This window comes from Lissotriton helveticus, chromosome 7, assembly GCF_964261635.1.
Source record: "Lissotriton helveticus chromosome 7, aLisHel1.1, whole genome shotgun sequence".
Taxonomy (NCBI): domain Eukaryota; kingdom Metazoa; phylum Chordata; class Amphibia; order Caudata; family Salamandridae; genus Lissotriton; species Lissotriton helveticus.
Genome location: NC_136068.1, coordinates 1,779,189,299 through 1,779,477,656, shown reverse-complemented (window position 1 = coordinate 1,779,477,656; position 288,358 = coordinate 1,779,189,299). Strand labels below are relative to the sequence as shown.

The window sequence follows — 288,358 nt, the reverse complement described above, 5'->3', positions numbered from 1 at the left end:
GGTAAATAGATCGCCAAAAGTGAATGTGCCAAATGTTTCTCAACAATTTTGGTTGAAAGAAGATGGAGGGAGTGAATCTGAGGATTACTTCTGACGGTGCCTGAGAGAGGAGGAAGAGTGTGTGCTTGGAGCCACTTTTGAGGTAGATCAATCTGGTCCATTTGTAAATGGTAAAGTGAATGATGTAGAAATTACTTTCCTAGTGGATACAGGTGCTACCCTTTCTACTGTTAGATCAGTGGAAATAGAAAACCTACCTCTGTCTGGGGACAAGATCCAAGTAGTAGGAGTAGCTAATCAGCAAACTAAAACAGATTTAACTGAACCAGTTGAAGTTGAAATTGGCACATTTAAGGACATGCAAAGATTTGTGGTTTGTGACAGCAGTCCTGTAAATCTGTTAGGTAGGGATATACTCTGCAAGATGAATTGCAAAATATACTGCTCACCGGATGGTATTGAGCTCCAAACTCCAGAAGAATATGGGCTTTATAAATTAAGAATGTTAATGGTTGAGGCATAGGAGAGTAAATTATATCCTGTGTTTGATAAAAGTAATTTGCCCGAAGAATTAAAAGAGACAGTGAATATAAAAATCTGGGATTTCACTGGTGATGAAATGGGTTTAATGAAAAATGTAGATCCATTTAAAATATCACTAAAACAAGGAGCAGATTACCCAAACATGCCTCAGTATAAAATGAAAGCAGAAGTGATTGAAGGAGTTACTCCTGTGATTGACAAATTCATAAAGCAAGGTGTTCTTAAAGAGATTGAGAGCAGTCCATGTAATTCACCGATAATGGGAATTAAAAAGCCAAATGGAACTTTCAGGATTGTTTAAGATCTGAGAAAGATTAATCAAATTGTTGTTCCATTTTGTCCAGTTGTACCAAACACAGCGGTAATTTTAAATCAGATTCCGCATGATGCCGAATGGTATACAGTTATTGATTTATGAGAGGTTCAGATGCGAAAAGCTTGTCCAGAGTGGAGCCTTGCACATGCGCAGTTGTGAAGATTTTTACCAGGCTGCCATTAATGTTTGGAAAGCAGTTCTTTTCTTTGTGCAGAACGTGCACTTGGAGGAAAGGCCCAAGGACAGGAACCCGAAGAGTCTGCCAAGGCTAGGAAGTTAGATTGTAACTCGCAGAAAGTATCATTCTTGAGGAAGCCGAATGTCATGGAAATGAGAGACAATAGGGCTTAAGAAAAAGCCTGGACTTGGTCAAGACACGGTACTGACCTAATATTTTACCGTGGACTGACACGAAACAGCCAATGAGAGGATTGGATTTCTTTGAAAGAATGCAGATTGTAGATAGTTTAGCTAGGAAGAAAGGTATAAAACCTGACGTTATGAGCAGAAGGATGCTCTTTCTCGCTTTCCAATTCCTGTATGACGTGACGTGCTGTTGGACTCTTTGGCGCACGTAAGGACAGCAGACTTTAAATGTTCTTTCCTTTCTAGGTGGAGAGAGTTTAAGACAGGGAAATAGAATTAGGAAATGGAAACTGTTATTTTGCTTTTAATTCATGTTTTCTGACTTACTTCGGGAATGTCAGTCTTTAAAAGTCATCTCCTATTAAATGCTGCTTAATTTGCTAATAAAATAAATATTCTTAACTAAAATGCTTTTTCTTGAATAATAAAGAAAATAAAATTAGATTTGAAATGACAAGCTGGTCTTGTTTATTCATGGTCTAGTTTCCATCAGTTGATCCATTCGCCTTAGTGGCTTAATTAAAAATGTTATAAGTTTTAAACCATGGTGAGAATAATTAAACTGCAGATGTATATAGATATGTAAATAAATTGTGAATAGATTGATTAATTAGGCCACTTGATTCAGTTGCTCAAAAATTATCTCGTTGGTTTATGGGCCTTTATATGTGTTTATGATAGATGGTAAGTATTGTGGTGATAGATAGAGTTTGTGAGACAGTTTTCCATTAGGAGCGCTGGATCACTCCCAACCACCCTGAACCGCAGTAAGAAGTACCCATCTCAAACTCCAAAGATGTCTCACAAGGCCCCAAGGTTCCTATTGAAGATTTTGTTAGTGGTATGTTAGTAACACACACTAGGGCTATGATGACCCTGATGAGTGCACTCATTGACGACAGATTTGGCCGTATAGTGAGGAAGATCGAGCAATTGAAAGAGGCTGTAGACTTAATCAGTGTCCAACTAGAAAACCCAAAAATTATCCACAGTAGCAAGGATTCTACCCTCACGCAAAAGGACGGCCATAGGCAATCCTCTCAGGAGATTATGTCTGGCTCCTTAATGGAACCTCAACCAGGAACTTTAACAAGACACGTAGCAGAGGATCCTAAATTAAAGGTTACGGCTCGGGTGGAGAACAAGAGTAGTCAAGGGCAAGATAAAAGTGATAATCTTATCAACACTACTGTCCAACCCAGTACAGATAATTTAGATTTACCACCCGCATCCTGCCCTTATGTACTAATTTTAACGGGGGTTCCAGCATTAAAGCAGGCACAGATCGAATCTTGGCCTTCCCTTTGCAACAAAATGGTGGACTGGTTGACGAAATACAAGCATTTTAACCCTCAGCACATAAATTAAATTTTGATGGTTCGTAGAGCGGGGTGGGTTGGCCCTTCATTAAAGTTTGTTCAGCGTGATTGCATAGTTATACACTTCAGGACGCCCCGAATGGTTTGCTCTCTTTTAAACCACAAAGAGGTACCTCCCGCTTCACACTCAAGTATTACGGCCCTCCCTTTGGGTTTTTTCTATAAACCCGCCCCAACGTCCAGAGGAGAAGGAAATGGCTCTGTTATAACCTCTAATAGGTTTGAGCTGTTATTCTCCCTAGAGGAAGTGGACTGACAACCAATCTGTGTATCTGGGACCACTTCCCACCCAATCGAAAGAAATAGCGTGGGTCATTCAATAATTCCTCCTTCTAACACCTCCTTTGGTAGTAGTCTGGGCAGCAAACCCTTTATCTCTCATGTCCAAATTCACCTCGGTTCCATCTGAACAGGAGCAAAAACACCAGACAGCTAACTTTGGTAACAGATCTATCCTACAGTGTCAGTCCGTAATAAATGGCCTAGATCTAGGTATGGGTACCTTAACTGATAGTACCAGTTCGAAGGAACTTGAAGGCCCGGTAACAGCCCTTTCCTCAGTTGCAAATTCCACGAGAAGGGTTCCACTGAGCATTATTTATTGGAACACTGCTGGCCTCGGCTCCAAGGTCAATCAAGGCGAGTGGCTTACCTTCGCGCGTACTTATGGCATTCTTTGTCTACAAGAGATGTGGGCTGTTTCACCTACCCACCTAAATGGTTACAAAACTTTTTTTCCCCCGCAACGCCATCTCCATTAGGGCATGCAAAAGGAGGCTTAGTCGTCTATATCGCCAACTTAATACAAGTGAGGGAAATTACTGCCCTGAAACTGGAGGATAACTTTCAGATAATCTCAATAGATATTAACAAACTGGATCTCCTTGTGCTAGTAAATTTCTACAATAATTTACAGCAGTCTCAGTTAATTGCCACTTTGAAGTAAATCCGTTACTTTCTTTTAGCTTTTAACAATACCATCAAAGGAAGAATCCTATCATTATTTGGGGCGTTGACTTTAATTTACCTCTCTGTGAATGCAATGATAATATAACGTGTGGCCTTCTAGATGAGCAAGACAACAACATGACTCACTTCATTCATTCTCAGAGTGGGGGTTTGTTTGAATGAGACGATTTTGATCTTGCAACTGGTCTGTGCAAAAAAAATTGATATCACCCTTTGTTCCTCTAACTCCAACTTTCAATGGCAGAGGTGCCTCTAGCTGTATTGACTTCATTTTCCTGGCAAGTAGGGCTTCATCCCTTATATCAAATCTTCAAACTCATGACTGTGTATTTAGCAACCACTTCCCTATCTCAATTACCCTTTCTCTTTCGTTGGTACGAGGAAAGGATAAGCGGATGAGCCTTTATGGGGATGAAAGTCTGGTCATAAACAGATTAAATGGTTACGCCCTTAGGTCCAGGCTGACCCGGAAAAGATTACTGAAAAGGTCGTCAAGGACTCCATGACTGCAATCAGCGTCTGTTTGGCCGACTTTTCGACCCCGCAGGAAATTCTTGACAACTTTATGATAGTAACCAAATCTGTCAAAGAAGCCTTAAACATTAAACCCAAAGGGGTTGGAAAAAATTAGGTTGGCTGGTTTAACTCCAACTGTACCAAAGCATACTCAAACCTTAAAAATGCCCTTAATAAAACCCCAAGAGACAGGGAAGAGATCACTCAACTTAGGAAAGCCTACTACAAGGCTCTACGACAAAGGAAAACAGAACTGAAAGAGGAACTATGGGTTGAACTACATAAAAGTTGTGTAACAAACGACAGTGCAGCTTTCTGGGAGGTTATAAATACTCCATTTCTGTCTGGCCCCAGGGACACTAGTAAAATAGAAGCTACGATCGATGAACCATCATGGATAGCTCATTTCTCCCAAATATTTGGAGTAACAGCAAATACGTCCTTACCTCAGTGCAATCCAGGGATGAGTAGCAACAGCACCAGATCCCCTTCTATCCCACTTGACTTAGATTTTACTTTAGCTGAAGTCGAGCAAGCCCTATGTGCCAGCCCCAGGCCCCGACGGGGTGCCCGTCGACCTTTACAAATTTAAAATGGATCTTTGGGCCCCAAATTTTGCTAAGGGTACTAGAAGCAACCGGTAAAGTTGGATTGCTGGACTCTTGGTCAGAATCCATTTTGGTTCCAGTTTTTAAAAAGGGCGATCGTCTTAGTCCAACATGGTACCGTCCTAATTCATTACTGGACTCTTTTGGAAAAGTAGTGGGGCGCATCATACTAGAACGCCTCCAGTACTGGACTGAAGACAACAATATCATATCTGACCTCCAGTACGGATTTAGGGAAGGCCTGGACACCATCGAGCAGGTTCTAAACTTGACTTTACTCAGGGGTAAATATGTGGACGCGAAGGGTGGGAGACTACATACGGCCTACGTAGATATCACTGCCGCGTTTGACTGCGTAGGTCATTCAAAGCTCTGGGATATTCTAACAAGAATGGGTTTTGACCCTCTGCTAGTAAACTTCCTTCATTAAATTTACTCTAATGATACAGCCAGAGTGAGATTTGGCTTGGGGGGGAGTTGACAGCTCCATTTAGAGTTGAGCGGGGAGTCAGACAGGGCTGTGTCCTGGCACCCTTCCTCTTTACTCTGTACACAGACGACCTAGAAGAAGCCATGTTGGAGGGGTGCCAGGACCTACCCCTAATTCAAAATCGTCCGGTCCCCGCTCTCCTCTACGCGGATGACGCGGTGATCATTGCCCGTACTCCCCTTGAACTCCAGCGCTCACTAAACCAATATAATTCATTTATGTCAAATTTAGACTTAAAGATCAATATTAAATTAACTTTTAATATGAATTCTGGCCTAAAACTAAGAAAAGGGAGAGACATCTATTTAAATAACTCTAGGGTGGAGAATACCCCTACTTATCCCTATCTTGGAGTTGTAATTGAGGAAAAGGGCACATGGAGAAGACCTATTGAGGCCAGAAAACTGCTGTTTTTAAAATCAACCATGGCCCTAGTAAACTTCACACAGAGATTAGGTAAACGACCCCCTGAAGAGATGATCCGTATTTATCAGGCTAAATGTATCAGCACTGCCATCTATGGGGCCGGGGTGTGGGGATACGTACAGGCTGAATCTCTCCAAAAAGTGGAGAACAGTTTTTTGAGGTTTCTCCTCACTGTCCGACAGAGTGCGTCTACATTCAGTTGCCACTTAGAACTAGGCCTGCCTACATCACTGACACTATAAAGATACAGCCAATTATTTTATGGCACCGCCTCCGGATGTCAAACAAGTTTGTTTTTACTCAAACTGTCCTGACGGACTGTCTCCTACTTGAAAAAATGTTGGTTGGCTTCAATATGTCAAGAAGTTTTTTTCCGATCTCGGTTTGGAGAAATATTACCACAACCCCCGGGAATCGGCACAGATCTCAAGGAAAATGTTAAAAAAACAATATTTAACCCATTTAGCTGATCTCCGCTTGGTGTCTGAAGCCAATAAAATCTCGTTCAGCATTCTTTGTTGATCCAAACCTCCTTTGAGATTCAGCCATATTTAACCTGGAATCTTAGCAGCTATGACAGATTCTTGTTGACCCGGTTTAGATTGAATACCTTCCACAGATTTGTTACATTTCCTACTGTTAACGACTGGTCTAAGCTGCTATGCCAATATCCTCGTGATGGTATTTCCCCCCAATCTCTTCTACATCTGACCCTTTTTTATAAATTTTACATTGAACCTAGAAAGCGTTGGCTAGCGCCAATTTAAAAAAACTCTGGGGCTACGCCAATGCCGTCCCGCTTTCATGGTTCACCAACTTCTGGAGTCCTATTTACTAGCTTTAAATATAGCTAGGTTTTTAAAATGTTGTATTCGTCATAGAACCAACTTATAATTGAAGATTGATGTACATTAATTGCTAGCTGTTTTCTTTTTAAAATGTTAATTTCTGAACGTTAATTTCCATTTTGTATTTAACTTACAGTGTTTTTAAGAAATAATTCACGTTTTATTGAAAAATGTATTAACTTGATATGTATCTACTTTTATTGTTTTCTCCTAACTGAAACCGAATAAAGTAAACACACTGAAACTGACTTCATGGGCTAAGAAAGATTCACCCATAAACTGTGCATCTGAACTACTGAGTAATGGATTCATATTCTTTTGAATAGGAATTTCAGTAAGCACTACATCTAGATTTGAATAATAATATTTAAGTTTTCCTGTTCTATAAAATAAACTTGACAATATGCTACATGAAATACCATATGTTAAAAGGCGAATGATGATATGTGACTCCTTCTGCTACTGAAGCTGGTAATTTCATACAAACATAACAATTATCAATCTCCATCTTGTCTACGTATTGAAACAATAACTTTGTAAATACATTTAAAGACGTATCATCATCTGTTACTGTGTGATGTAAGTCTACCTCATCTGTTGCTTCTAATTCTACTCTATCTCCTTTCAGATTAGATGTCCTTTCATTAGTGTTTGTGTCATTCTTCTTGTCTGTTATTATAAGATAAGGGACTCCTATTGTTAGAAATGGCCATACTAAGATCACTAAAGTACTACAAATGAAAACCCTACAGCATTTTTGTTTTGGTCTTTCAGCAACCCTGTCTGTAGCCATTTCGACTTAAGAAGATTTTTCTTCTTTTTCTTTAATTATGATTTAGAATCCTTAGTACTTCAAGGAGGCCTTGCTTCCCCTTTGTCAATCTGTTCTGCAATTATTTCTTCATCTTTCTCTTCTTTTAAATTGAGATTCTCAAATTCTTCTAGAATTACATAGGTCCTCTCATTACCCTTGCACTTATTGTTTAAGACTTTCAGTCTTGGACGTCTCCGAATATTTTTAGCAATTGACTGTCCAGAATGAGTTTGATTGGTAACCTCATTCACTTGTTCTGGGTTTTCAGATACTGTTCTCAAATGTTATTGTAGCCTTTTGACTCCACCTGGCCAATTATCACCTTCTCTGACCCTTTTAACTTGCACTGCACTTTCACCTTCGTTGTCTTTCTCAAGAGCTCTTTTATTCTCGTTATGTTGTGGCACAGTCTGATTTTCCCTTTCCTCAGTATTGCTCTCTATCTGTACTGGTTCAGGACTAGTTATTGTGGTTTCTTCTGCCTGATCTTGTTCTTCTTCCTCTAACTTTTCCTGTTCGGGTCTTCTTTCAGACTGTTCTTCTTGAGCCTGAACTTGTTCTTCTTCTCCTAACCGGTCCTGTTCAGGTTTTACTACAATTGGTTCTTCTGCCACCTGAACGTGTTCTTCTTCACCTGTCTGTCCCTACTCAGGATTGTTGGTTGATTGGTTTACCTGAGTATGTTCTCATGTCTCTGCCTGGTTCTGCTCAGGGTCTCCAGTAGTTTTGTTTTCTTTCTCCTGAGCATGTTCTTCTACACCCATTTGAGCCTCACTAGTTTCTTGTCTTTCTAATCTTGTTCTACTTCTTGTTTTAATGATTACCTCAGGTATGTCAACCACTGGTATCCAGTCCTCCTGACTTGTGCTCAGTTGTTCTTTGTCAGTCCCTTCAGAATCTGTTCTTGTAGATTCTTCGACTGTACAACCTTCAGCAGCCTCAACTGTTCTAGTCAGCTGTGGTCTCTCTGCAGCAGGGACTGGAACCCTTTTTGTGTGGCTGGCATGTATCTAATTGTCAAACCTGCACACTTCACTGCTGTATTAGTGACCTGTATGACTTGCCGTGGGTCATCCCACCTGGGTGCTAGACACAACTTTTTGGTGTGTTTCTTAACTACCACCCAGTCTCCACGATTCAAATCATGCGACTGATCCGGCTGCCTGGCAACTGCGTCTTCTCCAACCTGGTGAGAGACAGAACGCACTAGGTCAGCTAATCATTTGCAATAATCCAATACCAGATCATCAGATATTTTCTGTAATTTATGTCCTGGTATAAATCTTGTCTCATTGCCCTTCCCATGAGAATTTCATGGGGACTCAATCCTGTGTTTCTGTCAGGAATACTTCTGAGTCGCATCAAGACAAGGGGCAATGCATCTGGCCAATCTATTGATGTGGATGCACACACCTTAGTCAGACTTGAAGTGATTATGCCATTCAATTGCTCAACCACTCCAGAAGCCTCTGGGCGGTATGCACAGTGCAGTTTCTGTTCATTTCTGAATGTTTCACACATTAATCAAATTACTTCATTATTAAAATGAGGTCCTCTATCTGAGTCCAGAATCACTGGGAAATCAAAGCGTGGAATTAAGTCTCTCAACAACAATTTGGCAACTGTTATGCTGTCATTTCTCATAGCGGAGTATGCCTCTACCGATCGTGAAAACAAACAAATTATGACAAGGACGTTCTTCATTACCCTGCATCGTGGTAACTCTATCAAGTCAAGCTATAAGCTTATGAATGGTCCTTCCGCCTTTCTAATTTTTCCCCAACTGACCACTGTCTTTCTGCCTGGGTTTATTTGTTGGCACACTAACCATCTCTGGCAAAGACTCTCTGTGACTACCTTAAACCTTGATTAATACCAATTTTGTCTAATTAGTCTGATCATAGCGTCCCTGCCTACATGAGTGTCCCCATGATACATTCTTGCAAATTGAGAAAGCAAACAGTCTAGCATGACTGGTCTTCAATCAGGGTACACCCACACGTTGTCTTCTGCACTACTTTCACAACCTGATTTAATCAATTTTCTTTCTCTCTCTTCTACCTCATCCTGCAACTGTCTCAATTCATCCCATGTTTCGAAATTGAGAATAGCATAAGTTGTCAGCTGATTACACATGTTTCCATGTTCTTGTTCAATTACATAATATTTCTTCCACAGTATTGAGCAACTTGGTCAGCGTATCGATTACCAGCCATCACATAGTCATTTCCTGACTGGTGAGCTGCACACATGACCACTGCTATTTATTTTGCCAATTGTGTTGCTTCCAACAGTTCTTTCACAATTTTCCCATTTCAAATAGGGGACCCTGAAGAAGTCCGAAATCCGCTCTGCATCCAAAGCTGGCCAAAGTCATGCACAACCCTGTAACCCTATTGACTATTAGTAAATATGGAAACTTTCCAATTTTTCCCAAATTTTTCCTGCTTTTATTAAAACTATCAATTCAGCTACGGGATGCTTCAATGATCCCAGATATTTTGCAAACAGGGTAAGCTGAACTTAGTCCTCCACTTTCAAGTCTTAAGCAAGAACCATCAACAAATAGTTCATGGTCTGGCTCTTTCAGAGTTTCTTCCTGTATGTCGGGGCGGAGCTTAATACACACCTCAGTTACGTCTAAGCAATCATGTTCTCCTTCATCCTTTACTTCCTCACAACGTGAGTCTGGCAATAGAGCAGCAGAGTTCACCATAGCACACATGATCGCTGTCACATTTTCTGTTCCCAAAATTATTCTTTCATACTTAGTCGACGGACTAGGAGTAAGATGCTGTGTTCGAGTTCTTGTTAATGGAATCTCGAATGAATGTCGAACATAAACCTTCACTGGATGTCCCATCACAATTGACTCACTTTGTTCTAGGCTCATACTAGTAGCAGCTGCTACTTTTAAGCAGCCAGGTAAAGCTGAAGCCACAGGATCTAAAGTAGCAGAAGAATATGGATGTCTGCTTAATCCATGTCTTTGGGTTAGGACTGAGAGTGCACAACCTTCTCTTTCACAACAGAACAATGCAGATTCTTTTGAATAATCAGGCATGCCTAAAGCTGGGGCTTCACATAGACAATTTCACAAATGCTTCTACACTTTCATCATACCATCCTTCACTCTTTTCCGTGTCATCTGAATCAGTTGTTTAGCTAGTAATAAAAAAACTACAATCCATTATCAACAATATCCCACCACTCCGAGAAACATTCTGATTTCTCTTTGTGTTTGTTGTAACTGTATTTGCTTGATTATTTAAATTATCTCAGTGGTCACTTTTCTCACTCCTCTTCCTATTTGGTGACCCAAGTACTTGACTCCTGTTTGGCAAAATTGTAATTTTTATGGGGACACTTTGTGTCCTCCCTCAGCCAAATGATTTAGTAGTGCAATGGAATTAGTAATTTCGATGCTACAAGTAAGTAATCGATATATTGCACTAAAACTGAATCTCTGGGCATACCTAACTTCTCTAAACACTTTTTCAGTGTTTGATAAAAGATTGAGGGAATTTCTGTATACCCTTGAGGAATGCAGTTCCATGCCAAGATACAATCTTCGGGGCTTATTTACAAGCCCCTTGCGCCACTTTTACGTTACATTTCCCATGTTAAAAGTGACGCAAAAGTAGCACAAGGGGCTGGTAAATCTGCCCCTTCACATTTAAACGAAAACAGATACTGTCTATCTGGATGTAAGGGAATTAAGAAAAAGGCGTGGCACAAATCAATTACAGTAAACCAGCCTGCGTTCCAAGAATCACTGCTGGATTCGGTACCACAGGACAACAAGGCACTACAACTCTATTAATTTTTCACAACTCCTGGACTATTCTGTACTTTCCACTAGGCTTTATAGGTGAATTACAAGGACTACTGATTATTTCTTTTAAAATGCCCTGTTTAATCATACGATCAATTTCTGAAGCCACTTTTACCTCTGGACTCATTTTGTATTGTCTGGTGTTGGGGTAATCTGCACCTTCTTTCCCTGTCACTTTCACTGGGCCTATGTTTGCCATAGCCCTATTTCTTTTCCTGTGAAATCCCATATGTCTGGATTCACACTTGTTTTCAGCTCTTCTGGTAAGTCATCTTTTGTCATCAAAGAATACATTTCATCTATTTCTGGGCCTTGTTTAGCTAACATTATTTTGTATACCATAGCTTCATCAGGGGTTTGAAGAGCAACATAATCCGGGGTACAATAAATTGTGTGATTCATTTTGCACAGTAAACCTATTCCCAATAAATTCAGTGGACTAGAATCACAGACCAAGAACGATGCATATCTTTAAAATTTCCGATATGAACGTCCATAGGTTCTGTAACTGGGGTTCTAATCTGTTGATTCGAGACTCCTACTACTTAGATGCTTCTCCTGAGAGGGGTAGGTTTGGTATGTCTGCTGTACTCACAGTAGAACGGGTAGCACCAGTATCCAACAGAAAAGTGACATTATTGCCTTCCACTTTTCCATCAATAAATGGACCTGACTGATCTACCAACAAGGATGCACCAAGTACGCACTCCTCTTCCTCCCCCCTCAGGCACCGTCATTCCTCTTCTTCACTGTTTTTGTTATTCAACAAAAGTTATTGTGAAATCACAGAATTTTTCTTACCACTTCCTCCTTGAAATCCGGTGTCTGCACTGTACTTTGGATGATTCACAAAATTTGGCATAGGGGCAGGTGGCACCTGACACTGCTGATTAACAGTAACAAAAAAAAAGGTGGAGTTGGGGTCTCAGGGAATCCAGTTTATAGACCATCGAGGACAAACTTCCCCTTAATATAATTGGCAACACACTATCATCTCAGGTCTAGAAAAACGGACTACAAAAGCCTTTTCCAGGCAAAAAAGTATAATCTGTGTCCAAACTCTCTTAATAGAAATATTTAAATTTTTACAGTGAAGCCTAAAGGAAAAAAGAGGCGGGGAAATGTATCCCTCAAGGACTAGAACCCTCACTCACCCAAAGGTGGGTTCCTCCCTACCAATAGGAAATCCTAGTCTTATTGGGAGCTACAACTTCCTCACTGTCAGGAAGGAGCTCAGAGATGTTTTCATTGGTGTTGAACTATGTAGGTAGGATGTTAAAATCCCATATGTCAAGCTCAAGGTGTAGCGAGGGTGCAGCACAAAAAAGACCTACTATTGAGGATATTCCAAGTATTACCTGACACCACGTCGCATGAATACTGGTTTTGTATCTTTTACCTTTTTCTTTTTTGAACACTACAAAATATCAGCAGCAGCAATTGTACTATTCTATTCTTTTGTTGGTCCTGAAGAAAGCCACCGATACAGGGTTCTGATCATCAGGCTAAAACATGTCGACCTTTCATTAATAGTAGTTGTAAATCCATACTACTTTCTGCACTGCTTTTTAATCCTGCCAGTGAGAGCACACTAATAAAACAACATTTGTGCATCGATCTAGGCAGTTTTAACATTCACTTTATTCTAATCATATCACTCCTTTTTGCACTGCACCCTCGCTACACCTTGAGCTTGACATTTTTTTCCTTTCGGCTTCACTGTAAAAATACAAATATTTCTAGTAAGAGAGTTTGGACACAGATCATACTTTTTTGCCTGGAAATGGCTTTTGTAGTTCGTTTTTCTAGACCCGAGGTGACTGCTGATTAACTACCTGCTGCGGTTGATTCATAAGCACCTCATTCTGCATCTGTGGGGTTGGGCCAATATTATTCTGAATATTCTTACACTTGTTTTTCCAATGTCCAAGCTTTCCCCACCCATGACATGGAAACTTCTTCTTTGCATCCTCTCTATTCGTTTGTCCTCTTGGTTTACCACCATTCACCGCATGATCACTCCGACTCTGTTCTTACAACTGCCCGACTATTTAATTTAATCTCCTGTTCTGCCAATTTCACTTGTGCCCACATCATTTTCTCTTTTAACTTTTTATGCCTTGCTTCAATGTTATGTTATGTTATGTTAATAACCATTTATAGAGCGCATGTACACCCGTAGATTTCATGGCGTTTACCATCCCCACAATACTTTGCATATGTTTCCATGCCAACACAACATGTGTTGTTGAATCATCGGACTAATTCCTGGCTTCAAACGGTACACAAACTGATACACAAAATTACCCATATCCTTATCTCCAATGTTCTCAAACCCATTGCACTTTTTGAACACCTGCAGCAGTCTTTCATAATTTGCATGATCAGACCCATTCGGTTCTTGGGTTGTTCTGTCTATGTTTACCCAATCTGTTTCTTTAGGAGGCTTTTTCCCTTTCAGGAAAGTAAATACTTGATGATATTTCTTCATCACATCATCTGAAGGGGCTCCTGTTTTCAAATCTATTCGGTACTCTTCACTTGGCCAATCAATTGTGATCTTACATTCTGTACATATATCAGCAGGTACCACAATGTCAAACAGACTATCCAAGTATTTCAACAAAACCTTTGAAACCTTCACAAATCTCTCAACCTGTTTGTACCATTCAACTGGTTTCTCTCACGGTTTAGGGAAATCATTTGTAAATGACAAAATATCTTGTCAACTCCATGGAACATGAACATATGCACCACCAGGTACCACTCTCATGGGACACAATCTTTCTACCTTTCCTGACTCTCTTAACATATTTGCAGTAGATGCTTCTTGCGCCTTTGCTTTTTCCTTCTTCCTTGTCCACCTCATTCTGAACCTGTCAATGTCTCCCCACTTTTGAAAGATATTCAACAACTCCTTTACCTGCAATTTCTTTCCGGACACATTCATATTTTCTAAATCTTTATCAGGAAACTCCATTCGATATGGATTCTATAGTACCTTTGATCTCCATATCTCAATCCCCATCTCAGAGGCAAGTTCTGTCAACTTCTCATGACATAATTTCACATTCCTGGTTATACTCCTACAAATGAATAACAACTCTTCCTAATTTTAAGTATTCAATCTTTCTATTCCCACTTTTCCAGCTATCATCTCTTTCAACTCTACTTTCAATGTGTAAATATTTTAGGGGGGAGTACTCTGTTTTTCTATTCCCTGTGCCCATCTCTCCAAATCCTCTGGAGTTGCTGCTGTTGCACACTTGGCTCCTGAAGATACCACTGATCTTCCTTTTTTTGAACTACAAGGTGTAGCTCTTTTGGGGTTTCACTTACTGAGTCTCTGATTGTTAGATCCATTAATGAAATTACTGAATAGCACTCACTGGCTTGAACATCTATTATTGCAGTTTCTTTTCTAGGGTTACTTAGGGAGCGGTTACAGCTGGTGGTTTAAGGCAATTTGCTTTGTCGCCATACAATGAAACAACAGGACCTATGGTTACTGGTATTGTCAATGCCTCTGAGTTCAAATTTAATTGACCTATCTTCTGTATTAATTCTTCACTATTTTTATTTAATGCTTCTTTTTCCCTATCTTGAAGAACCCTTTTAACTGTCGGATCATGTACAATTTGGGGAATCAAGGGTGTTCCTAATACACCGACGACATCAGGACCCTGCTGGACAACGGCGAGACCGCAGTACTCATCCTCCTTCGAGGCCATCTGCCACCGCACACTACGCGCACGCCTCCACGCCGCAGAGATCCGAAACAAGGCTCTGGATTGGACCACCTCCTTCTTCTCCGGCAGAACGCAGAGGGTTCCGCCTTCCTCCATTCCATTCCAAAGCCTCCAAGGTCATCTGCGACGTACCCCAGGGATCCTCCCTCAGCCCGACACAGTTCAACATTTATATGGCCCTGCTCGCACACGTAACCCAACAGCATGACCTCAACATAATCTCCTACGCCGACAACACTCAGCTGATCCTCTCCCTCACCAAGGACCCCATCACCGCCAAAGCCAACCTCCACGAATGAATGAACGCCGTCGGCAACTGGATGAAGACCAGCCGTCTGAAGCTGAACTCGGAAAAGACCGAGGTCCTCATCTTTGACTCCAACCCTTCAGCCTGGGATGACTCATGGTGGCTGACGGCACTGGGGGCAGCCCCGACATCCACCGACCACGCAGGCAACCTGGGAATAATTCTCGACTCAACACTCTCAATGACCAAGCATGTCAACGCCATCTCATCCTCCTGCTTCAAAACCCTCCGCATGCTCAGCAAGATCTACAGATGGATCCCAACAGATACAAGAAAGACAGTCACCCAGGTCACTCCATGGCCACATCACCCCCCACCCGAGAAACCTGCACTGGCTCCCCATCAACAAGAATATCCTTCAAGCTCCTCACCCACGCACACAAGGCACTCCACAAGACTTGCCCAGCCTACCTCAACAGACGGCTCTCCTTCTACATCCCCAACCGCCAGCTACGCTCCGCCGATCTATCATTTGCCACAGTCCCGCGCATCCGAAGAACAACCACCGGTGGGAGATCCTTCTCCCATCTCGCCGCCAAGACATGGAACACCCTACCACTGAGCCTATGACAGCCCCAAGACCTGCTGACCTTCAGGAGGATACTCAAGACATGGCTGTTTGATCAATAGCGCCCCCCCTCAGCGCCTTGAGACCCTCGCGGGTATGTAGGGTGCTTTACAAATGATTGATTGATTGATTGATACAGATGCACTTGGGGTGATTCTACCTGGTCCTTCTTGGTACGGTGGAGGGTTTTAAGTTAAAATATCCTCTAGCAACTCATCTTCCGATTCACTATATGCTATCGGGTTCTAGTGTTTCAATTTTTCTTTACACTGACTCCCTGTCTGTTCTTCAGCCACTAATACTGGGTATAAACCTTCTGATACCATTGCCTTTTTTCCATTGCTTCACTTGACCTGAACATGTCTCTCGCAAGTACCTAGGAAAATGACCCATATATCTTCCACTCCGATTTTTCTCTCGTTCATATGACTCAGTCTCCCATTCTTCTAGTTAACCCCTTCGCTGCAGCGGCAATTCCGCCACAGCGCTAGGGGGGAGGGGGTCCGAGCGGCGCTCGCATGCTCGTGACGGAGCCGCTCCGTTCCGAGCCTCGGTTGAGCTGTGCTCATCACAGAGCGGTTCCATCATGGCCCCGCCCGCTCAATGGAACGTCCAGCGCAGGCGCGGAATTCGCGCCGCGCAGGCGAGCCGAGCGGGCCATGACGGAAGCGCTCCGTCATGAGCACAGCTCAACCGAGGCCAACCGGAGCGGCTCCGTCATGAGCATGGAAGCAGTTAACCTGGGTCTTGGTTCTAACTCATTCACTTGCAACCTCAAATTGTGCAAAATTCTTCCATTAAAGGTACCATGCTCAGGAAAAACTAAAACACCATCCTCTTTTGTATATTCCATGCAATTCTCCATCCATACATATGTATGATAGCCTCTCTCCATCATCATAAATGAAGCAGGCGTTTTAGGTGGGGGAATAGGAATCCCTTCTCCAGTTAAGACAGGTTATCTTTCTTGAAGAAATTCTTAATGTTCTTTATAGATCACTGTTGTATCTTGACTCCCATGTAATGCCTTCCCTCTCTGTGGAATCCTCATGTGATGTCACTTCACAGAATGATGGGAGTCAAATAGTAACAGTTGGCTGGGCTAAGCAGCATGCTGGCTGCTCCTGGTGGGGTCTCCCTGTGGTCTTGTTCCTATCTACTTATCATCTTGTAACTATCCTGAAATAAACCATCTTTAAACTATATGATCACTTGTGGACTTGATCATTACAATTTGGCGACGATCTTTAAAAGAACCTACATCTGTCACCTCTACAAGAACTTCAAGCAAGTTAAAATACAGAATCTCCTGCAACTTAAGTCAAGTTACCCCACCTGGCATCCTGACCCCACCAGTGACCTGCCATCGGTCGCCCACAGCAGTCTGCCAGTTGTTCCTGTTCGTCTGGATTGGTTACTCATCAATTCTTGGCTCATCCTGCGCTGTGCCTTCAGTGAGGTGAGGGTAAGCCTCACACTCTTCAAGCCTTGCAGTATCCATCCGTGCCTGCCTTTTCCTACATCTTGTGCTGTGTTTTCATTGAAAGTAAGCCCTCTTTACCACTTGCCAGAGACCTGTTTAAAGCTGCATTGTCAGTGGCAGTGGCTGGATGAACAACTTCATCTGAGTAGACGTGCCTGCTCTACATCTGAGGTGTATTTTATATGTTCCCTGTTGTTGCCAAGTCTTATGAACATTTGGGTGTAAGCTTTATTTTATTGAATTATGGGCCTTTGTTTCCTCTTTACATTTGGCAGTTTAACCGCCCTGTTGTGGTTTGAAAAAACAATGTGCGCCATGCTCAGCGCGCACTCTTACCTTGATTCTCTGACTTTCAGTGACGCATTTGAATCCTTCTCCGTCCCTGCCGCACTGTTCAGGAAATTCGGATGCTTGCTCTCGCCTACAACCACCCAGCACGGCGTCACCTAACGTGCTGCCATCTTGTGGTAGGCACCATCGTTACAGTATTGCCCTGCTTTATATGTTATTTGCCAACCATGGTCGTTTTTATTCCCAACTACGCATTTCGGAAGTTAATCTCCAAGTTGAAGATTCAGTGACGTGAAGTGGCATCGTTAACGGCTTCGGAACTTTCCGCCTGAAGTGTTGTTTGTGTCACAAGCTCCGCTTCTCTAAGTGTTCGGTCTGTGTATAGCACTGGACATCTTTCATCAAGCTGCAGTAGTGTTTATGGCTCGGAACCTGTTGGAAATACAACAGTTATACATCTTCGCCATCTAGTGGCCATCTAGCACCACTGCAGCATCTTCGAATTTTCAACTGAATACAGTTTTTCCGTTTGCCAACCATGCTGTTTCATGTTTTTTTCAATCAAGTTTGTGATCTCACAGGTACTCTCTCCTTGTCATGATTGACGCCTGCCTGTCAATGTGGTTCACGACTGGAACTTCTTCCCTGTTTCAACCTCACTTTTTTTTACCTTACTTCTGGGATGCCATTACATGTCTCAAACTAACTATTTCTGACTGAAAGTGCTGTCTAATTTTCTATCCACCGACGGCACCTGCACCTGTTATCTTTTGGTCACAAAGTCAACATTGTCTTTAAGGTTTTCTACTCTGATTTTCAGTTTAAAGTTTGCCTGCTTTTTCGTTAGGATGCAAAACTTACAAGGAAAATGCCAGTTTTCATTGTTTTTTTAATATGTACTCAGTGACAGGGGGTTGTTTATTGTTTACAGCATATTATTGCATTTTCGTTTCTTGGCACGTCTTTGTTATGTTCTTTTCCAGAAGGGATTTTCCAGGCAGTTTTTACTCCGGTCAGTAGTCGCTCACCGGCGTGTGTAACAGGTCTATATCATTGCATTTCTGCTTCTGTTACAAATGTTGTTACTATTTGTTTACTGTTCTTTGTGCATGTTTCTTGTTCCCCTAAACTGGGATTGCAATGGGTTTGTAGTCCCATTTGCCAGCAGTGGGTTTACGTCCCATCTGCTCATATTACAGCTACTGTTCTATGTCTTAAGTTGTGTTGCTACGTTCAAGGCAATCATGCATTAGGTTTTAGTCCTTTTGCATCTCTTTACACTCTGAGCAACTATGCATCGGTTTTAGTCCGTTTTGCATTTTTTGTGCTTCTCTATCCATAAAGATTTGTCATGGGTTCCTACCCATTGCTTCGGGTTCCTACCCACACTTATGGTTATGGGTTCCTACCCATGCGTTTGGGTTCCTAACCTAACGTTCATTATACAGTTGCCCACTGTGTGATAACTCCACATATGTTGTCCATACACGGACACTTCTCATTTTTATTTATTTACCCTATGTAGGGTGTGCACAACTTGGTTTTCCTCCCTCCTGGGAGCTATGCAAGGGTGTGAGTCCCTGTGCAAAATGTTTTGGGTTCCTACCCAGACGCTTTCAGCTTCACCCTTTTTCAAGGGAGTTATGCAAAGGTTATAGTCCTTTTGCATTTACACGAGTTTCAACACTAATACGTCATGAGTACCTACTCATATGTGGTGTTTACCACATTTACATTCCTACAGTCCTCTGTCTGTTTGCTCACATATTTAGCTTATGTTTTACTTAACTGACTGACTTTTACGCTATCATTGCTAAATATGTTCTGTTTATATTGGATTTTTTATTACTACTTTTGCACTGTTATCTTTGCATTTCATATTTGTTTTTGCTTACGGATAATGGTGTTTAGATGGGGAACCTTTATTTTTCCTCATCTTTCTTGCTTGTTTCTTCTTTTCCATTTTCTTACTGAAGTCTTTTTCTCTTGTCTCTTGTGGACTCTGAGCTTTTCTGTCCCTTTCTGACGTGTTTTCTTTATCTCCGTTCACGCAGCCTGTAGTCCTGTTACGGCTCAGTCATACTCCGCATGTCAGGTGGTCACAGACTTTAGACTCGTACAAACGGCCAAAAATACGCACTAATAAAAGCATATGCTAATTTAAAAATAAATGGTTTCACTGTATACCACCTATCTCTACTTTAAACCCATTTCATTTATTTATGCTTTACCCGCATTAGCATTAGTAAAATAGCTTGTGTTAGTTTCAGCAAAGCAGATGCTAAGCATGTGAGCTTCCAAGCAGCCATATTAATAGCGTTTGCTCATGAGCAAGTAATTCCTTCCAAGCGACAGCTCGTTATACTGCGTAGATGCAGCTGACGCATGTGCACTAAAGATTTCCTGTTAGTAACCATTTTAGAATTTTGCTTGAGTTACTTATTAGTAATACACTTAGGCAAGCTTCTCTATCTTTTATGTTCAATGTTGTGCATATTAATTTACACAATACGTGGATAATACAACATTCGAAGTTAAATGAGAGGATTTCTTCCGAGCAAGTCTCTTTTCTATGACTCCTTGCTCCATCAAGGTCACAACATTCCAATGTTCTAATCAGTATTAAAATAATTTAAAGGTCCTTAGAAGATGCTGCATGTGAATTGGAGAACATTTATTGATAGAATTTTTAAAGTTTGGGCATTGTGTGAAGGGAAAAATACTGCCCATCTTCCAGGGGTTGTTCAATCTGATGTGCATTAATCAATTTTGCTACTTCTGTTCAGAAAATCTGTTGCAATTGTCAGTCAGAAATAACTTTATTTCGCCAACACAACAATGGCATGAAAAGTATTCTACAAACACAAGTACATCAATTGCCACTGTTAATAAAATTAAAACATTACATGTATTAAAACAGATTTAATAAAAGAAGTAAACATTAGATAAACAAGTTATTAATGGTTTAAGACGAGATGATAATTCATAAAAGCACACACAATTATTGCACAATTCAATAGCTTATTTATACTTTCTGTATCAGAATGACAATATAATCTTCTTCTTCTCAAGACAGATAAAAAGAATGAGGCCACTGAAAAGCATGCAGAGGAATCAGACAATAACTGGAGGTAGTATAGGGCCACACAAAACTGTTTGATATTCATTTTGCCAATAAGAGGGACAATTATTATTTTTATTTCATCACCATAGAGTTTGCAGAAGAACAAAAAATTAAGATCATTCTGGATAGAACGCTTGTCACAAGGGCAAGGTGGCAGTTCGGAGATCACATAGGTTTTAGATGGAAGAATAGAATTTGCCTAAATGCTGTAGTTAAGCCATCATCAATCATTGGGTCTAAACATATCATTATCTCTGATGCTCGTTTGGAGACTCTAATCCCCACAAATTTCACAGTATTGACTCTCTCCCACTTCAAGGCAATCCATTTTACATCACAATCACTAGTTTAGTATGGAGATTAACAGAGGGTTCCCTTTTTGCCATGGATGGAATAAGAAGCTTGATTGCAGCATGATCACATAAAGCATAGAAGTTGATCATAAATTGAGTGAAAAACTTCCTGATGGGGTCTGAGACCAGAACAGAGTCAGGCGTTGAGAAGTGGGAGTGACTAGAAAAAGTAAAGTTTAGTTGACCGGTTAGGATTTCAGAAGTATTTAGCATTACAAGATCATTTATAATTAATAGCCTATTTAAGGCGTTGCCATAGTCCTTATGACTAAAATGAGGGCCAAAATCCCCCTCTACGTCTTCTAGCCCACGTACTGATGTATTCACCTTATTATAAGGATGAGCGTCAAAATCCCCTAGCCAGATTATGTCACAGGGTTTGTGATATGCTTTCTGCAGATTGGCAATATCTCTTCCCAAAGGGTCCAGGATCCCTGTATGGTTACCGCCAAAATTGTTATTATAAAAATGTATAAATATCCAATATCTCTTTTTATGAAACGCAAGAAGAAGAATATGGTAATATGGAGATGTATTTGAAAAAGTTTTAACCTTTAGGGGAAAAGTATTAGAAAGTAATGTCAATAGACCACCCTTTGTGCGACCAGCAGTTCAGAGTGTCAGGCGTATGAAATGAGCGATACCCATTTAGATTGACCTGGTCAATTTCTCAGACATAAGACGTCATAGCCCATTAGCAAAGACAGACAGTCCGAGTTAGACTTTTTTTTATTATACCCAGTGATATTCCAAGAAATGACTGCAACAGATTTCGGGGTAATCTCTGTACAGATCGGGCTCTGAGACGGAATTGAGATACCTGGCTGCATGCTTATATTTAGATGATAATTTACAGTGGGCGGGGAGATTAAAGAAGACCCATTATGTGAGGCTATATAATAATTAATATTGGCAGTTAAACACTGCCCATCATGTCAATTGCACTCATCCATGTCTTCCAGTAAAGGAAATCAATTGCTAAGAGGTAGGAATATAATATGTTGTGGGAGACGCTGACTAGAAGAACGTAAGGGTAGGTAGCCATTGTTTATTTTGTGGAATGGGACTTGAAATAGTTTGCCGGGTTTATAAAAAAAAAGCCAAGTGGGAGGGCACAAATTTCAGAATAGAGTGAGGGTACTTGGTAGCAGTCTTAATAGGTCAACTACCATATGCTGGTTGTCAAAATTTATGATGATACAGTCCAATCTGATAGTTTTAGGAGCCCTTCTTACCCAGTTTACCCACCTAGCCATAATAAGGTATTGGTATAAATTAAAGCTGTCCCTTGTGTGGATAAAAAGCCAATGCTGGACTTTGGTGAATAGCTGCTCTGTAGTTTTTTTATTGTTTCCCTTTAAATTCAGGTACGCTTGCTAATACTAGAACATAGGGGCAGGCTGGTGGTGAAGGTCTAGCCTTACTCCTGATTTTACTACATCAGCTGGTCGGTTATTAGTCTCCCCCTGGGATGAAGACCTACAATGCTACCATCTAAAGAAACTGCATTTATAGGCGGTCAAGGATAGGCAGCATCATTTTCTGGCAGAACAGAGTAGGGTAAAACTGAAGGGTGTCACAAGGGGAGATGTGCATTCGGGGGACACCTCTGCTCTATGCTATTCAGAAGTTCATTGGTTTTCGTAGTAAGAAAGTTGCTATCACGAGATGGATTCTGTACTCCTGACATTTCAGAAAGGGACACAGAATGTCCAGCCAAGGCATTGAGAAAGGCCAAATGAGTTACGGTGGGTAACAGAGGTTTCAGACAGCTAAGGCTAGTTGTTTGTACTTAACCCACCTTACCCCCTCCGACCACACAGGTGTGAAAACTACTACACAACACAGACATCAAATCCTCATTTTTTTTCAAATCTTGTTAAAAGTGGTTGGAGGAGACGAGAGAGTTTTCCAACTTCCCACTTAGGTGTTCTAAAGATAACGTGCGCCGCACACACTAGGCAAGGGAAGAGACTCAGTGTTTGGTCACTAGGGTTTGAGGGTCTTACAAACTTTGATGCAGTCTTTGATGTTATGATTTTCTTCTCCTCCCCCTTTTTTTTTGCCTGGATGTGCGATCGGTGGGCTATCTTGGGGTGGGGATAGAATTTCTATACCAGTATCTAAGGTCAAAGCAGCATGAACACGCATTACTGGAGTTAAGGTAGGTAAAGAGCCCTGGCATGTAAAGTCCAGGCAGGATCTTACCTCCTCAACCAAGAGAAGCCGTTCCGGAATCTCAATCTCTTTTGAGAGGACGTCGGCCGCTCTCAGGAGGAAAGCATCTAGCGTGTTGGTGATTGCAACCCCCTCTTCTGCAGTTTTGGTTTTCCTTTTTGCCATCTTTAATGTTGATCGAAACATCAGGGGGGTGGCCCAGCTCTGCCTCTTCTGGGCAAGGACAGGCACGGCCCAGGCACGGCCCGCACCGTGGGACCGCTGGAGCTTTTTCAGCACGTGGAGATACTGTGGGGTTGCTGGGAAATGGATTTTCTGTGACTCCCTACCAGGTTGCATAAAGATTCTGGCAGGAAGTGGCGACCTAACATTGTACCATAATCCGGGGACCAATGACACTTTTTCAGCGTGTGGAGACGCTGTGAGGTTGCTGGGAAACAAAGTCTCTGTCATTTTCAGCCCGGTTGCAAAAAGATGCTGGCAGGAAGTGGCGGCGTAACGTTTTACCCCGCTCCGGCAACTGCTGTGGCTTTTTCAGCGTTTGGAGATGCTTTGGGGCTGTTGGAAAACAGAGTCCCTGTGACTCCCAGCCCGGTTGCAGAAACATTCTGACAGGAAGTGACGACGTAACATTGTCATGATTGATTCACAGAGCAGTGGCATTACATTATGTGCAGCATATTCTAATAAGTGAGTTGTGAACAGGGAGGCCAGTAGAAGCATCCTTGGTGATAAGAACATGAGGCAATGGGCAGAAAAGTCTAGAATCAAATCAGTAATTCCCTTTTTTAAGTGTCTCAAAAATTTGAATGACAGAGGTAGGAAGGAGACACCTCAGATCAACATGGATAGGTGTTAATTCTGTGGGGCACAGGATCGCTTGAAGCGTAATTTCCCAAATAGGCCCCCAGGTGAACAGATTTCAGTCATGCTGTTTCATAGGAGTTGCCCTAGACCCCTTCGGACATAATAGAGCTGGCTGTAGATGGTTTGGAAAGAAGGTAAGGTACCACGCCTCAAACACCAAGCAACAGCCAGGAATACTTGGAGCCTGTGTTTGTAAATGGCATCAGGTTGACTAATTTGTAACACCGCTGTTCCCTGTCCAAATATGTCTCATGCATAAATAGTCAGCCAGCCAAAGAATTTCCCCATAATCTCTTGGAACATGATCATTGCAACTATTGCCCTAAAATAAACTCTATGTATTGAATGCCCGGTGGGCAAGGCTACGACTGCTGGAAAATTCATGTAACATGCATATCAAAGAGCAATATTTTATGTGCATAGCTCAGTGGGTTACTGCTTTTCTACCAGATATTATTTTGCTACTGTTTAGTTCATAAGCTGCAATCGTAATCTAGTACAGTGAGTTTTAACTGCCATGAAAGAGCTGCATATAAGCTGCATGGTACAGGTTAGAAATTAATATTTTTTTCCCAGTCTTCCCTCATCCTGATGTTGCAAAACAATGTTTGTTTGGGTGGGAATAAATTCTTATTAGTAAGGTCAACCCCAACCACTGTGTTATGTTCTGAATGGATTTGTGCTTCTCCAGACACAGAACTCTTAAAACGTGCCTACCTGCATGGATGGTGTCAATCCTATACCTTGTAGTTCCTTTGTCTTATGTTAAATTTTCAATACTCTGATTTACACATGTATAATACATTGTCTATGTATGTGCTTGCAATGCAATGTGCTCCCACACCCTACAACAGTATGAGACGTGCTATAAAACAAATACATTCCATGTGATAGAGGAGTTATGCTGATCGGTGGTGAGAGTGAGGGAAATCATTAAAGAGCCCCAATAAAGAATGTTGTGTTCTAGTGTCGGGTCATGATTACTATGCTTTAAAAGCTAATACAATAGAATATTGTAACAAGGTGCCCGTTCCGGTAGAAAGAGAATCCCCCTTTTCAGACTGGTGGAATGCTGACCTTGCTTCCCCTCCCTCTCTGCCTCATTGCCAGAATGAATGGAAAACTGAAGGAGTCAGCCCATGGCCGGAAACAGAAGAACATGAGGAGGACTGCTCCTTTAATTGGAGGATCACGGAGAACGAAGCCCCGCCCCTCGATGACGACGTATGCTTTGGATTGGGTAAAACCCAGGAAGGACAGCGTCTGGCGTGTGACGACACCCCTGTGGAGTACGGTGCAGGCGTGTGGAGCGGAGAAGACACGGAAGGAGTGCTCTCGACCGAGACGAGACGAGAGGACGAGGGGATAAAGCCAGGAGGCCAACGGATCCGCGAAGCGCCGTGCCACACTCCCAAGGGAGGAGTGTGGCTGCAGCAGGTACGGCAGCGGTTTGCGAGGTGGGTCGGGAGACAGGGTTCCTCGGCTCCGTAATACCTCGCATTTGCCTATCCAACCGCATAAACGTCGTCCCCAGTTATCCTCCCTCTTATAGTGTAAATAATCCTTCCCTGACACCTACCTTCACACGGAGGCACTAAGAACTGTTTTGTTTGTATAGCACAACATCACTGGTGTCCCCCACACCACCCGGTTTCCTTTTGGATATCAGACATATAGCCACGTTCCTGATAGTCTGTTTCTTTCTCTCTGCCCCTGGTGGGAACGGCCCGCAAAAGAGACCAGAAGAACTCCCGGAGCCCGAGTGACCAAAGAAAGCGGGAAGACTGCTCCAGTAGACATATCCAAAGAGCATAGACTGAGCCTTAGCCACCACGGATCCAGCTGGATTTCAGAGGAACAGACTCACCTCCCGCTATAAAAAGACCCTAACTAAAATAAAACCTTACCTACCCAGATCTAGTCTCTGGCCCCTTTCTGGTACCACGCCACATCTGGTGTCAGAAGTGGGATCCACCACTTCCATCCCGCAACAGAAGATGCACCAATTAATTCAACACCTTATAAAGGGGCAAGAAAAGTTAGAATGAGCGGTAGAACGCCAAATGAATTCAGCCCAAGCGGACAGGGAGGTGTTCAAGAATACTTCACAGCCCAAATCGAGGGCTTAAACAAAGCCGTACAAAATCCCAGCAAAATACCGGTCGCCGACTGAAGAGGTCCCTCTACTCATCCTACAGGAGTATCATTACAGAAGTATAATACAGGAGAGGATCCTGACGCCTTTTTGACCAACTTCGAGAGGGCAGCTAGGGCCTGTGGATGGCCTGAGGAAAAATGGCCCTTCTTCCTGGCCCCCTTGCTATCAGGGGAAGCCCAGGTCGCATACCAAGTGGCCAATGCTACAGGAAACACCCCTTACCCCGAAATAAAAGAAATCATACTTGACCATCTAGGGCTAGACGCAGAGGCGTATCGGGTGAGGTTCAGGAAGGAAAAGGGGATACAAGGCGAGAACCCCAAGACACTATATCTAAGGTTGAAAATGGTCGCTGATAAATGGCTTAAACCCGAAAGCCGGACAAAGGAGGAAATTATGACGAGTATTTACTTGGAGCAGTTCATGGAAACTTTACGCTATGGTACACAACATTGGTTAAAGCAACACTCGGGCCTCACTGCCCCTTAAGCAGGAGGGATGGCCACCAACTACTCCAGAACTCAACCCAGATCCTTGCCTTGGGACCAAGAAAAATCCATCAAAGTAACATCAGCACCAAAACCAGAGAAGAAAATCAAAGTCGATCCAGAACCTCAAAAGCTTAAACCGATTAGGATGGAACCCATGTTCAAGGGCCCACAGTGCTTCGAGTGTGGCGAGTGGGGCCACATCGTTCGCCTTTGTCAACGAAGAAAGCCCCCAGAAGAACCAATGGAGGGGGGTACATACCTATAGCAGTGATGTACACAGCGGAGATGGGGCCATCATTCTATGTAAGGGTACAGGTCAACCAAAGACAAATAAGGGCTTTGTTGGATTCAGGGTGTAGACAGTCAGTCATACAAAAGAAAGTAGTGATTTCCCAACAGATCCTCCCCAACTCATTAGTCTACATTAGTTGTGTGCATGGGGACGCGAAGCCCTATCCCTTGGCCCAAATCACGATAACACCCACAGGGAGACCACCATGTTCAGTGCGAGTAGGAACAGTAGACTCTCTTCCAGAGGACCTCATTATCGGGGTTGATAACCCAGATTTTCTAGCATTGTTCCAGAGAGGACTCCAAACAGGGAATATCAAACCCCAGTCCTGCCATGTTGACCACAGAGCCATGGCTTCTAGATCGTAGTTTCGAATTTGCACAAGCTAACGATTCCACTCTATTCAATGTGTGGGAGATGGCGCACGTGGCCCAAACCCTCCTCAGCCAAACATTTCCTAAGTTCCTGATTAAGAACAACCTACTTTATAGGCTAGGTAAGCCCTCTGATTCCTTACAACTATTAGTTCCAAAGGACTTTAGGGAACAAATCCTGTTCTATGCCCACCCCCCCCTGACCGCAGGTCATTCTGGTGCTGAAAAAACCACACAACACATATTAAAAAAACATTTTTGACCAGGAATATATAAAGAAGCACAGGAGTACTGTAAGAAATGCGATATATGCCAGAAAAGAAACATGTATAAACCTCCTGCTGTTCCCTTGCAACCCCTCCCCATATTAGGGTACCCCTTCGAAAGGGTAGGAATGGACATAATAGGGCTTTTGCCCCGTACTTCAAAAGGGCATACCTATGCCCTAGTAATGGTGGACTACACCACTAGGTTTCCAGAAGCCTTTGCCTTAAGGGCCCCTAATGCTAAAAACATAGCTGAAAAATTGCTTGAATTATTCTCGAGGGTGGCATTTCCAAAGGAAATTTTGACGGACCAGGGGACACCTTTTGTGTCCCGTTTAATAAAGGAAGTGTGTAAATTACTGGACTTGAGTCACATAAAAACCTCGGCCTACCACCCACAAACAGATGGGTTGGTCGAGAGGTATAATCACACTTTGAAAACAACCTTGAAGAAAATGCTATCAGTTGAGAACAAAGATTGGGATCAGGTACGTCCCTTAGCACTATATGTCCTGAGGGCCCAAGTGCAAAGCAGTCTTGGCTGTTCAGCATTTGAATTGCTGTACGGTAGACAACCTCAATCCCTATTTGAAATCACAAAAGAAGCATGGGAATAAGAGAAAAATAATGAACAGAAAATTCTGCTGGATTATACCCAAGAGCTAAAAATCCAAGCTTGGCAAATTGAGAGATCTGGCCTATTCCAATTTGGAGAAAAATCAGACACGACAAAAAAATATTATGACAGGGGAAAGAGATGGAGGACCCTGGAAAAAGGAGACTGGGTCCTAGTATTACTACCCTCCTCTACAAATAAATTTAGGAGTGAATGGCTAGGCCCCTATCCAATCATAGACACCATCGGGAAAGCGACCTATAAGGTTCAGATATCGCCTTCCCAACGTCAGACTTTTCATATAAATCTATTGAAAAAATGGATAGGACCTCTACCAAAGGTAGCTCAGTTCGGTCTCCCTACCGGGTCCGACCAAAGCACCTCAGATCAGTTAACAATAAATGAGGACCTGCCGAATCCCATGAAGACGGAACTTAAGACCACATTACAACCTTTTTCTCAAATGTTTTCAGACCTACCCGGCCGAACTCATTTGATAGAACATAAAACCAAAACAGAAGAGGGAAAATGCGGGAAACAAAAAGCCTACAGGATTCCCGCAGCTAGAAGACAGGATGTAAAAAGAAAAGTCCAAGACATGCTCAAATTGGGTGTGATCCGTCCCTCTAGGAGCAACTGGTCGTCACCCATAGTAATGATTCCTAAACCGGATGGGACGACCAAGTTCTGTATGGACTTCTGGGCTTTAAATAATATTTCCACCTTCGATGCCTACCCCATTCCCAGAGTGGATGACTTAATAGAAAGAATGGGGGAGGCTAGGTTCATCACAACGCTAGACCTTACTAAAGGGAACTGGCAGGTACCCCTAAGGGAAGATGACAGACGTAAAACCGCCTTTCCCACGAGGATGGTTATTCGAGTTTAACGTCCTTCCCTTTGGGCTACATGGGGCACCCGCAACATTTCAGCGGTTAATGAACAGCGTCCTTCATCCATACTCCACATATTGTTCCGTCTATCTGGAAGACATTGTCATTTTTAGCAACACCTGGTTAGATCACTTGAGTCATGTAACCGCCATTCTGAGAGCACTACAAAAAGCGGGGTTACATATAAATGCCAAGAAGTCCCGAGCTTCCTATTCCAAAGTAAAATACCTGGGGTATATGTTAGGGGAGGGGGTCATAGCCCCGCAAGAGGAAAAAGTAAAGGCCATAATGAACACTCCCTTTCCCAAAACAAAAAAAGTAATACGAGCCTTCCTAGGCCTCATAGGATAATATCGAAGGTTTCTCGACAATGGGTCTTGGCTAGTCTGCTCACCGACCTATTAAAAAAAGAAGTCAAGCCCTCTACCATTCTAAATCCACCTGAAGAAGCTAAACAGGCCTTTCAGGATCTAAAATTAGCCATAACCACGAGTCTGGTGCAGATTCCTTCTAATTTCGACAAACCCTTTTCTTTAGGCACAGACGCCTACAACACAGGGCTAGGTGCCGTATGGTCCCAGATAGGAGAGGACGGTCTAGAACATCCGGTCCTATACATCAGCCAGAAACTACATCCCAGGGAACGTAAATACCCCACAATAGAGAGGGAATGCCTTGCGATACGTTGGGCGGTGACAAATTAAGCCCTTGGGCGCGGGCGCGATTCTGCGCCTGTGCGGCGTTACCCATAGTGGGCGGGTTCATGATGGCCCCCAGCCGTCATCAGCACATGCCCTCCGCGGTGCATGACGGATGGGGGCCGTCATCTGCACCGAAGGGGTTAGGGAACTCCCTTGAAGGCAAACCCTTTGAGTTATACACTGATCATGCTCCACTACAGTGGATGTATAGGACCAAAGCACATAACCCGAGTTCTCAGGTGGTTCCTCTTCCTACAACCTTTTTCTTTTACTATCCAACACAGAAAAGGCCCTGAGAACAGTAATGCTGATTTCCTGTCTAGAAATTATATTCTCCCCAATCGGCAGAAACCAGGGGGGAGGAATGTAACAAGGTGACCGTTCGGGTAGAAAGAGTATCCCCCTTTTCAGACTAGTGGAATGCTGACCTTGCTTCCCCTCCCTCTCTGCCCCATTGCCAGAATGAATGGACTGCTGAAGGAGTCAGGCCATGGCCGGAAACAGAATAACAGAAGGAGGACTGCTCCTTTAACTGGAGGATCACGGAGAACGAAGCCCCGCCCCTCCATGATGATGTATGCATTGGATTGGGTAAAACCGATGAAGGACAGCGTCTGGCATGCGACGACACCCCTGTGAAGTTCGGAGCAGGCGTGTGGAGCGGTGAAGACACGGAAGGAGTGCTATCGACCGAGATGAGACGAGAGGATGAGGGGAGAAAGCCAGGAGGCCAACGGATCCGCGAAGCGCCGTGCCACACTCCATAGGGCTGCAGCAGGTACGGCAGCGGTTTGCGGGGTGGGTCAGGAGACGGGGTTCCTCGGCTCCTTAATACCTCGCATTTGCCTATCCAACCGCATAAACGTCGTCCCCAGTTATCCTCCCTCTTATAGTGTAAATAATCCTTCCCTGACACCTACGTTCACACGGAGGCACTAAGAATTGTTTTGTTTGTATAGCAAAACATCACTGGTGTACCCCACATCCCCCGGTTTCCCTTTGGGTATCACACATAGAGCCACATTCCTGATAGTCTGTTTCTTTCTCTCTGCACGTGGTGGGAACGGCCCGCAAGAGAGACCAGAAGAAGTCCCGGAGCCCGAGTGACCAAAGAAAGCGGGAAGACTGCTCCAGTAGACTTATCCAAAGAGCATGGATCCAGCTGGATTTCAGAGGGCCAGACTCACCTCCCTCTATAAAAAGAAGCTAACTAAAATAAAACCTTACCTACCCAGATCTAGTCTCCGGCCCCTTTCTGGTACCACGCCACAAATATATAATGACAAATCTGTTGTACGATGTGCCATTTTTCCCCACATTTTCTCAGGGGGAACACCCCTCCCCCTCAAAACCCCCTTTTGCAGTGGCCACGCTCACTCACTGCACATGCTATGCAGCATAGGGGGGCTGGTCTGACAAACTTTGCCAGGGTTTTTTTGGATTTCCTGTCCAGCCTTGGGAGAATGCCTGAATGAATAGAGCCTTCCCTAGAGCCTTCAAGCTCCACATCCAAAGATGCAAAGGGAAAAATTAGATGGTGGAACTTATAGAGATGATACTACTATTATTTGTTCTGGGTCTCCTTCCTAAACTGGTGTACATTACAACTAGAAGCTTCCAATTGTTACTATGAGTGTGGCAACACCATCGATAATCAATGGAGTACTCCACAGTGAGTATTGATCCACTATCCAATCCCTCAATTGCTATAAACTAAAACCAGTTACAGTAAAGTTTCTACCAGCAGACTAGTCAACTTGGACCAGAGCACTTAGAACAGAGTCGGAAATATCATAAGATTGTTGCAATAATGTAACATTGCATCATATGTAGCACGTCCCAAAGATTCCTGGCTCAACTCAAACATAGCCCATTGGTACACCAATGTTATAGCAACCAGGTGCAAGAACACAATATGAGTGTGCTGTGTTGTTCCTCAACCCAAGAAGGTATCAATCAATCAATCAAACATTTGCAGAGCGCGCTACATAACCATGAGGGTCTCAAGGCGCTGGGGGTGGGGGGGCTGCCGCTACTCAAAGAGCCAGGTCTTGAGCAGTCGTCTGAAGGTAGGGAGAGTGTTCCAGGTCTTGGCGTCGAGGTAGAATGATCTGCCGCTGGCAGTGGTTTTCCGGATGCGTGGAACTGTGGCGAGGGCGAGGTTGGCTGAGCGTAGGCAGCGGGTGGAGGTGTAGAAGCTGAGTCGACCGTTAAGGTATGCTGGTCTGGCGTTGTGCAGGGCTTTGTGTGTGTGGATGAGGAGTTTGAAGGTGATCCTCTTGTTGACGGGGAGCCAATGCAGGTCTCTCAAGTGGGGTGTGATGTGGTTGCGTCGGGGGACATCAAGGACCAGTCATGCCGAGGCGTTCTGAATGCGTTGGAGCCGTCTCAGGAGCTTGGTTGTTGTTCCTGCCAAGAGGGTGTTCCCGTAGTCAAGTCTGCTGGTGACGAGGGCCTGGGTGACGGTTTTCCTCGTGTCGGAGGGGATCCACTTGAAGATCCTACGGAGCATACGGCGAGTGTTGAACTAGGAAGCGGAGACGGCGTTGACCTGCTTGGTCATGGAGAGGGCAGAGTCGAGGATGACCCCCAGATTGCGTGCGTGGTCGGTGGGTTCTGGGGGTGTTCCTAGCAATGTTTGCCACCATGAGTCATTCCAGGCTGAGGGTGTGGAGCCGAGGATGAGGACCTCCGTCTTGTCTGAATTCAGCGTCAGTCTGCTCTCCTTCATCCATTCGGCGACGGCCTTCATTCCTCTGTGGAGGTTGATTTTGGCGGTGCAGGGGTCTACGGTGAGGGAGATGATCAGCTGTGTGTTGTCGGCGTAGGAGATGATGTTGAGGCTGTGCTGTTGGGCGACGTGGGCGAGTGGTGCCATGTAGGTATTGAACAGTGTCAGGCTGAGGGATGATCCCTGTGGAATGCCGCAGATGATCTTGTGGTCTTGGAGCAGAAGGGTGGGAGGCAGACGCTCTGGGATCTGCCGGAGAGGAAGGATGTGGTCCAGGCCAGGGCCTTATCTTGGATTCCGGCGTCGTGGAGTCGTTCTGTTAGGGTGCGGTGGCAGACTGTGTCGAAGGCGGCTGATAAATCCAGAAGGTTGAGGGCAGCTGTTTCTCCTTTGTCCATGAGGATCCTGATGTCGTTGTTGGTGGCGATGAGGGCAGTTTCGGTGCTGTGGTTGCTGTGGAAGTCGGATTGGGAAGGGTCCAGGATGTTGTTATCTTCGAGGTAGCGGGTCAGCTGGCTGTTGACAATCTTCTCTGTGACTTTCGCCGGGAAAGGGAGCAGGGAGATGGGCCGGAAGTTCTTGAGGTCCTTGGGGTCCGTCTTGGGTTTTTTCTGAAGGGCGTTGATCTCTGCGTGCTTCCAGCTCTCCGGGAAGGTTGCTTTCTCGAAGGAGATGTTGATTTTTTTCCGGAGATGGGGTGCGACGGCTGTGCTGGCTTTGTTGAAAACGTAGTGTGGGCATGGGTCGGAAGGGGATCCGGAGTCATGGTGGTGTTTTCGTCACTGACGTTGTACCAGGCGGTCAGGCGGCTGGTGTGGGTGGTGGTTGCAGGAGTGTTGGACTATGCGGCGGAGGTGGTGGGGAAGTGTTGAAGCTGTCGTGGGTGTCGGTGATCTTGCAGTGAAAGAAGGTGGCCAGTGAGTCGCACATGTCTTGCGATGGGGGAATGTCGTTGATGTTGGAGCTGGGGTTGGAGAGTTCTTTCACGATGTTGAAGAGCTCTTTGCTGTTGTGTGCATTGCTGTCTAGGCGGTCCTTGAAGGCAGTCCTCTTGGCAGTCCTGATGAGTTGTGGTGTCTGCGGGTGGCACTCTTGTGGGCTGTGTAGCTGTCTGGTGTTCGGTCGCGGATCCAGCTCTTCTCCAGTTTCCGGCAAGCGTGCTTGGAGGTCTGGAGGTCTTCGGAGAACCATGTGGCTGGCGGCTGGTGTCCTGAGTGGGGCGAGGGTCTGGGCGCAGTCGTTGATCTACTGTTTGAGGTTGATAGCGGCGGTGTTGACGTCGATAGGGTCAGCGGGTAGTCCCAAGGTGAGGGTGGTGGTCAGTTGGTCCTTGGTGACCTTGCCCCAGCAGCGGCGTGGCATCTGTTGGGTACGTTGGTGTGTGGTGGGTTTCTTAAAGGTGAAGTGGACGCATCTGTGGTCGGTCCAGTGGGGTTCGGTGGTGTGGTTGAAGGAGACGTGGGGACTTGAGGAGAATATGGGGTCCAGTGTCTGTCCAGCGGCGTGGGTGGGAGTCTTCACGAGCTGTTTGAGTCCGAGGTTGTCGGGGTTGTCGGTCAGGGCGGTGGAGTTGGCGTCGTTGTTGTTCTCGAGGTGAAAATTCAGGTCCCCCAGGAGGATGTAGTCCGTGGAGGTGAGGGCGTGGGTGCTGACGAGGTCGGTGATGGTGTCGCTGAACTGTGGCGGGGTCCGGGTGGTCTGTAGATGAGTGTTTCTCTGAGGGTGGTGTTGAGGTCTGTGTGGATCTGGAAGTGCATGTACACAGTGGTGGTGAATGTGTCGTCGGTGTTGGTCGAGACTTTGAGGGTGTTCTTGTGGATGATGGTGATTCCCCCTCCCACTCCGTAAGTGCAGTCTCTGTGGGAGATCTTGTAGGCTTCTGCGATGGCTATGGCGATGTCTGGTGCCAAGGTGGTGTTCAGCCAGGTCTCGAACCCCAGTCAGGACATCAGCAGCGGGGGGAACGCTCACAGGTGGTGCTGAGGTGGCAGGGGAGTGACCCGGCCCTGGAGCAGGGTCGAGGTATTGGGACCTTACAGGGTCCTCTATGGATGTGCTCAATTTACTCCTTAACACACCTGTCAATAAAAGCCTTTGACATCTTGAGTTTGTTGAGTGTTATTACCTTAATTTTGCTATATCTTAGTCTCTATTAAATACTTCTCCAAGAAAAAGCTTTCATGGCGTTGCTTCATACCCCAGTAGAGAGTGAAAAGGCCTCACAGTCCACATTATATGAGGTCTATGACATTGGTTCCAAAATTTATTCCATGGAGTCCACAGGCCATAGTGTTGTGGTCAGAGGTTCTGGGGAAAATGTTAATCCATTCATTCATAAAGATTTTGGGACAGCTGGCATTGCAGGTGAGACTGGCAGGACCTTTGGTGCTGCATTTCCCCAGTGGGGGAGATGTACAGATGGACTTGCTTACCCCCTCTCTGAACACTCTATGTTTGTCAATGAGTACACAGTTGGCCTCTCTTTATGTCGGAGATGTGAGAAGTGAGGAACTACCTCATGGAGGTGGCTAACTGGAAAATTCATACCGGGAGTATGTTACACATCAATCTTCCTGCACCTTATCCCTATCCCCTAAGACAACACTACCACTCCCATAATGTATTGGGGGACTGATCAGGCTGTGTGCTATCCCATGCTACACTGAGACAATGCTCAGCTGATCGCAAGGCTTTAAAAGAAAACCGCCCCCGTTCTCAGGTGCTTGGCTTACTCCATCTTGCTGGACCACGCTTTCCTGTCCTGTCTCTTCCCTGGTTGAAATCTTACAGCTGGATGTCTGTGATATACCTCTGTTCTTCATGTCATGTCTTTACCGCTGTTGCTTTAGTTACCTAGAATTGTACAGTGATGCTCTGCATTCTAGGTGTCTTGTTATTGGAATGTGTATGGTTCAAAACCACTGTTCGATTCACCTGTTCTGCCTGAGGCTTGGATGGGTTCCTTGTCTTATGGAATAATCCTGGACTTACTTCTACTTTTATGTCTTGAGCTTCTTATTTCAGCTGATAATCTGGAAATCTTACAGTGGCGTAGTCGGCAGCTTTCCATTTAAGAGGAACCAAACTGGTCTCTAATGTTTAAAGCGGGCTCGCCTAATCAAATTTAATGGTGCGATATGCTAAATCCTGCAGTGTCACTCGAAGCCTTCATTTTCTATGTTAAATCTTCCTGACCTCCTCAGTAGTGTACTCCGTAAGAGTTATACTATCGCTATTGGCTCTATAAATTTGTCAACAGCCTTGTCAACGGCTTCCTTACCGTATTGTTGGAGTGCTCTCGTCTTCCTCATGCCTCCATTGTTGTTGGCGTTCTTCCTTGTCCTCCTGAAACATGAAGCGTCACCCCTGGAACGTATGTCTGCGTAGAGTCTTCCGCTTAGCGTCATTTGAACTTCGTCAAGCATCAGAGCACCTTCATTCCAATTGGCGTTCAGTCTCTGAGCTCCAGTAACACACAGCGTCATGGGTGCTTCTTCATTTTGAATGGTGCTCCTGAATTACACGGCCTCATTTTGCTCAGGGTCACGATTTCAACAATTATTTGAATACAGTACAATACAATATTGCGTTTTATTCTTCGTGTTGTTACCTGCTGACTCTTTTGAAACCAACAACACCAATTCTGGAGCACATAGTTGACTTTATCTTCTAATGACAATCTTCAGTGTCATCCTATATATTGCCTGTACATTTTTTTTAATTACTGATTTGTTCAACTGAATTATTTATTTGTGCTTAATTTTAAGAATACTTGAGTATATTCTCATTTCATCTTGTTGGGAGGTTTGTACTATTAATGTTACTTCATAATGCAAAATGTCACAGCCCCTCCTTTCTTCCTGATGTCACCTGGAGAACCAACTATTAAATGGAAGAAAGTTTTTGAACTTTATGCTAGGGTTTGTGGAGTCAGTCTTTCTGCTGAATGCAGAACTTCGCTTCTGCTTCACTGTCCTGGGTCAGAAGGCAAAGATGTGTTTGACCATTTGCCCCAACTCAGTGATGAAGAAAGTTCTGGTCTCAATGAATTCGAAATCTGTATCAAGCAGCTAGACAAGCACTATTTGCCCAAAGTAAGCACAATACTGTAGAGATACCAAAAAATTGCCAACAATATGCAATATGAAGGTGAATCTGTTGAGGGGAATGTCACTCAATTGAGGAAACTTGCCTCTTCCTGTAAGCTTGGAAATCTGTGTGACTAAAGAATAAGAGATCAATTCATGTTTGGCTGCAACAACCGAAAGGTAGGAGAAGAGCTTTGGTTGAGAGACAAACGCTCATTAGATGAAGTAATCCAAGTTGCTAAGAGAGTTGAACATTCACTTAAATGTGTAGATACTTTAAAAAAAAGATAAACACGTTTCTGTTCAAGTGGTTAAAGAACCAGAAAAATCTGCTCCCAAGTTATATTCCTAGGTCAAGCCTAAGAACAAATATTTTGTGCCCAAATGTTTTAGGTGTGACAAAGTAGGGCATTTTGCCAACAATAGCAAGTGCCCTACCTTAAATGTAATGTGCTCAAAGTGTAAAAGGAAAGAACATCTTTCAGTTGTATGTAAAACAAAGGTTACATCTTCTAATGTAAAAGGTGTCGAAACTGAAATTTTAGAGGAGGATTTTGTCTGTGGACAAATTGTGGTTCAAGCTGTTTCTCACGTAGAAGCCAAGTCTTGTCCCTTGGATATGATTCTTGTTGAAGGTGAGTCCACAAGAATATTGTTCGACTCAGGAGCTAAGATTACGATTTTAGCATATGGTGGAGAACCCATTCCTCTAAAAGGTTATTTCACTGTCCTCATTGAATATAAAGGACGATATGTTTCTGGTAAGATCTATGTTTCTCTAAAAGGTGACAGGATAATAAGCTGGTTGCACCAGGGAGATTTAGGGGTAATGTTAGATCCTGGCAGTGACTGTCCTATTAAATTGAAATAATCTATTCAAACTGTTCAGCTAAATTCTAACAGTTTAAGATTAAAGAAAAGTTTCCTGATGTTTTCAAAACTGGTCTGGGTTGTCTCAAGAATTTTAAATGAAAGATTCCTCTTCGCCCTGATTCAGAACCTTTTTGTTGCAAAGCCAGAAATGTCCCTCTAGCAGTAATGGAAGAAATTAAAAAGGAATTGTTAAAACTTAAAGATGGAGGCATTATTGATGAAGTCACAGTGACTGACTGGCTTTCTCCAGTTGTAGCTGCTCGCAAGGCTGATGGTTCCCTTCGCCTCTGTGTGGACTTGAGGCAGCTAAATAAGTGTGTGATGGTGGATCGCTATCCATTACCCAACATTTCTGAACTACTGGCTTTGTTGGATGGAGCTAAGGTAGTCAATTACAGTTTTGTGCCTTGAATGGGGTCCCACCTTCGGAAAGGGGAGGTGCCAGAATTAGACGGCTTCGCCAACTAGAGTCTAGATTTATAATCAAGTATGACACAGTTTATCCGAACGGTTTGAACAAAGATGAGGAGATTTCGGTACATTTGTGTTAGGAGAATAAACTATGCAGAATATTGCTAGGATGCTATATTATGATGTCTGTAATGTAAAGTATTGGTTTTAAAATGCACTGAAAACTGAAGTGAATGCACATTTTATATTATTTTTTGTAGGAGACAAAGTAGTCCCCACACCGTTGGAAGAACATATTTCAAAAGGCAACCTTGAGAATTATATTGATTGAATTGTGGCTGAATATAAGCCCACTGGGGCAAGATCACACGAGAGTTTTGGACAATTTCTCATGAGAGACTATATGAAAATGCCCACTGGGGCAAGATTGTAATACTATGAGTACACAGGCCCACTTGGGCAGTATGAGTAAAATTGTGTTTAACATTTTTTGGATCATATAAACAACCACAGTATTTGAATCATTTGAACACTTCAAAATGTCTGCCATTTAGGTGGTTCTCTAAATGGTGTTGGGACGAGTAGTCCTACTTTTATGTTAATGTTTGAGCACTAGATAAGAAATGCACGTAGTAATGAGCTTTACCCGTGACCAAGGTGCGGCTGCACCGAAACGCGTCGGGTGGTGTTTTTGACAAATATTTTGTTAAATAAATAATCACGCTGAAAGAATTTGGGCTGAAGCTGTTTTTGTTTGGAAACGAAGAGCACCCTTTGTTGATTTCAGGGGGGTCGCTCCCCCGCTTCAGCCCGCCGTCACAGAGAGGCCTGAGGATTGGCGAAGTATAAATCACATATATATATATATATTCACTGAAAAAAACATAGGTTATAGACCATATATAGTTAGGAATTAGCATTTAAAAAACCTTATTTTACTCACACAAAACCATTGAAATTCCATATATAGTTAGTTGTACTAACTATATATCGCACACCCGCAATCCACTGCTGATCATGTCACATATTACATCATTCATGACATGGTCAGTGACATCACTGATGACATCACTGATGACATCTCAAATGACATCACTGATGACATCACTGATGACATCTCAAATGACATCACTGATGACATCACTGATGACATCTCAAATGACATCACTGATGACATCTCAAATGACATCACTGATGACATCACTGATGACATCTCATTTGACATTACTGATCACATCACTGATGACATCTCAAATGACATCACTGATGACATCACTGATGACATCTCATTTGACATTACTGATCACATCACTGATGACATCATTCATGTGATAATACGATGACCCTCTTCAGACTCGTATATAACCTTAGATACACTCAGTGTAAACAGACACTCACAGACTGTCACTCATCCATGGAGTTACTCACACACCTAGTCAGTCATGCAAAGAATCAATCACACCTCCATTTCTCAACTATACAGTTATACACACCTTACTTATTCAAACATATACTAAAACATATATACTCTCTTATACAATCCTGGATACAAGTTCACAATGATGCATACAGCCACTCACACATTCACTGGCTCCTATGCACAGTTATTTATATATGTCAACTCTCACATGTACTGTATTTTACATATGTACTTACTTTGACATGTAGCACTGAGATATCCATTCACTCACCAATACACTCATGCACACAGTCAACCGCCCATACAGCTGTTTCCACATGCACTTTTGAACCCATACATCTAGTGAATCAACTGCTCACACATATATGCACAGTCATACACCTCCCAGCCACCCACACACACACTCAGTCTCCCATACAAATGCTTGGGCGACCAATCAATAACCCATATAGTTACTCATATAGCTACTGATCAACACATGCAGCAGTTTACAGAACAACAGACATAATGATGCACAAATTAAGACAGTTTAGTCACTAACCCATGCATTCAGTGAGACACATTTAATCACTCACTCATACAGTCAGTCACGCACCTACTAAATCCTTCATCCAGACACTTCTACATCTACTCATTCTTCAATATGTAAAACATATTTAAACTTTACAGAAACACACAGTCACTGGATGATGTCATCAGTGATGTCATCAGTGATGTCATTTGAGATGTCATCAGTGATGTCATCAGTGATGTCATTTGAGATGTCATCAGTGATGTCATCAGTGATGTCACTGACCATGTCATGAATGATGTAATATGTGACATGATCAGCAGTGGATTGCGGGTGCGCGATATATAGTTAGTACAACTAACTATATATGGAATTTCAATGGTTTTGTGTGAGTAAAATAAGGTTTTTTAAATGCTAATTCCTAACTATATATGGTCTATAACCTATGGTTTTTTCAGTGAATTTTCAAGGTTTTGTAAATGCTAATATCTATAGCTGTAAAATGTATTCTTCTTTAAATCCAAAAATATATTTTATATGTTTATTAATCATTTTTTTTAAAAATATTTTTTTTGTTTCGCTCCCGGTTCGCGAACCGGGAAGCTTTCCGTTAGCTCAATTTGATGCCGCGACCCGGTCCGCGAACCGGTAAACGTTCCGTTAGCGCAACTGCCGCGTTAGAAATCAACATCGTGACGCGTCGCGGAAGCGTGATGTATCACGTTGTCGCGTAATGCGTCTTATGACGCGCCGTGTTAGCGCACCCGGAAGTGCTCCGGTACGCGAACTGAGACGCGAAGCGCAGCTCCCCGGAAGTGATCCGCGGCGCGTTCCGCAGCGCGTAACATAAGCGTGAGAGGTCATGTGACTTGTTAATAAAACTTTTCATTGGTTCATTTAACTTTTGGTTTCATAATCATGTAAGGCTAGGTCAGGTGACCTAAAAATAACACTTTTCATTGGTTTAGAACTATTGTTTTTCCCAAATGATGAAAACCCCTCCTTCTTTCCTCACTCTGACTTTCATCATTGTGAGAGGAAGACCTTTATTCATAGTAGATCAATGGCTTCAGTAGTTGCTTCAGCTGGTGCACCCCCACCACCACCTCCACCTCCTCATGGGAAGAGAGGACCACCTCCCCAGGTCATCACCAACACAGAGGAGGAAGAGGAAGAACTAGAGGAAGAGGAGAGAGAAGGACCACAGTTCTTGGAAGAGGTGCCCCGGGTTTCCCATAGGAAAGCCAGTTTCATTTGGCAGTTTTTTTCAATCCCTCCAGGGCAGAAAAAAGTAAATGCGAGGTATGTCACCTGCCTCATTTGCAAAGAGAAATTATCAAGAGGGACTGATAAAAAGTATAGCTACGGGTACTATACCATGCATCGGCACATGAACAGTGAATTACAGCCGGGCGGAGATACGTGACATGGAAGAAAACCCAACAGCAACTCCTGTGGCCAGGTCAACATCGTTAATATCGTTGACAGCAGCAGAGGCACGGGAAACCGTGCTAAACATCCAGGAGAATTTTGGGCATATGAAATATACTTGTCTGCACTGCGGTGCATTGATATCATGTGGTAACATGAGCATTAATTCAATCAACCTAGCTTATAACATTCACAATTGTCCTAACCGCCCCAGACAGTAATTTTTTTTTGCTCCTGTTGAGCCCTTTTTAATGCCTGTTTTTTGTTGTTTCCCCCCCAAAAAACCCAAAAAAATATAAAATTGTTCAAAAAATACCAAAAAAACAAAAAATGTTCAAAAAAAAAAAAAATATATAAAACAACAAAAACATTTAAAAAAGTTCTTTTCAGAACTACCCCCCCTTTCAAAAAAAATTGCTAGAATGTTTAGCACTCTGGCAAGCTCTATTTCTTTTAGTTCGCTTCCCAGTTCGCTTCCCGGTTCGCGAACCGGGAGCTAACCAAAAAAAAAAAAAAAAAAAAAAAAAAGAAGAGTAAGTATAAGGAAAGTAAACAGAGAGTGATGTTAAAAGAAAGACAGCTATAGGGAGTAAACCAGAGATACTGTTTAATAGATCTATTTACCGAAGAAAAGACGGAAGAGGGTATAATTGTGAAAAACAAAATAGATAAGGAAGTGAAAGAAAAAAAAGAGAGTAGAACAATAACAAAGAAGACTTTCTTGGAGAATGTGAGTGAATGTTCAAAATAAGATTAAAACATGGGGAATAACAGAGAGAAAAAATAGAAAACAGAAAAGAAGAAGTAACAGAAAAAGATTAATTGAAACAGCAAAGAAATGTAAATAACATAGAGCCATATCATCAACATAGGCAATAAAAGTTTTGCAGCTTTTATCGGCAGAAATATGTCGCCAAAGCCGCTTTTGCAGCAGAAAACTGCCGCTAAAACCACTTTTGCACCAGTTTTCTGCCAATAAAAACAGCAATAATTTTATTGGCTGTGTTCATAATATGCCCCTTAGTGTGCTTCAACTACACAGAGAAAGCATTATGAACAAGTAGTGAAAGAGTGATCAGTCAAAGACACTAAGAGTAATAGAGACGGAGTGAGTGAACAAGAGTGAGGAACTATGAGAAGAGAGGGACTGAGAAAAAGAGTGGAAGGAGTTGAGTAAGTAGGTAATAGAGAAAGGAATGAGGAAAGTAGCAAAGGCAGGAAACTGAGGGTTAAAGAAATGAAGCTGTGGAACTAATAGTAGGTGAATGTGATAGAAATGTAACGAAAAGAATACAAAACATTTACCTTATAATTGTCGTTAAATTACTCACTTTTTGTTTTTATACTTTCAATCTGTGAAAGAGAGAACAAACATTTGAAAAATATTAAAACATGTATTTAAAAATTACAAAAGACAAGGGAAAAGATTGAAGGACAAACAGTTTTTCAACAACTTTGACACTGACAGAAGCTTCTGCTTCTCCAGGACCCCTACACAGTCCTAAAGATATACATTTTAAACTAACAGTATCTTGATGCAGATGAAGTGAGGCCTATCTTAAAACATGGTGCATCTTTTGCACTGCTGTTGTCTCAGAAAAGTGTCGCAAGACACTAACATTTTAAATGATTGCTTCAGGATGCCAATAAGATGTGTCCTATCCAGAGGTTTGTTTGAGGTGAGACCTACTCAGGGTTCCAAATGAAATTTCGAGTTGTTTGAAGAGAACAGAGGACATAATACATGTGAAGGCCTACCAATGAAGTAAGTCATGTCCACTTCACTCTTGAACAAAGGCCAGACCTCTTCTGTGTCCGTGGACAGACCTAAACTTCATCTGCACAATGTCATTCATAAACTTAGGAAACACAGGTGATGTAATTGAAAAACATGCACATTTTTTTGCTCATTCCACAATCATATGACCTGTGTTTCCTTTGCTTAGGTATCTCATTGTGGAAATGTAGTCTATCATATAAAAGACTGCGTAGAATATGAGCACTGTATGCAACAACTTTGACACTTACAGAAGCCTCACCTTCCCCATGCCTCCTACACAGTTCTAAATGTACATCATAAATACAAACAGTACAGAATTAATTATACATATTAAATGGTTTATTTTTGCTGTTCTCAGAATGTATCAAATTTCACTAAAAACAGTGACTTGAAGGTATTCATCATATAACAGCGGGGAAAAAAAACCACAATCAAAATGATTGTGTTTAAAAAAAACCATACAACATAACAAATCAGAATTCAGAACTCCTTAAAGTTAACTTACTTTCCATGACGGCGAAGGATGTCCTATGAACAGCTTACACTCTGTTGTGCTGTTATTACTTTCAGCCCGCCACTTTCTGAAAGAAAACCTCCATCGTTTTGAAAAACATGTTACATACAATAAATGACTTCTTGCTCTCTACCACAAGTTTCCACAAGGCCAAATCTTGTCAGAGCCATTTATAACTCTTGGATTTCTTGTAAGCCAATCCCGTCATTTGGCATTTCCGCAACTTTCAGAATTAAAATGTTGAAGATCATTTTCACAATCCTGGACTAGTAATATCTTCCCCTTCTTCCTCAGTCATGTTCTACATTTCCTATGACACTGATACTGCTTACTATGAAGCAGACTTACACTACCTCTATGACTACTACAATTATTTAATTCTCTACATCACTTTTAATCACAAAGCAATGTAAAACAGTAGACAACATTGCAGACTTACATTCCCTCTACTCTATGTTTTGATTGGCTGCTTCAATTTGCTTATAAAAAGAAATAGTTTTTCTGAACTCATTCAAAGTGCACTTATTTCTCCATGACGTCCAGTCTTATGGTTAGAAGTTATGTCTCTGAACTACACTTATCCTCAAGGCCAAATCGTGTAGGAGCCATTAGAACTTCTTGAAATTCCTCAGAGCACATCCCGAGATTCTTTCCCTAAAATTTTGGTTTTAAAAACACCAGGTAAGAGTTTTTAAGGTCATACGGCAATTTTTTTTTGAAAATTAAAACAGAATCATTGCAGAATGACCAGCCATTTCTAGACTTTAAATAAGCTGTGTAATGTCCTGATGTTATTGAAGGACCGTCATGATATATAATTGCTGCAGTTACAAAAGTCCTTCCTGATATTGACAACTGCGAAGCCACAACATTTTTAATTAAAGTTGTCAATTTTTTTCCATCAGGCCTACATCGTTGGAACATTAAAATGACATACTGGCCATATGTTCGTATAAATAATGTGGACATCATTTCAGATTTACATTGGCTACACTCCATGTTGTGATCAGCTGCTTTTACTAGCTTATTAAAGGAGACTGATTTACTGTCTGGCAAAGTTAAATATATAAATCTTTCTGAGTCTACACTAGTAGTACTTGATACCCTACAGTTCTCGCAGTCATGCTGCCATTGATAAGAAAGCCCAAACAGCTGATCTACATCTACACCTTCAGCATGCAATACATCAAGCATATACATTAAAAACTCCTGACAATCTTGCTGAATATTTTGAGAGAATTGTGTTTGGCCTGAACATCTGTCTAACAGATTTCGAATTTCAGACACACTTTCTATGTTTGTTCTATCAGTGCTACATTTTTCTAAGACAGAATTTAACAAACTGCAAAATCTTTGATCAGAATTGACCACAATCTCTTCTTTTACATTTTCTAGAGAAAACAAAACATTAACCACTACATTAGCATAGCAGTTGACACCAGAACTGTTTTCAAATTGAAAACCAACAACATCTTCAACAGAATCCTTTTTGTTTCTGCTTATAATTTCAGGTTCATCGACTTTTCGTCTTTTTGCTACAACCTCCCCAGTATTGGTCACATTTCTTCGTTTCCGGCCTACCACACGTTTCTCAAACAAAGGATATTGAGGCAAATGTGGCGCATACTCTCTTCTTAACCTATTGTATTCCTTAACACAATCTAGATCCGCACAAATGCTTGTGACATCACACTCAATCAAGTACAATCCCGATAAAGTTCTAACTCGTGACAATGCCACATATGCCATACCCTCCTTGAACACAGAACTGCCAATATTCACCAGTGCACTGTCTACACTTAAACCTTGCGATTTATGGATTGTCACCGCATATGCCAAGCAAACAGGAAACTGCTTACGGCGAACATATAAGTCTTTTACAAGCAAAAATCTAGCAGAACAACGACCAATTAGCTGTACTTCCTCAATGCCATCAAAATTTATTTTTAAAAATTCAATTCCATCTCTATTTCTGTATTTTACAAAATCAACAACATTACCCATTGATCCATTTACCAGACCTCTTTCAACATGTAAATTCCTTCTTAAAATTATACGGCAGTTCAAGCACACATTCAGAGTCTTTTCAAAACCTGCAGTTTTAGATATACTCTTCTCTAATGAATCCAATTTTGTTTTCAGATTCTCAGACAAAATAATTGTTGATCCCATATGCTCTACTCTGTCAATAGCTTCCAGTTTCACAATCTCTTGCTTTTCTAAATGCAACATTTTGTTGTTGAATTTGGCACATTCTGCAAGAGTTGGCATCAAACATATTCCAGATTTCTTCTCAGTAATTTTCTGAAAAATATTCTCAGGCACAACATCTTGTTCTGCATATAAATTTGACAGTAATCGTGCATGTAAAGCTTCTTTCCCATGCTCGGTCACTTTTCCAATTCTAACATCTTGTAGAATAGTCTTGTAAACTTCATCCTTCGCCTGACGCATATTTTCATGCAGTTCAGCAAAATTGAAGTTTAACCATATATTGACGTTGCCAATGCTGCCTAGGCACTTCCTGGTATCTTCATGCGTGAGCATTTTGAACACAGGTTGCCCTTTCACTGGTGTCAGCTGCAGAAGATCTCCGAAAACAATGATGTGTTTGCCACCAAATAACACATCATACTCTGTTTTGAGAACTTCTTGCATTCTCAAATGCACAAAGGCAAGCATGACATTGGAAACCATGCTTACTTCGTCAATGATAAGAAGTTTCATTTTCCTCAAGATTCTTGAAACTTCAAAACAAGCATCTCCAGATAGCTTGTGATATTGTAATTTGTTGTCATGCTCCACTGGCAGCATCAGTAAACGATGTAAAGTAATCCCTTTAATGTTATGTGCTGCCAGTCCAGTTGGAGCGGTGACAACACAAGACAGCGATGACTCTGTCCTTTCCTGCAAATAACATGAAATTGCTTTAATAAGGAAACTTTTTCCAGTTCCCGCTTCTCCACTCACGTACAGTCGGACAGGCTTCAACGACGTACATGAGCACTCTTTCTTGTCATGACTTAATCCATGATCAATTTGCATGGTAACTTCGTCATATATTTTCCTCTGCTCAACGTTGAGTTGTCTTTCCAACTCTTCTAAGTTAACCGCATCCTCCTGAGCATGTGTCATGGCTCTTTCCACTTCATTCATAGCAGTGGCAGCTTCATTTTCGATAACAGGTCCTCCTAGTGGATCCTGACTCAATGAAGCAGAACTCTGACTGTCCTGAGAACTGTCTCTGGCAATCTCGGCTGCAATCATTGCTTCCTGCTCAATTTCCGCATTCAACATTTCTACATATTTGGGAAAAGCAGGACATTCTATGGTCTCCTTGGCGGCATTGAAAGAGTCTTCGTAACAGAGAAAATCTCCAAGCAGTTCCTCTTCTGCACGCCAAGGCTTGAAAAGTTGCAAAAGTGCTAAATAGAAAAACTCCTTTTTTTCAGGAGATTCGCCACTCAATTTTCGATGGTTTACCAAGTGGCATTTTCTTTGCTTGACCAGACATCCCTCACTTCCTATTACAGCATACACTCCTTTCTCAGTATCTTCTTTGATGTTCCTCTTGAATATGTAATTTTGAAGAACCTCATACAGACAAACATTCTCGAGGTGAATGCTTCGATTTGGATAATATGTATCCAACATGTTGGTCTTCAAAATGTCGGTACTGTTTGGCTCCTTTTCCGCCAAATACTCAATTTCCCGCACAGGTTTGAGAACTCGATTACGCGTTGCAGCAAGACCAAGACTCGCCCAAACAATACTCCTGGACTTGGCATAGAGACTTGCTGAAGACAACCGGTCAGAACATTCGTATGCTCCGATTTCTCGATGCGACAACATCTTCAGACTGAAACTGTACAACTTCTTGCTGAGGCTCTTTTCATGGGAAATGTCCTCCCACATATCCTTCAATTCTGTCTTCTCTTTTTTGGTGATGTAAGATGTCACATACCGAGCCACACCCATACAGTTATCAGCCACAAACTGTATATCCATGTTAGCATTCCACATGGACAAAATCACCGGGTTGTAGTCGTTGATGTACTTGGACTCTTCGTTCCTCTTCAAATTGTATGTGTTTTTAGGTGATTTCTTCATCACATTATGTCGCAGCGAAGACATCAAACTGTTTACTCTTCCTTTAGAAATCACCGGTCGTGGAAAGCCGAAACGACATTTGGTGTAGAACTTGTCCTTGTTTTGGAATTTACGACGACAGTACTTTCCACATCGATGGCTTTGGAAACGCAGAACTTTTTCTCTTAGGTTTTTCTTCTCCTTTGCGTTTGGAACAGCACACGTAGAATACTGTTGTATAAAACTCATCACTGAGTCTTCTGGATCCGTTCCAAATTTAGGTGCATCCTTGATCCACAGCAACATATGTATATGAGGAGCACCTCTTGCTTGGTACTCCTTTCTCCAGAAGAAATCCAACACCTCTCCAAGAGGTGGATTCTTCTTATTCATGATGAAAGACATCATAGCTTCAAATCTATGATTGAAGTACCTACATATATTGACTGGATCCAAAGAGCACAGTTCTCCGGGTGTCTTGAATTCGATGTTTTCTACGTTAGCATTTGCCTCTCGTAGAAATTCAAGTAAGTCTTCCCAGCCATACTCGGCACAGCTCAGAGTGAGGAACCATGTGGGAGTTCCTAAGTTCCTCAGCATACATTTTAAATCACCATGACGACGGTACCAGTACTCATTAGTACCACGCTGACACGCCATGAGATTAATCAGGTGAGAATCCAAAATACTGTCTTGGACATTGACTTTATCCATAAAGTCACTTGCCGAGATGTTTTGCATGTGTATACCACTTTTCAAGATGTGGTTCACTGCATATGACAGTCCAGACAGATCGCTTTCAAACAGGAGATGAAACAAATAAGGAATGCATTGTCGAAACCTAGCATCTCCTGCATACAATCGCAAAGTCCGGTATTCAGAAGCAGGAATTTGATGAGGTCGCTCATCATATCTTCCTCCCTGACCTGTTGGAAAAAGCTGTGGGAAACACCGAGCTTCCAAACTTTCCTCCCAAACACTAATGGGACTCCCTTTGGCTTGTTTCATTTGAAACAACTCAATAGCATTCCCCATGACTTCCTTGGAATGCAAAGGATGAACACTATAATGTTCATATATTTCTTCACTAGTAGAGGGTTCTACTTTCTCAATTTGACCAGCACACAAATCGCTATCCTCTTCCTCACTTACTTCCTCTTCTGCAACATATACATTCTTATAGTATTTTTTTTTTTTCAAATACAATGTTGCCTTTTTAACTTTCCTAACATCCACTAAATCTTGCCATATTTTCTTATTCTTTGTCGGAACCCCATTAACTAAGATAACCAGAGGTTCCTCTTCCACTTTTTCTACTCCAATTGTGTTAATGTTTTTCTTCAAATCTAGAGGCAAATAAACAACTCTTCCCTTTAATCCTCTCTGTAAATCTGATTGAGGCAATTTCCCTGTCTTTGGCTCCATTCTTACAATAGCCTGAAAGGGATGGATACTTTGAATCAAAATAGATTCATAAGTATTTAAATCCTTCAATTCAGAAGGAATTTCAACCAATTCCAGATTATTATGAACTGCTCTAGCAGGCATCTGGTTTTGATTTAATTTGCAACAACAATAAGTACACACACGTTGATCCAATCCCAAATCAAAACAATTTTCTGCCATCAAGTATGTTGTGAAATCCTTCCATTCACTATTATTTTCCCTTTCACTTTTTGCATATAAATCCACTAACTTAGTCTGATTCTTATAATAAGTGCGTCGACAACACACACAAGTGAAATTTGGCCTCTCACTTGATTTGACCTGAAACGTCGCAATTTCCCTCTGGAAATTATCTGTACTGGAAACCTGTACACTATCTTCCACATTACCCGCTTCTTCTTGGTCAATTTCAACATTCTCCTCTTTACTTCCAAAGTAACAAAACTCAATTTCTTCACATATATTCTTCACATCTATTTCAGAACCATGCAAAAGAGCAGAACATAATTGTTTAAGCATAATTGCTGGACTCTTAGCATAATACAACATTCTAACTAATTTCCTCACTTTATTATGATGCACTGCTAGCATCCTGAAATGATGAAAAACACTCTGGCATACTCTCCTGGAAAGACAAGCCAGTGAATGACCATGCAAACCTGTCACTTTTCTCACTCTGCAAGGATCTAATTCTTGCAACAACCTCATTTTCTGCTTCAAACGTTTCTTATTAAATGACCGTACAAAATCACAAAGCAAATTGATGGAATCCTGTCGCACACTGCAAATACTACTACACTTCCAGGTGTACACAGGACCCTTAGCACGTCTTCCTAAAACCTCATTACCTAACACCTCTTCTGCCTCTGTTGTCACAAGTTTTTCTTTTTCAACTGGACAACCATCTTTCACTTCATAAGCACGACCACTGGTGTCAACTGCATGCACCAAATCATTATCCTGGAAATAACTCTCCTCATTAAAAAATGCCTCACAGCTTGAACTATGCATCCCTTCTCCAGAAAAACTTCACAAAGATTACTACGATTAACTATTCTCTTCCATCTACTATTTCTTTTGAAATCATAAATTGCCTTGTTTAGCTTCCTAATTCTATTGATTATCAAAATAAATAACTTACGTTTAATTTCAAATGCCTGATCAATAACTTTCTCAACTTTTTTTTTTCTCTTATAAAAAACCACTTTCTGTTGACCTTTCTTAATATTTTTTAACAAATTACCAATTATCCTGTTGCGGAACATTCGTTTACGAATGTCCCTAAACTGTTGTTTCCTTCTAATATCATGCACAGAGTTATCTCTTGCTCTAGCAGTAACATTTTTCATTGGCATTTCCTTTCCGTTTGAATTGCTTCTCTTTTTCTGGACTGAAACATTTTCTGTAGTAATATTTTTTTTACTACAAATATTTCTTATGAATGTTTTTGTACTCTTACCCGGTGCTTTCTTGGTGACTTGACAAATCTTTTTATTAGAGGACTGCTGCTTTTTTTCATTCACCTGCTGTCTTTGACGTTTTGCAGCCTTTCTCAGTCTTTCTTTCGTTGGCATGGTGAAATCTTGAAATGATCTGCAGTTGAATCTGTGGTAAAATATATTAAAAAATATTATTAACCACTATTACCCAACAGTAAATCAATAACAGTAATCAAAAACTTAAAACACTACTTGACATTTTTACATAGAAGATTTTTTAGTGCTTGGCAAATTTAGAATACAGAAATAGCAGAAAAGAAATGGAATTTATATTCATGTTACCTGTGCTATTTTATATGTGAATCTGATCTAATTTTATGAGCATATTTTAATATTTTATTGAAGACACTACACATAACCTGTTTTTGAAGGTGTCTTTATTTTTAAATTAAACGGTTTACATTTTTACTTTTTATTTATTATAAATTTTTAAAATAAATGTTTATAGTTCCATAGGCTCAAGCAGGTCAGCTTCCCACCCTATGTCATACAATTCTGACAAATCTGCATCCTCATCATGTTCTTCTTCATCCTCAGGATTTAAATCATCCAAGGGATCAACATCCACTGATGTTTCAATTACGAGTTCAATGATGAGGTCAAAATCAACTGATTGCTGATTGTCGCTCATGTTGATGTTGTCTTTATCTTTAAAGAAAGATAACAACAATGAGATGTTGCAGAGTAAGAGACAAATCTCAGAGATTATAATAGTAAAATTGTTTAACAAGAGTAACATTTTGCAGCTATTATATAGCCATGTCCAGCGATGCTGAGCAGGTGAAGCCTATGTCTAATTTTTCAGTGAACAGGACTCATCTCTTCTTAACCTTGGATAAGCCTCACCGACTCTGTGTCCCCTGCACATACTTAAATGTAAAGGGGCAGATTTATGTTAAATGGCACATCCCCAGGCATGCACCAGTTAACGTGCACCGCTGCTCTGCCACCCATGGTGTGCCGCATTTACAATCAGATAGGAGAAAGCTACGTCAAAACCCTGCGCCTGCTTGAAGCAGGCATAGGTCTTGACGCAACATTGTGGAGATGGGGCACCCCTGAGCCTTGCTGGAGCTGCATCACGCTTGCGATACAACTCCAGCAATGCGCCACCTTTACGGCACAGATGCGTCACGCATCTGTGCCATTTTTGCCCCATGCTGCGCCGCATTGTAAATGCAGCACACCATGGGTGGCGGAACAGCAGCGCAGGATGACTGGCACATCCCTGGTGATGCGCCAGTCATCATAAATCTATCCCGAAGCTTCTTATCTTGTTAGAGATGAACCGCCATATGTATCATCAAACTATTTTGCATTTCCTAAATAGCGAATTTTAAGGGATAAATAGCGATTCTTTACCATTCCTAATTTGCGATGAGAAAATTGCTAATTGCAAATTACCCATTCATTTCCATGGGCCAGGAGGCCCATAGGAATGAAGGTGCAATTTGCGATTAGCAATTAGCTCATCGCAAATTAGGAATTTTTCCAAAGGTGCAGGGGTGTCTCAAGAACACCCTGCTGCACCCCTGAAAAAGAAATTTGGGGGCATATGGCGCACATACATGCCCTAAGGGCATGTATGGGCGTCATATGGCACCTTTTGTTTTTTGGAAAAAAAGCTTTTTGAAAAGAATTCGCAAATTACCACCAACTAGAAGTTGGTGGTAATTTGCAAATCCTTAATGGCATTTTTTGCATATTTTTTGTTTGATACATTGCATTTAAGGAATCACAAAATTAGCAAATCCTTCAGTGCAATCGCAAAATAAGGAATAGCAAATTTTGCTATTCCTTATTTTGCATCAAACTTGTTTGATACATACCATTTGTCTAATTAGCATTCGCAAAGGCCGAAATTCACAGAACTTCGGCCTTTGCAAATGCTAATTAGCTTCATACATATGGCCCCAAGTGAGGCCTGTCTTGCAACATGGTGCATCTTTTGCATCACTGCTGCATCAGTTTCATGTGGCACGGTGTTTTTTACACCATGACACATCTGCCTAAATGCATCAATTTGTAATTTTGTCGCCTCATAGCAAATCTTTTGCACCGCCGCTGCATCAGAAAAGTGACGCACAGTGGCGCAAAAGAGGCATACACCTATCATAAATCTGTCCCTAGCATTTTAAATGATTAATTCAGGATGACGATAAGGTGTGGCCTATCCAGAGGTTTGTTTAAGGTGAGGCCTACTCAGGATTGCAGATTAAAGTTACGCTTGATGAAGAATACAGAGGAGATAATACATGTAAAGGCCTACCAATGAAGTAAGTTATGTCCACTTCATTGCGCCAGTCATCATAAATGTATCCCTAAGCTTCTTATCTTGTTACAGATGAACCGCCATATGTATCATCAAACTATTTTGCATTTCCTAAATAGCGAATTTTAAGGAATAAATAGCGATTCTTTACCATTCCTAATTTGCAATGAGCAAATTGCTAATTGCAAATTACCCATTCATTTCCATGGGCCAGGAGGCCCATAGGAATGAAGATGCAATTTGCGATTAGCAATTAGCTCATCGCAAATTAGGAATTTTTCCAAGGGTGCAGGGGTGTCTCAAGAACACCCTGCTGCACCCCCTGAAAAAGAAATTTGGGGGCATATGGCGCACATACATGCCCTAAGGGCATGTATGGGCGTCATATGGCACCTTTTGTTTTTTGGAAAAAAAGCTTTTTGAAAAGAATTCGCAAATTACCACCAACTAGAAGTTGGTGGTAATTTGCAAATCCTTAATGGCATTTTTTGCATATTTTTTGTTTGATACATTGCATTTAAGGAATCGCAAAATTTGCAAATCCTTCAGTGCAATCGCAAAATAAGGAATAGCAAATTTTGCTATTCCTTATTTTGCATCAAACTTGTTTGATACATACCATTTGTCTAATTAGCATTCGCAAAGGCCGAAATTCACAGAACTTCGGCCTTTGCAAATGCTAATTAGCTTCATACATATGGCCCCAAGTGAGGCCTGTCTTGCAACATGGTGCATCTTTTGCATCACTGCTGCATCAGTTTCATGTGGCACGGTGTTTTTTACACCATGACACATCTGCCTAAATGCATCAATTTGTAATTTTGTCGCCTCATAGCAAATCTTCTGCACCGCCGCTGCATCAGAAAAGTGACGCACAGTGGCGCAAAAGAGGCATACACCTATCATAAATCTGTCCCTAGCGTTTTAAATGATTAATTCAGGATGACGATAAGGTCTGGCCTATCCAGAGGTTTGTTTAAGGTGAGGCCTACTCAGGATTGCAGATGAAAGTTACGCTTGATGAAGAATACAGAGGAGATAATACATGTAAAGCTCTACCAATGAAGTAAGTGATGTCCACTTCATTGCGCCAGTCATCATAAATGTATCCCTAAGCTTCTTATCTTGTTAGAGATGAACCGCCATATGTATCATCAAACTATTTTGCATTTCCAAAATAGCGAATTTTAAGGAATAAATAGCGATTCTTTACCATTCCTAATTTGCGATGAGCAAATTGCTAATTGCAAATTACCCATTCATTTCCATGGGCCAGGAGGCCCATAGGAATGAAGGTGCAATTTGCGATTAGCAATTAGCTCATCGCAAATTAGGAATTTTTCCAAAGGTGCAGGGGTGTCTCAAGAACACCCTGCTGCACCCCTGAAAAAGAAATTTGGGGGCATATGGCGCACATAAATTTTAACAACATTCCTTTACCTCAAAAACAATTTTCAAGTCATAATTTGAAAACACTGCCCACGGGGAAATGACTTAAAATGTCCTTAAGACACATGAAAGTGTTATTTTAAAGCCTTTGCAAGTTTTTGGGTCACTTTTAACATGGCTATGTAACTCAAACAGTCAAAATCTAAATTTACCATGCACAGGTGGGACCATATTTACAAGGAATGTGCCCCACGGGGAAAGGTCTTTTAATGTAATATGGGAAAAATGACATCAGAGACACTGAAATGACTTATAAAGAAGCATACACCATTATATCCTTGTCATAAATTTACAAACCATACCTTTTCCCCAAAAACGATTTTCAAATCATAATTTGAAAACACTGCACATGGGGAAATGACTTAAAATGTCCTTAAGACACATGAAAGCGTTTTTTGATTGCCTTTCCAGCATGGTTGGGTCACTTTTAACATGGCTATGTAACACAAACATTCAAAATCTAAATTTGCCATGCACAGGTGGGAGCATATTTACAAGGAATGTGCCCCAAGGGGAAAGGTCTTTTAATGTAATATGGGAAAAATGACATCAGAGACACTGAAATGCCTTATAAAGAAGCATACACCATTATGTCCTTGTCATAAATTTAAAAACCATTCCTTTTCCCCAAAAACGATTTTCAAATCATAATTTCAAAACACTGCACATGGAGAAATGACTTAAAATGTCCTTAAGACACATGAAAGCGTTTTTTGATTGCCTTTCCAGCATGGTTGTGTCACTTTTAACATGGCTATGTAACGCAAACATTCAAAATCTAAATTTGCCATGCACAGGTGGGAGCATATTTACACAGAGAAAGGTCTTAAATTAAAATGGGAAAAATAACATCAGAGACACTCAATTGCCTTATAAAGAAGCATACACCATTATGTCCTTGTCATAAATATTATAACCATTCATTTTCCTCAAAAACGATTTTCAAGTCATAATTTGAAAAGACTCCACAGCTCCTATGCACAATAACACCCTGTCAGTACTAATACTTCACATTTTCTCCAATTACATTTTCTCAAAGAAACAAAATCTATTTGTAAAACACTTGAGACAAAGCAACATTTGAAAAACACAACTTTCTTCATAATTTTCTCCTTAAAGCACACTATTCTCTATCTAAATTAAAGAAATCTTTTCTCACCTTAGCAAATACTTTGAGTTTCAAAACAGTCTCAGAAACACACCAATTTGTCTTCAGCAGAGCAAAAGGTATGCACTCCAGAGTCTGCAGCTATCAAAAGCACAGAAATGCTGTAATTCTTCACACATATCTCTCATGTCACCCAATCAAAACTCTTCCCTCACTTTTTTCAAATCAAAACCCTTCCCCCCTCTGCCCTTTCTGCCTTTTTTGCATAGCAACCACCTCCTTGAAGGCCTCTGGTGTTTGCAAGTTCACACAACAATGTTGCAATTGAACTCTGAACTCTCAGTGCACCTCATATCCAGTGCATTCTTTCATTTAATGATTTTTTCTTGACTACTCAAAATACATCTTTCAAAGAACTCATCCATGCACCCTAACTTTCTGTTTTCAGCAATCAAAATCCACCAATCACTGTTACTGCTTCATTAACACAGAAACTCCACCGTTTTTTTCATTATAAACTCTTATTTTTTCAACTGCCATTTCATTGCCACACTTCATCTGACTGCAGGAGAACCTTCTCTCACCATGTTTTCTGTCTGGATTGTTGGACATAGTTACATCTATTGGGCTCAGAGGTATGCTGAGAACAGGAATTTACCTAACCTCAATTTACAAGATGTGGAAATTAAGTGGTTTGGCCACAGAGGATTAAAATGTCACCAATTGATACCATTGGTGAAAACCTTTATGCATTTGCCAAAACCTGACCTGTTAATTGTGCACTGTGGAGGTAATGATTTGGGCACTTTGACTGGGGTAGGTCTGGAAATGCTTTTAAAGGACACCTTTGAGCAATTAATGGCACTTTTTCCTCAGACTGCCTTGGTATATTCAAATATATGCCAAAGACAGAAATGGAGGTGGTCAAACCAATTTTGTCCACAAATTGAGAAGTCGAGGAAGCATGTAAACAAATCTGTTTCAGCTTACATGAGAGACCATGGAATGGGCTCCCTGTACAACAATAACTTGCGTTACTACATGCAAGATATCTACAGAGGAGATGGAGTTCACTTCTCAGATGAGGGCAACAGAATTTTCATTCTGAATTTAAGACTGTGCATTGGTACCTACTTATAAGTACCTAAATGTACCATAAACCCAAAAGCTCTTCTCAGACCTACCCTACATCTGATCACTCACAATTATTATTTTACTCTAACATTTTCCACTAATTTTCAACAAAGTACGCTCCCTGGGGCGCTACCCGGTCCGCGAACCGGGAGCTAACCTCGCTAAATTTAAAAAAAAAAGGTTTTTTTTCGCACATATGGGCCTCCTCAGCCACCCTCAGAAAACCTAGGGGGTCAAGATAAGTCTACCGTGCCCCCTTCTACCCATTCTGAACATTATTTGCCCTCCATCTTGTATCTTAATTCGACCGAAACACAAAATGGTGGACTCCCGTAACGCTTAAGGTTCGCGAACCGGGGCGCTCGCCAGTTCGCGTACCGGGTCGCTCCCTGGGAAGCGCACCATCAAAAAAGGTGGGAAAGTAGTTTACAGAAAAGGGACTGGAGACAATTTCACCAAATATAGATTAGCTCATACTACATACCAATGCCTACCATTTTCACAAATTTGATTGAAATTCCATTTAACCATTTAGCCTGTAGACCTCTCTAAATACCCTGAGGTAAATTACTTCACAAAACACATCTGAAGTGTTGGAATTGACAACCAATTAAAATGTTACTTTCATTTTCTACTTTTTTTACCTGACATTTGATTGGCTATGTACCTGAATATATATAAAGGAAGAGAGAGAAACACAGCCATTTTGACTACTACTTCCTGAACTACATTGCAAGATCATTTTCACTCACAACTTAAACTTGTTTTTAGAAGGTGAGATATTATTTTATAAATTTGAAAACATTTTCAGATAGTTATATACTATCCCTCTGTAAGAGTTAGACATTGAGAAAGGCTTCTTTATTATAATTATGGATTGATTTAGGTTTCTGTGGTATAATTATGAATTTACTTAGGCTTCTTCACAGGCACTTTTTAATAGTACTACTTCACGCCTGAAACCATACAGTGCCCATAGATTACTTCTCTGTTATAAACTCACAAGTACCTGTCTGAACTTAAACCCAACAGTGCCCTATCTCTACTGATATATTTATTTGTTATGCAAATTACAGCAATAAAATGGAAGGTGAGCAGAATGTTTCCTTCGAAATTGTTCTGGAGAATAACACAGAAAAAGATATTGAGGACAATGATGACTCAGATTTCATGGATGAATCACGGGACCATGAATTAGTTCAATGTGTAGAATCTGTGGATCATTTACTTCATTATGATGACGGTCAAATGTGGGAACTTATGTTCACTCAACAAGAGGACATATCGGACAGTCAAATGCTAGACGTTGTATTAAATTTTGAAAAACAATCCGAAAAATAAAATTGTATGTAATATTAAAAAATTGTTTGAGTCTTTAATCATTTTTATATGTAATTCATAAACTAGTTAAATGTTAGAAATGTTATTAAATTTTGAAACACAATCACAATAATAAATAATTGCTTAAAAAATAAAAAAATTAAAAAATAATCAACAAAACCAACAATCAATTAACATACAGTATTTGAAAAGTCTATCATTCTTTTTTCCTTATAGTACGCTGCCCAGAACGCTTCCCGGTTCGCAAACCGGGCGCTACCCACGCAAAAAAACAAAAAAAAAATTTTTTTTTTTTTGCCCCGCTGGGCCCTTTTAAAGCCTCCACATTAAACCTAGGGGGTCAGGGAGGATCTACTATGCCCCCTTATGGTCATTTCCCCCTTTGTTTTGGCCTCCTCTTGTCTCTCAATCCTACCAAGAGACAAGATGGCGGCCGCTCCGGACTGTTTAGAATGTTGACAGACACCGGAGAGCCAATCAGCTTCGCTACGCGAAGTTCCGTTACGCGTAAAGTCCGCGAACCGGAGCGCTGCCCGGTCCGCTGTTACAGATATATATCTTTTTTTGAACGTTAATTTCTCAAAATCCACTGAAGCACATATATTGAGACCTAGCAAAGGCACATCGGGCTACCAGTCCCTACAATTTTGCCAAGTTTCGTGGAAATCCATTCAGCCGTTCGGGCTAAAAGTGAGGCCAACCGCCCTATGGAAAACTCAATGTTAAAAACACGTTTTGGGACCCCCCTTTTTTCTCGGCCCCCCCTTGACGAACCCCCCCCATATTTTTAGGGGCTGCTCAGAAACAAAATGTTCCATTTTCCAGAAAATTTCAGCCAATTCCGTCCACAAACGCCAAAGTTATTAGACATAGAATTTTCAAAAATCCCATAGGGAAAAAATCCTAACTATATATACCTACTGGCGACCGCCAGTAGGTAATATATATATATATATATATATATATATATATATATATATATATATATATATATATATATACAATTATGTCGACTCACAATGATTGGTCTTTCACCTGAAAGTATTCAAATTGTGCCCTAAATTTTTGTTAGATAATTTTCATTGGGCTAAAATGGATTTGAAACTTCTGAACATCCTTTCCTTTCCCTGTTCAATAAAGGAGACATTGTGGAAAACGGAACCTCCAGGGACACAAATAATAAATATTTGATAAGGGACAGCAAAAAGATACTGTAAAAATCCCAAAGTAAGAAATCTATATCTATCACAATGTGTAGTCTTTTACCTGGGTGTACAAGTGCCTGTCTAATGTTTTTACCTCTGGCCTTTCTCTGTAAGGCTAGCTTGTCTCCGCACCAAGGGCTCCGGCATTCATATCAATAATGCCCTTGTCCAGCTTCACTGTGGAGGACTCCCGAAAAAAGAACTGTTACAATATAGAAAGAACAACAATATTAGCTAAATGTCACTTGCATAAAGTACCATTACAAAACCTCCAAAACATAATGTAACTCAATCACAACACCTGATTTTTTCTTGAAAGTGTGCATCTTTTCTCCACAGGACTTTACAGGATTAGTTCTAAAGTATTGGAGTGCATTGAAAGTTTCTGTGGATCATTGGCAACTCCTGGTTCACATGGGATGGATGAGTGGGCTAGAATGTAGAGAAAATAATTGTTGGAAAAAAATAACAGATTAGGACCTACCAAAGAATGCTCCCAAAAAACAAAACCATTAACTCAAGCCAGCATAATTTGCTATGATTTACCTGAATTTATGTACCTGTTTGAATAAAGTCTTCACTAGGCTATCTGTTGAAGACTGGATTGAATCTCATTATTGTCTTCAACATTCATGTAGATACATCTCTTGTTCAAATTCATTACTAAGGCTCTAGAGAATATAACCTGTACCAACAGATAAAATAAATAATAAAAACAAAATCATACAAAATCGAGCAACATACACAAAATCTGATTCTTTTAGTATATGAGGTATTCTGCTTAATCATTTGCAGCTTTTAGGCACACTCTTCATTGGGTTTTCTCCAATAGATTAATTAATTCATTAATTAATTGTGGGTTTCTAAAGCCCTAGAATCGACTCCCGAAGGAGTATCTCTGCGCTGTAGACCGCTGGGGAACCCGTCCTGGCTTTCCCTGTGAGATGGTCCCTACTGGGTATCTCCAAGGTGAAACCAGGCATCCCCGGCGTATGTGGGGGGCCGTTGTGGAGATGAGGCAAGCTAATGCCCAGAGTTGCAGAGTGTGATCCCTGGTTAGAGTAGGCACCGAGGCGAGAATTATCGAGTCCGCTGACCCTGGTCCACGACCCTGCCGCGTCGAGGATAGAACCCTGGTCCCGGGCCGTCCTCTGCTTCCGGGTCTGCCGTCTCTAACCAGTGAGCCACACCACTCCACATTTTGAGTGAGTTTTGGTAAAAGGAGCAGATTTGAAATCAATGTGGCATCTCCTATCAGATATTCTTGTAATTCTTCTTTTGAATTCACAAACGAGGAAAAGGCAATTTGGGGTGTTAAGAATGCTGGAAAAATATATCCATAAATTCTAGTAGTAAATTTGTTCCACAGCCAACAGTTGATGTTCATATACAAAAAAAACACAGCTTTGTTAATATCTGTTGCTTCAAGTCTGGGCCACGGGGAGACTGAGGATTACTCAATCAAGAGTTCATATAGCAATGCACTTTTTTTTCATAACCAAGTCAATAATGTTATAGGTTTTCAACTACTGAGACAACACATTCCATTCAACTAACATGAGCATAAAAGCGTCAAGGTTGACCAATTTGGTTTCTTAGGCGTGTTTGGATGCACTTCAGTTTCGAAAAACATCTCTCACCAGCTACTTGTGTTCAGGATAAGGTCAAGACATATTTCTATGCCAAATGCAAATGCTGATATGCACTGCTGAAAAGAAGCTTTTTCTTTCAAGCTAGAGTAATAGCAGACAGCACAGTCACTGCAAATATTGCACTTTGTTGGCCCTGTCTCAGGTTGTTGGTCAAATTGACCTACTTGCAGTGATTTGTCTTAATTAGTCTGATCTTCTCTGTCATACTCTTCAGGTAGTGTCCCATTTAGCAGCAAAATCTTGAAGTTCTTCATGCTAACTTTGCACAGTTATGGAGCTATCTATGTTTTGCAGCAAGGAGCAAAGACTCACAAGAGAATTGCCTGGGAGACTATGATTGAAGGTCTTTGGGTCAAAGCAGGCTATATTCTGTAGCCAAAGTTAAGTGTGTCTTGAAACACGTGTCTTGAAACATGTGGCCAGACTTTAAATAACCATGTCCCTTCCTGTATTATTCAATCCAATACAAAATCGATCTTTGGCTAGCGTTATTGGCTCATCCTTTGTGCTTATCCCAGGCATCTTTTTAATAGACACTCTTCCACTGCCATGTCTACATCATGGTCACAGTTTCTTTCTTCTAAACTTTTGTTGGCTCACTCTGCAAATTCTGTGGCAGCAGAGTACACAGCATCCAAATTATGTGAATCGGTGGCAAGGAGTTTAATAGTGTCTGACACCATTCTCTGTGCTTGCAGGATATCCATTTCACTTGTTTGGAGATACTGAGACAGTGGTGTGGTTGAAGAACAATATGGAAAGATACAATTGGGCTGTTAGGACTGGTTGAAATTTGCATAGCCCCTCAGAAAATTGTAAGGCTTGGCAACGTACGTTTGGAATAAATCTAAGATTGTCGGATGAAATATTATGAAGGGCTTTAACCAAATCAATAAACATAGAATTGGCAGGGTTATTGGAAGAGCAAACAACTTTCCTGAGAGCAGCATCTTTTGCCCACGACCTAGTTTCTCCAATGATCTGGTCTGTCCGGCCATCCTTTGCCAGCTCACACCACAGATCTATCCTTTTATATGACTCCGGGAGAAAGACTGCATGTAGGGGTCCAAAGAGAGAGGTGGCCACTGTGTATGACTCCTGGAGAAAGACTGCATGTAGGGGTCCAAAGAGAGAGGTGGCCACTGTAGATGCTTGGGTCACATCAATAAGTACATCAATAAGTACAAGGTTTAAGTACAAGGTTTAACACATGTGCATAACACCAGACATGTATATGACTTGGAGATTCTTTGCTTAGACAAGTACTGAGTCTACTATAATGGCCTTGCATGTTGGAAGCTTGATCAGTTGACTTTGCAATGCACTTAGGGATATCAAGACCATTTTGTAGAATTGCAGTTTGTATCAACCTGAACAATCGTTTTCCAGTCGACAAATTGCAATTTCTGACTGCGTTCATGTACAGTGTTTTAGACATGTCGGATGATAACTGAACACTGGTCAGTAATTCTGTAAAACAAAATCTGTAGCAAATATCTGAAGCATGTTCTGTGGGCCACATGCATGATAACAAAACACAACCAACAAGAAATACTTGTGCATATAGCAATGGACCTCCTCTTGCTGCAGGCCGAATAGAGCCACATGTTTGGACATAACAGGGCCTAAGCCCTTAAACAGACCTGAGGCAATTATCTTTCAGAAAAACATCTCTATGGGTGGCAATAACCATGGCAATTATAGAAGATCAACAAATAGGACATATAACCTAAGCATGCTAGAAAAGGCAATCTTGCTTCACAGGAATAGAAGTCTCAAATTAGCAAATTTTGCTTAGTCCTCAAGCATGGGCTTGCTTTGAATGAGGATCAAACAGTTCTCTTTTGAGAAAGCACATTACACAAAGTCTTAAAAATATCCTGAAATCAACACACACACATGTTGTCGCATTCTGGCCTAGGAACTAAAAAGCGTCAAGTCACAATGACCTACAAACTACAGCCAAAAACTAACCAAAATATACTAATTCATATTCCTGGCATGCAGAGAAATAAGTCCATTGTGGATGAAGCCTTTAAAATAGAGATAAAACAGTGACGAGCGCACAAATGAATCAGCTAATTGTGCAAAAAAAGGTAAACAATCCCTACAAATGGTTCCTACCTGTTCCTTCATGCTTCAGAGGAAGGGAGCGGCTAGCAACACACTGCATGTCTGGTTGCTGGATGTGATCAGTCAGTAAAGCTTCGGGGAAGACGTACCGCACTGAGCCTAGTGCAGGATTTTCTGCATGTAGTGGGTCCGCAATTGAGGTGCCCTAGATGAAGCTTGGTGTACTGCCTTACTCAGCCTACTTTGGTCAGCTCTATGGAGAGTGGGGTGCCAAGGGGATTAAATGACCCTCTTGAGTTAGAGCTTGGCCTTGTGGTGCATCTGGTTTGAAGAGTAACTGAATAGAAAAGGCTGGGTGAACACTCTGTAGTTCTGTATTTTAGGGTCAGGACTGTCTTCTGCCTAAGACACAGGAGTTGGATTGGCCACTGAATGCCTAAGCATGGATTCCTTCCTCCTGGGAAGGGAAGGAAAAAGTTGAGGCTTAAAGAGATAAAGACGTAGGTTGAAGCAGCAGCCTGTTGAAACAGGTCTTCTGGGCACCTAAGGGATGGGCAGGTCTTTGCTTTGACTTCCAACTGTGATCTGGATAAGATTCTCCTGGTGGTGGGCGCTGTAGAGACCAACTTAAAGTTGTCTGATACACGCTGCTTGGCAGCTGCTTTTATGTCACTAAGGTGGGCTTGGTAATCAGGATGCAGGATGTAAATCTATAAATTCTCACCCCCACATCAATCCAGAAGCCACCTCTCACTGGCTGACTAAGACAGGGGGTGTGGTCAGAAGAGTGAGACAGAAACCCATAGGTCTAATCAGAAACCCATAGGTTTTTCAACTCATGCAGGCAATGAGTGCGGGGTGTGTCCATCTGAGGCTGGAAATTTGAGTGTCCCTTTCTGTTGGGGAGAGAAATGAAAGCCACAAATTTCACCCAACAAGATCCTCCATTGCAGGCTGAGGAGGGAGTCATTTTCAATCAATCAATCAATCAGTGAATTTGTAAAGCGTACTACTTACCCGTGGGGGTCTCAAGGCGCTGAGGGGAGGGGGTGCTGCTACTGCTTGAAGAGCCAGGTCTTGAGGATCTTCCTGAAGGTGAAAAGGTCCTGGGTCTGCCGCAGTTGGGTGGGGAGGGTGTTCCATGTCTTGGCGGCAAGGAAGGAGAAGGATCAGCCGCCGGAGGTCGTTTGTTGGATGCATGGGACGGTGGCAAGGGCGAGGCTGGCGGAGCAGAGCTGGCGGGAGGGTGTGTAGAAGTTGAGTCTGTTGTTCAGGTAGGCTGGTCCGGTGTTGTGAAGTGTTTTGTGTGCATGGGTGAGGAGCTTGAAGGAGATCCTCTTGTTGACAGGGAGCCAGTGCAGGTCTCTTAGGTGGGAGGTGATGCGGCTGTGTCAAGGGATATTGAGGATCAGGTGGGCGGAGGCGTTCTGGATGCGTTGCAGTCGTTGTAGGTGTTTGTTCAGGATTCCTGCGTGGAGTGCATTGCCGTAGTCCAGCCTGCTGCTGACGAGGGCTTGGGTCACGTTCTTCTGGTTTTGGTCGGGATCCACTTGTAGATCCTGCGAAGCATGCGGAGGGTGTTGTAGCAGGTGGAGGAGACGGTGTTGACCTGCTTCGACATGGAGAGGGAGGAGTTGATGATGAATCCTAGGTTGCGTGCGTGGCCCGTGGGTGTCGGTGCTGTTCCAAGTGAGGTCGGCCACCAGGAGTCGTCCCAGAAGAGGGGGTGGGACCGAGGATGAGGACTTCCGTCTTGTCCGAGTTCAGTTTCAGGCGGCTGCTCCTCATCCACTCAGCGACGGCCTTCATTCCCTCGTGGAGGTTGGTTTTGGCGGTGTGCGGTTCCTTGGTGAGGGAGAGGATGAGCTGGGTGTCGTCGGCGTAGGAGATGATGTTCAGGTCATGCTGGCAGGCCAGTTGTGCGAGGGGGGCTATGTAGATGTTGAACAGGGTCGGGATGAGGGATGAGCCCTGTGGTATGCCGCAGATGATGTCAGTGGCTTCGGATCGGAAGGGTGGGAGGCGGACTCTCTGGGTTCTGCCGAAGAGGAAGGACGTGGTCCAATCCAGGTCCTTCTTCTGGATTCTGGCTTCTTGGAGGTGTGTTCTTACTGTGCAGTGGCTGACCGTGTCGAAGGCGGCTGACAGGTCCAGGAGGATGAGGGCTGAAGTTTCGCCATTGTCAAGTTTTGGGAGTAAACGATGGAGTTCAAAGTCCAGTGATGTTGGCACATTTTGCTTTTTTTTTTTGTGTTCGCACGGGTTTCTGCAAGTTCACGAGGGTTTCGTACAATTTCGCAAATTGCGAACTTACTTGTCGGGTCACCAGTTTTGCAAACTTGTTGTTTCTACGTGCCCAGCCTGTTTGCAAGCCTTTCTTCATCACTGCCACCCTCTGTCACCACTGGCACTCTCTTTGTTCACCCATGCCACCCTCTGGCTCACCCATGTCACCCTCTGTGTCATCACAGCATCCTCTGGTTCACCAGTGTACATTATTGAGGGAAAGCAAAGCACTGCCATCCTCTGTCAACACTGGCACTCTGGTTCACCCATGCCACCCTCTGGCTGGCACACCCATGCCACCCTCGGTGACATCGTAGCACCCTCTGGTTGACCAGTCAGTGTACATTATTGTGGCAAAGCAAAGCACACCTGCTAAGTGCTTTAAGTTTTGCAAAATTAAATTACAACAACACCTGCCCTGCCCCAACTGACATTAATGAAGGCTGGCACCTGCTTGTCTGCTCCCTTTACTTTGTGTTGCAATGTAATTTTTTTTAACAGGATCTTTGTTGGCAATGGCATACTTGTAACTATTCTGTGACTGTCAGAGCAGGGTCACACAATTAGTTGCAAGTAGGCAACCGAATTCTGGAGGGCCCCTTCAGGAAGCACTACAGGGAATGGTTACAAATGATGAGCTTGAACTTTTGTACCTGCTCATTGGTTTTGCTTTTGCAAAAATCGTTTTTCGGTAATTTCGCGCTATTCGCGAGGCGCGGCGTCGTGCGAAATCGACCGTGGAAGCCGCGAACTCGTGCGAATTACCCCAAGGTCGAGTATGGGCGCCGCCATTTTGTTTGCGTGACGTATTTCCGTTTCCGCCCGCTATGTGTAATCTCGCGGAATGAGCGCCTTGCAAATACAAGTTCGCACGAGTTCGCGAGAGAAATCGCGTGCGAACTTACTTACGCGCACGTGATCGGGCCGCCATCTTGTTTTTCATTCATTCCTATGTGTCTGGGCATGGTGTTTCTATCCTCTCTATATCTCTGCCATCCTTTGCTTGTTTTAATATTTTTTTGATCTATTTAACTTATTATTTATCCCTCTAGTTTTCTAGCTCTATATTTTTGTGTTTTAGGCTACTTTTGTTTACTTTTCAACTACTTTTTTAAACTTTTATTTTCTTCTTCCCTAGTCTTATTCTTTTTAATTTTTTCTCCTTGTTGCTACCACCTGCCCAGACCATGGTGAAACAATCAGTCAAGCTGCCCAAGACGGGCCCCGCAGCCCGTGCCCGGCTCCCGTGTGGCCGTTTGAGGGCGGAAATGGTGGTGCCCAGGGAGATCTTCAGCCCTGAGGAGGTGGGCGCACTGGTTTACTTTGTACAGCGCCGCCTCCCCAGGACCATCGCGGCAGGCGGCAGGATCGCTCGTGGCTACAACCTCCAGGAGCGACGGAAGCAGTGGGAGGAGGTGTGCCGGGCCCTGTTTGACATCTCGTGGGTCCAGCGCACCTACAACCAGGTGACCCACCGCTGGACGGATCTCCTGGACCGGGAGCGCGACCTGCTCGACCTGCTGGGAGTGGATGTCCCCGGGCTTGGTGAGTAGTAGTAGCAATTTTTTCATCACTCACTACTCTGTTTTTTCTCCTGCTCTGTGTGTTATATTGCAAATGTTTGTTTTAACTTTTTTACAAAGAGCAATAATGCTGCAGATTACATTGATAGTAGAGGTAAATTAATATTTCAAAATCTTCTGTGCATTTCAGGTGCACTGCTCTCCTTCTCTGTGGCGGTGCCACTGCTTATTTGTTTTCTATTTTGTGTTCATTTAATTGTGCTGAGTAATGTATGAGTGTACTTTACAGAACTGCGTAATGCTAGACACAAAGGGGCAGATTTACAAGCCCCTTGCGCCACGTTTACGCTGCCTTACCTGACGCAATAGCGACGTAAACGTGATGCATCTAGGGAGATGCGCCACGTTAAGGCCTGGGCCTGCGCCACAATGGGTGCGTTCCCACGCAGGGGGGGGGGGGCGGTCAGGCAGCTGTGCGCCTCGCAAAAGTGCCTGCGTGAAATCTACAAGATATAACGCAGGCACTTCCGCGACACTGCTACGTCAATTCTTTATGCCTGCTTGCTTGAAGCAGGCGTAAGGACTGATGCGGTATGTTGAGTATTGGGCAGCCCTGAGCATTGCTAGAGTTGCATTGCGCCTGCGACGCGACTCTAGAGATGCGCCCCTCTTTCGTCACGAGATGCGTCATGCATCTGCCTACCCTTGCGCCAGGGTGTGCCGCATTGTAATTGCGGCGCATCTACCGTGACGCAAGGTTAGTTTTGCGTTACGCATTTGTTCTGGCACACCTCTGGAGGTGTGCAGCCCAGAACTCGTAAGTATGCCCCTAAGTGTCAGATTTGCAATTACCTGCGCATCCCTGCAAAGTGTGCGGCACGCCAGCACCACCCATGGTGCGCCGTATTTACAATGCGACACACCATGTTCCCAAAACGTCACCGAAGCGTTACGCATCGGTGCCGTAAGGCAGCACATTGATGGAGTTGCGTTGCAACGATGGCGCAGCTCCAGCAATGCTGCGTCAAGCCGTACGTCTGCTTCATGCAGGCGCAGGGTTTGAGTGACGCATCATTGTCCTAAATGACTGATTGAAATTTTATATATTCCCCATAGCCACTTTTAGCATGCGTTCCTGCGCAGGAACGTCCTCCCTTGCGCTGGAACGCTCCCTTATGGCGCAGGGCTTTAGAATGGGATGCATCTCCCATATGCGTCACGTTGTTAATATATGCCACACCATGGCGCCTCTCTTGTTGTGGCGCTGCGTCACAAAAGTGACGCAAGAACGTAGCAAAAGAGCTGCAAGGGGCTTGTAAATTTGCCCCTAGAGTAGAGGCTCAGGTGCAGTCCTTCCTTTGTAGCCCTCTTTTTGGCTGAAATAGTTGGTTCTTGTTCTTTCTAAATGTTTGATTTGGTTGACAAGGACATCGACAAGCAGCAATCATCAATGTTTTCTGTTCTTTCTTTCATGTTGTACGTCAGGTCCCCCCAGAGCAAGCGGACGGAACAGGAGGATGCTGTGGCTCCAGAGGAGGAGGAGGAGGATGCAGGCCAGGGCGGCGAGTGCTCCTTTGCTGGCCCCAGTAAGTTTTCATTTAAATATAGAGGACCTATTGTTGTCCAAGCGTTCCTAATTTAATTACTACTGTTGCAGGGACAATTCTCCACAAACCGAACTATGGACACTAAACACCAGAGTAATATATTTCAGAGTGGCGTGTTTGGCGCACTGTATAAACCTGGTAGTGTCAGAGGCACGGACTCCTCCTTGCAAAAATTGCAAAACCTTTTTGCTCAGTCACTCTAGTCTGGAGGACCAAAACCCACAGAGTCTATTCAAGTTTAAAAGCTTTATTAAAAGTAAACACATATATTAAAATTAAGTTAGCTGGAAAGGGAAAAGTGTTTGGTGCTGAGTTGATGAGTAATGGAACACATTTCTTGTGGTCGAGCCGAGCTTTCACCTGGTTTGAAGTTGATGTTGCTCTTGTCCTTAGAAGTCCAGCTTCTGTCTGTTCTGAGAAAAATGGTGTGTGTTAAAATTAAGCAAGCATTCATCAATTGTGACAAAAAAATGCAGCAAGACAACAGCCTTTCCGTGGAAGGAGGGACATTTTTACTTTAGATTAGACAGTCAATTACTTTTTCTGTTGTTTTCACATTTCTTCATTCCTAGACCAAATACTAGTGAGTGGTGTAATCTAACATTCTTAAATCTATATTGTAGGTGGAACATCTGGTGGCGGGGCCAGCTCGGATGTGGTGGTCGACTCCGAGGACAACTCTGGGGAGGAGGTGGCGCAAGTGGCCCAAGAAGATACTGTGAGGAAGCAGACAGTGGTGGTGGCGGGTACAGGTAAGCTGGATCATGGTACTATCTGACTCTTAGATAGCATATGATGTGTATCTACAGAGAGTAGACGGTCACTGGATGAACTACGTGTTACTTTGAAGAGCACGTAACACCGCACCCGCACGTCTGTTCCAGTGTAGGAAAGGCAAGGAAAAGAAGTTGTAATTTTGTCAAAAAACTACCATGAATAGTAGCAGTAGTTTTTATTGCAAGCACAGCATATATCCGGTTAATAGTACGTTGGCCACTCCCCACCTCTTAATAATTTTAGTAGTAGTACGTCATTCATGTGTGGATGTATCACTGGTCACTCAATAAAAAGCAAAGCACCTGAAGTCATCCCATATGTAAGCAAATACATCCCATGTGAAGTGATAGATAATCCCATTATTTAGCTCCTTGATTTTCTTTTCTTAGTGTTTATTTGTATTGTAGGGTGAAAGTTAAATTAATTAAGCAGTAGCCCTTGTAACAGAGTATTCTCAGTGCCACCCGTAATAGAAAAGTAAGAGCTTCACCACCTGCATGTACTGGACCGGTACAGTTACGCAAGTGTATGTCACTCATCATGGCGTGCGTCTGTTATTTTTCTCGGGTGCAAGTTCACTGTGCTGGCATTATGCCGGCTTGCAGATAACGTACCAAACAATTTTGCCCCCTTGCCCCTCCCTGCGGACGCCCATGATACTGGCCTCAATAGTTTTGTACTGCGCTGGCTAGTTGCTAGTTGTACTGTGACACAACTTTCTGCTGAATCATTTTGTGTTAATCATATTCTTAAAGAGCATTGGTTACAGATTATGTCTTTCTTTCTTCATATAGTTGGTCGTACTAAAACATCCAAACCATCCAGGAGTATGCAGGCTGTACTGGCCCGGCAACGGAGCCTGGATGCCACTGTTGCGGAATATCGGCGGCTGATGGACCTGGAGGGGGGAGGACACGCAGTCCAGTACATCTAATGGGACACCTGCATCCTCCTCCGCGCCCCCACGTTCTGCCGGTCAGCGCAGTGCTCCGGCGGTACGGAGCCGGGCTGGCAGACGCCACAGCCGAGCATCAAAGGCTGTCCCTCACAGTACTTTCAACGCTCGCTTGCGCCGTGCAACCCACAGAGTGTCCGACCTGGAGGCGGAGGTCCGCAAGTTGAAGGAACATCAAAATTTGTTGGAGGGCCTCCGCTTAGACCACGCCATCCTCCGGGAGCAGTACGATGCCCTGGCCCTAAGGCATGATGCCCTGGAGGCCAAAGTCCACAGCATGCATCCCTAGAGTGTCCCTTGCCCCTTTTTTAGAGACTTTTGGGGGGTGGGAATTGGGAGTTGGCGTTTTTGGGGACTTTTGAAGGACTATTTATTTGTTGGGGTTAGGGAGGGTCTTGCGGGAGATTATTTTTTTAGGGATACAAAAATATACTTTTTCAAACTTTATCTGAGCATACCTGTTTTTTACTACTTTTGAGCCTGGTGGGTGGTGGTTTTGCAGTAAGTTCGTTTTACTGAACACTGTCATCCTGTTGGTTCACGTGTAATTGGCCAAATGAGGAATGCTGCGGCATCAAAATCAAGACAGTTCTGCTGATGGGCTTGTTGTTGCTTGTGATGGGGTGATTACAGTTTTGTTGTGAATGTGATCAAGCACTTGCTAAACAAAGAAAGACAGACACACATGAATAACAGTGAATAAGGACGAAAAAAAGTTAATGAATCATTGACTCATTTTCAGAACTCGCTGTCAGGGAAGCAGAGCTCGTCCTCAAACTCTGCAAATTGAGTCGGTAGTACTTCTGGTAACTGAGGAAAACTTCCCTCAGGTAGGTCGGTGTCCTCCTCTTCTTCCTGCGTGCATTCTCGTACTTTGTAATCTGGTGGTATGAAGTGCTGGTTCATCTTTATCATGGTGAGCCGCTCCACATTTGCGGGCAAGAGGCGGGACCTTTTGGAAATCACAATGCCACCAGCAGAACTAAAAACACGTTCTGAAGACACGCTTGCGAGTGGGCAAGACAAGTATTGATAGCCAGGTTGGTGAGCTCTCGCCATATGTTTCTTTTCCCATGCCAATACGCCAATGGGTCCTCAGTAATATTGACCACTGTTGAGTCATCCAGATAGGCCTGCACCATTGAAACAATGTTCTCCCGGATTCCTGTACTTTGCACTTCTGTGTCCTTTCTGGGACAAGGAAACCCTAGCTGACTTAGCCAATCCTCTTCAGACATATCACCTGGGCCTGGTGCAGATGATACGGTTGCTGGTGTGGTTAACGGCTCAGAGGAAAAGACACTCACTTCTGCCACAGGCACAGATGCAGAAGTGCTTTTTTGGGACGCCTGATGTCCTGCTGATTCACTAGTAGTACTGTCTTCTCCTACAGTTTCCTTGCGCTCTCTTTCAAAACGAATGGCTGACTGAGTTAGCCAACGTTTGTACTCTGTAACATCTGATGTTTCAAAAGGAATTAATACTTTGCCAAACAATGGCTTTTTGTAACGTGGATCCAGAATAGTAGCACAAATGTAGTGCTGTTGTTTCTTGATATTTACAAGCCGTTCATTGCTAACTAGGCGTTGTAATAATCTCTGCGCAAACTCATATGCTTCATTCTTTCCATCGTCCTTTAATTTTGAAGACACCACCTTGACTTGGTGCTCGAGCTTCAGCAACAATGGGATAGCTTTGCTCAAAGAACAGTCCTCCCTGCTGACTTCACGCGTGAAGACCTCAAAAGGACGAAGCATGTCTGTCAGGCTTTTAACTAGCTGCCATTGCTCCACCGCTAGCATAATTTCTGTCGCACCACCACCCAGGTTGTAGACATACTCATTGACTACTGGAAACAGCTCATGCAGACGCTCAAGCATGTAGAAGGTTGAGTTCCAACGTGTTGCCACCTCCTGGATAAGTGCTTTCACTGGCATACTACGTTCATTTTGCTTGCGCCTCAGCTCCTTCCGGGCTTTAAAAGAATGGTTGAAATGTGTGCATATTCTTCTAAAATGGTCAGTATTTTGTCGACTGCAATTTCTTTTTTCAAGAACTTTTGCACGACCAGGTTTATACAGTGCGCCAAACACGCCACTCTGAAATAGTCACCGTCCTCCATGGCCTTAACTACATTGCTGCCATTATCAGTAGAAACATAACCAACCTTGCATTTTCTTGGGGGCAGCCATTGCGAGACCTTTTTGTTAAAGTCATCCAAAATGTTGTCTGCAGTATGACTTTTCTCCATGCCAAACATGGCTAATGTTGCATGTTTACGAGCACCCTTAAAAATCTCGACCAAGTCACCACCTGCATTTATCTGTTTTGCAACCCCTGAAAAAGAGACCCAGTGTGCAGTGATGCACATGTAATCAAGGGCTTGGCAACTGGTCCACATGTCTGTTGTCAGGTGTACAGTGTGAACAGCACTCTTCTGCAAAGCTGCCCCAATCAACTCAAGCACCTCTTTATGTAGTGCTGGAACAGCAACCCTGGCAAAATAGAACCGGCTAGGAACCTTCCATTTAGGGGCCAGTGTTGCCACGAGTTCAAGGAAACCCACACCTTCGACAAACGAAAAAGGGAGAAGGTCCACCGCTAGCATTTTAGCCAGCTTAGTGTTATACAGGCGCACAATTGGGTGGTTGCGTTGAAATGGCGCATCTGAGGAGAACATGGCTGTAATGGTGCGCTGGACAAATTTACTGGATGATGCTGATGCCTTCTTCGACCCAGTTCTGCTCAGTGTTGACATTTTCTGCATTGGTGTGTCTCCCAGACTCTCAGTGTGCCTCCTATGTGTTGCGGAGGGTGTGGTGCTGCCACTGCCAGGGGTACTGGGTGCAACCGGACAAATTTCTGACGCTTCTTCTACCTCCCCGTCATCTTCAGATGAAACATCTAGTACGGGTATATTTTGGCCACTTGCCCTTTGGGATTGCTTTCCCTCGATGTTTGCTAGGTGCGCAAACCATTCCATACTGTGCCTTCTTTGAAGATGACCTATCTGGCCTCCGGTACCATAGTTGGTACCAGGCTTACCACGGCTAACTCTAGTCTTACAAATGGAACAAATGGCTAAGTTTGCTTTGCATGGACACTAAAAAAGTTCCAAACTGGGGACTGGAAACTTCTGGTTTTGCCGCACGAGGTGATACTGCCAATGCCAGATGAAGCAGTCGTGGATGAGCCTTGCAGACATCTACTGGGTTGTGCAATTATTGCAGCAACCCTACTTGAGGGAGTCGAGCTGGATGGAGTTCCCCTCTGGGCAGAAAATATGGGAGCTGTAGGTTTTGTTGAACTTGTTGTACTACTTGACTGCGTTGGTGGTGCTACCAGTGCCACGTCGCCCGGGTCACGCTCAGCATGACGTCGGGATAGGGTATAAATGTCTGTCTGCTGCATGGCCGGTGTGGCTGGAATGATGTGTGTGATGACTAGGTCATTGCTGTCATCCTGTTCAACAACATCAGAATGCACCACTTCATCAAGTCCGACGTTCGGATCCATAAGTATGAGCTTTCCAGGGCCCTTCCTTTTAACATTTGATACCTTTCGCAGCTCATGATGTGCCTCCCTCTCAGACGTCGGAGATGGTTGCCAATCTAGATCCAGATCATCTGATGGAGCGGGGCTTGAAGAGGAACTTCTACACACACTCCTTGATCTTTTCCTTGCTGGGGAGCTGGGAGAAAATGAATCATCAAGAGGAGTGCCTTCGTCTTCCTGACATGATACCCCGGCTCCAAAGTCAATTTCCTCCTGTGCCCCTACTTCTGGAAGAACAACCATTGTGGGCACTTGCACCGCTCCATGCGCCGCTACAAGGGCCTCTTCACTGACCTCTACTTGCAACTCTCCATGGACCTCTCCTTCTCGGCCAGCTCCTTCTCGGCCAGCTCCTTCTCGGACAGCTCCTTGCGCATGTACTTGTGCTTGTACTAGTAGCCCATGCAGTTGTTGTTGCGGCTTTGATTGTTGAATAGTACTTTGGAGATGAGTTACAACCTGTGTTGATGGTGTGCTGCTACTTTCTTGCGATGAGCCAACATCACTGGTCGTTGGTGATTGAACCACTAAACAGGCTACCTGTGCAGCACTCATGGTGGACCTTTCTTTTTTCCACAAAAATTTAGTGGTCGAGCCACCAGTCTCCTTGGTAAGTGGTGCCACTTGCTTCTTCTTCTCCTTAGTAGAGACATCTTTCTTGCAAGAGGAGCTACGGGCACCTCTTTTTGGAGCCATCTTCTTCAGATGTCGGAACAGCAGGCCGCAGCAGGACTTCTTCCTGGCACTGATGCTCAACGATGATGCGGAGTTATTGACTTTGTGCACCTAAAAGCAAACGAAGACAGAGGAACATCAGTTAAATATATGTTGCATATGTAGCGCTTCAATTAATAGTTTGCAAGTAGGCATTTATGAATACACACGTGCACACCACACAATATGGAAATATCCAAAAATAAGAATTGCTACATTTTTGGGAAACAGGAATTTAACATTGATCCAAGAGAGCACACACAGAGAGGGTCGTAGTTTCATGTACCACTGACTCCCCCTGGGCACAATGGGTGAAAGCAAGGCAAAATGGGTGCAGGCCTATGGCACAAAGCTCACTGCCTGCCTTCAAAATGGCCGCTTGACCCCCATCCACATGGCTAGGACCATGCCTCAAAATGGCCCCCACCAACATAGCCAGCCCCCAACCCCTACTCCAAAAAGTCAAAAAACACAACACAAATCAAATCACCACAATCCAATGCCATCCATCAAGTTTCAGAAGGTTTATGCTGCCTGCTGGTGGTTTTCTGGTGCAGAATTGCAATTTTTGCAATTTCGCGAGTGCGAGATTGTTGCTTCACGACGCGAACGTGGCGAAAAACCAGCAAAATCCGCGAACAGACCGATTCTGGGCCCCCTCGGCATAATGGATGAAATCAAAGCACACTGGGTGCAGGCCTATGGCACAAAGCACACAAACTGGCTTAAAAATGGCCCCTAGACCCCCACCCACACGGGACCAGGGAATAAAATGGCCCCCACCCACATAGCAAGCCCCCAACACCACCCCAAAAAGTCGTAAAACACACAAAAATCACCACAATCCAATGCCATACATGCCCTGGCCAGAATCATGTTAAAATTCAACAAAACAGTTGTATCATGCATGCACCCATAACTAAGCCTGGTGGATTTCAATTCATGTGCAGAATTGTAATTTTTACAATTTCGCGAGTGCGAGATTGTTGCTGCGCGGGACGCGAGCAGTGCGAACACAGGCAATTTTTTTTTTTAAAAATCCGATTTTTGGTAAATCCGCGGGAGTTCTAGGCCCCCTGGGCATAATGAAAGAAATCAGAGCAGACTGGGTGGGCCTAGAGCACAAAGCACACTGCCTGACTTCAAAATGGCCGCTGGACCCCATCCACATGGCCAGGACCTGCAGGACCATGCCTCAAAATGGCCTCCCACCAACATAGCCAGCCCCCAACCCCACTCCAAAAAGTTGAAAAACACACACAAAAATCACCACAAACAAACAACATCAACTTATCAACTTACTTGTGAAATCAAATTTCGAATCCAAAAGTAATCCAAAAGGCCTCAAAGCCAAATATCCAGCAGCATCCACAAAAAGTAATCCTTCCCAGTCAAGATCGAATTCAAAGTGGCCAGGAAATGGACTAAGCAATGGGAGGAGCTTGCTGGACAGGAACAGGAAGTTGGAGACTGGGGCACTTCCTTCACCCCACCCCTATGGGAGGAGCTTGCTGGACAGGAACAGGAAGTTGGAGACTGGGCCACTTCCTTCACCCCTCCCCAATTGTAATTTTTGTAATTTTCGCGAGTGCGAGATTGTTGCTGCCCGCGCCGCGGACCGCGAGCAGTGCGAACACAAGCAAAAAATCCGCAGCGCGCGGATTTGCGTATTTTCGCTACATCCGCGAGAGTTCGCGGATTGCGGATTTACCGAAAATCCGAAAAATCCGCGAGCGGAACGGATTTTACGCCCACGCTTAATAATCATCACCCAGGCCAAATGAGCACAAAATTGAAAACAAGTAAGCATAGTAGCACCGCCAGTGAGCAGGCAAGCACCTGCAATCACAGAAGCTTTTGAAACATAATTTACCTGCAATGTAATCGGCAGCATTCTTGCTCTTCGGAAAAAAACAAATATTTGCAATAGCATAATAACACAGAGTAGGAGAAAACAAAGTAGTGATTAAATAGCTACTAATACTCACCAAGCCCAGTGATCTCCACGCCAAGCAGGTAGAGCAGGTCGTGTTCCTGGTTTAGGATGTCGGACCACCGGTGTGTCGCCTGGTTGTAGGTGCGCCGGACCCCAGACACCCGATACATGGCCCGGCACACCTTCCCCCATAGCTTGCGACACTCCCAGAGCCTGTACCCGGCACCGAGCCTGCTGCCTGCCATGACGGTCTTGGGGAGGTGGCGCTGGAAGAAAAAAACTAGTGCGGCCACCTCCACCGAGCTGAAAATCTCCCGGGCTATTACTGCCTCCCCCCTTAAGCGCCCGCCCTTTGCCATGGTCCTGGAATGGAAAGTTAAATAAAAAATATGAAAGAATAGGGAAAAAGTAAATAAAATAAAAGAGGTAAAAAAGTAGTTTTTAAAGTAACAAAAAGATGAAAAAAACACAAAATATAGATGTAGAAAAATAGAGGGATAGATAATGAGTAAAAAAGATTTAAAAAAAGTTCAAAGAAACAAAGGTTTGCAAAGATTAGGGGAGGATTGAAAAAGCATGCCCAGAACCATAGCAATGAATGAAAAACGAGATGGCCGCGCCCATTGCGACCACGTGGATACGTTTACGCGATATTTCCCCTGCGAGCACACAAAAACGCATGCAAACACGTAATTGCGCCCCGCACGTAGGAAATGCCCAACGCGAGCATGCAACGAGCGCCCGGAAACGAAAATACACAACGCGAACACTGAAAAGAAGATGGTCAGGCCCATGTACGACCGCATGCGTAACTTCGCGGTCGGCGCGCTGAATAAAACGCCGCGAACACGCAAAGCGCCCCGCGAACACGCAAAAACAAAAAAATCCGAAATTTGAAATTTCGCCCATACTTAGTGAAGTGGATGTAGCGGTGATCGGTCCAGTGGAGTTTGTGGTGTTATTGAATGCGACGTGGGTGCTTGTTGAGAAGACGGGGTCGAGCGTGTTGCCGGCGGCCTGGGTGGGTTCGGTAACGAGCTGTTTGAGGTCGAGGTTGTTGATCAGGGTGGCGGAGTTGGCGTTGTTGTTGTCCTCGAGGTGGAAGTTCAGGTCCCAGAGGAGGATGTAGTCCGTGGAGGGGAGTGCGTGGGTGCTGGCGAGGTCGGCGATGGAGTCGCTGAACAGGGCCCGTGGTCCGGGAGGTCTGTAGACGAGTGTTCCTCTGAGGGTGGTGTTGGGGTCGGTGTGGATCCGGAAGTGGAGGTTTTTGGCGGAGTTGAGGTAGTCGTCTGCGAGGGTGTGGACCTGGAGGGTGGACTTGTGGACGATGGCTATTCCTCCTCCGATTCCATTGGTGCGGTCTCTGCGGGAGATCTTGTAGCCGTCTGGGAGCGCTATGGCGATGTCAGGTGCTGAGGAGTCGTTCCACCAGGTCTCGGTCAGGAAGGCAACGTCTGGAGCAGACGTGAGTCCCTTCCTCACTTTGCCACTGGATTCAAGCAAGCCGGGCTGAAGACGGCTGTAATACTAGAAACCGGTCCTGTGAAGCTTGTTTCCGGTCCAGGGAAGGCATGGCTTGGCAGTTCGGGCTGGACTGTTCCCATGAGGCACAGGATCAGACTGATTTGCATATAGCCATGTCTGAACTGGGGTGGCAGAGTGGGATAAAGAACGGTGATGGATTAAACCCAGATCTTTTGACTGGGTGTTAGTGTTTGATTGGTTCAGATGCTCTGTCCATTACCACCCCCTTTTGTACCGCTTTTGGCCGCCATAAGTGTGGCAGGGTATGCTCAGACGTGAGTCCCTTGCTCACTTTGCCACTGGATTCAAGCAAGCCGGGCTGAAGACGGCTGTAATGCCAGAAAGCAGTCCTCGAGAGCTTGTTTCCGGTCCAGGGAAGGCATGGCTTGGCAGTTTGGGCTGGACTGTTCCCATGCGGCACAGGGTCAGACTGATTTGCATATAGCCATGTCTGAACTGGGGTGGCAGAGTGGGCTAAAGAACGGTGATAGATTAAACCCAGATCTTTTGACTGGGTGTGAGTGTTTGATTGGTTCAGATGCTCCGTCCATTACCACCCCCTTTTGTACCGCTTTTGGCTGCCATAGGTGTGGCAGGGTATGCTCAGACGTGAGTCCCTTGCTCACTTTGCCACTGGATTCAAGCAAGCCGGGCTGAAGACGGCTGTAATGCCAGAAACCGGTCCTCGGAAGCTTGTTTACGGTCCAGGGAAGGCATGGCTTGGCAGTTTGGGCTGGACTGTTCCCATGAGGCACAGGGTCAGACTGATTTGCATATAGCCATGTCTGAACTGGGGTGGCAGAGTGGGCTAAAGAACGGTGATGGATTAAACCCAGATCTTTTGACTGGGTGTGAGTGTTTGATTGGTTCAGATGCTCCGTCCATTACAACCCCCTTTTGTACCGCTTTTGGCCGCCATAAGTGTGGCAGGGTATGATCAGACGTGAGTCCCTTGCTCACTTTGCCACTGGATTCAAGCAAGCCGGGCTGAAGACGGCTGTAATGCCAGAAACCGGTCCTCGGAAGCTTGTTTCCGGTCAAGGGAAGGCATGGCTTGGCAGTTCGGGCTGGACTGTTCCCATGAGGCACAGGGTCAGACTGATTTGCATATAGCCATGTCTGAACTGGGGTGGCAGAGTGGGCTAAAGAACAGTGATGGATTAAACCCAGATCTTTTGACTGGGTGTGAGTGTTTGATTGGTTCAGATGCTCAGTCCATTGCCACCCCCTTTTGTACCACTTTGGCCGCCATAAGTGTGGCAGGGTATGCTCAGACGTGAGTCCCTTGCTCAATTTGCCACTGGATTCAAGCAAGCCAGGCTGAAGACGGCTGTAATGCCAGAAACCGGTCCTTCGGAAGCTTGATTACGGTCCAGGGAAGGCATGGCTTGGCAGTTCGGGCTGGACTGTTCCCATGAGGCACAGGGTCAGACTGATTTGCATATAGCCATGTCTGAACTGGGGTGGCAGAGTGGGCTAAAGAACGGTGATGGATTAAATCCAGATCTTTTCACTGGGTGTAAGTGTTTGATTGGTTCAGATGCTCCGTCCATTACTACCCCTTTTTATACCGCTTTTGGCCGCCATAAGTGTGGCAGGGTATGCTCAGACGTGAGTCCCTTGCTCACTTTGCCACTGGATTCAAGCATGCCGGGCTGAAGACGGCTATAATGCCAGAAACCGGTCCTCGGAAGCTTGTTTCCGGTCCAGGGAAAGCAAGGCTTGGCAGTTCGGGCTGGACTGTTCCCATGAGGCGCAGGGTCAGACTGATTTGCATAGAGCCATGTCTGAACTGGGGTGGCAGAGTGGGCTAAAGAACGGTGATGGATTAAACCCAGATCTTTTGACTGGGTGTGAGTGTTTGATTGGTTCAGATGCTCCGTCCATTACCACCCCCTTTTGTACCGCTTTTGGCCGCCATAAGTGTGGCAGGGTATGCTCAGACGTGAGTCCCTTGCTCACTTTGCCACTGGATTCAAGCAAGCCGGGCTGAAGACGGCTGTAATGCCAGAAACCGGTCCTCGGAAGCTTGTTTCCGGTCCAGGGAAGGCCTGGCTTGGCAGTTCGGGCTGGACTGTTCCCATGAGGCACAGGGTCAGACTGATTTCCATATAGCCATGTCTGAACTGGGATGGCAGAGTGGGCTAAAGAACGGTGATCGATTAAACCCAGATCTTTTGACTGGGTGTGAGTGTTTGATTGGTTCAGATGCTCCATCCATTACCACCCCCTTTTGTACCGCTTTTGGCCGCCATAAGTGTGGCAGGGTATGCTCAGACGTGAGTCCCTTGCTCACTTTGCCACTTGATTCAAGCAAGCCGGGCTGAAGACGGCTGTAATGCCAGAAACCGGTCCTGGGAAGCTTGTTTCCGGTCCAGGGAAGGCATGGCTTGGCAGTTCGGACTGGACTGTTCCCATGAGGCACAGGGTCAGACTGATTTGCATATAGCTATGTCTGAACTGGGGTGGCTGAGTGGGCTAAAGAACGGTGATGGAGTAAACCCAGATCTTTTGACTGGGTGTGAGTGTTTGATTGGTTCAGATGCTCCGTCCATTACCACCCCCTTTTGTACCGCTTGGGGCAATGGCTTGGCAGGGGAGGGGAGTAAGCATAAAACATATTTGCTGGGCCATCCATGGAGCTGGGAGAGAGGCTGAAGGGAAATGGTCCAAGTTTACAACATCACCTGGCCCCCACAGCGAGGCCCCAGCATAAACTTACTCGTATCCGCCCACCATGCCCTGAATGAGAAGGGCTGTAGGTGAGGTGTAAAATACAAACACTGTTTCTGAGCTGCATGGGCCCCAGGGGGGGCCGAGGTGGGAATGGTGTGAGAAGTTGGCCTGGTTACTAACACAACCCCTTCGCACTCTTTATGAGGTCAGAGTTTAAGATACGTTACAAGTTACTAATTAAGCATACTATAAGTTGCACAAATACAATTCTGTCCTGGGGGCCTCACAAACCATATACTAAGTAAGTGGTATAAGAACAACTTCAGGAACGGTGAATAGGCCTAGGGCCTAGGGAATTGCTGGGGCTACACTGGACAACCTAAGGTTAGGAAGTAGGAGTCCCACAGGATGCGTGTGCAGTGTCTAAACACACAGGCAAGTTACCATAGTTAGAATGGGAACTTAAAAGTTACAAAGTAGTACTTTTCGGACACTTCCGGATGAACTACGGGAAAACCCTGTTAAACTAGGACACTTGGATAGTTAATACTCACAGGAGCACTGGAGTACTCGAGGTACCTCAACCAGGGAAGCCGGGTGCATAGGTGTTCTTTCGTGTCTGGTTTCGTCACTGAATCCTATGGAGAGCTGCAAGAAAGTGCTGCAGGCGACCAGGAGGAAAGTGTTTGGGTGGATCCAAGGGTGGATCGGAATCAAGAAGAACCTGAAAGCAGAGGGGACAGAGTATGGGTCACTAGCCAGTTACAAGGAAGGAACCATAAAGGAACCAGGCGATGTTGAGCTGCAATCAGGTGAAGAGGTGAAGCTTGTCTCTGCAGCCACGTGGACCAGGAGGCGTCGACGACAACCAGGCGCTGGATACAAGCTGTCCCACAAAGGATCTAGGTGACTGCGGATTCAGTATCCGGATTGGGCCCAACAAGCTTTGGTAACTGCAACCCACGCAGGAAGTGAAGATGGGCTTCTGTTAAGACCAGCAAGGTCTGGGACACTTCTCCTTCACAGGGAAGCTGGAGCAAGACTGGAGCAACCAGGCAAGCATTGTTGATTCATAGGTTCGTCCTCGTAGGTCTCACGAGCCAATGGGCTAGCAACTTGGAAGACGTGTTGAGCTGAAATGCAGGAGCAGGCCCCACGCGGCACTCGTGGAGTGTGGAGGGCTGAGCTTTGGTGCAAATGCTGCTCGGGTCTGGGGCTTCTCAAACCTCAATGCACAACTTAGAGGGTACCTCAGAATCTGCACAGGTAGCAAAAAGCAAGTTGTCCAGGATGTCTGGTCCCACGTCTCTCGTGTCCACCACGGGTCTCAGCTTTGCTGTGGATGTGGATCGGATTCAGAGAAGTCTGAAAGTCCAGTTCCTGAGTCGCTAAGTCTTCGGGTTCCAGCGGGAGCGTCAACAAAGCAAACCATCAAGTTACTGGTGGTGCCTGTTTGCACAGGCTGGTCACTCCTTGACCACAAGGGAGATGTCTTCAGTCTTCCAGTCGATATGGAACGTTGAAGGTCAAAGACTTTCATTTCAGAGTTTCTTTCCAGGATAATCTAATGTCTCTAGACACAGCTCCTATCTTTATACTAAACTAAGGGGCTGGAATACCTGCTAGGAAACCCCTTTCCCTTTGTCCAGTTTCGTGCCAGAGCTGGGGCTGGAGCGCCCCAGCAACTGGTTTGAACCGGGCTATGCATGGAGCACCTGGTGTACCCCAGGCAGTGTCTGGAAAAGCATCTTTCCATTGAACCCACCCTGCCCCAACCCACTACAGGCTGTCTGAGGAAGGTGCTAGCACCTCCCTGGACAGGAAGCCTATTGTCCAGGCCTCCTCTGCTGGAGTTTCGTCCAGCAGCAGGAGGTCAGACTCGTGTATGTGGCAGCAGCATCCATTTTGTGATGCTGAGGCTCTGTTTAACTTTAACCGGGTAAAGCAGTAACTACATGTCTTCTCCCTCTAGAAGGGTGGAATGCTACCCCCGCCGCCAGGACTGGTGGGGGGGTAGTATTCCAAAGTGTTTGATGTAGGAGAGTAGGGTCTGCTATCCTATGGTCCCCCCTAATTTTTGCTTTTTGCTTCACTGGTTTATGACTTAATGTGGCTGTGGGCCCGCTAATCAGACCCACAGCCTGCTGTTCTCTCTCTAAACTAATGCCAATGCACACTAGGTGCATTACGAATTGGAACTGGTTCACCTTATTGGCCCCTGTAACAGTGTACCCCAGGTACCCAGGGCATAGGTGTTTCCAAGGCCTACCAGGGGCTGCAGCATGTATTATGCCACCCCTGGCCTGGCCTCCATATTTGACACAACTGGCTGATCACTCAGCTGGGGTAAGTCGGTGTAATCACCCCTTCCTTAGGTATAGTATGTCTATATCTAACTTAAAATGGACACATATGTTCCTATCAGCCACTCCCTTGGAAGGCCTCATCAATCCTGGAGGCAGAGTGCTTGGAAATATGTGAGATGGTGCTCTAGCATGAGCTGAGCCTGTCTGCAGCTTTCGGAACCACGTCCTTTAGCTGTTCCATGATATTGCCATACCATATACTCTTAAGTGCATTATGAACCTCGCAGTTAAATGCTATCTTTGGTTTGGCTTTATCAAAACATGTCGAGTAAGGTGTCATACGAATTGGAATACTAACCCCTCGCCAGTTCTGGTGACGCGGGTAGCATTCTACCCTTCTAGAGGGACACGACATGTACATAACCTGAACCCCGGTTAAAGTTAAACATGAGCCTCAGCATCACAAAATGGATGCTGCCACCACAGACACAAGTCTGACCTCCTGCTGCTGGGAGTCCTTCGGGCGAGGGAGGCTTGGACAAAAGGTTTCCTGCCATGGGAGGTGCTAGCACCACCCCAGACAGGATTTTGTGTATTGGGTAGGACAGGGCTGAATAGAATGAGACATGCCTGGGGTACACAAGGTGTCCCTGTGCATAAGCCAGTCCAAACCAGTGCTAGGGCTTCCCAGCCCCAGTCCTGGCGCGGAGACCTAGCAAGTAATCCGGCCCCTAGATTTGGAATAAGAGTAGGAGCTGTGTCCCAAGAATTCAGATCATCCTGAACTCGACTTGAAACTAAGAAGAAAACTGGACTTCGACATTCTGCTGCACAGAAGACTGAAGAGAATCTCCCTTGTGGCCAAGGAGTGACCACCCTGTGAATACAGGCACCAACCAGCAACTCGACATCTGCTTTGCCGCCACCTCCCGCTGGAGCCCGAGCCCAGAACCCAACAAGACCTGGATTCCCAGACATCTCACAGCTCAATCCACAGTCCCTGAAAAGAAGAGACCCGTGAAGGCATCGAGAGACGTGGGACCATCCATCTTGAAAGACCCCCGAGAAGCTGACTGCGCAGCACCCGAGGCTCCCTCAATGCTGTGCTTTGGGGTTTGAGAAGCCGCACCACCGAGCAGCATCTGCACTAAAGATCAGCCCCCCAGCATCTCCATGATCTGCGTGGGGCCCTTTTGCACTTTGCCACTCTACGCGTCTTCCCGGTCACTAGCCCGTTGGCTGGTGGCCATCTTGGCGACAAAATCTACAAACAACACTGCTGCTCTGGTTGCTCCAGAATGGCCCTCGCTCCCCTGAAAAGGAGCACCCGCTCTGACCTTGCTGGTCCGAGTAACAAGCTGTCTTTACTTCCTGCGTGGCTTGCATTAGCCAATGCCTGTTTGCTCCAATCAAGTTGCTGACACCGCCATCAGTTAGAGCCTTTGTGGGACAGATCGTGACCGACTCCTGGACGTCCTCGACCTCTTCGTGTTCACGTGGCTGCAGAGACAAGCTACACCTCTTCGCCTGTTTGCACCCGACATCGCCTGGTTCCATCCTGGTTCCACGGTAGTCACTGGCTAGTGACTTTGAACATTGTCCCCTCTGCTTTCAGGTCTTCACCTCTTCAGATCCACCCTTGGATCCACCAGAACTCTCCTCGACGACCCGCCTGCAGCATCTTCATCTTCAGGCACCCTCGACCTGCGTGACGAAACCCGACACAACTTCGCACCTGTGCACCCGCTTCCTGTGGGTGAGATAACTCAGCAACGCCGGTGTTCCTACACTGGTACACACCTCTAGTGCCTAGGTCTAAAGTTTTGTCCTTCTAAGTCAGTCGGAAGGTTCCTTAAACAGTAACTTTATAACTTTTACGCACCATTGACATTGCATTGGTGCATGCGTGTGCTTTAAGCGCTGCACCCGAGTCCCGCTGGCCTTTCCCGACTTCTTCACTGTTAGTCTCGAACAGCTCCAGCGATTCCCCAGGCCCTAGGCATATTTCCTTTCCGATTGGTGGTTCGTATACCACTATTTTAGTATATGGTTTAGGTGGCCCCTAGGGCTCATCCATATTGTGCAACTTTTGTATATTTAAACTGTGTTTTGTTTTAACGCATTTGCTTCTGTGCTCATAACGAGTATAGGGGATATTTGTAGTAAATAAATATATATATATATTTTCAATATATAACTGTGTGGTGTCCTTTCATTTGGTATTCAAGGGGATTGTATATGGTAAAACAGCTTGCTTCACATGCCTTTACAGAATTTAGCCTAAGACTGCTTTGTCCATGCTACCACTAGGATAGCTGGTCTATAAGGTTGACTTACAACCAATCATCATAAGGGTTGCTTGGCATGGTACAAGGTGATCACTAGCTAGAACTAGTGAGCATCATATTCCAGGCCAACTTCTCATATTGGTGAGCAGCGGTTGGGATTTGAGCTTGCTGTTGTTTTACCATTACAATCTTTGAGACTATCATTTGAAAGATCATACAGGTACCTGTTAGGTACATATAAAACAAGACTAGTATACTTAAGTTCTACTGAACTTAGTTGTTGTAGAGGATAGGGAGTAGCACACCCTGACTACAACTACTAGATAGGTTTAGTAGGTAAACCCCAGTGTAGGTATATTGCAACATATCCACCCACACTAGAGCAATGTCTGGAGCAGAGGGGTCCACTGGACCTGTCCCTGTTGAGAGTGACCCTCCAAAGGCACCATCCAAATTTGCTATGTTAAACTTTAAAGAAATGAGGCAGCTGTGTACCTTAAGAGGTCTCAAGACGGGTCCAACCCCTACCACAGCACACCTCAGAGAGCTTTTAGACCAGTCTGAAGCTCTAAAGACCTTCAATCCTGACCCCAAAGGGTCTGGAGAAGGAGGCTCTCCCTCTGAAGATGATAACACTGATGCCCCTGTCCCTGTCGTCCAGATAGATGAGGAAAACCAGAACACTGGAAATACTCAGCCTGAGGATGAGGAGGAGGAAGAGGAGGAAGAAGAAAGTGATTCTGATGATGAGAGACTAAGTCAGGTGCCAGTCAGGAGACTTAGCCAGGCTAACTTAAGCCAATTTGGGACTGAGTCTGGGTCAAACCCACTCAGACCCCCAAGTGGACTTAACCAGGAGTCTAGGAGGAGAAGGAATCACTCAGGTGAATCTGACACTTTCCATGCTTCTAGAGGTTCTCATGGTCACTCCAGAAGGAGAATGACATCCCCTCAGAGGAGGGAACATGAGGCCAAAATGAGAGAGGCTGAGCTTAGGATCCAGAAGCAAGAATTAGAAGTTGCCCTGGCCCAAGAGAAACTTGCTAGAGCAAGACAGCCTAGAGAGAGTGGATTAGGATCCACTGGTGGCAGCACTATCCCTAAGGATAAAGACATGTCCTATGACAATAGAAACATGAGTAAGATTGTGCCCCCCTACAAAGCTGGGGATGACATGCACAAATGGATAACTGTACTTGAGAGAGCCTGCAGAGTACAGCAGATCCCTCAGGAGCAGTGGGCAGCAATCTTGTGGCTCTCCTTTGAAGGTAGAGGCCGAGACAGACTCCTCACAGTTAGTGATGGGGATTCTAGAAACTACCTGGTCCTAAAGAGTGCTCTGATAGATGGGTTAGGCTTAACCACTGAACAGTACAGGTTAATGTTCAGAGAAACCCAGAAGACACAGACTCAGGACTGGTCTGAATTTGTTGAATGTGCCACTAAGGCTCTGGAGGGCTGGTTGCTGGGAAGTAAGGTTACAGACTATGAAGGATTGTACAATTTACTTATGAGAGAACAAATTTTAAATAATTGTCAGAACCAGCAGTTGCATCAACATTTGGTTGACTCAGATCTGACCTCTCCCCAAGAATTGGGAAAGAGGGCAGACAAATGGGTTAGAACCAGAGTTAAGCAAAAGAACCAGAACCAGAACCAGGGTGGTGACCAAAAGAAAACAGACCAGAAGGGTGGGGAGCAGAAAGCTAAAGACCAGATGTCTTCGACAGGGCCTCAAACTAATACTGAGAGTGGGTCCCAAACTTCCAAGAAAGAAGAAGAAGAAAGAAGGTCAAAGGAAACCCTGGTGTAGTACTTGTAAAAACACCTCTCACTGGACCAGTGAGTGTAAAAAGGGTGGAGCCCCCAACACTGCAGCCCCTAAGGCACCTGCACCCAATAGTACAGTCAGCAGTGTTGGTCCACAAACTAAGGGGGTAGTAGGTATCACCTTGGGAACTGAGGGAGAGTCTGGCCTAGTCAGAACCCCTACACAGGCTGTTCTGATTTGTGATGTGGAAATAGATTTGTCCACTATTGTCAGCCCCAGTAATCTGGGCAAGTACAGGCAGACGCCTTTGATTAATGAAAAAAGTGGCTCAAGCATACAGGGACACATGTGCCAGTGTCACTATGGTGACACCTAACTTTGTGGACCCTGGACAATACATACCAGGTGATAATTACCTGGTGACCAATGCCAGCAATGTCACTACTACACATAGTGTAGCAATTGTTAATTGCTCCTAGGGAGGGGTAACTGGCCTAAAAAGAGTTGTGGTTAGTGCTGATCTCCCAGTTGAATGTTTGTTGGGCAATGACCTGGAGAGCTCTCTATGGTCAGAAGTTGAGTACAGGACTCATGCAGAGATGTTAGGGATATCATCACATGTCCTTGCTGTGACCAGGTCACAGGCCAAAAAGTGCCTCTCTGAACCTCAGGTCTTGGATCCTGGAACAATGGACCAAGCACCTTCCAAGAAGAACAGGAGGGTAAAGGCTGTGCCTTCCCAACTGCCTACAATTGAGGATCAGCCTTCACAGGAAGATGATCTTGAGACCCCTGAAGGAACTGTCCCTGAAGAACTTGAACCTGATCAGGTTGAGTTTCTGGGGACAGTGGGACCTTCTAGGGCAGACTTGGGGCAGGCTCAGTTAACCTGTGCTTCTCTTGAACCCCTCAGACAGCAGGCTGCGGCTGAGGCTGCTGGGAATGCTCAAGGTACCCATAAAGTGTATTGGGATGATGGGCTCCTTTATTCGGAAGGTAGAGACCCCAAGCCTGGTACAACCAGGAGGTTGGTTATACCTCTGCAATTTAGGGGCTTCCTTCTAACCTTGGCCCATGATATTCCCTTAGCAGGACACCTAGGCACGAACAAGACATGGGACAGGCTTGTCCCTCTCTTTCACTGGCCTCACATGTCTGAAGACACAAAGGAGTTTTGTCACTCCTGTGTAACCTGCCAAGCCAGTGGCAAAGCAGGTGGAACCACAAAGGCCCCCCTGATACCACTACCTGTGGTGGGGGTCCCCTTTGAAAGAGCGGGGATTGATATTGTAGGTCCAATGGATCCCCCTACAGCATCTGGGCACAGATTCATACTGGTGGTGGTGGACCATGCCACCAGGTACCCAGAGGCAATTCACCTTAGGACCACTACAGCTCCTGTTGTGGCCAGGGCCCTCCTTGGAGTTTTCTCCAGAGTGGGGTTTCCTAAGGAGGTAGTATCTGATAGAGGTGCCAACTTCATGTCAGGATACTTAACAGCTATGTGGAAGGAATGTGGTGTCAACTACAAGTTCACCACTCCTTATCATCCACAATGCAATGGGCTTGTTGAAAGGTTCAACAAGACCCTAAAGGGTATGATCAAAGGATTACCAGAAAAGCTCAGGCGAAGATGGGACATCCTTCTACCCTGCCTTCTGTTTGCTTACAGAGAGGTCCCACAAAAGGGGGTTGGCTTCAGCCCCTTTGAATTGTTGTTTGGGCACCCTGTAAGAGGACCCCTATGTCTGGTGAAGGAAGGATGGGAGTTACCTCTCAAAAAGCCTAAACAAGACATAGTGGACTATGTACTTGGTCTCCGCTCCAGGATGGCTGAGTATATGGGGAAGGCATCCAGAAACCTTGAGGCTAGCCAAGAATTACAGAAAGCTTGGCATGACCAAAAGGCTGTCTTGACTGAGTATCAGCCTGGACAGAGAGTATGGGTGTTGGAACCAGTGGCCCCAGCAGCACTCCAAGACAAATGGTCTGGGCCCCATACTATCATTGAAAAGAAGGGAGAGGTTACCTACTTGGTGGACCTAGGAACTCCCAGGAGCCCCCACAGGGTGCTCCATGTGAACAGATTGAAGGCATATGTTGACAGGGCAGACATGGGCTTGCTCATGGCTACAGATGAGGGGCAGGAGGAAGAGAGTGACGCTCTTCCAGACCTGCTGACTCAGAACCCTGAAGATGACTCAGTTGATGGTGTGGCCTTAGATGGCAGCCTCACTGAACATCAGCAAAATGACTGTAGACAAGTTTTGCAGTCATATAGACATATGTTCTCATTGACACCCAGTCAGACTAACTGGTGTACCCATGTGGTGGACACTGGTGACAGTCTTCCTGTGAAAAACAAGATTTACAGGCAACCTGACCATGTCAGGGACTGTATAAAGACTGAGGTGCAAAACATGCTGGAATTAGGTGTTATTGAGCCTTCAGAGAGCCCCTGGGCTAGCCCAGTGGTTCTGGTCCCCAAACCTCACACCAAAGATGGCAAGAGAGAGATGAGGTTCTGTGTGGACTACAGAGGACTCAATGCTGTCACCATGACAGATGCACACCCTATTCCAAGGGCAGATGAGCTCATAGACAAGTTGGCTTCTGCCAAATATTTGAGCACACTTGATCTGACAGCTGGCTATTGGCAAATCAGGTTAGCTGAGGAATCCAAAGCCAAAACAGCATTTTCTACCCCAGGAGGTCATTACCAATTTGTGGTGATGCCCTTTGGTTTGAAAAATGCACCTGCCACCTTCCAAAGGTTGGTGAATCAAGTCCTTACTGGGTTGGATGACTTTTGCGCAGCATATCTGTATGATATTGCTGTCTTCAGCTCCACCTGGGAGGATCACCTGGTCCACCTGAAGGAAGTGCTAGAGGCTCTGCAAAAGGCAGGCCTCACTATCAAGGCCACAAAGTGCCAGATAGGGCAGACTAAAGTTGTATACTTGGGCTACCTTGTAGGTGGAGGCCAAGTTCAACCACTGGAGAGTAAGATCCAGACCATAAAGGACTGGTCCCCTCCAACTACCCAGACTCAGGTCAGAGCTTTCTTGGGCCTGACTGGGTACTACAGGAAGTTTGTTAAGAACTATGGGTCCATTGTGACTCCTCTTAATGATCTGACATCCAAGAAGATGCCCAAAAAGGTTCAGTGGACAGTAAACTGTCAAAAGGCATTTGATGACCTGAAGAAGTCCATGTGCTCTGCACCTATCCTGAAGAGTCCTGACTACTCAAGAGAGTTCATTGTCCAAACAGATGCTTCTGAGTTGGGAGTGGGAGCTGTGCTTCCACAACTTAATGTAGATGGTCAAGACCAGCCCATTGCTTTTATTAGCAGAAGGCTGACCCCCCGAGAGAAACGTTGGTCAGCTATTGAGAGGGAGGCCTTTGCTGTGGTGTGGGCCCTGAAGAAGTTGAGACCATACTTGTTTGGCACTCACTTCAAGATTCAGACCGACCATAAGCCCCTCTTATGGCTTAATCAGATGTAGGGTGAAAACCCCAAACTGCTCAGGTGGTCCATTTCCCTACAGGGGATGGACTTTACAGTGGAGCACCGCCCAGGGACTGACCATGGTAATGCAGATGGTCTCTCCAGGTACTTCCACTTAGAACATGAAGACACAACTGGTCAAGGTTAGTCTAATGTCCCTGCGTTTGGGGGGGGGGTTGTGTAGGAGAGTAGGGTCTGCTATCCTATGGTCCCCCCAAATGTTTGCTTTTTGCTTCACTGGTTTATGACTTAATGTGGCTGTGGGCCTGCTAATCAAACCCACAGCCTGCTGTTCTCTCTCTATATTAATGCCAATGCACACTAGGTGCATTACAAATTGGAACTGGTTCACCTTATTGGCCCCTGTAACAGTGTACCCCAGGTACCCAGGGCATAGGTGTTTCCAAGGCCTACCAGGGGCTGCAGCATGTATTATGCAACCCCTGGCCTGGCCTCCATATTTGACACAACTGGCTGATCACTCAGCTGGGGTAAGTCGGTGTAATCACCCCTTACTTAGGTATAGTATGTCTATAGCTAACTTAAAATGGACACATATGTTCCTATCAGCCACTCCTATGGAAGGCCTCATCAATCCTGGAGGCAGAGTGCTTGGAAATATGTGAGATGGTGCTCTAGCATGAGCTGAGCCTGTCTGCAGCTTTCGGAACCACGTCCTTTAGCTGTTCCATGATACTGCCATACCATATACTCTTAAGTGCATTATGAACCTCGCGGTTAAATGCTATCTTTGGTTTGGCTTTATCAAAACATGTCGAGTAAGGTGTCATACGCATTGGAATACTACCCCCTTGCCAGTTCTGGTGACGGGGGTAGCATTCCACCCTTCTAGAGGGACACGACATGTACATAACCTGAACCCCGGTTAAAGTTAAACTTGAGCCTCAGCATCACAAAATGGATGCTGCCACCACAGACATAAGTCTGACCTCCTGCTGCTGGGAGTCCTTCCAGCGAGGGAGGCTTGGACAAAGGGTTTCCTGCCTTGGGAGGTGCTAGCAACACCCCAGACAAGATTTTGTGTATTGGGTAGGACAGGGCTGAATAGAATGAGACATGCCTGGGGCACACAAGGTGTCCTTGTGCATAAGCCAGTCCAAACTGGTGCTGGGGCTTCCCAGCCCCAGTCCTGGTGCGGAGATGGACAAAGGAAAGGGGGTGTAACCACCCCCCTTCCTGGTCCCACCCAGAGGAGGGACCTAGCAGGTAATCCGGCCCCTAGATTTGGAATAAGAGTAGGACCTGTGTCCCAAGACTTCAGATCATCCTGAACTCGACTTGAAGAAGAAAACTGGACTTCGACATTCTGCTGCACAGAAGACTGAAGAGAATCTCCCTTGTGGCCAAGGAGTGACCACCCTGTGAATACAGGCACCAACCAGAAACTCGACATCTGCTTTTCCGCTGCCTCCCGCCGGAGCCCGAGCCCAGAGCCCGACAAGACCTGGATTCCCAGACATCTCAAAGCCCAATCCACAGTCCCTGAAAAGAAGAGACCCGTGGAGGCATCGAGAGATGTGGGACCAGCCATCTTGAAAGACCCCCGAGAAGCTGACTGCGCAGCACCCGAAGCTCCCTCAATGCTATGCTTTTTGGTTTGAGAAGCCCCACCACCGAGCAGCATCTGCACTAAAGATCAGCCCCCCAGCATCTCCACGATCTGCGTGGGGCCGTTTTGCACTTTGCCACTCGACGCATCATCTCGGTCATTAGCCCGTTGGCTGGTGGCCATCTTGGCGACAAAATCTACACACAACACCACTGGTCTAGTTGCTCCAGACTGGCCTTCACTCCCCTGAAAAGGAGCACCCGCTCTGACCTTGCTGGTCTGAGTAACAAGCTTTCTTCCCTTCCTGCGTGGCTTGCATTAGCCAAGGCCTGTTTGCTCCAATCAAGTTGCCGACACCGCCATCAGCTAGATCCTTTGTGGGACAGCTCATGACCGACTACTGGACGTCCTTGATCTCTTCGTGTCCACGTGGCTGCAAAGACAAGCTACACCTCTTCGCCTGTTTGCACCCGACATCGCCTGGTTCCATCCTGGTTCCACGGTAGTCACTGGCTAGTGACTTTGAACATTGTCCCCTCTCCTTTCAGGTCTTCACCTCTTCAGATCCACCCTTGGAACCACAGGAACTCTCCTCGACGACCCGCCTGCAGCATCTTCATCTTCAGGCACCCTCGACCTGCGTGACGAAACCCGACACAACTTCGCACCTGTGCACCCGCTTCCTGTGGGTGGGGTAACTCAGCAATGCCGGTGTTCCTACACTGGTACAGACCTCTAGTGCCTAGGTCTAAAGTTTTGTCCTTCTAGGTCAGTCGGAAGGTTCCTTAAACAGTAACTTTATAACTTTTACGCACCATTGACATTGCATTGGTGCATGCGTGTGCTTTAAGCGCTGCACCCGAGTCCCGCGGGCCATTCCCGACTTCTTCACTGTTAGTCCCGAACAGCTCCAGCGATTCCCCAGGCCCTAGGCCTATTTCCTTTCCGATTGGTGGTTCTTATACCACTATTTTAGTATATGGTTTAGGTGGCCCCTAGGGCTCATCCATATTGTGCAACTTTTGTATATTTAAACTGTGTTTTGTTTTAACGCATTTGCTTCTGTTCTCATAAATAGTATAGGGGATATTTGTAGTAAATAAATATATATATATATTTTCAATATATATCTGTATGGTGTCCTTTCATTTAGTATTCAAGGGGATTGTATATGGTAAAACAGCTTGCTTCACATGCCTTTACAGAGTTTAGCCTAAGACTGCTTTGTCCATGCTACCACTAGGATAGCTGGTCTATAAGGTTGACTTACAACCAATCATCATAAGGGTTGCTTGGCATGGTATAAGGTGATCACTAGAACTAGTGAGCATCATATACCAGGCCAACTTCTCACATTTGACACCTTACACGACATGTTTTGATAAAGCCAAACCAAAGTTAGCATTAATCGCGAGGATTATAATGCACTTAAGAGTATATGGTATGGCTATATCATAGAACAGCTATAAGGACATGGTTCAGAAAGCTGCAGACGGGCTCAGCTCATGCTAGAGCACCATCTCACATAACACCAAGCACTCTGCCTTCAGGATTGTCAAGGCCTGCCATAGGAGTGACTTATAGGCATATATGTGTCTATATATAAGGGTAGACATAGGAATACTATATGTAAGCAAGTGGTGATTATACCACCTTGCCCAAGCTGAGTGATCAGCCTGTGGTGTCAGTTTGGATGGCCAGCCAGGGGTGGCATAATTCATGCTGCAGTCCCTGGTAGGCCTTGGATGCACCTATGCCCTGGGTACCTATGGTACACTATACAGGGGCTCACAAGGTGACCCAATATCCGATTAGATATGTACCTAAAATACATGTAGTCCATTTTACAAAGAGAGCAGATAGCCTGGAGCCCTGAATAGCAGGATCCTAGGCCAACTAAGTCAAAAACCAGCTGAAAACTAGGCAAACAGTTGGGGTAACCATTTAGTCAGATGTCCACCTTCCTACACAACCCCTCCCCCAACGAAAGGAGATAAGGCTATCCTTGACCAGATAAGCCTATATTGCCTAATTGGCCATATAAGGAAGTACCTGCACAAGCATGGTTACCCCCTATCTCATGGTCCACTAAGCAATCCCTCACCCTAAGGGGATCATAGGGTCTCCAACATAGGGAATCTCTACCTGTGGTGTGTTTTGGCAAAGTAAAATGCTGGTGTTGAGATGGAGTACTGAAGTGAGGATCCTCTAATGTATGCCTTTCTTTCCATGACTGAGTTGCACTGTGCTCTCAGCGTCAACCTCCGGCTACCTACAGCTGGATGCTGGGTCCCTTTTGTTGGACCACTGGAGGGACAGGTCAGGTTCTGGGCCATTAGGTCCCAGGTTTGGCTGTGCAAAAACAGAGTCCCTCTGGGGGAGGTTCCTACCTAAGGGGAAGGGAGATCCCTCAGAAGTTTTTGGAATGTTCACTTGGCTAGGGCTGCTAGCTTTGGTGCCCCTAATCTGCTGGCCTCCCTGACCTCTACAGCCCTGGGCTGACTGAGGCAGTGTAGAGAGGGGTAGGTTACCTGCTCCAGACTTGGTCCCACCTTGGAAGGGTCCACTGACATCAGGGGCTCTGCCAGGCTAGGCCTGACTATATCTGGGGCAGTTCCTTCACAAGGGGTAGGTTCAGTTCCCTAAGAAGGCTAACCCTCACCTAATGTCTGGTGGGAGGGAGACTTCTCTTCCTTCCCAATACTCTCTGTCTGAGTGGAGTGATGCATAGTTTCAAGCTCGACAACACTAAAATCTGTGTGAGTTTGGGCTGTGACCATCACAGCTCTACCAACTTTTTCAGGAAGGAACTCTGTTTGAGTGTGGGATGTGACCATTCACAGCCCTGTCAACCTTTTCAGGGAAAAAGTCTGCGCAGCGCAATCGTCATCTAAACTAGTCCAGTCTGTCTGTTGTTGCTCGCCTATCATTGACTCTTTCTCCTCACTCCCAGTTTTTTTATCTACTGTAATCAACGAAGTTAAGCTACTGAAGGGAGACCGAGTAATGGAACGCCCCGACCAGTTACCTCAGAAATCCCAATTGCCCAACCCGGAATTGGTCGACCCCTCGACCACGTCCACAACCGGGCCCTCGGTGATCGGGGACCCACGACCTTCCCCAAATCAGACCGACCATCTCCAAGTCTTCCCCCAAGAACAAGGGCATCCATCTCCTGCGGCTCTTAAACGACAGTTGGCCATAAGGCCTCAGTCAGAGAGAGGGGATTCTCATCTCACCAGTAACAACGCGGTAGAATCTCCCGCCAAATCAGCTGCTGCTCCAGCTCTTAACCCTACAGCATCTCCAGTCCCCTTGGTAGCTCGCAGCAAGAGAGAACGAAAACGTCTACGCAAACAAAGAAATAAACTAAAACTAAATTCATCAGTGGACTTTCCCAAACTATTTCAACTGTTCATAACTGCTGATAATAAAAAGGTCAAAAGTGTCCCGGATCCACCACGGATCCCAACAGGCATTTGTCAAAATCCCCTAATGGCCAAGCTAGCCTCAAACGCCAGTCAACCTATCTCCATGCGGCATCTGGATCCAAAAGCTTCAACTGAGGAAACAGAGGCTCCTGACTCACAGTCCGGGATTGAAAATAGAAGGGGCACCATTAACATTCCATCTTCATTGAGGTCGACAGACACGTCAACCCAACAACAATCAGTTTCCCTTTCAAGTCTTTCTTACTCTGAAAAATCAAACACTAGTACCATCCCCTCGAAAGTCTTTTTTACCAATGTTTCAACTGTTCCTAAGGAACCCCAGACATTTAGCCAAGGTTCCCGAGACTCATTACAATACCATCAGGGTTCAGACTTAAGCTTTCGAGTTGAAAAGCCCATCCTGCCTAAGTCTAGCCCCACCACTCAGAGCGCCAAATGTGACCTTCAACATCACAAAATACTTCTTGTTCCTGAATACATATCAAAAGGACAGCACAATATCTTAAATAGATCAAATATAATTAAACTAGCAAACGGTGCCCCAGGGCTTGACGTATTGACATCTGACGAGATAGAGTCCATTGAATTCCTGCCACCAAGAGGAGCTCAATCCTCTGAGCCTACTTTGATGACATTTAGATCTGACACATGGCCTCGACTATTTTTAGCCCAAAAGGGGACCTTTCAGCAATGGGGAATCAAAATCCAGCCTTATTCTACTCCTGGCTACCCCACAGTGCTATCGCAGGCCCCAGTCACCTCGACAAGATCATCTGGTGTAAAAAACGGGCCATACTCTATTCTAAAAAATGCCTTAGGCACGTCTCAACTGACTGAAAACCCATGGGCCAAAGCCCCCATCACCGAAAAAACTCCAGACTGGGGATGGCTGCCGTCCGCCTTGTCCCAAAAAGCATCAGTCTGACCACCGGGATACCACCTTGCACTTCCAAACTGCAACGATTCGGCTCAATCAAGATCTCAAACACCACCGCCTACAATTCTTTCCAACTCTGACTCGCAGCCACCTTTTACACTGTGTTCATGGAACATTAGTGGTCTCCATCAGAAAACAATCAATTTGGAGACGCACAATTTCATTTTTGGGCATGACCTAATAGCCCTCCAAGAAACATGGGCTACTCGAAACTGCCCAGTGACGGGCTTCATGGAACATTGGAAACCTGCAACTAGAGTCTCTACCTATGGCCACCCTAAAGGCGGTTTATCGATCTACGTCTCAAATAATCTAAAAGGCCCGATCGAGCAACTGAATTTTGAGGAAGACTGGTTACTCGGAGTAAAAATCAGCTCATGGAGCAAACATCGATTGCTCCTTCTACTAAACGTCTACATCAACCCAAGTACACGTTCGAAAAAGGAGCATCTTACACGTTTAGTTAAAATCGTGTGTGACCTGGCTATTGATTATCCTCACTCGGATTGTATGATCACCGGAGACTACAACACTAACCTCTTTCAGGGAAATCCCGCTGATTTCGAAGGGCTCTCTCCATTTACATCATCAGAAATAGAGGCACAGTCAAAACCGCCAAACCAAGCATACTGCGGCCTAGGAGAGCTCTGTGTGTTGCAATTTTATAGTGCAGGTTTTTTGGTAATGAATGGGAGATCTTTGGAAGACACCCCACCAAAGTGGACCTGGACAAATGGTAGTAAACAATCTTATCTTGATTACACCATTTGTAATGCAGCCCTGTTGCAACACTTGGGCAATTACAGCATTCACCCTCGAACGGAAAGCGACCATCGCCCACTAGTCGTTACTCTTAATGTGAAGCCAACCTATCACAATACTGCCCCATCAACATGTACAGGAACCTACATGGAAAATCTAAAACGACTTAGATGGAGCGAAGTCATTTCCGTAAATGTAATGAAGGAATGTGTGACCTTTACAGCAGGAGACCCAGACTTGGTGGCACCCCCCACCGAAACATGGCCCACTTTCTGCTCCCACTTGATAAGACTTTTTCCGTCTAAACAGCCCTCCCACAAGGCCTACATAGGCCCTCAGTTTTCGATCTCCATTCAAACTATGGCATTAAAGAAAATGAGAAACAAAGCCCTGCGCTCTTCCAAGAAATTCCCAGAGAACTTCGAGCTCCTGAATACGTATAAAGCAGTCCAAAAGTCATATAGGCTGGCTCAACAAAAATACCAACGCCTCCACTTGGATCAATTTTGGTGGCAGTTACTATGGGAGAGTAAAAACCGCAATTCAAGAACATTTTGGGCCTTAATCCATCGCCAAAACTCAGGTCCGCTTACCTCCGGGAGCGCAAACATTTCAGAAGCGGACTGGGCTGCTTTCTTGACCAACCACTTTAGGGCTACATAGGGAACGGCCTCCACTGACTTAGGCATTTCCGATGCGACAATGGTAAGTCAGAGTAATAGATGGAGTACCCCCACTGAATTTTCGGAATTTCCGAGGGCAGATTTGATGATATCGGAAGAAACGCTGACTAAAGTCCTACTAAAAGCAAGATCTGATGGAGCACCTGGCCCAAATGGCCTACCACAAATCTTATTTAAAACAAATATAACCCTTTGGCCGGGGTACCTAACCAAGCTTTTTAACTGTGCATTAAGCAACTCAACCATACCGGACTCTTGGCGGGGCGCGATAATCCATCTTATCTACAAGTCAGGGTCGCATGCCTCTCCAAACAACTATCGATTAATTGCTCTTTTAGACATTGAGGCAAAACACTATGCATGCATTCTACTGGAGGAACTGCGATCTTGGGCAGAGCTGAATAACCTGATTCCAAAGAACCAGACAGGCTTTACTGCAAATTCGGGCACCACGACCAACTTATTGACACTGTCTATAATCATTGAGAAAGCACTTACTACATCTAGGGCTATTTTCAGCTGCTTTGTAGATTTTAAAGCCGCCTTTGATCGGGTCCCCAGGGCTGCTCTATGGGTAAAGTTAAAGAAATGGGAGATCCCGGCACATGGATACAAGTGAAGCTGGGGTCTGGCACACATATCTCTCGGAAAATCATGACAACCAGAGGCGTCAAACAGGGATGTGTGCTGGCCCCATTACTTTTTAACCTGTTTATAGCAGACTTACCAGCCACCCTTGAGGAAACAAACAGCCACCCACCCAAGATTGTTGGCGAGTCAATTAGTAATCTCCTATATGCAGACGACTTGGTTCTATTTAGTCTCACCCGGGTAGGTCTGCAAAGGCTACTTAACAAATTAAACAGCTACACCACTATGAATTCATTAGAGGCAAACCTAAAGAAAACCCAAGTGGTAATCTTCGGGAGAAAACGCAATTTGGGAGGCGGATGGCTATATAATAACATGAACCTTACAATTGGAAAAACATACAAATACTTAGGGGTCAATTTTGACTCCAGGGGTTCTTTTGCTAAACAACGCAGTGAAATATCACTAAAAACCATGAACCTTCAGGTAACTTTTTCTAGGCTCTCAAAAAAACTGTCCGGTCCAAGTCTATCTCCATTACTGGAAGTTATGAAAGCAAAAATCGGGCCAACTTTGTCGTATGGCATTGAAATATTTAGAGGAAAACTCAATGCTAACCTAAAGCAACATGTGACCAAAAATCTATAAAAAAAAACCTCCATATGCCTAAATCTGCTTCTGCAGCACAGATCAGATTATAACTGGGTCTTTTAAACTACGAATTTTTGAATACTGGCTCTTATTTGAATCTGTGCCACAAACTAAGGCAAGCAGAGCCAGGTACTCTGGAGTCACTACTCTGGTCAGACATTTCTCAGAAAAACGCAAGGGGGTCATATGGCTGTTTCTTCAGGGATGCAGTTAACCAATTATCAATGGGCGAACTATGGGATCTCAACCCTAGCAAGGTCGTTTTTAAAACCAGTATCAAGAAACGTACCCGACTGAGGTCTCGAATGGCTGACAAAGCTCATTTTTCTAAACGCAAGCATGCCTGGGCAATAATGAATTCTTATGGGCCGGCCACTCCCCTCCCCTATCTGTCTTGCACTTATCCCTTGTATTTAAAGCTTAGTTCTTGGCTCTTAGACTGGGTGACTGGCAATTTCTAAAGGATTTACCTCACTGGCGTCGTACGTCAGAGGATGTAATATGCAGGTGGTGTGGTAAGGTGGCTGAGACTTTAGAGCATGTGGTCTGTCTTTGTCCCGCAATTGCGCTACAGCGCAGATGAAAATTGAAAGTCGAGTGGAATAGGCTGGGAATCCGGACCTGCAGGCAGGCAGTAATTGCAGCCCTGAATCCAGAGAACACAGTTTTAAACATAGGCCTCACAAGTCTTATACGCTACGCATACCGCAATTTTACTCAATAACGGGCAGTGCTGGTCAACGTTTCTATTTTAAAGGTATACAGTCTACTCTAAACCGCACTTTTATCAAATGCTGCTATAACTGGTTATACTTGACTGCGTTTTTCTAGAACTAGCTGCTAGTAGTTGTCTTCTGACTGTACCCATCAGCATAACACCGCTATTGTTAAGTCTTCAAATTTGTTTTCTGCCCAAACGCCATTCTGGTTACATTTGCTGTGCATATTTTGCCTTTTTTAACACATAACGTTACTGAAGTCCGCAAATGGAATTCGAAAGTTTTAATGTACCGACTGTTTTTATGCTGTGCTATTTTAATAATTTGCACTGTTGTTGGTATCTTCTGACCTGTACTTTTATAGATGTTTTATATCTAAATAAAGTTATACTTTAAACCTAAACCTAAACCTTTGGGTAAGTGTTGGAGGTGGGTTATAGGGAGTGATAGGTAGGCACCTAACACAAGCAACAAGGCCACCAACATGGCACTGGGTCCTAAATAGGTTGTTTATAATTGAGTCTCTTGCTCAACCCTTGGAAGCTAACACAGAGCAAAGGGACTTAGGACAGCGGGAGCAGTTTTCCCCAGGCAGGCCATTGAGTGCAGATCAGGCAGGATTCCACTGGACAATTTAGAATTTTCACAGCCTGGTAGGGAGAAAATCTGAATTTTATAAATAACTTGGAGGCTAAAATTCTGCAAATTTCCTTTTTTGCCAGCATACAAACACAACAATTGAAGAATGTAGAACTGCAAGGAGCTTTCTATCAAGGTATCAAATCCCCCCATGCACAGCCTTCTTCCTTCTTTCAGTGCTTCAACTAAGATAACTCCAAAGAAACTTAAACTTATTGAAACTTTGATATCATTAATACCACTATGGTGGGGAACAATGTGATATGGAGGGATAATTTTAGCCACTCTATCTTTAATATAATACAGGTTTTCTACCCACCTGGCAGTGAAAAATGGAAATTTTATGACATGACACAGTGGCTAACATTATGCAAGTTCAAAGTGTATTTAACACATTATTAATCATGTTTGTTATTGGTCTAAAATACCAATTCTTAAGCATACTTTCATTGGACCAATTGCGGCCCTAAGAATATCCTGCAAACCTCCCGCCAAGATAAAAGGTTTGGAAGCTGATGCACCCCTAAGTGAGCGTGCGCCAAAAATAGAGACAACCACACCACTCTCGATCAATATTTCACTCATCTTGCTAGGTTAGGTGAAGAAATGGCTCTATGAGGCTTTTTATGGGAAATTAAAAGTTGCACCGCATTTCCTCTCAAACTCTCAGTTCTCCTCACATTTTCTTGCAAGCACTTCACCTTGCAGAGTCTCTAGTTTTGAGAAAAGAAAGGATAGAAGACAGAAGATGACATGCTTTTGTTCTTCTTTTAAGATAAAAATAAACTCCTTCAGGTTGATAGGCCCTGCTAGTGACATCTAAGACATTCACGTCTGCGGTCCTCCTAAAAGACACATGGCAGAGTAGGACTGTAAGTTTCCTAGTGATGTGTTTGTACCCATTGACCATGTCCAGAACCCAAGAGCCCTGATTTACTAAGTTCCAATCCGCACCTCTTTGGGCCAGTCTGCCTCCCACCTTTATTGGGGTACCTGAAACGTTTATCCATGCCTTACCTGCAGAGAATCCTCTCTGCTTGTGATCAACTCTGAATGGTCTCCCAACATTCCTCTGCTTTTGTGGATGGAAGGTTTGGCGGGTGCTGAACTTTGACTGTCGAAATCTTCCTCCACAGCACAGGAAGGGTCTTGTTGTGGTTTGACCATAGCCGAGGAACCACTCCCTTGTTCTCTTGGCCCAGCCAAAATCCTTATCCTGAATAACCCTCTTAATGTCTTTTTGGGATTTTTTAATGCAGATAAATACCCATATATTTGGCCATGTCCCTAATTAAATTGCCGCCGAAGAGGAGCCCCTGAAATGTGGGGCCTCCTTAAATGTTATCCAACTCTACTAGCTGAGGGTCTATTTTGAGTAAGACACCCTTCTTCTATTGTTTGATATTGCAGTATTTGCATTGCCTAGAAAGCAGATGGCCCATTTGGGCCATTGGCGCAGCTCTTTGTGGTAAACAGATGTGTCACCAAGGTAAGCTACCTCGCCCATTTAGAACATTTTGGTTAGGGGTCCAGTGATGTCAAGCAGACAATCCTGGCAAGACTTCAGGCCCTTGTGATGCCCTTTCCTAGAGTCCTTCTTTCCATCAAGGTCCAGGGTCATTGCGACCTTGTCAGGAAGGGAGTGGTGTGGACATTCGGATCTTCAGCAAGACCTGACCTCCTTTGGGATATCTTTTCTAAGCCAAAATGAGAGGTACTCAGCAACGTGCTGAGAGGGCATCCATTCAGGACACATGGGGTGTTTGATAAGCAGTTGGTCAAACATATGATCTTTGAGGCGATCTAAGATACCCATTTTAGATCCTGAGGCCTTACATGCTTCCTCAGATGATCCAATTCTCCTGACCTCCAGCTCCTCAGTATCAAAATTGAATTCAGAGGAGCTGGACATCTCTATTTCAGGCTCAAGGGCTTCCAGACTATCACTGAGGATGGGAACCTCTGGGCCTGTATCCTGCCCATCTGAAGGGCCAAAGGCACCGTTTTTGTCACCTCCTGTAATGCCTGATAATATCGCCTAGGTGGTTTTTGGCTTTTTTGCACCCTTTAGTAGGTTTCCCCCTGCAGTCCACTTCCTCGGGCCTTTAATCACCCTACTGAACCTTCTGGCTGTCCTGGACCTGCAACAGCCCATGCTTTTTGTGAAAAGCTTTCAATTTTTTTAATAATGGCCTCATCCAGGGACCCATAACATTTTCTAAGGCCTTGTTGACATTCCGTCGCCTTCTTCACGGAAACATGGACCAACGCCACCTTCGCCCCCGACATACGGATACCAGTTTCAAAGAAAGAACTGCTCCCACAGCCCAGGAGGAGGACTCACCATCACACGCGAGTGCCCTCTGACTCTACACCTCCAGCACGAACGACACCCTCTCCAACACAGAGCACCTCCACTTCCAAATCCAGACCAGCCCCTGAACAATGCTGCACAGAACCCTCATCTACAAACCCCCCCGGGCCTCGCGCCTCATCCGCCACCACCATTGCTGACCTTGCCGCACCCCACACCATTGCAACCTTCAAACTACTCACCCACGCCTACAAATCCCTCCACAACATCGGACCCAAACACCTCAAAGAGTGAGTCTCCTTCCACATACCCAAAAGGAATCTCAGCTCCGCCAACCTCACCCTGGCAGGGACCCAACGCATCCGCAGAACCAGAGCAGGAAGAAGAGCATTCTCCTACATCACAGCAAAGACCTGGAACAAGCTCCCAGTCAACATCAGAAGCTCCCCTGCTCTGCACACCTTCATGTAGAGCCTCAATACCTGGCTCTTCAACTGATCTGGAGCTGCACCCCCTGCCCCCTAGCGCCTTGAGACCCTCACGGGTGAGTAGCGTGCTATATTAATTGATTGATTGTCTGTAGTTAAGTAATTAGAGGGAACATAACTGGTAACAATTAAATATTTTTGCCCCTGTAGAAAAGGAAAGGAAGTTGGTAATTTAATAGGTCAGCTGTACCTTGACCTAGCGTGAACTGCAACTGACTACAACTGCCAGAATTCACTGTTTATGGCAACCAATATGTTAAAAGGGCTGCTGAAAGGAACCTGGCACGAGAAATAGAGCCGCCAACCTGCCCCTAATTGAAAAATAAAGAAAAGTCCACAACAAGCCTTAACGCCTTCGGTGCTCAGGACGGCCCCCGGCTGTCTGACGTTACAGTGGGCATGAGCTAAGGACGGCCGAGGGCCGTCCGAATCCCGCCCACTTGGTAATTCTCCCGCACAGCGTGCAAGGGGTTAAAGCAGAGTAAAGTAATGCTAAAAAGCCATCCTCCCCCAAAAGAAAACAAATGATATTGTAGAAAGGGGAAAGTAGGAATAGTTTCTGACAAGAGGGGGGTGGGGAAGGGCAGACAGTAGGGTAATTCAGTTAGTGAAAGAAACTAGTATAAGTATAAGCCGCCATATACTTATCTTGTGAGCAGTAGCAACAAAGAAGAAGGAAAAATGCTGCCCATGGGGGGAATGTATACTTTGTTAGACCGTTCTTTGAATATCAATATTCATCAATTGTGGCTGTTTTGAGCAGGCAATAAAGGATATTTGCATAATTTAAGCTTGCGTGTTATGCCATAAAATCCTCCTTCTTGTGGTTTCAATCAGCAGATCTGAGAGGCTCTACACCGCTCATATATTTATCCAGTGTTCTCTGGTGACAAGTAGGGGACCACACCTTTCCAATGGGGTGCAGGGCAATGCCACAAAGCATGACAACTTCCTCCAACGTGTGGCATAGTTGTTTCCTAGAAAGCACTATTCTCTCTAAGTCCAGCATGGCTGAAATTTCAGCAGAGCAGCAAGAGATAACTAAACCAAACTCAGAGTATGGCTCATTTCCACAACTCCACCCATTCACATCTGGGAAATCCTTTGTTAAGACTCCCATCGGGCAGGGAAAAAGGGTGGCCCTGGCTGACAGGCTTTCTTGACCTGGTCAGTGTTTGATTGATATATTCCATAATCCATAATGTCCATAACATATTGCCATATAAGCCTATGAGGCCAACTGTCTTCAAGGGGAAAATGAAATGTGCAATTTGTTCCTCAACAGGGTTTATAAAACCTTGTTTATAAGGCCCCTGTTCACAACTACAGGACCGCCACCCCTGCAACTCTTAGGGAAAACTTGGGGGATTTCTAATATGTAAAAATAATTTTGGTTGTTATTTCACAATGCCCACACCACCAAAGTCAAATTTGAAGTTAATTTCCTGGACTGGGGATCAGAAATAGGCAGCTTTTACTCACCATTGTTTATGAACCTCCTATATAGGGAGACTCCTCATAGTTACTTGACCCCCCACCTCTGGAACACCTAAGGGAGAACTTGGGAATACCACCAAAGTCTAGTTTGCAGTGAATGTTACTTTTAAAAGCAGTTCTGCAACACAGGGCTGCTTTTAAAATGCCCTCATGCTCATGGCAGCGCACACATGCAAGTGCAACAAGGCTGCTGGCCTCTAAACTGCCATGCCCTATTATATACTAGGGACTTAAAGGTAGTTTTAATTGACTATCCCATTTATCTACTAGAAACCTATAGGGTAGGTCATGCCAATTATAAGTGTAGCTCAATATATGTGTTTATGTTTAAGATAGCACTGGCCCGGCGCCTGACTAGCAGAGCCAAGGACATAATAAGAGTCAGCTACCACCAGTTCTATTCAGAACCAGAAAATGGGGGTGACAGGCTAAACTGGTGAATTTTCTAACAGTAGGCAAGCTGGGACATAGGCTTCTTAAGAGTTCGATATCCCTGCTGCCATGCTGACATTAGCTTAGTGCGAGGGAAACTGCTTGGAAAGTAAATCCAGTGGAGGAGAGGGAATGAAAAATATATAGAGAGTTTGTGTGTAAAGTAAGAGTGTAAAACTATGTGTTTGTGCATATGTCTTAGCTGCTGATCCCTGACACTGAGCATTCTTGACAAAGTTTTGGCTATCCCTTCCATAATGCTATTAGAGGTATAAATGTAGAATGTACCAGTGAGGTGGCATCTGTGTACTGTTGCTAGATGGCACTCGTAATCATTACTAGAAAGGATGCATTGGGCCTGGAGCTGTACTAATCAAGGTAGACCATCAACATATAGTTGCCAATATTGATATTATTCTGAATGTCTCAGGCTTATTATAGGGACGAGATGGGCTTGAACCAGTACCCATTATTATTTTCTCCCATATCCCAGCGACTAAAGAGACAAAACTTTACAAACATTAAATGTGTTTAAAAAGCCAGAGGCCTACAAGCAACAGTAGCTGATCATTCATTGGACAGATCATGCTGACCACAATTGACTAAAAAACAAAAACCTGTTGATGGAGTTTAGATCTCAGTTTCCAAGGGTCAAAGAGACTACTCATAAAGCCACCTAAAAAAGAAGAAGTCTGCCTGCCAGGACTACAATATCATCTTGCCTATCAACTCAGCCATACTCCCACACTCACCTTCTTTCAGACCTTCTCCTTTACTTTCCTTCCTCTCTCTTCCCTTCCTTCACTCCTTCACTCTTTTCCCTTCCCTTACTCTCCTTAATCTACTTCATTAACTCCTTCTCTTACTCCCTCTGTCCTCTTACTTCTACACTCCCCTTCCCTCATTCTCTCTCTGTTAGCCTCATTCTCTCCGTCCCCTTAGTCTCTCACTCCTCTTCTGTCACGCTCACTGCCTATAACTCAGCCATACTCCCACACTCACCTTCTTTCAGACCTTCTCCTTTACTTTCCTTCCTGTCTCTTCCCTTCCTTCGCTCCTTCACTCTTTTCCCTTCCCTTACTCTCCTTACTCCACTTCACTAACTCCTTCTCTTACTCCCTTTGTCCTGGCTTGCTGTGAACATACAATAACACTATTATTGCATCTTGTCTCTGTTATATTGTAAAGCTATCAATTTTATATTGTAAAGTGCTCTCTTTTATATTGTAAAGCTCTCTCTTTTATAATGTGAAGCTCTCTCTTTCATATTGTAAAGCTTTGTCTTTCATATTGTTAAGATCTCTCTTTTATATTGTAAAGCTATGTCTTTTATATTGTAAAGTTCTGTCTTTCCTATTGTAAAGCTCTCTCATTTATATTGTAAAATTCTCTCCTTCATATTGTACAGTTATGTATTTTATATTGTAAAGTTCTTTCCTTTTTATTGTAAAGTTATCGTCTATAGAATTAAGCTCTCTGTTTTATATTCTGAAGTTTTCTATTATAAAGCTATTTATTTTATATTGCAAAGCTTTCTTTTATATTGCAACGATCTATCTTTTATATTGTAAACCTCTCTCTTTTATATGTACAGCTATGTCTTTTATATTGTACGGTGCTCTCCTTTGTATTGTAAAGCTCTTTTATATTGTAAAGTTCTCTTTTATATTATAAAGCTCTCACTTTTATATTGTAAAGCTATAACTTTCATATTGTAAATATCTCTCTCTTATATTGTAAAGCTACATCTTTTATAATGTAAAGCTATTCCTTTAATATTGTAAAGCTCTCTCTTTTATATTGCAAAGCTATTTATTTTATATTGCAAAGCTCTCTCTTTTATATTGCAAAGCTATTTATTGTAAATTGTAAAGCTATCTCTTTTATATTGTAGAATTCCCTGTTATATTGTAAAGCTATCTCTTTTATATTGGAAAGTGCTCTCTTTTATATTGCAAAGCTCTCTTTTATATTGTAAAGCTCTCTCTTTTATAATGTAAAGTTCTCTCTTTCATATTGTAAAGCTTTGTCTTTCATATTGTAAAGTTCTCTCTTTTATATTGTAAAGCTATGTCTCTTATATTGTAAAGTTCTGTCTTTCCTATTGTAAAGTTCTCTCATTTATATTGTAAAATTCTCTCCTTCATATTGTACAGTTATGTCTTTCATATTGTAAAGTTCTCTCCTTTTTATTGTAGTTATCTTCTATAAAATTAAGCTCTCTGTTTTATTTGAGAAGTACTCTATTATAAAGCTATTTATTTTATATTGCAAAGCTTTCTTTTATATTGCAACAATCTATCTTTTATATTGTAAACCTCTCTCTTTTATATATACAGCTATGTCTTTTATATTGTAAGGTGCTCTCCTTTGTATTGTAAAGCTCTTTTATATTGTAAAGTTCTCTTTTATATTGTAAAACTCTCACTTTTATATTGTAAAGCTATAACTTTCATATTGTAAATATCTCTCTCTTATATTGTAAATCTATGTCTTTTATATTGTAAAGTGATTCCTTTAATATTGTAAAGCTCTCTCTTTTATATTGCAAAGCTATTTATTTTATATTCTAAAGCTCTCTCTTTTATATTGCAATGCTATTTATTTTAAATGGTAAAGCTATCTCTTTTATATTGTAGAATGCCCTGTTATATTGTAAAGCTATCTCTTTTATATTGGAAAGTGCTCTCTTTTATATTGTAAAGCTCTATTTTTATATTGTAAAGCTATATCCTTTATATTGTAAAGCTCTCTTTTATATTGCAAAGCTCTCTTTTATATTGTAAAGCCCTCTCTTTTATAATGTGAAGTTCCCTCTTTCATATTGTAAAGCTTTGTCTTTCATATTGTAAAGATCACTCTTTTATATTGTAAAGCTATGTCTTTTATATTGTAAAGTTATGTCTTTCATATTATAAAGCTCTCTCATTTATATTGTAAAATTCTCTCCTTCATATTGCACAGTTATGTCTATTATATTGTAAAGTTCTCTTCGATAAAATAAAGCTCTCTCTTTTATATTGTAAAACTCTCTTTTATATGTACAGCTATGTCTTTTATATTGTAAAGTGCTCTCCTTTGTATTGTAAAGCTCTCTCTTTTATAATGTGAAACTCTCTCTTTCATATTGTAAAGCTATGTATTTTATATTGCAAAGATCTCTCTTTTATATTGTAAAGCTATGTCTGTTATATTGTAAAGTTCTGTCTTTCATACTGTAAAGCTCTTTCATTTATATTGTAAAATTATCTCCTTCATATTGTACAGCTATGTCTTTTATATTGTAAAGTTCTCTCCTTTGTATCGTAAAGTTCTCTTCGATAAAATAAAACTCTCTCTTTTATTTTGTAAAGCTCTCTCTTTTATATGTACAGCTATGTCTTTTATATTGTAAAGTGCTCTCCTTTGTATTGTAAAGCTTTCTTTTATATTGTAAAGCGCTTCTTTTATATTGTAAAGCTATCTGTTTCAGTGGCAGATCTTAGCAATGTGTTCAGCAATTTACAGAAACACAAGTGCGTAGAGAAACTTTATCTTGTGAATTGTGCTTAACCCCAAAAAAAAATCAATACATCAAATGTGGCCTAGCCTTAAACTAATTGAGGGCATTTGTGGTGACATTTTGGCTCTCCTTGGACATAACCAAGTCCCATACTTGACATTTAGAAACCATTATTGATGTTACCGATTATTCTTTTGTTTTTTTTTAGATCTTTACTGGATTTTTAACAGCAGATATACTCCAGAGTCTAATTTATAATATGCAACAAATATAACATTTTCGCCACCAGAGTATTGCTATTTTATGAGATTTAATAGTGCTATATGCTAATATCGCTTAAGTAAAATGGGTACATTTTGGAATCTCACATGTATTTTAAACCATCCAATCTAACTGAAATGCAACCCTGAAACCTGAATAGTTGTTAATAACCCACTGTGCTATCTTGCCAGCAGTTTTAAGACATGCTAGTCTTATAGTTCATTCTTCAAATTGCAATGTGTATGTCACCTGTACTTCCTGCTCTGCACAGCCGCATTCGGCCCCTTTCTCCTGTCCCATTCATTGTGCAACTGACAAATATTATGTTTTATGTATGTTTTAGTGCAGGAAGGTGCACTTTTCTGCACACTAACACTCCTACCTGCAACACAGGCACCCATGCACTATGGTACAAGCGTGCTTGCATTGGCATTAGGCAGCCAAACGTGCACCAGCACTTGAAAAGAGCAGGAAAGCATCATATATTTAGGGGCTATAGTGTAACAACTTCATCTGCGGCACTGCATTAAAATTCACTTATGTCATGTGACACAATATTTATTCAGATTCTGTGTTATTTTTCCCTATTTGCAACATTAAATCTATTTACACATGCCCCAATTAAATTTTTTTTTCTCGAAAAAGCATAGATTGCAAAACCATGTTTTTCCTGTATTTTAGCCAGAGGTCATCATTTTATTTGTTTTAAATTCTGCTGTCTTTTAATCTTACAAGTAGTGTTTAAGTTTAAGTGGTCAGCTCTCCAGTGTTGACCACTTTATTATTCATTTATAATAGTTGGCAAGTCTATTGCACATGTTGAGTTTTTTTTTAACAGAATAGAAGTTTTTTCAAGTAACCCTCATTAGATTTACAAGAAAGAAACAGCAGCATATGTTTGACTCCACTGTTACAAGCAGGAATTTGGTGTGTTGTGGGAGAACACTCATTACCCCTTTGGATCTTTGGATGCTGTGAGGCCAATTCTTAGATGAGACTTCTGCCTCTGACTTCAGGCTGCTGCCAAACTCTTCAGAGCAACAGGCTTCAGACAGTCAAAAGCAGTGGACTTAGAGTTACATTCAAATTACCCAATATCCCCCCAAAAAGGGAGCTGAACAGTAACAAATGAACTTTCGTCCAAAAACATCTTTTGGAAATATCACCTGAAATAAACCCTTTTTGCGCTGCTCTGCCACATTACCTCATTGAAGACTTCACAGCTTAACCTCATTTGACAGCTCTGCAGAAGGAGTGTACTTGCAGTACCACAGATGAAGCAAGACAGAAGTACTCACAGCTATGCAAAGCTGTCAGAGATGTTGAGTGGTTGGAGCCCTCGCTCATCACTAAAATGCAATGAAGACTCCATCCTATCTCTTAAGTTTCCAGAAGTAAAAAGCCAGTTTTCTGGACATTAAGAGCTCGCAGAGGCTGTTGAGGCTCAGTGAGATGTTGTACCTTGGGTTGAGGCTGCTCTTAGAAGCATCTCTCACCTTGAAGGGCTCCAGGCTTCAAACATGCACATGTGCAGGAGCTATGTTTTCCACTTCATTTTTACTGAAAAAGTATGTTAGCTCCTGTCCAGCTATACGACTCAGCACACATTACACACAGCTGGGATTATATCTCAAAAGTTACATTTAAGCAGAAACAATAATAGCAGTCCAGAAGCTCAGGAAATCCAGCAGCGCAGGGGTTTTATAACCAGAAGACTCATCTGAAAAGAATGTAACTAAATGGGCATAACTTTTTAGTTTTACATGAAAGGGTCAAAGGGTCACTCGTAAGGCACTGAAGTGTTTCACGCAATCACAGTACACACATGGAAATGACACACATATACAAACTTGTCAGCTATGATCTTCTCCAATGAATCTTAAATTAATTTATTAACTTAGAGCATGTCATCATGAGCCTAAGTTGAGTGTTTTGAAAAAATTACAGTGGGGCACTAAGTTACACCCTTCCATTTCTGATGCTTTGCAGCAGTTTTAAGATGTTCTTAGAGATTCTTGCTGCTCAAATGGGTGTAATTTCTGATATGTATATGTTTTTCTCATCTACATTGCTTGGTTGTGCTCACAAAAAAATGTCACTCATAGTCGCTGAATGTCACTCATAATTGCACTGAAATTATGAAAATGTCAATCATAAGCAGTTTGAAACCTTGGCAGTTATGTAGGTCCCAAGACCCAGTGCTGGGGCACCAGAGGCTTCCTGTTGATCTCTTGGTGGTAGTGCTGAACTTCGTGTAGAGGACTTCATCTGCCGTGTCTTACCTCGATCGTGTCACAACACAATGTCACCTCCACTATCTAAGTGGTCACAATATGAAATGGATCATCTGCTCCAAAACAGACACCATATGAGACTTTTAAGGAATTGCAGGCTGCATGATGATCTTTGAGTCATAGTTCTAAGCCTCATGCAGAAGACTCCGGGTTTCTCTTATAAGTGGGCTCCACTGAAGATGAGCCCGTTTTTTTGATGCTACAGATGCGCAAATACTTCAATCACACCTATGGGGTGAAGCAAAGCTACTCTGCGTGCCTGTGCATGGCCCCATAGCTAAAAAAAGAAAAGCAGCACAAGTTGCTGTCTTGCCTTAGTCTACATCACTGAGGCATTCCATGGGCATTGATGTCGGTTTTCCCACACGACTCCCATGGATTTTGATGCTGCCTCAGATTTGCTTAATCATGTAAACCTGGGGGAGAGCCAAAAACATACACTTCCCTAGAGCAGGTATATCAATGAGAAATATTTTTACTTCGCATTGTGCAGCACACATAGAAAGAGTAAAAAGCCTTTCGAGATCGTTTTTGTGTGGGAAAGTATCCCTTCCAGCGCAAAAACAATCCTCCATGAAATGAAGACACCCTTGCACCATGGTGAAAGGGTGCATACATTGGTGCTAGGCAGCAAATAGTGTGCCACAGCAGGGGGAAAAGGACAGGAATCCACCTTACTTCATGAATACGGTACATTCCTGCCCTTTCACATTGGCAAAGGGAAGCACTGCAAGACGACCTGTGGTGCTGTCCTACGTCAGTTCCTCATAAGTGAGTCCCTTAGTCTGCCCAATAAATTCTTAGATGTACTGGTGAGACAAAGCGTTAAGTATTTTTTAGACTGAAAATCCCATGGTTAGTGATCCAAGCAGGTGCATTATTTGTTGAACATACACCAACTGTATTTTATTGCCTCATCTCACCAAAATACTATTTCATGCTAATTGGAGCCTTGAGAAAGGTCATTGGATACACACTAGCTCAGTGGCAAAATGATTCTCTCTCTGACACATTCAGCTTGTTCTACAACAGTCTCAACCCAATGCCCATTGGTTTCCTCTTCAAAGGTGCTTGCTAGCTTTTAGACACTATAGAAGCAAGTAACTAAATGGTAACAGAATGCCTAGTGTTGCTGACATCTTCAGTCAACTCTTATACACGCTTGTGCAAGAATTTCAGAAAGGTGGATGACATGCTGTACCACTACCCATTGGTTTCTCCAGGTAACAAGTTCTCCATTCAATAGGCAGCAGTTTGTGAGCTCTACTCTCCCCAGTGGGTCTGCTCTGGAAACAGCTATATGTCATAATATCGTTTTTATTTGTTGAAAGAAAAAACCTTCTTTACACATATAGAGCCCCAATGGGTGTCGCTTTTTTATATATATAACCAATGGAGCAATAGTGTTTTAAATGACATTTAAGATACAAAATTTATATCAGTCAATATTCTGGTGATGCTGTTCTAGGGCCACACCATGGAAGCTCGCTCTGCCTAGTATGAAGCAGGCATTCACTTAGAAGCAGAAGTCTTCTTTCCCTGCACCTCAGCCGGGTAAACACTTCCACACATCAAACTCAGTGTGTATTAGGACTGAAATGTTACTATCTCCCTACTTTAAAGAAACACATGACTGCTTTCCCATCACACACAACCATTTAACAGTCTGTGTGTGTCTACATCAGAGAAATTAAGGCAGTGGCCCAACGACTCACCTTATTGATGCACTTTACTAGACTCACAACAGCATGCCTCATCCTTCTTGGTGTAAAATGGGGGATGAGTCCACAGACCTCAGTCCCTCGAGCTCACTCTCCCCGGGTTCGAGCACAGCCAAACTATGGTCCTTGCTCTGTGAGCATTCGTGCTCCTTGGGTGCTTTAATTTTTTAGTAGCGTGCCTGCCCCACTTTGTGTGTTTATTTCACCTTATTGTGCCTGCTGCTGTTAGTTTTCCTCTTGTTGTTCCCTCATTCTGGTTTAATTTTCTTCTGACCCGTGACTCCTCTCCCTACCGCCTAGCTCCCACCTCCCAGCTACACATCCATCCCCTTCAAATGGCAGCCGCTGCGCAATAGTGCCACTGGTGCGCCAAAGGCACGCCTAAAGCATGCCTGTCTGCACCTGTCGGCGCCTGGACCGCGCCCAGCGCCAGACGCCCTGGCCCCCGCGAACACCAAGGCGCCAGACGGTGCTACAACACGAACACACTCTGCGCACTCAACGCCGGCCGATCCCTCACCAGCCTCCAGGCCACCCCAAAGTTCATCCATGTACCCTTCGCCTGCCGAAGCTGCAGCAACACCTGCCAGTACACACTGACACATCCCGCACACCCCACCAAAGCAGACCACAACCACCTCAGATGCATACTGCTAAACACCGGCTCCATCCACAGGCACGTGGTCGAACTCTGGGACTTACTTGACACATCCTCCCCAGATGTTGCCTTCCTGACGGAGACCTGAATGAACTCATCATCCCTCAGCACCAACGAACACATGCACTTCCAGATCCACATAGATCCCAACACCACACTCAGAGGAACCATCATGTACAGACCCGGACCAAGATCAAAGTTCATCGACTACATCACAGACACCGTCAGCACACATGCCCTGGCCTCCACAGATTACATCCTCCTCGGAGACCTGAGCTTCCACCTCGAGAACACCAACAACAGCAACTCCTCCACACTACTAGACAACCTTGCCAACATCGGGCCTCATGCAAATCGTCACAACACCCACCCACTCTGCTGGACACACGCTCGACCCCACCTTCTCCGCGACCAGCAGCCATGTCTCCATCAGCCACTCCACTGAACTCCACTGGACCAACCACCGATGCGTCCACTTCTCCTTCAAGAAAACCACTGCACATGACCACCAGTAAAGAATCCCCGGCCGCAGCTGGAACAAGGTCACTGAAGAACAGCTAATCACCACCCTCGCCCGAGACCCACCAACACAGCCGCCCACAACCTCAAGAAATGGATTGATGACTGCACCAACACTCTCGCCTGATTGAAAAATCCACGAACAGATGCACTGACAGAAGAGCCATCTGGTTCACCGCCGACCTTCAAACATCCAAGCAGACCCGCTGGAGATTAGAGAAGAAATGGCGCCACGAGCAAACCCCGGACAACCATGCAGCCTTCAAGAACCCCAGTCGCAGACACCACCATCTCATTCATACGGCCAAAAGGACCTCCTTCAAAAAACGCATAAACAACAATGCACACAATAGCAAAGAGTTCTTCAACATAGTGAAGGAACTTGCCAATCCCAGCTCCAACGACATCCTGCCATCACAAGACCTCTGCGACTCTCTAGCTACCTTCTTCCACTGCAAGATCGAAGACATTCATGACAGCTTTAACACCCACACCTCTCCGACAGCTGCCGACACCCCAGACTCACCGCACCCCAGTCACACAGGCCGCCTGACCTCCTGGAACTAATTCAACGACGAAGACACCATTAAGACCATGAACACCATCCACTTCGGCTCAACATCTGCCACCTGCCCCCACTACATCTTCAACAAAGCGAGCTCCATCAGCGCACCCCAACTCCGCAAGATCTTCAACAACTCATTCGAGACCGCCACCTTCCTGGAAAGCTGGAAACACGCAGAGATCAAGCCCTGCTCAAGAAACCCAAAGCCGACCCAAAGGACCTCAAGAACTTCCGGCCCATCTCCTTGCTCCCGTTCCCAGCAAAAATCGTCGAAAAGATCGTCAACAGACAACTGATCCAATTCCTCGAACAAAACAACATTCCACACCAACCATAGCACTGAAACCGCCCCCATCACCGTCACCAACGATATCAGGGCTCTGCTGGACAACGGCGAAACTGCGGCCCTCATCCTCCTGGACCTCTCGGCCGCCTTTGGCACTGTCTGCCATCACACCCGTCGCACATGCCTCTACAATGCAGGGATCCACGACAAAGCCCTGGACTGGATCACCTCCTTCCTCACCGACAGAACCCAGAGAGTCCGCATCCCTCCATTCTGATCCAAAGCCACCATGATCACCTGTGACGTACCCCAAGGATCATCTTTCAGCCCGACCAGCTTCACTGTCACCGCTCACTAACATTGTCCGATCGCACGACCTCAACATAATCTCCTACACTGACGACACCCAGCTGATCCTATCTTCACCAAAGACCCCGCCACCGCCAACACCAACTACCACGGAGGGATGAAGGCTGTTGCCAAATGGATGAAGAGCAGTCGCTTGAGGCTGCGCCCGAACAAAACAGAGGTCCTCATGCTCGCCTCCACCCCTTCTGCCTGGGAGGACTCCTGGTGGCCAGCCTCGCTGGGAGCTTCACTGACACCCACCAAACACGCACGCAACCTCGAGTTCCTCCTGGACTCCCTTCTATCATTGACCCAACAAGCCAACACCGTCTCCTCCTCCTACTTCAACACCCTCCGCATGCTTTGCATGATCTACAGATGGATCTCCACTGAAAGCAGACAGATGGTCACCCAGGCCCTCGTCACCGGCAGGTTGGACTACGGAAACACCCTCTATGCGGGAACCACAACCAAACTCCAGAAGAGACTCCAATGCATACAAAACACCTCTGCAAGCCTCATCCTCGACATCCCCCACCGCAGCCACATCACTGCCCACCTGAAGGACCTACACTGGCTTACCGTCAAAAAAGGATCACCTTCAAGCTCCTCACCCGCGCTCACAAAGTACTACACAACGCCGGACCAACATACCTCAATATACTACTCACCGTCTACACCCCCAACTGCCAGCTCCGCTCTGCTGACTTCACCCTCACAACCATCCCACGCATCCACCGAACAACAACCGGTGGCAGATCCTTCTCGCACCTCGCCGCCAAGACTCGGAACATCCTTCCTATCCTCCTGCAACAGACCGAGTACCTGCTGACCTTCCGGCGACTCCTCAAGACCTGGTTGTTTGATCAGTAGCTGCTCCCCTTTACCCCCAGCGCCTTCAGACCCTCACTGGTGAGTAGTGCACTTTACAAATATCTGATTGATTGAGCCCAAAGTTATTGTACAAAACTGAATACATGTGGTGCTATCTACTGGGACTTACAAATAAATTAAATGTGCAGCTTAGTGGTATACCAATTCTAACATTTTTAGAGATGAGATCACAAGCACTTTATATGTATCAAAAAGAACTAGCTACGTTTGACTTGTATGGGACTCTGAAAAGTAATGTCCAGTGGCACCGGTTGGGTGTCTTCATGAATCCCTCACCCACCAACCTAGTTGGTGGCATGCTTCATCATCGTGCCCACCCAGTGACACCTATGTGTCCCGGGTGTGCTTCAAAGCCTGATTACAGCGGAGCAGGTATCTTACTGAGAGTGCAGTGCAGTGAGAATGGTGAAGTGAGATTAAAACAGCTGACAGGAGTCCCAGTCCCCGAGGGCTAAATTAAATTTTAATTAATGGGCTCCTGTCAGCGGTTAAAAACAAGGCAGGGTGGATGTGATGGTGGCGAATTACGACCTCCTGCATCCGGTGTTGGTCGACATGTTTCAGCCAGTGGTTGGTAGGTGAGGGCTTCATGAAGACACCCAACCGGTGCCACTGGACATGACTTTTCAGATCCCATACTAGTCAAACGTAGCTAGTTCTTTTTGATACATATAAATACCCCTGGGGATTCGAACTAGCTATCTGATCCTCTCTCTCTCTCTAAATACGCTATCACAAGCACTTTGCCACTGTTTAGCAGTGGCAAGGTGTACACAGTCCTATGGCCATCAAAAAGGGATAAAGCAAAAGAAGTCAGAAATCTGCGGGAATACCACACAAAAGATGATCATGATCAACAGTCATGAAGGCTCTAAGATACATGAAGAAAGCTGCTTCTAATTTCCAAACCAAAAATGTGTCACGCTGCCATCACCACAGTTGCCAGGTTCAAAAGTATGAAAAGTGTCCCACTGATGTCTACTGTTTTCTTCCACTCTGGTCTACCCTTTTCTTGGAAGTCAGCACCTAGACATCTGCGGGTAGTAGTGTGCTTTATAAATCATAATTTAATTTCATTATCAAAGGAAATTTAATGACAGATTTGTTTGCCCAGGCCGCTTTCCCTGTGTTTGCTTGTTACAGCCCACAAAACGTGATGTGGCAGAGCGGGATGGATATGGGAACACACAGGAAAGACCCACAAATATAAGTGCATTTTATGTTGTAGAAGTGTGGAAAATTAGTGTGGGAGGACATTGGCCAGAGGTAGAGAAGAACATGGGGATGATCAGCTACAGTGTTTGATCATCAGCACTTTTCAGTGTTGTGAGAAGCTGGCTTAGGATATGGTGCACACTTATGGAAGTGGGCACCCTGCACTAATCCAGACAACCCTTTTGGTAATGTTAGACAACCTTAGAAAGCTCTCTAAGTGGTAGCTGTGGAGAGCAGCCTTTTGTCTTAGTCCAGAATGAGTGTATAGCAGTTTGTTTTACCAAAACATAATCTTATTGGTAGGGATTGAGTGAAAAAGAATCATGCAGTGTATTTATAAAAATATGTATTTATTATAAGACACTCACTAATACATACAAATATCTCCTACACGGAGATATACACAATGCACACAATACTTTGCAATAAAAACAGGTAGGTAGCACAAATACACAGTGGTTGCCATGGGAAGGCAAAACCATGTGCTAAAATATTGATATGTGAACCATGACTCAATTCAACACCCAGGAGATGCAGAAGTGCCAGGGACCCAAGGAACTATCTAATAAGTAACTAGGACCGCAGGCTCATTATAAGTCAATGGGTAAGTCACAGTTGCAATTTGAAAGAGAAAGACCCTTCCCAGCAGACCCTGAGGAAGCCCCATGGAAGACAGAGGGTTAGAGAGCCACTCCACCCATGGATGCCCTAGAAACGATGAAACCTCCACCACGGAACCCAGGTGCATAGGTGTGAAGCAGCTTTAGAAACCACAGTCAAACTCAAACGAGGACTTCAGGAAGATGCCGCTGCTGGAGAAGGAAACGGTGTCAGGTGGAACCCAAAGGTGGCCTCAAGATGAATTGTACCTGCAAGCAGAGGGTATAGAGTCTATGCCACTCAGGAGTGACCAGGAAGCACAGAAGACAAATGTCCACCGATGTCAGGAGTTGCAGAAGAATTGACCGTGATCTTGGAGCTGCAGATGTGAGGACAAAGCAGTGCTGTGGAAGACCAGGAGCTGTTCACAAGCTGTCCCGTGTCTGATGTTGAGAGCTGAGGGGTCGGTGTGCATCGGGAGCACCAGCAAGCCTTGGCAGCAGCAAACAATGTGGAAAGCAAAGAAGGTGTAGTGACGGGACTAGCAAGGTCTAGGTGACTCACCACAAGCAGGGGAGTCAGGACAGACCCCGAGCAATCATGGGAGCCCACATAAATCAAAGAAGAACCTCAAGAGAACCCAGAGGTCGGAAGCACTGGAGGCGCAGGAGGACCTCGAGCAGCTCACCAAAGATGCAGGCTCACGGTGCAAGTGATGTGGTGAGGAAGAAGATCAAGGTCACAGGAGATACTTGAGGTTGGGGCTATTTGGAGCCCGAAGGTCGTAAAGGAAGGAAGCCAATATGTCTTTGCAATGGCAAGTCGACACGGAGCACAGGGGTTCCGTTCCTGCAGCTCCGACAAGGAACACTGGCCTCAAACTTGGTGAGAAGAGAGGGCAGGCCTCAAGGGATGTGAAGGTCTACCACCAGTGTTGCTGAGCCTTTCGGAGTCCAGGGGAGCCCAGGATCAGCAGACATGTCAGATTAGTTGCAGTGCCTGCAGATAAATGGAAGTAACTCCTTCACTTCAAGTGAAACTCCTTCAGGTGTCTTGGATGTCCACAGGACTTGTAAGGTTCCTGTATGGAGCACAGGCACGGATATTACAGCAGACTAGCAGGGTGACAAGACCAGAAGCAGCAGGAGTCGTTCTAGTTGCAGCGAAGTTCAAAGTGCCCAGACGGTTGAAGAAGAAATGGTGTCTTGAAATTAATCTTGTCTCACAATAACTCTAGGGACCTACCTACAGGTAAGCCCTTAAGTACCCTAAGGAAAGTGTTGGGACGATTCAGGAATCCCTCTCAGGGGAGTGGTAGGACAGTGACGAGGATAATCCCATGTCATTTGTCCAGTTTCACATCGGAGCGGGAGCCAATGGCTCCCTGAGCTGGTTTGAACTGGACTATCCAAGGAGGGCACCAAATGAGCCCCTCAAGCAGACTGAGTGGTGCTGGCAAGCTCTCCCACCGTCCCCAATCCACTAAATCCTATCTGGGAGGTGGCCACACCTCCCTGTGACATGATACTTATTGTTCTGCCTTCCCCTGCTTGAGCTTGACTCAGCAGCAGGAGGTAAAATTTGTTTCTCTGGTCAGCAGCAACCATGATGTGCTATACGGGTCTAGAGACTGGCAATGGGAGCACTGGGGGACTCCCATAGGAGCTTCACAGTACATGGAATCATACGTGTGGGGGTATGATTCACAACATGTTTGATACCAAACATGACAGGGTTTGTTACAGCCAATTTAACAATGGTCATCAATTAATGATGCATGGCCACTCTATGTTTTATAATGGCTGATGCCTTTACAAACCAGGAAAATGGACTCCAAAGGTTGTAGAGGTGTCCTGCTCATGCAGGGGCACCCTCACACTTAGAACCGAGAACCCTGCCTTCAGGATTGAAAATACTGCTTTAGGGGTGACTTATAGATTGTAAGTACAGTGACCTCAGATATATGTAAACCTATATCTGTTGTAAGAAGTGCTAGCACCAGCGTACGCAGGCTGCAATGGCAGGTCTGTAGTTACAGTTTGTGATCCCCCATGGATGGCTTAATGCATGCCTTATTAGGGTACACCATTGTCCAATCTGGGATGTACCTAAGTATTTACCATACCAATTTAGGGGAGAAAGCCCAAAGACTGGGGTTCTAATTAGTTCAGTCAAACTAGTCAGAAACAGCATAGCACCAGGCAAAAAGTGGGGGGAACCATAAAAGCAGATCCTACATTCCTACAAGAGTCCTCTCTCAGAGGTGAGTGGGCCTTTTCTTGCTGGTCCTCATAGGGGCTGTTCACGTTTGAGATGATACTGGGAAGAAAGTGATGCATTAGATAGCCATGCAGCCTGCACCATATTGCAAGGATAATCAGGAACAGCCATGGCATCCCTCTTTCAAATTCTCATTTGTCTCAGATACAATGTCAGTAGGAAGTTAAACCACTTTGAAGTCTGGTTCATTGGTCAAACCTGCCCAAAGCATCCTGCCTCTGGGACCAATGACATCAAAAATGTTGGACAGTACTAAAATAACTTATGCTTAAGTTTTGACTAATCATATAGATGTTCAACATATACTCATGGTCGCTATCATCTTTATGGCTCTTCAAAGTTCACCACTCAGAGCTGTATCCTTGTTCCAAAAATTCCATCTCCTCTTTGTCTGCCCGCTCTGTATTGTCAAACTCTATCATCCACATCACTCCATTTCCTCTCTATAAGTGACATACATATACACATAAGGATAATAAATGCTAAATGTGTCAATGTGCCTACAGGTGGAACCCATCCTACAGACAAAGCTGGCCCAATGGAAATGGGATTGGCCCACAAACAGCATGGTGTATTTACAATGTGCTTCACTTTGGCCTAATTAGTCGCCAGGATGGTGATAAGGAGATGTGGTTAGTTCAAACTGTTGTCCTGTTCATAAAACCTGACTCTTGGCATAAGATGGTTCCGGTGACCACAGTAAATTATCAATGATGCTACGTATGATTAACAAGACTGAGAAAACAATGGATTGTAAATTTCAAGGGGCATTTTAAACTTTATTGGAAGGAATACACTTTGCATCATACTGATATGTTTTAGATGACGCTATGTTGAAGTGTCCACCATCACAGGCATCCATGGTAGCACACCCTTTAATGCTGAGCTTTTTCACTGGTTTACCTGAAACACAAAGACAGCACACCTCAGTTTCTCATCCTCTAGTGTATTTTGTAAGTTGGTAACACTGTAGAACTCTACATAACATGGATTTTTGACTGGGTGAGATAATGTGTGAGTATGAAAAGCTGTACATCACATAGTTTGCATGTTTGATGATTGAACTGACACTTTTTTCTACATAAAGAAGACACAGAACAATGGACTTATTTCTGTTCAGTTATGATACTAAGAACATAATAAGAGAACATAATGTGCTTTTGACTGCACTTGTTCGGAACCTCATACCCTGATGGGTAAATTTCTAAGGGCGAAAATAACACATCTCTAGAATGAACACTTTTGCTGCAATAAGTCACTTCAGTATTATATTATTTGTTCATTATTTGTTCATTGTAGCTTTCTAAAGGATGGATTGGGCAATAAAACAAGAAATCAAAAGTTTAAACAAATAAAAACCTCTTTCCAAAGTTTATCTTATATTTTCTCAGGTATGCAGTAAGTATATTAGTGGAATTAAGGCATCATTTGCTTGGCTAACAATACATTTTAAGAGCGCATACTTCCACAGCAATAAGTGCCAAACAGCCAGGACACTGAGATATAAGGATATCAGTGATGTATATTTTAGTGGAAAGACAGCAGGTGCACTTAAAGGGGTAATCACTTGGTATGTGGTTATCAAAGCATAGTGTTTCATATATGTGTTGTAATATCATAGCTGCTGTGGCTGTTCAGGATAGCATTTACTTAACCATTGTGCATTTTTCTAACTGTTCTCCCCATTGTACATATGGGGGCTCAACAACGTTTTATCTTTTAAAGTTCATGGTAAGAAGAAGCTAATCTTGGGGAGATTCACTTTGGCTTTCCAGGCAAACAAAAATAAAAGCATCTCACACCGGTCTACAGATGACTACATGTTTGCCATCCCCAAGTCGTCCATGCCAAAGCTGTTCCTACTGTGAAAATGGTGCAAGTGCAGGGCCTAGTTCTGATTGGGTGAATGCTTCTTCAATCTGATTCTTCAACAACATGATCCTTCAAAAATTCTGTATGGGCATGCTTTCAACCAATTACTAGATATTTCATACAGTTAAGTCGATTCTGATCTGGCTGCTACTGATTGTTTGTGACTGGGTGCATAACCTGCATTTTCTGCCTTTCTCTAGTCTGCTCTTGGGGCGTATTTTTTTGCAGTTTTATACCCAGTGATCTTGGTTCACAAGGAGAGTTCTACCTTAGACTACGTTAGATATATACGTGTGTCTTGTAGGGAAGCATAATGTAAAGATCTACATTGGTAGTCTCTAGTTGGGGGATAGGTTCAGAAAAGAGAAGCCAAGTAACAGTCAGTGGTGAGGCTGTATATGGCCCAGAAACATAAGATCTTCAATAACCAACACATGCTCATATGGAGCAAGTAAAGGAGAGCAAGATGGACAGAAATGCTAGTTTTCCTGCTCTGCCCCAGAATCAGCACTCTGGTTAAGTTGTAGTTTTTAGCGGAACTAGATGACAGTTCTACAAAAAAGAATTGCAATAGTTCAACCTAGTGATGATGAGGGCCTGAAATAGGTTTTTTCTAGAGCAGCTCTCCAAGAACTGAGAAATCTTCCTGATTACTTTAAGCATAAAGAAGCAGGTTGTAAGATTCTCAATATGTACCACAAAAGAGTTTGTCATAAAAAACTAATGAACAGAATTATTAGACTTACCTGTGAACAGTAATTCGGTAGACCCTAAAAACAAATCACCGCGCCCATAATCCCCTACGTATGCAAAACAGTCAAATAGATCCTGGAGAGATACACATACTGCATTTTTTTTAGGGCAATGCATTTGTCACATTTTTTAGGCTAATGCATTTTGTCACATTTTTAGATGATCTACTTGAAACAAATGCCTTTTTCTTTCAAATGGCTGCAAGTGCTGTAGTATTAAACTAGACAAGATGTATCACAGAATTTCACATCTCCATTATTCTCCTACATTTAAAGGTAAAGCATCATAAGTGTTTGCACCCAAGTGACTTATAGTAAATGTGATACAGTGTTCATCAGTTGTATACAAAATATGTCACATACATCAGAATTCGAGTACACTACTCTACTCACAAACACTCAATACCTCACTTCCACCACATTTATAAAAACTGTACAAAACGGCAGACACAATAGGCAACCTTCAAAAACTGAACACACACTAGGCAACCTTCAAAAATGGTACACACTATCGGAAATCTTCTTAGGACAACTACAAGAAGATATCACCACCGGAACATTACTTTTAGCGATGTTCTTGTGGTGATATGCCCTTCTTCATACTTACAAAGTAGCAATAAGCCACTTCTTGTGGCTTAACACCACCTTGTAAATACTACCCCTTTACATGCATCACTTAGCGTGAAAAGGGTATGCAGTGGGTGTATCTGTGGGCTTTCCACTGCAACATCCATTGCTTTTGATGCTGCCTGAGATGTATAATAACAGGCATTAGAATGGCGAAATGAGGAGAAATAGCCTCCAGGTGTACATCAAGAATCGTGAGGAAGAGAACACTGCATTGTCTGGTAACACTTCTTAAAATTCTGTATGCAGTCCTAAAATTCCCAATCCGCAAATTGCAGCAAATCCTATTTCTTCTGATACTTAGGTATGTTGAAGAGAAAAATATGACATGTTCAGTCGATTCTACCACCTCAGGGCAGAACAGGCAGAATCTGTTACAATTGCTAGAGTAACAATTCCATTTGACTGTAAAAAAGCAAATAGGCAAGATCCCCTTGAAGAAGTTAACATAGAAAGGCTTTACAAAGTGGAATTTGATCTCATCCAAGAATGTTTCCGGGAGGTAATCTACTTTGAACTATAAAAAAGAAACAGTACGATAAGTGGCCATAAGAGGGTATAGAGTTTGTTTGTCCGTATACTACCCGCCAATAGGTGCCTTTTAGCTCACATTTCAAATTAACCCAGCATCTGTCGGGAAAACCAAAGATTCTTGTACCCAGTCTGGCACAGCCGGTCTTTCATTTTCTGAAGCCAAGCAATCTTACAGGTCCTCTATGGCCATATGAAATGTCATGAGCTCTGGGGTAACTCAGTCTCAACCTGCACAAAGGTGGCACTCGGTGAACAGCCTTTACAACGAAACTTTTTACAACGCACTACCTTTACAACGCAACTTTACAATGCAAACTATTATAACGCATTGCTCTGGGGGGTGCTCTAGGATAGGGAATAGGTTAATTTACTATCCAATAACCTTCCCTAGTCTCCGCGGGGACTGGAGTTGGAATAGTAAATTAAACTATTCACTATCCAGCACCCCAAATCACTATGCGTTGTAATGGACTGCGTTGTAATACTTACGTTGTAAAGGCATGCGATGTAAATGCATGCGTTGTAATGTCATACATCCGGGGAGAGAGCATTCTCGGTGGCAGCAAGCAAGCTCTGGAACTCCCTACCCCTTGCTCTCAGATCTATCTCCCTTCAGCTCCCCTTCAGAAAAGCTCTTAAAACCTGGCTTTTTGTGTCTAGCATCTAGCTGGAGAGTCTATCTCTTTCTATTTCCTGTGTGTGGATGACTGGTATCTAGCACCTTGATGCCTTAGGGCAATTGCTGCGCTTTCTAAATCTCAAATCAAAAGCAGTCTTAACCCAGCTGTGACACTGATGCATCTAAGGCCATAATCTAAATGTAGGGGGACTAGCGGGGTGCTAGCTGGCAAGCTACTTAGGTTCCTCATAAAAACTATTTTCTATATTCCCTAAGGGTCTAGTGCCCCCGAAGCCTAAATGTTCTCCACTGTACAGAGTGGCTCCTAGTGCCTGATTTATCAAGGACTGCAGTCACCAGATGAAAAAAAAGGAGCCGCGGAGAGCCCTCAAGATAACCCCACAATGTAGTTTGCGTCCACACATCTGCATAATCAATCAGATCATTATGTGAGTGTAACTCCCAGATCATCGAATATCTGAACACTCTTAAGAAGAGCCACTCCACTGAGAGTCGGTTTTGCATGGGTAGTTGGGCAGGTGTTGAAAGCCATGTATTTTGAAATGCTGAGGTTAATCATCAGCCTCTGCTGCTGTCAGAAGGACCCAAAACAATCTATGAGATCTAGAGTCTTATCGGAAATTTTGTAATAAAAGGGTGTTGTCTGCAAACAATACGGTTGGGATCTTAACCCAGGCACGACGACGGGCGTCACTCTCACCTTTCTCAAGCTGTGATACTAAATCTATATATATAAAAACAAAAGTATGTCTTTTAGTCCTTTATGCATTACTACACCATTCATCTGATCGGCATGAAACTTTGGGAAGTTGTTGAGTACACTCCCGCAAAGGTTTCTGGCAAAAACAAAATTTAAAACGAAAAACAAAATGTGTTAAAAGTTGTTGAGTACACTCCCGCAAAGGTTTCTGGCAAAGAAAAAGAAAAAAAAAGAAAAATGTGTTAAATATCGGCCCCCAGGCCCTCCAGGGCCCTCATAATCTTTCCAATACTGAACATTTACAGTTTCAGGTGTGACTCGCTTTTGCAATGACCATCAACAAAGCACAAGGACAATCGCTGCAAGTGTGTGGACTAGATTTGGAGAATCTGTGCTTCTCACATGGACAACTGTATGTGGCCAGCTCATGTGTCGGAAAACCTCCTGATTTATTCTTGTATGCACCAGACAGAAAAACAAAAAATAACGCGTATCCACAATCACTCGAATAAATAAACAGAATTAAAACAACACTTTAAAATGTTTTCCATATTAAAATGAATAAATGTTATCATAACAAGTTTCCTTAAATTTCCTTTCTTCTGAGATCGCAGCAAAGCGTGACGGGTAAGCTAGTCATTAATATATAAGAAGAAGAGGATAGGAGCCAGCGCACACCCCTGCTGTACTCCCTGATTATATGGGATGGGATGGGATGTGTTAGTTCACCCTGGGGCCCGCATCTGACCTGGGCATAATTGGTTGAATGTAGTCAAGTTAAAACTTCTATAAGATACTCAGGGACCTCCATCTCTGCCAATACCTTCCACAGAGATTCTCTGGGGGCTAGATTAAAAGCAGACTGAAGGTCCAAAAATATAACATAAAGTCTGCCACCTCCCCCAAGTGAATGTATATACACCTCAAAATGCAGCTTTTGGAAAGGTCATTTGAGGACTTGAGGCAGCTTTGTAAACTAAAGAAAATGAAAGAAAATGTGCCTGTACTGTGCTGTTTAAAAGAAAGGAAGGGATGAAGGAAGGAATACATTAAAGAAGTCAGCAAAAAATAAATGCAGGCAGGAAGGGGAGCACAGGAGAGAGGAAATAAATAAGTAATGGATGAAAAAAGGATGAAATAAGAAAAGAATGTGAAAAGAAGAAATTATGGGGTAGAGGGTGAAAGGAAGTGAACAAAGTGTGATGGATGAATAGAAAAGAGGTAGAAAAGCATGAGGAAGGGTTAATGATAAGAAAGGAAGAAATTAAAGAAGGGGTGAAGGAAGAAGCAGGAAAAAAGAAAGTAAGTAACTGATGAAGGAAGAAGGAAATAATACACTGAGGGAGGAAGAATGGAGAATGAATGAGGTAACAAGAATGGAAAGAAGAAAGTAGGCATGGAGGTACTGGGTCACTGAGGGACAGAGATAATAAAAACAGTGTAATATTACAAATAATATTAAAAAAACAAAAGATTAAAAAACATTTCTGTGTCCTTAACACGCCATGTATGCTTGTAAAGCAGAGAGGTGCTTGACACCAAAATAAAAATGATCTTATCCAACTCAAAAACAACAGTTGATGGACAGAATGCAGAGCAATGTCATACATTCACCCCAGTACAGAGGTCTGGGCCTAAATCCATCGTTTTTTGCACTCCACACCATCCCAGTTCAGACATGGCCATATGCAAAGCAGCCTTGACCCTGTGCCTCATGGCAACAGTCCAGCCCGAACTGCCAAGCCATGTATTTCCTGGACCGGAATCAAGCATCCCAGGACCGGTTTCTGGCTATCAGCCATCTTCAGCCTGGATAGCTTGACTCCAGTGGTGTGGAGAGCATGGGACTCAACTCTGAGCATACCCATTCCACTCGGAGTGACAAATGCAAAAACAACAGTTGACGGAGAGAATGCAGAGCAATGTCATACATTCACCCCATTACAGAGATATGGGCCTAAATCCATCATTTTTTTTGCACTCCACACCACCCCAGTTCAGACAAGGCCATATGCAAATCAGCCTTGACCCTGTGCCTCATGGGAACAGTCCAGCCCGAACTGCCAAGCCATGTCTTTCCTGGACCAGAATCAAGCATCCCAGGACCGGTTTCTGGCTATCTGCCATCTTCAGCCAGGATAGCTTGACTCCAGTGGTGTGGAGAGCATAGGACTCACGTCTGAGCATACCCATCCGAACCAGGGTGACAAATGCAAAAATAACAGTTGATGGACAGAATGCAGAACAATGTCATACATTCACCCCAGTACAGAGATCTGGGCCTAAGTCCATCGTTTTTTGCACTCCACACCACCCCAGTTCAGACATGGCCATATGCAAATCAGCCTTGACCCTGTGCCTCATGGGAACAGTCCCGCCCGAACTGCCAAGCCATGTCTTTCCTGGACCGGAATCAAGCATCCCAGGACCGGTTTATGGCTATCAGCCGTCTTCAGCCAGGATAGCTTGACTCCAGTGGTGTGGAGAGCATGGGACTCACGCCTGAGCATACCCATCCACTCGGGTTGACAAATGCAAAAGCAACAGTTGATGGACAGAATGCAGAGCAATGTCATACATTCACCCAAGTACAGAGATCTGGGCCTAAACCCATCGTTTATTTGCACTTCACACCATCTCAGTTCAGACATGGCCATATGCAAATCAGCCTTGACCCTGTGCCTCATGGGAACAGTCCAGCCCGAACTGCCAAGCCATATCTTTCCTGGACCGGAATCAAGCATCCCAGGACCGGTTTCTGGCTATTATCTGTCTTCAGCCAGGATAGCTTGACTCCCGTGGTGTGGAGAGCATAGGACTCACGTCTGAGCATACCCATCCCACTCAGGGTGACAAATGCAAAAACAACAGCTGATGGACAGAATGCAGAGCAATGTCATACATTCACCCCAGTAAAGAGATCCGGGCCTAAATCCATAGCTTCTTTTTGCACTCCACACCACCTCAGTTCAGACATGGCCATATGCAAATCAGCCTTGACCCTGTGCCTCATGGGAACAGTCCAGCCCGAACTGCCAAGCCATGTTTTTCCTTGACCGGAATCAAGCATCCTAGGACCGGTTTCTGGCTATCAGCCGTCTCCAGCCAGCTTGACTTCCCATGAGGCACAGGGTCAAGGCTGATTTGCATATGGCCATGTCTGAACTGGGGTGGTGTGGAGTGCAAAAAAATGATGGATTTATGCCCAGATCTCTGTACTGGGGTGAATGTATGACATTGTTCTGCATTCTGTCCATCAATTGTTGCTTTTGCATTTGTCACCCCGAGTGGGAAGGGTATGCTCAGACGTGAGTCCCGTGCTCTCCACACCACTGGAGTCAAGCTATCCTGGCTGAAGACGGCTGACAGCCAGAAACGGGTCCTAGGATGCTTGATTCCGGTCCAGGGAAGACATTGTTTGGCAGTTCGGGCTGGACTGTTGCCCTGAGGCACAGGCTAATTTGCATATGGCCATGTCTGAACTAGGGTGGTGTGGAGTACAAAAAAACAATGGATTTAGGCCCAGATCTCTGTACTGGGGTGAATGTACAACATTGTTCTGCATTCTGTCCATCAATTGTTGTTTTTGCATTTGTCACCCCGAGTGGGAAGGGTATGCTCAGACGTGAGTCCCGTGCTCTCCACACATCTGGAGTCAAGCTATCCTGGCTGAAGACGGCTGATAGCTAGAAACCGGTCATAGGATGCTTGATTCCGGTCCAGGGAAGACATGGCTTGGCAGTTCGGACTGGAATGTTCCCATGAGGCACAGGGTCAAGGCTTATTTGCATATGGCCATGGATGAACTGGGGTGGTGTGGGGTGCAAAGAAACGATGGATTTAGGCCCGATCTCTGTACTGGGGTGAATGTATGACATAGTTCTGCATTCTGTCCATCAATTGTTGATTTTGCATTTGTCACCCCGAGTGGGAAGGGTATGCTCAGACGTGAGTCCTGTGCTCTCCACACCACTGGAGACAAGCTATCCTGGCTGAAGAAGGCTGATAGCCAGAAACCGGTCCTAGGATGCTTGATTCCGGTCCAGGGAAGACATGGCTTGGCAGTTCGGGCTGGACTGTTCCCATGAGGCACAGGGTCAAGGCTGATTTGCATATGGCCATGTCTGAACTGGGGTGGTGTGGAGTGCAAAAAAACGATGGATTTAGGCGCAGATCTCTGTACTGGGGTGAATGTATGACATTGTTCTGCATTCTGTCCATCAATTGTTGTTTTTGCACTTATCCAACTCATTGGCATTAATTTTACCTTTCAAGTTAACTCAGTGCTCAACTCTTAACCCCTTGCATTCTTATGACGGCCCCCAGCTGTCATGCATCACGGTGGACCTGTGCGGAGGACGGCCCCGGGCTGTCCTAACCCTGCCCAATTATAAAAATGCTCTCACAGCGCAAAAATTTGCTGCTCATTGAACGGATTTAAAGTAAGTACAGATGAGGGCTAAAACCACCAGCTTTAGGCAATTCTGCGTATTTATGCACCAACCAGAACATTAAAATAGCATTGGTCCCATTAGAAACCGATCAGGTGGCAACCCTAGAAAGTGCAGCGAATGTGGCAAATACATTTTTGGTGGAGCTTTGCGGGGTCAGGGGTATATGCCCACATCTCAACAAAAGCAGGGCAGACTCCATTGAATTTTATGCTTTATTAGTTCAAAAGTGCATGTTGATTCCTCTCTGAACGGAATTGAATGTCTGACTGCATTTTGAAATAGGTGGCAATGAGATTTTGTGTCTCATGGCCAGATCATGCAACAGAACTATTTGTTTGCATTGATTAGACAGGCCCAAAAATGATACAGCCCTCTCATCCCTCAACTTTACAACATTAATTACTCTATATTTAATAAAGCAGAGGTGTACTCTTTTCTTCCTCTCCCTCCGAATCTGCTTTTATTCCTCCCCTTCACACCTCACTCCTTCCCTTGTGCCCAAGCTCCCTTCACTTTCTGACCTACATCTGCGTTTCCGCTTAATTGCAGCCTCCCACACTAACTGCTTTTCATTTTTCACCTTCCCATCTTTCCCTTCAACTCGCCTTTCATGCGTTCCTAGCTATCCGATTTTCTTCCCTTGCTTTTCTCCTCTTTTCACTTTTAATTCTCATCATGTTCCACTCCAATCTTGCGCTCCCAATCTGTGCTTTCCCCACTTCTCTTCACACTCTTTGTCTCCCATATCTACCTTTGCTCTCAGACCTCTCCTACTTCATCACTCTACCTTTTATGTTTTTTGCTTCTTGCACATATCTTTATATCCACTCCCGGAATCCCCATTTGAGTTCAGGGTCTTAAATTAAAATCTTGGAGCGGCCACTCAGTCTTTCATCTTTCTGAGGACCCAGGAAAGCCCAGCCAACAGTGTCAAATGACATCAAATGATCCTTGGAAAAATCCTGAAAACAGAGCAACTTGGAGAACAGCGGCCACTTACAAAAGAATGCAAACGCCTTGCGCACACCTGGACACTGGTTTATAAATTACCTTTCAAGTTAGAGCACAGGACCCTAACTCGGTTATACGATCTACAGGAAAGCTAGAAGGGATGGCGGAGGAGGGGGACTGGCCATTACGTTACACTCTACTAACTTTGACCTCAACACAATTAAGGGAGCGGAAAGCCTTGGCTTTTGCCTCCCCCTAAATGCCTCCATCTCCTTCTCAGGAGTCCTGATTTACCGTCCTCCGGGTCAGAGTACCACCTTTATAGACTCACTTAGGGATGCCTTTAGTCATCTCCTGCTCAGATACGCCGATTTTACTTTGTTAGAAGATTTTAACCTCCACTTGGAAGGCAGAACCGAACCAGGTGTAGACAACTGTCTTCAAATTATATAACTATTCTCATTTCACCAACTGGTGGAGGGCCCAATACACCGGGCGGGCCATACATTGGATGGGGTCTGTATCAACTTTGCCTCATTATCGGTTGACAACCCCACATGGTCAGACCACCTCTTTGTCCCCCCTACACTTAGGGTTCCACAGATGAGCTGCCCTTACAAGTCACCCCTCCGAACCCCAACAGGGGCGCAAATGGGCACAATTCGCTCACAGCCCTAAGCTAGCAACCTCTGCCCAAGCTCAAATCCCCATTCTAACAGGAAAAACAGGGTTGGACTCATGCCTCTTCCACTCCTGGTTAACCACTGTTTGCAATAAACTTATTCCACCAGAAGAAACCAAAAATTCAGAAAGTCCCTTGGTTTACGCCCGCCCTGGCACAAGCACATTTACTATGTAAGCAGCATGAGCATAAGTGGAGAAGATGGTACAATGCTGAAGAAAGAATAGCTTATACAAATAGTAGAAAGCTTTATCACCACCAGATCAAAATCGCCAAAAAAGAGTACTACTCAAAGAAAATACAGGAGGCTAACCAAGACCAAAAAGTAATCTTCTCGGTCGTACAGTCCTTTACAAACCCTAAAGCGCTACAGAAAGTATTACCCCCTCGCAAAAACTTTATGATAATATTTCAGTGTTTTTCTAAGAAAAAATTTAAAAAATCCAAAAGGACTTTTCAATGGCTCCTCTCCAGGACCTAGATGTCACCCCAAGCTAGTTCTCGTGACCACCGCTCATTCTATCCAAACTTTTGAACCAGTTTCACTAGAACAGACTCGCGAGGCCATAGGAGCATGCAAATCAGGCTCACCCTAGGACGTCTGCCCCCCCATGCTTCTCCACTAAATCATAAATACGGTCAATCCAATTATAAATCAGATAGTAAACTCTTCTCTAAGCTCAGGAATAGTTCCAGATGAATAGAAGTGTGCACTGGTAAAACCAATGAAAAAGAAGCAAAACATCGACCCCTCTGTGCTCTCAAACCTCTGCCCTATTTCCCTACTCACCCTGTTAGGCAAAATCTCCAAAAGATTTGTTCACAAAGAACTAACCGAATTTATTGAAGACACTAATATCCTTCACCCTCAACAATCTGGCTTTTTCCCCAAACATTTCACAGAATCGGCTTTCCTGGAACTAACCAACGCACTAAATACTATAGCCGACAGTGGCAGGAAAGCGGTTTAGATCCTACTCGACTTGTCGGTCACGTTCGATACCATCTCGCACAGTACCCTCCTGAAGCGACTCGAACGCTGCAGCATCTCTGGTACGGTCTGGAATGGATAAAATCATTTCTCACCAACCACAGACAAGCGGTTATCCTTGGTACTTTCCTCTCGGTAGAACGGTTGAGCCCACTGTTGTTCAACATTTATATGACCCTGCTAATCTCCCTGATAGGATCCTTTGGTATTGAAGTTACATCCTACGCAGACGATACCCAAATGATCTTTCTCTGGATAACAATTTTACAGAGGCCGAACTTAATTTTAAATACTGCCTATCTGTAGTCATCCAGTAGATGAGGGACAACCACGTTAGATGCAACACCGACAAAAGTGAAATCCTCCCTATAGGGAAAGATGTCCTATTCCAGCCTTGTAATTGGTGTCCTAAGGGAACAACACCCCCGCCTGACATAGTCAAAGTAGCCAAAAAACTAGGAGTAAAATTTGACACTGCGCACTCCTTCCTTCCACATGCTACGTCCATAGCAGGGACCTGATTTAGCCTCATCAAATCACTAAAAAAATTCTTTAATCTAATACACTTGCCGCAAGGAAATCAGTGGCAGTGGCCTTGATTCTCTAGCGCCTAGAGTATTGCAACAGCCTTCTGGCAGGAGCCAAAAAATCAATGCTAAAGAAGCTACAACTTGTCCAACACACTGCGGCCCGTTTAGTTCTAAAACTCCCACGAAGATTTTCGGCATTTGCGGCATTAAAAGTTATTCACTGGCCTCTTCTGCCAAAGAGAATTCTCAATCCTCCTAATCATCTATAGAGCCGGGCTTAAATGGGGACTTAAGTATCTCTCGACACGGTTCACTCCTTACATCACAACCAGGACTCTCAGGTCCTCATCAGCCAATCTCCTTAAACCGCCCATGTTTAGATGTAAAACTAAAGGAGGAAAAACACTGGCTGCCTTGGGGACCAAAGCCTGGAACCTGCTACTACCTCATCTAAGATTGCTAAAAACAGAAACACAATTCAGGAAGGCTCTGAAGACTTGGGTATTTAGCACCCTAGACAAATTATGCCTTTCTCTTATTTAGTATCCTTAGGGCCCCCTCTTACCTCCAACCAACCAGTGTGGCAGTCAGCGCTTTACGAATACCAACTTACATTACATTACAAATGAGCTAGGAGGTACAGGGATGGAAAATGACCAAGAAGAGACCAGGGACTAAAACATCCTCTATTAAAACCAACACTGTGAGAACGCCATCTATGGAGACTCAAGCCCAACTCAAGTCCACCCCAAGTCCACCCCGGTCATACATTCAAACTCCAGTGTCATGACAATCTGCAAGCACTTCAGGCCAACACCTGCTGCGCTGAGAACATTAGTTAAAGGGGAGCCACACAGTAAGACTACACCTAGCGAGCCATCCTTAGCAAATCAGGTCAGAGTCTGGAACCTAACTCGCACCATTGTGAGAAGCCGGCCAATGGGAGTACTTCCTGCCCCTTGAATAGTGGCGCAAATTGCCTCTTGATCCAGGAATCCCAGCAGGGCGAGACCGGGCAAGGACAACCCAAAGTCCTAGGAATATTAACAGCACTGCACTCCCCGAAAGGTAAAATGCAAAAACCCAGAAGGGAAAAAGCAAGGCGACCCAATGGATGAGTGGCAGTGGCCCTCATTACGATCTGTCACTTTCAGAAATTATGTTAGCAATGAAGCCCTACACTCTCAACCAAAGTTCATCTCTTTTGGGACTGGGAGACAATAGTCCCTTGGGGGACCAGAACGCTTACCAGCTACTTGACGAGAAATAGCTCACAACTCAATCTGACTGCTCTCACCAAAATTCTCTCGTATCCTCAATAAACTCAACATTAACAACCGCCATTAATGCTCTCACTCGGCAAACACAGAAACTTGAAATTCAAATGGACACCAATGCAGGCAAAAGCAACAGCTATAAAGAACATAGCAGCCAAAATTGATAACTTAGAAGGAAAGCTAGAAATGTTGAAGAAGCGGTGTTCATGCCTTCCAATCGATGACAAGCTCAGCTCTCTGCCAGACTTTTTTACATCAGTAGTCGCAGAATTAAAACAAAGACAAATAGTGATCACAGACAATCAGGATCATCGCATAGAGAACAGGGCTCCGACCAAATTAAACAACAACCATCCCACAGTCGATAACAATGAAGATCCCAAATCATGCTCCACATTATCAATGAGTAGAAATCAAGTCTCCTACCCACGTTAAAAACCAAGCTAGTAACCTTATTGCAGGCACGGACACCCCTCCTACCTCTTCGCAGCAGGCAACTGCAAAGACTCAAAATAAAATCCCTTATGACTCAACAGCAACGGGCAAAGCCACGCTTAGGAGCAAAGGTCAGACGGACAACCTTGAAGAGAAAGCAGAACCTATTAAATTGCTTTCCAGAAGGGCAAACAAAAACCTGAAGAAGCATTCAAAAAACAATAAACACTGTCATTGTGTAAAGGAACTACAAATGCGCCTGGAAGCATTCAGACGTGAACCCTGGTTGCAAAACGGACCCAAAGGTTGACCAACAACCAAAACCACTTAGGCCACAGAAACTCTACCCAATCTTTCAAAAGGCGAGGTCCACCATCAGTCCAGGGAATGACCAGCCAACCATTGCACCTGTAACACAACCACTCACAATACAGCGCCGTGGAGATGGTTCGGCTGACAAAGGGCGGAAGTAAGCCCCACAGGAGATCGATCTCCCTTACCAAATTGACAGTAGGGAGGGCAACAACAAAGCACATCATCTAAACAGGCAGGAGCAAGATGTGCTTCCACCCAATACAGATGTCACAATAACACTTCTCCCCTAAATAAACAGTAAGGGACTTTGGGAGATCAATGCAGCCCAAACAGACATCAGAGCAAATGTAAGAAATAGATACTGGCCGGAAACATACGCCGTTACAATAAGGCCAAGGGTCCACACCGGAAAGGAATCAGAAATCTACATCAAAGTGCTTATACCTAATTATACATCTCACGGAGGTTTAGATATATTAAATAGGGCTAATATTTTACATGTTCTCAAATATATTCCAGAGTTAATACACCGCACAACAGAAGATCTTATCCGCATTCAATTCAAGGCCATGAACAACAATATAACAACAGAATCAGCAATAGCAACATGGAAAAACCAGCACAATAGCACAAATGATTATGACAGAAAAGGCCTAATTTGCAAAATGGGGTATCAATGTACATGAACCGGAAGAGGAAAAATACCCACACATGCTAACAGGCAGGCCCAGCAACAGAAATACACAGTCACAGAGAAAGTCCATTTTAAGAGGCTCAACTCAAGCTGCTTATCCTAAATCATTCTCCAACTTGAGAATACATTTCTCATCTATCTCCTCTGCAACAGGGTGCAAAATCATCAAAAGGGGAAAAGCTGAGCTGCAGATATATGATCAGGATGGAGCAGTAATTACACTGTCAGATCGGCTACCAAACTGCTCCTAGCCGAAAGAGATCCTTATCGCCTGCGAGCAGACCGAACAAGACCATAAAAATAATTTCATCGAACATGTATAGGCTGAAAACTATGCTACAGAACAGAACTGCCTTTGAATTTTTACAGACAGGGGACCTTGCTGTGTATCGAGGAAACCTGGCTTCTCGCCCCATTGGTTATACCAGGATTTGAGGAATTTCAACAACCAGGCTAAAAAGCATGATGTATTCCGAAGACCATAGGGGGCCTATCATTCTACGTAAGCTTGGGTACTACCATAACGTCAGCAAAATCCCCAATAAGCACCGACATGACCCAAGCCTTATACTTGCAAGGCCTGAAATTGAATGTGACCCCAATAACAATCCTGCTCTTGAATGTTTACTTCAATTGCAAAGATCACCCGAGACATGTCAAGATGAGGCAACTGGTTGACACACTTGAAGAGATGTTCTGCAAACTACCTGAATTGTGGAATAATAATGTTAGGCGTCTTCAATACTCATAACCTGGGAACAGAAATAGACATCCTACCACAAAGGAATTGCGCTGGTAATTTGCCTAATAAATTTCAAAACACTTACAGACTAAGGTACGTACAAGAGGCACAAGCCGCAAACCACGGTACAATTAAAGATTCCCAGGGTAAACCCAAATCAACTATTGATCACATTTTTATGAGCTATTGCCTTCAAGTAAAAGTGGTAGAGTTTTTAAAACTAGTACAGCAGACCAGTGATCAGATCCCACTGTTCACAGCTATTTCTTTGCAAACGGTTAGCCTGCAACACATTATTCCCCTGTGCGCATCTAATGGGGAGGAAATACACACGTTCCTAAGTCGACTAAAGTAAAAATTGGCCAATACTCAACATCAACTACACTAAGGTGAATATATCTGCAAATTGGTCAAAACTGGTGCCGGAGCTGTACCACCTTCTACTAGGCACAAAACCAAACCATCGGTCAGAATCCAAAGAAAGGGTGTACTGCCAATTTCAGACAATTGTAAAAATATCCAACAAAGCAAGAAGGCACTGAGACAAGCCAACTGCAACTACAAACGTGTAAGAGATGAAACTCCAAAAACAGCTGTCAGCCAGGAATACGCACAGAAGAAACATATGGAACTTTAAAAGATTCCCAATGGCTGTATATCCACAGTCTTTTAATGCCAAGTAGACACGCCGAATTTTGGCTATACATCAACATGCTGTTGAGGCACCGTCACAACCGGCAAAACGGAGTTCCAAGTCACACAAAGATTACCATGTGGAAACACTCTACTGCAAGTCTTCTTACTATCCCTTCCAGAGTATCAATGATCACTTACAAGCACCAGCCAGCACAATGTCACTGGTAAAAAAATTTAGGCCAAATCAAACAATCATGGAAGAAACAAGTAAACTTCCTGATGTGTACAACCGTGTGCTAATAATATTAAATAACATCAGAGCCAATGGAGTCCCTTGGGCCCATCGGCCTACCCGGACACCTTTATGATTAAGTCAACAACATCCGTAGCCTCAAAAGGCTTCCTACTACAACCAATCCATAAAAAAGGCAACACTGGAGATCCAACCAACTACAGGATGATTGCTCTTCTGGACATTGAGGCAAAGGCAAGCTAAAGTCTCCTCTTACAAGATCTACTAATGATGAGCGAACACAACCAGTTTACCAATCTGGCTTCAGGGCAGGAGAATCAAAATTGGGTAATATTCTAGCCCTAGCCTACCTGGTTGAACAGTCCACCTGGGAAAAACAGCGTTCCCTTTTTGCATGCTTCATTGACTATTCTGCGGCGTTCGACTGTGTCAATAAGAATTTATTTTGTCAAAAACTACAAAACTGGGGGATACCAACCATGTAGTTAAATGGCATCATTTCCTTCTACACCAGAACATGGGTACGCGTTAAACTAACTCGGGACACAGCAACAAAGAAGGTGTACATTGACCGAGGGCTGAAAACAAGGTTGCGTATTGGCACCTTTATTGTTATCTTATATACTGCAGGCTTTGGCAAATCAATAGCAAAAGCATCTTGTTAGCACCATAAATTGGGCTGACCCAACAGTTCTTAATGTTATACGCTGATGGCATGGATTTGATGGACCACACGAAGATGGTCCTGCAAAGAGCACAGGACACAGTAAGCACCTACAATGCCTCTTGGAAGAGCTGCAAGATTGGGCAAAATCCAATAACATAATCCCTAGTTTCCAAATCGGATTCAGACAAGGGATGGGGACGTTAACAAATCTGACCATCTTGGGACTGCTAACGGAGAACGCCAAAAAAAAAAACACCGTCTATACGGGTGCTTTGTTGATATAAAAGCAGCCTTTGACCACGTAATAGGTCAAGACTATGGGGAAAGTTAAGAAAATGGGGGCTGCCGGATATCCTACTAAATGCTATAATTTGTCTGTACAGCGACACACGGGCAAAGGTAAAACATGGGAACGAGTCCAGCCTAACAGAAAAAATTGAAACCCAGGACGGACTAAAACAAGGCTGTGTCCTAGTCCCCAGTCTATTTAACCTATATTTAGCAGACATTGGAAGTAACCTAGAAAAAATTGAGAGTCACGCCCCGAAACTTGGCAATGTTTCAGTTCCAATTCTGCAGTATGCAGACGATGTAGTACTACTAAGCAAAACACCAATAGGTCTGCAACGCCTAATAAACATGTTATCATCTTACTTAGCACAAGAAAATTTGGAACTGAACAAAGAAAAAACAAAAGTGCTCCGGCTATTGGAGGGGAAGAAATTGAAATTGAAATTGTCAATTTACGACTCAGTCTTTGAAGAACAGGACTCATACAAGTATTTGGGGATAACCCTTGGGAAAGGCAATTCAAAAAAGAAGCACTCTCTGGCACTAAAAGGGAAGGCGCAATCGTTAATCTACGCGCATAGGCAACTACAATAAAAAATGGCTGGTCCGAATTACGCCCACCTACTAAAAGTAATAGCGTCACAAATTTTACCTACTCTGTCATACGGGTTAACTACGTGGCTAGGAGGGGAGGCAAAAACTTTAAACAACCTACAAAACAAAATCTACAAAGTAGTGTTCAATCTGCCACACTCAGCCTCGCCCGCACAAGTCCGCCTTGAATTTGTCCTACAAAACGAAAAAATTCCGGTCAATGTCCAACTTTGCCAAACTATGTCATAAAATTCGTTCCGCCCCAAGTGAGTCAATGGATAACATCTGCTGGAAGGAAATACATCATCAGGAAAATCAGCCAAATACCAACTCATAGGGAAGCTACCTCAGTACTTGCTTGACCAAATTGGACCTACTTTCTGACATCTTTATTTCAACATGGTATGTCATTTTAGACAGAAATAAAACATTAAAACTATACATGAAAAATTATAAAGTTAAAAGAGCAGATGATAAAACTAGTCCATAATAATATCAGTTGGACCCACATACCCTGCTAAAGTTGTGGGGGCAGCCTCAAGACAGTTCTAAAGTTATGCCCTCTTTGTCCCGACCTAAAAATTGAGCACCAGTGACCTTCGGGTATTCCACATTGCTGCTAGGGATTTGGTAACAGCGAAGACCACAACAGGTGAGAGGTCGGACTTTAGAATTCTGAATGCATTAGAACAGTGAGTTATTCCCATATTTTTGCATATCGGGATTATCCATCTCCGCCTCGGGTTCTGATAGGCTGGGCAAAAGAAGACGATGTGCACCTCCCTTTCCACGTCTGCGGTGCACCCAGGACAGTTCTTGGGAGATGCTGGGCACCACTTAGTCGTAAATGATCTAATGGGGAGGGATCCATGCCACCATTGAAGATAGAGCTTCCTTGAGACAGTAGGGCTAACATCATCCAGAACACTCGCGAAATAATACGAGTTCTTTGTCAATAAAAACTTGGCTGTTAGAGTTCTCGATTGAGAGCTGGACACCAAAAGAACCCTTTTATTGTCCCGGAACAAGTGGACCAGCTGTTGCCGCGAAATTCCTGCATAAGATTGCTCCGGCTTTGACCACATCGAAGCAAGGTCGAGTCTCTCAAGCTCCTCTCGGACATATTTAAACCAAGGAAGTTTACCCGCATTAGGCAGCCCCAGGACTTCAATTAGTTCTTGCCTATATACATTCAACTCTGGGGAAACCCAGAGTCTCCTCCAGAAGGTAATGGGTATGAGGGCCAGATCATCTTCAATTGGTCTAAGGCCAAGATCGAGTCGTAGCGGTACTAATAGGGTACTAGGGGGTAGGGCTACCAGCTGTCTTATAAATCTATTCTCAGCTACAGCAATCGCTGGGCTACTCTTGTAGCCCCACAGCTCAGCCCCATAGGTCACTGCCCCACGTGCCCGCAGTTTGTAAATTTCAAGTGGTGGGCCAATCGGCTTAACCGATGATTTGCTCAAAAGCTTCAGAATTCCCTCGGCTATCTGGGTCATCTTAAGTTGCGATTTTAGCTGGTGCAGGACCCAAGAAAATGATTCATTGAGGGTGAGCCCCAGATATTCAAAAGTATGTACCTTTTCAAGCCGGACTCCATATATAACAGGGTTTGGGCGAGATGTCAGGGGGGATTAAAAATCATAAATTTAGTTTTTAAGGTGTTAATTTCCAAACCGCGCTCCCGACAAAAAGAGACAAACCCATCCAAGACTCGCTGGATACCCATCGGTGTCTTGGAGTGTAAAAGGGTATCGCCCGCGAACATAATTGCGGAGATCCGAGACCCTGCAAGCTTAGGGGCGTCACTGTCTGAAACCGCTGCCAGGTGTGCAATAACCCCGTTGACATAGAGGCAAAACAGGGTTGGCGCCAGAACGCCACCCTGCCTTACCCCCCTGCCAACGGGGAACTAAGTTGACAACAAGCCATTGCTACCACACCTGACCTGTGCATAGTTCTCCACATGCAGGCGGATTAGCATGTCCCGGAGAGGGGGTGGAACGCCAAGCTCCCTTAATACAGTCCACAGCTTCTGTCGTGGGACCAAGTCAAAAGCCGCACGTAGATCTACAAAGACTGTATAAAGTGACCCACCCCCGATCTTAACAGTTTTCCAGTAGAGAATATGTAAGCGGAAAATCTGATCTATTGTGGAGACATTCTTTCTGAATCCAGCTTGGTATGGACTCAGGATGGAGTGCTCCTCCGCCCATTCCAAAAAACGATTAAGGATCAGCCTTGCAAAATGTTTTTGGGGCACATCAATAAGACTAATTGGCCTGTAGTTGGCTGGCAGCAGGGGCGAGCCCTTCTTAAAGATAGGGACAATCTCTGCCCCCATCCAAGTACTAGGTACCTCCATGCCTTCTCATATAGCATTAAAAATAGCTGTTAGATAGGGAGCCCAGACCGCAGGTTCGTCTTTTAGAAGATCACCCGGCACTTTATCTAAGCCAGGAGCTTTTCCTGACGGTAGATTGAGGATAGCAGTCTCAACCTCCCTCACTGAAAACTCAGGCCCTGGTGTTCCGCTCTGAGTAGTAGGGGCTGATGCCTTCCAGCGGAATTCACTATATTGGGTATCTACCTGGTATAAGGTGCTAAAATGCTCTTCCCACACCTCGTCAGCAATACTGGGTGCCACAGCCTCAACAGGTTCAGCCGACCCAGTATTTACAATTTGCCAAAAATTCCGGGCATCTTTTGCTGCCAGGGTCGTCACTAGGTTAACCCAGTGATCCAATTCCCATTCTGCTTTGGCATGATGAATTAGCTGCCTATATACTGTCCTTTTTACTTTAATCAATGCCCTACTATGATTATGTTTCAGGGCACGAAGGAGCTCTCTTTTCGCCTTCCTACATGCTGGATTAAATCAGGTAGATTTTTTACCTGTTTTTTCCCTTTGCCTAAGGGATTTAGGATTCTAGCTAGACTAGTGGTCAGTTCCTGATACAGAGCCCTGAGCTTAGCAAATAAGAAAGGGGAAGTATTTTCAGAGGTCAAGGCACCAGTAGCTTCCAATGCCGTGACTACATGGGCATAAATCTCAACCACTAATTCTGTGCAGTTTACTGCTTTGTCCCATCTGATCCTTCGTCTGTTGCTTGAGAGTAGTGCCCGGTTATCTGAGCCACACCTACCCCTGGGACCATCTCTAGAAAAACCAGGGAGGAGAAACTCTAAGATCAGGGCATTGAGGTCGCTTTCGACCCTAACTTCCACCTTAAAATCCATGACCTTATCCCAAGCACAGGACTCTACAAATATGTAATCCAGCCGGGTCTCCTGACCAGGTTTGTTGTACGTACACCTAGCTTGTATGTCTGAAGTTACTTGGCCAACACATGCCCTAATTGAATGGTTCAAGGTTAGCGAGAGGATTTGAACAGACAGTGGCGCCCAAGACTTCGGCGAAGGGCCGGCCACCGGAGGTATTTACCAATGGTCATCCTCGTCCGACATTACACCATTCATTAGATCGGGCAATGGCTCAAAATGGGAATTAAGGTCACCACCTATCACAAGGATGACACCCTGAGGGATCCTATTTCGGAACAGGGAGAGCTCATCAATAGTTTTAGACTCTGCCGTGATTCTCACTGGTCTGGAGTAAACATTAATCAGAGCAAGTCTAGAGCCATTGGGCCACTCCAGTAGGATGCATTGTACATCCTCCGAGGTGGTCTCTAAGATCTTAGCACTGCATCCCATGTGAGTTTTTACCCAGATTGTAAGTCCCCCCGATGGTCTTCCCCTCCCCCCCACCTTGTAGGCACAGAGAAAGAAGCAAAGCCGATCCGAAATTGCTTCTCTCTAGCCCAAGTTTCCTGGAAAAGGCAAACATCGTTTGTATCAATAAAGGAACCCCAATCTGGCAGGCCAATTTGTTACATAACCCTGCAACATTCCAGGACAGGATTTTGAGGGGTAGTTTATCAGTAGTTGGATTTGGAGGTGGCATAATGTGTTCCTTCACCCTTTATTGAGCGGATTCTATAATTGGGGTGACAACCCCTCTACCATGGCCCCCTGGGGATCCACCAGATCTTTCTTCGGCACTTTACCCTCTTCCTGAATGGGCTGTCGGTTCATGCTACTCGCAGAGCCATTATTACCCTCCACTCTGTCTTCAGTGTAAAGTCAATCTACTTGATCCAGGAACCAGAACCTATTATCATGAAGATAATTGATTGGCAGCATGGGGGTATAAGAATTCGGCCTAAAACCTCCATTATGTCTCCTATGACCCACCCTAGTCCACCCATCTTCGCATCCTGTGTCAACTGATTTACTTACAATAAAAAATGGCCGGCTCAAATTACGCCTACCCACTAAAAGTAATGGCGTCACAAATTATTATTTAAAAAAAAAAAAAAAATCTTTGTCCTCATCTTTCGCCCTTGGTGATCAACTAGTAGCGTGTGGAAAATAACCTTACTGTCTCAGATAATCTGGAAGGAGCACGAGAGAAACCACCCTAATTGCCCCACAGTAAGTAGTGTCATAGTCCATCTAAGCCACTTTAGAACCACCGTGTGGGACATATGCTGCGTTCATATACCGAGTCCTGCACCGGTTCCAACTTTGTTGGGTATAGTCAAATAGAGGAGAAGATACCAAGCAGCGTAATCATTGGACCTTGGGGGGAAAAAACCAAAACAAAAAAAAAACCCAAGATCAAACCAAAATGTATTACCAATTTAGTAGCCTCCAGAAGTTTCTCTTATTTTGATTTCCTGATCTTAAAAGGTCCATCTTTGATACTTGTAGCACTGATGTTTGCCAGTCCAGCAAGGTAGGGGGTACGGGGTCTTTCCATTTCTTACATATTTCTCTCCTTGCCAACACATACAAAACAAAATTAGATCTTTTGCAGGACCATGAAACTCTGGAGAAATACCAAAGATAACCAGGGCAGAACATAGAGTTAATCGGGATCCCAAAGAAGTGGATATTAAGGTAGTAACTGAGGTCCAAAACGATGATAGGAGTGGGCAATCAAAAAACATGTGTAAGTCCGAAGCCTCTGCCAGTCCGCACTTTGGACATAAAACCGGCGAACTATCCGAGAACTTCGATAAACGTTGGGGCGAGTAGTTGGCCCTGTGTAACGTAAACAGATGGTTACGACGTAGCCAAGATGGTTTTACAATGCTCCACATGATCTTAAAAGAATCGTACCACATATTTTCCACACTAATATCCATAATATGTGTAGACCACAATTGCTCTGGCAGCTGGAACTCGCCCTCTACCTCATCTAGTATAAGATTATACCAGAATGAGACCTCTTTCTTAAATGGAGGCTTATCTGTTAGGAGAGACACCAGTGTACTATCCCCTCCCAGCTGAAATCTGCCTTTAAGAGAGGTCTGTGAATGTGAATGTGCCCAGCTTTGCATTTGAAGGTATTTAAATCTAGAGAGCCGAGACCCCACTTTTAGACTCAATACCTCCCATGGCAGTAGTGTTCCCTCCACAAAAATGTCTCCCCAAACTACCAAATCTAACTCGCGCAGCGGTGTTGCAAGACTATCTAGCAGCCAGGTCGGGGAGCCAGGAGAGTTCCATAATGGAGCCTTACCAGAGTAGTAGTCTATTTTAATGGTGCCCCTCAGTTTAGCCCATGTTCTACATGCGTCTCTAAGCACCTTTAGTTTTATTTTCTTAAAAAACTTGGGGTCCCCAAACTTAAATAAAAATTCTCGATCAGCCACTTTTTCTCCTCTAAGTAATGCAGCAAACATATGCCCACAACCTAGATTTGTTGGGGATTTTAACAACATCCTAGCATGAGACATCTGGAAGGCCCACCCGTAGAGCTGTAGATCAGGGGCTGCCAAACCTCCCTTCTCTCTACGTCGCCTGATCTTCTTCCAGGCAATTCTCGGGTTGCGGTTGTTCCAAATAAAAGAGCGAATATCGCTTTGAAGCTTAACTATCATAATGGGATTGAAAAAAAGGGGAATAGTATTAAATACAAATCTTACCTTGGGTAAGATCATCATTTTGACTAAGTTAGATCTACCCAGCAGAGATAGTGGGAGTGTAGACCATGATTTCATTAGTCTACGACATTCTTTGGCAATAAGCGAGAAATTTGCTGGAACTATCTCATCTATGTCTTTATATATATTCAGACCCAGGTAACGGAGGACTGAGCTCATCTGGGCCCCTGCCACGGGCTCAGGGTCGTTCCAGACTATTATGTCTGTCTTGGCTGCATTGACCTCGTACCCCGATAAGGCTCCAAACTCTTTAGCCAACGTAATTACTGCCGGAAACGCCGAACGTAACTCTGATGTAAAAATGAGAATATCATCCGCATATAAGGCTACCTTCCTCTCCCAACCCTCAAACACAAAAGACTTGATGTTGTTATTGTCTCTTATCTTCTGAGCAAAAGCCTCTATATAAAGAGGAAGAGGTGTGGCGCCGCGACCAGGGCGACTGACTCCGGAATCTGGGGATCACGGTTCGATCCCCGGCACCGGCGGCAGATTAGCCCAGCACCATGTGACTCTGGGCAATAGCTTGCTTAATCTTCCCGACGGCCCCCAGCGCCTAGAGACCCTAACGGGTGATTGTGCGCTTTACAAATGTGGATATTATTATTATTATTATTATTATTATTATAAAGATCAAATAAGAGGGGGGAGAGGGGGCAGCCTTGGCGGGTACCCCGAGTGATGTTAAATGGGTCTGATAGTTCTTCGTTGACAAGTTTAGATGCTGACGGGTTCATATACAAGAGTTTGACTGCATGCCTGAATTTTTTACCAAGATTAAATTTCGCTAAGACCTACGATAGGTAAACCCAGTTCACCCTATCGAAAGCCTTGGTGGCATCCAAGGTCATTACTGCTAAAGGAAGTGATGCCACCGTTGCCATATCGATCGCGCCTACAAGGTCGTAGGTCAGCTCATACAGCTGGCGCCCTCCTACAAACCCTTTTTGGTCTGTGTGCAAGATGTTTGTCGCTTCTGCCCCCAACCTATTTGCCAGTACAGATGTAAAGATTTTATAGTCTGTATTTAATATGGAGATTGGTCTATAAGACCCACAGTTTGATGGTGATTTTCCTGGTTTTAAGATCAATGTAATTGATGCATTATCCCATGATTTAGGAGGGGCATCCCTTCCAGGGGAATCTTGTTGAACAACTCAGTCAAAAAAGGACTAATAGTTAAAATCAAAACCTTATAAATTTCAGATGGCAATCCATCGGGGCCCGATGCCCTACCTTTTTTGCTGCTGGCTATAGCTACCCTGACTTCTTCTTGTGAGATCGGATCGTCCAGCTTTTTACTTTGTTCTAAAGACAAGGCAGGAAGAGAAACGCCCGCAAGCCAGTCTTCGGCCTGCTTTGACTCAACGTTATTGTCCTCACAGTAAATTTCACTAAAGAAGTCACGAAGCGTTCTCCTAATTTTGACATCAGTTGATAGTGTATTTCCTCCAGTCGTAATTGAGTTAATAATATTACGCACTAACTCAGTCTTTGTTTTCCAAGCCAGCAGTTTACTTGCTCCTTCGCCATATTCAAAATGTGCCAGTCTGCTGGCCTCCCATCTCTCTTGAACCCTAGCATTTAATACTGAGCTTAGCTTTCCTTTCAATATGGTCACCTTGTTCTGCTTCTCATGGACTATAGATGCGCAGGGATCAGGGTGACTTGCAATTTCTATTTGTAGATTAGCCAACTCCGATTCTAAGGAGGTCACTGTTTCCCTGTAAATTCTGTTCTTATATATGGCCTCATTATTAATCTGACCCCTTAAGAATGCCTTATGTGTATCCCATATAACACCTGAAGAGGCAGATCCTATATTTTCATCCAGAAAAAACTGGGTCTCTACCTTAAGGGCATCCATGGTGTTAATAGATGACAATAGTGATCGATCGAATGACTAGTTACTTGATCGAGTTTTTGGAAACCCTTCCAGGTCTAATAGAATTGCAGTATGATCGGAAAGATGAAATGGTAAATGGGATACAGATTTAACCAGCTGGACTAAGGATTGACTGATCAGAATAAAATTGATTCGATACTGATGATGAAATCTATAGTTTTGAAATGTAATTCCTCTTTGTAGACCATGCATTGTTCTCCAGATGTCATTATATCCAAGCTGCTTCATGTTATCCTGCAGGTATGCCCTAGTTTTCGACAAGACTTTAGCTCTATTAGATGGTGATTTATCCACTAAGGGATCTAGAACTATATTGAAATCGCCCGCCAAGATAACTGGATCAGGAAATGAATATAGATGTGAGAAAAGGGCCTTCAATGCCGAGGGATCATCCAGATTAGGACCGTAGTAACACACTATGGTTATCGGGGTCCCATATATTATGGCTGACACAAATGCCCATCGTCCTCCTGGGTCTACCAGTTTAGAAACTAGTCTCGCTTTGATGGATTTTCTGAATAGAATTGCCACACCTCTAGTGTGTGTTGTTTGTGACGTCATTATACAAGCATCAATCCATCTATTCATCTTTTTTTTCTTTTTTCTTTTTCCATCTTTTTATTTGCAGGATAACATTGCACAGATATTACATTACAGGTCAGCACAGTTTGGCATTTGGTCCAGTAACACATTGCAATAATACTGTTATTATTCATTATTAATTATTATATTATATTATATATATATTATAAAAAAATAAACTATTCATCTTAACCAATATTTGTATCTCTGGCTCGGTCAAATGTGTCTCCTGGAGTACTATGATCTGCGCACTAGAATCTCGAAGATATTGCATAATATTATTTTTCCTAGGACTAGTTTGCAGACCATTAATATTCCATGAGAGGATAGACAATTTACTCATAGGAATACTGTTTTCGATTTTCCCATGTAAAAATAGATTTTAACTGAGACATATTTTAACAATAACCCCTTCACACAAAAAACCAACCCAACGCGAAAGAGAGGACTCTTTTTTAGTTTTTCCCCCTGCAACTCCCCCTAGTGCCCCTGTCTAACCCTCCTCCCCCCCTGGAAAAGCCTTGTTTTATCTATCTGGAAAACCAGATGATAGCACTCTGTTGTGAACTCCCTTCTTGTACATTTTATGGCCGGAAGACATGGACATAAAGAAAAATATAAAGAGAGAAAAAAGAAAACTTCTTAAACTCTGGTTGGAAGAAGGAGAAGTCAACCTATGTAACTCATGTCCCTTATCTAAATCCTTTTAAGAGGGTATATGCGGTGCACTAGTTCTCTTGTGCATATTACCTGACCTCAACCTGACCTCAACCTTTTTTCTCATCTTCTTCCTTCAACTATACCCTTGCTATATGTCCCCATACTTCCCCATGTTTTTTTTTATATGTATTTTTTTTCACCATTGCTTCTACTGTTTTTTTTTTTAAATGCCTAACAAATTAGCTTTAACTATCCTAAAAAAAGAGGCATCATCTAATTACCTGCTCCCTTTTCTCTACCTATTGTAAGCAATAATTTGTCCGCTGCATGCTCTGATCTTACATTCTGCATGGTGTTATTGTACATAATTCTCAATGCTGCTGGAAAGACCAATTGGGCCACTGCCCCATAGCTTCTGAAAGCCTCAAGCCTTTTCCCGAGTTCCCATTGTTTGTCCAGTGTAACCCTGGACAAATCTGATCGAACTTGAAAGTTAAAGCCCTTTGCACTGACAGTTTTCTGTTTTAGAGCCAGGTTTAGGATGGTTTCAGTATTAACAAGCCCTGCCTTATCTTCAGATATTATTGATGTTTCGACATTTTCCTTAAACACCTTTGTGAGATATTCTGCCTATAAAGCCGGACTTTTTTGGTATAATGCGAATGGAATGCCATTGGGACCAGAGGCACCATCTTTATGTTTTTTAATTACTTTGCATACTTGATTGGGTGTTATATCAATTTTGTAGTCAAAATCCTTTATTAACACATCAATCACCTTCATACTGTAGTCCTTTTTGGTGATTTCACAGTTGGAGCTAAGGTGTGTTGTCAAAAATCTGATACAATCTTGTTTACTTAATGTAGATGCCACAGCTGTTTCGGAGGTTTGTGATAAACCATTTATCATTTTCCCAAAATCCCTTGACTCTCTTATTTACTTGTATACAGCACCTAAGCCCAGAAATCTTGCTTTGCTTTGTTTTGTTCCTCCCAGATTAGCTTTTGCAGGATACAATTAATACTTTTAAAATTAAAACGTAGAACCTTATCATTTAGGCGTTTTTTTATCTGTCTCCGAAGTCTATTACTAGATCTTCTCAGTATCCGCGTCAAGTGTAATAACTTGATTTTATATCTCGGTTCGCCATGTCTATTTTGAACTTCTTATAATGAGGTTTAGATTCATATGTATTTACTTGTTTTTTATGAAGTTCACCCATCTTTCCATTGCAGTCAAACGTTCTTCTTCAAAGCATTCTTTAACCAAGTTATGAGCCAGCTTGTAAGCCTTTTTTCCAGTATAGTCTCCTGTAATTAGTTGTTCCCATCTGGCCAGGGACAGTTGCACACATTTTATGTTGCGTATAATGCAGCTTTATAACAAGTATTTGCTGGCTATGGTTGCTATCAATCACTTTTTCCATATGGAAAGATGAAAATTTGTTAAAAATATTCAAAGATGGGAGCGTGGCTTGGAGAGCCAGCATGGCGGACGTGCTCTAGACGAGCTCCGTCCGGCCCGCCGTTTATCCGCCGATTATCCTGGTTCCCACAGCCATTTGGGGCTCGAAGTGTTGCCTGACCCTTGCTGTTTCCCGGCCCGGGGCTCTGGTGGTGTTTTTCGGTGCCCCGTACTTGTTTCCTGGAGTCTGGTGACCCGGGTGCGGAGGGGCCTGGCCGTGGCTGGTGACGCCAGGGCCTGGAGTATTGTGGCTGCCCGGCCTGGTGAGAGGGCGGACCTGGCCTCGGGGCGCCTTCCGGGGCCCAGACTATTTTGGCTGCGAGCGGAGGGGGGAAGCCTCTGCTCTGCTGCAGCTGACTGGCGGTGACGGTGAGCGGAGCGGCTGCCCCGTCGAGGAGCGGGCAGCGGGTGGAGTTTGGAGGCCCCACTGACGGCAGTGGCGACTGGGCCTGGAGAGGTGGGGCTGGCGGCCGAGGCGCGGCGGGCCCAGTGAGCGGAGCCCCCCGCTTCACTTGCAGTGCATGTTGGGACCCCCCGGCTCACTTTCTCCTGTCGGGAGAGGGCCGCGTGGGGGACAGGGCCAGTAGAGGCCCGGGAGCCGAGAGCTGCGGCACCGGTGCGCCTGGTGAGGCAGTGTTGTGGAGCGTCCTGCTCTGATGATCGGCCCCTGCGGCGGTTGTGTTGGGAGCGCCGCCACCTGGCGGAGACCACGGACACGGGGCGCGACGAGTCCCTGGGGCCATTTGGTGGATTGTGGCACCGGTGCGCCGGGTGAAGCGGTGTGGTGGAGTGGCCTGCCCTGATCTTCGGCTCGTGGCGGGCGCGCTGGGAGCAACACCGCCTTGAGGAGACCACGGACACGGCATGTGGCGGATCCCTGGGGCCTTAAGATAATATGTGAGGAAGTTAACCAAGAAATGTTACCTACTCTGTCATACGGGTTAACTACGAGGCTAGGAGGGGAGGCAAAAACTTTAAACAACCTACAAAACAAAATCTACAAAGTAGTGTTCAATCTGCCACACTCAGCCTCGCCCGCACAAGTCCGCCTTGAATTTGGCCTACAAAACCAAAAATTCCGGTCAATGTCCAACTTTGCCAAACTATGTAATAAAATTCGTCCCGCCCCAAGTGAGTCAATGGATAACATCTGCTGGAAGGAAATACATCATCAGGAAAATCAGCCAAATACCAACTCTTAGGGAAGCTACCTTAGTACCTGCTTCACCAAATTGGACCTACTAGAAGTATGGAAAAAAAATAGACCAGGTACACTTCTATAAGGTAGCCAACGGTTCAGCGAAAAGGAAATCTCTGTTAGGGAACAAAATATCTCTAACGAAACGGCGCCACGCACGGACAGTAATCACCTCCTATACCCATCAAAAACCACAGGGATACTTAGCCTCACATTTTAGTCTACATTTAAAGAAAGCTTTTGTTGCTTACCGAATGGGCTTGCACTATTCAAAGGATTTAAGACCTTCTTGGAAACATCAAAATGAAAGCCCCCACTGTAGACTGTGTGGTTATCAAAAAAAAACTTTAATGCACTTGTTATGTGCATGTCCGGCTCTATTGGCTTTAAGAAGACGATACCTACGGGCCATCTATATCACGTTAAAGATCAGCACTTGCCGGCAAGCAGTAACAAGCTGGCTAGGAGGCACCTCCTCCATCTTGGCATGTCGTAGACTCAAATTTATGACCAAGGTAACAAAACGGCTACAAGAAATTTAACTGACAAAATGCTTTTAAAGTCTAGCACAAAGAGCGGATCGAGGCTTGAAGGCCGCTGCGGCATAAACGACATTATCAAAGTCTTGCTAAAGAACTTGACCTTAACAATATACTGGATTGGACGAAATAAGATTGGTGTTGTCTCTTTTACCAGCGACAGAATGCTTATTCTTTTATATTGCACAAAACTTTGTAATTTTAATCTGTTCGAAGATTGTAACGATTTTTATTAATCACACAATAAAATCAACTTGTAGACTCTCTATCAACTGCCCCCACTGAATTGCACTTTGTCTAACTTGGGGAATTTTATTAATCAACCGGGATTTCTAAAAAACTGTTTTAGGAAATGAAAAAGACCATTATGCAAGCGAGATGACTTGGGGTTTATAGAGTCCTCTAGTAGCAACATTGGGATTTTAGCCAGTTCCTACAAGGATAAATTGAGGCAGCCATATCTTGAATCAGTTCTGAATGAATCAATTCTAAAGGAAATCCAGACTAATGGTCATGCCAATAAAAAACATAAATATTCACTGGAAATAACTGGAGGCAGTCACCTTTTGCAGATTGTGTCATCGCTACGAGGAGTTTTTGGCCCACCTAGTTTGTATTTGCCCTCGACTGAGTCATGCAAGCTGTACTTTATCGAAACCTTTGATTTTATTATAGGGCACCTGTAACTGCCTAGACACAATGAAACTCCTTTTTAACTTTGAGATCCCTGTGGAACTGGCCAGATGAGCAAAATTTGCATGTAAACTTAAAGAACTTAAGCCTTGATCCAAAGGCAGACCTTAGGCCCAATTTTGCTGCATGTATTACATTTTCTGGATTCCTACTTTTTTTTTTTTTGCCCTGTGTAACTGGTCGAAATTTACTAAATGAAATGATACAAGGTTGTTTTTATTAACGACCGAAGATTCTTTAAATCTCAGCCTTGTGTAGACGAGATGATCCTTTATCATCAAATAGTACTCGCAGATATTTGAAAGTTCTTACCTGTTCTAATGGCAAATTTTGGAGGAACCATTTATACTGATACTTTGATTTTAGGTTTTTGTTAACCTCCATAATTTCTGTCTTGGCATCGCTTATAACCATACCATTGTCTTGGGAGTAACTTGAGATCTTAGTTATCAGGCATGTGTAGCCCAGCCTTTGTTAGGCTTAATGGGATAACATTCTCTGCATATAACAGATTTGATATATGAGTACCAGCTAATTTTGGTGGATAGGTATTCATTTCATCCATTGCTTGTGTTAGGTCCAGTAGAAACAGATTAAAAAGCAATTGGACAAGACACACCCATGCTTGAGGCCACTGAAAGTTGGAATTTCCTTAGATACATACAAGCTTTCACCCATCCAAACTCTTACCAAGGTCTCTGAACAGAGTAGTTGGACCGATTTTAAGAGGGAAGGTGGAATTCTTTGCTCTTTCAACTTCTGCCACAGTAGTTGCCTTTGGACACAATCAAAAGCCAATTTAAAGTTCACATAGCACAGATACAACGGTTGTTTTATTTTTTGCAGCATATTTATTCATTAATACGAATAACACCAATATGTTTGTTGTGGTTACTAATCCTTGTATGAACCCCGTTTGTTTCAGAGGGATTATCTGTTTCTCCATTGCCCATGTGGTTAATTCTGCGAGTAGGACTCCAGAAAATAATTTAGCTTCAGTATCCTGTAAGGCAATTAATCAGTAAATACCAGGGTGTGCCCAATCTCCTTTTTTATATATTGGTGATATTAACAAGCCCTGCCTTATCTTCAGATATTATTGATGTTTCGACATTTTCCTTAAACACCTTTGTGAGATATTCTGCCTATAAAGCCGGACTTTTTTGGTATAATGCGAATGGAATGCCATTGGGACCAGAGGCACCATCTTTATGTTTTTTAATTACTTTGCATACTTGATTGGGTGTTATATCAATTTTGTAGTCAAAATCCTTTATTAACACATCAATCACCTTCATACTGTAGTCCTTTTTGGTGATTTCACAGTTGGAGCTAAGGTGTGTTGTCAAAAATCTGATACAATCTTGTTTACTTAATGTAGATGCCACAGCTGTTTCGGAGGTTTGTGATAAACCATTTATCATTTTCCCAAAATCCCTTGACTCTCTTATTTACTTGTATACAGCACCTAAGCCCAGAGATCTTGCTTTGCTTTGTTTTGTTCATCGCAGATTAGCTTTTGCAGGATACAATTAATACTTTTAAAATTAAAACGTAGAACCTTATCATTTAGGCGTTTTTTTATCTGTCTCCAAAGTCTATTACTAGATCTTCTCAGTATCCGCGTCAAGTGTAATAACTTGATTTTATATCTCGGTTCGCCATGTCTATTTTGAACTTCTTATAATGAGGTTTAGATACATATGTATTTACTTGTTTTTTATGAAGTTCACCCATCTTTCCATTGCAGTCAAACGTTCTTCTTCAAAGCATTCTTTAACCAAGTTATGAGCCAGCTTGTAAGTCTTTTTTCCAATATAGTCTCCTGTAAATAGTTGTTCCCATCTGGCCAGGGACAGTTGCACACATTTTATGTTGCGTATAATGCAGCTTTATAACAAGTATTTGCTGGCTATGGTTGCTATCAATCACTTTTTCCATATGGAAAGATGAAAATTTGTTAAAAATATTCAAAGATGGGAGCGTGGCTTGGAGAGCCAGCATGGCAGACGTGCTCTAGACGAGCTCCGTCCGGCCCGCCGTTTATCCGCCGATTATCCTGGTTCCCACAGCCATTTGGGGCTCGAAGTGTTGCCTGACCCTTGCTGTTTCCCGGCCCGGGGCTCTGGTGGTGTTTTTCGGTGCCCCGTACTTGTTTCCTGGAGTCTGGTGACCCGGGTGCGGATGGGCCTGGCCGCGGCTGGTGACGCCAGGGCCTGGAGTATTGCGGCTGCCCGGCCTGGTGAGAGGGCGGACCTGGCCTCGGGGCGCCTTCCGGGGCCCAGACTATTTTGGCTGCGAGCGGAGGGGGGAAGCCTCGGCTCTGCTGCAGCTGACTGGCGGTGACGGTGAGCGGAGCGGCTGCCCCGTCGAGGAGCAGGCAGCCGGTGGAGTTTGGAGGCCCCACTGACGGCGGTGGCGACTGGGCCTGGAGAGGTGGGGCTGGCGGCCGAGGCGCGGCGGGCCCAGTGAGCGGAGGCCCCTGCTTCACTTGCAGTGCGTGTTGGGACCCCCCGGCTCACTTTCTCCTGTCGGGAGTGGGCCGCGTGGGGGACAGGGCCAGTAGAGGCCCGGGAGCCGAGAGCTGCGGCACCGGTGCGCCTGGTGAGGCAGTGTTGTGGAGCGGCCTGCTCTGATGATCGGCCCCTGCGGCGGTTGTGTTGGGAGCGCCGCCACCTGGCGGAGACCACGGACACGGGGCGCGACGAGTCCCTGGGGCCATTTGGTGGATTGTGGCACCGGTGCGCCGGGTGAAGCGGTGTGGTGGAGTGGCCTGCCCTGATCTCCGGCTCGTGGCGGGCGCGCTGGGAGCAACGCCGCCTTGAGTAGACCACGGACACGGCATGTGGCGGATCCCTGGGGCCTTTTGGTGGATTAGCAGCGGAGCCAGGATCGGCGTGGGAAAGCCGGTTTGGGGCCCATTGACTCTCCTGAAAATACCTGGGGCCGTCCCTGGGAGGCCTTCCATTCCCTGGCGGGGGGTGCGTTGGTGCCTGGCTGTGGTGGGCCCTTCCCCGGCTCGGCTAGACTCTCAGCTGCACCTGCTGCGTGGCCACTGGTACTGGTGGTGGCGGTCGAGTGGGTGCCCCCTCTCCACGTGAGTGTAAGTTGGAACAGTGCCTAGTGGAGTGGCCGGCCTGAGACCGGCGGTCATGATGAGAGGGAAGGGTGGCACGGCGCTCCATGGGCCCATTGACAAATACACTGAGCCTGGTGGGGGAGCTGGAGCACCTGGTGGACGGCAGGAACCCGGGCCGGACAATGCGGCCCTAATGGCAGCGATCACGCAGTCCCGGGACACGCTTCAGGCGGAGATCGGAGCAGTGGGGGCTGATGTGTCTCTCCTGTGGCAAGACCTGTGTAATGCAGTTTCCCGCATCTCTGAGGAGGAGGAGAGAATCTCAGGAGTTGAGGACGATGTCGCTGCCCTGAAACAGCAGGTGGCCAAGATGGAGGGGGTCCAGAAGGGGCTGCCCCTGTGGGTCGAGGATGCAGAAGGGCGCGCGTGGCTCAATAATCTGCGCTTTGTTGGCTTTCCGGAGGGCTGCGAGAAGGGGGACATGGAAGCCTTTTTGACCCGCTGGTTGGAGAGCTGGCTTCCCCCTGATGCTCTGACCCGTTGCTTTGTAGTGGAGCGGGCTCACCGGTCTCTCATCCAGACACCACCGGAGGAGTCCCACGCGCGACCGGTCATTGCAAAGCTGCTGAACTACCATGACCGCGATGTCATCTTGAAGCAGGCTAGGCTTCGGGAACCAATCTTATTTGAGAACACTCGCATTATGGTTTTCCCGGACTACACACGTCTAGTTCAGCAGCAGCGCCAGTCCTCCCAGGCAGCTAAGGCCCGTCTTGGTGAACTTAATCTCCCCTATGCTCTCCTCTTCCCGGCCCGACTGAGAGAGGTGTTCCCATCGCGCACACATTTCTTTGATACACCGGAGGAGGTTTTTCAGTGGACTGACGAGACCATGCGGGTACGGCCACATACACCGCCTGGACTGCATGCTGACTCCTCAGCTAGGGGAGCTCCATCTGGGAAGGCTCGGGGCTCCTGCCGAGAAGGGAACTGGCGGTCCAGATTGCGGCAGCGCTCCGGCCCTGGTGGGGCAGATGATCCGAGACCCCCGGCATCCGAACATTGAGCAGTGACTTTGGGCTTGGCTTGCTATATATGCTCTGTGCTGCTCTGCTTAGGCCCCTTCTGCTGATATGGTTTGGCTCTGACTTTGAGTGGTTGGCTGTGGGGAAAGGTTTCTGATGTGGGCAGCTCTCATTCCTCCCCTTTCTTAGGGTTTGGTGGTGGGAGGGGGTAGGTCTAGGAGGTATGGTTTGTTGAGAGGGGATCCATTGGCGTGGGGGACCCCGAAACCCGCGATGGGGCAGGGGTACCAACCTAGATGCAACAGATACTTCAACAGTTTTGAGGTATGGGGGTGGGGGTTGGGAGTTTCTGGTTGGGGGGTGTCTGGTAGGGGATGGGGGGGATTGCACAGCTTGGGGGGGCCGGAATCTCACTTTTTGTTCTGTCCTTTTGTCCTCATGTTCATGTATTCCTTGAAGCAACTCTCAGATGATGCCTTGCGTTGATACGCCCCGGGGGGCCCGGGCACCCTGCGTGTCCTTAGCTGGAACATTCAGGGTGTTTTGGATAAAATCAAGCGTGGGGCTGTGTTGCGACAGGCAAAGCGTCTAGGGGCTGACATCCTTCTGCTCCAGGAAACACACCTGTTGGGCACTAAGGTACTGTGCCTGCAGAGATTTGGCTACCAACAGGTTTACCATGCTGGGTTTGCGCGGGGGTCCAGGGGCATTGCTATCCTGGTTCATCTTAGGGTCCCTTACACCCACACGAAGCTCTGGTAGGACACGCAGGGGAGATATGTAGTGGTACAGGGGGTGGTGGGAGGGACTCCCATAGTCTTGGGTTGTGTATATGCCCCGCCGCCTTTGCAATGGTCCCTCATAGAGAAGATATACACTGTGTGGGCTGATGTCCCGGATGTGCTGATGGTGATTGGTGGTGATTGGAATGATGTTATGGATGCTGCTAGGGACAGGTTCCGGCGGGGAGGTGAGGTGCCGGTGGGCCGCCCCACAAAGCTGCAGGGTTTGGGGGCTGGTATGGACTGGATTGATTCATGGAGGCATACTCACGGCGCTGCTCGCGAATATACATACGTTTCGGCGGTGCATGGGTCCTCCTCGAGACTTGACTACATTTTCATTCCCAGGGCAAGGGTGGGCTGCCTGGAGTGGGCGACGATCCATCCCCGGGGTCTCTCGGATCATTCCCCGGTGTCAGTGGAGCTGCAGCTAGGTTGGGGGAGACAGCCATTTCGGTGGCGCATGTCGGTGTGGCATCTTCAGCAGGAGGACTATAGGCGACACATGCGGGAAGCCCTGAAACCTACACTGAGGGGAGTGGATATCGCCTGGTGTGTGGAGGCGCGGAAGCGCAAACAAGAGGCATTGATGCGTGCAGAGGCTGAGGTGGGGGACTTGGAGTGCAGTAGTAGACAGACGGGTGAGGCTTTTGATGTGAGTCAACTCCTGCTGGCGCAACAGTCTTATGCTGCGTTACTAATGGACGAGGCTCGTCAGATGTGGCTTGCCACACGTAGTTGAATCTGCCAGTGGGGAGAAAAGTCCAGCAAAATGTTGTATAGGCTCTGTCAAGGGGTCTTTCATGCGCAGCAGTTACCAGGGCTACTGGATGATGCAGGGGAACCATTGATGGACCCCGGTAGTCTGGCCAAAAGCTTTGCTCAGTATTATGCCGAGCTCTATGCCCCGCGGGTGTGTCTCCTGCCTGCCCAGATTGATAAGTTCCTGGCGGATCTGCCTCCCAAGGCGGTGACGAATGACGTGCGTGACAAGTTAGATCTTCCCCTGTCAGCTGAGGAACTGGGCACTGCACTGGGAGAGCTGAACTCGGGGAAGGCCCCTGGTCCAAATGGCTTCCCCAGTGAATTTTTAAAGAAATATAATACCCAACTGGCTCCTCACTATCGGGCGGCCTTGGAGGAGGCTAGGGATCAGGGAAGGCTTCCCCTAGACTGGAGGCACGGGGAGGTGGTGGTATTCCATAAGCCGGGACGGCCCCCAGAGCAGCACTCCTCCTATCGCCCCATCTCGCTTCTGAATGTGGAGGCCAAAGTGCTGGCCAAGGCTCTGGCCAATAGGCTCCTTCCATATATATTAGACCTGGTGCATCCCGATCAGGCTGGCTTTATGCCACAAAGGGCGACCAGACACAATATTAGACGGGCCCACGTGGCGATGGAGGCGATTAGGGTCACGGGCAGCAGGCGGGGCTTCTCCTGGCCGATATTGACAGAGCGTTTGATTCCCTCAGTTGGGTATACCTGTTTTCATTGCTCCCGCGGCTTAACTTGGGCCCTCGCTTCCTCTATTATGTACGTCTCTTGTATACCGACCTGACAGCTTCGGTTCGGGGGGCGGGAGCGGTGTCCTCCACATTCCACATTCGGCGCGGCACCCGACCGGGGTGTCCGTTGTCGCCCTACCTGTTTGCCCTGGCCATGGGGCCCCTCGCTGCATGGGTGCGGATGGACGGTCAGCTGAGTGGATTTGACTGGGTCGGGGGTCCGTCCGACAGAATAGCGCTCTACGCAGATGACGTCCTCTTCTTCCTTACAGATCTCCATAGATCAGGGCCGCGCCTTCTAGAAATTCTACAGATCTTTGGTGAGAACTCAGGCTTATATATGAATCCCCGCAAATCTACCCTGTGGGTCTTTGGTGAGCAGATGTCGGTTATCGGTGGTTGGGCCACGTCGCTTCAGGTAGCAGTTGGAGGGCTCCAATATTAGGGGGTCTTCCTGTCAGATGCGTCTTGGGAACAGAACTTGGTGCCAGTATGGGATCGGGTACGAGCAGACATTAAGACCTGGGCGCGTATGCCACTTACCATTTATCGCAGATCGGCCATCTTTAAGATGGTGGCGCTCCCGCGCCTGCTTTATCAACTCCAGAACCACCCCTATCCAATTTCTCCGAGCTGGTTTCGTCAGGTCAATTCTCACTTGGGACAGTTCTTGTGGGATGGGGGTGCAGTTCGGGTGGCGCTGTGCACGTGTTTCCTCTCCCCTTACTGTGGAGGACTTGCCACGTCAGACGTTCTCTCCTAATATCAGGCCTCTCATTTATTGATATTGAATGAATGGTGGTACGGTGACCGTGCGGATCCGGCTTATGCCATGGAGCGCTTCTTGATGGGCTCCAATACGCTTCATAATATCCTTTACTCTGCGCCCCTGCGTAGTGCACTGCCCACAGTTACTCGGGCGGTATTTCTCATCTGGAAGCAGGCCCTGTGCCGCGTGGGGTGATGGAATGTCCTGACTGCGGAGATGCCTTCATGGCACAATGGCGCCCAACTCTGGTCTCCCTACAGGGTTTTGCGGGGTGGGACAGGGTGGGTATCTCGACCTTAGGGGATGTGATGCATCACACCACACTGAAATCTTTCCAAGAACTCCGAGATGAATTTGATATGCCCAACTACCAATTTTTTCGTTACCTTCGGTTTCGCCATGCCCTATCCCCCAGTTTGGTGGGTTTGGAGATGTTGCCAGACTTCAATCCCCTGGAGGCGAAAGTATTTATGGCATATACCAAACACTGGTCATTTATAGCTCATTCATAGCTCTCCTACATTTCAGAAACTCAGCGACCACTGGGAGGGAGATGTGGGGGAATTGGAGGAGGAGGACTGGAGGGAGGCACTGGGGCGCTGCTGTTGCGATGCGCCTCCGCTTGGTCCAGTTCAAATACCTGCATAGGGTCTATTATACAAGAGTTCGTCTGTTTCGGGCGGGCCTGATTGCCTCGCCGGTGTGTCTTCGCTGCCAGAGTGAGGAGGGGACGTTCCTTCATACTGTATGGAGTTGCTGGATCGTAGCGCATTTCTGGAGAGGGGTTTTCGCCTGTTTAGCAGAGGTGTTGGGGTGGGAGCTCCCGAACACACCACAGTTTGCCTTATTGCATGTCATGGATGGGGTGGTGGGCAACATATACAAGAGACATTTGATGTTACTAGGCCTTACCACTGCTAAGAGAGACATAGCCAAAGAGTGGAAAGATCTCCGTGCCCCTAAGATGACGATCTGGAAGAGGGGACTAGATTTTTATATGGGCCTGGAACGCCCGATCTTTGTAGCTAGGGGTTGCCCTCGGAAGCATTTTAAAATTTGGAAACGCTGGGCAGATTACAGGGGGGTGTGGTTGGAGCCTCCAGCGGAGCAGGATGATCTCCCTTAGGATGGGTGAAGGGGCTGAGTAAGAGAGTCTGGAGTATGGTGGGGACGGGATGCATGGACTACATGTGTACGATTATATGTATTGTGTAATACATGTTCGGTGTGGTTTTCTTTTCCTAGCTATTTTTCCCTGGTACTATTGAAAGCTGTGCGACTGTGGGGGGAGGGGTGGGGGAGAGGAGGGGGAGGGGGAGTTGGGGAGTGGGGGGGTTGGGAGGGGAGAGTGGGTGGGGGTAAAGTTGGGTGGGTTGGGGGTGATTCATGTTTTCTTTGTAGTGTTTGTCTATACAGTGGAAAAGTCAAATGCTAATGATATTGTGATGTTTATTGTGACAGGCTCCCCTGGGAGTCAGGGCCCTGTGCTGCATCTGCAACTATGACAATAAAAATGTTGTTTTCAAAAAAAATATTCAAAGATGCTATTGTATAATCAATTTGTGATTTAATGCTGTGTGAATGATATGTCCATGCTGGGGGTGTATCTTGTGGAAACCTCCCTTTTAAAATTCTTGATCCCAATACTTCTATATCTTTAAAGAAAGTGAGTCCTATTTTACTTTGTGTAATACTCATTTCAGCAGGTAATATTTGTTGACGAATTGCCCATGATAATCCTGTTTTACGATTGAGTCATCTCTAAAATAGGGCACTAATAGATTTACATTGAAATCCCCTAGAATATATATTCAATAAATGGATCCTCAATTGTTTGCTGCAGTAAGAAACTAATAAGGATAGAACACATGTTCTTCCTTGAGCTTACTGTAGGATGTATATATAAGTTTATAAGCAATAATGGCTTTATTTCTTGTTTTCCATATAACGTAGCCTTACTATTAGCAAGTTGTTATAATTTAAAACAAGTGCTCCATTTTCAGATCTATAGCTATAAATGTTGGTGGGTCCAACTAGGGCCACCATATTTATTTAGTTTAATTGGCTGCTCAAAGTATCCTTTATAGCCTTCAAGCATGTGTGAGTTTGTAGCCCAAGTTTCCAGTAAGAATATAATATGATAGTTATTTAGCACTGAAGTTAGATATGCATTTTTTATTTTTGTACGTATCACATTTATGTTCCAAGAACAAAGTTGTATAGATTCACTAAGTTTATTTATTTCCTCCTTAGGCCTTTTAGAGTTATACTGTCAAGGTTGATTTCTCCTGTGAAGTCTGGCTGTAATCCATCCTTAATTTAACCTGATTGCCATTTCTTTTTTGGTTTTATCCTTTTTTCCTATAGAGTTTTTCAATATTGAGAAGACCTGTTGATTTATATTTTCCTGTTGATATTTGGGGCTCTCTTTTGAAGTAAACGGACTTGGGTATGATGTTTGGTAAGGCCTACTAATTTTTGTTCCCCAACTTAGGAACGGAGACAGAATTCAGAGTTATCAATGTAATTTTTTGGGTACTTTCTTTATTTGAAAGAAATTCAATAACATCGATGTTCTCACTTGTGATATTTTCAAGGGAAGGGATAGCTTTAAAAAGACGTAGGATATTCTCTCAGTTTAATATATCACGTCTTCCCCTTGAGCAATATTCAGGATTAAATATGAGTTGGATATTACCATTGATTGTTGATTTCTCACTTCCATCCTTTACAATGATTACTTAAATGTTTCCCTTTTTGATAAGTTCCAGTAAACATTTATTGGCTCCATTGATCCCTTTGGTGTCGGCAACATACTCTTATTTGGGCGGTTTTGGTTATGATATTGTTTTGAACTTTGTCTTAGACTTTGGTTTAAATTTTGATGTACCCGGATTGTTCTTTGTATTGGAAGCATTGGATAACTTTCTGTTTCATGATTCCCAGGTTCTTTAGTTTTCTAGCAGTATATCTGCTCTAGCAACTGACATCTTCTCTATTGGTTTATGATCTTCTAACTACACTACTACTTTTTCCGTTTTGTTTATATGAATCCCTTCTATTTCTGGTTCATAAGGATGTACTCCACTTTTTTCTTCCTTCAAAGGTGAATTCTGTTGATCACATGATTCAGTGTCCACTTTACTCAGTTTCTTTAGCGTTTTCTTTTTCATTTTTACCCTTATCGAATAGAAAAAAGTACTTCATGCTTTTTTCTGTTAGATTGAATAGACTTTTTTTCTGTGTGATTCTGTATTCTGATTTCCTGATGGTTCATTACATTGGTTTTTACTGATTGTTCTAGTCTCCTTGCCTTCCAATTTCTTGGTGTTGTATACTGTTATATGAGTTACGTTTAGCCTTGTTTCTTGCTGTACGCAGCTTTTTGCTATTTTTTTTTACAATGTAGAAGTTAATTGCTTGTCCTCAGTGTTTTCATCTCTAGACAATTCTATGGGTTTTTGATGATTGTTTGGCATCATTCCTTCTTGTTGTTAGTCTTGTCCTAGTGCCAATTTTGTATTATGCGTATTTATTCTATTTCCCCAGTGAGTTCAATTGAACTACATCACTTTGTAGGTTTATAGTTCTGATTGATTCAATATCCTTTATTTTCCTATTTTCCAGTTGTTCATTCGACCTTTCTATTTAAAGACTTAGGGGCATATTATCAACAACGAGCAATATTTATCGCTAAAGAAGCTTAGCAAAATTTTTTTATCGTCAAGCATCGCCGGATTTTATCGCAGAGATAACGTGCTATTAGCAAAGTTTATCTCCAATGCGATAAAATAGCCGCCGATAGTGGCGAAATGCGTGAATATCACTGGAAAACCAGCGATATTCACGCATCATCACCAATAGGGTCTTAGCCAGAATATCCACCTCACATTGGATATAATGACTAATAACCGGTCTGAGCAGGTGTTAGTTTTTAGCGATATTCGCGCTTAGCGCGAATTTTTTTATCGCTACTTCTGCCTTGCTAATAGGTGATAGCGATGTTAGCGACTGCTTTCAGTCGCTAACTGGTTGGGTACGCCCACTTTGCATGTCATTAGCGATAAATATCACTGACATGCAAAGCAGGCCCCAAACTGCTCGCTATCACCTAAAAGCCATCGCTAACTGATGTTAGCGACAGCATGCTAATAGGGCGATGAAATTATCGCCACTTTGCCTGCCTTGATAATATGCCCCTTAATTTTAAGACTTTGAGGATAGTATTCATCACATCCGGTAATGTTGCCAATTTATTGATTAGTGGGGCACATGTACATTCTAAATAGGAGGCAGCTGCTTGTGTTTGAGCTCTAATTATCAGGCTGTTTAGCATTGCTAGTGTCTGATGTATTCCGGCCACCGCATTTGCCATGACATTGAGTAAATCAATTGGTACCTCCATTTTATTTGATTGAAGCATAAGAGCTTTTAATGTTAAATGTGAAGTTCTATCAAATATGTCCCATATTGACCCTAAATCCTGTTTACCCAAATTTAGTGAGTTTTGAGTTAGCTGGCATTCAGAGTCACATAGTGCTGTATTTATGGAGCCAACTAGATAATTTAATTGCTCATCCTCTTTCTTTTTTGTCATACTTGGACGCTTTCTTTAGTCCCTGTAGGTATGATTGTTATTTGGAGTACTCCTGAAATGGGTATGCTGTTCCCCGGATCTTGTCTTATCTCTAAGCTAAGACCCAAGGAATTCTTACTGCCACTTTTAACTCTGTACTGGAGATCCTGAGACTCCACTAGTATTGGCTCTTGGTTACCCTGGTTAATTTCAGCAATTAGCGGCGTAGATTCGGTTTAGGTCTTTTTAATTTCTACTTTAACTTCCAGGGGTAGGGGAGCCTCGATATCAGTACTTGCTGTGGTATCCCTAGTACATCCAACTCCTCATGTGTACTTTGCATTATTGATGCTAGTGTTTGCATTTCCGAGTCCATAATATGCCCCTCTGAAATGCCTTCCTTTTCCCTTTTCCCATGGTAGTTAGAGTTTGTCATATTTGTTGATTCTTGTGTTATGCAATAAGTTTTAATCGGGCATTGAAGTTTATTTGTTTCTGTCTCTGTTTTTGTGGACAACATGGCGACATGGCCATCGCGGCGAGAGCCATTGTTGGCTTACCTCGAAGGAGTTCTGTCTCGGGAGTCTTGAGATCTTTGCATTGGCTCCCCATCAAATCACGCATCCAGTTTAAGGTGTTGTGCTGGGCGTTCAAGATCTTGAGGGGAGTAGGTCCGCCAATTCTCGCTGATCTCTTGTCGTGGTATGTTCCTTCCCGTGCTCTGAGATCGGGAAGCCAAGCGCTCGCTGTGGTTCCCCGATACAGGCTTTGTCGGGTTGGTGGTCGCTCTTTTCGGGTTAGGGCGGCTGAACTTTGGAATTCCCTCCCAGTGGACTTGCGGCTACTGGACGACCTCTTGGCCTTCCGCAAAGCACTGAAAACTTTCATTTTAAATAAACTCTTTTATCTGTGTTGTGTTTCTGCTAAACTGTTGCACATTGCCTGCCATGCGCCAGGACGCCCCTTAGCTGGGGCAGCTGTGCGCAATACAAAAGTGCATAACATAACATAACATAACAATGGGATCTTTCATAAACTCAAATTTGTGTGGAATTTTCAAAGATTTTTCAAACATGCGTTCAATTGGATATAGCGATTGATTTCCTCCTAAAGTATTTGCTTTTACTTTTTTTGATTTTATTGAATCCTGCAATTTTTTTGTTCTTTTTGTGGGGGGGACAGGAGCTTTTTCTTTACCTGTGCACATGCAACCTACTATCAACGGTGATGATATTGGTGCACCGATCTGTAAACACATTTTGGAGTCTCTTAAGGTTCGATGAAGTACCGACCGCAGGGAGTACAGTTTGGTGCCGAAAATGACTAATATGGGCTGTACTTGACTCTCCTCTGGTCTCGAGAACATGCGTTCCCAAACACAGCACTGTTTGATGTACCCACAACCCTGGTCTTGAGAGTTGAAAAGATAGCAACGATAATAAATAGCAGAAAAATGGAGACTCTATTGCGTTATTGAGAAGCAGTTAAGAGTGGGGCGACCTGGGAGAGCCACAGACTGCACCCGGAACTCACTGGGCCACCTCCGTGGCTCTCTTCAGGCATCACTTCCCAGCCACTGTTTAATGGCAGCCACACTCGTGTTCACAAGCCATATCCAACAACGTTTGTGGCAACTGGTGGCAATTGACCTGGCAGAGGTACAGGAGTACCAAAGTCACTGGAAGTCAGCAGAGAGGGGGTGAATACCAAGACCGTACCCCTTGACTCACCGGCTTAGACGCTTCCTCGGTACTTATTCCTTAATCCGTGGGCCATTGTGCCAGAGCTGTTATGCCAAAGCCAGCACAAGAATGCCCACCATAAAGGTGCTTGCTGCTCAATGGTGATGTTGCCGCAGGTGCGAGATTCTTGGATTGCAGCTGATTTTATTACCCTGCCCCCGCTCCTGAGCCCAATTTGCCATGAGCCCCCGCTGACCCGGTTAACGCGAATGGCACAGGCTACAGGCTACAGGAAAGTGGAGCAGCGGGAGTATGGCGGGAATACAGCGGCTTCAATGGTCGGGGGTCCACTGCAGCCTTTTCCCCGCTCCCTGCTTCTCTACTGCTTCTCTACCACCTGCAGTGTCTCTGGAGCTCCGTGGGATGTGGTGCGGGTACGGTACGGGAGCAGCGAGGCTTCTGCTCTGCCGCTCTCTAACTCGCTCCCTCGCTCGCCCAGCTCAGATCAGAGTCGAGCAGTCGACTGTCGAAAAGAACGAGCTGGGCATTCATGGAGTAACACTGATCATACAAGAGATTTCTTGAGACAGAAGAGAGTGTTACACACAAAGTATAGTAGTCTTGGTTTTCAAACAACAACACTATCTTGCACTAATAGGCAATGACTTTAACTAGCAGATCTATACCCAGGTAACACAGAACATACATAGATCGGATTTGGTATGACACAGAAGCATTATGGCCCACATTTACTAAGGCTCTTTTGCAATGTGACACAAAGCGATGTATAGGTATTCATTTTCTAGTACAAGTTATGTTTTACGCAGTGAAGGTGCTCTTTTCTGACAAAAAAGCTTTTCACTGCTTCGTATTGCTTTAGTTATTTGGGTGGATCAGTGCACACCCCCATACGTCAAACTTGTCTTCGCATAAAAAAACACAAAAAATAACACCACATTGAAGAAAGGGGCTAACAAGGGGAAATGTGTTTATTCCTCAAAACACACATGCAGGCATGTGCGCTGAAGTGCACAGCACACATCCAATGCCAGGGGCCTGTTTGAGTTTGTCTAGGAACAGAATTTTGCACTAGAAAGGTATGGTTCTGGTGCAAAGGCTATGCAGGACAATGCTCACTCACCTCTACGCCATAGTGTGTCATGCAAGGCAGTTTTATTAGAGTAAGACTGCAGAGCAGCAGGTCAATCTTAGTAGATATGGGTCTCCGATGCTTTTTCTGCATTGTGCGATGCAGCACTGCACATTTGGTTACTGTGCTATGTTGCTTCAAAATAAGTAAATCTGGTCCTGTGTCTCATGTTACAAGGAACTGGGCCAGTCCCCTTAAAGAGTTATTGCTCAACAAACAACATAAACCTCCAGGTTATAGACAACAGTCTAACTCTCAGGTGACATATATGGGGCAATGTAGCTACTCTTCCGGGTACACTGCTCTCATTGCCTGAGGGTGAAACCCAACAAACTCCTAAAGAGTGCATAAGTAGTCTCTTTATAAAGACAGTCTCTGGTTTCCTGCCTTAGACCCTGTGCTTCATTCCTCATTGGATACTGCACTACTCACTGTGCTGCACCATTCATTCTGGACTCCTTCCCACTTCCTCAGCCAGTGCTGTTTGCCACTACATCAAGTTGCCCTGGACTCTGTGCTGCCCTCTGCTACTGGAACCTGTGCTGCTCCCAACTCCCAGTGAATCCAGTGTTTCTCTCTGCCCACTCTAAGGTTCCCTGGTCTTTCCAATCTGTGCTCCTCACAACGACTCTCTCCAGCCCCTCCCCCTCTGAGCTGCTACCCTCCCTTATGCACCATTCTCGTACTTGGCAACATTTTGTGACCAGAAAAAGGTTGGATCAACATGTTTTAAAATTACTAGTGATAATAATGATCATGTCACCACAACGACACCAATTGATCTTACCTCCTGTGATGTCACTACAGAGAAGGAAATCACATGGGTTGTGGAGAGAGCTTTCCCAACTGACTTCCCAGTGGTAACAGGGTGATGTATGACAGTGGTCAGAGACACAGAGGCCCATCATGAGGACACATGGCGAGCACTCAAACACCTGCCTTTTAAACGTACTGCTCTCCAACCCTTCTTTACTCTGCAATGCTCATGTTGCCCATTTTCACCCTGTGCTGGCCTTCCAGCCCTTGGAACCCTTTAGTGTTCTGTCCCCTCCACCGCCCCTGGCCTGGCAGTGTTCTCTATTTTCTTTCGACCCTGTGCTGCTCTTTGCAGCATGCTATTGTCTGCCCTCTGAGCCTCTTGGCACCCTGCTGCACTCTGTCAGTCTCTGCTCTTCTCTGACCCTCAGTGCTGTTCTCTGCTCCTCTTTGTTGCCCTCTGCTACTTTCTGCCACTCTCTGCTCTTGTCTGCCTTCTGTGCAGCTCTCTCTGCTCCTCTCTGCCCCGTTCTGCCCTCTGTGCAGCTCTCTCTGCTCCTCTCTGCCCCGTTCTGCCACTCTGTGCTCCTATTTGCCCTCTCTGATCCTCTCTGCTGCCGCTCTCTCTGTTGCCCTCTGCCCCTCTCTGACACTCTCTGCCCCTGGCCCTCACAGCTCCTGTCTGCCCTCTGTGCAGCCCGCTCTCCTCCTCCCTGCTCCTGTCTGCCCTCTGTGCAGCCCTCTCTAATCCTCCCTGCTCCTGTCTGCCCTCTGTGCAGCCCTCTCTCCTCCTCCCTGCTCCTGTCTGCCCTCTGTGCAGCCCTCTCTCCTCCTCCCTGCTCCTGTCTGCCCTCTGTGCAGCCCTCTCTCCTCCTCCCTGCTCCTGTCTGCCCTCTGTGCAGCCCTCTCTCCTCCTCCCTGCTCCTGTCTGCTGTTGTATAGCTCCTATATATCCTTATATCGTGTTAAGTTAGCATAGGTACATTTGAGATTTAAACGCCATTTTTCCTTTCTTGCAACTTCTGCACACGACCCTTAATTGTTGACTTAGCTTTCAACCTAGTTGTTTGCCGTGGTGTATGTGAGAATAATATGTTATTGCTCTGATATCAGTTTTGTTTAATAAACCATGTCTGCACGGAGAGTGCTGAAGTTTCAGGAGCAACACGATATGGAATTGTTATGAGGTCTGATCTCCACGCCTTCATAGTCATAACACAAGTGCAGCCTTTGCCAACTTGGGCTTGAGGCGGGATTGATATTGCTTTGCACGAGAATTGTTAACACACTTGATGCGGTGCACATGCAGAGAGAGCTGGTGTATGCTGATGTGATTCCTTCATGCTAGGACACTAAGGTATGGGCCCGCCCTAAAACAACCCAAAGAGACCTTCTTAGCTAATAATATAATATATGTGTTAGGGAGGGTGAGATATAAGTGTTGTTAACTCTTATTCATTACAGCATGTTAACATGCTGTCACCATTCGCTTTTTATGTCTTAGTAACTATGCTGATAATTTTGATACTGATAATAAGTATACTTGTATTATCTAAGATACTGCGCCTGAGAAGACGGCATTAGTAAATAAACATTTCAAATGCACATGTGTCTTCTTTACTCCATGTTCTGGTTTGTAATGATAATATAACGAAGGAGTGTTCATGAGTCCCACGTACCCTGAGGTACTGTAAGTTCATGTTCTGGTTTGTCTAAACATTGGGAGTTTGATATGTCCAATGAGACACTGTAGCTAGCTCGGTAAGGGGTGAGTTGGTTGCTAAGGTAAGTTTTGGGACACCCTAATTTGCCGAGGTTCCACTCCTCTGTGCACAGTTCTGTGTGAGTACAGAAACCCTGCAACATGGCGCCCAACGGTTTCGGTGGTCTTATATCATGACACTCGAGTAGTTTATCGTTCATGCCTTAACCCCTTCACATCCGTTTCCGGAAAACGGGGTGTCGGTGAAACCTACCTATTTTTTGAAATAGGTCTTTATTCAAGCTTGATTCTTTCTTAAACGGTTTCTTTGAATTACTACCCAGTTGTGCTACAAAGTATTCTTTGTGTGTTCTTGTTTCCAGTGTTGTCATGGCGGCGGTGGCTATTGCGCAGCATAGTCGCGTAGCGGTACGCAACCATCTTCAGACGTACCAGGTCCCAGTAGATGGGATGGCTGTGATTTTCGTGGTATGTGCAGATCCGGCGTTTCCTTACGAGTTGTTTTACTCTTGGGTTACGTTTCCGGCTGTGGACGCTAATTCTGGTTTGTTCCACTCCTACACCGCCTCGGATGTCCCGGCTGTATATACGCCGTACAGGGCATTGGAAATACCTATTGATCATTGGCAGCATCGAGTTTGGTTTGATGGCGCCCTCCCCCACTCTTTGTCCACTGCGAGGTTAGGTCCACTCTCAATTCCAGGTACAAATTGGCCTGCGTTGGGTGGCTTTACCCCGCACCCGAATCACGGGGCTTGTACCCTAGCAGAAATACGCAGGCTACATGTTGTTTCCATTTCCGTGATTCGTGCTTTAGTGCAATACATCGGTCGACATCTTCCTGGTGGTCCCCAGGGGGGTGCGGCCGCTCCCATGGAACGAGGCGGAATGCGTCTCAATCCAGTGATGGTTAATTCGGTTTTTGGTGCGCGTCCAGTTGACAACGATGACTTCCCATTCTGGCTAGCAGAGAAGTTTGATCAACTGGAGGCGGTTTTTCCGAATTCTACTCCTGCTGATAAACATAGAATGTTAACGATTACTCTACCGAAGGATATAACTCCTGAACTTGCTGACTGTGAAAGCTGGGGAAAAACATTTGCGGCAGTTTATACGAGGTGCTTCGGCACCCCGTCTATGAATGCCCTGCCTGAAATCATTAGACGTGTTCAGAATGATCACGGTCCAGAGGCAGCGGTTGAATTGGGTATGCGCCTGTGTGGTTCTTTTGAGATTGTAAGTGATCTCATTCTCTCCAATGTTAAAGGAGATGCAGTTAACTTTCAGGTGTCGAATGCTTTGGCTGCTCTGCCCGATGCCGACAAACCCCGCCAGTTAGCAAAGATTGTGGTGGCCGCTTATAAGACAATTGGCCGCACAAGTAGAGGTCTGAAATATTTTCCGGTGAAGGAGAAAAAACAACCTCAGGGGCAATCTGCAGTGTCAGATGCCCAGCCCAAGTTCAAAAAACAGAATTGGCCTAAAAAACAGACACAGGGGAAGCAGACTAGGCAAACTCAGGATTCTGTTCCTGCAATACAAGCTCCTGCGCCGGCAGACAAAGTTTATGATTTGCGCGATCGCGCGATGATTAAATCACCTGATCGTTTTCAGGGTTCTGATCAACGCTCTCCTCGTTCCTTTCAGGAAACATCGGCCCAGAAGACCGGTGGTGGAGGAGGGGGTGGACGTGGACGTGGTGGCCAGCAAGGACGTGGTCAGTCCCGCCAGACAGACGGCGCAGTGAAGCAGGAGGATTCTACGCCTAAGCGTCCGCAGTTTGCGAAGAAGAAAGTCGCGGCCTTAACAGCGCATAGATATGCCACAGATAGTGAGAACGCGGCTTCGGAATCTGACGTGGGCTCTGACCTTGCTGGACAGCGCGGCGGAGATTACCATAGTCAGAGAGGCGCTCCGTCCACTACTGAGGGTGACAGCGACTGAAGTGTTTGTTGTAATAGAAACAGCCGATACGAGATTAGCTCCCCCTGAAAGACTTTTTGAAATTGTCCTGTTAATTGAAGGTGACATACAGCGTACTGTCAGAGGGGTATTTTGGGAGAACCTTTCGTCTACGTACGACATTTTGCTTTCCGAGGCTGACTGGCCCCCACCTTTTGTGCTCGCGGCGCCGCGAGGGGAGGAGGTGATCCTACCCAGTTTCGCGAACACTGTCTCGAAAGAGCATGCGCAGCATTTTGCAGAAGAGTGGGCTCGGGCTCTCGCGCCGGCTCTGTACCGTAACCAATGTGGTTGGGATAGATTGTCGCCTTGCCACGAAATTCCGTTGCGGTCTCAGCCGCAGCCTCAACCTCAATATCCCATTCGGCGTGAAGCTAAATCTTCCGTCGCGGAAATCCTTGAACAATTGGAATATCAGGGAGTTATTGAAACGTGTGTGTCACCGATGAATAATCCCCTTTTTACTGTGAACAAACCTGACGGATCATATCGTTTGGTTTTGGATTACCGGCATTTAAACTCGCATTGCCGTAACTGTGCTGTACAGAATACCCACGGCTCTGCCCTAGTGGATAGTCTCGTGCGTAAGCGTTTCAAGACAACGCTTGACATATCCAATGGTTTTTATGCCCACAGATTGGACAGCTTTAGCTCCCAATGGACCAGTTTTACGAGCGCTGGAGTCCAAAAGCAGTTCAGGCGTCTTCCAATGGGCTATAAGAATAGTCCTGGTATATTTACCGCTCGCATTGTCGCTATTCTGGAGGCACTCGACCCTGATGCTTTTTCGTATGTGGATGACATATATCTCACAGACGACGATATTTGGGAGCATCTGTGTCGTGTAAATTCTGTAATTTGCAACTTCGCTGACATGGGTTACAAATTTAACTTTGCAAAATCGCACATTGCTGAACACACAGTGTTGTTTTTGGGCTATGAGCTCAACAATGAAGGTAGAGGTTTGGCTCCTCACTTCTTAGAGAAGTGCGCTCAATTGCGCGCTCCTACAACACTGAAAAAATTACAATCTTTACTGGGCTTTTTGAATTTCGGCAGAACTTACATTCCGGAATATGCCCAGCGTATCAAGCCTTTGTATGCTTTGATACAACCAACTTTCTCAAAATCATGCTGGCTGCCTGAGCATTCAGCCATTTTGCAATCCTTGCAGGCTGATCTGCTCGCTTCTAAATATTTACTGACTCGTGATAACCACACCAACCTGGTAATAAGAATAATTCCTGGGACGGTGGGTTTCACATACCTCACTTTTAATGAAGGTGACACAGTACCTATTGCTTACAAGTCACACTTGTACACTTCGGCTGAGATGCGGTTTCCCACAGTGGAAAAGGTTTTAACTGCTGTACAGATGGCAATTCTAAAAGAACGAGCACTGTCTCAGGGGAAACGCATGCTAGTGGTAACACCCTGTCCTCACTTGGAGGCAGTCACGAAAGCCAGTGTACCGAATTCGAAAGCTTTGCACCCTCGGTGGATTCAGTGGGCTGCGTCATTGTCATCCACGGATGTCATGTTTATTTTTGACGCCTCCCTACGGTCGCAAGAGTACTTGCAGTATGAATTCGTTCATCCTGCTCCTCTGGCTATGCGACCTTTGGAGGACTTCCATTGCATCATTTACACTGATGGGTCGGCGCAGGTTGCGCATGGCTCTAAACATGCCTACGTTTCCACATGCGCCATTGTGGTCGGTGCTATGTTGAATGATGAGTTCATTTCCAGGGAAGTGCACACGTTGCCCCTGGGCGATTGCACCGCACAATTGGCGGAGCTTCGTGCTCTCTTACTGGCTTTGGAGTACGCAGATCCAAGTGTTACTACTCTAATTGTAAGTGATTCTTACTACTGTGTCCAGTCTTACAATGAAAACTTGTTCTTTTGGATTCAAAATGATTTTCATGATTCCAAGGGTAGCACAATAAAACATAAAATGATCTGGGTTCGAGTGGCAGAGCTTAAGGCTATGTTGCCACTCGTTTATGTGATTCATACTCTCGGTCATCAGCGCGTAGGAGTTCACGCTGTTGGCAACTCGCTTGCTGATGAAGCAGCAAAATCAGCAGTATCTACATACTTAGTTGCAGCAGTTACTAGATCTAAAACCAAGATTGATAGCGACATCTTGGCAGCGATTGCTGCCTCTGAGAAGGGAAGTAAACATCCTGCGGGATTCCCTTCAAAGTATAAATACCACTTAAGTCCCGAAAAGGTTCCTTTTGTGACAATTCCTGATGTTGGGGAACGGCTGATTCCCAACTCGGATCGCAGAGCAGAATTGATTACAGCGGCTCATGAAGGTGTGGCGTCTGCGCATGCGGGCGTCTCGGCCACTGTAACTCAATTACAACTACGTTTCTGGTGGCGGGGACTGTACAAACAGACGCGTGATTATGTCCTTCTTTGTGACATATGCCAGCAGATTAAACCTTCAACTGCTACGCGTCCGCCACAGACTCAGTTGTACATTTCTAATAAACCGCTAGGCTGTGTTTATTTAGATCACTGCGGTCCTTTTTCATCTGATACTGCGTATAAGTACATCTTAGTAGCAGTTGACTCATGCACACGCTTTGTGTGGGTATGGCCACATCGCAGCGCTGATTCACGGACTGTCATTAGAGATTTGCGTATCTTTATAGGGATTTTTGCCTGTGGTACCTTCCATTCGGATCAGGGTCCGGCTTTCGCCTCTAAGGCGTATAAGGATGCCATGACTTCGATGGGGGTCCAAGTCAAGTTTTCGTCACCCTACAGACCTGAGGGTAATAGTGTAGTTGAACGAATGAACCGTGATTTAAAGCAATCTTTGACAGCCCGAGTTATAGGCACTGGCAGAAACTGGCTGGCTCACCTCTATGGCGTGCAGCGTGCTCTTAATAATCTCCCTAGAAGGTCTCTGGGTGGGCGGACCCCATACGAAATGCTCTTTGGCATCAAGATGTACGTCCCTGACCTTGACGGTCTAGACTCTGTGGTTCGCGCCACTTCCTTTGACGCAGATGAACATTGCAATGTTTTACAGAATCTACAAAAGACCAGAGACAGTCTTGCAAAGGAACATTTGCCCTCCACATCGGATGATGCGTTGCAGATCCCGGTAGTTGGCTGGCTACCCCAAGTTGGAGAACTGGTTCGAGAGAAGATCGACAACAAGAAAGAGTTTGGTCCCTCCTATCGAGCTCCGGTCCCAGTGCTTGGAGTGAAGGGCACAAGAACAGTCATTTTACCACCACTTCCAGGTCGTAAGGAAAACAGGTTTATTTCTATTGACAATGTCAAGATACACAGAGTGGCCGATTCTTCTTAGCATGACACCAGCTGTTTCCTGTCCTTCCATTGTGAGAAATTCAATTATGCCCACTGCTTCTAATATTGAACCTGAAGTGGCCATCGAATTACCTGCTGTTTCCAGTCCATTATTAATTAATTTACCCGGAACTAACGTTGATGAATTGGACTATACATACCCCACTGATTTGTCCATGCCTGACCTGCAAGCTCGTTTAGCCACGGAATCCAGATTTTCATTTGACTCTGCTTCCCTTGCCTCGAAAAAACCCTCTCAAATTGCAGTATATGCTAGCCTGTTTAAAAAACATTTTTTGATACCTCCTTGGATATACATTTGGCTGGTCCTTTTTTCGGTTTACCTTTTTATGTCAATTGGTTTTGTGTTTTATTTTTTTCGGATTATGAATGGACACTATGTCGAGGAGAGAACTTGCATTACTCACTTAAATGGAACTTTGGCCCCACTTTCCTCTTCACATTCTACACACAGATTAAAAAGAGACTTGACTTTGGTTAACATCACAGCATGGCCTGTTCTGGATGGAATCGCGTGGGATGCAGTTCGGTTTCAAATTCATGGCCCAACGGAAGTCGTTAATGTTCCTAATGTACTAAGAGTTAATATGGGGGATGTGGTGAAACAAAACATTCGTTCTGATGATTGGGATGTTAATGCTGTGGAAAGTTTGTTTTCTGATTTGAAGTACTATGCTGCATTTGACGCTGAGGATTTATATTTAGAATCTGCTAATTATGGTGAATTGTTCTGTTACCAACATTATGGCAATCACTTCTTACACAAGACATCTTCCCGAAGGGATGCTGTTAATTTTACTCAGTGGGAACATTGCCCGGCACCTACACAAGGGAGTTCGGAAACGTTTCTTAAAAAGTATACTTATTTCACTGACTTTAACCAGACCAATCCCGAGTCCTTTTATTTTAAATTTCACAAACAGCCACTGTCCAAGGTTAGACTTACCGATACAAAATTGTTGTATTCAAAGGCCTTCCTAGATCAATTAGTTACTGGGGGCTATGAGTTATGGAAGGAAACAATAGACCTTAAATAGGTTTGGGTTTCAAGGGCCTGGCAGGTACGAGGCACTGAGGCTTTGCACCGTGCATGTCTCATCCCGAATCATATGTTGTTTTTAAATGAAACCATTTCCCAGACCACATGCTTTGGATTGGCTACATCTAAAAGGTTAAACACCCCGTCTTTCCCGGAGTTGGAGGAATATGAGAATTGGAGTAATTTTACTCAATTGTCCATTAAAGATATACAGGCTCTGCTTCTTAATTCCTCCTTTAACATTTCCAGTATGAATCCCAAGGGTTGGCTGCTTTGGCACCGTAGTGCTGATTCTTGCCAGAAAAGATTTTTAAATATAACTGACGGTTTTAAGACTGTTAGATCTGATCCCCGGTTTGATTTGAGTCATACTGTCACCTCTTACTCTGTGGGCAAGTTGTGTCAAGCTTGGCTGAAACATTCGACTTTACCTGCGGTTAAGTATCACCTTTCCAAACTGAATGCAGACGTGGATTTGAATGATTTCATTAAAGGCCCAGCTAGTGGCAGGTCGAAAAGGTGGTTATATGGGGTTTACAATGAAATTTGGAAACTGTCACAGATTGAGGCTGCTTCACGCCTTAGGGCTATTGATCAGGCGAATCTTGAGAAAGTGCTTGCAGTTGTTGACAATAGCATTAACGTGCTTTCCTCTAGAATTTACACATTAGATAATATTGTGTCGTCTGTTGTTGATATTGTGCATGATGAAGTGTCAGTATTATACCATGGTCAAAATCAATTACGGTCAATCATGCAGTTTGCATGGACACTTCAGACTCTGAAAATGGGTAAAGTTCCCTGGGGATACATGAACGTTTCCTCTTTATTTGCACCGTTTAATTTGACAGACAAACAACGCTTGCTTTCAATGCGTGATGCTTCCTTTTCTATGCTACATATTGAAAGGTTGGAATCTTTACCTTTTTCTGTGGCAGAAGCCACTGCTGCTACGTGGCTTGTCCACGGTTTAATAACACTGCCTTTTGCTTTATATAAGTTTTCAAATTGTATGAAATATGTGCCAATAGGTCGTTTTGAACCTTTAGGTAGCGGTTTTCTTCATGAAGTCTGGTCACTCCCATACACATACAGATGTTTCAAGGATGAACAGGAAGTTTATCTAACAGGGGATGAGTGTACTGAGACGCCAGATCATTCTTTAATGTGCAGACACATACAGTTACACGGTTCATGTAACAAGGACCGACCGAATATGGCTTGCGTTTTACAGGGCACGCCAGTTCCTGCTATCATCCCCACGTTTAAATTATTAGAGAATGGTAGTTATTTAATGCTCAATAATGAAAACTGTTGCGGTTTAATTAAAGGTATAGCTTTCATAGTAACTGTAAGTGAGCGAGTTATTTGCTGCAGAAATGTTCTTTATCCTCCCACACGTGAACATAGGGAGTCTTCCATTTGGCCACAGATACCGACCTTGGGAGCAGAATTCAGCGGCATGGCTAGAATAAGAGCTCTATTGTCCCAGAAAGAGGTGGCCTTGAGCTCGGCCCGTGAAACTTTCGTGCTTCACATTGCTAACACCCGTATGGAGGTTCAGGCTCTTTTAAATACTGATTTGCCTTTGCATTTCGGAGCCATGGTCCGTTCTATCTTTAACGCATCCTCCACAACGGGCCTAGCACATTTTTTTAAAGTTGTTAGCGGTGGTCTCGTGACTTCCTTTGAGAAGATTTTTGGAGTCATCCCTGCCTTCTTCCATTCTATTTTTTCATCCTTATTTGGAGGGTTCCCGTTTTTACTTGCATTAGCGGCTGGCGCATTGGTGGTTTTCTGCCTTTTTAAATATGGATGCCCTTCCTGTGCAAGACCACGATCAGCTGCTACTGACGCGGTTTCGCAACCGCATGCTTGATTATTATGGCACACTGCCGCTGGCCACTCGAAGCACGGCGTTTGGATTATCTTTTCGGTTCTCCTATTTCACCTGTGTCCAGCCTGTATTTCGCTGCCTGACCTGTGATTTCCTTTGGGCCATTGATTTGTGTCTCTGCGGACCAATATCTTCTGACGTCGATTTTGATCAACTGATGAGTCCTATCATTGCTCACGAGTTGGTTTGTTCTGACGAAAGGATTATGGCCTTGGCGGTGGCACATGGACTAATGGGTCCCTGGGATGTGTTGTCGGCAGCGCAAAATTTCTTGGAACAAAGTTTTCTTGAAAACCCACCGAGCTGTCCTCTGATGGTTATAGAGGATCCGGTGCTGGAAGATCACGTATGTTCCTTTCATCTTTTAAATTGGATGGCTGAACTGTTTTCGGATGAGGACAGTGACTTCCTCCTGGAGGCTGTTGCAGCTTACTTTTCATATACAGTCTTATCATAGACACTGCCTCAAATTGACATGCTGATTGATAGCATTTCCTTGCTTTAATTGACTTTTGGTCAAGACTTTTATTTTTGCTTGCCTATTGGCTTGAGCCACATTATACTTGTGGGCTATTTTTTAGCATTAGTTTTTATAATTGAATTTTTTTTCATGCTCGTTTATAATTGGATTCTGCTCTCATGTGATGGCACTTCTGTTATCTTATTTAGTCCGTTCTCGGATCATGGGTGGGTGTTGTATAGCTCCTATATATCCTTATATCGTGTTAAGTTAGCATAGGTACATTTGAGATTTAAACGCCATTTTTCCTTTCTTGCAACTTCTGCACACGACCCTTAATTGTTGACTTAGCTTTCAACCTAGTTGTTTGCCGTGGTGTATGTGAGAATAATATGTTATTGCTCTGATATCAGTTTTGTTTAATAAACCATGTCTGCACGGAGAGTGCTGAAGTTTCAGGAGCAACACGATATGGAATTGTTATGAGGTCTGATCTCCACGCCTTCATAGTCATAACACAAGTGCAGCCTTTGCCAACTTGGGCTTGAGGCGGGATTGATATTGCTTTGCACGAGAATTGTTAACACACTTGATGCGGTGCACATGCAGAGAGAGCTGGTGTATGCTGATGTGATTCCTTCATGCTAGGACACTAAGGTATGGGCCCGCCCTAAAACAACCCAAAGAGACCTTCTTAGCTAATAATATAATATATGTGTTAGGGAGGGTGAGATATAAGTGTTGTTAACTCTTATTCATTACAGCATGTTAACATGCTGTCACCATTCGCTTTTTATGTCTTAGTAACTATGCTGATAATTTTGATACTGATAATAAGTATACTTGTATTATCTAAGATACTGCGCCTGAGAAGACGGCATTAGTAAATAAACATTTCAAATGCACATGTGTCTTCTTTACTCCATGTTCTGGTTTGTAATGATAATATAACGAAGGAGTGTTCATGAGTCCCACGTACCCTGAGGTACTGTAAGTTCATGTTCTGGTTTGTCTAAACATTGGGAGTTTGATATGTCCAATGAGACACTGTAGCTAGCTCGGTAAGGGGTGAGTTGGTTGCTAAGGTAAGTTTTGGGACACCCTAATTTGCCGAGGTTCCACTCCTCTGTGCACAGTTCTGTGTGAGTACAGAAACCCTGCAACACTGCCCTCTGTGCAGCCCTCTCTCCTCCTCCCTGCTCTTGTCTGCTCTCTGTGCAGCCCTCTCTAATCCTCCCTGCTCCTGTCTGCCCTCTGTGCAGCCCTCTCCACTCCTCCCTGATCCTGTCTGCCCTCTGTGCAGCCCTCTCTACTCCTCCCTGCTCCTGTCTGCCCTCTGTGTAGCCGTCTCTCCTCCTCCCTGCTCCTGTCTGCCCTCTGTGCAGCCCTCTCTAATCCTCCCTGCTCCTGTCTGCCCTCTGTGCAGCCCTCTCTCCTCCTCCCTGCTCCTGTCTGCCCTCTGTGCAGCCCTCTCTACTCCTCCCTGCTCCTGTCTGCCCTCTGTTCAGCCCTCTCTCCTCCTCCCTGCTCCTGTCTGCCCTCTGTTCAGCCCTCTCTCCTCCTCCCTGCTCCTGTCTGCCCTCTGTGCAGCCCTCTCCACTCCTCCCTGCTCCTGTCTGCCCTCTGTGCAGCCCTCTCTACTCCTCCCTGCTCCTGTCTGCCCTCTGTGCAGCCCTCTCTACCCCTCACCGCTCCGGTCTGCCCTCTGTGCATCCCTCGCTACTCCTCCCTGCTCCTGTCTGCCCTCTGTGCAGCCCTCTCTACTACTCCTTTTTGCTCCTTTCTGCCCTCTGTGCAGCCCTCTTTGCTCCTTTCTGCCCTCTGTGCAGCCCTCTCTACCCCTCACCGCTCCGCCCTCTGTGCAGCCCTCTCTCCTCCTCCCTGCTCCTGTCTGCCCTCTGTGCAGCCCTCTCTACTCCTCCCTGCTCCTGTCTGCCCTCTGTGCAGCCCTCTCCACTCCTCCCTGCTCCTTTCTGCTCTCTGTGCAGCCCTCTCTACTCCTCTTTGCTCCTTTCTGCCCTCTGTGCAGCCCTCTCTACTCCTCCCTGCTCCTGTCTGCCCTCTGTGCAGCCCTCTCTCCTCCTCCCTGCTCCTGTCTGCCCTCTGTGCAGCCCTCTCCACTCCTCCCTGCTCTTTTCTGCCCTCTGTGCAGCCCTCTCTACTCCTCTTTGCTCCTTTCTGCCCTCTGTGCAGCCCTCTCTACTCCTCCCTGCTCCTGTCTGCCCTCTGTGCAGCCCTCTCTACCCCTCACCGCTCCGGTCTGCCCTCTGTGCATCCCTCGCTACTCCTCCCTGCTCCTGTCTGCCCTCTGTGCAGCCCTCTCTACTACTCCTTTTTGCTCCTTTCTGCCCTCTGTGCAGCCCTCTCTACTACTCCTCTTTGCTCCTTTCTGCCCTCTGTGCAGCCCTCTCTACCCCTCACCGCTCCGCCCTCTGTGCATCCCTCTCTACTCCTCCCTGCTCCTATCTGCCCTCTGTCAGCCCTCTCTCCTCCTCCCTGCTCCTGTCTGCCCTCTGTGCAGCCCTCTCTAATCCTCCCTGCTCCTGTCTGCCCTCTGTGCAGCCCTCTCTCCTCCTCCCTGCTCCTGTCTGCCCTCTGTGCAGCCCTCTCTCCTCCTCCCTGCTCCTGTCTGCCCTCTGTGCAGCCCTCTCTCCTCCTCCCTGCTCCTGTCTGCCCTCTGTGCAGCCCTCTCCACTCCTCCCTGCTCCTTTCTGCCCACTGTGCAGCCCTCTCTACTCCTCTTTGCTCCTTTCTGCCCTCTGTGCAGCCCTCTCTACTCCTCCCTGCTCCTTTCTGCCCTCAGTGCAGCCCTCTCTACCCCTCACCGCTCCGGTCTGCCCTCTGTGCATCCCTCTCTTCTCCTCCCTGCTCCTGTCTGCCCTCTGTGCAGCCCTCTCTACTACTCCTTTTTGCTCCTTTCTGCCCTCTGTGCAGCCCTCTCCCCTCCTCCCTGCTCCTGTCTGCCCTCAGTGCAGCCCTCTCTACTCCTCCCTGCTCCTGTCTGCCCTCTGTGCAGCCCTCTCTACTCCTCTTTGCTCTTTTCTGCCCTCTGTGCCACCGCTCTCTTTGCTGCTGCACTCTGCTCCTCTCCTGTGCTGCACGTTTGAGCCTGAGCTGCTCCGTTTTTCATCTCCTTTGGACCCTGCACAGCTCCGTCCATCCTCCTCACACCCATAACTGCTTTCGACCCAAAGCCTGACCGCAGTCCACCCACAGAATGTGTCAGTGAATTAGCCTTTGTATTGTGATGAGATATTTACCAAGCTTCACTAACGGATAATTCAGGCATTAAATTGGCAGCAGCAGTGGCAGCTGCAATATAACAGGAGCAGAAGTAGCCATTACTGCCACCCATGTGCTGCTACCTGTTATAAGTTGGCAATATGTAAAAACCAAAACGATTGTGGAAGGGCGAGATTTTGATCGATACCTCATCACTATTGATCCAAACCTCGATCTGGTCGACTGAACCTTTGTTGCCTGTCTTGGAGGAAGAAAGTGCCCCTGTTACCAAACCAGTTCACCCAATAAAGGACTCTGCTCCCAAAGATCACAAACAACTTCTAGCTTTCAAAAGTTTATTGTAAGGATATGATAAGCTGCAAATACAGGCATCTCAGAATGAGATTCACGAGATACACAGGTCCAATTACATACATGTGCTCTCGGAAAGCCCTCAGACGAGCAACGGAAATCACTAACACAAGTTCTAAGAATAATAAAGCTATCAGCATTGACGCATATCTCTCCTTCATTTAAGTTGGAGGAAAACGCACAGGTTAGGCTGTCCCTACCCTGCTCTAGATGGTATCCCTACTTAACCAAGTCCCAACCTAACAAAGGTGTCAGCAGTGAATAACCCCCAAGGGAAGTCACTCACTCTAAGTCTCTTGGTGAAAACCTATAGTTCTCCAGTCATGACCCCTCTCTGCCTACCCATCCGCTCTCTAAAGGGTCCTCAGGTATCTGCTCTAACCCCACCCAGGGGTGCTGTCCCTAATACAAAACAGTCAACAACATTTGAGACGCCCCTTACGAGACGCCCCTCACGTGGTGTAGCTTCTGGCTTTTTCCATGATGCTTTGTATTGGGCCTCATACGTTAGAGTTGACCTTGCTTCTCAGACTCTTCTCCGGCCCGCTGATACCCCTTAAACATTCCGGAACCCTCCTCCATGTCTGGGCCGTCTACTGAACAGACCTCTATTCATTCATTTATAATTGGATCCCCCCTTTCCTTGCAGACAGACATCTGCAGCCAAGAACCCAACTCTCATAGACTTCCAAAAAGGCTTGCAACATTTCTTGGCCCAGACATGTACGTGTAAATCAATGTTAAAACATTTCAGGCCTACAATATTTCTCATCATGATTATAGCATTCAACTTCTTCATTAATTAAAGCATGTTAATACTCTTATTCTATTATTCAGTAAACATCTCTAAAAATCATGGCCCATTTAATGCAATGACCAAAACATTAATACAATCTATGTCGTGAAAAGAAACACCTTCCCTTTTAGCTCTGGCCCTGAGGCCTACCACATTCTGCGTTTAACCACATACCATCTTACATTTTAACAGCTACACGACATGAATTCAGAAATAATCACATCTACTAAAATCATATAGTGTCACACATTTCTGTATTAGTTCCACTTCTACTTAAATCTCTACATTAGCTATACATTCAGAATATAATTACAGATACTATTAGCACTCATGGCATTTCTCCTCATGATTTGTGCTTACTACAGGTAAGTGTGATGTACTCATACATTTAGGTCAGTTTGCGCTCTCTCAGTTCCCCCCTTTGATGACCTCTCGGGGTCATCACTAACATTTAAACTGCAGTTATTGCTGGCATGATTTGTCTCTGCGCTTCCAGAGCCCTCAGGCTCCTGTACTGATTATCTTGTATGGCAGCCAATCTCTGCAGCTGTTCTCTTTGGGCCCTTTCTGACCTTCTTGCTCTGTACCATTTGAATACCCTCACCAATCCCCACAATATAATCCCACAGATCAATATTATGATGATAGGTTTTAGTATATACCACACAAAGCTTTTGCCTAAGGTGGAAATCCACCCTCCAACTGCACTCATTCCGTGGCCCACCTTTTCCCAGACATTTTCTCTACTCAAGTCTTCGATCTCCTTGTGAATATTAGTTATGTTCCTAATAACTTTCCCAAGGGGCTTCGAATTGTCTGGAATGTAAGTACAACATTCCTGGACCTTCAAAGCCTTACAGACTCCGCCCTCTTTTGCTAGTAGGACATCTAACGCAAGACGGTTCTGAAGAACCATAGCCCTTATCGATTGCATCTCTCCTTCTACCAGCATTAAGGACTGAGCAGTGCTGGCAGACAACCTGTCGACAACTGTTGCCAGTCGTCTAATTTTAACATCATTAAGGATTACTCCCAAAAGAGGGAACATAGCTCCAAAGACATCTCCAACCATTTCTGCATCTCCTACATCTCTCCTTCCCCTCGAAGATGTCTTGCCCTCAATGATCACTAAGTCTTGTGCATGATATATTTTGGGGAAGACAATTGCTAAGTAACATGATCCATACCAGTTGTCAGGTAGTCTCACGTAGGCATTTCTTCCACATACAAAATACACATTTGGAATCACTTGCATTCCCTTCAGGAAATCTTTAGTATAGTACTCTATATTGAAAGCATGTTCACAGTCGACTTCTCCCACGTATACATTTTCATAATACGTTTTGGCTCGGTGAAGACATAGCTTTCCTCTCTGCGTTTTATCTAAAGCTATTGGACCACTACTACCCTTTCTCTTGTGTGCCTTCTCTTCCTTGGTCCAATCTGTTTTCCATTGTCCTGATTTTTTCAAAATCTTTTGTCTCCTGTAACGATCATCCACCTGCCCTATGAACTTCTTCTCGACTTCTGACACCTTGCATGTCAGGTTATTTCTACGGGCATGTGAAGTATCTAAGGTAATCCAAGGAATGAAGAACTTGGCCAATCTGTCTTCACTCTTCCAGTAGTCCCATTTGTTCATCTGCTTATAATTTGGGACTTCTGGCAACACTGAATCATAATTGGAGAAATAGTATTCGAAACTATCTCTCTCATAAAATATACTAAGCAATAAGCTACATGTAATGCCATATGTCAGCGGGAGGTGATGGTATCTAATGCCTTCATCTACAGACGCCGGCAACTGCATGCAGACGTAACAATCCTTAACCTCCATGGCATCCGCGTATTCATATAAAAGTTTAGCATAAGCATTTGACCTAAAGTCTCCTTGGGACTCATCTACGTGTAACCTGCGGGCTTCTGCAGCTAATAACGCTTTCTCTTGAGTGTTTTCCCTTTTCTCACCAGCAACAGTAGGTGTAAGCGTTTCTACAGAATTCACATCAGTTACCTTTGCCTCTTCCTCATGTCCCTTTACATAAGAAATTGTTACCACTAAAGCTATTAATATTATCACTCCTACTATTAGTGTACCTATTATACATTTAGCTCTGCGGTTCTGGGTGCCGGCCTCCATTTCGTCAGACAATATGGCTCTCTCTTATCTTAGCAAAAAGTTCTTTTCCTCTCGTTTCTTTACAGTCTCTTTTTAATCCTTTTGTCTTTAGAATCCACACAACTGGAAGCTGACAACCTTCTTCGCAAAAGTCCTTTAACAGTTCAATAAAGACAACCCTAGCCCTTCTCCATCAACTCAAGGGACGTTCCCTAAAATTCTCTGCTTCCTGGGCGCTAGGTAATCTTCTTTTTCTGTTCACTTTATTTACAAAGTCCTTTAACAGTCTACTATCAAGCCTGTTCCTGCAGCTTCGATAGCAAAGTTCAGTATTTCCAAACGAAGATTGTGCTCTTCATGTGCTGTTATCGTTGTACCAAAGTCGGGGAATTGCAATTCTGAAAGAAACATGTGTTTTAACTTGCTGAGGCGGGGAGGTCTGGGGAGCATGAATGTTAGTGACCCTTCTTGTTCGACTCCGGGTACCAACAGTCGTATTTCCACGGTGACAATGGGCTCAGAACTGGACACCACCACCGCTCGGATCCTCCCTGTCTCCGGTTTCACAGACATTTGTCGCCAGATATGTCCACTCAGGTGTGGAGTATCTTCTGTTAGGCACACGCACTCTTCTTGACCTTCTTCGGTCGGGTGCTTCAGCGCCCTGAGCACCTTCTTCCGGGTCTGAGTCTTCTGATATCGGAGGAAGGGTTACCTCTGGAGTTGACCTCAGGCTAGAGCTCCTTCTTTGCGGCCAATTAGCTTCTCCACGTGCCCTTCTACTCCTTCTCCTTCTTGTCTGTTCTCGCTCTCTGTCAGACCTGTCAGTGTCTGACTCGTACTCCCAGCTACTTTCTCCTTCTGTAGCGTCTTCCGTTTCGCTGTTGTACTGACCGTCCTCAGCTTGGTCAGACTCGTTCCCTGCTTCCGCTGGCACCTCTACAGCTTGGCTAGCCCCCTCTATGGCTTCTCGGTCCTCTTCTGGACGTCTATCCGAGAGAGGAGCTGTTTCTTCCCGAGGTGCTGGAACCCTTCGCGTATGTGACGCGTGGATCCAATTGGGCAGGCCTCCCACCTTCACAGCTGTGTTCGTGATCAGGATGATCTGGAAGGGCCCACGCCAACGAATATCCAAGCAGCTTCTTCTCACATGTTTTTTCACCAGGACCCAGTCCCCAGGGTACAGGTCATGGCACGGGCCCTGGCACGATGGAACCTCGGCAGCCTGCACCTGAAGGGACACAGAACGAATGGCGTCAGACAGCCCCTTACAATAGTCCAGGATCATATCATCTGTGATATTTAACAGTGCAGTAGTTGGGACAGATGGCAGCCTCATTGCTCTCCCCATTAACACCTCATGTGGTGATAACCCCGTTCTTCTGTCTGGGGTACTACGAAGGCTCATGAGAACCAATGGCAGGGCGTCAGGCCAACTCAGGGTCGTTGAGGAACAAACTTTGGCTATTCTGGCCTTGATCGTGCCATTGATCTGCTCCACAATTCCTGAGGCTTCTGGTCGGTAACTGCAATGCAACTTCTGATCGATATTCAGAGCTGCACAAATCATTTTCACAAGCTCGCTGTTAAAATGTGTTCCCCTATCTGATTCCAAAAAGGCCGGCACCCCGAAGCGCGGAATGAGTTCCCTAAGCAGTAACTTGGCCACTGTGAGGGTGTCGCACCTACGTGTAGGGTATGCCTCAACCCATCTGGAGAACACACAAACAACCACCAGGACATAGCGGAGGCGGTTGCACCTTGGCATTTCAATGAAATCTATCTGCATTCTATTGAATGGACCTCCAGACCTTCCTATGTGGCTCAGTGCAACTGGTGTTCTTTTTCCTACGTTCAGCTGCTGGCAGGTCACACAACGCTGGCACACTGCTTCTGCTGCTATTCTAAACTTAGGATTGTACCAAGTCTGTCTAAACACTCTCAGCATAGCATCTCTCCCTAAGTGTACGGGACCATGTATGAGTCTAGCCATTGGACTCACCATCTCATTGGGCAACACTGCTCTGCCGTCTGCTGAGACCCAAAAATGGGACTCACCCATTACACATCCTGCCTTTTCCCATGTTTCTTTTTCAATATCAGGAGCATTTTCTTGCATGTTTGACAGTTCATCCCAAGTATCAACAGTTTCCAGTATCATGGCTAATTCAGTCCTTACATTTATTCCACCCACTTCCACCTCTGTGAAAGAGTACCCTTGTTCCGCGCAATACCGCGCAACTTCATCAGCATATCTATTGCCTTTCGAAACGAAGTCCTCATTTCTGGTATGTGCGGTGCACTTTACAACTGCGATACCTGCTGGGCACTGCAACGCCTCTAACAACAGGCGCACAAACTCTCCATTGCGAATGGGAGAGCCTGAAGAGGTCATGAAGCCTCTTTGAGACCATAACTGCCCGTAATCATGAACTACCCCATAACCATATTGGCTGTCGGTGTATATGGTGACTCGAATTTGATTGCTTGCCAAGCAAGCACGTGTCAAGGCAACAATCTCGGCTACCTGAGCGGAGTGTACTCCTTCCAGGCACCCAGCTTCCACAACTCCAGCAATTGTACAAACAGCATAAGCTGCTCTCAACTGCCCAACTTCGTCTCTTACACATGAGCCATCGACAAAGAAAATTTCGTCTGGGTCGGTCAGTGGCTCATCTACGATGTCGGGTCTGGGTTTGGTGCATAGTTCAGTCACATCGAGGCAGTCATGGTCTGTACATTCATCATCATCCTCGATATCATTTGGGAGTGGCATCAAGGTAGCAGGGTTCAAAACAGAGCATCTCTTGAGGGTCACATTCTCTGCAGCAAGAATAACTTGCTCATATCGCGTGAGCCTGCTGTTGGTCAGATGCTGTGTTTTGGTCCTGGTCATCAACAGTTCAACAGAATGGGGCACGCACACCTCTAACGGGTGCCCCATGACGATATTTTCACATCTCTCAATGCTGACACCCGTTGCAGCAACGGATTTGAGACATCCGGGCAACGCTGCGGCTACTGGGTCTAAAGTAGCCGAGAAATAAGCAACTGGTCTACGGGCATTCCCATGGATTTGGACTAACACAGACAACGCGCAACCTTCTCTCTCACAACAGTAAAGAAAAAATGGTTTATTGTAATCAGGCATTCCCAATGCCGGAGCACGACACAGGTCCTCTCGCAGCTGTAGGAATGCCATCAAACAGTCTTTGTCCCATGGTACCGGATCGCTCACCTCCTTGTGCGTCAGTTTTTGCAAGGGCTTTGCTTTCAGTGAAAAGTTCACGATCCACTGTCGGCAATAACCCACCATCCCTAGGAACATCCTGACCTCTCTCTGTGTCTTAGGCGCATTCATTTTCATGATCGCCTCTATCCTGTCTGGTGACACCTTTCGTTTGCCTTTCTCTATTCTGTGTCCCAAGTACTGCACCTCTGTCAGGCAGTACTGCAATTTTCCCGGGGACACCTTGTGCCCATTGGCAGCTAGGTGATTTAACAAAGCAATGGAGTCCTCCCTGCAAGCTTCTTCTGTTTCTGACGCCACGAGGAGGTCGTCTATGTATTGGACCAGAACTGACTTCTGGGGCAGCACTAGACTTTCAAGATTTTTCTTCAAAAGCTGGTTAAAGATCGATGGGCTCTCTGTATACCCCTGAGGGATACGACACCATGTTAGGACGCGATTTTCCAGCTTAAATGCGAAAAGAAAATGGCTTTCTTCGTCCAGAGGGATCGAAAAGAAAGCCTGACAAAGATCGATCACAGTGAACCACTCAGCTTGGAATGGAATCTGAAACAGTATCACTGATGGATTCGGTACCACTGGACAACACGAAACGACTATGTTATTAATCTTTCGAAGGTCCTGTACTATCCGAAATTTCCCATTTGGTTTCTGCAGACCCATAATCGGGGAGTTGCATGGACTACCCACGATTTCTTTCAGTATTCCCTGTTTAATCATGGACTCGATCACGGGTTTTATGCCTGCAATCGTTTCTGGAGTCAATTTATATTGGGGTGTTCTTGGGAACTCAGCATGCGGTTTCACTACAATTTTCACTGGGTCCACCCCTTTGACCAATCCTATCTCTTCCCCAGTGAAATCCCATACTTCTGGTGCCACTGTCTCTCTCAAGTCCCAGGGGAGCTCATCTACTGTTAAAGTAGGATACAGCTCCACGCATATTCTTGAGTTTGCAACTTTGAAGTCTGCATCATCATCATTGGTCAATACCTCCACTCCCTGAGGTGTACAATATATAGTACAATTCAATTTACACAACAGGTCTCTTCCTAGCAGACACACAGGACTTGAATCGCAAACCACAAACTGGTGCTCATCGCTGTACTTCCCTATTTTCACCTGTACCGGTTCTGTCAATTGGCTGGTTATTCTCCTGTTTGCGACCCCCACCACCTGTATGGTCTCTCCAGACATGGGCAGGTCTGGAACTGCAGCTGATCTGATCGTGGATCTAGTGGCTCCTGTGTCCACCAGAAATGTCGTAGGGCACCCTGCTACTTCTGCTTCCACATAGGGTCCCCTCTGGTCCACCTCCAAGGCTGCCCCGAGGGTGCAGTCTTCTCTTTCCACTCTCTGTCCGGTTAATGGGTCCACATAATAGCACTCTTCCCCTTCTACAAACAGGGGCATTTGTCTATAGGTCTTACCCATAGTCCCTACTCGAGGAGGTTGCGGGAACTGGGCTCGGGGAGGAGCCCCCCCCCCTTTGAGCACCTTTCCTTGGTATGGCGTCACCCCTCTTGTAGGCGCGCTCTGGACCTCTTCCTCCTCTATCTCTTGCTCTCCTATCTCTACATTGTAGGGGCACTCGCGTTTCCAATGCCCCACCTCGTTACACTGGTGGCACCTAGTCGTTTTCTTCAAGGCAGCTATGTCTGTTCTGGGTCTAAAGGTGGAACTCTCCTCATTACCCTTGTTCTGACTATACTGCTTCTTTCCTCCTGTACCTGTCCCTTGCTGCTGTTGCTGCTGTCCCCCCTTTCCTGCTGCCTGCATCTGTACCACCATCAACTTTTCTTTTAGTTTCTTAGCCTTGGAGTCTATCTCATCACAGCAGTACCTGGCATATCTCAGTATTTCGTCTAGGGGTTTACTTTGCCAACAAATCGAGTGTTGCTGAATCATTAAACTAATATCCGGTCTCAGTCCCAGGACGAACTTGGACACGAATTGCCCTATGTCTTTTGGATCCATTACATCCAAGCCGCTATACTGTTTAAACGCCTTCAGCAATCTCTCGTAATATTCGTGGACTGTCTCTTTGGGTTCCTGTCTTGTTCGGTCTATTCTGACCCAATCTATGTCTTGCATTGGCACTTTCTCTTTCAGCCAAGTCATCACTCTCTCGAATTTTGCCATCACAATCTCGGACGGCCCATTAGTCTTAGCATCTCTCTCTGGCTCCGTTGTGGGCCACTCAGCGCTAACCTTGCATGCTGTCCACAGATCTCCTGGTACTACAATGTCAAACAGCGTGTTCAGATCTATCCATAGGACCTTTGAGATTTTTACAAATCTCTCCACTTGCTTGTACCACTCCACTGGGTTTTCCCGTAATTTGGGGAAGGAGGTGGTAAAAGCAGCTAAATCTCCCCTACTCCAAGGGACATGTACATAGTTCCCATTTGCGACTTCACGCAAAGGGTAAGCTTCTATTCCCTGCTGTCCTCCTGGTGTCATACCAAGCGTGCTTCTCCTGCCGGTCCCTTTCTTGGACCACCTCTCTTCCCACTTATCTAGTGCCCTCCATGTCCTTATTCCAGCGATCAGTTCCCTTATGTGCGTTTTCAGCCCAATCGTTCTCCTCTCATCTAGGTCTCGATCTGTATAATGTAGCCTGTGGTTACCCTGTAATGCTTTGGTTCTTGACAAGTCCACCATATATTTGCCTGCTAGTTCGACTAACTTCTCATGGACTGCTCTCGCTTTTCGAGTAATGTCCTTTGCCATATACAGTATTTCATCCTGTTCATACATTTCCATTCTTTCTAAAGGCAGGGTACCATCTACCATGTCATCCAGGTCTGACCTTAAACTGGCGACATCGAGTCTCTTGGCTTTTATCTCAGCTCGCAATATGTCTTTCGAAGGGGGCTCACTGGTCTCCCTACCATCCCAACTTCGAGCTCTACGTTTGGGCTCGGGAGAGTTAATGGGTGCCCTCCCTTGCTCCCATCTCTCCAGGTCCCATGCTCGGCCATCCGATCTTGGAAGGTGATGGAACACGGGCCTGTTACCCCTACTCTTGCTCTGCCCACTCTCTTCTTCTTCTCTCCTCTCACCGCACACCTCTCTGTTATTTTCCCTCTGGTCTCTACTCTCTCTTTGCCTAGTATCGCTCAGTATCTGATACGATCCTTCCTGGTTCCCCATATTCCCTGGGCTGCGCTCATTTCCGTCATCACAGGGACTATGGTGCGACCTCTCACAACTCCCATTCAGTTCTCTGGTGCCGGGCACACAGTGTGGACACTTAAAGCTGTTTCTGTACTCTTGCGCTCTCCTCTCCCCTTCACTGAGTATTGGGCACGCCACCCCTCCACTCCCGGGGCCCCCGTTTTCCAAATCTATTCTATTCCCACTCCGGGCCCAATGGGTGACTCCCCTACTATCTCTCTCTCTACAGTCCCACTCCGGGCTGCTCTCCCCAGCCCCGCAGTGAGTCCGAGCTCGGCTGTCCTGACTTTCCCTTTCAGCTTCCGCAGCTATGATGCTCTTTTGAGCCTTCACTGCCTCATCCCACTGCTTCATGTACTCATTTAGCCCTTGAAAGGATTTTCGTCCAGATCCCCTCAGATCCACTGGCCATCTAGGGCCCCCAGGATCTCCTCCTGGGTCCCCTGCTGTGTGCATCGGGGTGCTCCACTCTCTCGGTATCGGCATCTGACTTGGGGAATTGATCGTATCGTTCCTTCTTGCCTTCTCTGCTCTTTCTCTGTCCTTCCGTACCCGTTCTTCCCCTCTTGCTCTCTCTTGGTCATATATCGATATTATAGGACCTATGGTAACAGGTACCTGTAGTGCATCTGGTAATGCGTAGGATGTGGCGCTTTCCGTTTCCGGCGCTCTTTGTACCACAAACCTCCCGACTACCTGTTGCACCTGACTAGGCTGGGACAGCTCTTTCTTTGCCTCAGGATCCCACTCTGAACTGGGAAGCGGTCTATGCTCTCCTGCATTGCCCCCCTTTTCTCCTTCTGTATGCTCGACCTCTCCCCCTGCTCTATTATACGGGGGTGGCCTGTCTGTCAATAATCTGTTTATCAGGCTGTCCTCTGTTTCGCTCTCATCATCTTCTTCTAGGGGGCTTTTATTTACGGGCACCTCTAACACTGGATACAGTTTATTTACTTCCATGTTATGCACTCTCCATCTTTTAGCATCCGCATCCCACCTGGCATCCTGTACTGCCCTTACCGATCGTTTCACCCTTTCTTGTCGTCTGTTCATATTCTTTTCATGCGCTGCCCTAATCCATGCATCAAGAGCTTCAAACTGGGTCGGTCTAGGCAAGGGTCTCATTGAGGTCATGACTGATTTTAATCGATGTAACACCTCTAATCTGAACGTCCCGTACTTCGGGAACGTCAGTTCCTCATTTCCTTCAGTAATCTTACTCCACTCTGATATCCAAAGGATCGTATGCAGCCCAACATTCACTGCCATGTAACGAGCTGGCGTACCCTCCGGCGGGGCTTCTTCCCCTTCATACGATCCCCGCTTCTCTTTTTTAAACACCGCTCTCAGCCATTTAAAACACTTCATAATTATGCGCACAATATCCAGCCTCGCTACTCTGTTTACTTCCTGATGACAATCCACCAATCCTGTCGCGGCTTTGCTAGCTTGGCCTATCGCAGCGCGGTCTTTCTCCGGTCGGCCAATCACGTCGCGACCCTGTCTGACGTCTTTGCTAGCTGGCCTATCACAGCGCGGTCTTTCTCCGGTCGGCCAATCACGTCGCGACACTTTCTGACGTCACTTTTCTCCGCTTCGCAGCAGCACCCCTCCTTTCTCAACTCGTCTCCCGGTTATGCATGTGTCCCATTCATACACCGAAAAATGACTACTTCCGACCAAGCGGTCACTTCTCTCGACTGTACGTCCACAGTCTATATGTAATTGTCAACACAACTGACGAAATGTCTATCGTCTCTCTGATAGGTTGCTTACACACACAGTAACTTCCGACCAGCGTCCGTTACTCACGCACTCACTCTTACGGTCCCCCTATCTCGGTCTTTCGGGTGATCAATGGTACCTCATGACCCCCTTCACACTAGTTAACAATTACTCTGGGTGTCCGATACACCCGAACCACTTAAGCTCTCCTTGAACTTAAGATTTCCACCGGTTGCGCGCGCTCACAACCTGTTCCACAGTCACTCTACAGACATTCAACTCCGCCAGACATTACAACATAGATACAATACAAAACACCGCAATCTAACACGCATAACCCTTTATACTCACTCTCGACCGATACTGCTGCCTTTTCTGTCTCACGTCATCCGGATCTTCTTCAGCGGGCTGTTCTTCCGATCATCGATCTCTAGGGGCCTTGGGGTAAGCTAACCTGGCCTAGGTCACCGTCCTCAAGAAGGCAACCATCCTCTATAGCTACCAACTGGAAGGGCGAGATTTTGATCGATACCTCATCACTATTGATCCAAACCTCGATCTGGTCGACTGAACCTTTGTTGCCTGTCTTGGAGGAAGAAAGTGCCCCTGTTACCAAACCAGTTCACCCAATAAAGGACTCTGCTCCCAAAGATCACAAACAACTTCTAGCTTTCAAAAGTTTATTGTAAGGATATGATAAGCTGCAAATACAGGCATCTCAGAATGAGATTCACGAGATACACAGGTCCAATTACATACATGTGCTCTCGGAAAGCCCTCAGACGAGCAACGGAAATCACTAACACAAGTTCTAAGAATAATAAAGCTATCAGCATTGACGCATATCTCTCCTTCATTTAAGTTGGAGGAAAACGCACAGGTTAGGCTGTCCCTACCCTGCTCTAGATGGTATCCCTACTTAACCAAGTCCCAACCTAACAAAGGTGTCAGCAGTGAATAACCCCCAAGGGAAGTCACTCACTCTAAGTCTCTTGGTGAAAACCTATAGTTCTCCAGTCATGACCCCTCTCTGCCTACCCATCCGCTCTCTAAAGGGTCCTCAGGTATCTGCTCTAACCCCACCCAGGGGTGCTGTCCCTAATACAAAACAGTCAACAACATTTGAGACGCCCCTTACGAGACGCCCCTCACGTGGTGTAGCTTCTGGCTTTTTCCATGATGCTTTGTATTGGGCCTCATACGTTAGAGTTGACCTTGCTTCTCAGACTCTTCTCCGGCCCGCTGATACCCCTTAAACATTCCGGAACCCTCCTCCATGTCTGGGCCGTCTACTGAACAGACCTCTATTCATTCATTTATAATTGGATCCCCCCTTTCCTTGCAGACAGACATCTGCAGCCAAGAACCCAACTCTCATAGACTTCCAAAAAGGCTTGCAACATTTCTTGGCCCAGACATGTACGTGTAAATCAATGTTAAAACATTTCAGGCCTACAATATTTCTCATCATGATTATAGCATTCAACTTCTTCATTAATTAAAGCATGTTAATACTCTTATTCTATTATTCAGTAAACATCTCTAAAAATCATGGCCCATTTAATGCAATGACCAAAACATTAATACAATCTATGTCGTGAAAAGAAACACCTTCCCTTTTAGCTCTGGCCCTGAGGCCTACCACATTCTGCGTTTAACCACATACCATCTTACATTTTAACAGCTACACGACATGAATTCAGAAATAATCACATCTACTAAAATCATATAGTGTCACACATTTCTGTATTAGTTCCACTTCTACTTAAATCTCTACATTAGCTATACATTCAGAATATAATTACAGATACTATTAGCACTCATGGCATTTCTCCTCATGATTTGTGCTTACTACAGGTAAGTGTGATGTACTCATACATTTAGGTCAGTTTGCGCTCTCTCAATTGGAATCACAATGTGAATTAGTGTAATACTTCTGAGCCTAGCCACGTCCTAGCACTCCGAGCTTTGTTAGATATAAAATCAGAGCTACACTGACACAGTTGACCAGGCAGGGAAACAGAATTTGATAAAGTGGGATCAAGAGCCAGCATCCTTTCCCAGGTTTGTAGATTTCAACGTTGCGAATGGGATAAAAAAACAATCACAATACAAATATTTATAGGTGCGTCTCACACTGGCACTACTTTTTCTTTTACATAGTAATCTGTACCGCAGTTGAGTGACAGTACAAATCACAGTTTTTTTCTATTACTATACAACTTTTAAATACACATTTATTGATGCTAGATGCATGAAAGGCTGTCCTGGCACAACGAGATTCAACCGTGTGACCTTTCGGCTGTCCTCAGCAAGCAGTACAATGTGCTACACAAATGTATCTGTAGAAGACTAGCACAAAGGGTTAAAGTCCCATTGCAGCAACTGCACTTCTTCTGTATGACGCAGGTCTCTGCTCTTCTGGTAATATTGCTAGGGTGGTTCATGTCCTTCCTGCAGGTACCTAAGTGGAACCTGCTGATCGCAGGTTTACATCATAAAAATCCCTGGAATATGAACATGCCTGCTGCTGAGCCGTGTGAAAGATAATGTCAAGCGCCATCATCCAAGTATCATAGCTTAGCATGTTCATGTGCTTGCTGCTGTGATTCATACGTAACTTTGAGCTCACAAGGCATACAGTTTAATCTTTGAGGTGCTATGTCAAGCTTTCATTCTTGATTTCAATGTAAATGCAGTGAGTGGGAAAGCAAATACCAACCCTCCAAAAGTGGAAACAATACTGTGGCCTGAACATCTACTTCTCCAGATGCACAAACGTGCTCTACTGTTGCCCTACTGACCCTGACTGATAATTAAAGTAAACGTAGACAGACATCCCATGCTAGAATTAGTAGAGACCTTTTCCTATGACGTTTTTCCTACAAATCCTGTCCAGTCCTCTGTAGAATGTTAAAACATGAACTGATGATCTTTACTTTTCTCTGGGAAGGTTGGCAACACTAAGCACAGTCAAGAAACATAAAATAACAAAATGAGGCCAGCAGGACAGAGCTGCCTTTACTTTGAATTACATTATTTCAAAGCAGGAAGGCAGAGCACAGCGCCTTGCAGCACCTCTGAGTGCTGTGCGGATGGAAAGAAGGTCCATATGCTTTACTAGCACAGCCCAGCTCAACAGTTTGGGGTGAAGGCTGGTACAGAGAGCTGTAGCTTCAAGGGGGCCAGGTCACTTCATCCAACCAAGGGATCCCCCATTCAGTCCTGGAAAGAAAAGTCCTGGCCTCCTGCCTCATCAATAGATTCATTTCTGTTCCAGAAATGACATCACCAGCAGGGTTCAGCCTGGCAGCAGCAGCTGCAAATAGTTTTTCATAATATTGTTGTAATACAGAAGGCAGGCTGAGAGCGACCGCTCTAGGCCCCCGCCGCCCCGCACTGCAGGGCTGCGAGCCGTTATTTTATGCCTCTGCATTAAAAAAATGCTGATGAAATGGACCAAAGCTTTCTCCTCTCGCCCGCCAGTGAGCTTGGCCCGAATTTACAGTGTCCAAGCAGCAGAACTTCTCTTTCCCTCTCAGTCACACTGCGAGTGACCACTCAGCTTCCGCTCTCGTTGTGAAGCGGAGATAATAATGTAGGATGGGAGAGATAGAAAATGGAATATGAAAACATACACCTTAGACACCATCAAGCATTGGCAAACACAACCAGTGTCCCGAGATTCAATAGACCCGGCCCTGTGAAATTAGTGCCGGTGTTGAACACCTCAAACCACTGGCACAAATTAAGCACTGTCCCTACCCAAGTTGAAGGCATAGATGCACAGATTACTATAGCTCCAAAGAACAGAGAAAAATAGGGATCCCATACATCTCTATAAGTCTTGAAAAGATCACCTGGCATATTTTCCAAACCTCTGCCTTTATTTGGTATAATCCGATCTAATGTTTTAGATCTCAATGTTTTAAATACTGTAGGCTGTTTGCGTCAACGACTCAATGAAATGCTCAGCCATGAAATTACGAAAGGGGTTTATACTTGCCACCCCGGTGGCTTGGGTATAAAGGGCGGCGTGGGACAATCCCTGGTCAATAGCTCTCGAATATAACTGGGAGAACTGCTCAACCCAAGCAGCAGCAAAATGTTACTATCCAATAGGGCATGGATGCCAAAGTCCACATTGGGGATGATGGACCAAAAAGAACGATAATACTTGCATTTGATGGTACATAAGTAGTTATTTTTTATTTTATTTTATTTTTATTTTAAAGGTTTTATATAGCGCTGGATAGACCCGGAGGTATCAGGGCGCTTTACATGAGTATCAGACCATAGCTGCAGGTTACATTGCTATAAAGGTTACACAGTTGTTAGCGCATGCAACATAGTTACATGTAAGGTTGAGGCAGACAAAAAGGACAAAGACGTAAGGGAGAAAGCAGGCAAGGGGAGAGATTCAGGGGAGGGGTGGGAAGGAGCAGGGGAAGTAGACAGAGAATGGAGGAGGGAAAGAGGATGGGAGGGTGAGAGACACAGCATCGAAAGAGGAGGGGGAGGGTGACGGGGACACAAACTGTTAGACGAGTCAAAGCTGTGTCCAAAGTCCAGTAAGCTGTGATCCCAGGGGAAGTGGTATCATTTTCCCATCTCTTTTGCTAGAGGTTCCCTTTACACAGTGGACTCTCTCAGAGGGGTCTCTGAGACTCCTAGACCTACATACTGGGTCCTTCCCCACAAAGGGGAGAGGGAGTGCTTTGGCAAGGGGTGCCATACCATACCTCAAGTGTGAGTGGCTCCCTTGGCGCTGTGGACTCTCTCAGCAGGTTCGCTGAGACCCCAGAGTGTAAATATTGGATCTTTACCCAACAAGGGGAGGAGTGTTTAGTCAAAGGGCACAAAAAGACAGGGGGTTAGGCGGTGTAGCAGGCAAGGGGAGAGATTCAGGGGAGAAGGAATAGGGGCAAAGGAAGTAGACAAAGAAAAGAGCACTCAATGGGAACAAACAGTATCAGTTTGGGGAACAGACTGTTTTCTCACATTGGTCATGAGTTTGCCTCATCTCTAAGGTAAAAGCCTAGCACAGGCCATTCCAGAACTTTTGCCATCCAGGACATGAAGCACACAGTTTGTAATTCAAATTATTTTTCAAAATTCACACAAGTTTATAGTACACTGCACATCAGCAATCCAGATGTTTTCATATTAAGTTCTTGGGTGCAGAGGATGATGCTCAGAACTAACAGTGTTTAACCCAATCATCATCCAGGGGAGATAGTTCAGAATCATGAGACTGAGGGAGAAGATCATGAACCTGATGAAGGCCAAGTACCCTGTAGAAGGTTCCCAATCTCTTTTAGAATTAACAATTGATTTTTGTTGAGTGGCCTGGCTATCCAGATGGGGACTTACACGCAGTTTTGATGGATCTGGAAAGGGCCCACTTGGCCACTCAGCAGGCGTGGCAGGGGGCCTCTTTCTTCCTAATGGGAATGGGCCTAGCTTTTATCAAGAATAAGTTCCTTAGTGAGGAAAACATAAGCTTTCAAAATTCACTCAATCTCAACAGGGAAGTTGAGTCATCTGGGGTCCTAAAATCTGCTGCAACAGCATCCAAGTTAACAGACACAAAGATTTTTTCCAATGCTACTTCTGATTCTGTCAGAGAGCTCCACTTGAGTCTACACCAATTATTGGTATTCAGAAGGGTGTTGCCCAGAGCACCCAACGTCATCCCTAGAGAATGATGATCACTATCCTGCCTAGGGAATACTGACAGAATAACGACAGTCAGAATATCTTAGTACAGAAATATCGACACAAGAATATTGATGTCCAGAATATCGAAGTCCAATCTATTATTGAAAGTAAAAAAATATTAGAAAAAAAATATTGATGTCAAAAATATCATTGTTAAAAATATCGTTTTTTATGTTAAAAAATGTAAAATAAAGTAAATAATACATATAATTAAAAGAAACATAGTTAAAAATATTTTAAAATGTTTAATAATTATAACTACTACATACAATGTTAAAATAAATTTAACATATACCTTTAAAATGTAACATATATACTTACTTAATAATATTCATAAATACATATTTTATTAACGTATAAATTGTAAAACACATTTTATAAATTATAAATACATATTCACACATACATGTAATAAAAATAAAAATATAAAAAAATATATATAACAAACAACAGTAGGGAAAGTGTTGGATAGCGTAGGGGTAAAAATGACTATTACCACTCCAGAGATTGCAACAGTAGGTAAAGTGTTGGATAGCGTATGTCAAGGAACCTCTTCCACGTGGCAGAATAACCAATATCCTCAGGAGCAAAGAGCTGGCCCCCACGCTCCCCTAACGTATAGTCACCGTCAACCAATAAAAAGTGCACAAAAGGTATGACTACTAGCCCCCAGGAGAGAAGAGATGACTCAGAACCACCAGGAAGATTTCCAACAGGGCACGCAAAATGAAGGAGCAAAAACCAGGAGGGTGTGTTCGTGCACTGCAGAGTTCAAGAAAATAATAAAATGAAAGAAGAAAAGAGACAAGAATGAAAGAAGTTTTTCCCCTGCAATCGTGCGATGGGCATGACACGGTTTTACAAAGGTTAGTGAATGTGAGTTGTGTGCTCTCCCATACCCACCTGTATTTGAGAGTGTGTCCCAGGTGAGCAGAGGTCAGTATGATGGAAGAAACTGATATCAGTCTTATTATCCCTTAACGTGTAAGTGGTAATGAAACAAAAGTCCACAGGCATACGCCTGCTAGTAGAAAGCAATTACTATGGTGCCGTAGAATCCCTAGGTTGCAGGATTTTCCGAATTAAAAAAAAAAGATATGTGGAAGACTTAATAACATAAAAAATAAAAGGCTCCACTGCCTCTACCCTAAGCGTTCCACGCAGTGGAGCAGAGTAGCAACCAATTCTATGGATACACAATAGAGTTATCAAAGGGCTGACAAAAGAGTTTACATTGTAACATTCACTTTAGAGCCTGTGAGTGAAAAAACAAAAGAAAAGTCAATCGCACAGTAGCAGCGCTGCTGAAAAAGAAAAAGAAGGCTAGTAGCACAGCCTTGCGCTTAATTTAAAGTCTTCCCAACAGGGTTCAAGGGTGTTGAAGGAATCTCCAAACACAAACGATCCAGCACAGAGGGGCGTGGTCTACCGGAAGAAGGGAGCCAAGTACCTGAGAACGGGGGCAGACTGCTTATAAGCCATAGAGGTCATCTGACTGTCTTCTCAGCGCAGTATGGGACAGCACACAACCCACCCACCATTCCAATGCATTATGGGAGAGGTAGTACCCTATTGGGGAACAGAGATAAGATGCAGGAAGCCTGGCGCGTGACAGTGTAGGGGTAAACATTACTATTCCCACTCCAGAGAGTGCAACAGTAGGCAAAGTGTTGGATAGGGAAATGGTTAACATTACTATTTCACTCCACTGAGTTCAACAGTAGGGAAAGTTTTGGATAGCAAAGATGTAAAAATTACTATTCCCACTCCAGTGACTGCAACAGTAGGGAAAGTGTTGAATAGCGTAGGGGTAAACATTATTATCCCCACTCCAGAGAGTACAACAGAAGGGAAAGTGTTGGATAGCGTTGGGGTAAAAACTACTATTCCCACTCCAGAAAGTGCAACAGTAGGGAAAGTGTTGGATAGTGAAGGGGTTACACATACTATTTCCACTCCAGAGAGTGCAACAGTAGGGAAAGTGTTAGATAGCGTAGAGGTTAAAATTACTACTCCAGAGAGTGCAACAGTAGGTAAAGTGTTGGATAGCGTAGGAGTAATAATCACTATTTCCACTCCAAAGAGTGCAACAGTAAGGAAAGTGTTAGATAGCGAAAGGGTTAAAATCACTATTCCCACTCCAGATAGTGCAACTGTAGGGAAAGTGTTGGATAGCAGAGGGTTAAAATTCACATGCTTATCAATTAAATAATGTTTTAATTAAATAAGCAATTAATAACTATTTAAAAATATATTAATTATGAATACCAATAAATTAAAATAATATTTACTTTAATACAATTAAATTACTTCCCACCCTATTCCCCTATAAACCCACAACCTACTCCAAAAATAAATTAACACATTTAATATAATAAACGATACATTAATACAAAATACCAATTATTAATTAATCAACAATACATTAATGATCAATAACAATAAATAACAATTCATGACTTTATTATAATTAATTTACTTCCCACCCAAATCCCTTATAAACCCCTAAAAAACTTAACACAATTCATATAATTATCAATTATTCAATTAATAATTAATGACCAATTAATAATTAATTAACAATAAATCAAAATTCAATACCAATAAATACAAATGTATAATTAATTTATTAAAATTTACCTCTCACCCTATTCCCCTATAAATCATCCACAAAATACGCCCTATAAAAATTAACATAATTCATATAATTATCATTTAATAAATTAAAAATAAATAATTAATAAATACATATTCAACAATACATTAATTATCAATGCCAATAAATAAAAATTTCGAATTAATTAAATATAATAAATTACTTCCCACCCTATTCCCCCAAAAACCCACAACCCGCTCCTAAACTAAATTAACACAATTAAAAAGTAATCAATTAATAAAAATGAATTACCAATTAATAACTAATAATAAAACAAAAATTATTAATACTAAAACATATACATTAATAATTACTTTATTATAATTAATTACTTCCCACCCTATTCCCCTATAAACCCACAACCCCCTACAGAACTAAATGTAAACATTTAATTAAAAATAATTAATCATTTCCAAAAACTGTTATTTAATTTACTATAATTAAATTACTTGCCAACCTATCAACCTATCCCCCTATAAACTCACAACCAGCTACGTTACTAAAACACAAAATTTACTTTGAAAAAAAATAACTAACCTCTAAAAATGTAATAGAATTTGTTTTTAAAAAAAACACTACATAACAGAAAATATAAAACACATACATAACAAAAACATACTAAAATACATAACACTAATGTAAACATCGATATTACTAACAACAATATTTTTGCAAATGATATTACTGACTTCGATATTAACATAAATGATATTTCTTACCTTAAGGTCGATATTCTGGTCACCGAATTCTTGATGTCGATATTCTGTCCCTTCGATAATCACAACTCCATATTACTGTACTTCGAAATTAAAAAGTCGATATTGTGTTTGTACACCTCTGCCTGAGGACTACTGCCATGTCTGCCAAAGATTGCCACAACCTAATGTCAAATATGATTTAGCCAAAAAGGCTGCTGCACTGTGGGCGATGATATGTGTGGCTCCCCTCCCAGTCAGAATTGGTTCTCCCATTGAACACTATATTTAGCTATAATACAGACCACCTCTTGACCAGGAGGAGTGTGAGGCCAGGAACACCCCAGGCTTCATCCTCATCAGCTATAGTATCTTCTAGCAGGGCAGACAACAGCTCAAATTTTCAATGAAAAAGTACCTGTCTCTATTTTAAAAGAATCTGCGGGCAGATCAGCCGTATGTTAACCAAGCTCAGCACCAATACACCCATGCCTGCTGTACATATTATATATGTAGTATACACTTGTTTCTCCCATTGCGCCTTTCCTGTATAAAATACAACTATGACGCAGCGGACGCACACAGCAGGCGCGCCATAGGCGCACCAAAGGTAAGCCCGTCTGCGCCCCTCGTGCCTGGCCCGTGCCTAGTGCCGGTCCCCCTGGCAGTTCCTCCATTCAATACCATAGGGCCTTTAATTATTCCAAAGATTCACTTCTAGAACTTAACTCAGGTAGGACCTGCAATGGCCAAGCCTTATCACCTGAGGACTGTGATGAGTCAGTGACTTGTCATATATGTAACATGTGCCTTCTTAACCTGAAAGTGAGTACTCTCTATATACCTGAAGGAAATATTGCCACTGACACAAATCTGGGTTGTTGCACCCTTATAAATGCACATTTCCTTGATAAAGCACGCTCTGGAGTTTGCGGACTTATTAGATGCTCAGTGCCTAGACATAGCATTTGTCACAGAATCCTGGGCTGACGCAGGGGCTGGACCAGATCCGGCCCTAGCGGTCCTCTCAGGCTTCCTCTGTCATAGGGTAGACAGGATAGGAAAAAAAGGGGGAGGTATTATAATAATATTCCACCAGACCTTTACAGGCTCCTTTACGGACCTAAAAGAGGTTAAGGTGCTAGCCTTTAAAATTCAACTGTCAAAGCATTATTTCCTTTAATTTTTTGTTTAAATCTGTTTCATTAATATTTTTTAAAGATTGCATCATCCTGAAAGATAAAATGTAGGTATCACATAAAGTTGCCAACTAAAGGAAGGGAACCGGTCTATTTGGTGTGATAGAAAGACCACAAATGTAAAAGCAACTACAGTTCACCAATGATACATAACTCGCACAATCTCAGGCTTGAGCATGGTTTCCATCAGCCCACCCATTTGGCGGAACTTTGTCATCTGGAAAACCAAGAGAGCAGGGTCGTCACTAGCCAAGGATGATACTTGGGCATAGATACTGGGCATCTTGCTCTCAACCATCTATCTACATTGAAGATATATTACAGTTGAACAGGGATATATGGCAGAGAAACATTTTGATGTTGTTACAGGCTCAGCTACCAACTGAATCCCGACAGGACAGTGCATGTTCAACAAGGATAACAGCCATTATATATTATTGATGTGGCTCCATTTGCGTTTCGTGCAGATTCTTTGCGGATCATACAGTTCGGGCAAGTGTACAGACGTTGCAAGCAAAAAAAAAAACAACAAAAGCTCAAAACTAACACCAGCAGCTTGTACCGACTTCCAGGTGTGTGTTCTTCCCCCTGCCTCTTCCCCCCTTTTTACCCCCATGGCCTCCTCCCCTTCCCCAGCACCTCAGGTCATCCTTCCCACCTACTACCCATGCCGTAGCGCACCCCAGGTGCCAGCTGGTATGCGTGCACTTGCATGTCATTGCAGATGTTTGAAATCGGGCTACCGACCCCCCCTATCTGGATGTCTCCCCCACTTCCTGGCCGCCTCTCAGGGTCGTCTCCCCCAATTCGCATCAGGGCTTGAAGGAGTCCCTCCCATTGCACTGCTATAGGTGTCTTTTGCAGCCCTAACGTCTCTTCCCGCAGAATGGCGATTCCTTCTGGTTTGGCCCATGCTACGAGCGAGTACCTCTATGCCCGTATGTGTGGTGGGTCTCACGCCTTCTATTTCCTGGTTAGGAGCCGCTTATCTAACACTAAACCTAGGTCTAAGAAGCAAGAGGGGACCTTTGTGGTCAGAGACCTGTGGTAGTGGTGTAATAGGTAAACAGGTCATTTAAAGGGAATGTTGCGGTCCGTGCAGGTATGCAGCGCTTCGACCACCGCTTGCCAAATAGGTGTGTAACTTGTGACAGCCCCATAGCATGTGTACCAGTCCAACGCCCACTGCCTCGCACTGAGGCACATCGCATCTGTGCGGTGAAAGTAATTGTTTATCTTTTCAGGTGTGAGGTATGCTCTGTGGACTATAAGTAGTTGTATTTGTCGGAACCTCATGTTTCTAGGATTTCGCGTTGGGCTCTATAGCAACTTTTTTCATTCCCTGTCCTCTAACTGCTGCTCCAGGTCTGCTTCCCATCTGCGTCGCAGTGGGTCTAAAGTTATCGCTGCATGTGTACAAAGGGATGCTGCAAACCAATGGACCAAGTGTCTACCACGTCCCATGACATGGAGGTACTGTATGGTTAGGTGCTGGCTTGGTTCTGCTTCCAGGTCTCCCCATCTAGAGGTTAGTGTCTGAATCAGGGAGCGGTGTCTTAGAAATTGTCCCGGCAGCAGCCCCACCTCGTCGACCAGGGACTCATATGGTATGAGCGTGCCATCCCGGTACAAGTCTCCCAATGTCTGTATGTCAGCTTCGTGCCAGTCCACTAGTTCAAGAGATGTGAGCAACCTAGGCCCGCTGGGGAAGCCCACTAATGGTATAGCCTGTGCGTAAGGGACTAGTGTTTTGGTGAGGTGCAGGTAGCGGCGATAGCAACTATAAGCCACTGCCATGTGGAGAGGGGTAGGCATTGGGGCTTTAAAGGCTGGGTGGAAAAGCTTGGTGATATCATTCAGAGAGAGGAGCGGGGCTCAGGTCGCAGTGTCTTCACGACCCCTATCAGCAAGCCAGCGTGCTATCCACTGCAACTGTGCAGCCAAATAATAGTGCTTGATACAAGGCGCGGCTAGTCCCTCTTGATCGGTGGGCAAGTATGACTTTGCTAGTGTTATCTTATGAAGTCCCTGAGCAGTTTAGTAAGTGTGGCGAAGAAGGCCGCTGGTACATAAATAGGCAGGTTAGTAAAATAATACAGGAGTCAAGAGGAAGTATCACCATCTTGGATAGTGCCACCCTGTCAGTGACTGACAGCGGTAGCGTTCTCCAAAAGTTCACTTGCGATTTGATGACTGTCACTGCTCGTCCCAGATTTCCATCAAAAAGGTCTGCTGGTTGGCGGTATATCTGAATACTGCGATAGCGGAAAGTGTCCCCCCTTCCACTGTACCCTCGTGCCCTCTGAGATATAACTCGGATCTTGAGTGTCTCCATTGAATGCTTAAAGGCAGGACTTGTTGGCATTCACTTGAAGGCCTGAGAGAGTGGCAAAGTCGCGCAGTGTATGCTCCAATTGGGCCGGTATGCTTCCCACATCTCTCACAAATACTAGGAGGCCGTCTGCGTATAGCGACACCTGGTGTGTCACATCACCTAAAGGTATTCCATCACCCAGCGTCGCTCGCAGGCCGCTGCCAGGGGTTCGATTGTGAGTGTGAAAAGGAGAGGCGATCGAGGGCACCCCTGTCTAGTGCCTCTGTGTATAGGTATGGCGTCTGAGATGTATGGTCCCAACTGTGGGGTTTTTGTATAACAGGTGAACCATCTGGAGGAAATACCAACCTAGATCAGCCCTGCTATTAGATAGCTCGACTCCATGTAGTTGAAAGCCTTCTCAAGGTCCAACACCAGGCATCCCGCCCTGGGCCCCCCCTCAAACTGTCCAAAGCCACCCTGAGGAACCTCCATAAATTCAGCAATGTGCTACGCTTGGGCGCAAACCCATTCTGGTCGGTATGGACCAACTTGGGAACCACGGGCGCCAACCGCTCCACCAGTACATTGGCAAGTATTTTGTAGTCCACATTTAGGAGTGCCAGTGGCCTGTATGATCCTAAGTTTTCAGAGTTTCTATCAGGTTTTAGCAGAGACACCAGGTAAGCCTCTTGCAACGACGGGGCCTATGTTTGTTCCTCCAGGACTGTTGCGTACAGGGTATGTAGTCGCTGCACCAGTGGCTCCCTGTAGGCTTTGCAGTATTCAGCCGGCAGGCCATCTGGCCCCCGGCGTTTTCCCAGACGCCATTGACCCTATTGCTTTGCCTATTTCCTCTAGGGTGAGGGGAGCATTAAGGGCCTCTTGATGTGCTCCTGAGGCCGTGGGTAGGTGAACAGGTTCTAGGAACTTCTCCAGGTCAAGGCTTGAGCATCGTCCTTTGGATTGGTATAACAGTGAGTAATAATCCGACCTTACCTTATGTATCTCCCTCAGTGTGCACACTAGGGCCCCCTCTGCTTTCCTGCTTCAGTAGCCAGGGTAGTAGGCGACCTGCTCTATCCGCTTTGGCATGGGTGCGGGCTGTGTGGGCAGTGTAGTTGTGGCACCTTAGTTTTCTATGAGTTCGGCATGTTGTGTCCTAAGCTTTTCAAGTAGGCTGGATTGCCCATCGCCACCCTCCCCCTCACGTTCATACTGCAGTAGTTATGATTCCAGGCGAGCAAGTGACAAAGATAACTTTTTGAGTATGTTCCATGTGGCACCGAGACAGTGGCCTCAATTTTGTGGGCAACCCATTCCACTAGTTTGGAGCTCGCCAATCCCTCGTTGAGATCAAAGTATTCGAGAACCGTCATCTCCAGGGATGCTCAGAACTCTGGATCCTCCAGCGCAGTTGGCTCGTAGGTGCCAAGTAGGTATGGGGGGGTGGTCAGGCTCCCAGTTCAACCAAAGCATCATGGGTTATGGTCATAATGTGTCCACCCCAGGTAGTCTACTGTCTCAACTAGGAGAGATAGCGACGGGGAACCCACAACTCTATCCAGCCATACATGAAAGTCATGTACCGCTGAGTAGTAGGAGTAGATGCGGTCAGTGGGATGGAGGACCCACCACAGGTCCATTAACGCCCATTGCAACAGCCAGTCTGAAAGCGCCTGTGCAGTCAACACAGCTGCCGTTGTCCGGAGGAGTGGGAAGGATCTATCCATGTGCACACCAAGCACCGAGTTGAAATCCCCGCCTATTAGCCAAGGGAGTCCAACGTAAGGGGGGTCAGTCTTGTAGACAGTTCCACCAGAAACAAGTGTTGGTCTGTGTTCTGGGCATATATGGAGCCTAGGAGTACCTGCTGTCCATTGAGTGTCCCTTTCACTAAGGTGTGCCTGCCTGCAGGATCTATCATTGTCTCTGCGCAGCTGAACAGGGTGCCCACTCTCACCCAAATTAATGTGCCCCTCGCATGCGTCAAGTATGTTGTGCCATATATTTGTCCCCTTTAACGTTTGCGTAGCCTGTCCAGTTCCGGCTGGGTCATTTGTGTTTCCTGCAGCAGAGTGATTGCAGCTGAGTGTCTCTGGAGGTACGCAAATATGGAATAGCGACGCACAGGTCTGTACATGCCACGTATGTTCCATGTGATTATGTCATTTCTGGCTGAGTTGAGCAACTGGGACCGAGGGCGGGGTACACCACAGGGCATGGTGGTCAGGGGCATGAGTGAGCATGTCAGTATGCTGCAATAAAATCAATAAGAATAAGCAAACTGAAAACAACATAACATCTGGGGCAGACATTGCGCAATGTCTGTCCAAACCTCAACAACAAATGAGTAGTACAAACTAGGTCAGTGTGCTGCCTGTTGGGGTATGTGTACTAGTGGTGTTGAGTTATGGCCACGCCCTTAATTCCAGTTTGCGTGGTGCGCCATCTATCTATCATGGAAATCATCTCGTAACTTGCCTTCCAATGTTATGTGTGCTATGGCTAACAGCGGGCATGTTAGAACCCGCCAGCTCAATGTGAAATGTGTTGCATTTAACCCAGTGGGTCCTACTCGTCACATTTCAGCTAGCAATATCATAGGCGTCAATAAACAGAGTTCTATTTGCGTAAGCTGCTTACGTCAGCATCTGTCTTGGTAGTCCCACCTCATATGATACCATCAGCAGTCTGTAGGATAATTGTCGGCAAGTTGAGCTCTTCGGACATCTCTGTTGACGGCGACAAGGATCCACTGGCCACCAACATTTCCTGTATGTAGAAGTCCGGTCTTTCTTTAGGATGAGTAGATCCAAGAGTTGTGACTGCTGCCAGGGCGCCCTGTCTTTCCTTCCTCATGTTCTCCGGACTCGGTGCCGCAGTCCCTGGCTTTGCGTTCCTTAAGGGTCCTCGCCTTCATCATTTCCTGGGTCGTCTGCATGCTGTGTTGTCTCCTTCTGGGCTTGAGTGCCTCATGCCTGTCCACAACCCCGACTCCTCCAGCCAGTCCCACGCGTCTTCGGAAGAGGCAAAGAAGCAAGTCCCTTCTTTCGTGATCACTCACAGTCGGGCTGGGAACAGCAGCAAATAAGGCAATTCTAGAGTTCTGAGTTGGTATTTCACCGCCGTATAGTTACTCCTGTGTCTCTGCACTAAAGCAGTGTAGTCTGGGAAGAGCATAACCTGACTGCTGCTCACTGTGAGGTAATCCATCTTGCGTGTTTTTTACGGAGCACTGTATTTTTGTCCCTGTAATTTAGCAGTTTGAAAATGGGCGAGGTCTGGCTCCTGGTTGGGGTCTCTGTGCCGGCATGCGGTGGGCTCTCTCGACTGCAAATTGCATTGACAGTGTTCCTTGAGGTAGTAGATCGCGCAGCCACCGCTCTGTGAATTATTCCGGGTTTCTCCCTCCTTCGCCTTCCAGCAGGCCCACTACGAGAACGTTGTTGTGGCGGCAACGTCCCTCTGCATCTTCCACTCTGTCTTCCAGGTCGTGAACACAGTCTATCAAATCATGCAATGCAGCTGCATTGTTTTGCTTTATAAGTTGGAGTTCCTTCAGCGTTTGGCCTTGTGCCATGACTTTGTTGGTCAACTTGCGGTGGTCCACATGTAGTAAGGTGAAGTCCTAGGTGACTTTATCTATCAGGGTCTCTAGATATGTCCTTGTGTGATCTAACGCAGTCCCGATCCTTTCCACTGCTGCGACTACTGAGTTGATTTTGGCCTCCAGGGCGGTGGTCGCTGGCTCCATCCCCCCTCCAGTGCTCATATTGAAGGGGTCCAAACAGCCAGTGTGCAGAGACCCTTGCTGTAATTTGGCTCTCATCCGGCCCATTACAAGCTGCTGCGCCATGGGCATTCGCAATTAACTGCCAAGGGGGTCAAGACATTGTCTATAGTCACCACTATACTGCGGTGTGGTCAAGGCTATGCTCTCCGGTGGTGGATGCCCGTGTGGATACTGTCTCCACAGGCCACAAGGGTGTACGTGTGTGGGAGTGGGAGATTGCAGTGCTTGCTCACAGTCAGTGTTTCCACCCCGCACCTGTTCAGCTGTGCAATGTTGGACCAACTCCCAGAGTCCAGCTGAGGGGGTTGCGAGGTTCTCTGCGGTAATCTCAGCAGGCCGCTCGTGCCCTCTCAAGTCTATTCTGTTATCTCTCGATAGGCACTACTGGTGTGTTGATCTCAGACTGCTTACTGGTGCACAGTGCTGTTAGGTTGTACTGAAGATGTGGGACTGCTCTAGTCACAACCTTGAAGTGCCGTCGCCCTCACAGTGGCCCAGGCCCAGCCACATTGCACAGGGCCTCATAGTTCCATCTAAGCATGGGCTGAAAATGTGTTCCGCTCGTGAAATTTGCGAATATTTGGCAATTTCACAATCCGCAAATCGCGCGAAATTGTCAAACAATTCGCAATTCGTGAGTTGACAATTTTTTTTCCTTGTTCGCGCTTCAAAAATACAATCTCGCGCTCGCGTCGTTGAATTACCGTGATTCTGAGTTTGCCGAGTTGTTTTCCTCCCGATTTGCTTGCGCTGCGCCATTTTGTATCTGGCTGCGTGATCGCCATCTTGCACTGCGAGACTTTGAGAACGCAAATACGTCATAACGGCCCGCAATCACATATCGCGAGAGTAGACAATAGCGAATATGTAGATGCGGCGTTCAGCTGACATCCGGCGGGAGATTTGAACAGCTCGCTTTCACAAAGTCGTAAAAATTGCCATTCTGCACAAGAAATCTATCGCTGGCAGCATAAACCTTCTAAAAATGATGATTTGGATCAGAATAACTCCTCAGATTGACATTTGGCTGCACTTTTTTGTGCAAGCAGTCCATTTTTTGGGTTGGTGGGAGGAAGGAAGTGCCCCAGAGTCTCCAACTTCCTCTTCCTGTCCAGCATGCTCCTCCCAGTGCTTTGTCCATGTCCTGGTCACTTTTCATTTGGATCTGGAGCTGGAAGGATTACTCTTTGTGGCTGCTGCTGGATATTTGTATTTGAGGACTTTTTGTTTGGATCACTTTTTCAAACTTTAAAAAAAATATATTGTGGGTAGCCACAGTATCCATTAGGCCCAGGGTTAGTCATGGGTGCATGATACAACTGTTTCTGTGAGTTTTGTTGAACTTAAATATCATTTACGGCATGGATGGCATGGAATTGAATAGCTCACTGTTATATGTGGATGTTTTTTTTTAATTTTGGGGTGCGTGCTAAAGCCACACTAGCCAATAGGCCCAGGGGTAGTCAGTGGTGCATTGACCAAGTCTTTCTGTGGGGTCTCTTGAATTTAAACATCATTTAGGGCATGGATGGCATTGGATTGAGGTGATTTTTCTGTGTATTTCGATTTTTTGGGTGTTGTTGGGGCCTGGTCCAGGGCCTGGCCATGTGGGTGGGGGCCATTTTGAGGCCTGGTCCAGGGACTGGCCATGTGGGTGGGGGTGTAGGGGCCATTTTGATGCCAGGTAGTGTGCTTTGTGTCATAGACCTGCACCCAGTCTGCCTTGCTTTGATCCATTATGCCCAGAGGTAGCCAGTGGTGCATGAGCCAAGTCTTTCTGTGGGGTCTCTTGAATTTAAACATCATTTAGGGCATGGATGGACATGTGAGTGGGGGGGTATATTGTGTTGAGGCCAGGCAGTTTTTGCCATAGGCCAGAAAGGTTGCGGGCCAGTAGGCCTAGGGTTATGAATGGGTGCATGAAACAATTCTCTCTGTGTGGTCTCTCTTCTATTAATTTAATATACATTTTTATTTTGGGTCTTTCGGTTTTTGGGTGTGTTGTGTTAATAATAATAAATGCCTAGTGACAATAGTATTAATTGAAGCACGACATATGCAACATTTATTTACTGATGTTCCTCTGGCTTCCTTGCTTTTAGGTGCACAAAGACGGAGAACCAGGAATCATCCTCATCTTCATCACTTCTTGTAGTGCCAGGAAGAACTCCTGCTGCGGTGTGTGCACAACGTCACGTGACTTCACGTGAGGTCTCAGACAACTCTGCAACTCGTGCAACTGCGTCCTGCTGTTCTGACATCTGAAGAAGATGGGCCCAAAGAAAGGTAGCCGTAGCTCCTCTACCAAAAAAGTTGCCAGTGCCACTGCCAGTAAAAAGGAGCAGAAGAAGCAAGTGGCACCACTTACCAAGGAGACTGGTGTGCCGACCACCACTTTTTTTGGAAAAAAAAAAACTACGCCTGCAGCATCGGTGTCTGCCGGGGACAAAGCTGGGAGCAGCACCTCCGCTTCATTGGTCTCAGTGCCACCACGCCAAGTTAGGCCCAAGCCCATGAGTGCCGCAGAGGCAGCCACTTTAATTGCTCTTTCACCATCGACCAGTGATGTTGGCGTTAACTCATCGCAAAGTAGCATCCAATCAACGCAGGTTGTAAGTCATCTGACATAGGATATATTGCGCACACATACAGTTTCTGTTTCACCCACCCAGGCAGTACTCTTTTCTTTCTCCTTCCACCCATCCTTGCTTTAACCGGTCATGCATCAGATTCCTACCAGCCACCTCTGCCTGCATTCAAAAACACGTATCATTCTTTGCCAGTCATTAATTTAACTCGCTCCTCCTTCCTCCTTCCTCCTTCCTCCTTCCTTACACCCTTCTTTCCCTTTTCGTTCATCCCATCCATCAAGTTCATCTCTGATCTGACTTGGTTTCTGGATAAAACTTTCACAGCTGAGTTGAAGTCAAATTTAGAGGAAGCCATTGGTTACTCATCAACTCCCGCCACTAATGCTATTGCTAATGCGAAGTCAAGGGTGACTGTCTTCTACCTGGTTGACAAAAACTTAGTTCTAAATTTGTAAGACTTCTTAACAGTAAAGTGTACTTGTACTGTACAACATACACCCCTGCAGCGAGCCTACTCTGCAATCTCAATAAGTAAAGAATATAACAGCTTACCACTGCCCACCACTACCAAGGCATTCCCCACAGCAGTTCCTGCGGCCACTGGTGGCACCGCATCCACCCCTGGAGTGACCACCCCGGCGCTGGCCCCGGACTGGTGTATGTCTGTGCCGATGGTGTTCCGCCTAGAAAAAACATTTCATATTTTTAGATGCCATATACACCACTCCCTATTTTGTCTAGGAATTAAAATTTTTTTTACAAAATAAGGAAATTTAATTATTTGTGACTCTCTAGTCTAAACTAAAAGTTCCCCTTTCGGAAAGGGGGGGGGTGTTTTTATTTATGTTTAGCCATAAAATGCTACACTATTTGGCACAACTGATGAATGCTTGCTTTTTAACGCGCACCTTTTTTCGCATAACAGACAGAAGATTCCCTTCTACAAACAAGAGCAATATGTTACTCATCATCATCACCACCAGTACTTTAAGTTCCAACCAGGTGAGGGGTCTTCTACAATTAATGTGTAAATCAGCCACTGTTCAGTTTTCATGAGTTCACTGTTTCTCTTCTAGTATGAAGTTGATTTCAATAAATGTTTTTATATAAAGCACAATTGAAAATTAATATACAGAGTACACACAGAGCTAGTTGTTTTACTTTTAATAAACCTTTAAAACTTACATAGACTCTGTGGTTTTTGGTCATGAGTGAGTGAGCGAAAGGGTTTGCAATTTGCAAGCATGATTCCGTGACTCTGAGAGGTTGGGACTCTGACACCGTAGTCTTATGTTCTGGGTTGTATAATCATTGGGGACCATCGCTACATTCGGGAGCTAAATAATGACTCTGACACACTAGCTAGTTAGTAAGGAGATTGGGGGTTCAACGTCTGTTATGACTGAGGTATGTTGAAAGTCTAACTGCGCCTATTATCACCAATGCCCTATTTCTTGTCCATAGTACTGTATGTGCAGAATAGTCCCTGCAGCGGTAGTATTTTTGTCCTCCTATCCAATCAAAAAGTAAACTAGTATCTTATTCTTGGTGGCTATTGACATTTTATTGTTGGGAATTGTCAAAGCATAAACATTAAGAAGACTTCAATAGACATTATGGACAACCCAGAGGACTGCACTCAGTGCCTAGAGCTATTGCTGAATAGGAGTTTTATTTAACACCTTTTGCCAACTGTGCAAGCTAAGCTAGCTACACAGACAGACTAATAATAATAAATAGTAGTAGCACAGAGAGTCATAGCAGAGGCAGGATAAGAATTTAGAAACAGTCTACAAGAAGATCAAAGACGATTTGGGAAAAATAGAATTAGGATGAATATTTTTAAAAATTAGGTGCTGTAAAAGTTAGGGAAGAATATTTATTAATATTAACAGGAAAACTTACTGGGGCCAGCAGAAGAGCCCTCAGTGGACCGATCCTGGCCTTCCTGCTCCGCCGGCGCCGCCACCTCTGTCCTCTTGCCCCTGGGAGGTGCTGATGTACATGAAAGAAAGACACAAACATGGATGATCGTTGTCAATGAAATCAAACATTTCAAAAAAACAATAACAAATTATTTCGGGGAAATAAACAACAATTGCACTAAATGTATTGACCTACCTGATGTGGTCTACTAGGATATTAGTATTTCTGGATTCCCGGACTGTCTACTTGGAAAGTTATGTAACTCACTAAACCAACTATAAAAAGGTTCTACTAGGACTGGCAGCACTCAGCAGCACGCGAAGTGACAGACACAGTCCGTCATGATTGCAGACCACTAAAAATGTTCCTACTAAATAACACTATCTCCTCTTAGTTGTATGAGTAGAAAGGAAGGACTGGACTTGAGTCTCTAGTCTCTAGCATTATGCAGTTCTGTAAAGTACACTCATACATAATCACTCGGGTCAAATGAGCACAAAATTGAAAACAAGTAAGCATAGTAGCACCGCCACTGAGCAGGCGAGCACCTGCAATCACAGAAGCTTTTAAAGCATAATTTACTTTCAATGTAATTGGCAGCATTCTTGCTCTTCGGAAAAAACATATATTTGCAATATAACACAGAGCAGAAGAAAACAAAGTAGTTATTAAATAGCTACTAGTACTCACCAATCCCAGGGATCTCGACGCCAAGCAGGTCGAGCAGGTCTTGTTCCCGGTCCAGTATGTCGGACCACCGGTGCGTCACCTTGTTGTACGTGCGCCGGACCCCTGACTCCCGATACAAGGCCCGGCACACCTTACCCCATAGCTGGCGACGCTCCTGGAGGCCGTACCCGGTACCGCACCTGCCACCTGCTGCGATGGTCTTGGGGATGTGGCTCTGCACGAAGAAGACCAGTGCCGCCAACTCCACCGCGCTGAAGATCTCCCTGGGAATTACAGATGCCCCCCTTATACGCCCGCAGGGGAGCCGGCTGCGGTGTGCGGGACTCTTCCCCTTGGACTTGCCGGCTCCCTTTGCCATGGTCCTGGGTTAAAGAAAAGAATAGAGAAAAAGTAAATAAAAGAAAAGAGAGAGTTAGAAAAAGTAGTTATTAAAGTAATGAAAAGTAGAAAAAAACACAAAATATAGATGTACAAAAATAGAGAGATAGATAATGAGTAAAAAGATAAAAAAAAGTTCAACCAAACAAAGGATCAAAGAGATTGAAGGCATGCCCAGAACCATAGCAATAAATGAAAAACAAGATGGCCGCCCCCATTGCAACCAGGTGGGTAAGTATGCGCGATATTTTCCTTGTGAGCACGCAAAAACGGATACGAACACGCAACTGCGACCAGAAACAGGAAATGCGCAACACAAGCATGCAACTAGCGACCGGAAATGGGAATACGCAACGCGAACAGTGAAAAACAAGACGGCCGCGCCCATATACGACTGCATGGGTAACTTCGTGGGAGCCGCGGTGAAAAAAATGCCGCGAACTCCCAAAAATAATAAAATCCGCAATCTCACATAAGTTCACGTATTTTGCGAACCGCGAGTACGCTTTCGTGCAAATTCATGTATCGTGAATTCACAAAATGTTCCCATACTTAGTTCCGTCACCCTACAGCCACACGCCTTTCGCCACAGCAAGCCATCTCCAAGAGCCACAATTTACCAGGGCCCGTGTCACTCAATTTCAATGGGGTGCTCTGTGCGTGTGCTATGCCCGCTAGGCTACAGGGTCCCGCACGAGTTCCAGTCTTGTGTCTGTCGCTCCCACCGGCTCAGGCAGCCCCCCTCCAATCGGCTGTTGACTCCACATGGCCCCAGCGTGCGGGCCCCTACATAGTGTTGCCACTATAATCCGTGTTCCGGCAGTCAGGGGCTGCGGGCAGGGGAGTTGATTGGGCACCTCAGTGTCCCCAGCAGCAGTCTCTGCACGATGTTAGTGCCATGCTCCACCCCTCTCCTCTGCTACCATTGCCGCCGCCCTGCATGGGCAAACATATCTCAGGGGGGTCGGTTGCCACCCCCTTTATTGAGTCAGCTACATCTTCAGGAGGGTGTTGTAGCTCAATTCCGGGCCTCTCTCTTTTGGCGGCAGTCCTGTCGCGCGATGCCAGGCCCGGGAAAAAAAGGCCCTCACAGCTCCGGGTGCTGACACCTAGGCGCAGGCTTTCCTCCTCCAGCATCAGTCTCCTGTGTATGGCAGACAGGGACATACAGTTCCGGAGAGTGGCGTTCCTCAAAGCCAGTCTCCCGCTTGTGGTGGTGTCCTTACTCCGCTGCAGCATTTCCTGGCAGAGGCCCCCCACAGCACCGGGTGCAGGCACTCAGGCGTGGGCGGCCATTCCCCAGCACCAGGCATCCGCGCTCAGCCTCACAGTGTATAGGGCCGTAGAGCTCCGGGAGGCGACGCGGCCAAGTACCGGGTACCCTCCTTCCATGCGGCGCCAGGTCCTGGTGAAGGTTCCCCACAGCACCAGTCTCAGGCAGTCAGGCGCAGACGTCCATCTTCTAGCACCGGTCGTCCGCGCATGGCCACACAGTGGATAGGGCTGTGGAGCTTCAAGAGGTGGCACAGACAAGTACCAGGTCTCCTGCCTGTAGTGGTGCTCTCTTCACGCAGCATTAGGTCCGTGCGGATGCAGCCCACAGCTCCAGTCGCAGGCATTCAGGCGCGGGTGGCCATCTTCTACCACCAGGCGCCCGCGCGCGTCCACACTACGGCCAGGGACAGATGTTCGTTGCTTACATATTCATGGCATCAATGGGTCAATTAGCCCAGTATTATAATCAGCAGGTGCCGCTGGGTTTCAGGGGTACAGTCCCAATCAGCATTCGTTGAGATGGCGCTTGTGCAGGATAAATATATTGGAGTTTTAGGGGATGGTGAATGGAGCTTAAGATTTGTGTCTGCCATTTTGGCTAGCTAGCCACACCCCGTAAAAAACATTATTTCCTTTAATGGAATACTTTTGTGTTCCGGAACCCTGGGACTTGTTATGGTTTCTTCTCCACTTTTTTTCAGTTCTTAGATTTAGAAATTGAGTCACCAGATTTTACAATTCTATGTGATTTTAGTATGCACCTAGAACACTCTGTGAATACGGACGCGACATGTCTCATGCTGCTTAGTCTAGGGTTGGAACAACGGGTAAATGAACCAAAGCATCAGGAAGGTCATCTTCTTGATGGGATCTTTTCTGACTGCCTCACTTATCCACACCAACAGTCCTACCCTTGCTATGGTGTGATCATAGAGCAGCTAGTTTTATTTTAATGTAGCCTCTTTAAAGACACCTCAGAACAAAATGGATCCAGCAAGGCTTTCACATAACTGGCATCTGATAAAGGAGATATCACTAGAAGCTACCTTATCAGAAACACAGCCTTGCATAAACACGGAACCCGACAAAGCAGGTAACCTATTAGGGTTGGCTGGAGAACGCCACAGATAAAATTGCACCAATCAAACCCCATAGGAGAAACCAGGACATCCCCTGCAAACCTTGGTTCACAGAAAGCCTAAGACTGCTTAAACAAGCATGTTGCTGGCAGGAAAGGAAATGGGGGCGTTATTATGAGGACTCATAAAAAAAGTAGTTATGAGCCTATTTTAGCCTCATATGAAAAATGTATTTTTAAAGAAAAATCCAAATACTTAATTCAGAAGATAGAAACTTTCAAAAACTCTACAAAAGAACTTTTTGTATCTGTCAAACAGCTTTCTAAACCTCTCCAAAAGGGGTTTCAGGGAATGGATCAAACTTTTTGTAATTCACTGGCCTTAAGATAAGGTTAAGTCGGTCTTTAATCTTTTTTCCTCTAATCCTTTGAATGATCATAACGACTACCCAATGTAAGACCATTGAATGTCATGTTGACTCCCAACTCAATAATAATGAATGCAAGTCTCATTTAATCTCTTTCCCTGAACGTTCCCAGGGCCAAATTAAAACCATCCTCCTGCAAACTAAATCAGGCTCTCCACACAATCCATGCCCACCAAAAACCACACATTTAGTGGCTGACACTATTTTCAGACTACCTAACAGATATTTTTAATCTTATGGTTAGGTCATGAAAATTCTCTAGCACCTGGAAAATAGCGCATATTCTCAGTTTAATCAAAAAAGGCAACATAAATCCTCTAGATCCTGGGAAATATTGTCCTATTTCCAGATTTCCTGTTCCGGCAAAAATAATCGAGAAAGCTCTTAAATCACAGATCACAGCTTTTATCGAGGACCAGATCCTTGCCAAATCGGATTTAGGAAGCATCACAACACTGAATTGGCTTTGATAAGTGCCTCAGAACAGATTCGGGCTACTGGGGCCCTTGCAATGCGAAATGCATTGGGTTTAATAAACTGCTTTGGAGAAACAATGCATCTGTACGTGTTCTTGAGGAGAGGTCCGCATGGACACAACTTGAACATGAGAAACCTTTGAAAATAGCATCACCTTGCGTGTGGCAAAAAGGGGACCAATGTGAAAGAGCGGATTAAATATGAGTACAATGTGAAAAATGGAGTATAATGTGTTGGATGTAATTGAAGAGACAGTATAGGGCTGTGCCACTGGTTTTGGGACGGAACTCCACCCCATAAACGAAGTATTTTAGAACAGACATCAAAACAGATCCTTTTTGGGGTATATATTCATGCCCTTGATTTCCATCAGATTTCTGAGCAATAAATAGAGTTTTAGGTAATCCATGTCAGTGATTCAGTTCAGATTTCAGATTGTGTTCCGAATCTTCCACTCCATTAGAGTGTTGGCTACTTCCGGGATGTTGCTTTTGGTGTATTTTTTTTAGCATATTACTCTTCTACGGTGCATACTTTGGACTAAGCCATCTTCAGGTGTTTATAACAGCTGCGACTAAGAGCTCTCACACAGAAACTGTTTGTGTTTAAGTCACAGCTATAACTGCAAAGGCCACACCCATTTCAGAGATCCCCCATATTTTAACCCATTTGAGCTCTGCATGCAGTTCTTCTTAAGAGTACAGCTATGTCAGTTGTGCCTATGTACCTCAAGCAAGGAGTCATTTGCCCGTTACCTTGACCTGTTAACATGTTTCAGGTTCGACGGTACTCACATATCTATGACCATGTTGTTTCTGTTCCACTCTACCCGTTTTCACTCCCATGAAATAAGTGTATTCTTTCTTTAATGTACAACACTGTTTTTCAAAATGTAAAATGCTGCTGCATTTAAATAAATGCATATTTTATTTTATTTAATAAATAAAAGCTTATTTTATGTTAGCATTCTTGTCTAGTGCTCTTAGACACAGCATATCAGTTCGCTGTACAATTATACATCATTATGCACAGCTTTTTACTGGGATCTGTTAATAAGTAACATTAAGAAATAACTGATAACAATGATGCATCATCCATGAGGGTTACCTTTTTTGTGGCTTGTTCTAGTGTAGGTGGCACACTGGTCCGCCATGCCTACACAGAGAAGGTCGTCCACAGGTTTACATTCATTAGCGGAATTGTTCAAGGAGCAAGTTGGACACTTATATCCGTTCTCCGTCACATTTACAGGAGGCACTAAAGGGACAAGGAATATACATCTCAGTTTTTTTCCCACTACATTTGAGGAATTGAAAACATCATAAAAGGTGTTGATTTCTGACCCAACATCAACGGGATATGAGGACCTGTCTTTACATGGACCACATCACTCCCTGTAAGACTGTCCCAGTTAGCCACCTCCATTAGGTAGCTAGGAACCCCAGTGTACATTCCTGGACAAACATACATTATCCAGACTGGGAAATAAGCAAGTCCATCAATACATCTCCTCTACTGTGGACGTGCAGCACCAAAGGTACTGCCAGTCTCACCTGCAATGCATGGATTAACATTTTCCCCAGAACCTCTGACCACAACATTGTTGCCCATGGACTCCACAGGATAAACCTTGGAGCCAACACCATATACTTCATAGAATGTCGACTGTGAGGCCTTTTCACTCTCCACTGGGATAGTGAAGCCACACCATCAAGTCTTATTCTTGGAGAAGTATTTAATAGAGATTAAGATATAGCCCGATAAAGTAAATAACACTCAACAAACTCAAGATGGCACAGTCTTTTATTTACATGTGTGTCAAATAGTAAATTAAACACAATACAAAGAGAACCCTGAAAGGCCCCAACACTTTCTTGGGTTGAGGAATAACCTAGAGCACTCATATAGTGTTCATACATGTGGTTGCTAAAACTTTGGTGTTCCAATGGGCTATGATTGAGTTGAGTCAGGGAAATTTGGGACTTTCTACAAGTGATGCAATGTTACATTATTGCAACAATCTTATGATTTTTCCAAATCTGTTTTAAAGGCTCTGGCCTTGGGTGGACTAGTCTGCTGGTAGAAGCTTCAGCTACTCCATTTTTAGTCAGTACCCTTTTTTAAAACCTATTAAGGCTGTCATCTCTGCACAGCCTCTCTCTCACATGTACTTTATTTTGTTTTATAGCACCTCTCATACCATTGTAGGTTGTTGAAACACTACACACACACTCACATACAGAGAAAATTTACCATACATGTGTATTAAGAGTATAGAAACTGTTACATAAGGCAAAGGGGACTATAAGATGTAGGATTCACATGCTACTTATGCTGGGAGGCAGGTTTTAAGAGTGCTTGGTCTGGAGAAGCACACATCTAGGATTCAGAACATAACACAGTGGTTAGGGTTGACTTTATTAATAAGAATGTATTTCTACCCAAACAAACCTGTTTTTTTTAGCAAAATCAGGATAAAGAAAGATTGGGAAAAACATAACTTTCTAACCTATACCATCCATATTTATACAGCTCTTTGTTGGCAGTTCATAGCTCACTGTGCTAGGTTACCATTGCAACCTATGAACTGTACAGTTACAAAATAATCTCTGTGACTAAAGAAGTAGCCAACTGAGCTATGCACATAAAATACTGTTGTGAGAAAATGCATAGTACATGTTCTTTGCAGCAGGCATATTAATCCTCTGGACTACCTTCGGTGAGTCAAAACTGGCACTAGCCAAAACTCCCATCTCTTGCCAGCAGGTACTTTAATCACTAGAGTAATCTTAACACTTTTATTGTTGCCTGAAAACTGCTGAATACAGAAGAAACTTGCTGTGCTTTTTTTTAGTAAATTCCACTTTGCTGGCACTTTCAACTTACAGCAATGACTTAGATTCTTGTAGGATCTAGTGCTGGTATTTCTCTTCCTCAACCATATATGAAGGCACCTAAGATAGCACTCCTGTCATACCTAGACCTACCAAGCCACTTCCATGTCACACGGTGGAAACGGTGCACAGACATAATATCGACTCCAAAATATCGTTTGGACAGAATATCGAGTTTTAAATATCGTTTGGACAAAATATCGACTAGACAGAATATCGACAGCCAAAATATCGTTTTTAAGGTAAGTGAAGTAATATCGACTGTAAATAATATAGACAGTGAAAATATCCAAGTATATAATCTAGATAGTAAAAAATATAGTTTTTTAAATAATATTTAATTATTTATAGTGTTTTTATGTTATAATATGTGTGAAAAGTGTCATTTTATTTTATAATTAATTTTAATTTATGATTTTTTTTAATTATTGTGTAATTTTATTCTGTAGCGGGTTGTGGGTTTATAGGGGAATAGGGTGGGAAGTAATTTAATTATAATTAATTAAATATGTAAATTTATTAATTGGTAGTAATAATTAATTAATTGGTAATTAAATAATATATGTTAATTATTTAAAATGTAATTGGTAATTAATTTAATTTAATTGATTAATTGCTAATTATGTAAATTAAAATAATGTATTTTCTGTAGCGGGTTGTGGGTTTATAGGGGAATAGGGTGGGAAGTAATTTAATTATAATTAATTAAATATGTAAATTTAATAATTGGTAGTAATATTTAATTAATTGTTAATTAAAAAATATTTGTTAATTAATTAAAATGTAATTGGTAATTAATTTAATTTAATTGATTAATTGCTAATTATGTTAAATTAAAGGGGTATTTTTAGGGTTCAGGGTCAGTTTTTAGTTTTTGGGTAAAGGGGTATTTTTAGCGTTCAGGGTCAGTTTTTAGTTTTTGGGTAAAGGGGTATTTTTTGGGTTCAGGGTCAGTTTTGGGTTTTTGGGTAAAGGGGTATTTTTAGGGTTCAGGGTCAGTTTTTAGTTTTTGGGTAAAGGGGTATTTTTAGGGTTCAGGGTCATTTTTGGGTTTTTGGGGTACATATACAATATTGGCTATTATTTAATTAAATTTTGTTACTATATATATATGTTTTAAGAAATATGATTAAAAATATTATTTTTTTACTTTCATTAATTATTTAATTATTAAAAGTTATTTTAAGTATTGTTAATTATATTTTAGTAATTAATTTTTTATATTAATGTAATTAAACATTGTTTTTAGTAAAGTCGATATTTTTTACAACGATATTTTTGTAAACGATATTTTGTACTCGATATTTTTGTACTTACCTGTTTGTACATACAAACTCGATATTTTGGTTGTAGATATTTTTTCCTCGATATTTTGGGTAGTCGATATTTTGGTAGTCGATATTATTTCAGTGATCCGGTGGAAACATACTCCAAGTAGTTTTCATGTGGCCCCTTGTGCTCAGTTTTTTTTCCAGGAGTTTTATTTAGCAGAAACTTGACCCGAAGGTACCAGATATCAGAGCGCTTTACATGAGCACCAGTTGCATTACACAAGATCACATTCATTTTTTGTTAGGCACGGGGAGATTACGTGATTTGCCCAGAATTACAGGATGTTGGGCTTCATTGCAGAGACTCGAATCTGGTTCCCCAGATTTGAAGTCAACCGCCCTTGCCTTTAGACCACGTCCTCTCTCTAGAAGGTTAGCACTACCTCCACTTCTAAGACCCTAGCCCACCAGGTATTCTATACCTAGACATTATTTTAGGGCAACAGTACCTGGCCTGGTCTCATCATTCATCCTCAGCTAGACATTGCTGATAGCCTCATCAGTTGCAATGATTATGTATGTGACAGGGGATTGTGAGGACATTCTTTGACTGGCCTACTGTTTCTGAAAGAGACATAGTTGGACAGGGAGTGGTGGTGTTACAAGTGAGCCAACCTGATGCTGTTTACAGACACAGGCTCCAGGTGTTTCTGGCTGTTGGTTGGGGTTTGAGGTTTGGTACCTTATCTCCTATCCAATCCACCCACAGCAAGATCTATTACCTCAGAGGGGCTTCTAAAGTTACTCCGATTAATCTGCTGGACTGAAACCTGTACAGCTGGGTGATTATTTGGGACATTACACTTTAAGTGACCATGTGCCCCACAGAAATAATGCCTATACCTATTGACCTGAGGTGCCTCCTTCCTTCCTCCGCCATTCACATTTTTGAGAAACTTAAAAAAGGGAATTACTGTTTTTATTCTTGACATTTCGACCTTTTGCCACATGTTCTTGCCACCAAGGTTGCTTCATCTGGTCTCCCTGTTCACAACTCACTTATTAGAATGTGCTGTAAATAGTGTATTGCCAATGCTCAGTGAATCAATCATGACAAAGAGTTTCTGAACTAAGTAGCAAAATTGATTTATGCACATCAGATTAAGCAATCCATGGAAGATTGTCAGTTAATTTCCCTTTGCATACTGCCCAAACTTAAAAAATTCTCTCAATAAATGCTTTCCAATTCACATTCTGTATCTTCTTAGGACCTTTAAATAGTTTTAATACTGATTGGAACATTGGAATGATGGATGCTCCATTGAAAACAATGGAGTGCTCAGGGCTTCTCACGCCCGGTTGAAGCACTGAGCATCAACATTCCAATGCTTAATAAAGACCTCATGATGCCCAAGGGGATTTCAACCCCCTCGGCTCCGTGTAACAGATTAGAACATTTAGCCCTCTATGGGAGGAATGTTCTAATAGCCTTAGAGCCCTCCGTAGTCGAATCTACTGGCCATTAAAGGCCTACGTCCTTGTTAAAGGCCCTTGAATTTGGCTTGGACCTTTAACACTGCAGGAGGCCTTTAATGGCCAAGTAGAGTCTGTTATTGCGGGCTCTAAGGCCATATTAATGTTCCACCCAATTCCGAAAATGATAGAAACCTTCAGGCGGGTCTACTATGCTCCATTGGATCTATGTTGCCTTGTAAAGAAAGTGCTTAGTAAAGCAACTATATTTTCGTATCTACACATTATGGAAACAGGCTAGCTGCCAGTTAAAAAATAGTCACCAATGAACTTACTGGACATGGAGGGGTACTAGTCTGAGATGCATCTCTCCCCGTAAGGCACTACAGTGGCAGTTGGAAGCTCATACTGTCTCAATTCTAGGGCAAGCTTCATCTCCTGTATCTTCCTCTTTCTGCTAAATGTCTTCCACTCTGTCCATTTCATTCTGTTTTATCCTGTGTGTCTTTTATTTTTTTTCACTAGTAAGCCTTTGTTTCTTGATTTGAAACTCTACATCCCACTTGCGCGCTTTGAACCTCCACCTTTCCCTTTATCTTTTAAAGTGGGCAACCCTATCTATAAGGGAAAGCAATGCTGCGGGATTTGGTATGTACCCAGTGGGGGGAACCAGGGGCACAGGAATAGCAAAGGTGGAGAGCCAGAATCTGAAGAGACTATACCTACTGCTATTTCTATGCTTGTGATGACGATATTTTCACTATTAAAGCTTTTGAAATTCATACTTATATTAACATTTAACACGCAGATTTACTAGGTGTATACTATTCGCGTTTAGACTGACAACAGCTAATGTATGCCTTTCAAAAGGGTTAGTGCAGTGTCTGGCTGCCATCTTGTTCCATCTTGTGTATCTTTCTTTATTTCAGGAGAAAATGAACCAGCAATCGCAAATGGTGCCACTTTTGTTTTCTGTTCTATGTGTAAAGTTGTCTTTACACATTCTCTTCAGAACACACTAACAATCATGTGCAGAGCATTTCTCGGATCAAGCATATATCATTATGTTCCAGATAACCGTAAGTAGAAAGTATGTTTAGAGTTGGATCATTGCGCAGTAGCCTGTGAAAACAATACATTTGTGTTATCTTCATGTCCCCTAAAGTGATTGACCCTTCGTGTGAGAATCATGGGCAGGTGTATCAAGTGTTGGAATTGTGTGATTTAAACGGATGCAATGTAGACAGAGATTCAGGTGCATACCACAGATGCCCTTTCACTTGCCTTTACAGCAGAATCCTTTTTACTGACATCCTAACAGAACCTTTCCATGACTTAGCAAGGTAGGGTGGTCTCTTTATGGTAGAACAGACCTTGCTTACTTTGCCTTTAAGACGTATAATAATGTTAATTCATGATCTTTGATTTGCTTTGAATATATTGACTAGCACATTTATCTATTGAATAAAAACAGATTTGATGATTTGAGTTTAAAACTTTGCTAAATCTTTGATAAACCATTATGGTTTTAAAACTTAACCACTCTCTGTCTTACTTGTGGAGCCAAATGGGTTTTACGTTATTGACTTGTATTGATGATTGATGCCAGCCTCAGTCAGAACTGAAGATTCATCGAAGAGTGCTTTCCAAACCTAAATTTGTACAAGACTTTTCAAGGAGCAAAGCACTCTTTCACTGGTCACATTATGGACATAATATCACATCAAAAATTCAGTCACAAAAATCTGCCTTATGCAGCCCTGCATATGTCAGCAGCATTCTGTACAAACTGCTTTCAGCTGATTGCTTGTCCTTTAATTGGTGCATGTGCAGTTCTTCTTTGACGGTCCTATTAAGATTTGTCAAATAACTGCAAATGTATCCAATAATAAGTCTGCGGATTGAACTACCTGCTGGGTTCTAAAAGTATGTGTTGGTAACACTACTATGGTGGATTTATAAGTACACATTTTACAAACTGAGGTTCCCTTTAAACATTTTTAAACCTTATTCATTTTCAAAAACCCGGTCACATGTTGGATGACCAGATCAGTCATGTTCCTTACCCTCAATTTCGATCTGGTTACATTTGTCAGAGTCACAGCACTTTCGTGAGATCTGCATGGAACCATCGGTACTTGTGACCACAACTTCTTTATCACAGGAGACCTGTTTGGCAGGCTTCACGCAACCCTTGAACGCAGTTATTTTGACTTTTGGACCTACGTGAAAATAAAAAAAATTCTGGTTAAAAGAAAAGGGAACAGCAGCAACAAGCAGCCTAATATGTAACACCTACACAAGCACATGCACTCTATCTCCGAATGACACTGTGGCAACTTAGCCCATTTTTAGACTATTTTTAGCATATTTTTATCCTTTTTCTAGCCCTTCAGTACATTATAAACTTGCTTCTCTCAGTGCAATGTGTGTTGTTGAGACCAACAGCTATTTTTCTGAGTTCTAACAGCAGCAAAAGTTGCTTCTGGCATGGCAATAAAGTTCTATAAATGTTCCAGAGGTTAAAATATGTCATAAGTGTAAGAGGGCACGACTGATTGATGTGGAATACACACGAAGTGACATACAATTACATTTAAATATGGAGCTAGTAGTGTGTGGGTGAGTAACACACACTTCTCTCCCCCATAGATCCTAACACATTTTTAGAAAATTCAAGACCCTTAGCTGTTCTCCATCTGCACTGTGTACCAACTTCTTCCAGCATTTTGTAAATGGTCTCTCTAACCTAATTTCCAGACTATCATCTCAGCAATGCCCTTTAAACCAAGTTCAAATGCATTTTGATATAATTGCTGTTATCGGACCAGCCCATCCATAAGTTTGGATTGACTGTCTCACCAATGTTCCAGTACTTTACCTTTCATAAATGCTATACCGAAGGGGCGCAAAATCTCATCATTTTTAACCCAAAATTTTGTAAAATGTCACAAAATTGTGGAAAAATTACATGTAATGTACACAAAAGGCACTTTGGGTGATCTCGAGTGAACACTGAACGCAGGTGCATTCCTCATTTTCAAAAAGTCTCAGAGAAGGGGAATGGTTCATATTGGAAATTTCTCTTATGGCACATTTCTTGCCAGAATCGGTCTCCCGCAAGACTGTTTATGCTTGAACAGCTTCCACTTCAGAAAATTTGATAAATTACACAATGGCGTTACCTCTGACATTTTGTGAAGCATTCATAATGGGAAATTACACAAGCTTTCCGAAAAATTAGCATGGTCTTACTTATCACAAGCTGTGCTGAACTGTGCCCTGAGCAAATGAGGAAAGTCCAGAATATTTGAATGAATGTTCTGCCCCAGAACAGCCGCCAGGGACTCGCATTCATTGAAATATGGATCAGCTGTTTTAAAGTTGCTTCATGTTTCACAGTGCAATTGGCAAACCACCTTAATTTTTAAGGGAGATTAGAGATCCCCTTGCAGTCAGGTGCAGTGACTGCACCCGTATGCTGGGTAACGTCGGAGGAGGTCATTAGGACCCGGTTTTCTCCCTCGAGAGGGCTGCTGTTAGGAGGCGCACTGAAAGTGCACTACCTTTTTTTGGGGCACTTTCAGAACACCTCTTAAAGGCATGTTTGCATCTGTTCCCACATCAGTAACACGGCATGGGCGTAGAGGCAAAGTGATTCCCTCATTTACATGGAGCCACGCCCCCATGCAAATGTGGAAACGCCCTCTCATGATAGCACTGGAGCAACTTGTGCACCAGTGCTATCTGTATTACAGAAGGTCCCACTCAAGCGTCTTCGGATCCTTCTGTAGTACCATTGTGCCCGGGGGAGCTCGAAGTGGGTGCACATGCCTTTTGTGACCGTGGGCACAATGTATAAAAAGAGCCTAGGTCGGCAATGAAGATTCAATTAATCCATGCATCCATGGACACCTACCTGTTGTTTTATTCCGCAGGCCACTGACGCAATGAGTCACTCCTTTACGGCACAGTTTAAGACTGCCAGAGCAACTGGTATTGTCGACACTTAAGCAACGCTCACAAGTGAGGGAACTCCCTGAAAAGAAAAGAACATTTATTTTGTCAGATTTTGTGTGCATTTAGATTTCTGATTATGCAACTATTTTACTACTGGTCCCATCATGTTTGTCAGAAACTAATATTTATGATATATGTTGGCTCTGAGAACATTGTCAAAGGTACACTCTGGTTCTACTGTACAACATATTGTACTATATATATTGGTATTCGATTAAACCGCACCTAAATGTATCTTTTTGAGACAATTGTCCACTTTGGGAACTGTGTACATTAAATGATGCTGAGCCACAGGCTGGTGAATCGTTTTCTATATTTTATGCACCTAAGAATTGGCGTGACAAGGACATTGCTTAAAATAAACGAGCACTGGCAGTGCAAATAAGTCTGGCTTATAACTGAAACTTCCTCTTCTGTCATTTATGTACTTTAGGAACTCACGAAGGGGCATATTATGATGGCGGGCAGATCGCCACTGCCGGGCTGGCAGTGGCCTTGGCATGCGATCGAAACCTTGAAATCTTTAGGTCAGATTATGATGGCAGTGGTGACCACGGCGGTGTGAAAATACGTCCACCGCTTTCCCACCGGTAGCAATCCACTCGCTGGCCTGGCGGGCAGGGCTAGACCACTAAAATGGTGCTGGTGCCTAGCTTTTTCCGCCGTCCGGATTAGGATACATGCGGAAGTCAGCTTTTCTGCGGAGGTCTCTCCGCTTTGGAAAGGCTGCCTGAGATTGTTTTTGGGGGCCTGTTGCGGGCCTCTGCATGTTGGGGGGGGGTGTGGGTGCACTGGGGGCTACTTTCCACTGTACCATTTAGCCAAATATACACCCACAATAAAACATACTGACAAATTCCCACATATACGATAACTAAAATGAGTGCACATAGAAAAATGAAAACATACCACCTCCTAAATTTGATGAGAAAAAGCTAATATAATATTAAACATTAGAAGAGGCAGTCATCTTTCAATGGTATTGTACACCGTTTACAACTGTTTTACATTCTTCATAGATGCCTCATTAAGAAGCAATGTGTTAGCCACAGTAAAAGCAATGACACAGGGTGCAAAATAAAATCTGAAAATGAAATTCTAAAGCCATATTAAGCCAAGGTGGCCGACATAACACTTCTAAATATGTTGACCATCTTGGAACTAGAAAACAATCATATATACTATGGACAATACCATTTCAAGATGGGCAGCTGGTTTAGAAATAGTCATTTGCAGTAGGATGCAGCAAATGGAATTTGGGGCAAGCGAGCAGCCAGCAGGAGTGTGTGTGTGAGATGCAGGATGCTCATGAAAAAGAGGTAAATAAATTAAAGCTGACATATGAAATGAAAGCATCAAAACTGATGGATTGGCCACCAGCCCAGACAAAGAAGAGCCCTTGTTTTCAGTTGGAGGTACACATATGAGCCAGACAAATGCTGTTACTCACTGCCAATTGCAGAAATGGGTGAAACAAATGCCCCATGCAGTATGCTGCCATGGGGAGAAGCAGAATAAGAATGACACTTGAACAGATAGAAGAGGCCAGCCCAAATGCCCTTTATGGATGTATGTAAGGAGAGTTTTATTTACAAGGACCTGGCAGACACCACCCCACTTAAGAAGGCCTAACAAGGATTACTACAATTCCAGTCTTCTACTCAAAGGGTTATTCAAGGTATCTGTGAGATTCCACGTAACAAAATAGATATCAGTCTACAGCCTTCAATACAGTGTCAAAACAATCCACCCATAAAGGCCTATTGGAGTTAATAAATCTATTTCATAATAAGTAGGCCAGGCCTACTCCCCTTGTAATGTTTAATAATAAACATATCACACCTTTGGCATCTGACATAATGTTTCCCAATGAATCAAGCAAGACTATAATCTTCATTATTGAGTTAACCCCATAACAAACTGAGGCCTTCTGTTTTGCACATAAGCCAGCAACCATCATCAACAGTCCAAGAATAACAAATATATACAAACTTGCCCTTAGCAAAGCAATAGACAACCCAGTGAAATCAAACTAACAAGGATTATCACATAGCAAATCTTCAACTACAAGTGTTTGTCCAAACTACACCCCTTGAGTACAATGTACATCTGTGATATTCCTTGTAATAAAATATCTGTCTGCAGCCTTTATCTAAGTGTAGTGGCTATCCACACTTAAAGGCCCGTTGGCATTAACCAACACTTTTCACAATAAATTAGTCAGCCTTACTGCCTTTGTCATAACTTTTCATAATAAGCATATCAAAGGCATATGGATGGATTGCTAATGTGCAGGAAACATTGTGGCAACACTATCCCACCCACTCAAGCTGCTGCCGGCGCTGTCACAGGAGTGTGCGCTGCAAGCACTGCTAGTACATGGAGACCACGAGGGCCTTCATGATCAAGGCCGCCTCATTGCCCTATCCTTTTGGTTCTTCAGGACCTCTCTAGGGGAGAAGTAGAATCCTATTGTCCCACGGGATAGACAACCACCTGCAGGCCCGCAGGATAGTTGTAAGTCGGCCCATCTGAAGACCCACATCAGCACCAATGCCAGGGAAGAAGAAGCAGTGCGAGGTATAGTGCCGGCACCAGTGGCTGGAGATTAGATCCTAATGGGGCACAAGAAGTGAGATGGCAGAGATAGGCAGCATTACTCCTTGTGCAGCTAGGTACCTTGGAGCATATGTTGGATCTCTGTGCACTGGATTCAAGCTATCCTGGCTGATAAGGGGAGAAACCCCGAAACCGGACATAGGATGCTTGTTTCCAGGCAGGGGAGGACCTGGCTTGGCAGTTCGGGTTGGACTGTTCGCATGAGGCACAGGGTCAAGACTGATGGCCAGGTCTAAACTGGGGTGGTATTGTGAGCAAAAGAATGATGGATTTAACCCAGTTCTCTTGACTGGGGTGAATGTTTTAATTTGTTCTGCATTCTGTCCATCAACTGTGCGTCTTTTGGATATACTGTCTGCTTTGAAGATTGGATTTAATTTTCACTCCTAAATACAAGTCCTTGGAACGGCATGATGTAATTAATAAAGGTTTCATGGTATTTATGACCCAGGATCACCTTTCTCTGCAACGCATCACTACCACTGACATTTTAACAGTTGCATTCCGGAGACCAGTGCAGAATAACATGGAAGTAGCTACCATTATTACAAATAATCAAATCGCACAGCAGGTATGGAAGAAGAAAACAACAAATAAGAGAGCGAGACCCTTCACACACAGAATGGAACTGGGTTACGGCAAATAAAAGTAAGATGTTCCCTGTTGTATTCTGTCTATTCAAGCTGTCCTTTTACATACACACCCGCTCATGTATTCCCCCATATTCAAACCAAATGCCTTGTTGATAGTACGAAAAATATTTCCTCTTTTACTAAAAATAAATATTTTACAAGATTTTTTTCATTTTGCACACCATAAATAATTCAAAAAAGCAATTTCACTTTCATCACAAAACAAATGCAATTCCTTAAATTGAAGAAGCAAACTTAGATACCACAGTCTCATTGACATATACATGACACAAAATGTGACACATTTCCTTATGTATCAAGTCATTACTGTTGCTGCATTACAATTTATGAACTTATATAATTAAAATATGTGTTTCTCAATATCACAGAAATACAAAATATAAAAACAATACTCAAAGAGAAAAAAGTTGTCAACGTGGCGTTTCAGTGGGATGAAATTGGTTGAACCACCTTCTTCAGGACTGACTCATGGGTTAAAAAAGCAGTTTTGTTGAATCTCTGAATATAAATGAAACAGGAAACAATGTATGTGTAAATATTCAATTAAAGGAGGTATTCTAATGACATACAAACAAGGCATCAGAATTGTTGTGACCAAGTTATGTATTAAAAGGGGAAAATTATCAATACAAAAATCGACCCTGTTTTGCAAAAAAGGGTCCCAATTTCTATAGCCAGGAATAAGATAGGGCCATAACCCATCCCATGTTATATATACTTCCATACACCATCATAATGGACAGTAACATACTTATGATAGAATTGTAGTATATGTATAATCACATGTATATCTTCATGTTGATTTGATTCAATTTATCTCCTGGGGTCTGGTTATACCTCCGGTTATCTAAAATATTATATAATTGATTCAATGGAAGATGGGGAGTATGTATTGTACCCTCAAACTATTCGAATAACTGACTAGGATTTTTGTTTGCCATAGGATTCATGACGGAATAAGCAAATCTTTAATTACAGGATGTCTAGATGTTTCAAAGTTTCATGATGATATTCATCAATCTCTCTACATTGTAATCTAAGTTAAGGATATATCTCCTTTTTAAGTCCCAATGATTGTTCTATCCACAAGGGGAAAAAATACAAAGGGATTTTATACATTATTATTCTATATATTCACAGTTCTATCAATCTTAAATGTCTAAAAGAAGAGGTATTTATGCTCACCCTTCGGTTTAGATAGGTTTATCATATAAAGTCGTTGAGGACCACAATTAATTTTGTAGGGAAAAAAAATACACTTCTGGTTTATTTTACTTCTCTCCTAACATTCTACTTTGAAGGCCTCAATATTTACTAAAACGTAAAGGCTGTTGGCTGCGTAAATCAGAAAATAAAAATGGAAAATAAATGCTTAGTAGATAGACTAAATCTATTCTAGTGCACCTTTTCTCCCATCTGATATTTTGTTACTTTAGTACCCATCCGGGAGAATATGAGCTATTGTCTTAAGCTATTACATTTCAAGCGAGTCATGAAATGTAACATTTAAGTTAAATAGAGGGTTTCATAGATCGAATGAATGAAGTAACTTCCTCCCACTCTATTTGCTTACTCCTACAAGCCACCAACAATGCTGGAATTACAAATGGAAAGGTACTCTAGGAAATTCTGTAGACCGGAAAGATTACGTATATGTTTCAAAGTTCATGTTTTAGTCATTGTTTACTTTATGTCCTTAGAAATGTTATTTCAATTAAAAGAAGATCCAGCCAACGCATTTTGTTTGAACAGGATTTTGAACTTCGCCGGTCTGTAAGTACCATACATACAACAAGAGTAAGACAATTCTTGGTGGCACATTGTGACAATATAACACTATTCAAATACATGAAAGGAAACAGAACAAACACTTCCTTTACTACCACACACATATTAAAACTTAATACAAAACAATTATATATCAACACAAATAAAATATGACAATACTTTGAATCTAAATTTAGAGAACAAGAATTACAAAAGAACAAAAAAATATCACATTACACAATTTTTAAAAATCATAACGTTTAATGAACTTTTGTACATGTTCAATGAACATGTAGAATCACATGTGTATTAAGGGAGACTTAAACACATGAAAATAATACACACACTCCCATCATCCAGTGCTTAGTTCTCAGTAACTCAAGCAAAGTAATACACTAATAATGTGTCTTGTACAAACAGTTCTCGGATAGTTTATGAGTAACTGAAACCCCAGTCATCATGTTTTGAGTACCTTCATTAACTATTATTCTCAACCACAGAGGGTTCAGCCACATTTTATCTACTGTTCCCCATATGAGGTTTAAATGGAACATACCTCATAAACATGTGTTAACTTTATACTCCTGGTCTGGAGACCATATACGTACTTTGTGAAATCCTTGCAAGTGTGTTGGAAAAATGTCTAATGTAAGAAACAGCTCTCATATTCATGGATGAGATCATGAGATCCATCCAGGGAAACAAGTTAGTTCTATCAGAAAATATTTTGGGAGTAATCCCTCCAGGGATGATACCTATAAGGATTATACAAATGTTATATAAATGAATGATTAAACACCGACATAAGAAATCAATATCCTGCAAATAGCACACAATATCAAAAGGATTATACGGCTGAAAAGCACAAAATCTCTATTATGAAAACCTCATGTGGCAACCCCAACAATGCTCTTAAAATCCTTACTTCATGAAGACTCACATAATTCAGTAACATAAGAGTAAACTGTCTGCTCTTTTGCAATTCTAGTTTTCTAAAGTTAGATTAATTTCTAAGTATTGTCATGTTTTATTTGTGCTGATATATCATTATTTTGTATTATGTTTTGATATATGTATGGTAGTGGACGAATCTCTTGTTCTGTTTCCCTTCTTGTATTTGTACATAGTGTTGTATTGTCGCAATTAGCCAGTAAGTATTGTCTTACTCTTCTTTTTTTTGTATTACTTATAGCCCTGATGAAGTTCAAAAATATGTTTGAACAAAAAACGTTGTCTGGATGTTCTTTGCATGAGAAAATATTTGGTATGGACATAAAGTAAATACAAAATAAAGCATACTTTGAAACATATACGTGATCTTTATGGACAATAGTATTTCCAGGTGCATATTTCCATTTGTAATTCTCATCTATTTCTACTGGACAAAGGTACTGAATGAGGGCGGGTACTGGAAAAGTAGTGCACTGGGCCGCAATTTGTTGGAGTTTTGAGTCAGGTGCGGTATTTTTAGTCTGCATTTAAAGCATGATTTTGGTTACTAAAGATGCAATGTTGAACTGCTGCCAGTAGAAGATGTCACTTATTAGAAATCTGTCCCAAAGCCAATGGAGGAAGGGGCTCCTACAACATCAGTGCTCAAAGAACTGTGGCAGCAACTGGGAGGGTAAGTGTAAACTAAGTGTAGTTCCACTGGATTGGGCATGGCTTCTGGGGGTATTGCACTGCAGTTCTAAGCACAATGCTAGCCACTGACCTGAGAACATAGTTCCCTTATCCCAGTCACAGCAAAAATTGAAAATGTGATCATGGAATGTAGTGGAAGTACAGACCAAAAAATGAAGATCGATAATTCCTGTATTACCTAAACACTTCCATTTAGTAGCAATGCAGGAAAGATGGGCACTAACTCCATCACACATTCGGGCATAAATAGGATTTATCAAGTTGGCAGTAAAAACTGACATACTGGTCCACCCAGCTGGTGACCTAGCCCTCTACATATCAGCTGACATTAACAGAAAAATAACAGAGATGCAAGATGAACATCCAAACTTACAAACTGTGTAGCTGTCGAAGTGCTTTCAAGACAATGTTAACCACTGCCAATAATAAACACATATTCACCCATTGTCAAAAAAAGAAAATAGCAACAATTGAAACCTCAAATGCCATTATCATTGGATATACAACAAACACGCCCACATCATATATCCTCTTGAAGGGATTTTAACATGAACCTGTTACAGGAATCCTAGCTGATCAAGCACTGGGTATATGAAACCAAATTTGGCAAATACAACATTTCATAACCTCGGCTTCCAAGAAAGGATAATTGGGGCCTGGCCTTAAGGGAAGTTATGGATCACCTGAGCCTGAGGATCCTAAACAGAAGAAATAGCAGTGAGGTATAAGCAGAATACACTTTTTATCCGGGCAAGGAACATTTAAACCCTGATTACACTTTGGGTGGCTTACATCTCTACCAAATGTTAACGAAATTCAAGATGAAAACTTGCCTTGAAAATGATCACCAACCAAAGGGAACCAGCCTTATTTAAGCTATTGACAGCATGCCAAATCATAGCTGGAAATCAGAATGGTCACCCCCACATGAATCAAAAAAGCTCAAATGGACACCAAGCTCAAATATTCACACTTAAGCTTACGCAAGAACTGTATGGGAAAATATAAGGTGGGTCAACATTGATCCAATAGCACAATGAACCCAATTTCCAGCTGCAATACTGTCTGCAAAAACATACGACCGCAGAGGCACACATGTTTGCCTATGTACCCGCCCAAGAAACGAACAACTGAGATTGCAGCTGCAAAACATTACTAAATAATGGCCTGAGTATATCGCGAAGCAGGCGCTTACCACTGGCCCATACAACTAGCTTGAGCAAGCTGAGAAGCTTGTACAAAAATCAATATATGAAAACTATGAGAAAGAGAGAGATCAATACTGGCAGAAACTGTTGGTAGAAAAAAGAAGGAAAAATGCAAAAGAGATCTTGAGACTTGTGAACAAGACTACTCAGACCGCCTCCAGCATCATTCAACACAGCTGATGAAATGTAGGCAGTCTACCTGCAGGAAACTGTAGTAATGTAAAGGTGCCATTTCTAAAACCATACAGGTGGGAGATAAACATGGCTATCGCCCATTCAGGGCCAGAACTCTACTCTGCTCAAGAATCAATCACCCTGAAAGCTGAAAGCTCCTGGCCCCAATGGCCTACCACAGGCCATCTTTAAAGAAAATTTGCAATACTCTGCAAAATATCTATGCTCGCTCTTTAATCATGTTCTTTTCCATCAGGCAAAACCCGCCAGCTGGCAAGGTTTGATAATAACCTCAGTTTACAAACCTCAGAACAAGCTTGAAAAGACCTATTTACAAAAATAGGTAGGTTTTTTACGACACCGCCGTTTTCTGGAAACGACAGTGAAGGGGTTAAGGATTGAATGATATACTACTCGAATGTCATGATATAAGACCACCAACGTATGGGCGCCATGTAGCGGGAATTCCGTTCTCCTACAGAACTGTGCATAGAGATTTGGAACCTCCGTGAATTAGGGTGGCCCAAAACTCACCTTAGTACCCAAAATCCCCTTACCGAGCTAGCTACAGTGTCTCATTGGTCATAACAAACTCCCAATGTTTAGACAGACCAGAACATGAACTTAGAATACCTCAGGTATCGTGGAACACATGAACACTCTTTCGTTATACAATCATTTCAAACCAGAACGTAGAGTAAAAGAGGACACGTGCACATTTGAAATATTTATTTACTAATGCAGGGTTCTCAAACGCAGTATCTTAGATAATACAAGCAAACATATTATAACAAGCAAAGTTATCAGCATAGTTACTAGTCCATAAAATGCGAAAGGTGACAGCATGCTAAAATGCTGAAATGAATAGGAGTTAACAACACCTAATTCTCACCCTCCCTATCTAGTATATATTATATCTACGAAGGTCTCTTTGGGTTTTAGCAGGGCGGGCCCATACCTCAAAATCTCAGTGGCAGAGGATCACATCATCTTCCACCAGCTCTCTGCATGAGAAGCACCATCAAGTGTGTAACGTGTGCTCTATGCAAAGCAATATAAAACGCGCGTAAAGCCAGATTTGGCAGCAGCTGCATTCATGTTATGTCTAGGAAGGTGCGAAGATCAGACCACACAACAACACTATGTCGAGTTATACTTGGAGGCTTCAGCACTCACTGTGCAGACAGTTTAGAAAGCAAAGCTGATATCAGAGCAATAACATATTATTCTCATGTACATCTCAACGCTCTTCTAGGTTGAAAGCTAAAATAACAATTATGTGTCGTGTACAAAAAGCAGCAAAAGGAAAAATGGCGTTTAAACATTTAATAAGCTCATGCTAACTTAACACGGTATATAGGTAAGCAGTAACTATATGACCCCCTGGGTTTGTAAAAGAAATTGTACGGAAAAGGTCCAAAAAATTCGTAATCAAGAACTGGCTATTAGCAAAAAGTCTCGAAGGCTTTCAGGACAGGACTGAATATGCAAAATATGCAGCAACAGCTTCCAGCATGAAATCACTGTCATCATCCGAAAACAGTTCAGCCATACAATCCATTAGTGGGAAAGAACATACGTGCTCCTCCAGCACCGGAGCCTCTAGCATCATCAGAGGACAACTCGGCGGGTTCTCAATATAGCTCTGTGCCAAGAAATCTTGTGCTGCTGCGAGTATGTTCCAATGACCCATTAGTCCATGCATCGCTGCCAAGGCCATAATCCTTTCGCCAGAACAAACCAACTCGTGAGTAACTATGGGACTCATCAGGTGATTAAAATCAACGTCAGGAGACATCGTCTTGCAGAGACACAAATTAAGGGCCCAGTCGAAATCGCAGCTCAGGCAATGAAACACGGGCTGGACACATGTGAAATAGGAAAATCGAAACGATAATCCATATGCCGTGCTTAAGGTCGCAAGCGGCAGTGCGCCATAGTATTCAAGCATCCGGTTACGAAACAGAGCCAGGTGGGGCTCTGCGGCTTCTAACACAGGACGGGCATCCATTTTTAATAAAACAAAATATCACCAGAACGCCTGCAGCCAGCGCCAGCAAAACTGGAAAGCCACCAAATAGGCTTGAAAATATAGAATGAAAGAAAGCAGGGATGACTCCAAATATTTTCTCGAAGGAAGTCACGAGACCACTGCTAACTATTTTAAAAAAGTGTGCGAGGCCAGAAGTGGAGGAGGCATTAAAGATTTGATTAATCAGCTCGCTGAATTGCATTGGCAAATCAGTATTCAATAGCGCCTGCACTTCTGTGCGCGTGTTAGCTATGTGAAGGACAAATGTTTCACGAGCCGCACTCAGGGCCACCTCTTTTTGAGATAAAAGGGCTCTTATTCTTCTCATACCATTGAACTCTGCCGTCAAGGTTGGGATTCACGGCCAGATGGAAACATCTGAATTCCCATGTGTAGGAGGATACAGAACGTTTTTGCAACACACTACACGTTCTGATACTGTTACCACATAAGCGATACCTCTAATTAACCCACAACAGTCTTCGTTATTCAAAAGTAAATAACTGCCGTTTGCCAGTAATGTGAAAGTAGGAACGATTGCGGGAACTGGAGTACCTTTCAAAACACAGGCTAAATTTGGCCGGTCTTGGTTACAAGAACCGTGCAATTGAATGTGTCTACAAATTAATGAGTGATCCGGTGTTTCCGTGCACTCCTCCCCTTTAAGATAAACTTCCTTCTCGTCTTTCAAGCATCGATAAGTGAATGGAAGCGACCATGCCTCATGCAGAAACAAACTACCTAGTGGTTCATATCTGCCTATCGCGATATATTGCATACAATTTGTAAATTTGTACAAAGCAAATGGTAATGTAAGCAACCCATGGATAAGCCACGTTGCAGCAGTGGCTTCTGCCACAGAGAACGGCAAGGACTCTAACTTTTCAATGTGTAGCATGGAAAAAGAAGCATCTCGCATTGAAAGCATGCGCTGTTTGTCAGTCAAATTAAAAGGGGCAAAGAGGGAGGGCACGTTCATGTAAGTCCAAGGACCTTACCAGACTTAAGCGTCTGCAGGGTCCACGCAAATTGCATAATGGAACGCAATTGATTTTGACCATGGTATAACACAGACACTTCATCTTGGACAATATCAACAACAGAAGACACAATATTATTTAACGTGTAAATGCGGGACGAAAGCATGTTAATACTATTATCCACAACTGCAAGTACTTTTTCTAAATTAGCTTGATCAATAGCTCTGAGGCGTGTAGCAGCCTCAATTTGTGAAGTCTTCCAGATTTCATTGTAAATGGCATAAATCCATCTTTTAGATCTACCACTAGCCGGGCCTTTAATGAAATCATTTAAATCCACATCATCAGTCAGTTTGGATAGATGCAGCTTAACTGCAGCCAATGTAGAATGTTTCAGCCAAGTCTGACATAATTTGCCTACTGAATAAGTGGTGACAGAATGGTCAGTATCAAAACGAGGATCAGGCCTGATTTGTGTAAATCCATCAGCTAAACCCAGAAAACGACGTTGGCACGAATCAGAGCTTCTGTGCCACATCAGCCAAACTTTTGGATCCAAAATGGATATATTAAAGGACGAATTTTGCAATAGAGCTTGCAACTCTCGAATGGAAAACTGTGTAATATTACTCCAACCAGAATATTCCTCTAAATCAGGGACGGTAGGTGTATTTAATCTTTTAGAAGTAGCCAATCCAAAGCATGTAGTTTGTGAAATGCTAGAATTCAAAAACAACATATGATTTGGGATGAGACATGCTCGGTGCAAAGCCTCAGTGCCTTGTACCTGCCAACTTTTAGAACTCCAAACTGATTTAAGGTCAATGGTTTCCTTCCATAGCTCGTAGCCTTCTACAGCCAATTTGTCTAGAAAGGACTTCGAATACAATAATTTAGTATCGGTAAGTCTAACGTTGGACATGGACTTCTGTGTCATTTTAAAATAAAAAGACTCGGGATTGGACTGATTAAAGTCGGTAAAATAAGTGTACTTTTTTTAAAAAGTACTTGAACTGCCTTGCAAAGGGGTTGGGCAATCTTCCCACTGCATGTAATTTACAGTACCCCTTCTGGAACTCGTTTTATGCAGATAATGATTGCCAAAATGTTGGAAGCAAAATAATTCACCATAATTAGCAGAATCTAAGTATAAATCTTCAGCATCAAAGGCAGCATAATATTTCAAATCAGAAAACAATGCTTCTACGGCCTGAATATCCCAATCATCAGAACGTATGTTTTGTTTCACCACATCTCCCATGTTTACCCTGAGCACATTAGGGACATTAACAAACTCAGTAGGGCCATGGATTTGAAATTTAACCGCATCCCACACAATCCCATCAAGAACAGGCCAAGCAGTGATGTTAACAAAATTCAAGTCTATCTTCAGTCTGTGTGCTGAATGTGACGAGGAAAGAGGGGCCAAAGTTCCATTAAGATGCTGAATGCATGTTCTCTCCTCGACATAATGGCCATCGACAAGACGAAAAAAATAAAACACAAAACCAATTGACATAAAAAGGTAAATTGAAAAAAGTACCAGCCAAATATATGTCCAAGGTGGGATCAAAAAATGTTTTTTAAATAATGTGGCATAAACTGCAAAACGTGAGGGTTTTTTTTGAATTTTGTGAAACAGTGTCAAAGGAGAATCTGGAGTCAGTGGCCAAACGTGTTTGCAAATCAGGCATCGATAAGTCAGTTGGGTAAGTGTAGTCAAGTTCATCAACGTTTTCAACAGGCAGAGGATTAGAAGCAGTGGCCATAACAGAATTTCTCACAATCGAAGGACAGGAGACCGCCGGAGTCATACTAAGAAGAATCGGCCACTCTGTGTATCTTGACATTGTCAATAGAGATAAACCTGTTTTCCTTACGACCTGGAAGTGGTGGTAAAATTACTGTTCTTATGCCCTTCACTCCAAGCACAGAAACCGGAGCTCGATAGGAAGGACCAAATTCTTTCTTGTTATCGATCTTCTCTCGAACCAGTTCTCCAACTTGGGGTAGCCAGCCTACTACCGGCATCTGCAACGCATCATCCGACGTGGAGGGCAAATGATCCTTTGCAAGACTGTCTCTTGTCTTTTGTAGATCCTGTAAAACATTAAAATGTTCATCTACGTCAAAGGTTGTGGCACGGGCCACGCCGTCTAGACCGTCAAGGTCCGGGACAAACATCTTGATACCAAAGAGCATTTCGTATGGGGTCCGCCCACCCAGAGACCTTCTAGGGAGATTATTAGGAGCACGCTGCACGCCATTGAGATGGGCCAACCAGTTTCTGCCAGTGCCTATGACTCGTGCTGTCAAAGATTGATTTAAGTCACGTTTCATTCGTTCCACTACACTGTTACCCTCAGGTCTGTAGGAGACGAAAACTTGACTTGGACCCCCATCAAATTCATTGCATCCTCATACGCCTTAGAGGCGAAAGCCGGACCCTGATCCGAATGGAAGGTGCCACAGGCAAAAATCCCTACAAAGACACGCAAATCTCTTATGACAGTCCGTGAATCAGCACTGCGATGGGGCCATACCCACACAAAGCGTGTGCATGAATCAACTGCTACTAAGATGTACTTATACGCAGTATCAGAAGAAAAAGGACCGCAGTGATCTAAATAAACACAACCTAGCGGTTTATTAGATATGTACAACTGTGTCTGTGGCGGACGCGCAGCAGTCGAAGGTTTAATCTGCTGGCAAATGTCACATTGAAGGACATAGTCGCGCGTCTGTTAGTACAGTCCCCGCCACCAGAAACGTTGTTGTAATTGAGCTACAGTGGCCGAGACGCCCGCATGCGCAGACGCCTCAATTTCATGCGCCGCTGTAATCAAGCTAGCCCTGCGATGCGAGTTGGGAATCAAACGTTCTCCAACTTCAGGAATTTTCACGAAAGGAACCTTATCGGGACTTAAGTGGTATGTGTACTTAGAAGGGAACCCCGTAGGATGTTTACCTCCCTTCTCAGTGGCAGCAACTGCCGCCAAGATGTCATCATCAATCTTAGTTTTGGACCGTGTAACTGCTGCAACCAAATATGTAGATACCGCTGATTTCGCTGCCTCATCAGCAAGCGAGTTACCCACAGCGTGAACTCTAAGCATGGGCGGATTTTGCGGATCCACGATCCGCGGATTTGCGGATTTGGGGATCGTGGATCCGCAAAATTGGCGGATTTGCGGATCATCGGATTTGCCCTGCTGCAGTCCTGAATGATACAGAAAAGGGGGTGGTGATGAACAGAGTGTCTGAATTAAGCAGACCACTCTTACCCAGTCCAAAGATCAGGGCTTGATCCATCACCGTTATTTATCTCACTGCCCCATCCCAGCTCAGAACCTGGCTATATGCAAATTAGTCTGTCCCTGGCCCAGTGCATCATGGGAACAGGGCAGACCAGACTACAAAGCCAATTCTTCACCAGAAAGGAGACAAGCTACCGGGGACCGGTTTCTGGCATTTCAGCCTCTTCGGCCCGGCTTGCTTGAATCCTGATGGAGCAGTGAGAAAGGGACTCATGTCTGAGTATACCCTGCCACACCTATAGTGGCCAAAAACGATACAGAAAAGGGGGTGGTGATGAACAGAGTGTCTGAATTAAGCAGACCACTCTTACCCAGTCCAAAGATCAGGGCTTGATCCATCACCGTTATTTATCTCACTGCCCCATCCCAGCTCAGAACCTGGCTATATGCAAATTAGTCTGTCCCTGGCCCAGTGCATCATGGGAACAGGGCAGACCAGACTACAAAGCCAATTCTTCACCAGAAAGGAGACAAGCTACCGGGGACCGGTTTCTGGCATTTCAGCCTCTTCGGCCCGGCTTGCTTGAATCCTGATGGAGCAGTGAGAAAGGGACTCATGTCTGAGTATACCCTGCCACACCTATAGTGGCCAAAAACGATACAGAAAGAAGCTTGTCTCCTTTCTGGTGAAGAATTGGCTTGGTAGTTTGGTCTGCCCTGTTCCCATGATGCACTGGGCCAGGGACAGACTAATTTGCATATAGCCAGGTTCTGAGCTGGGATGGGGCAGTGAGCTAAATAACGGTGATGGATCAAGCCCTGATCTCTTGACTGGGTGAGAGTACTCTGCTTAATTCAGAGACTCTGTCCATCACCACCCCTTGTTGTAAATAATTTTGTCCACCCTAAGCGTGGAAGGGTATACTCAGATGTGAGTCCCTTGCTCATTGCACCATCAGGATTCAAGCAAGCCGGGCCGAAGACGCCTGAAATGGCAGAAACCGGTCCCCGGAAGCTTGTTTCCTTCCCAGTGTAAGAATTGGCTGTTGTAGTCTGGTCTGCCCTGTTCCCATGATGCACTGGGCCAGGGACAGACTAATTTGCATACAGCCAGGTTCTGAAACTGGAATGGTGCAATGAGCTAAAAAACGGTGTTGGATCTAGCCCTGATCTCTTGACTGGGTGAGAGTACTCTGCTTAATTCAGAGACTCTGTCCATCACCACCCCTTGTTGTAAATAATTTTGTCCACCCTAAGCGTGGAAGGGTATACTCAGATGTGAGTCCCTTGCTCATTGCACCATCAGGATTCAAGCAAGCCGGGCCGAAGACGCCTGAAATGGCAGAAACCGGTCCCCGGAAGCTTGTTTCCTTCCCAGTGTAAGAATTGGCTGTTGTAGTCTGGTCTGCCCTGTTCCCATGATGCACTGGGCCAGGGACAGACTAATTTGCATACAGCCAGGTTCTGAAACTGGGATGGTGCAATGAGCTAAAAAACGGTGTTGGATCTAGCCCTGATCTCTTGACTGGGTGAGAGTACTCTGCTTAATTCAGAGACTCTGTCCATCACCACCCCTTGTTGTAAATAATGCAGTCCTGAATGAGTCACTGAGATTGAGCTTCAACTAGTTCCAGCGACCATGTGTGTGTTACTATGCAATCGCCCCGAGGGGCGCAGGGGTCCCTTGGGTGAGCTGTCCATCATAGTGGGTCAATGGCAGGAAGACGGTGCACACTGCGAGTGTGTGGGCGGGGCTTCCATGCGAGTGCACATGCCTCTTGTGTGTATAAATGGTCAGTGACCGATCAGAGCAGCAGATGAAGAGATAGAAGCTCCTGGTCACAGGAACAGCACGGGGATTGCGCTTGTGAAAGTCAGGGATGCAAAGGCCTCTATCCAGCATCACAGCTGATTTTCGACGGTAGATTTGGGAAGAAGGCACACCTGGCCTGCCTCGACGATGCTCACGATTGTTTTTGGGCTGATGAATGAGTCACTGAATTTGAGCTTCAACTAGTTCCAGCGACCATGTGTGTGTTACTAGTTGAAGCTCAAAATCAGTGACTCATTCAGCACTGCAGCAGGGCAAATCCGCCGGCACTTGACAGCAGTACTCTAAAACTCTGAGACAGGTGCTATGCAGAGGAGTATTTATCCTTAATGGGGCACTCAAGCAAACCCAACCAGTTGTCATCAGGCAACGAAACGACCGGGAATTCGTGGACAAAGTGAGGGTGTAGAAAACTGGGGTATTTACTGGAAGTTTCACAAAAAAGTACAATTTAACGCCAATATGCCATCAATTTTGAATTAAAAGGGCACAGGCACGTTTAGTTTTATATTTTGATGTTTTTCCTTCCTGACAAGTCCGTTTCAGCATGAATTGAGTGCACAGTCTCATCACTGTGGGATACCTGTCATCTCACTCTTCACTTTAAACTTCACGAAAGAGCGAGTGTTTTTTTAACAAAGCAAGATCCATTGCCCCCCTGTGCTTGCAATATTTGGCAGAGCATTTTGCCAAGGGTCACACCGTGCGGTCTAATAGGAAAATGAGACTCGAATCTAAGTGTTGTGAATCTAGAGCCTACCTCGGAGTCACTGAAGTCACAGGAAGGGCCTGATGTAACTATTTTACGATGGCGCCGGCAAGCTGCCAGCGCCATCCTAAAATAGTTACTAAATTAGCTTCAACAGGAAGCTCGAATAGATAAAATAAAGCAGGTGCTCGAGCACCTGCTTTATTTTATCTATTAGAGCTTCCTGTTGAAGCTAACTTAGTAACTATTTTAGGATGGCACTGGCAGCTTGCCGACGCCATCGTAAAATAGTTACAACAGGCCAGCCAGGCTTCAACTTTTGCCCCCGGAATCCGCCGCTCGCGGATTTGCGAATTCTCGGCAAATTCGCGGGAGTTCGCGGATCGCGAATTTACCAAAAATTCGCAAAATCCGCGAGCGGAACGGATTTTCCGCCCATGCTTAGTGAACTCCAACACGCTGATGGCCGAGAGTATGAATCACAAACACGAGTGGCAACTGCTCTTTGAGCTCAGCCACTCGAACCCAGATACATTTATGTTTTATTGTGCTACCCTTGGAATCACGAAAGTCATTTTGAATCCAAAAGAACAAGTTTTCATTGTAAGACTGGACACAGTAATAGGAATCACTCACAATAAGAGTTGTCACACCAGGATCTGCGTACTCTAACGCGAGTAAGAGAGCACGAAGCTCCGCCAATTGTGCGGTGCAGTCCCCTAGAGTCTGCGTGTGCACAACTCTGGAATTGAACTCATCGTTCACCATGGCACCGACCACAATGGCCATGCGGAAACGTAGGCGTGTTTAGGGCCATGCGCAACCTGCGCCAAGCCATCAGTGTAAATGATGCAATGGAAATCCTCCAAAGGTCGCATTGCTAAAGGAGCCGGATGAACGAATTCATACTGTAAATACTCCTGCGACCGTAACGTGGCGTCAAAAATAAACGTGACATCCTGAGATATCAAGGATGCAGCCCATTGAATCCACCGAGGGTGCAAAGCTTTAGAGTTTGGTACACTGGCTTTCGTAACTGCCTCCAAGGCAGGACACGGGGTAACAACCAACATGCGTTTTCCCTGTGACAGGGCACGTTCTTTAAGAATTGCCATCTGCACAGCCGTTAAAACTTTCTCCACCGTGGAAAAAGGCATTTCAGCTGAAGTGTACAAGTGTGACTTGTAAGCAATAGGTACTGTGTCTCCTTCATTAAAAGTCAGGTACGTGAAACCCACCGTCCCAGGGATAATTCTTATCACCAGGTTGGTGTGGTTATCACGAGTCAGTAAGAATTTAGAAGCGAGCAGATCAGCCTGTAAGGATTGCAAAATGGCTGAGTGCTCAGGCAGCCAGCATGATTTGTAAAAAGTTGGTTGTATCAAAGCATACAAAGGCTTGATACGCTGGGCATATTCCGGAATGTATGTCCTCCCGAAATTTAAGAAACCCAGTAAAGACTGTAATTTTTTCAGCGTTGTTGGAGCACGCAGTTGGGCGCATTTCTCCAGGAAGTGAGGATCCAAACCTCTTCCTTCATTGTTGAGCTCGTTAGCCCAGGAACAACACTGTGTACTCTGCAATGTGCGATTTTGCAAAGTTAAACTTGTAACCCATGTCTGCAAAGTTACAAATTATGCTATTTAATAGACACAGATGCTCCCAAAGTTCGTCGTCTGTGAGAAATATGTCATCCACATACGAGCATGCATCTGGGTCGATTCTCTCCAAAAGAGAGACAATGCGGGCAGTAAAAATCCCAGGACTATTCTTATAGCCCATAGGCAAACGCCTAAATTCTAATGTACACCGCCGCATGTAAAGGAGGTCCATTGGGAACTTAGGCTATTCAATCGATGGGCATAAAAACCGTTGGAAATGTCAAGCGTGGTCTTAAAGCGCTTACGCACAAGACTATTTACTAGGGCAGAGCCGTGAGTATTCTCTACTGCACAGTTACGGCAATGCGAGTTTAAATGCCGGTAATCCAACACCAAACGATATGAACCGTCAGGCTTGGTTACAGTAAAAAGAGGGTTATTCATTGGTGACACACATGTTTCAATTACACCCTGATATTCCAATTGTTCAAGGATTGCTGCGACAGAAGCCTTGGCTTCACGCCGAATGGGATATTGCGGTTAAGGCTGCGGCTGAGACCGTAAAGGAATTTCGTGGTTTGGGGACAATTTATCCCAACCACATTGGTTGTGGTACAGAGCTGGTGCTAGAGCCTTAGCCCACTCTTCTGAAAAATGCAGCGCATGCTCTTTCGAGACTGTGTTCGCGAAACTGGGGAGGATTACCTCCTCCCCTCGCGGTGCTGCGAGAACAAAAGGTGGGGGCCAGTCAGCCTCCGAAAGCAAAATGTCATACGTAGACGAAAGATTTTCCCAAAATACCCATTGTATGGTACGTTGTATGTCACCTTCGATTAACAGGACAATTTCATAAAGTCTATCAGGGGGAGCAACTCTTGTATCAGCTGTTTCTATCACAACATAAATATCAGTCGCTGTCACCTTCAGTAGTGGATTCAGGCCTCTCTCACAATGGTAATCTCCGCCGCGCTGTCCAGCAAGGTCAGATCCCATGTCAGATTCCAAAGCCGCGTTCTCACTATCTGCGGCATATCTGTGCGCTGTTAAGGCGGCGACTTTCTTCTTGGCAAACTGCGGTCTCTTCGGTGTCGAGTCGTCCTGCTTTCCTGCACCGTCCTTCGGGCGGGGCTGGTCACGTCCTTGTTGACCACCCCGACCCCATCCGCCTCGTCCACCACCGGTCGCCGAGGCCGATGAGTCCTGAAAGGAACGAGGAGAGCGTTGATCAGAAACCTGAAATCGATCAGGTGATGTAATCTTCGCGCGATTGCGCATGTCATAAATACGTTCTGTTTGCGCAGGTAACTAAGACGCAGGACGAGATTCCTGTGTCTGCTGTTGTTGCTGTTGCTTTCCCTGTTTTTGTTTTTTAGGCCAATTTTGTTTCTTGGACTTGGGCGGAACTTCTGTTTCTGAATTCTGCCCTTGGGGTTGCTTTTTCTCTTTGACAGAAAAGGGATTTAGACCCCTGCTATTGCGACCCACGGTTTTATAAGCCGCCACAATAATCCTCGCCAACTGTCGGGGTTTCTCGGCATCGGGAATCGCCGCCAAAGCATTAGCTACCTGAAAGTTCACTGCATCCCCCTTGACATTAGCAAGAATGAGATCGCAAACTATATCAAAGGTGCCACACAGGCGCATACCCAATTCAACCGCAGCCTCGGGTCCGTGATCATCCTGAACACGCTTAAGGACCGTAGGAAGGACAGCCATAGATGGAGTGCCGTAACACCTCGCATAGACCACCGCAAATGTCTTACCCCAGGTCTCACAGTCACCGAGTTCAGGGGCCAAATCCTTTGGCAAACTAAGTGTCAAAAGCCTGTGTTTTTCACCAGGAGTTGTATTAGGAAATACTGCTTCCAGCTGCTCAAATTTCTTGGCAAGCCAGAAAGGAAAATCATCCTTCTCCTGGGGACGCTTGCCCATTACAGCATTGACCATCACGGGACTGAGCTTCAATCCGCCCTGTCCGTCCGGAAGCGCCGCACCACCCGAGGGCCAACCCGGAAGATTGCGGGCTATGTATTGTACTAAAGCTCGAATCACGGCAATCGAGACATCATGTAGTGTACGAACTTCAGCAAGGGTACAATTGCCGTGTAGAGGATGAGGAGTAAATCCAGCCAAAACAGGCCAATTTACGCCCGGAATGGACAAAGGACCCAACCTCGGAGCAGTTAAAGAATGGGGTAGGCCGCCACCAAACCAAACGTGATGCTGCCAAGTATCAATAGGAACTTCCTGTGCCCTGTACTGAGTATATTCATTCGGCACAGGAGAGGGAGTGTAAGTGTGGAACACACCAGAATTAGCGTCCACAGCCGGAAACGTCACCCACGAATAAAACAGTTCGTATGGGTAAGCTGCCTCCGCACTCACCACCAATATCACAGCCAAGCCTTCCAAGGGTACTTGGTAAGTCTGCAAATGATTGCGCACCGCAATGCGACTAAGTTGCGGAATGTCCACTGCATTGGCCATGACTGCACAGAAAGGTAGAAAGACAAAGTAAACTTTGTAGCACAACTGGGTAGTAATTCAAGGAAACCGTTTTAGAAAGATGCAAGCTTGAAAAGACCTATTTACAAAAATAGGTAGGTTTTTTCCGACACCGCCGTTTTCTGGAAACGACAGTGAAGGGGTTAAGGATTGAATGATATACTACTCGAGTGTCATGATATAAGACCACCAACGTATGGGCGCCATGTAGCGGGAATTCCGTTCTCCTACAGAACTGTTCATAGAGATTTGGAACCTCAGTGAATTAGGGTGGCCCAATACTCACCTTAGTACCCAAAATTCCCTTACCGAGCTAGCTACAGTGTCTCATTGGTCATAACAAACTCCCAATGACCTATGAGACACTGTAGCCAACATTGGGCTGAGGAGGTGAGCAGGCACACGTACTTTCTCTCACCTGCTGCTGGGGCCCTGACGCTGCTCGTTCCCCCTGTCGCCGTAGTTTCCAGCTCCACGGCCGCAGTTGGGGGGAACTACAGCTCCCAGCAAGCCTTGGGTGAAGTTCCGGTCCCGCCCACACATCCACAGGATCAGCGCGCCCGGAGGCGCTCAAATTGAGGAAGCTCCCACGGAGGAGCGGGGGACGTTTTCACCAACATTGGGCTGAGGAGGGGAGCAGGCACACGTACTTTCTCTCACCTGCTGCTGGGGCCCTGACGCTGCTCGTTCCCCCTGACGCCGTAGTTTCCAGCTCCACGGCCACAGTTGGGGGGAACTACAGCTCCCAGCAAGCCTTGGGTGAAGTTCCGGTCCCGCCCACACATCCACAGGATCAGCGCGCCCGGAGGCGCTCAAATTGAGGAAGCTCCCTCCGCGTCGCGGACGCGCGGACGCCGGGCGAAGCCCGGGCAAAGGGCGGGCCCTCTGTGGCCCGAGGAGGACCCGAGGAGGACGGGACGGGCCACCCCACTTGGCCCCATCGAAGGAGGAGGTACAGAGACTCTAAATCTTTCTATCCTTACCGTTTTGATTTGCCTATTATCGTTTCCGGATTTCAGCTGTTCAATAATTATGTCCATCTGGGAGGAGTTGAATGCCCTGTGTGGCACAAACTATTCACCGGAGGTATCAACCCCCCCTATAGTGGGAAGAGACACCGACCAAATAATCTGCACTTCCCAGGATGTATCTTTATCCCCCGAAAAAATCCTTCCTCAGGCCAACATACTGTCCCGGGGTTCAACCAGTAAAAGGAAACATGATGAGGCTAATAACGATCAAATGTGCTGTAGCCCCTCATTATCCCCCTCGAACCAAACCTTATTAATGATGGATAAGGCTGAGACTAGAACAAATGACTCTGTGTCGCCTCTCCAATTGACCCTATTGGCTCAAATCGAACGATTGTTAAAGTCTGCATTATTACCTTTGGTCACTAAAATCAACGATCTGGGGGACAGGTTGTCCAGTATTGAAAAAACAGTAAATAGGATTTATCCATTACCTGAAAATACTGCTATACCTACATGTCCTATTCTCTCTACCAACCTCGAAAAGGCTAAATCCGTTGCAAGCAGGAAAGTTCAAACACTTGATTCCCCTCTTACCACACCCACTCCAAGTGGCCGCAATGTTACTTCTAATGCTGTATATGTCAATCACACAGCTCCTAGAATTATTCAAGAAAGAAGGCATCAAATTAATCTACCCCCTGAAGCCGCCCCATACGTGACGGTTCTATCTGGGGTCCCTGCACTAAAACAGGGCAAACTTGAAACACACCAGGACCTGCTGAACAAAGCCATCTTTTGGCTCCAAAATAACAGACCGTTACCACCTACTCTAGATGGCGGAATTATGAGCGTGAGGAGGGTGGGGTGGCTAGGTATGTTGCCTAAAGATATACCGGGGGACTTGATATTAATTAAATTCAAACACAGGAACATTGCCCCCTATTTACGATCTTCCCAGCCCAAAATTGGAGATGGTCCCATCTGTATCTGGGACTTGCATGACTTTTATCCTAGCCCCCAACCACTGAATTATAATACTTGGTGAAAGGGGACTGTGTGCACTTTGTGTTATTACTCTGATTAGCTGACTCGTTTTTAGTTTGTTTTAAATAGTTGGTTCTCTTTTAACTTTGTAATGAATTGTTTATGTATGTATGTATTTCTCTCTGTTGCTTTTATGATTTTAAACTTAAAAACCGAATAAAGCTTATTTGAAACTTTAAAAAAAAAAAAAAACATCCCAATGTTTAGACAGACCAGAACATGAACTTAGAATACCTCAGGTATCGTGGAACACATGAAAACTCTTTCGTTATACAATCATTTCAAACCAGAAGGTGGAGTAAAAGAGGACACGTGCACATTTGAAATATTTATTTACTAATGCAGGGTTCTCAAACGCAGTATCTTAGATAATACAAGCAAACATATTATAACAAGCAAAGTTATCAGCACAGTTACTAGTCCATAAAATGCGAAAGGTGATAGCATGCTAAAATGCTGAAATGAATAGGAGTTAACAACACCTAATTCTCACCCTCCCTATCTAGTATATAATATATCTACGAAGGTCTCTTTGGGTTTTAGCAGTGCGGGCCCATACCTCAAAATCTCAGTGGCAGAGGATCACATCCTCTTCCACCAGCTCTCTGCATGGAAAGCACCACAAGTGTGTAACGTGTGTGCTATGCAAAGCAATATAAAACACGCGTAAAGCCAGATTTTGGCAGCAGCGGCATTCATGTTATGTCTAGGAAGGTGCGAAGATCAGACCTCACAACAACACTGTGTCGAGTTATCCTTGGAGGCATCAGCACTCACTGTGCAGACAGTTTACAAAGCAAAGCTGATATCTGAGCAATAACATATTATTCTCATGTAAATCTCAACGCTCTTCTAGGTTGAAAGCTAAAATAACAATTATGTGTCGTGTGCAAAAAGCAGCAAAAGGAAAAATGGCGTTTAAACATTTAATAAGCTCATGCTAACTTAACACGGTATATAGGTAAGCAGTAACTATATGACAGAGACAAAATATTTTGCATCAGTGCTATTCGCTAATGAAAAAAAATCCCTATTGCCTCACAGCCAAACTGGCTTTATCAGGGATACAGGAACGTCAACTAATAATTTGATGCTTTCCCAAATAATTAAGGGAGTGGGACTGGAACTACACTTTTGTGGAAAATGCAAATTAGCATTGGCTTGAGACAAGGATATGTCATTGTGTTGTTCTTTTTTAAGTTATTTCTGGCAGAACTCACATCTACACTCAAGAAGGTAAACTCTCACACCCTAAAGGTGGCAGGTTTTAATGCTACATGTTGATTGCATTGTTGTGTTAAGCCATACATAGGTGGACATCCAGAGGTTAATAAACTTAATGGTGAAGTTCTGAGAGTGAGTGTTTGAAAAGGTTCAGTGCCCCGTCCATCTTCTCCTTGTGTTTGCTTTGTTCGCCCTAAGTTGGCAGGGTATGCCCAGACGTGGGTCCCTTGCTTACTTTGCCACTGGATTCAAGCTAGCCTGGCTGATGAAGGGTGTTACCCAGAAACCAGTACCAGGATGCTTGTTTCCGGTTAGGGAAGACTTGGCTAGGCAGTTCGGGCTGGACTGTTCCCATGACGCACAGGGTCAAGACTGATTTACATATAGCTGGGTCTAAACTGAGGTGGCAAAGTGAGCTAAAGAATGATGATGGTTTAAACCAAGATCTGTGACTGGGGGTGAGTGTCTGAAAAGTTTCTGCACTCCGTCCATCATCTCCTTGTGTTTGTGAAGTTCTCAGAATCACACAGTCTAGAAGTCAATCTCCAAAAAACAAAAACAATGTCTATCAGAACAGAGAGGTTTCCAGGACTGGTATACTATTTGAACAGTGATATGCTGGACTCAGAACCAGAGTACAAGTACCTGGGTATAATGTTTGATTCAAGAGGGACATTTGCAGCACGTAAATGTTCATGGCAAAAAAGAGAATTACCCTGTTAGCTGTGTTCTACACATTAAGGAACTCTCTAAATGGCCAATCTCTTCAACGTCTGATTGAGGTCGTCGCCACGAAGCTAGCCCCCACGGTAGAATATTGTGCGGCAGCACTCAATGGGGAGGGTAGTAGGAATCATTGAAAAATCCATTACAGACACCTACCTACACGTGTTTTAGTTGCTGTGCCATACATCCATTGCACAACTAAAGCTAGAATTCAGACTGTGCATACAAGACCTGTCAATCTTGGTTGCTTACTTGAAAATGTTTTATAAAATAAAAAGAGCAAGGAAGGCACACTAAAGAACATCTTGTGGAAAGCAGTACCTGGCACAGGCAAAACCCAAGCATGTGAATACATGATTTTAGCCATGCAAAGGCTGGAGATTGAACCACTATGGGTGCTTTCTGTCATTCAGGTTTTGTTTTTTGTATCAGAGCACTGAACTCAGGGGTCAAAATGTCCTCTATGTTGATAGACAAGGATTTGCTTACTAAAAGATCACGCTCACGGACGAGGATTGGTCCATATATTGGGCCACCTGAAACCACAGAGCCATTTGTGGAAACCTTTGGCCTTAAAGTGAATCTGAAATTGAAGGGCTATATATTTGGCTGCTATATCATTTTACATAACTCCCCTTCTTGACTATCTGTTGAGACTGCTTGTTGTCTGTGCAACTGCATGAGGGAGGACCTATTGCACTTTTGATGCATATACCCAACACTGATAGAAGAAAAATTACTACTAAAGTATCATTCTAAAAGAAAAAGCATTGGCACATGTAGGCAGGTTGATGTGAAATTCATGTCATTAGCCCTTAAAAAACTGCTAACGATATAGTCCTTGCTCATCCGGATGACCTAAGACTGGACAGTGTTGTTGAAATAGAATACAGTAGGGGAGGACCCTTAAACCTCAACTTGTACATTCTTGTAATTAGTGAGGTCTAAATGGCGAACTGTGGGATGGAAATTGGCACAACTCGACTTTAGAAAGTTTCCAATCTATGCCGAAACTAATGAGGATGCATTTACTGTGTACAATCTAGCACTTTTAGGATCTCTTTTAATGTTGAAAAGATCTGCCATAAAATGTTTTGTTCTTATTTAATGAGACCAACTTTCTTTTTACAATCAGCACTTTAAACACATAAGAATTGTGTTTTTTTTAATTGGTATAAAAAACTTTGGTTAATAGTGGATTTGTACAGAATTTATTTATTGAGTGTCATATCTGCTATTTACATTGTTTATGTGTTAAAACTTAATAAGCTACTATTTGCATCTGATGCACTGCACCATGTTGTTTTATTGTTTGATAGTTAGACAAGAAGCTCCCAGTTGATGTTCCTGTTGCACTGATCATTTATTTGTAAAGGTTTTTATTAGGTGACTGTGGTCACCCCTCCTTTTCCTCTGATGGACTTGGGGGCTCTGCTGGTACAATAGACGTCCTGTTCCTTGGGCTCGCCACCTTCCGCCTCAGTCTACCTTTCATCCACATCCACTACCCGACGGTCCTCAGTGTCTCCTCCCTTGTTACCATACAGACAGCATCCATCTTATGTCACCTTTTTTTCTGCACATACACCAGGGTCTCCTTCTCTGTACTACTGCTGTCTTCCCAGAACCAATGTGGTTCTTCCGTCATGGTGCCTACTCACTCAGGGGGCCATGTGATGCCCTCATGAGCCACAGAAGGACTGCAACTCCCTTTTCCTGGGTTGATGGTATCGGCAATCTAGGACGTCCTGGGCACAGTAGTCTCCTGACTACACTTCCTTCCCAACAAGAATGGACGTGTGGGGCATTCAGTGATGGGGCAACGTGACCGGAAATCCACATTATTCTGCAGCCTCCCGGAAACATGATAAAGACTGTTAGGACAGAAACCAACGGAGCACCTTAGAGTCAGAATCGCTATGCAGCACTAGCCAGGTGAGGGGGAATGATCTGTCAAAAGGATACATTTACAACCCAATAGGTCATACTGTAGGGTTTCTGCAGCCCTCTTGATGGTGAGGCATTCCTTCTCTATGGTGGCATAATGTACTTTCCTGGAGAACAACTTATTCCTGAGAGACAAGATTGGGCACTGGTCACCCTGCTATCGAGTTGTGATGAAACAGCACCCAAACCCTGACTAGAGATGACGGTCTGAAGCACAAAAGTCCTGTCAATGCTAGGACATGTAAGAACAAGGGCTTGACATAGTGCCAAATTCAATTGTTGGAAGCTATGCTCCTGAACCCCAGTCCATGGCACATATTTCCCTGTATACTTGTGAGATAGAAGGTCCGTGATTTCAGAAAACTGTGGAACAAACCTACGATAGTCCCAAGAAGGAGAATGTGTCCTTTTTCGTTGTGTGTCATGGTATCCTTTGCATGGCCTTGAGCTTGATCAGCTGTGGTCAGATGACCCCGTGCATGTATGGTGAACGCTAACTACTTGATGTATTCCATGGCAAGGGCAGTCTTCTTCGGATTCAAAGTGAGCCCCGCTTGATTCAGGGTATGTAAAACCTGCCTTAGGTGTTGCAAGTGTGTTCCCCAAACAGGCCTATAACCACTATATTGTCTTAGTATGCTACTGCGTAGGCCTGATGTGCCTATAACAATACATCCATTAGTCTCTGGGAGGTGGAAGGGCCCCATGAATGCCTAATGGCAGAACCTTGAAGTGCTAAATCCCCGAATGGGTTGCAAAGGCAGTCTTCTCTCGTGCTTCAGGCATAAGGGGTATCTGCCAATACCCTTTTGTGATGTCAATGGTCGACATGATACCCGCTACTCCCAGACTCTCCACCCATTCATCCAACTGGGTCATGGTATAAGTATCGAACTGCAAGATGGCGTTTAATTGGCGAACGTTAATACAGAAACAAAGACTCTTATCCCCAGTTGGTACCAAAACCATGGGTGAGCACCAAGCACTCTAGGACGTTTCTATTATGTCAGCTCTTAACATGCCTATCATGTTCCACTGCCTGTCTTCTTTCTGCTGGTATGAGGGATGGTTTAAGCTTAACCACACATGTCCCCTCCTTGATGATGTTGTAGGATACTAAGAACATGTTCGGGAACACCTCAAATGATGATCTAATAATGTAGCTAGGTGTTGTTTTGGCTCCGGATTAAAGTAATTCTCATTTGAACTGACTCACTGTGGTATCCTTCATAGTGCTACCCCTGTGTATGAGGGACTTGCTGCTTATAGAATGTTATCCTTAGAATGTTATGATGTAGTTATGTTGATAGTCTAATTGTGGCCAGTACTGAGTCAGTTACTGCCTGTGTCTCTTGTGGATGAGATCCTTTCTTCATGAGATGTTAATAAAGAAACTTTATATCATCACCCTGAATTTCCTGAATTTCTACTTCTTCACATTGGCGACGAGGACTGGTGAAGACTTATCTTTCAACTATCAATATTTATGTTGAAGAGGAAAAAGGTCTACATTGAAAGAAAATCTCTCTAAAGGATCTCAACACCAAGCCTCACCTTAAGGTACTTTGCGCAACTTTAAACTTAATACTTGGAACTGAGAAAAGAAGATTTTACATTCTTTTGGTAATGTTCTAGCCCTTTCTTCGTGCTTTTACTTTTTATGCGCTCCTCAAAATATTTCAAGTCTATGAACAATATTTTAGAGTAAACTTCTCCTGGGAGGCTTGAAAAGTTCTGACCGCTTGTTTACTTATTTTTATGAAAACGAGGCAGACTTCCTTTCCTTGTAAAGCGCATTGACCCTGTGAAAGCGGGTTGTAAGCTGTTAAACGTCTGAAGACTAGCGGCAGAAATGCTTTTGATTGGAGGGTATATTGGCTATATATCTGAGGACTAGCGGCAGAGTCGATTTTGATTAAAGGGGATATTCTCTTTTGAATTTTGCAGTTTACATATATATTGTGAAGGAAAAACTGAGAGCGTAACAAACTTGTAAGGAAGCATTTTTTAAAATCAATAACAACCTTCACTCGCGTGTCCTCTGCTCTCGTGTTCAGTCACGCTCCAGGCACTTCACCTCATGTCGTCATTGCGTTGCTACACTATGCACGCATGCTTCTGACGCTCTACGTGAACGCTGCATTCCAAACTGCTCTGCGCTGCACTCCAACGACGTCACATTTCGACAAGGCATCTTCCTTTGTTACGTTTGTTCTATCTTTACTTGACTATGCCGCGTCGGAGTGAAGCCTACTCAAGGACGCATCGGTTGCCGGTTATCTTTTCTCCTGACAGACTTGAATAAGAGAAGAACGAGAGAAGGTAGCAATATTTATTTTGGAGATTCACGAACATTTTGAACTTTTAGGTTCTCCTTATCCTGTTTTATCTTCACGTCGTGGGATTTGAAGGCTTTCACAATGGTGTGTCTATGCTGATTCACTCAGCTCTATTAGTGTGTCTACGCTGATACACTCAGTTCTGTTAATAGATTATTTATAGAAACGCTGATACTGAATACAATTTGTATGCTTTTTAATTATTATTTCTTTACAGGTCCATGGAAGTATTTGTTTTGATTCACTTATTAGTAATTTATAATACTTTGCTTCACTAAGAAGTCATCAGTTTATTTATACTGGTATTGTCTTCAACATTTAATTAGTTGACCTCATTACACTGAAATTACTTTGTTTTATTTTCTGTGCTCACATATTCTTTTACATTGTTAAAAGGAAATGCAAAACGTTACAGCTGCGCCTTTTCTCCTATCGAAACCAGGTGATCCACCTATTCGCTGGTCCAAATGGAAAAAGGTATTTCTAAACTATGCGAGAGTGTGCGGTACATCTCTCTCTGCAGAAAGGAAGTCTGCGCTTTTAATGCACTGTTTCGGCTCTGAAGGGCAAGAGGTATTTGAACACGTGCCTGAATTGATTACTGAGGAAGCCAACAACTTAAATGAATTTGAGATTAATCTTAAAAAACTGGACAAGCATTACCTACCAAAGGTGAGTACTATCTTAGAAAGGTACCACTTTGGTAGGCGCATGCAGAAAGATGATGAGTCAATAGAAACTTATGTCACGGCTTTACGCAAATTAGCTGCTACTTGTAAGTTTGATGGTACTTTAGAGGAAATAATACGTGATCAATTCATGTTAGGATGTTGTTTAGAGAAAATTAAGGACGAGCTTTGGCAAAAAGACGACCCAGATTTAAATGAGGCCATCACTATAGCCAAAAGATTAGAACATTCTCTTGCCTGTGTAAACGTTTTTAAGAAAGAAAAAGAAACATCTGAAGAAAAAGTCCTATTTGTCAATAAGAAAAAGTCTCTTGAAAAACCAGACTCTAAAACAACAACTAAATTTACTAAGAAACTGACAAACTTCACTCCTTCTTCTTATAATTTCTCGAGGCCCTCCACTAGTTCCAAACTGAAATGCTTTCGTTGTAATGATTCTGACCATCTGGCCAATGATAGTTCATGCCCTGCTTTATCTTCAAAATGTAGCAACTGCGGTAAGGTTGGGCATTACTCGAAGGCTTGCAGGTCTCAAACAAATAAGAAGAATAGGCGAGTAAAAGAAGTTTTAATTGATGAAGACTCTGATTCTGACTCTGATGATTTACATTGTGGGGAAATTTCCTTATATGATGAGAAAAAGTGTAAAGGTGCTATTGATGTGGTGCGTATAGAAAATTGTGAAGTCAAGATGTTATTTGACTCTGGGGCAAAAATCACTTTAATACCCAAAGCTTTCTTTGACAAAAAACTTAATGGAAAGGTAAAAGTTTTTAAGCCTGACATAAGGCCACTAGCCTTTGGAAGACAACCTATTAAGCTTGTAGGTTATTTCAATGGTCAGATTGACTACAAAGGAAGACTCACTGCAGGGAAAATTTACATCTCCTGCAGGGGGGACAGCATTCTTAGTTGGTTTCATCAGGCTGACTTACATGTCTCCTTAGCTCCTGGTGAAAACCCCTGCATTATTCTGAGAGACATTGTACCTGACTCTGGTGTGAATAACGCTGTGATGAGTAATGCGTCTCCATGTGCAGCTAGCTGTGATGTGGTTGGTGTACAAAAGGTCGCAAGTTCGACTTCAAATAAAGTTTCCTATCCTGATTGGTGTGACCAATTTAAAAATGTTTTTAGTGACAAACTAGGTTGTCTTTCTAATTATATACATAATTTTACCTTGAAGACAGATGCAGTTCCTGTGGTATGTAAAGTGCGCAACGTTCCTTTAGCCATGCAGGAACCTATGCGGTTAGAATTAGAAAAACTTTTGAATGATGGAATCATTGTGAAATCTGAGGCGAGTAAATGGGTTTCTCCCGTTGTTTTAGCGCGGAAACCCTCAGGCGAAATTCGTTTTTGTGTTGACCTTAGGGGTCTTAATAGGGAGGTTGTAGCGGATAGATACCCTCTTCCCAATATTAATACCATGTTGACTCAACTTGGGGATGCGTGCATGTTCTCCACTCTTGACCTTAGGGCTGCGTATCATCAGGTGAGGATTGATGAGACGTCCATGGGTCTCACAACCTTTATCACACCCTTTGGCCTGTATAAGTTTACCCGCTTACCTTTTGGCCTAATCTCTGCGGCCTCTGTATTTCAGAGAGTAATGGAGGATGTATTAAAGGGTATTACTGGTGTTAAGATTTATCAAGACGATGTGCTTGTATTTGGTTCATCACAAAGTGAACATGATCTTAGAGTTAAATCTGTTCTGGAGCGTTTTGCTGACAGAGGATTGACACTAAGGGAAAACAAGTGTAGATTCAATTTGACTGAGATTGACTATTTAGGTCACTGTTTGACCCCTGATGGTGTAAAACCTAAAGATAAGTTGGTGAAAACTATACACAGTCTGCCTACAGCAAAGTCTAGAGAAGAGTTGGTTACCTTCCTAGGTATTGCAGAGTAGTATAACAAGTTTGTGCCCCATTTTGCAAATAAAACCCTTAATATGAGAGCCCTGTTAAAAAATGAGTAAAGTTTACGTGGTCTCAAGTGTGTCAAAAGGAGTATGAACATGTCAAACAAGATTTAAGTCGAGCTCATTCTCTACAGAGTTTCGATGTGAATTATAATTCGATTTTGGTCACAGATGCTAGTTCTCGAGGTTTGGGAGCTGTACTCAAACAAATAAAGGATGGGAAAGAGATTACCATCTTTTTTCTGTCTAGATCTTTAGTTGGTCCAGAGTTGTCATATTCAGTGATTGAAAAAGAGGCTCTTTGTATTTATTGGGCAGTTAGGAAATTGAAGAAATTCTTGTGGGGTAATTCGTTTATGGTTCACACTGATCATAAACCGTTGAAAGATGTTTTTTGTAAAAAAAGTTTGGATGCTATTTCTTCTCATATTTGTAAATGGGTTATCGCTCTTCAGGATTTTGAATTTGAAGTGAGATATTTACCAGGTGTGAATAATAAGGTTGCAGATTGTCTCTCTAGGTTAGTTTCTGAACAAGATGCTCAAACTTCATTGTCATCTGAAGATTCTTGGGAAGTGGATGAGTTCAAGGTGTGTGAAATTGTTGAAGGCATTGTTCAAGAGAATGACTGGAGAGAGGCCAGGAGTACTGACACGGACTTACAAGAAGTTTGGGATTTGATTAGTAAAGGTTGGCCATGTCTTAAGAATTTGAGTGTTAGTGCTAAGATGTACTGGAATGTTAAGGACGAACTGTCATTAAAGGATGGTTTGTTGTGGAGGGGCACTAAACTTTTTCCACCTGCCCCGATTAGGAAGAACATTTTTCACTTAGCTCACCAAGGGCATCAAGGGATATCTAAGACAAAGGAGAGACTACGGTTACATTTCTGGTGGCCAGGTATAGATATTCTTGTGGAACGAATGATACATGATTGCGTTGAATGTAACTCATCTAACAAGGTGTGTAAGACAAGAACACAGCCAATGATTATTAGAGAAATGCCGGTACGGTGTTGGCAAGATGTAGCCTTAGACATTCTGGGGCCAATTTCCTGTGGTAGTGGGCAACGGTATGTGTTAGTCTTGATTGATATGTTCTCGCGATGGCCAGAGATAAAAATCACCCAGAATATTGAGACCAAGGACATAACCACATTTTTACAAGATGTGATTTGTAGGGAGGGATTCCCCGAAACCATCCTTACAGATAATGGTGTACAGCTGGTATCAAGGGAGATGGAGGATTTCCTGGCTAATAAGGGAATTAAACATAAGCGTTGTTCACTTTACCATCCGGAATGTAACTGAATGGTGGAGAGGTTCAGCCGAGTACTTAAGGAATCTATTCAAGTTTCTAAAGATCAGGGGACAGATTGGAAAACTAATCTTCTGGAAAGAGTAATGGTGTATAGAGTCACACCACATTCCACCACAGGCGAGATTCCTTTTGTGCTATTCCGAGGTCGCACACCGAACACATACATATTTCAAACTTGGATGAGGAATCTAGGGGTGGAAACTGAGAATCATAACAAGGCAGAGGCAGAAGATCAAGTCCACGGTTAGGAAGGAGAATTTTGATAACAGACATGCAGTTGCTCATACTAAGGTGTGTGTTGGGGATCGGGTGAGAATTCGTCTTCCACTTAGATCCTCTGGAGCAAACTTCTCTTCTCCTTTTTATGTCACAAAACTCTTTCGTAATGCTGTTAAACTAAATGATGTAAGGATATGGAATTTGAATCGAGTTGCTTCATTTTCAGGTCCAGCTTCAAAAGATAAGAGTTCGAGCAACGGTGTTATTTCTGCTGGGTCGACTTTAGCAAATAACAATTCAACCAATAGTGATGTTCATGCTGAGTCTGGTAGAAATGGTGGGCGGTGTGTGCCTTGTAATCCTGTCAGGAAAAGTACACATTTGACCTGTGCTCCTGCAGCTCTTAGTGACTATATTCTAAAATAACAATATTTGTGTTTCAGGGGGAGGTGTGTGGTATCCTTCATAGTGTATGAGGGACTTGCTGCTTATAGAATGTTATCCTTAGAATGTTATGATTTAGTTATGTTGATATTCTAATTGGGGCCAGTACTGAGTCAGTTACTGCCTGTGTCTCTTGTGGATGAGATCCTTTCTTCATGAGATGTTAATAAAGAAACTTTATATCATCACCCTGCATTTCCTGAATTTCTACTTCTTCACACTCACCTTTGTTGTCATGGTTGAATGTCAACATCTATGGGGTTACTGGTGTTCACGTAGCTTACAGAGACCACCAGGTCCATTTGAGCAGAGGGTTGATCCTCCCATGCTTTCCACAGATTTACGTGATACATTTGTCCCACCCACCCTCTGTGAGGGATGAAACCCTGTACATCACTGGGGTCACTTTTTCCAAAACCTGATAAGGACCTTGCCAAGTGGCTAGGAGTTTATTTTCTGTCATGGGTAGTAATATCTGAACCTTCTCCCTCACAGCAAACCCCCTTAAAATTCAGATTGTACAGGCAAAACACCATCGGAATTCAGCAGCTATAGAAATAGTTATCTCAAGTAACTCTTACTCTTACCCTAAGGTAACTAGAACTTGCACCCTGCCATGCACAGTTTTCTCACCAATAATTTCACTTAAATTGTTTCAGCGAAATTATCAATGATGTTGTAGAAGATGTTAGGTGTAATGTAATATGTAAGTAAATTAGCACTACATGGTGAGGGCATGCATTATAGTTACCTTAGGGCACTAGTTATAGTTACTTGAGATAACTATATCTGCTGAATTTCCATTGTTTTGTGTGTGTCAAAGCTGAACCTAACTATAACGTCCGTGTAAGTTTAGTTTTTTTTGTGAACTTCTAGTGTTTTTTTTAATACTATTTCCTACCAATAACGTCTCTGTAACCTTTGGCTTTTTCAGTGAATTTATTTGTTTTTTCAATGCTATTTACTAACTATAATATGTCCCTGAAACCACATGAGGACTTTGCAACTATGCCTTTTTACTGCACCTCTGTTGGTTCTTTCTGTATTTCTCTTGCCTATTTCTGCGCTTTCTTCCTCTTTCTTCACATGTCATACCTCTGTAGGCATAGTTATAAATTAGCATTTAAAAAACCTTTAAAATTCACTGAAAAAACCATACGTTTCAGAGACGTTATAGTTAGTTGGACATTTCACTCGTACAAAACCAGATAAATTTAGCTAATCATCAAATATTACATCATTCATTACATGGTGAGTGACATCACTGATGACATCTAAAAATGACATCACTGATGAGATCACTGGTGACATCCAGTGACTATGTGTGTTTGTAAAGTTTAAATACCTTGGCGCATATATATATATATATATATATATATGTATATATATATATATATTCACTGAAAAAACCATAGGTTATACACCATATATAGTTAGGAATTAGCATTTAAAAAACTTTATTTTACTCACACAAAACCAATGAAATTCCATATATAGTTAGTTGTACTAACTATATATCGCAAACCCGCAATCCACTGCTGATCATGTCACATATTACATCATTCATGACATGGTCAGTGACATCACTGATGACATCACTGATGACATCTCAAATGACATCACTGATGACATCACTGATGACATCACTGATGACATCACTGATGACATCTCATTTGATATTACTGATCACATCACTGATGACATCATTCATGTGATAATACGATGAACCTCTTCAGACTCTAATATAACCTTAGATACACTCAGTGTAAACAGACACTCACAGACTGTCACTCATCCATGGAGTTACTTACACACCTAGTCAGTCATGCAAAGAATCAACCACACCTCCATTTTCACAACTATACATTTATACACACCTTACTTATTCAAACATATACTAAAACATATTTACTCACTTATACAATCCTGGATACAAGTTCACAATGATCCATACAGCCACTCACACATTCACTGGCTCTTATGCACAGTTATTTATATATGTCAACTCTCACATGTACTGTATTTTACATATGTACTTACTTTGACATGTAGCACTGAGACATCTATTCACTCACCAATACAGTCATGCACACAGTCAACCCCCCATACAGCTGTTTCCACATGCACTTTTGAACCCATACATCTATGCAGAGAGTCATACACCTCCCAGCCACCCATACACACTCTCAGTCTCCCATACAAATACTTGGGCAACCAATCAATAACCCATATAGTTAATCATATAGCTACTGATCAACACATGCAGCAGTTTACAGAACAACAGACATAATGATGCACAAATTAAGACAGTTTAGTCACTAACCCATGCACTCAGTGAGACACATTTAATCACTCACTCATACAGTCAGTCATGCACCTACTAAATCCTTTGTTCAGACACTTCTACATCCACTCATTCTTCAATATGTAAGACATATTTTAACTTTACAGAAACATACAGTCACTGGATGTTGTCATCAGTGATGTCATCAGTGATGTCATTTGAGATGTCATCAGTGATGTCATCAGTGATGTCATTTGAGATGTCATCAGTGATGTCATCAGTGATGTCACTGACCATGTCATGAATGATGTAATATGTGACATGATCAGCAGTGGATTGCGGGTGCGCGATATATAGTTAGTACAACTAACTATATATGGAATTTCATTGGTTTTGTGTGAGTAAAATAAAGTTTTTTAAATGCTAATTCCTAACTATATATGGTGTATAACCTATGGTTTTTTCAGTGAATGTCATTGGTTTTTTAAAAGCTAATATCTATAGCTGTAAAATGTATTCTTCTTTAAATCCAAAAATATATTTTATATGTTTATTAATAATTTTTTTTAAATATTTTTTTTGTTTCGCTCCCGGTCCGCGAACCGGAAAGCTTTCCGTTAGCTCAAATTAATGCCGCGACCCGGTCCGCGAACCGGTAAGAAATCAACATCGTGACGGTATCGCGTTGCCGCGTAATGCATCTTGTGACGTACCGCGTTAGCGCACCCGGAAGTGCCCCGGGGCGCGGACCGAGGCGCGAAACGCAGCTCCCCGGAAGCGATCCGCGGCGCGTCGCGAAAGCGCGACGTATCGCGTTGCCGCGTAATGCGTCTTGTGACGTACCGCGTTAGCGCACCCGGAAGTGCCCCGGGGCGCGGACCGAGGCGCGAAGCGCAGCAACCCGGAAGCTAACCGGGGCGCGTTCCGCAGCGCGTAACATGAGCGTGAGAGGTCATGTGACTTGTTAATAAAACTTTTCATTGGTTCATTTCACTTTTGGTTTCATAATGATGTAAGGCTAGGTCAGGTGACCTAAAAATAACACTTTTCATTGGTTTAGAACTATTTTTTTTCCCAAATGATGAAAGCCCCCACCTTTTTTCTCACTCTGACTTTCAACTTTGAGAAAGGAAGACCTGATCATTTGCTCTGATTAAAAAATGGCTTCAATAGTAGCTTCAGCTTCTGCATCCCCACCACCACCACCACCATCTCGTCATAGGAAGAGAGGACCATCTGCACAGTTTATTGGAGACACAGAGGAGGAAGAGGAAGAACAAGACGGAGAGGAAGAAGAGGGACCACGATTTGTCAAAGAGTTACCCCGGGTATCTCATCGCAAAGTTAGCTTTATCTGGCAATTTTTTTCCATTCCACCAGGAGAGAAAAAAGTCAATGCACGCTATGCTACGTGCCTTATCTGCCAAGAAAAGTTATCCCGGGGCACTAATAAAAAATACAGTTATGGAAATCACACGATGCACCGACATATGCAGAGGTGGCATCCAAACAACTATAGTCGTGCAGAGATGCGTGAACTACAACAGAACCCCCCAACTTCGGTGACAAGAACATCTACTGATATCTCTCTCATATTTGGAGAGGCCAACGAAACAGTGCCAAATATTCAAAAACATTTTGTCCATATGAAGCTGACATGCTTATATTGTGGCACTTTAATTTCATGCGCAAACATGAGTCTGAAATTAATTAATTTGGCTTTCGAGAAACACCGATGCTCCAAACGCAGCAAGTTAAAAAAAAATGTTTTGCTCCTGTTGAGCCTTTTTCAATGCCTCTTTCTGTTCTTTCCCTTTGAAAAAAAACAAAAAAACAAATAAGTGTTCAAAAAATACAAAAAAAACAAATAATGTTCAAAAAAGAAAAAAAAAATATAAAACAACAAAAATATTTTTAAAAAAAGTTCTTTTCAGAACTACCTCCCCGTTATTAAAAAATTGCTAGAATGTTTAGCACTCTGGCAAGCTCTATTTCTTTTGGTTCGTTTCCCGGTTAGCTTCCCGGTACGCGGACCGGGAGCTAACCAGAAATTAAAAAAAAAAAAAAAATAGAGTAAGTAAGGCCCTTTTAAAACCTCCACATCAAACCTAAGAGGTCAAGGAGGATCTACTATGCCCCCTTATGGTTATTTCCCCCTTTGTTTTGGCCTCCTCTTGTCTCTCAATCCTACCGAGAGACAAGATGGCGGCCGCTCCGGACTGTTTAGAATGTTGACAGACACCGGAGGGCCAATCAGCTTCGCTACGCGAAGTTCCGGTACGCGTAAGGTCCGCGAACCGGGGCGCTGCCCGGTCCGCTGTTACAGATATATATCTTTTTTTAAACGTTAATTTCTCAAAATCCACTGGAGCACATATATTGAGACCTACAAAAGGCACATCGGGCTACCAGTCCCTACAATTTTGCCAAGTTTCGTGCAAATCCATTCAGCCGTTCGGGCTAAAATTGAGGCCAACCGCCCTATGGAAAACTCAATGTTAAAAACACGTTTTGGGACCCCCCTTTTTTCTCAACCCCCCCTGGACGAACCCCCGCCCAATTTTCAGGGGCTGCTCAGAAACAAAATGTGCCATTTTCCTGAAAATTTCAGCCAATTCCGTCCACAAACGCCAAAGTTATTAGACATAGAATTTTCAAAAATCCCATAGGGAAAAAATCCTAACTATATATACCTACTGGCGACCGCCAGTAGGTAATGTGTGTAATGTGTGTATATATATAATTGGTTGAAGCTTTTATTCGATATGCAAGATATCTTGAAAGCGCACACAAATACAACATTTAAAAACTAGAAAGAAAACATTAAAAACAGTATTGTGTACAATTAAAAACTATAAAAAGACATATGATGTCAGAATAAATTAACTAAAATACAAATTAAACCGCTATTGACAATCTCTTATATATATATATATGTATACCAAGGCAAGGTGTATTGAAGACAAAGTGTGGATATAAGTGTCTGAATGGATGATTTAGTAGGTGCTTGACTGACTGTATAAGTGAGTGATTAAGCGTCTCTTACTGAATGCATGGGTTAGTGTCTAAACAGCTGGCTCCTCCGCATTCCCATTGATGAGTGGGTTCCCTAGAGGCACCCACTTTAAATGGCCCGGCCCCAGGGGATGGGGTCCCGGGGCTAAAAATGGCCCAGGAGGGACCCACATGGACACCTCCCTTTTTCAATTTAAAAATACAAAAATAATACAAAGGTCATGCCTCGGGGATGTGGACCCCAGTGCCTTACTTTTTTTTAAATTAAAAATGGGTGAGGCCCCGCGGGATGAGTTGCTGGGGTTTAAAATGGTGCAGGGAAGGGGGCCACCAGGCCCCCCTTCCTCAAAAGTGGGAAAAAAGCTGGCAACTCACCAGAGTCTCTGCCTCCTTTCTCCACCACTCTGAAAACGCGCCTCCTGGTGCACTGCTGGTTGAGGGATAATGTTCCCATGGCTGCTGAGGGTCCTTAGGGGCCAACAAGACCTCCTTTTACCTCCTGTAAGCCCCTCACAGTGGGATTGCTGAGAGGTAGTCAGAGACACGACCCCTTTCACCACCACTCCGCAAGCGTGCCTCGTGGGTCACTGCTGGTGGGTAAATTAGTTCCCCTGCCTCCTGAGAGCCTCATGACTAAAGTAGAATTCTTCCCCCAAGCAAAAGTGCCCCAGGAGGCATATTTGCAGAGTGCTGGAGAAAGGGGGCATGGACTCTGACAACCTCCCACTAATCCAGCTGTTTGGGTCATAATGGAGGTAACAGGAGGGCTAGTTGGCCCCCAAGGACCCTCAAGAGCCAATGTAACTTTGTCCCCCAACTAGTAGTGCATCAGGAGGCAGGTTTGTAGAGCGGAGCAGAAAGGAGGCATGGGCACCGAAAATCTCTCAGGAAACCCACTATATGGGACTTGCTGTAGGTAACAGGAGTGGTAGTTGGCCCCCAAGGAACCTCAATAACCAAGGAGACTTCATTCCCTACTAGTAGTGCACCAGGAGGTGCATTTTCAGAGCGGTAGAGACATGGGGTGTTTCCTCCTACGAGGTCTCAGCAATCCAGTTGTGTGGAACTTACTGGAGGTAACAGGAGGTCCTTGGGGGCCTACTACGCCTCCTGTTATCTCTAGTAAGTCCTACACAACTGGATTGCTAGGAGGTCTAATAGATCTCAAAGGCCTCGCCACCATTCTCCACCATTCTGCAAACGGGGCTCATGGTTTACTAGTGGCTGGGGGATGAAGTCCACTTTACTCTTGAAGGACCTTAGAAGCCATGAAGCTCTCCTGGTACCCCCTGTAAGTCCTACACAGTGGATTCCTGAAAGCTGATCGGGGGTGACTATCAAAATTAATTCAATGAAAAAAACAAAAGTTACAAGGATGTAAAAGATGGGAATTAGCATTTAAAAACCTTTGCAAATTCTTCCTTGGGTCTTCGCACACTCTGGCCAATGAATTTCTCCTGTATGAGAGCTGAGAATCACTTGTGTATCATTTAGATGTTATAATGCATTATAAATAAGGCTCTCACACATGCATTTTAAATAAGGCTCCCTGTTTTCTGTCTGAATTTATTTGTAAAAGTGGATAAATACAGAAAATTGTGCTTCTTTTAAGTGACTTTCTCTGTGAAGTCTTTCATAAGTTATAGGCCAGCACCTGAACAGATGGACAGTACGGGAACTTGAAAAACAGGATGAAATTTCTTTTAATAACATACATTTATGTTATAATGCTAGTATTTACCAGTGAATGTATTGTCATGTAATATTTGACAGCTTAAATAGCTAAAACATGACAGATATCAAAGTATGATTGCGTGTCTATCAGTTACATGAATATGAAAATGTACAGTTTTGGATGAATACAGATAAAATGGCCCAAAAATAAATATGGATATATACAGATGGAAATGTTAAAAAACATAAATACCATAAATCCTGGAGCCCTAATTTCAAAGCATTTGTGAAACCTTTGAACATTTTTTTTTTAACTAATGTTATATGGTGGGGTAATGTTTTAATATGTAAATGTATATGCAATGGTTTTGATTGATCAAGCAATCATAAATGTACTAACTTACATAACTTACATATCTCTCTTTTAGTAGTAGTCCCAGGACAATGCGACCACCACCAAATTACTCAGCACAACACAGCTTTTCTTCCAAGCATACTTTCTGGGTGCTCACCCTAATTATCACCTCCCCTGGATTTTCAATGTCTTTTCAAGCACTCTCATCGTTGAAGATTTTGCTCTGCAGCAGGGAGTGTTATGCCCTCTGGGGGCAATGGGTATGGTGACGTTCTGGAAGGACTGAAAATACATAAATGTAAGGTTTATGTTATTATGCCCTCTACTGACTGCATTTATGGTTGCATTGCAATACTTCCTCAATGTGATTCTCTCTAGCTGCTGTTTGATTAATAGTAACTTCATATCAAATGCCTGAGAACTACACAAGCACAGTGCTTAATTCTCATGAATGCTTTATTGGTTATTAGTTCACCAAAATGATTGCACATATTGTATAGGTTCACTATAAATATGCATAGTGCTTTGTTGATCACTGCAATACTGACAATGATACCTGTTAAAGTTATGATTAATCTCACTTAGTATGTTTGGGCGGCCCTTCTAGGAGGTCACCAGTGGTTAAACAATGTAATCTCTTATGTGTTCCTTCTGCCACTTTACATATATTTAAAATACTGTGTATCATTTAGCAGTGTGTGTGTGTGTTTGTGTAATAAATGTACATCTCCAAAGAAAATGTACTGACGGAACAATGATTTATTCAGTGTTATTACTGCGCACCAGTGATTGGTGCTTACTAACCTACAGTAGGCCTTGGACTGTTATGCTTCGCTACCCTGTAAGAGTCAAGTGCTACAATGAGGTTAGGACAATTGTGGACATATTACTTGTAATGACCACATAATGAATAGCCCAATTTCCAACAATTTCTATCATATGTATTCTGTGCATACCCTCGTCGTAGGATTGCCACCGAAATTATGCGATTGTACAGCTGCAGAACTTTTCCCATAATTATAGATTTTCTGCATTGCTACACAATCCTTCATCTGCCGCATATTCTGCAGATTTTTACAAAAAAAGATTTGTTTCTAGCTCAAATGGTTTAAAAGTTACTAAAATGGGATGGCACATGTTGTTGCACAGTGGAAGGCTCTTTCAAAGCTGTACTGGTCACTTTTTTGTTGCTTCTTACTATATTTGGATGTCAAACTAGTACTAATGAGGTGCAACAAATGACCAGATAGTGTTACCAAGTTTAATTACACAATGGGCTTTATTGTGCCACATAATTTGCCTTTACGTGATGCATAATTTACTCAACCATGCTGCATAATTTGTCCCTCTCTTGCTGCATAATTCCATTTCATAGCTTCTTCTCTAAAGCAGCACAAACAGGTATGTCTAGCTAATGGTGTTGAAGGATTTCTCAAAGTTTATTGACACCACCAACGATTGGAGGTCTGAAATAGGGGTTGTCTACAGAATGTGAAAGTGCTGTCAGCTGTTGAGGAAGGTGCTCCTCCCTGGTACAAACCCACTTTGGTAGATGTATCCATTGCCATGATTAACTAAGGATAGCATTTGCCTGAAAGTTACTTAGTATATTATAGACTGTTCTTAGCACCGATGGCGGGAGGTACATTGACTGTTCCATTACGTCATGTTTTTGTTTTTATAGGGATCCTAAGGATCTGATTATGGTGGTCATTATTTTATTTACTTATTTATGGAGCGCTAACAATCATCCCGAAGGATATCACGGCTCTGGGTAGCAGGAATTTATTGTACAATTATTGGCGGGAGTGATGGGACTAGGATCTTGGAAATACATGGGTTTTACATTTTTTCCTAAAAAACAGATAATCTGATGTAAGGCGTAGATCTTGAGGTGTATCAATCCACTATTTTGCTGCCAGCTATGAGAATGAACGTCCACCTGTCCTCACTTTCTTTATGCGCTTTACCCTAGCTTGTGCTTGGTGAAATGATCGTAGGCACCTTGTATTATATTCCAACCAGTGCGTAAACCCTGTTCACACATTAGTTGCAATTACAAGTTGGTAGTTATTTAGCACATCAGATAATTATCAAATGTGTTAAATACCTCCACCTTTGTTACATTTTAAGCAGGTCAAACCTGCCAAAGGTTTACGGGCAAAAAGTATATAATATTTACTGTATCATGCAAAGTTTGGTGAGTTAAACACCAACCATTTGTTATTTCCCACCAACTTGAACAGGTTTTATTTCTCGCACCCAATAAATAATGTGCCTGTGGTATTGTTTTTTATCAGGTGTGTTAAATAGCACATAAACTCTTAATCAGGCCCTTAGTGATGCTACAAACTGGGGCAGATCCTATCAGAGTGCCCATCCGAATTCTACAATCACCTTCAGACTATGAGCACCCACTTTCTACAATCACCTTCGGTCTATGGGCACCCACTTTCTACAATCACCTTCGGTCTATGGGCACCCACATTCTACATTCACCTTCAGACTATGAGCACTCACATTCTACAATCACCTTCAGACTATGTGCACCCACTTTTTACAGTCACCTTCAGATTAGAGTGAAGTTCATTACGTCATCCTGTCTACTTTGGGTCTCATTTTCAGCACATTTACTGTGAAAATTTTAGTCTGACAATCCAGGTTCAAGCTACATTATATATCCTCTTTCAATCTGATTAGAAGGCCTGGGCGGTAAACTACGCTCCATTCGTGGAGTGTATGTTGAGCGGAGTTTTTTTCTCGCTCACAGACGGTAATTTGGCGAGCAAGGAAAATGCAACCCTAGACCGCTTCCCAGTGAGATTTCTCAACACGGGCGGTTGCGGATGGTCAGTAGCGCTCACGTTGTGAAACATTCCCTTTGCATTGAGGAAGCTGCTGCTTGAGTAGAACTTCTACTCGAGCTGCTGAAAGAAGTAGCGCCCTCTTGCACTGCACGTGATGCAGTTTGCGCTTATTTAACAGCGTGGAACAAGAACCGGGTGCTAAAAATTAGTGCGAGCAGCGTGAGGTAATGCACTAGGTAGCTTGCAGACGTCTGCCTAGCTTGGCAAGGTTTTTTTGTCACTTCCTGGAGTTTTACGCCGTCCAGGCCGGCTGATTAGTCACTGATTTGACTCCCCTTTCAATGTTTTTTATTTTATGAAAGTTCCACCTGCATTAATATTATTACCATTTTCTATGAATTTGTCAACATTTATTTTTTGTTCCGTGCAAAAACATGAACTCGTATTCGTTTGTCCTGTTATGTACAATTGCTCAAGAATAACCGCAAGGGGTTTGTTTTAATTAAGTAGCCAATTACAATGCATTCGTTATTCATTTATTGTTCTTTTGTAAAGTACCAAAAGCCCTGCAAAGGAGATACCATATAGTTGGGCACAGATGAACACCTGACATAGGAAAGGTAAAATTGTAATTATGTCTAAAGTGATAGAAAAAACCTTTGACTGATGACTGTAGGCATCAGTCTGACAAAATTGGGTCTAAATATCCCATGTTTTCCATTCAGTGAAACTGCATAGATACTGGAAGGCATAAGAGCTAGCATTTTAAAAGTCTAGTTTCCATTTTTGCCATTTTAATAGATATAAGGAAGCAGAGAAAATCATTTCTTTCTGTAAATGGGTAAAAGAAATCAGCAAAATTGGAAAACGGTCAGTTAGTTCAGATGCATGATTATTGGAAGCAACTGTCTATTAAAAAACATCAATGTCAAAAGTTGGAAAGCAATTAGTTAGTTGAAATACTATTTTTGTACTTACCCCCTCATTTGCCTGTACCCACACAGAAGCCATGTAGTCTATAAGAAATACCTTGTACATGAAACTGCTCCAACCCCATTATTCCCCACTAATTGAATTTATTCTTAGTGCATTCCCATCATCAAACATACACAAGGAGAGGTTCTCCTGCCCATTTCTCAAATGTTGGTAGCATGATTTGGCATGTACCTCTCTGGTCGGGTTGTTTAGCACTCTGGTACATGTTGTAAGCATGTACTGTTTTGCCTTTTCTTGTTGTGCATGTCAAAGTTGTTTTCTGGCAGAAGTCTTTAAAGTTTGTGTTTTGGACTATGTGATCCTGACTTCTACGAGGTGAACTAAAAATATTGAGAAGCTTCTGAGGTCTCACCTTCGTTTATCACAGAAGCTAGAAAGATGACGGTGGTGAAGAACACCCACATGGTGTTGGAGGAAGGATGGAGCTGGGCAGTGTAGAATATCAGAGTCTGAGCAGTTCTTCAGGCCTTCTCCACATCTGATTATCTGGCCATTGTATTTATTCAGTTGCATGGAAGGGAGGTCCTGCCTGAGCACCTCATGAAGAGACAAACGCTGATGTGGCAGTCTTGTTATGTTCCGCTGGTCAGTGATTGGGTATGACTCTCAGGCCTCTCAACTATCACTCCACCCAGTACAATATTGAAAGAACAGGTTGTCCTGATGTAATGTACTTTTCTCTACCCACAGCTTCTATTAGTAGCATAATGTATTATGTATAATGACACACATTTTCTGAGATGAGAATTAGTTTTGGGCATCTTGCCTGTGGTCAACTTCTAATGCAGTCTCTGAACAGCTCAGGCGGGACCCTCGGACTACCCAGCAGGTATTTGACCATAGGTGGCACTTCTTTTGGTGAGAAGAGTCCTAAAAATGGCTGAAGCCAAGTGATAGTTGCTGTGTCTTGGGGGCCATTTCAGTAATATGCTCGACTACATCTTGAATTTTTGACAAACATAGCACTTCTTGTTATAAAGGCAGAAACTGGAGTGATTGATGTCACTTGTGATAGCTCAGGATGATAAGGATAGTATTCGCACTGCACAAACTAGGCACAGTTTCCTGTCCTTGCTGCACTTACTCGGATGGACCGTAATCTCAAACGGAGGGTTAGAGTCATCTGTTTGAAAATTTAAATCACAGTTGTAGGAAATTGAGTTACTACTTGAGTGGGGTAAAACCTTATTCAAGCAGCAACCACAATTCTTGTCAAGGTGAAAAATAAGTGAACCTCAATTTAACCTGTGCTTAACACTCTAGTAGCTTGCAACAAAAGCTGTCATGCTTGACTTAGAAGCAATGTATAGTGTTTTTCTGCAGCAGTTAAATTACTAATAAAGTGAAAACACAACACAATAAAAATCCCACACCAATTTAGAAACGTAGAGTTACATTCAATTAATTACTTGTCACCAAAATAGCAAAAATTCAATCGGTAGAACCAATTATATGCAATTTTAAAGATTTAGATAAGAATAGGGCTGAAAAGCACAAATCGCCAACTGTGGATATCTGTTCACACTGAACTAGGACAAACTAGGACAAACTCATAAGTCCAGTTACTGATTTCCAATTGCTGCAGGTGTGCTGATCACGTGACACGCGAGACGGGAGCAGAGTGAAGAGCAAGGCTGTGAGCCGCTGCGGAGCCGCAGTGCCCCCCCCCTGACGGGGCCCAATTTACTGGGAGCCTCTAGCGCTGACCTTAGCGCCCCCCCCCGAAGGAGCTGAATGTACCGGGAACCCTATCGCCGACCTTAGCACTAGCTTTAGCGGCGACGGTTTTCACGGGCATTGCTCCACTGTTTTTAGCTCAGGAGTTCCACCTCCTGGTCTTGTAAGTGTCCCACAGAGAATTGGAAGGTGGGAGATGGTAGCAGCAGCGGTGCTGAGCGGAACCAGGAGCCGCGGCCGATATTTGCCGATAACCGCGAGAAAACAGCGGGAAAACAGCGGGAGAAGCACTGGGAAAACAGCGGGAGAAGCACCGGGAAAACAGCGGGTGAAGCAGCGGGACCAGGATCGGGTCCGGGACCCGCGGGGAGGGCCGAGTATTGCCGCAGAGGGCTGTGAGAGAAGCAAGCAGCCCCGGGGGAGCATTCACTCTCCACACTTACTCTGGACATTTACTCTGGGCACAACCATAAAGCCAAGTCCATCAAGCCGAGTGGGCAGATGAGTGGGCATGGGGGCTAGAGGATGCCGACAGCCTGATAGGAGCAACACTCAACCCCAGCCCAGCCCAGCCCAGCCTCGTTCAAAAGAGAGGCGCAAAGGCTCGGAGGCACAGCGGCATAGTGGTATGGCAACCAACAAGCGGAAAGGCTTCTGCTTCTGCTCTGGCCCCCTCCCCTGGCCTCTGCCGGTGCTGATGCCGGTTCAACAGCAGCGGCAGCTGTAGCGGAGGGCGTAGTGAGGCGGGGATTTTGGCCTCGGCCCCGGCTCCAGGAGGAGTGCGGCGCAGTGCGGCATAGCAGCGTGCAGTCCAGAGCACCGGAGGAGCAGAACGCAAAACGCCAAAACGCGAACAGCAGCCGCCACGTCACGAGTCTAGCGTCCAGCGGGAGATCAGTGGAGATCAGCGGTGTGCTGCAGAAAAACTAATCCCGCTTGACCTTTAGTGGCTCTGGTTGTGGAACCTGAGGAACCTAAGGAGCTGCTTGAGACTCAGTAGCCGCTGAAACCCCAGGCACGGGAGCCACAGAAAGCCGCTGAAAAGCCCAGGGGTAGCAGGAACCACCGAGAATCTAAACGCGGTTGAACGGCTGGGTACTGAATGCGGTAGGTGGCTCTGAAGGTTATGAGCAGAGGGCCTGCTTTCTTTATTATATATTCCTCATTTTCCATGCCTTAATAACTGAAAAGTACCAAGAGTAAGCGGGTTTCAAGTTTCTTATGCAATGGTAATGCCAGTCAGGGTTCTACGCTCACAGTTAAAAGGGAAATCAGTAATAAATCAGGGAGGTAGTAATCTGAGAGATAAGAACTCCCTTAAGCCACAGAAAATTATTCCCCGTAGAAGAAACGGTGAGCACCTTGAACTTGTCCTTCGGTATTGACAATGTTTTCTAAAGGGTTAAGAAGTTCTAAGCGCGGAAAAGGCTTAAAAGAGGAAGAGAAAACGGAGAAGTCAGGGGAAGAACTAATGGACACCCAAGTAGCAGCAGGATATAGGGTGGAGTGCCAATTTATAAAACCGTAGGCGCTTTACCCCGCTGTAATCATACGCCAGAATAATGGGGGTGAATCCGAGGTGGTACCTCCTCCAAGAGAAATGGAGCCACGGCAAGTAGAAAGGGAGGGTAATACCTCGGAAACGGAAATGGAAATAGTCTTGTCGAGGGTGGAGGAAGACTGTAACTTTCTGGAGAAAAACGCCGAAAAAAAGGTAGTCTCCCCATTTTCCCCACTAGCAGATTTGGTAACTCTTTTTGACAATACAAAAGTGACTCAGAAATCTGCTCCGTCCTGTCTACCCATATAAGAAACTGATCCTTTACCTAGGATAGATTGGCAGCTAGAACCCAGCCTTAATTCTGGGCAGGTGAAACCGGAGGATCTGACATTACCGGACATTGATATTCAAATAGAAAAGAATGCAGAATGAATGAAGCAGCTTGAAAAGTTTGGTACTTTGGAGATGAACATAGAATTGTCACCGGATATTCAGGCGTACCGGCCACTAATAGGAGCACAAACTCATATGCCAGCCATGTATAGTAGTGCACCAACCAATCTATCTTTGGCTGCTGATTTGTTATACCTCTCAGTTGAAAAGATATCAGGAGTTTCGGTGGCAGAGGACAAAAGGGTAGTGAATTCTTTGAACTCTGAATATGAGTGAGAATGTCTGGTCAGGGGGAATCATGGAGTCCTTTTTTAGATTGGAGAAAATCATGTCCGCAATTTTGTCTTTGTTGGAGAAAAGCTCTTTAAACTCTGATCATATACTGGAAGTCCTCTCACCTATATTGTAAGGGGTTCAAGACCTTAAACAGCTCAAACAAGCCCCAATATCCCCGGAAAGGCCCCATCAGTACCTAGTCATGCAGGTCAATTACATAATGAGATGCAAAATATTGATACAAATATAGCGGTGGGGGGACTAAAAGAACCGACTGATGGCTCTGAAAGGACTTCCCCCGAAAATAACCCAATATCCGGCTCGCCTTATCCAAATCCTAATGAGTGTGTCAAGCTTCCTATTTCGGGGGAAAAGATAAATACAGAGGTTTCCTCAGTTTCGAGTGCAGTACGTTTTTTTCCAATTTTTAATAAAATTAATTTAAAAGAACTAAGTCCTCAGCGATTGGATGAACTAGGTAACACCTTAGTAAGTGCACCTGTGGGGGAGGCCCCTTTAGTGAGTAAAGGAAATAACAAAAGTGGCCGTAGGGGGAAGAAGAAGAAGTTGAAGAACCGTCGGTTCCTGAAACGTAAACAGAAAAAAATGCGGTTCTATCCTGAAAATGAAATAGGAACTAGTTATTCATCCCCCACCATCAGAAAGAATACAGGGTCCGTGGTGCAACCAATAATGGAAGAGAGTCAAACTCATGGGCATGAAAATGATATTCAGCATAATAGCTCATCCACAATATTGAATGCCCCTTTGACTCAAGAGGGTAAGGAAGTTAGTGGGCAAATTTATGGCTTAAACAATGATCTAAGTTTAGGAAGTAAACTGGTTAAATCAAATAGCCCCGTAATAGACCTGAATGTAGTCTCAGGAGGTGTTGCTCAATATCCCTGTGGGCCTGTACTGCCTTTAATGACTGCTGTATCCGGCCAGGGTACGGGTGGGGGTCGGAGAATAACATCGATTGATAACAATAGTGGGGGCAAGCCAAAAAGTGATTTACCTACGGGAAAATTAGTCATGAATTCAATTGGGAACACTGATATAGGTGCTAGGCACGTGAACAATGTTCTAATTTTTAGCTCTCTTTTAGACGCTGAACCAATGATATTGAATAGAAATGCCCTCATTAGAATTATTTCCGAAATAGAGGATCTGGGGTTAATCACTACTAAAGACATCAAATTGGTATACTTAGATTGGAGGTGCTCTCCCCCTATTACTAAAGCCACTTTCTCCTCAGGGATAGTGTCAGCACTTGTTTTAGCGAATGTTGATAGCTTTAGGAGAAGAGGAATAGACATTTTACCTAGTGCTGTTCCTCATAGTACCCTGACCAAAAATTCTGGAGCAGGTTATCAGGTGCAAGGGAGGGGCTTCAAGGAGTATAAGGATGAAAATTCCCACATACAGTTTGAAGACATGGAAATAACGGTAGGAAGTAAAACCGGTGTGAGAAAAATTATGTTTCCAGTACTCGGGGTTCAGGAGGCCCCTGGAGAGGACATGGAAGATGAGGTGTCAAAATGGAGTTGGGTTGCAGGTACCTTGAATGGGGTAAAAACATCTAGCATAAAACCCGTAGAGCGGGGGTAGCCAACTGGGGAAAATCATATCATGGAACGTGGCGGGGCTAGGAAAATCTTGTTACAAGCTTAAATCATTGGTTGACTTAAATCCCATGATCATCTGTCTTCAAGCGACATGGGCGATGGAAGAGTTCCAGCTAAAGAATTATTATGTGTATTGCAGTATTGCGAAAAAATCTTTAAAGGGGCATGCAAGTGGAGATCTAGCCATTTTGATTAGTTGCGTGGGACCCCGTGATTTATAAACACCCCTCAAATTGCTGTATTTGTGCAAAATTGAAATTAGGAAAGAATAACTCAGGGCATGCAAAGTTTTTGCTTTTGGTAAATGTCTACATTCCCCCAGGGAGGACGTTTAACCCACTGGTTGATTCCATTTGCAGTTTCGTGCTAAGTTTATGTAACACGGAAGAAAGTGCACGTATATTGATGGTAGGGGATTTTAACGCTACGTTAAATAATAGCGCTGTTCTGTCCTTCTCTAATACGGATCTGGAGGAGGTTTGGGCTATTCCAGAGTCTGTACTCCTGGCACAGTTAAAATGTGATAAACGTGGCCTTCCCTTCTTGCAAAATCTTAGGAATCTTGATCTAGTCCTTTTAAATGGTAGATTCCCTGAGGATTCCCCCGCAGCTTATACTTTTAACGGGACATACGGTCATTCCCTTATTGATTACATGGCAGTTTCCATTCAACTGTTTAGTGCGTGTACGCAGTTTAAGGTGCTCCCATCTAGGTTGAGTGACCATAACATTCTTGAGGTAAATATGGTTACAAATATCGGGAAGCCTGAACTCTGGAATCAGAGAAATGAAAGTGTCACTTACTCTCGAAATAATGGCCGTACTTGTTGGTCGTATAAGGCACTCCCGAACTTCCAGAGGGTATTCAAGAATATCGTGTTTAGGCCAAGTATTGAGACCCCGGTCGTAAGGTATGAGAGAGTTTTGGCAGCAATTAGAAAACTGGGAAGAATAAAGCAAGGTATGAGAGCCTCCCCTATAGTATTAACCTCTTGGGAAATTAAAAAATTGAATAAAGAGATTAATGGGTTGATCAGACTCCAATTTAGAGTTCCTAGTTTACAAATGCAGAGAGAGATACACAGATTAAAACAGGCACGAAAAAGGAAAATAGCATCAGATAGGAAGGCCGTTGAAGATGAAAAATGGGTTACCTTACGTGAAGTGGCCCTATCTGGGGATATTAGAAAGTACTGGGCTCTGATTGTGAAGTTTTGTGATGGTAGAGAAAAATCACAACCCATTTCAATCTCAGAATCTGAGTGGTCCATTTATATTTCCCAACTGTATTCTCCCAATCCACCAGTAGATCAATTGGAGGGGGTTTTAATAACTCAGAATTGGGGGTGGATGTAGGAGAACCAACAGAATTGGAAATTGAAGGTTATATGAAGGGGGCAAGATACTCTGGGGCGATGGGGCCAGACGATGTTCCAGTAGCTATAATAAAACAGGATCGTGAAGACTGGGCAACATTTTTATATCCGTTGTTTGCCCATTGTTATGCTACTGGGGATATACCTTATTCCTGGAAGGGAAGTATATTGGTCCAGTTGTATAAGAAGGGCCCAAGAAATTCCCCGGGTAGTTTTAGACAAATCTCCCTCTTAGATGCAACGGGGAAACTGTTTGCAAAAAGTATCCTTGGCCACTTGCAAGACTGGGCTTTTGGAAAAAATCACATACCTCTGGAACAAACAGGATTCCGTAAGAACAGTGGCACTCTGGATAACATTTCCGTCCTAAAAACGTTAATTGAAAAATATCCTGTGGGCCGAGGTGTCCCGTTGTACACAGCCTTCATAGATTTCTCCACAGCATTCGATAGGGTAGATCGCGGGACGCTGTGGAGGAAATTGGTCACAATGGGGATCCCAGGGAACCTTTTAAGATTAGTAATTGCACTCCATTCTTCGACGTGGACAAAGGTTTTGTTGGGGGGATCTCAAGGCCTTTCAAGGAAAATAAGTACACACAACAGGCTGAAGCAAGGGTGCCTTTTGGCCCCTTTACTCTTTTCTATCTATATTAATGATCTGCCGAGTCGGGTAGGACGGAGTAAAGGGGACCCTCCCCAAATAGGTAACCTTAAACTAAGTTGTCTGTTGTATGCATATGATGCACTAATTATGGACTTAACACCAATTGGGTTGCAAAGAAGATTGACAGAGTTGGTAAGGTACACAGAAGTATACTTTTTGAAAATAAACATTTTAAAGAGCAAAGTTATGATTTTTAGCTATCAAGGGTGTAAGGTTAGAAAAAATTTGAGTTGGTATTTGGAAAAGGACAAACTGGAATTAGTGAAATTTTATCCATATTTAGGAAAAATATTTTCAAACAGGTGTTCTGCTGCGAGACATATGGACCATTGCAAAGGGAAAGCAATTTCACAAGCCTTGGCAATTAATCGCCTGTATATTCAATGTGGGAAAAGAAATTTTTCCCACATCATTTCAGTTTACAAAATAAAAATCCCACCGACTTTGTACTATGCTAGCGAAACAGTTGAGGAGTGCGAATGGGCCAAATTTGAGAACGTGGAAGGGAAGATCTGGCGCCAAATTTGTAATTTGAATTATGCTGCGCCTATCGCGGCGCTTAGGCTCGAATTTAGTCTTCTTTCGACATACGTGTTATCAATGGCTGCCTGCTTAAGGTGGTGTAATGCTATGATAAATGGCCCGATAATTTGTTACGGGTAGCATTACACAGTAAAATATTGGTAAATATGATGGGGAAAAGCACTATTTTTAGAAATTACATAAAGGCATTAAGTATGTTTGGTCTAGATACGGAAGGGGCAGCAGCTTTATGTAAAACCTGGTTAAAGAAGATAATTAAGAAGACAATTTATGTGGTTTCTCGCAAAAGACATATGATATTATGTGCAACGAATGGAAGGATGGACTGCATTGCTGGTATTTCTATTGTTAAAAACCCCCAACCGTATGTCCTATGGAACCTAGAACACGGAGTACGTAGGGTGATTTTGTTGTTAAGAATGAATTTATTACCCCTAAGAGTTGTAACAGGTTCCTGGATGGTATCCCCAAAAATGAAAGATAATGTCATCTGTGTAACTGCGATATACAAGATTTGAATCATGTTTTGATTGTGTGTCCTGCACTCCACCCAATCCGACGTAGATATTTAAGGACTGGTTTTTTAAAGTATAATATCTCCACAGCTGAACAGGCCCGTAATTGTCTTCTGTCCCCTCCATCCGCATTGATGTGTTTTAAAATTTTTCGTTTTTTCAAAGAGTGTTTAAATGTTTATTAGGATTGTAATATTTTAAAGTGACACAAGAGTTTACAATATCTCGATGTTAAATTATCTATACTGCTGCTAGGGTAGGGTGGGAAATATTCGCCCTAAAAAATTGCACAGAGCACTTGCACTTTTGAATCATAAGGTAGCGCTTTCCTCTTTTTCCTACATTCGGACTACAACTGTTTTTAATTTTTCTGTGTGCCCCTTTTTTTTAATTAGGTTTTCCAGACAGTTCCCAGTGTGGTTTAACTGAAAGAAGTTTGTTTGAGTTGTAAGCCTATCTGCATTGAAATGTTGTTGTCCAGTGTAGATCTCTTCATATCTTTTGTCTAGATTATCTATATAGCTGCTAGGGGAGTTCTGATAAATACTCCTCCAAAAAATTGTACAGAGCACTTGCACTTTTGTATGATAGGTCGTGTCTTCCTTTTTTCCCTAAATTTGGATCACAACTGTTATTAATTCTTCTATGTACCACTTTTTAATCAAGTTTTTCTGGCAATCCAAGGAGTGTTTTAACTGAACAAAAGTTTGTTTGAGTTGTAAGCTTTTCTGCATTGAAATGATGTTGTCCAGTGTAGAGTTTAGTCTACTGAAGGAAAAAGTGTTTTCTTCCAATTGTTTGTATCTTAGCACAAGATGGTACCTGTAATTTTATTCTGCATTTTTGTAGGCATTGAATGATGTTTTTACTCATGTACTTTATGTAGAATTCTTCGGAATTCTAAATCATAATAAATATTAATTAATTGGGATTGACCACAATGGACCACTGACCAGATACAGGAACCAGGGTAGGCCTGCTGAACAAAGTACCTTTGATCCAGGTCACAGAGGTTTGCGAAGTCCCACATAGAGGATGCATTGCACATCGGTGGTTCAGAGCTGAGATGCATGATCCTGCGTTGACAATTCTTTGTGCAGCAACAGTTCTGATTAGCTGATATAAGGTCCTACGATGAGGATGTGCCACGCTGCAACTGTTCCATCGAATTGCGATGCAAAATCCTACATCAAGGATGCATCTTGCAGAAGCATTTCCTATGAGATGTCGGGTCCTGCACTGTGGATGCAGCACACAGCAGCAGTCCTGCAAGCAACCAGGGCTTTTTTCAGTATCCCCCTTATGTTATTGGCCCCATTTTGACTGCTGGACACTGGTTTCCTGACTCTGATTGTGCCATGGACTTTGCTCGCAGACCCAGGGCATGTGCTCTGATCAAACGTACAACATAATTAGGTTTAATTACAATTGGTACTGACAGCCTACCTGTAGGTCCCTAGTAGATGGTAGGGCATGTAGATGTAGATGCCCAGTAGATGTAATGCACTTAAGTGTGCACTACTGTGTTTTCTGCTGTCGTTTTAAAGGCACCTCTGCTTTACAGGCTGCTTTCAAATTAATTTACATGCAAATTCGATTTTGGAATTAAAGGTGCTTTCAAAGTCTTAACCTACCTTATTATTTACATATACATCAACCCTAATGTCTACCACCAGGTTCACCCAGGGTAGGGAGCCATGTTAAAATAAGTAGGGACTTTTCAAAAGATGTTGTATATGCCCTGGTGAGGGAATAACTGCCCAATTATAGCACATTGGCTCCAGCGGTTAACATTGAAATACTTTAATAAAGTATAACTATCGACAGGAGTGAGCAAAATATATACATATGTGTGCATGCTTTTAACGAGGGGGCGTGGCTGAACACGCAATGGCGGCGGACGTGTCTGGGTAGAGCTCCGTGCTGAGCTCCCCAACCGCAGGTCAATTCTCCGTGCTGGTTACTCGGATTCGGCCCAAACTCACAGCGGAGCTGTGCAGGACCATCCCTCTGACCCTGCCAACGTTGGGGACGATCGGAGGTCTAGGAATGCTTCAGTGGCCATAAGGAGGAGCTGCCCCCTCCCCCACCTGCTCTCCCGGCCGACATGTGTGCAGATGCGAGGCCGGGGTTGAGCTGCTGCCGCAATGCCTCGTGGTTGTGGGCTGAGTGACGGAGCTGGCGGGGAGTGCTCCAGAAGCCGGTACCAGTTGCCAGCATGCCCGCCATAAGGTATTGTGAGGACCCCCGCCCACTCAGGGACTAGTCGGAGTTTACCGGACTTTCTGCGGGCAAAGTGTGCGGGTAGCCTATCCTGTTGGCCACCCCGGTGGGCGAGCGAGCAGGCGCGGAGCCAAAGCTGGGCCACGATAGCGGGACCTGGTTGGCATGATCCCGCGGTAGGGACATCCGTGACCCTGCTGTTGTGTCGCGGGCCTGGCCCCCGCAGTTGCAGATACCTCGTGAAGTGGCCCGGGGAGTTCCGCCATTGCAATAGGGGGCGGCGACACCCATAACGACCTAATTTGTGACGAGGGAAGCAACCCTGCAACCATTTTCCCTGGCTGATATGTATGTTGACGTGGGGCTGGGGCAGGACTTTGGCTGGCGGGCCCCGCTGCTGGTATCCACACTTGTGAGACGTGGTGTTGAAAAGTGAGGGGGACATCCGTGTCGTATCTGCAGAGCTGCTGGTCACCCCGGGCCCGGGTGCCCTTGCCCCCGTTAATGCTGGAGAGGGGGTGCTGCCCTGCGACCTTGGTGCACACCACGAAGCTATGAGACAGAAACCTGAGCAGTGCCTGGAGTGGGCATAGAACAGCGGTATCCTCCTCTTGGTGACCCCACGATTACCTGCACAAACACAGGAGCGGCTGCCCCTCCCTCCCCCCCTGCAGAGACCTGTGGGTGCTATGCAGGGCACTGATAGGACATACGGCGGTCACCGCTGGCCTCGGAGCTCGCATGGGGGTGGTCTAATACACCCGGGAAACCGGCTGGACCAGGGAGCCTGCGGGCGACGGCTGGGGGTCCGTGGTCCCAACTCCGGATTTCTGTGGCGGGGAGACGCCTGCTGCCCGGACACCCGGTGGGCTTTGGTCGCGTGACGAATGGGGACCTCGTATCTCCGTTGGCTCTTTTCCAGCTGCGGCCGTCTGACCTGCTACGGGACGGGGCCTCCCCTGTGGCCCGTCGGTGCTGCCATTCCACCCCACCCCGGAACTGGACTCTTTTGACCCCACGGCGGCCCGTGTCCTTGCTGGGGACCTGGGGGAGCTCCTCGGAGCATCTCATGCTGCCCATGTGTGGGGGACCCAAGACTAGAGCTGTCACTAGCGGCGTGCAGGTGAAAGGGAAGATGGCGAAATCGGCGGAGCAAGACCAGACTGCCTTCAAATTGGACGCAGTGCTGGCGGCGATGGAGCGGCTGGAGGAGTCAATGCAGCTGACCCGCACCTCCCTGGAAACAAAGATCAACAGTGTTGCCATAGATCTTACACACCTGCGAGCGGACCACAAGAAACTGTCGGAGAGCACAACTGCCCTGGAGGCCACTTTGGCGGACGTTGCACCCAAGATCACACGGACGGACGGGCATGTCCAAGACCTCCTTAACCGAGTGGAGTTCCTGGAGGACCGCGCGGAGGACGCAGAAGGGCGGGCGAGGAGGAACAACGTCCGCATTGTTGGACTGCTGGAGAGATGGGAAGGTAGGGAGCCGGAAGTGCACATGGAACAATGGCTTCTGGGCTTACTGCCTGAGGGTACCCTCTCTAGATATTTTGTGGAACGAGCCCACCGTGTGCCGACGCGGCCCCCTCCAGCGGGCTCTAACCCAAGACCCATGCTTATTCGAGTCCTGAATTATCGAGACCGCGACGCCATTCTGCAGGAGGCTAGGAAGCTGCCGGATATCAGAGTTGAGAATGCCAAGATCATGCTGTTCCCTGATTACACCATCCAGGTGCAACGACAAGGCCACTCTTTCCTGGCAGTGAAGCAGCGACTCCACCAGCTAACACTGAAATATTATCTACTCTTTCCGGCTACCCTAAGAGTGGTTGCCCGGGACAAGACTCTCTTCTTTAAGACTCCTTAGGCGGTCGAGGCCTGGCTGAACTCGGGTGTCGACACGGAGCCCAGTGTGACACCTTTGACGTCGGGGAACCCGACGCCGTCGTAGACTAAGATCTTCCCCGGCAAGGCGGACGCACACAGAGTCGGAATTGGGTCCCCCGGCAGTGCTCATACACAGTGAACAACAGGAGGCTCTCCGGATGGTGGCGGAAATCAGCGGCTCTCTGGAAGAGGACCCCATCATAGAAGCTAGTCCCGGGGATATCCCGAGTGACGATGAACCTATCTATGGCATACCAGACTCACAGGTATCGGTGGAACTGCCGGATGTCACCCCGCAAACTGCAGACCTCATCTCATTCATTGACAGATGTCCGGAAAGTTTGGTTCCCTTTGTTTGTCCCTGACGGCTCTTCTTGTCGAGTGGACTTCTGCTCCTGTGGGACACTACCAGGAAACTGGCAGGTCCATCTTGAACCAGAGGGGTGCTCAGATTTGGCTGCTGTGACTCTGTGAGTATTGCCCTGCTGGTCCAGATACAGTGCTAACGCAGGTCCTACCTGCATGCCGTGGAACGGCATTGTGGGGGCAGCCTGTTCCTGGAGGTGAGTGATGAGCTGGGGGTCGTCCTGGGGGACTGCTGGATGGCGGAATGCTGAGCCTGGGGGATATGGGACTTTACCTCATGGTCACGCCCACTGGAACTGGGCCAAATGACTTCAACTGCCTGCGGGTGGGGGGGGACACCCCCAATCTGATCGCACAAGTAAGCCTGTAGAGACGGAGCCAAATGTTCAGCGACCCTCCCCCTGAACTTCCGATTTCTTTAGATCTGTAGAGCGTTTGGACGATAACATGTTTTCCTGTCGACCTTTTGGAATTGTATCTTTGTTCCCCCTGTTTTTAGAGCCTGTTTGCTCTCTTTTATTTTCAACTGTTTCCCTCAAATGTTATGGGTGTGTGCGCAGAATTTTGGATGCTGTGATTGGATATCTGATATGCCGGGTAACCGTACTGACCATTGGTGGGTGGCGGGCGGGAGGAGCGGGGGAAGAACGGATGCGCTAAGTCTGCGATTAAACTCTGCACCTGGAACGTGCATGGAATGCATAGGTCATCGCCATTACCAGATATACTCATACCTTAAAAGACATCGTGTGCACATAGCATTGTTGCAGGAGACCCATCTGACCGGCCTGGAGACGCTAATGCTCCACCGCAGATGGAGGGGTCAGCTGTATGCTACCGGGTTCTCCGCTTATGCACGGGGGGCGTTGATCTGGGTGTGCCCTGGAGTTCCCTTCGCACTCTCCCGTTGTGAGGTGATTGTGGAGGGCAGATATGTGGTGATCCATGATAAATTGGATGGCCAGCTCATTGTTCTTGCCTCTCTTTATGCCCCTAATACAGAACAGGGCTGCTTCCTCACACGATTGTCATCAATACGAGCACCCTGGCCCGGTGTCCCACTGTTACTTGGGGTGATTATAACTGTGTTTTAGATACGTCACTAGATCGGTCGTTCCCTCCGCTAGCCAGTGCGCCAGCAAATGGGGCCATGAGGGCACTCAGGGACTGGGCGGCGCACTGGAACTTGCATGACGCTTGGCGTGACCGTAACCTAGAAGCAAAGGTATACTCCTACTATTCAGGTGCTCACACACTGCACGTTAGATTAGATAGATTCATGCTCACAGGCGACCTGCTCTCTCACGTCATGGACACTCATTATCTGGGCCGCACCCACTCTGACCATAACCCCCACACTCTAGACTTAGCCTGGGAGCGCCCACATCCACCAGTCCCCACTTGGAGACTCCAACCAGATTTGTTAGTGGACGCCCGTTCCGAGAAGCGCTATCGTCCCGCCTAATGCAATACTTTGAAGAAAACAACAATACTGCCTCCACTCCGCAATTGGAATGGGACACATTCAAATTGGTTGTGAGAGGGCACTGTCTGGGCACGCAGGCTGGCATGCGACGACAAATAGAGGGAGAGATGACACAGGTGGAATCTATGTTACTGACTGGGGAACAGGAAGCAGCACAGGGCGATGACGAGGTACTGGTGGCGGCTAGGGAGCAGCATACACAACTACTTGACAGGCTGAAAAATCTGAACTTCGCTGTACACTCGGCGCAAACTCATCACCTCGGGAATAAGCCTGGCAAATTACTATCGTGGTTACGCTCAGACTGCCCCAGTGACGTCCATCTGCGTGGCTCAAGGCACCACTCTATACACGCAGAGGGCTATCCATGACGCCTTTGCGACAGACTACGGGGCCCTTTATTGGTCTCGACTGCGGGTTTCCTCTGCCGATCTGATGATTTATCTGTCCGCTATACCCCTCCTGGGGATAACTGATGCACAACGCGATGACCTGGGTGCGCCGCTTACGTCGGAGGAACTCCGCACAGCCATATTCTCCCTTTCCAACGGTAAATCCCCAGTACCCGACGGTCTACCCGCGGAATTTTACAAAGCCTATTCCATTATTCTAATTCCGGAACTGCTATGTGCGTTTGGCGCGGCTATTGCGGACTCCGATCTCCCACCCGCACTGAACGAGGTGAATCTAATATCCCTCTTGAAGCCGGGTAGGGACGAGACCAACATGGACTCAAATAGGCCATTGGCCCTTCTTAATACAGATTATAAGATCCTGGCATCCACGTTGGCACAGCGTTTGGCCCCCCTGGTGCCCGCCCTTGTTCATGCTGACCAAAACGGTTTTGTGCCGACTCGCCGTACGTCCTACAATATCAGACGGCTGTTTAGTATACAGAGCCTAGCTACGCCCCGATGGCCTCACTCAGGATGCCTGATCCTTGATCTTGAGAAGGCGTTCGACTCCGTGGAATGGCCCTACTTGGGATCGGTGCTGCAGAAATACGACTTAGGCGACGACTTTTTGCAGATGGTGGAACTTCTGTACCACAGGCCCATGGTACGGGTTCGTACGGGCAGGCTGCTCTGGGACCCGATCCGAGTGTGCAGAGGCACTAGGCAGGGGTGCCTCCTTTCCCCCCTAATTTTTGATCTCATAATGGAGCCTTTGGCGACCCAGCTTCGCGCCTCTGGTGTGGACTGGGGCATCCCATTGGCCGATGGGATTCATGCGGTGTCACTATATGCTGACGACCTGCTGCTCTATATCAGAGATCTGACCCGCTTCCCTCCTGTGCTTACTAGTTCGGGGAGATGTCGGGCCTTAAGGTCAACTGGGCAAAGTCTGGGGTGTATTCCTTTGACGCTACCACGCCGGAATGTGCAAATACGGTACTGGAAGAGCAACTTGTCTGGTACCCCAACACTTTTCGCTATCTGGGGATATATCTCTACCGAGACCCTACTGACGTGTTAGGTGGCAATTTAACGTGAGCAATTTCATCGCTCAAGGCGCAGGTGACTTTCTGGAACTCTCTTCCACTCACTGTCCCAGGTCGGATTACCCTGACGGAAATGATTATGTTGCCAAACTATTGTATTTCTATGCTAACCTTCCAATCTATGTCCCGACCCGGACGTTTCGCGGCTTGGAAACCGTAGTCAGGAGATTGATATGGAACTCGGGAAGGCC

At 44.3% G+C, this 288,358-nt stretch overlaps 1 protein-coding gene across 1 annotated transcript; it reads right to left on the bottom strand.

Moving 5' to 3' along the window:
- Positions 1 to 120,906: 120,906 nt before the first annotated feature.
- Positions 120,907 to 272,610, bottom strand: LOC144767708 (phospholipase A2 inhibitor and Ly6/PLAUR domain-containing protein-like). The gene is made up of 5 exons (XM_078651097.1): positions 272,473 to 272,610; positions 227,056 to 227,175; positions 225,203 to 225,358; positions 218,606 to 218,755; positions 120,907 to 121,058 (listed from the first exon to the last, which is right to left on the bottom strand). Exons 1-5 carry the CDS (start codon positions 272,522 to 272,524, stop codon positions 120,928 to 120,930), a joined length of 609 nt encoding a protein of 202 aa, XP_078507223.1. The 5' UTR covers positions 272,525 to 272,610; the 3' UTR covers positions 120,907 to 120,927.
- Between the last annotated feature and the right edge of the window lie 15,748 nt (positions 272,611 to 288,358).

Coding starts and splice junctions, on each gene's coding strand:
- LOC144767708 (XM_078651097.1), bottom strand. CDS start 272,524: ATGTGGGTGTTCTTCACCACCGTCATCTTTCTAGCTTCTGTGATAAAC. Junction 227,176..272,472: donor AGCTTCTGTGATAAACGAAG/GTGAGACCTCAG, acceptor TTTTCTTTTCAG/GGAGTTCCCTCACTTGTGAG. Junction 121,059..218,605: donor TAGAACAAGCCACAAAAAAG/GTAACCCTCATG, acceptor TTTGTGTTTCAG/GTAAACCAGTGAAAAAGCTC.